At 43.2% G+C, this 288358-nt stretch overlaps 4 protein-coding genes and 2 long non-coding RNA genes across 10 annotated transcripts in view; 4 read left to right on the top strand and 2 right to left on the bottom strand.

Moving 5' to 3' along the window:
• The window catches only part of Swt1 (Swt1 RNA endoribonuclease), a 4527-nt gene extending 1995 nt beyond the window's left edge, over positions 1–2532 (top strand). For both annotated transcript variants that reach the window (XM_076820771.1, XM_076820762.1), the window contains exons 5-12: positions 1–17; positions 91–321; positions 398–655; positions 739–931; positions 1382–1497; positions 1583–1740; positions 1847–1987; positions 2066–2532. The exon at positions 1–17 is cut by the window's left edge and continues 220 nt beyond it. In XM_076820771.1, the coding sequence (XP_076676886.1) occupies positions 1–17; positions 91–321; positions 398–655; positions 739–931; positions 1382–1497; positions 1583–1740; positions 1847–1987; positions 2066–2288 (1337 nt within the window). In that variant the 3' untranslated portion in view covers positions 2289–2532. The remainder of the gene's footprint in view (positions 18–90; positions 322–397; positions 656–738; positions 932–1381; positions 1498–1582; positions 1741–1846; positions 1988–2065) is intronic.
• Positions 2444–13270, bottom strand: Phyhd1 (Phytanoyl-CoA dioxygenase domain containing 1). 2 transcript variants are annotated; one of them, XM_076821003.1, is made up of 5 exons: positions 13048–13270; positions 3588–3731; positions 3397–3510; positions 3171–3321; positions 2444–3033 (listed from the first exon to the last, which is right to left on the bottom strand). In XM_076821003.1, the coding sequence occupies exons 1-5, from the start codon at positions 13066–13068 to the stop codon at positions 2615–2617; spliced, it is 849 nt and encodes a 282-aa protein (XP_076677118.1). In that variant the 5' UTR covers positions 13069–13270; the 3' UTR covers positions 2444–2614. The 2 variants fall into 2 exon arrangements, with proteins under 2 accessions (XP_076677118.1, XP_076677119.1); XM_076821004.1 differs by lacking the exon at positions 13048–13270 and adding an exon at positions 4240–4428.
• Positions 5457–6842, top strand: LOC143373655 (uncharacterized). Its single transcript, XR_013086497.1, has 4 exons — positions 5457–5594; positions 5968–6103; positions 6383–6545; positions 6654–6842. It is a non-coding gene; the product is annotated as an uncharacterized LOC143373655 (long non-coding RNA).
• Positions 13271–29736: 16466 nt separating the features above from the next.
• Positions 29737–40272, top strand: LOC143373580 (uncharacterized). Its single transcript, XM_076820991.1, has 5 exons — positions 29737–29780; positions 37181–37408; positions 38850–39029; positions 39208–39376; positions 39681–40272. Exons 1-5 carry the CDS (start codon positions 29752–29754, stop codon positions 40077–40079), a joined length of 1005 nt encoding a protein of 334 aa, XP_076677106.1. The 5' UTR covers positions 29737–29751; the 3' UTR covers positions 40080–40272.
• Positions 40273–47836: 7564 nt separating this feature from the next.
• On the top strand, positions 47837–107219 carry LOC143373448 (uncharacterized). 3 transcript variants are annotated; one of them, XM_076820730.1, is made up of 10 exons: positions 47837–48219; positions 54087–54429; positions 81479–81540; positions 94688–94890; positions 96742–97010; positions 97862–98308; positions 99631–99840; positions 99917–100116; positions 100418–100542; positions 103089–107219. In XM_076820730.1, exons 2-10 carry the CDS (start codon positions 54340–54342, stop codon positions 104135–104137), a joined length of 2655 nt encoding a protein of 884 aa, XP_076676845.1. In that variant the 5' UTR covers positions 47837–48219; positions 54087–54339; the 3' UTR covers positions 104138–107219. The 3 variants fall into 3 exon arrangements, with proteins under 3 accessions (XP_076676845.1, XP_076676854.1, XP_076676864.1); XM_076820739.1 differs by lacking the exon at positions 47837–48219 and adding an exon at positions 52906–53620; XM_076820749.1 differs by lacking the exon at positions 47837–48219 and adding an exon at positions 53673–53801.
• Positions 107220–145150: 37931 nt separating this feature from the next.
• Positions 145151–279227, bottom strand: LOC143373661 (uncharacterized). The gene is made up of 3 exons (XR_013086500.1): positions 279111–279227; positions 278431–278729; positions 145151–145162 (listed from the first exon to the last, which is right to left on the bottom strand). It is a non-coding gene; the product is annotated as an uncharacterized LOC143373661 (long non-coding RNA).
• Between the last annotated feature and the right edge of the window lie 9131 nt (positions 279228–288358).

The following is a 288358-nucleotide window of genomic DNA, read 5'->3' as shown; positions in this document are numbered from 1 at the left end:
CGTGGACAGTGATACGCGTAGGTGTATTATTGATAACAGATAACGCATGTTCTATAAAAAAGAACTCTGTACATAACTGTTTCATTGCAGGAGCTTGATTACATTAAAGCCGACAATGGGAAAACAAAACCAGCGTCGTTGTGTGCGAAAGCAAGGCGAGCTATAAATTACATTAACAAGCAGTTTTCTTCTAAACATCCACGCATAATCGGTCAAACGCGAAAAGATGTTCTAACAAATAAAGAGAAATTTTCTATTGACTGTCCGGACGACGAGATTCTGCAGACTTGTTTACAAATTCAGGAGTTTGGGAAGTCTGTGGTGAGTTACTGATCACGTGACCTGCTTCTATTAACAGATTCAGTTTTCCAGCTCAATGTTTCGTTTTTTGAGACAGATCTTATTATCGTACGACATAAATCTTTGTAATAAAGCAATGATTCACGATATTGTGACACTCGGAAGGAACGACCCCCTTGAGAAAGTTGATTACCTGAATGCGACTACTTGTACAGATGCGTTATCCCGCAGCCTCCATGAACAGGACGGAGCGAACTTAAGTCTAGATTCTATATCGGGCCTTAGCCAAGAGCGGCGTATGTCGGATGCTATGTATGAGGATGCAAAAAGTGTTATAAGAGACTTTCTGACAGTGGCAAGTATAGATAATACGTTACACACTACGTGACATAAAATAGATGTTTTATACCTGCGTATAAAAAACAAATACCTTTGCAGATTGTCAGTAAAGAGATGCATTCGTTATATGGAGAATCTTGGGAGAAACGCGTCATTATAAGACCGCCTTGGACAGTGATAACTGTTCTGCAGTGTGCTATAAAACATTGGATAGCTGCTATAAGCGAGTCATTTATGCGAAAAGCAGAAGCTATTTTGAAAGAGTTGCTGCATATATTTAAAAATATCCCTGGTAATTTAGCCAACGTTATTTTAAGAATGGTATCAGCATGCATCATTTAGAGCAGGCTTGGGAATTAAGTGAACGCGGCGGACGATTTTCAGAAGCAACGCCTCCTATCTCCCGCCGCGCGTTTTCGCCCCCGCGGCGAACTAGGTGCTTGGAGCGCCTCAGGCCCGTACCACGTGAACCGCGCGTGGCGTGTTGACAAAACAAAAACGCATTGAAAATCGTGTTCTCTGGGACGATGTGGAAACCTATTGATACAATGCCGCCTCAATGCGCCACGCGCGGTTCATATGGTACGGGTCTGAGGAGCTCCAAGCACCTAGGCCGCCGCGGGGGCCAAGACGCGCGGCGGGAGAAAGGAGGCGTTGCCTTTGAAAATCGGCCGCCGCGTTCACTTAATTCCCAAGCCTGATTTAGAGAGCCTCCACTGAAGTAAGAAAACATTGTTTACAGGCGAGAGAACGTTAAAAGAAGTTGGCCATATACTGAACAAATGCAGCGATTTGATTCAGATGGTTAACGTGGACAGGCATCCCGACTTGATGCTACGAGCCTCCCAGAAAATGGATGTAATTAATTTCGAGTTCCTTCTAACGACGTTGCAAGAAACCTGCCCGAGGCGATTCATATTCATAATTTCGTTGCTTTTTGTAGGAGCTGAGGAAGAAATACCACGATTTTGAGCGTCAGATAAGTGAGCAGAAATTGTGCGACGCGATTGGAGTTGAGAACGATGTTCAAGCGCGGGAACGCAGAGCGCAGAAAGCTTTTCAGTTTTTCGAAGCGGCATACACTTTTGCTCGCGACATGTGGTAAGTTCTGCACTTAAATTAAACATTACGTCGTGCTAAAAGGACTTGGCGCGATGATGCCATACGCGTGACTTCATACACACGTGTTTTCCTTCATGTTTTACAGCGGATTGGCGGCTGAAGCAGCAGGAATGCCATGTAGTTTTCATTACATCATTCCAAATCCGCTCCCGACGCCGGATTACGTAAAGCAAATACAGCCAGAGCTCGCGGCGAATGTAAATAGATTGTTGCACACTTTGAGCGCGTGAGTAGAAAATCCTGGAACCGTTCGCGGCGAAGTAGCTTGCACACGTCGGGCAAATATGTGCTTCCATTGTTGCAGCGGAATAGAGCAAGTGAAGGATTCTTGCGTCGACTACCGAACGTTAATCAATCTGTATCAAACCTTGGTAACATTTCTCCCTGACAAATTGACTAACGACCTGGCGCCTCTGGACGTCTATTGTTGCATGAAGCAGAAGGAGGAAGTGCTGAAGACAGGTTTGCGCCAGCTGCAAGAACTCAGCACACACTTCTGCAGGCTAGCCAGCTATAGGTGTACATAGGGCGTATATGTATAAATTAACGGTTGGACTTTTCTAAAGGTGTATCTATACGCGTTTCGCTAAATAACACCGTCACGAGTGTACAGTATAACTTAACAACTGTGATATTGCTTGAACGATTAATCGTACGGCTGTAAAAAAAAGAGAGCATCGTAATTATTTAACAACTTTTTATTAACAGTTATATATATAATATAAGAAGTAACTTTTGTACAACGTGAAAAATAAAAATGCACAGCCAGAATTACAGAATTGGTGCTGTACCGTGACCCCAGGTGATGTTTCAAACGCGAGGGCATGAAGATGCATCCGGCGCCCGAGCGAATCTAATTCCTATACAGTTTCGGGAATCCTGCCGTGGGCTGTTGCAGCCAGTTCTCCTTCGAGTAGGTCACGTGCTGCGTTTCAATCGCGTGGAATGTGTACGCGTGCCTGGACTTGTCGCTTTTGTTCGGATGGGAGAAATGCACCACCTCGCCGTGGAGGAGGACGCAGGTCCCTTTGCTAACCGGCACCGGCCTGAAATTACTGAGTTGGTAACAGGGCGCCGGTTTGTCGTAAATTAACAGCTCCTTGGAGTCTGGGTCCTTGTTCCTCATGTAACGCCGGTGCACACCGCTTTGGTGTGAACCCGGAGCGATCCATAGGCAACCGTTCTCCTGCGTAGTATCTTCCAGAGCGACCCAGAAAGTAACTAGCTTTGATGGCTCGGTGTGGAAGTACGTCGCGTCTTGGTGCATGCTTACTGAGGGAGGGAAACGGAAAATTGTTTACATTGTCCTCGTGTGTATTACGTTAATGTAACTAAGATCAGATTGCGGAAACTAATAAACCATCTAATACGTTTACTTATTTAATCTAGTAATTCGTATTTCGTCCTACCTTCCGACCCAATGCCTGGGTTTTTATAAATGTACATGGACCCACATATAGCTGGCTCTTGATAATCCAGCTGGTAAGCTGTCTCCTTCACCCTTTCGTCAAACGTATACTTTTTAAACGTTGGGTGCAACCAGTGAAGCGCATGGCCCACCTACAATTTTGTTAAAACGGTTGGCATTCATTTCCCTGAATCGTTAGTGTATACCTTTATAAATTTCATCAATACCTTGTTCAAGGACACTCGAGGATGCACTTTCAACTTCCCATCGCTGTCTAGTGCCTCGGATTCGAAGAACACGTTAATTTTGTTGCCACTCTCTAAGAAATACTTGTCTTTATCCTGAAACAAGTTCGAAATTTAAATACCACGTACGTTCTATGCACTTATTGAAATATTCCGTCGTAATCTATCGTTACCTGCTGCAATTCCATTGTGCTGAAAATACTTCGTTCGTTTTCCGGTGGCAAATTTTTCGTGAACTCTTCGCCGCAGAATTTGAGTTCGTCGACCTCCTCCGGCTGAAAGAATCCCTCGAGGACGACGAAGCCATTTTTCTGGAACTTTTGGAAACAGAAGTTCATTAAGGTAAATTATTGATATATTTATTACAGAGATCTATCGGGGGTTCTAATAAATACTATTTTCGGAACGAAATATTTGTTACTGTTTAAACCGCGATCGTCGCAATTCCTCGGATACTTAAATCGCAATATGCATGCGCGCGCATCCCTGTGCACATAAAGTAGCGCGTTCAAATTAAATTGTGACGCTTCCTAGTCGGATATCTGGGTCAACTTGCAGTTAAGAAAAACAACGACGTCGCGGCATCGATTCGTCGTATACAGAAATCCCAGCCTCACCTGGATGATTCGTAAATCGTTAGCAGTTCGAACTGCGACACACGGCGATTTTTTCGTCGATACAACGCACTCTAATAAATCGATTCCGATAATGAAGTTTCAAAGCAACGTCGTTCCGCTCGCTTCGAGAATAAACGAGATCTTCGGCGTTCCTCCTTTTGTCTTCCGTTTATGTTCATACTCAGGGAAGCGCATCAAAAGTGTTTACCTCGAGATCGTAACATATAAAATTTCCCAGGAGATGAATAACTCTTCTTTACTCTTTCCCCCTTTAATATCCTCCGTTCCCAGCGACTCGCTAAATCGTTTAATTAAAATATCCCTTCGAAAATGAAACTTCGCGGGTCAGCATTTTATTCATATGCAATCACATTGAAAGCTCTCGAGCCCTCGATGCTCTTGCTATTTCGACTCGAGAGCACGGCGCAAGGCTGATCCCCGTTCATTGTCACACACGAGTTCCCCTGGGGCGGGAACGAGGTGACAAGAAATTCCCTAGGCGAGCGCACAGTATTCATATACTCGATACATCATCTCGATTACCGCTGGTGGCTGGGTCACGGTGTTTCGTGTGACCTCGCTTATCCTTGCAAAAGTGCGCGATAGGTAGAGGTTTCGTTTCTCTGAGTTCGGAAAGACGTGCCGAGCACGTGGTATTTTTAGCGTGGTGGAGCGCGAACACGTTGCTGCCGGTAAGCCGTAAACAGACGGAAAGGTTATGTTCCATTGTCATGGAGACACGACCGGGTTGTCATCGCCTGTCCGAGATACGGATTTTCTCTTTCTGTCGAACGACGAACCGCACTTTGTCCCGGCGTCGTAAAAATACCACGTGAGGGGGCTGACAGTCGCGCGATTGTCCCGCTTAATATTTTCCCATTCGTATTTACCGCGCATAGGAGTAGGAGATACAATTCTTCATCGCACTGTTTCTCGGCGATCGTTAAACGCAGATAGATAAGGTGACCTATATAGGGAAATTACGGTCACTAGTAATTTTCCTTCCCTCAGTCTCGCTTTATTTTATCGATTGGTAGTGTTCATTTTCTTCGCGATCCTTAATGCGGCCGCGATGTGCTTGACGTTAAACGCGATCTATTTAATTTACGCAGCTATAAATGTTCGGGATAAATTAAGTTTCCCTGCACATCAACCTCGACTTGGCTACGATTCCCGCGTCGCTGTGACCTAGAGGAGCGTGTTCCCAAAGTGTTTACTGTTTCAATTATTCATTTCGATTTCCGCGTCTGTTCTTAACCTCATTCCTGGTATCTTTTGGGGGAATTCGGCAGGCTTGAGTGGGGAAATATGAAGACTAGATCGAACTGATTCTGTATTTCATAATTCCCTATCCATCCTTCTCTTTTGCACCGGTTTCTTATTATCTGTCTCTAGCTATTACTCGCTAATAGATGATAATCGACGATAATAGACGATAAACAGAATGAAATAGGTAGCATAGGAAGTTAGGATATTGCTTATTCGTCCCATATCCATATATCGTGGTAAAATAGTGCTCTGGTTAAGTTCATGCACGGAAATAGGAGCGTAATCACTCGACAGGTGGGTGGAGCGCATATATGCACCTCGTTCTGCGTGCTGAAGTCACAAGTCCTGAAATAGACAAAAATGCTTCATACGTTTGTATGGAAACATTTCGTCCGTTATGTTTATAAAACTGTCGAGGTGGATCTCAACATATGTATATTCAATAAATACGTATCTCTAATCAGTGGCACAGAGAACATTTGAATGTCACAGATAAAAAGCTTTTCAGACATCAGGGTGAAAAAAGTCCCTAGGGTACAACATAATTAATCACCTCTCTTCGAGCCGACACTCCTTCATTTGTTCTCTGTCAGAAAATCAACCGCAACCTTCGATCCTCCAGTTCCAAACACTTCAAACTAACAAATCGAATGATTTTCAAATCTAGACTCGAGAAATTCGACGTGTTGCCATTGTCGGAGTCAACGTTCGCCCAAAATCGGGCATACAGATCCAATGATCCGGGGGAGCGTGTATCCGGCGAGTCGTTTAAAAAATTTCCCCGATATTCGCGGATGAGTCAGGTGAGCGAGCGTGAATCGTCTGCACGAGAATAGAAAGGCGCGCGTGGGCGTTCATTCTTCTTCGTGAATGGACACGGTGCAGTCTTTCGCGTTTCACGGGTCCGCGAGCCCGGATTTCACGTGGTCGTTAGACGAAAGTAACGACCAGACCCTGAGATCCGATTGTTCTTCCGCGAGGGACCGTATCCGAGCGTTCTCCTTCGGACGATAATGAAACTTTTAATCGACGCGTTCGATACTATCAGCCGCCTTAAATGGTATCTTCGTTACCCGTTTCAGGTCTGCAAAGAGCTTAGAAAAATTCCACAAATTGCTGTCGAGCGATTCAAAGAGCAAAGACGACTGAAGTGTCGAATATGAACAGGGCTAGAGTTTATGAAAGAAATATGAAAAATTCCAGCTGGAGAGGCGCGTAGTAAGCTGTAAGGTGTCGAGTGCCTCGGTGAGCATCTAGAAACACTAGTGCCTCAATAACATTCTTCGCTGCGAGTCATAATAATTCCAAGCCCACTACTATTTGTTGATAAACCCCACCTTTCACACTGTGCAGGTGGATAGAAGTGGGATTAAAGGATATGAAAGTAAAGTAGGTACAGGGTATGAATTTTTCACGGGACGATTATCGATCTTGGTCGGCAGACATTTTGATCCACGGATCACGACTTTCTTGGACAAACGATTTCTGCAGAAATTGATCTTTAGAGCTTGAATGTTGACGAAGCCTCGAATACGGCCACGAAGTGAGATCTAATTCGCTGATCTCGTTGAAATGGATCTGCTACCGTATCGCTTCTTCATGTGTCTGCAGAAGAAGACAAAGAGACCATAGATTATAGCGAGGCCATAGATCAACGCGCGGAGCGTTCCGCGGTGATAAATTATCATCGGGAACTGATCTCGGCTCAGAGTAAACATTGTTTGCCTAAAAATATAACGCGTCCTAGTCTCGCCCGCGCGCCATTTTTACCCACTGTCCCCTGGGGTGTCTGTTCGGAGTTTCTTTAGACTGGAATTTATGGGAAGCCTTAGCTCTCTGGGTTACTCGGACAAAGTACCTCTGACATTCAGTGGAGGAAATTCAGGGCGTGTTACAAAATTAGACTAAACCGAGATCAGCAACGTGGATGAGAATGAGTTATTCGGGGACTTATAAAAGTCTCTGTTTCGAATATTGTTGTGCTTAATCGAAGACACTCAACAGCGAAAGCCGCTATTTAGATAAACAGGTGATTCGTTACTTTTATTCTGAGCGGATTTTTGCGTAGACCAGCTTGGAAATAAATTACCAAAGTTTGGGAGCTCATTACTCTAAATAACTTTAGCACGTCGAATAACTGCTTCATCCTTGAGAACAGTTTCTGTTTAATATGGCGCTTCCGATAGTTGAAGATGATTTTTTCTAAATCCTATAATTCTTAGAGGTGTTCGATTCACCTCGAAGAATCGATTCTTGAATCGATTCAAAATCGAATTATAAGAATCGATCCTTCTAAAAAATCTGAACCAAAGAATCGATTCTGGAAGAATCGAGATGAAAGGAATCGCCATAAAACTTTTTTCCCAAAATTAGTACATATGCATACATAGAAAGTCGGATTTGAATAATTTTGAAAGAATCGATATAAAAAATACTTTTGCAAGGAACAATTTGGGATAGTTGTTGAAGGGCATTGCATTGAATAGAAGAAACATTTTGCTATTCATTTTAAATATTTTATTCATTATGTAATTGCCATTCTTTCATTGATAAGGAATTCAAAAACAATAATTGCTGTAAATGTTCAGGTGATAAACTATTTCTGTGATCAGTTAAAATATTTCCGGCTTTGGAAAATACACAAGGAAGGAAGAAAGAAGAATGGTAAAGAAAGATCCTTAACTGTCCAGAATCGTCCAGAACATAAGAATCGTTTATAAATTTGGCAGGAATCGTCTATAAATGGCGGGAAACGTATAAGACCAGAAAAACCTACGCAAAAAGCAGTTTGATTGGTCCTTTCACTAGTGACAATTAATTCCCCCAGACGGCAAAAAATCGATTGTCGATTCTTACATCGAAGAATCGATTCTGGGGAAAATCGGATACCAAAGAATCGATTCAAAAGATCGATCTTTTAACCGAAAGAATCGATTTTCTGAAGAATCGAATCGGAATCGAACACCCCTAATAATTCTCGGATTCTACGATCACCTTGTCCAGAATAAAAATCACTGTCACCATAAAAAGCTACTTTCACGTAGCAAATATTCCACGTGCCCCACTAACACCCTTACCAACCCCCATATTTTTATCATTAAGTTTCGATTGCAATAAGGTCAAAAACAAATTTCTGTAACAATTCCTCGCGGCTAATAGAATCCCCAGGTTGCAGTGGTTGAGGGGTTAAAGAGAACACTCGCTTTGACATCTGTTCCGAAATATCCTAGATGAAAGAGTGGTTCGAGGCGCCAAGGCATGGCGAGTCACCCTGTATGTTCACGTTGGTCCGCTGTGCGAGCACGAAAAAAAAGCGCCGGGGACCTAAGTGTTTGAACGCAAGCCGCAACGAGGGTAGAGAAGTTTTAATGAAGAGACGTATGTAGAGCAGAGAACACGCGTATTAAATCTTTTCCCGCCGCTCGGTGGAAAGTGCGCGCCAGTTTTAATTGCTCCTCAATGCCGCATCGTAATTACGAATGTTCCAAGGGACCGGGAATAATTTTTCCCACCCCCTCGGTGCCCGAATTTTCGTGCAACAAGGGTCGAGCCCCGATCGGCGGGTTTCGCGCGGCCTCGCTGCGACGGGTCCATCGCACGGAAATTAATATCGGCCTCGATTGTCGTTTAATCGAATGAAATTTCCAATTATTGCGCGAACAACGTCGCACGAAAACGCACAGCAACAAAGAACGCCCGCCAGTGATCGATAGCCCCGTTTCCTTTCACCTAGGGACAGAAGTTTTGACTAACACCGACTCACCCCCCTCCGCCGGCTTTATTAAAAATTACCTTCCATCTGTCTTGTCGGACAAATTCCTTACTTTGCTTACTTATCGCGGAAGCTCGCTTCTCTTCCGTTAAGTCTACGCTTAATTGAAAGAAGTGTTCCGTTTCGCTTCTTCGAAATAATAATTGCGCGACTACTTTGTTCCGGGAAACTTCCCTTCCGCTGCCGATACCTAAGTACTAATTGCGAGAACTGCCACTCGCGAAAGAAACAAATACTCTGCGTAATCAGGCAAACTATCTTCCTTCATTTCGTTCAAGCGATCACTTATTTACTGTATTTTACTTTATTATAATTGCTTTACGCTTTTAAACAGAAGAAGCTAGATATTCGGGGATGAAGTCAGAACAGCGCATCGGGCGTAGTAAAATGTTCAAGGAACGCCAAACTTGTATCGAAAATTTATTTTTAGAGGTAAAGTAATTCGAGTAGGTGGTCGCATAATTGTACCAAGCATCCCGTCGAAAATAACCTTCCTCAGAGATTCTTAAGTCTCAAGTCTTAAGAGACTCTTGTCTTCCTAAGCCGTCAGGCGAATCGCCCCCCTGCGCTTCGTTAAAGAAATCAGCTCGATTCGTCGGATGCGTCGAGGCATTTCCTTTTTCCAGATCGCGTGGGAGGGTCGCAGGCGACTTTTTGCCGCCCGAGTACACGGGGAGAAAATGTGCGTTGGCCTCCCTTGGTCGTCTAATCGTCACCTTAACCGGAATCTAAAAATGGATCCTCGGGAGCCAGCGGCAGGGTCGAAAGATGGCCGTGGAACGACCACGTGCACCGATTGCTTACAAACTCCTCGATGAATAATCATGAGGACTCGAATCCTGTTTCGATCATACCTTCTCCCAACTACCTTACTGCTCTTCAGTTTCGCATCCCTTAAATACAAGGGAACTTGACCGCCGATTTGAATCCAGCAGGGCAAGTCGAAAATTTCAGAGACTTGTGGCTTTTCTGTTTAAGGGGGCATGCTCAGTCAGGAGGCCGAAAAAAGGGTGGTTTTTGGGAATTTTTTACCCAAAAGCTATAACACATTTCTTAGAAAATCTTTTTTCCTTTCAAGGATTGCATCTAGTACCGTGCATCGTAATTTTTTCATTTAAAAATATTTATTATTATCTGAAATAAAAAATTCAAAAGAATTTACTTGTTATATTATAGTATATAGTATTTGAACGAAGGATTTTTTTCATTCGATGCTTAGTTTTCTTTTAATTGACGAAAATCAGGCACGATTCGTGATAAAAATTGAACCTTTTACTTTAAACATCAGCCATTTTTTCCCAAATCAATATTTCGAAAATCCTTCGTTCAAATACTAGATAACATAATATAATAAGTAAATTCTTTTGAATTTTTTATTTCAGATGATCGACTTTCGAGCAGCAGTGGTCACCCCAGAAGCCTTTTTATTTAGAGAGCTTTCTTGTGATGGACAATAACTTAGTTATTGATAAATATTTTTAAATAAAAAAATTACGATGCACGGTACTAGATGCAATCCTTAAAAGGAAAAAAGATTTTCTGAGAAATGTGTCATAGCTTTTGAGTAAAAAATTTCCAAAGACCACCCTTTTTCGGCCTACTGACTGAGCTGACCCCTTAAGCACAATCGCGGGGACCATTTTAATCGGGGCCGTTCCTGGCGGGGGTGCAGAAGGTGCCGAACGTAGGGGCGGCCGCAGGCTGTTTATTATATATAAACTTTTGATTAATAAGAACAATAATCGAAACTCTGTTGCATGATAACTGTTTAAAATTATGTGCGTACAGATATAAAAGTAAACACTGCATATTAAATTCTTAATCAAAGAATGTTGAATTAATAAGGGCGGCAATATTGCTTGTGCACCTGAGCGGCCAAAATCCAGGAACGGCCCTGATTTTAATCGCGCGTTTTAGGCGGATATAGCAAAAACTCGAAGCCCAGCGAGGAGTCCGGTGTGAAATCGACGAGGAATATTGAAACGCGATTGAAAATAGCAGTGCAATTAACGAGGTATTAATCAAGTGGGCGGTCATTAACGAAATGATAAATAACGCGACAGTGATTCGGAACATTGCAAATATTGAAGATACCGTGTTATATTATTGACGAGAATAATGAGCGAATTATATAGCAGCGTTTTGCTTAATCGAGTAAATAAAATTGAGATAACGTCATCGGTAAAATGTTGCATAAAATGACGGAAGGCACCGTTGCTGGGATGGTCGAGGAGTAAATGGATAGCATTCTCGATACATTATATCAAAATAATAAAAGCACACGAAAAGGTACCGTTAAAACTATCAACCACAATCTCCCACCAGATATCGTAATCTAATTTACTTCGAGTACCAAAACAAGATCGAAGGCTTCTGCAAAGTCCCTACGAGAAATATAAACAGTTAACCAATCGCCTAATAAATGCCGCAAAGCGAAAATCAGCATTGCCGCGTGGAAACACAGTTGAATAAAGTGATTCGTCTTAGGCAGCTCGAAAGGGATTAACACTGTGCAGGCTCCTCTCGTATATCGACTCGCTTGCGACGTGGGCCACAGCAGAGGATGCTGACCTCTCCGAAGGGGAGATTATGTCAGTCTTCTTCGATGACGACACTAGCTTGGTTCGAACGGTGAACCAAGCCCATCTGTCTCTCTCTCTGGTGCCTCTGATTTGGTCGACAGAGACACGCGTGTCCGTTGGTCGCGATTCGTTTTTAGCGAGACCGTATTTAGCGCCCGCGATCGGTCATCGGATCGTTTAATCGGCAAACGTGCCGTTTCGCGAGTTCCGTTCGTTCGATTAAGCGTCGATTAAACGAGATAATTCCTGCTCGCCTCCTTTTCGCATCATTCGACTGCGGTAGTCTTTGAAAGGTTTGTAGCAGCCTGAACTGGGCCTAGTGAATTGATTGTTCGTTGGTTGCGTTTCGCATAACTAGGCCCAATCGAGGTTTTTTGGAAGTGGAAGTTTTGGTGAGGATTGCAGAGCAATGCCAGAGAAAGATAAACTTTTAAATAAACCAGCTGAAATACCGCTCACAGTCACGAACTGAATCTGAACGCATAACACACGTGTTGTATCGTTATCCGCGGAGTTAAAATGTTTGCGAGAATTAAGATATTATTAAAATTATATTTTTAGAATTAAGATTATTCAAACATCGTGTCTCACGCGAGACTTTAATCTCATGAGACAATTATTTCCTTTGTTTTATTATTTTTTTTTAATTATTTTGTCATTCGTTTCATGAAATTAGACTGTGCTGAGACAAGCTTCATGATATATTTTCAAAAAGCTCGTCTCTGCGCGACTATGTGCATTTAGTTATCGCTGAGAGTTTTGACTTAAGATAGAACAGTCTCATGCAAAATCTCATCGTGGATTCGCGGCTTTACTCACGCGTCTAAGGAAACAGAGGAAGCAACAAAGGTCAATGAAAGGGAAGGAACAACTCATCTTAATCACAAATCATTCTTCCCTTTCCACCATTACTTTCTTTGGCTTTCTTACTCCAATTGCCTTTCCGTCTTCAAAGTAATTGGACTAGCAATCCACGCTCCGCTGTCATAAATACAACTGTCAAAGATAGAGCAACTCAAACTGCAATTTGAATTCCACTAAGAAACCTAAGCCTCTATCAAACGCGCCCGAAATTCGTTAAAATAAGGTACAAGCTGCAAGTACCTATCATTCAAATTGTACACAGAAGCCACGCCTAATCTGACATAGTTTATATAAAATAAATTCCATTGCTAATTCAAGTTGGTTCGAATAATACAGTATGACGATTACTTTATTCACTTTGGTCACCCAAGACTATCTACATTACCACAAACTTTGGACGAGGCCCAAAATCACGCCACAACTAATTACTTAAAACGTCCCCGAAGACAGAGAACTGTGGGGACTGACTTTTGCTCGAGATAACGTAACGGGGTCGGCTGAACGCGGCTGGTGCGGGTAGGTAGCTCACCTGCGACCGGATGTCCTTCATCCTATTACGTCCGTCACAGCCGGTCTCGGACTGGTCGGTTGTGGATCTTGGTTGCTGCACACTCGCCCGCTCGCTCGAAACGCGTCCGCGACTGAGTGCTCCTACGAAATGACTAGGTGAGGCCGCGGCTCGCGTGCCAGCCCTGATATTCGGGTCGCGTCGAGCGGAGTCGAGTTGAGTCGGGCGGCGTCGAGTTGAGTCGAGCGGCGTCGAATCAGTTTGATTGGCGTCGCGTGGGGTCGAGTCGAATTGAGTTGAGTCGAGTCGGGTCGGACCGCGTGCGCAGTCGCGAACATCCCGCTACGAACGCCACGTGACTCTGAGGGTTGACGGGTTGGAGAGAACTGGTTGAGTAACCGTGAGTCACTCGGTCGAAAGTGGACGGAAAGGGTATTCAGAAAGGGGAAAGATTGTGAGGTAGAGAGTAGTGTAAATCCGACTGGGGAACGATGAGTTTTCTTTTTCAGAAGAGGTGGATCGATTGCGGATTCTTAACTTTCAATTCCCCTAGCATAAAAACAGTGGCTTCAGATTTTAATTCGGAAGAGTTGCGTTTGATTGTTAGAGTAGTTAAGGGAGGACTCCACCCTGAAGCCACTAACAAAAGACAAAGTTAGGGATTTATTTGTTGGTATAAATAAAAATATAGGGCTTGGATTTTTTTATACAGTTTTAAAGCAATCTTTATTTTGCTAGAAAAAAATTTTTATTATGAAAAATTGTTCAAAATGGCTTCCCGGAGCGCTGCAGAAAAAATGGCCCACTCGCCCGGGAACGACTGGGTCACCTCAGAGGGAAATACAAAAAAGATACATAAACAGGAATATATTATTATTATTATTATTATTATTATTATTATTATTATTATTATTATTATATTATTAACGGGTATAACCCTTTAAATACAATTATTACAAACATAAGAAGAAATAAGAAAAATCGCTGATTTCGGGAATTTTCGCGATTCTCAACTTTATTCTGCGATTTTTAAACGTTGTAGCTCGGAGCAACGTTAACCGATTTTGATGAAATTTTAGGCACGTATACGACTTACTGCAATCTACAAACGGTTTTTTTTTAATTTTCATTACAAGCTCGCAAAAAAAGTTTAAAAATCGACCTTTACTATTCTTTTCGCTATTCCAACCAAATACATTTTTTTCCAAAACGACGAAACGCGTCAGTTAGCAAATTAATCCTTCTAGCTTCTCAAAAAAACTCAAGTTGTTTGGACCAATTCTAAAAAAGTTATGCGATTTTAAAAAGTGTCCGAATATTAATGCGAGCCACTGTACATACAAAGTGTACAAAGTAGTGTCACCCCTGACCGCCTTCAAGATACCTAAACACTGATGCTCCGAAGGATGCCAGGGATCCAGAGAAAAGGTCAAGACAGTGAGAGTCGCTATTAAGTTTGTCGAAGCAATTACAGCTCCGAGTAACTGGATCCAGATGATCAATATTGGTCCTGCACAGTCTTGCATAGAATAGAGGGCTCTGGCGAAGAGCCCTCCCTGCGACATTATCTTTGACCTAGCATAGGATTTCCTCAAAATTCGAATTATTTTGGAAACTATTGCAGTTTCAAGAATTGACCTTAATTTATGATAAAAAATATTTCCACTGAAATGCTTGTAAAAAATCGAATAATTGAAATATTTAAAACATTCTACGCTAGACCAAAGATAATATATCCCTGATTATACACCTTTTTTGTATTTGCTTCTCAGATGATCCAGTCATTCCTGGAAGTGTGTGCCAATCGGGAGACCAATTCGTACAATTTTCCCTAAAAAAAAAAATTTCCAGCAAAATAAAGAGTGCTTTAAAACTATATAAAAAAATCCAAGCTCTATATTTGTATTTATACAAACAAAAAAATCCCTAACCTTGTCTTTTGTTGATGGCACCAGGGTGGGGTCCTCCCTTAATGTAGTCCAACAGCCACCCAAGGTTGGATGGGTTTTAGAAATTGGACGGTGAATTTCCTCGAGATTGGTTAGAGAAGACGTCTCTTTCGGCGCGTGATTCATGGTACCTAATTAATCGCGAACGCAACGCCACGGCTGCGAGAATAGTCGTGGATGTAGGAAGAACGCGGGAAATGATATAAGGGACGCAGTGACGCGTCACCTGTACTGATATACTACACGCCGGCGATATAGTAATACCGCGATAAGCGGCGTAATATTTTTCCACCGAGGAAGGCACCCCGTCTCTGGCCAGATAAATCGCCCTTCTGCGCGATTTGACTCGGATAAATTATTTCTTTCGGCAAAATCACCGCTGGCTGCCATCAGGATGCTATAATACACCGCGCGGAAAGAATTGCGGATTCCTGAGCGATCTCGCGAAATTAATCAAACGAGACGGACGAAGGAAACCTAATCGTTAAGCGAAGCGCTCGACTGAACCTTGGGAACATGCGCGACTGAAGGGCAGAGTCGTTGAAGGGGGCGATCTTTTAACAGAGATCAGCCTAGTTTCTCTCTTTCATTCTTACATAAGTGCGCGCAAATGGAAAGGCTGCGATGGGAGCCCCTCGACTTTTGCGACCGTCACCCAAGGGGGCAGAGGCAGGCAAAGTCGAGGAAAGCGAGCTGGAGAAGTTCGTTCGCGCGGCTCGTTAATATGTTAATCTTACGAGCAAAAATCTTATTTTATTGAGGAACTCGAGGGGGCGCGTTTTGTCGCTGAAAAATGTAAACGATTATTGCGAGGAGATAAAAACAAGGGACGAGGGCTGATGGCTTTCCAACCCTTGCGTCGGGCTGCGTCTTTTTCCGTTTGCATCCAGGGAACTTGAAGAAATCGCCCCTTTCTTAAAGTCCAGGAAACATTGTGAATACTTTCATTGCGCGCAATCGATTTTCAGAGAATTCTACTTTCTCGCGACCGTCGATTGGAAGCGAATACAGTGGAAGGAAAATTAATCTCTTAAATTTCGAAGGGTTTCTTTGGGAACTGGTGTTATGAACGAACCTGTACTTCTTAACAACGATGGAAGAAAGAATGATTCCACGACGGTCTCTCGCGTGGGCTTGTCGTCGTCATCGCTTCGCAATTCGGTCGGCGTGATTATCAACATCGAGTTCGCTTGAATCTCAAAGGAGAGCCTCAATCATTGGAAGAGCATCCTCGAGTATTTGCTTCCAGTGATCCGTTCCGAAAATACCTCGAACTCGTGTCGAATTGTTGAAGCGTCTGCGGACCGCCGTATTGCATCATATTTCGCATATATTTACAAGCTTCCACGATTATTTCTACTTCAAAAGTACAATCTTCCTTGAATACGCTGTCTTAATCTTCTTACCCCAAAAACTCCAATGATCCCTATATCGTTACTTCATTGGGTCAAAAATCGAATCTATTATTTAAACAAATCTTGTCTAACATTTCCTGGATACAACTATTTTTACTATTATTTGACTATTATTTGACTCTTATCTTCCTCCCATGTTTCACCCTCTACTGACCAATCCTTGCTACAATTATCTCGACCCACCCCCGCAGGAATAAATACAAAAGGAAACAAGTTTCGCCAAGACGGGGTTCGGTGGATTTTTAATCGTGGCCCTCGGGCCTGAAACGTAGCCCGCCCCCCCTCGTTCGTTGCGACACGAAGAGGAAGGCCGCTTAGAAGATGCTTGAAACGCGCGCGCACAGAATCGACGGGAATAAAGTCCGCGGGGGATAGAGGCGCGGGTGCCATTTGACTGCTGGCCAAGCCAGACGTCGACTTAGTTTCTTTTTGGACCGTAAGGCTTAGCCGTTGCGGTATTATTGCGCTATTAATGCTGCTCGTCGGTGGTCGTGGCGCGAAGCAAATCGCAACCCCCCGCCGTGTTGTTTATCAGGGGGTGGTTGCGCGCGGTTTCCTGCAAATCTGGATGACCCGACGCGCACGCGTCGCTGGAGCAACTTCCTTGGTGGGCTGCCAGCGGTGTGTTCTTCGAGATGGGGAGAGACTCGAATTCACTGCATAAGGTGAATGTCCTAATTTCCGCTCATGTCCCCATTTCTGCTCATTTCGTATTTTTCTTATTGTTATAAGCGTTACGTTTGTACTGTAGTCGCAACAAAATAATTTTAATTATTTAAACATTTACGTGAATGTTGCACGAGCTTGGGGATAATCGAAGTGCAGCATAAGCAACGGAAAACTTTTAAAATGAGAGACTCATGATTTTTCGACCGTGTTTTAGCTGTGGTAAGGAACAGTTTTGCAGAGTTTTTGCAGTAAAAGTTCTTATTTAATAACAAAAACAGATAGGGTAGACGTCCCAATTACTGTAAATGTCTCTATTACTGCCACTTTATTTATTTCACTTAAAAAAAATGTAAGGCATATAGAATGTAGTATAATAGTAAGAAGAACAGTCCCAATTTTATGATAAATTCGTTTTTACACTATTCTTTATACGTTGCGTGTTTATTAAGTAAAATAAATGAAGTAGCAGTAATAGGGACGCTGGCAGTAATTGGGACATTTACCCTACCGTATTGTGCTCTTGATTTTAGGTTTTGTACTGATTTTGATTATTTTAAGTAGAAAACAGGTGATTAGGTTTAGGGTCAAGTGAATCACCGTCGTGTCCGCATTTCTACTCACCTTGCGTTTTGAATTTTGGATTTTGACCTTTTTTTTGCAGGGCGAGTAATTGTTGGTTTTTCAGGAGAGTAGTAATGAAGGGTTTAAGGGAGAATTGTGGCTGATGGAAAGGTATATGTGGGTGGTGGTAGAAAAAAAGGAATAAAAGATGGAAGGGGTTTCCTAGTTGGGACTGTTGGCTAATAGTGGTAGCATAATTCTGAAAGGGAAGCTAGGTGACGTTGGAGATAGGGTAAACTCGGGTAAGTCCGTGATAGTTTAAAATTTGTCTATTTACTAGCCAATATTTGCATATTCTGAAAGTGAGACTAGGGTGTAATGATAGGTCAGACATCAGAGAAACAAATAATAGGTTAACAGAAATTTACTAAGTATATTTAATTGAAAATATACAAAATTAATTTGTCATGACTGGTTACTTCGTGATAGTACTCTGGTTATTCCGTAATAGTTCTCGCTACCCCGTGATATGGCCATCAGCTACTTTTTTTATATTATTTTACATTATTTTATATTATTTTATATTATTTTATATTACTTTATATTATTTTATATTACTTTATATTACTTTATATTACTTTATATTACTTTATATTACTTTATATTACTTTATATTACTTTATATTACTTTATATTACTTTATATTACTTTATATTACTTTATATTACTTTATATTACTTTATATTACTTTATATTACTTTATATTACTTTATATGATTTTATATTATTTCATATTATTTTATATTATTGTTATTTTGTGCATAATCAATCGTTTCATGATCGTTAGATGTCTAAGACGTAAGGAAACATTGTTTCTGGTATTGACCATAAAAATTTCTCAAACAGCGCAATCAGAAACGCAGTCTCAGGCACACGAAAAATAAAAATTTCGTCACTTTTCATAAGCAAAAATAACACTGATGCCTTATGGTATGATAATTTCAAGAGTAAGACTTGTTAAATTCTCATTTTACCATCACTTACCTCCAGTTTGAACTTTCCATTTATCTTCTAAAGCACATATAATACATAAACAATCGATCGTCCACAACTAGCACGAAAAACTTCACGAATAATGCTCTGCTGGAACAAAACGCTCCTCACTCTATCACACTAACATCAATTGACTAATTATTTTACCACACCATAAATTAGAAGATCAACGCTGTCTGTTAGTTTTTATTCCATCTAAATTGAGTCAGACAATTTAGAGTTACAGATAAATGAGAAAGTACCACGGAGTAACCTGTACCACGAACTTACCCAAGTTTACCCTACCTTGGATTTGTGGGAGAGAAGGTTTGGGGAGGGGTTATGATCCTGAGAGGCAAGTATTGGGAATATATTAAATTGGGAAGGAAGATAGTGCTTTTACCACTTCTGGATTGGGTTTTAGAAATTAGAAGAATGGAGTGGGAAAATATTCCTTCTCAACGATGGTATTAGGAGGGTGATATCGAAGGTACATATTAGAAAAGAAGATATATTAGTATTTTTACTGGTGTTTGGATAGGATTTTCCAAACATAAGCTACAAGTCCAATATAAACAAAATTATACTGCGGATCAAGGTGAACCACATCCACCAGGTGGTCTATTTAAGCGAGATATTTGTAACAAATGAATTATTGTTTACAACAGAGTCACACACGATGGTGTTTAACTAAAATTCTGATTTTTCGCGACTCATCGGGCCATCGAAGCTGTGAAGAGGCGATGGAGAGGGATGAGAGCTACCCCATTTAACGAGCGGCAACCGGAAGCGATCCTTGTTTGTATGGCGAGCAGAATTGGCTAACGACGAGTTCGAGGGGCAATGAAACGGACATCGAGCCCATCATGGTCCAAAAATTCGTGACGCCGCTAAAAATACCCCTGCACAGAGGCCACCGTGCCGCAAATCTGCTACGAGCTACGCGGGTCGTCGTGCTGTAGGCGTCGAAGGAAGTCGTTGCAATCTTCCCCGACGATTTCCCAATACCTCCGATTTAAAATAGATCAGGAGCATAACGGAATTACCACCGTTCATAGAAAGTGCAGACAACGCACAAATCGTTCAACGAACGCCAGTTCCATGGAAAATTTGTGGGGCCTATTAGACGGGGAACTGGCGAAAGGAATAATTTACAAGCGCAATGATTTATAAAGAGAATAGGAATTTAACCGCAGAAATTACCGAGATCTTGTAGAATCGTTGCCAGCGAAGTTAAAATTCATAGACGGTGCCAATGAAAACTTTTTGCGCTTGCCAAAAAGATCATTCTGCTCGGGGGATATTTTGCTACCCGCCCCTAAAGACTTTTCGCGACAGAATTTTCGTATTTACATCGCGCAGATTTTGCTACTTTTATACTTTCTACAGTAAGTACCTATTTTCTAGACGATCTGTTCCTTCCTAATGGATTATAAGTTATAAGCAGTGGAAGAGAAATGGGCGTCCGCAGGGGGGTGCAAAAGGGGCAGTTGCACCCCTGGCTTTTGAGAAAAAATCGCTTATTTTTCAAAACTGATCTTTATTAATTTAAATCTTTATTAAAAAAGGGAATATTTTAAAATTTCGATTTTAATTTTGTAATTAAATTGGCTGTAGAAAATGGGTTAAAAATAGGAAGAGGGGTATATTCTTCTTTACCATCACCCAAAGTTGTCCTTCCCTGGAAAAAAGAGTCTCCGGACGCCCTGGGAAGAGCGCATAATCCAGTTTTATCAGGATTCCGCGAGCGATTATTTACCCTGCCACGACAAAAGAAACAGCCGACAGTTGGCAACGATAGTTGACGAGCGGCCGCTGGCAACAAACGACGCTCGTAACAATATGTACATCTGCTATCTCTGCCACGTTAGAACGTCACTTTTAAAGAGGCCGTCCAAGAAATCACCCTCTCGTGCCAGGTAAAACCCGACCTCTCGTATCTCCTTTAAACAATCGACTGGGCCGGAACAAACCGGGGTCTTTACCTTCGAAATAGGTCGTTGCCATTATTTCCATACAAACAAAAGCAGCGGGATCTAACAATAAGGCGGAAACAACCGAGAGCACTTTAGGGAAATCTCGCAGTACTGGGCAAATCCAATCGCGGAGACAGTTTTCTCGAAACGGCCGGCACAATTATGGCGTTCCCGTAGTTGTTAATAAAATATATTGCATGGAAATAAGGCAGCCCGTGTTCTGCGTAACGAGAGAGAATAACATAATGGACTACCGCGCTGCGAAAGGGGATAAGTAAACAAGTAAAAGGAGATTTCCCGTATTTGTCGCGCGAACCGCCCCCTCGAGTATTGTACTTTAAATCGCGGAGGAATAATTTTACAGGGAACCAGCTCGTGACGCCTTACATCTCAATCGAGTGTTATACAGAGGAGGAAGCAGGACAATGGGAACACTTCAGCTTATTTAATAAACTATAATAAGAAATACAAGTGCAATAAATAGAGGACAAGCGGTTTATTGTTCCCTCTTGGGCCACAAGGACTTGCAGTTTATATTCCTTTATCCAATACCCCCCGTTTGCCGATTGTCATTGCCTTACAATAATCGTATTTCCCTTTTCCCGCCCTCTCGTCCCTTACCTTCCTCAAGCTTCGCCCTTTTACTCCCCTTTTGAATAACAACCGTGAATTTTAAAGTGGATGGTAAAACAGGGATATTCAATCTTCATCCCCCAACTTACCCCTTTCGCTCTCCTACATCTCTTCTCCCTTTATCTTTGTTTTCCCTCGAATAGAAACCGTACACCTTCCAACGCGCTCCTTGCCGCGGTGCTATAAAAAAGTAGGACTATAAAAAATGACGAGAATAGTAAATTGGAATATTCAATACTAAAAAGAATAGCACCTTTGTTATATTCCTCTCAACTTCGGTGTTTTTGTGTTCCATTTGGATCTCGACACTGAATCGAGAAATACCCGTCCGGGGTTAACGATCATCCCTGGCCACGGTGCAAAGCGGAACAAGAAAACCGTCTGCTCCACGCTGTAAGTCGACGGATCCGGAGACCCCGAGCGTCCCGGGGAGCGGTTGTAACCGGAAATCGGCGCGTTCCCGGCGACGCAATTGCCATTTCGCGCGGATTAAGGGGGTTAACGAGCCGACCGATAATCCGCGATCCTGATGGTCGATGATTAATCACGATTACAAGCTAATTTCCCGCGTTGCAACCCGATTCCGGCCTTTTCTCGGATCGCGTGCGTGCCCGGCGCACGTGAGCCCAGGCTTTTGCATTCGTGACCACGTGCTGGCTGCACGTGCGTCCGCCACGGATCACGTGCGATCCAGCACGATCGTTAGTTGCCCCATTAAACCCGATAATCCCCGGGAACACGATACACGCTACGCCGATCACTTTTCCAAATTCATGCAAGCTGCTAATGGAAATTAGTCCACTTCGTACTTGGGGCTGACCTTCGGCCACTCCCTTCGCGTTCTTCCAGGTGTAATGGACACGAGGATAAATGAACTTCAGGTTGTAAGAATAATATATACGTAAGAAAAATACCATTGAATTTAGGAAATATTGCAGGCGTGATGAGATATTAATGAAATAAGTTTCAGGTCAGGTTGGAATAGCCCGGCGAGGAGTAAATGATAGCGGTAGCGACAGTCGCCATGTACAGGGTGTCGAACATGTACTTGGCGTCGAGACACTACCGCGTCTCTAGATAAAGGTATTTATTTAACTTAATTAAGTGTATTGGAGTTTCAACTGTTTTGGACTGGACTTCGGGGCTGAGAATGGTGGCTTTTGGAATAGTAATGCTCTTGGATAAGGGGATGCGATTGGGTTTTAAAGGTTTCGGGATGTAAGAGAAGAGATGACTGGTAGTGTTCCTGATTTCTCTATATTTTTTGTTTCTCGAGAAATCGGAAATTAGATCATATTTCTTGAGAATTCTCGAGAATTACTTCTGAACATATAGGTTTGTTCTGATAAAATAAGTAATATCTAATGGCTATTAAAACTAATATAGATATTACTTCTGAACATACAGGTTTGTTCTGATAAAATAAGTAATATCTAATGCCTATTAGAACTAATATATATATATTACTTCTGAACATATAGGTTTGTTCTGATAAAATAAGTAATATCTAATGGCTATTAAAACTAATATAGATATTACTTCTGAACATACAGGTTTGTTCTGATAAAATAAGTAATATCTAATGGCTATTAAAACTAAAATAGATATTACTTCTGAACATATAGGTTTGTTCTGATAAAATAAGTAATATCTAATGGCTATTAAAACTAATATAGATATTACTTCTGAACATACAGGTTTGTTCTGATAAAATAAGTAATATCTAATGGCTATTAAAACTAATATAGATATTACTTCTGAACATACAGGTTTGTTCTGATAAAATAAGTAATATCTAATGCCTATTAAAACTAATATAGATATTACTTCTGAACATACAGGTTTGTTCTGATAAAATAAGTAATATCTATATTAGTTTTAATAGCCATTTTATATTAGGTCGACCGCGTCTCCGGGATTTACCCTACGTGTTGGGAGCATAAAATGCGGACTCGGCCCGTCCGGCCCGTCGTCTCAACGAGCGCGGTCACCGAGCTCGGGCCCAGCGGACAACGAGGAGCCGCTGAGTTTCCACCGATGGGTAGCAGGGATGACGCAGTATTTACATTTACGCAGCATTTAGGTAGTTGGTCTGATTCATGTTTGCAGAGATAAAACGATAAATAAAGGGCCAGTACATTGCATAGGCTCTATAAGCTTACCGTAATTTATAAAGTACAGTGAATGATTTAAAGTGCTACTTTAAAGCTTGTAGATTTTTTAATAGAGTATTGACGATGAAAATGGGGGTTGAGTTTGATTTTAGTTGGAATTAAATTGGGCCTATTGCCATTTTTAATTCTTATGGTGCGAGAGTGCTTAATGTTTCTTTGGGGGGTTTGTTAACTTTGTAGTAGAATTCTATTAGACATGGGAGAATAAATAGCTGGCGGCGTTCGTATTATTTATACCTGAACGTCGAGCAGCACTGCGATTGGCCGCGTCGTTCGTATCGAAAAACGGCAATGTTCGATCAACAGTACGTATAGCACGAGGTGTCCCTTGACCTCAGATTAAATCAACGGTAGCCGGCCGAACTGACCTCCGGGTCACATGTACGATAGGAGGCAACACGTGTAACGAATTTTTTCTGCTTCTATTTCTTCCTCTTCTTTCGTTTTGTTATCATTTGGCAGAGTGTCGCGGGGGTCGTTGTAATGTAGCGTGCTACCATAAAGGCGCCACTTTGCGTCGCTGTGTCACTTGAACATCGCGTTCAAACTGCAATCCTCTAAACTGCACTTACGTACATTCGCATGCAATGAATTGCTGAATTACGAAAAATTGTACGGTGTATAAAGTATTAAGAATATTATTTAGAATGCTGTTGAGAATATCTTTATTAAACAGTTTGAAGATAACGTTAGCCTGCAGCGAGTTCCTACAGATCTAATATAAGAAATGACATACATAATTCCACTTATGCCGCGTTATTGACATTTCACTTCAACCACTATTCGCTATCGATGCATGCATTGAGCGTGCCCTACTACCTTCAATTCACGCCTGAATAATTTCAAATAAAATAATAAACCGTTCCCCTCTTTATTCGATATATTCACCAATTATTGGACGGATGAGATTCATAGCGGTGTAAGTCACTCGCAGGGTGTTTCACGTAAAATAATATTCTGCGTTTACTGTTATGAAAAACTCTATGTATATGTTACAGTTGTGGGAACACATCTAATGGCTCGAAACGTTACCATAATATATATACTGCAAAATTAAAAAAAAAAATAATTTCTAATCTTTCCTTTAAAAATTAAAAAAAAATTAATTTTTAATCTTTCTTTTAAAAATTAAAGAAAATTAATTTCTAATCTGTCTTTTAAAAATTAAAAAAATCTAATCTTTCTTTCAAAAATTAAAAGAAAATTAATTTCTAATCTTTCTTTTAAAAATTAAAAAAATTAATTTCTAATCTTTCTTTTAAAAATTAAAAAAAAATTCTAATCCTTCTTTTAAAAATTAGAGAAAATTAATTTCTAATCTTTCTTTTAAAAAATAAAAAAAATAATTTCTAATCTTTCTTTTAAAAATTAAAGAAAATTAATTTCTAATCTTTCGTTTAAAAATTAAAAAAATAATTTCTAATCTTTCTTTTAAAAATTAAAAAAAAATTTAATTTCTAATTTTTCTTTTAATATTTAATTTGTTAGCACAAGGTTATATTAATTTATACTGTTCATGCGTTGTGCTGATAAGAGCGACGACACTTGCAATTAGTCGCTCTTGTTAGTTAAGTGTTACGAGCCGAGGCTGAGGGCAATAAGATTGGCGGCTGTGAAGCCGAGAATTTGAGTTTGTTTGTTGGAGTTTGTTAGTAACGGGCGAATCCGTGCCTGGCTAACACCGGGAGCCACTACAAAGGTGCAGCTATGAACATTAAAATAGCAGTAATTTAGGGTAAATAATTAAAATCGTCTTTCTCAATAATACAGTAACAAAACGTTCATCATGAGCACATATATTGATTACTCAAGGGTTAAATAAAATTATCATAACAATAAGTAGATTTAAATCTGGCAACACTAACGGTTAATCCAAATTATCAGTTCAGTGATTCCCCTTAACATTAAAATATCAGTGTGATTCTTATTCCTCGTTTACTCTGCGGAAACAAAGATGTTTGCGACAAAGATTCTCAGCCCTCCAATTAACTACCCCCGTCGTATTTTAAAACGCAAGGGAAATTCTTCCACCGCAGCGTTGAAAGCAAAACAAACTTATATAATAACATAGGTAACGCGTAATCGAGAAGTATTTGCAAGTGAAGCAGGAACAAAAATTTTCTTCGAGTAGAGAAAGCGTTGCAAGGCAGTTCATCGCGCAAAATAGCGCAGCGGCGATGGTACGTAAATAAATAAAAGCATGCTTACCGTTACCGAATCCACATATTTACCACCAAAAACAGCGACTCGTTTATGCAAAAAGCACAATCGATCGCCCCCCTAACATGAACACACGCCAACCACGCGCGCTACCACTATTTTCGATGGAATCGGAGGGACGCGGGGCCAGCTAGATGCGGAATCTCCGCACCAGGAGAAGAATCTCGTGGTAGGGACCTGGAACCACTTGTTCTAATCTCTTTCGACCGGGATATCGCGAGTTCAACCGCGGTAGTAGTACGCTCGATGTCAGCGTGGACGTTGAACGTCTCGTCTCGTGCCTCCTCTTCACTCTGTCTTCCTCCCTGTCCGTAGCGCGTCTCTGCTCAAAGGGCCACCCTCGCCCTTCAATTCCGCACTTCAATCTACCGCTGAATGCCTCGAACTTCACGTGCCGTAGAACGATTATCCGCCTGTAACATCGTATTATCAACGAGCCAGCACCGAGTCCGCGAAGAAGTATTTCCTCGCCGCAGGTGATCGACTTATTTCGGGCTGTGAGTATGGACATCGGTCGTTCCGAGAACTCCAAAGGGCAACTGTGCACAGTGAATTAACTACCGTTGGGGAGCGCCGAGCGGAGATTGGATCTCGAAGGTTCCTTCTCCAAGTGTCATTAAGGTAAGAAGCTTTAGAGCTGTTAATTACGGGGGGTTCGATGGTTGATCCACGCTCGGTTACGTCGGCGGGAAACTTCTGTCCACGTCCTCCAATAACCCCTCGCGGCTTCGGCCTGTTTTTCTGCCCTCGCGTACACTCCGATCCACCATTAGAAGCGTGAAAGCACCGTCCACCGCTCTCCGCCGCGACATCCGCGCTACTCTCTCGATTAATCATGCACAGAACGCTCTCCGTCCTCGTCGCCAGCAATTTCTAGCGGGCCGCCGAAGATTGCTTACGAAATCCTCGGCTTCTCGCTAAATCAGCCACGCTTGGCCCCTGGCGCCGGGGAGATACTGCTAAGCTCGGCCTCGAATGGCTAAAAACCGGCGACGGGACGCAGGAATCGGCCCAGCCGGGACGGAGGAGCGGTTGCCTCCGAGCGCGAAGTCGCGGGGAAAGTCGCGTCGGAACGGTTCGCGGTGTTGGTAACCTTTCCACGCTGGTGGGACATTTTTCTGACCCCGAAGTGACGAGCTCCGCGCAGAGTGCCGCACACTGGCACCCGATTTAGAAAAAACAGAGCTGCTCGATAAGACTCGTGGAAAAGTTCATGTTCCTTAACCTCCTCTCGCGCATTTCTATTAAGCCGCCCCGGTCCCCCGCTTTCCATCGAGGAGGCGAGCCGCTGATCCAATTTAGTTTTCATTCAACGTGAAACCAAGAGCAATTTGAACATTCTTTTTCAACGCCGTCCGCTTTCGCGTTCAATCAAACCGCAATTTATTCCGTTTCGCCCTGACGTCGGGTCCCTTTAGTCGTTGCACGCTCCAGTCACGATACACATTCCCGGAAACAGGGCGGGGGGGGGGGGGATTAAATTTATATAAAGTAATTTCCAGCGCTACAGAAGCTTCTTTAAGGAAGTAGACACTTTGCGCAGAGTACTGCTGTGGTTATTGGTCTTCAATTGGGAATTCAATATTGGAAAATCACAGGAAGTCTCATGGTTATTGGGGACCATAATCCGGGGGGCATATGCAAGGGTTTTCTTAGTTAATACTTTTACTGAGTGAAGTATCACTCTATGTATCCATATTTATACAACTCTCTAGGCTGAATGCTTATGGTTCGAATATTAATGCCCCATGTGCGGAGGGAGCTTGTAGCCGCGTTTTTCCTCTTACTGTTGTCTTTCGTATTTTGGTGATCGAGGATGGGCCCAAGCCTGTTTTGTTAGACACTCCGTGCTTCCTGGTCGGTCTGCACGCTCCTCGAGCGCTGATTGTTTATACCCGGTATAAACGCTCGACACAATTGCATCGCGACGCAACGTATTTTTAATGGCCCGTGGGCATGCTTATAAATAGTACGTCGTGCCGATAACCCGTCCTCTCTTTCGCTTTCCTCGGGCTGCCGCCTTGTCCGCGCTCCGATCGCACTCCCGTGACCCTTGTGTACTACGGGGGATCGTTATTGTTACTACTGATCTCGTTGCAATTACTACAGAGCCACTTATTAACGACTACGCTCTGATGGCCTTCTGGTTACCATTGATGTCCATTTCTTCCATTCCTTCTCGTTTGCGTGCTGCTCCTGCGATCGTGGAGGCATCGAGTTGTCCCACTTTCAATATTTAAGCGTCCGTGCGGGTTTTCTTTACTACCTGCTGAATATTTTAATCAATATCGTTGTCCATTAACCAAGTCTTTGGATGACTAGCCTCCTTATGAGGAGGGCGAATACTTCAGGGATATAGCTGGAAAAATATACACTTCCAAATTGAAATTAGTGTAGGATAAATGAAAATAGACTCGATGCTTATAACTATCCAGGGGAAAATGAGAATCGATATTCCTGAGGGTACGAACCACCAGCGAATTTACCATTATCCAAAAACCACACCAAACCTATCCCTGGAACCTTGACTCATCGACGATACCCTCAGGGACCCCACTTCACCCCCTGCTGCTTTTACAACACCACTATACCTCTCCAACTCATTACACCGCAACCAACTTGCCATACCTCGAACCAGAGGAAGCCTCATCTCTGCATTGAACACCCACCGAGACTTCGAAAATTTTCAAGACTCGGGTACATGCTATACAATGTATATAAACATCTTTATTGTTCCACACGGGTTATCTTCAATCTCCCCTGCACTAAGTATTCATATACCTATGTACATATACATGTTAATGGTATCCTTACTTCGACTCTCCGCTATACTTCTTATTCTACACTTTTGACCTCTTGTTTCCTATTACGTTCATTCTGTCTACTAACCTAACTTACACCTAACTCTTCCTACCCTCCCATTCCTATTCTAATCTGCTTATTATCCTCACTCTTCCCTCCTCCCTTCTCCGTCCCAGCTCTTCCCGCTTCCCTCCGCTCCACCGTCGCCCAAAATTTCGCTTATTCTCTCTCCCATTCCTCTTCCGTCCCCCGCAACTCCTCGCGGGTATACTATTCCCACTGATTCGGAAGCGAAGCGTCGATCCCGTGGAAAGTTCGCAAGCGTACGGATCCTCTGAGTAGTGACTCTCTAGGCAGTGATCGGAACAACGTGTATCGTCGCTGATTGGTGGCCGCGATTTGGGGCAAAAGTGGAAGTAGACAGAGAAAGAAACTGTAACACAGAAGGAGACAGAAATACTGCTAGAAAGAGGCAGAAATATCGATAGAAAGAGAAATACTGATAGAAAGAGACAGATAAACGTTTAGGTTACGTGTATTTTCGGTTTTGTCCCAAATGACTGCAGTTATGCCGATCACTCCCGGGAGGATCACTATCTCTGGGAAGAGAAGGGCGACACCTATCGAGCGATCCATCAAAGCGCGTCAACAGAGCCGTTCACCTCAGCGTGCCTCTCGCCCGAGAAACCGCGTTCGGGACGATATTACGGCGCTGAATAGTCCTTAGGAGGCAGTATTCTCTCCTGAAGCCGAGCCCGCTGGAATTCCGTAGGGCGCGGGGCGTGCTGCGGAGAGGCGCAGGGCGTGCTGCGGAGAGGCGCAGGGCGTTCGCGTGGAATCGTCGCCGTTTAATCGTCCCAAGGTTCTGTCGTCGGTATGTCAAGCCGTTGTACCGCGATGGGGCACGGCGCACGCGAGCAGATTTCACGCCGTGGGGAGCACGTCTCGCCAGGCCCCTGACAGATTGCCGCACGTCACCTTACATCATTGCCCGCCGTGTTACCGTAATAATGGCATTATTAACGACGACTATATCGGCCACGCTGGGCCGTGCCCTCCAGGAGCCGCCTAGGACGATCGATTATCGTAATTACGTTAATAATACGGCCACCGCCTTATTGGCAGCTCCGACGACAGTGGCCTGGTGACACGCGCACGTGACCGAACGCACACGCGTCAAATCGCCACGATTCCGATTGGCAGCGTGCGGGCGACTCTGCGCGTCGTTCAACTTTCCGCAGTTTTGTTGGGTGCCGAGGGGGAGATAGAAGAGGTCTCGAGAGTCGTTGCGTCGATGCTTGCAGGGTTCATTACGATTCTCAGGTCGATCGTGTCTCCAATTCCGCCGCGAGCGATTCGGATTTCTTGCCGGACGGGCTGCGAGGAGATTTTAAAGGCCTCGCGGCGCTCTCTCGTTGCTCTTTGGTAGATTCGCCTGCTGGCTTTTGCGGTATTGTTGTATTCCGTATTTTTCGTATTACTTTTATTTCATTAAATAACTTTATACAAATAACGGAAACTAAGACGATTACAGATAAATACTAGATTATAGATTCAGAACTAGATTCTCGTGTCCAGACTATTCGGACTGAAGTGCTCAAGTACTTCTGACTGGAAGAATTGCGTGTAATATATATATATGTACGGTTTTCGGTAAGCTGAAAAGTGGGGGTTGTCCTGAGTTTAACGGCCGTTAAGGGGAGGTTCTGGTCTAGAGCCCCAAAAAATAGGTGATATTTAGGAATTAATTAAAGGAAAACTACTATATATAATTTAATGGGACTTGTTGCATTGTATTAAGGATGTCTTATGTTATAGAAATATATTTTTTGTTTTATAATTAATCAGTGTAAACAGCCCTGGGGAGTCGTTAAAGTTAAGGCGTCAAAAAATTGATCCAAATCGGTGGGACCTGTATCTCTAAAAGTTATTATCCGATTCGACTGAAACCTTTTTTATTTTGAAGATTATTCTTTTTTCTAGGGGGGGAACTAAAAAAAATTACAAAAATTATATTTTTTTTAGAAAATAACGACACTTCACGTTTGAAATCACTTTTCCCTGTATTTTTCGTCCTTTCAACGCCTTTAAAAATTATAAATTTTCAACTTTTTGTAATTTTTTTTAGTTCCCCCCCCCCTAGCCAAAAGAATAATCTTCAAAATAAAACAAGTTTCAGTCGAATCGGATAATAACTTTTGAAGATACAGGTCCCACCGTTTTGAGAACACTGTTTCGAGAAAAACGCATTTGAAGTTTTACGTGAGCGCCGAGTAGCCGGTTGTGACCCATGTATTTGCCGCGACTCAAATGCCTATAACTTCGGGAATTTTACGAATTTCAACAAATCCTTTCAAACCCGTTTTCCTAAAAGGTTGAACATTCGAAAAATGAAATAAAAGAAAAATCGACATTTAGACCAGAACCTCCCCTTAAGGGATGAGGCATAGAGATCGAGGTTCAAGGATGAGTAATAGGGTACGGATAAGGTGATAAAAGAAGGACTTCAGGATGCTTACTATTGCTATCTGGAAAACTAACGCGCTGACTAATACTTTATATAGATTTAAATGACGTTGGTATACAACAGTATCGGAGCGGCGAGACAGTTGATTGAGACGAATTGAGAGCCGAGAGAGAAGCTGATGCGCGGGCAGGGAGTTGACCGAGTAATTCGGGCGTTTATCGTGTTACGATGCGCGGTATGGACGGATTCGCAGGAATCGTCGGTGATTGTCCTTCGCGCAATGGAAATCAGTTTGGACACTTTTGCAATTGGCCGGACCTTGGAGAAGAGTAGCGGCACGTGATTGCAACGGAAACGCAGAACCCTCGCTAATGGATCGTAATCGAATGTAGATTATACCATTTGCCACGGGGCTACGGTTTTATGGCTGACTATACTGCCACTGCTAATTACAGATAGCTGCGCCGCGCCCCATAATTATGCTAAACGCAGCTAATTAACGCGGCAATCGAGAAAGATGGCTGGTCGAATTTTTGTTTGCGCCAACGTTGAAAGTTTTTTTTTGTTATATCCAAATTGAATTGCATATTAGATTCCCACGGTGGTATTCCTTTAGTAGGCGACGAGCAGAGCTTTCTGGGAATCTTTCTTCGCTCCCCGGTGAAAGGAAATCTACATCTCAATAATTGACCCGAAGGAAACGGGGCTCGGGGGCTTGGTACCTGACCCATTGTAAAGCCGCACCTTTTCATCTCTTCCGAAGGTCAGCGTACCCCAAAAATTTACTTTTCCAAGCTCCTCCCCGATTGTGCCAACTGTACAATCGAACACCGACATTCTCTCCCCGTCCCTCGTAATCGAAAATTCCGGAAATTTTAACACCCTTGATTTAAATCGCGCATAAAAAATTCAATCGATATTTTTATGAAGCCCATCCTGTTCGTGTGAATAGGTACTTTAGGTAATTAACTAGGGGTTAATGAAGCTGTCAATAACACAGCTCCACAGCCGTCTGGACTTGTAACATTCAATAGCGGTTTCTTGCAGGCTTTCGTGCGCTGAAAACCAACCCGCAAACCGTTTGTCATCACCCTCAGTTTTTGAGAAATTCGATTTTGAAAAAAACTGCAAATCTTCAACGTTGAACATCGTTTATGTCGAGACAGTAATAGTTATTTGGTTGCTAGTTCCGTCAAATTATTCTATGATTCCTCCCGAATACAACGATATAAGTTATTAGTGCGTTGTGAACATTTAAATATGTTTAAACAGCGATCGAAGAGAAAAGAACCCGAAATACACCCATATTTGCAAATATCTTTCAATTTATTTCCAAAACTAAGGGTTTTGGTTTCTGGGAGAAAATCTGACTACTCCACGCATTCTTCCTTCGGGAAGTATTACTGTTTCGACACAAAAGAAGTTCAACGTTGAAAATTTACAGTTTTTTTCAAAATCGAATTTCTCAAAAACTGAGGGCGATAGCGACAAACTGCGGATTCGTTTTCAGCACGCGAAAACCTATAAGAAACAGCTATTGAACGTTACAAGTCCGAAAAAAAGTAAAATTTTGTCGAACTGTGAAAGCGTCTTATTTAAAATCACGATTCACTTTAACGCAAAAGTAGGGGGAAATTGAAATGATTGCATTGGGATGAATTCTAGCTACTTAATATGCATAGAAATTACTGAATCGAGCAAGATCGATTTTGGTATCGAGTACGTGAAAATTCATCGCGCTGTTTACCCCATACAGCATTGATTTTTCTAATTAAATGGAAGTCTATTGGATTTATCTCGTTTAATGTTTCAAGGCTGCCAACATCACTTGCTGGTGTCGATCGAGCGGTTTGTTTTCCACCCATTTCCCTACGATCTATCTGTACTGTACCACTTTGGCCGCGATAACGGGCGAATTATCATTGTTAACCCGCTATTAGCGGTGTCGTTGCATTAGCGTATCGTCTGGCCTGCGTTTATTTGAACACTGCCGTCGGCTCTCTGTTTAATTGCCGGAATTAATTAACGCAACGACCATCGCTTACCTTCGCGGTTACATAATAAATAATTAATGCTCCCCGACTACGTACATTCGACAGAATATTGTTTAAAAAGACGCCCAATCATCCTCGGTAATCTGAAGTAATTCCCGATTAAAAAAATAAAGAAACTCCAGCAATTGGTGATTTCACGAAAATCCTTTCGCTTCTTGAGTCTTCTCTTCTAACTTGAAAAGTGGCTGAGGAAGTGGTCCATTGTTTAATCGAAGAAGGGAGACGTTGCAAGCGTTACGGATGCACCTATTTCTGCCATTTGTCGTAGCAGCCCCGCGAAACACGGGAATTTCCAGGGATTTGTTGCTCCGCATTTGACCCCTGCCTCGTGGATCCGTCACCCACGCCCCTTCGACACCCTACAGCGAGGAGTTATAACAGAATTTCCACAGGCTCGCTATTTCCCCGTAACGAGGTCCTTTCGAATCTTCGAGTTTCTTTGATGTCGAAAAGATTAGCCCTCCCGGCAGACACTTTGCCCGGAGAAGATCCCACGCGCCTTTTAATTTCCAGGCGAAATTAAAATCAACCGTGGCTGTGGCACCGTTTCCTTTGGGCGTTCCTCATGCGTTCCCGCGCCTCGCAGGAACGTCACGTATCTGTGAAAGGCTACGGGAACATGCGAATTAGACTCTGAAAAGGGAATTGCACGAAATGCTAAGGTCCCTAGAATTTCTATGAATTATATGCTTTTACGTCTTTCGCCGTGGCTTAAGTTTCGCCAGTTTAAGTTCGACGCCTTCTCTTCGAACGTGCTTCATTATTTTCGTTGTTATTGGAAGGGGCACTCGAAACTGCTAAACCTGACGTCGTTATTGGCGAAATATGCTGCGCCCTGAGAGGCTAAAGCAGAAAGATAAAGAAACCCCTTGAAAGAACTTGTCCTGAAACTTTAATTTGTATTTATTGCCTCGCAGCTCCGCGGAACTTTCAAGAATTTAAATTTACCCGTCTAGTAACAACGGAATCTGTTCGGAAACTGAATTACTGTTCGAGGAAACACCGCTCGAAACGCTCTTAATACTGTACTCATTATTAAAGTGCATCGCCCCTCCACTGCAATTAAGAAGTCACGTAATTAAGTAATGGTGCGGGGAAGCTTGTCGAAAGAATTCACCCCGAACTCGTAACCGGAGGTCGACTACCTTCACCTCCCGGAATTTTTAAACAAATATTTCTGTTTTTCATTTCTGTATCAAACTTTACAAATCTTCAAGTTTCAACGTCCCAAAGCCTCGGAGTCCAGTGTAAGTAATTTTGCGCACAGATTTCTTTTTGGAACACAAGTTAGATTACAAAATGCCCGATTTTCACAGAATTATGTCTGCGGCGTTGTCTGTTCGAGGTCGTTATAATATTTCCGAAAAATGTAAATTTGCATTTTAGGAGAGTAGACGCGTTCGGTGCATCACCGCCATTATTTCAAAGTCTTGGAAGAAGGAGCGCAGGCTTTCCCGCGCACTTTTCCGCGGAAAGCTCGAATTCCTCTTCGTCTGGTCTTTGATAAACCGCGGAAGTAAATATTGGACGAAGGGAGGGGAGCCTGGATGGGTCCGTGCTTTTTAAGGGCTACTTTAGCAGCCACGAAGTGGCCACCCGCGAGAAAGCTTCGTTCCGCGGGGAACCTCTCTTCTGACCTAATATTCACGGAGTGCACTCATAATTCTGTCAATTTCTTTTTCCTGGCAACTAACGGCTTCTTATCCTCGTCGTCGTGTTACGGGCGAAACTATCGAAAGACCCTTTCACGTTCACCCACGCGAGAGCAGTGTTTTTTTACGTTTGTGTATTAATTGGCTTTGTTAACCACTATCTAAAGACAACGAGCCTCTTGACCACCGCGGAAGTTTGTTACGGGAGTAAAGGGAGAGAAAGGATTACGAAAGGGAACGAGAGCTGTGTAATTCTAAATTGAAAAATTAATTATTCTGCAGCAAGGGTCGCGAATTTTTATGTTTAATGGAATATTTAATTTTCACAGAAATTGGATATTGAGTAGTTTAGACTGGGGCATGGTTTATTAGAGCCTAGAGAAATTGAGAAAAAATTGCTGGCAGCTGTCGAGGATTAGGTTGAAAGCTTTCCCTCTATTTCTGCATACTAAACTCCGCGATTCCTTAACGGGGACTAGGCAGTCGGATCGCTTGAAAATCAAGTATTTCTTGCGAATTAATTACAAGGAGATGAATACAAATTGTGACTAGTACTTTTTGGGTAATGTTTGTTAATACTATAAACAGTAAACAAAAATTATTTAGCGTGACTAATTCATGTTCATTAGAATTAAAATCTTTTAAGGAAATTAAGTATTTTGAAAAAAGCTTGATTTCTTCGTAATATTTCCTGACATTAGGATGAATTGTTGTTGTACATCACCTGCCGGAGCAGTGATGGCAAATATTATCAATTGTTCCTATTTGAACTTCTAAGTTAACATACCTACTTAATTGCTGGATCATAATTCAATGCAAACCTTCCGGTAACACCCACTCTTATAAGTCCAGGGTTTGGGTTCACCAGTTTATCTTAATATATAAAGCCAAAAGTGTTTGTGCGTTTGTCTGTCGCCTAAAAACACTCAAACGGTAAACTGGGGTCGCGAAATTTGTCCCAGCTCATTATACCCACCTAATCGAGATGAATGTGGCTATTTTTTCACAAAGAAGATAAATAAATAAAAAACAATTCTTTTTACAAAATCAGAATCTAGATTTCGGGTCAAGATGAGTAGCAAAAGCTAGTAACTGACTGCGTATATATACGTCGATCAGGAGTGGATGGACTTCCTAACGTCTTTAAGCATCTCCAAGCTATTCGATTATCGACACTGTTCACCTTTCATCGAAAAATTTCTTGGCACCGCGTATAACTTCAACCACAGTCGCGTGGACCGATTAAAATCGTACACCCCGTAGATCCACCCTCATAATAGGCCTGTCAAGAGCGAAATTCACGGGGATCCGCGTGGTCAGTAGGATCACGTGACCAGGCCCAAAGAAGTCCCAACGAATCCTACCCTCTCCCCACCGAAAATCGCGGCGACGGTGGGACTTTTTCTTCACCAATGGACCCGAAATTGCCACACGGAAGCTCCACCCTCGCCGTCTTTCTCTGTATAAAAGCGAGCATAGAAGGGCGCAGTGCAGATTTCCTCATCTCAGTGGATTCAGAATTAAGTATTCTGTGACCTTATTTGGGCAGGTCTGTACAGGTACATCGAGGCTTAAAATATCTTTGGAGTACTTATTTTGTAGTAGTTCAGTGTTCTTCGGATCATTGAAAAGGCTCTGGGCTAATGTATAAAAATAAAATTTTTATATTTTATTTGAAATCGAAATTTCAAATACTCCAAATTTTTATTTAAATACAATTTTATCCGTCTCTGCTGCCATCAGCTTCCAGTCCAGATTTTTTCTCCATAATCCGACTACATTATATGTAGTCCCAAGTGACATTTTATTTACGAATTGTACTTTCGTTGTAAATCATTACGGTGTAAGGTTACCTTGAAATTTTTGGTGCACTCTTCTCTGGCAGACGCATCGGGGAGTTAACAAGAGCATCGCGAGTTGCAATATCAAATTCTTCACAATATCGTAACGTTATTGTGCGATTGGGAAGCGACCGGATCAGAAACAGGGTGAATGAGATGACTCGCGTACCTCTAAACAAGTTTATTGTATATTTAATTATATATTTAAGTGTGCGTATTATATACGTCTCGATATTACTTCGCTGGGGTCTCTGCTTCGACTCTGATGACCGCTCTTCGATGAACGATCACCCCACGCTTTTCCAGAACACACACACATCACACCCGTCCAAACATCTGTGCACAATTTCCACGTGCATTCTCAAGGTACATCCAGACGCTGATGCAAGATTCATGAAACACTGATGCATCACGATACAGGTTTCATGACTCTTGCATCAACGTCTGGATGTACCTTTAGAGTCATACCCACCCGCGACCCTAGTAGCATTTATGGTTGGCATTTTGATGGCCAACTAATTCCCAACTTGGGGATACTGTGGGCCAACCAGAAATGCTGCTAGGGGATCGACACTCAAACCTAAACATTCACTCGCCGCGCATATCTCTTTCATCGCAAAACATTCATTCCTCGCGCCGGCCAGCCTAGGAGATTGCCTCCTCGGCTTTCTCACACCCACATTATTAAGAACGATCAACGACGTTGCAGAACTTTCCGCAGACGCAAGGCAACCGTCCTGTGGACAATGGGAACAATGAGGGACAATTTTACGGCGGCCTTTGTGCTCTTCGCTGTAATGCTGTCGACGAGTCAATCTCTCCTACATGGCGAAGAAAATGCTTCGGGGAGAAACAGTTTAACCCCCACGACGAGCCACCCTACCACCTATAACTGCCTCTTCGTGGACGAGAATATGCCGATTTGTGATCCGAAACGGTGAGTTCTTTAACTTTCTTGTTCTCCTCGTCTATTATGGTTCTCTCGGCGTTTGGAAATCCTTCAAATTCTAGGAGTTTCTTCACTTCCGTGAAGGATCCCTGCTGGAGCTGCCAGTTAGAACCGCATTAAAAAATTTTAAATCCGGATTTATGCGGTTTTCTTCCCGTAAATTCCAGATCGAACCCGATGAAATATTTTCTATCGGTTTCAAACCGGATATGCATGTAAAAATCTTGACGGTATGCATCCCGTGAATTATTTGTTCTGCCAATCCGGATCGCGACGGACTCGAAAGAGCTTGTGGCATTTCCAGATTGAATCCGTAAGATTTTTGATCCGCAATTTCAGATACGAAACTTCCGGGTTTATACAAATGGCAATTCCTGATAGAAATTGATAAATTTCGCACATGCAAATCCTGTTTCATCCATCGATCTGGATATCCGCATTGAACCGGATTCGTTTTTGAACTGGCACAAATCACTGCTTGAAAATCCAGGTAGTACCGCATTGAACCAGATAGATCCAGATCAAAATTCAACGCGGTTCTAACTGGCTGTTCCAGCAGGGATGTTGTGGAAGTCGGATTTCCTCAACTTTTCAGATTTCTACAACTTTCGAGGTTATTTCAGCTTTTGAAACACCCCAATTTTTCAGATCCCCCAGCTTTTGAGATTTCCCCAATTTTTGAGATTCCTTCTACTTTTGAAATTCTCTCAGCTTTTCGGATTTTCCCAATTTTTGAGATTCCCTCTGTTTTTGAGATTTCCCCAATTTTTGAGATTCTTTCTGCTTTTGAGATTTTCCCAATTTTTTTAGATTCTTTCTGCTGTTGAGATTTCCCCAATTTTTGAAATTCTTTCTGCTGTTGAGATTTCCTCATTTTTTTTAGATTCCTTCTACTTTTGAAATTCTCTCAGCTTTTCGGATCTCAAATTCTCTGCTTTTGAGATTTCCCCAATTTTTGAGATTCTTTCTGCTTTTGAGATTTCCCCATTTTTTGAGATTCTTTCTGCTTTTAAGATTTCCCCAATTTTTGAGATTTTTTCTGCTTTTGAGATTTCCCCAATTTTTGAGATTCTTTCTGCTTTTGAGATTTCCCCAATTTTTGAGATTCCTTTTGCATTTGAAATTATCTGTTTTTTTTCAAATTTTCTCAGCCTTTTGGATTTTCCCAAGTTTTGAGATTCCCTCTGCTTTTGAGAATTCCCCAATTTTTTATTCCTTCTGCCTTTGAAATTTCCTCAATTTTTTAGATTCCCTCTGTTTTTGAGATTTGCTCTGCTCTTGAGATTCCCCCTGTTTTGATATTCTCTCTGTTTTTGAAATTCCCCCTACTTTTGAGATTCCCTCTGCTTTCGAGGTTCCCACAGCCTTCAAGATTCCCCGAACTGCTTTAACAACTCGTTTCGTCACTCTCAATCGCAAACCCTTGCAGGATGCTGGATTCAAACGAGGATAGTTGGAGTTCGACAGCGACCGATGATGAAACGACGGATTTAAACGAAAATCGCGACAAAGGTGCTGCAATATCCTCCGAGAGCCCAGTCTTCGCAACGATCAAACGTATCACAGTTTACACGTTCGCGGGTTGCGTTCCCCCAATACCACGTGAGGGGTAAGATCTCATTCTTTTTATACCGATTCATTTCATGCAAAAACGTTCGACTGCGAATTTCAGAGTGACTTTCGTGGAAAACTGTTCTTCCTACTTTGTCGAGTCCCCACACATTTCTTTACTACATAATTCTGACAGCTAGAGCAATAGTAACAATAATAATCCATTCGATTAACAGGCTGCGTTCCTTGATGCCGTTCTGCGAGGGCATTCCTCTCAACAAAATCGTCAGCGTACAAAGATTCCGCTTGTTTGCGGTAAAGGGTGTGGAGCAGTCACCACTGGAGTTCCCCAAAGTAAACCATAGCCAATGGCGGACGATGATGATGCGACTCCGAAACCACCCCGCAAGTATCAAATCTTACCAACAACAGATTCCCACTTCCACTGTCACAGCTCCCCTTCAGTCCTCCTTCACTTTCAAACAATTTCTCATTTCTTCTTAACAAACTCAACAAATCAATCCTCCCCTATCACTTTCTCCACCATTCCCCACACAATCCTCCACCTCTCACTATCAACAAACCTCCTTCACCCCTCCTCGATACTCCCAACTTCTAATTCCCTCAACTTCGTCCTCTAAATCCACCCCAAACGCAAAGGTCACAATTCACCTTGAATTTTATAATCAAGCTCGTATTTCCTCTCTAGAGAAAGGATCCCACCGTCGTTCCCAACTCGTCTCAGCCTCCTCAGGATCCTCCGAAGAAAGCTGCGCCCAACGCAACGGCAACTGACGCGAACACCTCGGTCGGTTCGCCGCCAAGCAGCTTCATCCTCATCAAACCCACGAAACTCATGGAACCGACGAACAAGGGACAAATTTCGGACGCAGTCGCACCGACCACCCCCTCGCTTGGCAAAGCGTCGAGGACATCGATTGCGAAGGATCAACGGTTCTACAAGAAGTCGCTAGTGAACGTGCCCTCCAACGATCTTACGAACGATGGCGATTCCAACGGTCGTCCCTTCAGTCGAACCGAGTCGATCCTGTCCTCGTCGGACGCGATCACGACACGGCTGAGGAGGAAGAGGGACTTGATCCATTGATTTTAATTGTACGGGTGTCAACTTAATGGATCATTGACCCAGATGTGGGACCGAGGGTGAACGGAAGGCGAAGGGACGCGGCGAGGTAGCGCTGGATACGAACGACTAACGACAACGAGCAACCGGTTGGACTCGACAAGCCGTGCAACTTGTCGACTAGGAAATCAATAAACGAGTTGATTTTCTTTTTTAAGTAACTTGTTACTATATCCCCTCATCGCAATGTGTATTCTATCAGAGTCCGGGGGGCTGCTGGCTCTTGGGTGGTGATTGACATGTACTTCAAACAAGTCTTGGGTACTATTAATTTTCAAGGAGTCGATTTCGTGACCTTCGATTTGCTTCTTTGAATTATTAGTTGCCCACGGGGGTTTGAAAGAGTGTACAGAGGGTGGTTATCGTAGGAAGTAGCTTGCCAAGTGAATATAAGGCTAAGCATCTCTTATTACACCTGCGAGAAGTCTTTTGATAATACTGAAAACGCTAAGCGTACACCGTGTGCGGAAATCCTTCACTCGTATTCGGTGACCATACTCGCTGAACGCCTATCGGCGTTCAACGCACGGGCTGCATTGGTCGCAGTCGCCGGCCGCACATAGGAACGGCCACCTTTAAGGGTTAAAAATCGGGGAACAGACAGGATATTAACTCTCTTTGCTGAACCTGGAAAATGTTTCGCGGTCCTCATAGGAATTGACGTGCGTATGGCGACGGAACTAATATAACTTTTAAATTGCTTGCTGGGTACGCGCACCTCGGATTTCGAAAATGTAATTTTCGTTTCTGTATAAAATACACGGTTCTAACGCGGATGTAAAACCCCTTAATTGTACCACCGCGGTGGCACACGAGGCACCTATACAGAAATCCACCCCCAGGTCACTTATAATTTGAATAGCATTAATTTTCTCCCGTTTGCCACAGATTTTTAACTTCTTCACCTTTCATCTCAAACGACCGCTGATTAAACACCCCATTCGCTTGAATAAGAAATCCGTCAGCTACTTCGCAGGTCCACTGCGAGGCTATTATCTCACTTCACCTTTCACACATTGCTGAAATGAGTTTAGAAAATTCTGTGCTACTTTTTCGAAGGGGGTGGCGCACGACGAATAGAGTCGAAGAGTTCGCCGAGTATTCGATCCTGTTTGAAATTCCGAGCGGAATTTGTCAACGAAGACAAGCTGACAGATTGAAAAGTAGTAGGGTTAAAGCCGATCGTGGTGCTAATGCTTGAGGCAGTCGGCGCTCGTTTCTTTTTTCTTCCTGTTCCTCGTTTTTCCATTCGTTTTCCTTTACTCGCTCTCCAATCCCACCGAAACAAGAGAAAAAAAGCGCAACGCGGTTTTCTACTTCCAGATATGTATAAGGATATTTTAGGGGTAGGAACGAGGGTGTGGAATTTCGGGGTGGTAATTCATATTGATATAAATTTATGTAGAAACTTATGTGAAGATGCTAAATTATTCTATATGTGGGTGATTGGGGTTAGTTGCTCATGTTAAGGGGCTACTCTTTTAGTGTAACTGACCCTTTTTCAACGCCATCTTCGGGAATTTATTTAACAAAAACTATATGTTTATAGTGTCTGGCGTTTTGCCTGCGTATTAAGGTATGTTTGAAGTAATACTCAGAATTTTTTTGAGCTTTTCTATCGCATATGTGTGTATATAGATATAGTTGGTAGCGGAAGCTTCTTCAAAAAAATTCTTTTTCGCCAGGCGATGGTGTGGGGACTGTCATAGTCACAAAAAATGAAAAAAACTAAGGTTTATTTTCTTTATTAAGGGTGTCGCTGTGGTTGGAATCATGGACGAGTTTTTATCTTGTAAAGAATTCATTTTAAACAACGAAGCATCTAAATTTTTAGTAAAAGTCGAACAAGTTTTTCAAAATGCTGTCATTCTGCAAATTTATATTTTTAGGCGGCCTCCAAGTTGGCCTTATTTGACTTATTTATTCACACTTTACATTAGCTACAATTAGTTTACTTAAGGAGCTTATAAAAATCTTTCACCCAAAGATCTTTAGGAAAGCATTAAAAATACGTTTAATCCCTTCTGACTTAGAAACATATTCGATTTCAACGTGGAATTACTTTTATTCAATTTTATATAATACATTAGAAAACAAGGAGAACACTTGAATTGTAGGTATATGTTACATTCACACCCTCGTTTGCAAAGGAAACTTTCCTATTTTCAAAAAATACACACTCAACCTCGATTATTTTTTAAATTGTCAAATTCCCCTTCTCCGTGGGCCTTGCCAAGGGTTCCCGATTAAAATTCCCCTGCACCCTCCCGAAGGTGACCAGCGATCCAGGTGTCTACGAAGTATCGTCCTCAGGTTTCCGCAGGATTTTCATAGTCGTCGGTTTTTCCTCCACCAGCAGCAACGGTTGTTCGATTAAAACTTCTCGACTCGAAGTGTCTTCGACCGTCTCCCCTGAAACTCCCGGTACCGACGCTGTAGTCTTGTCTTTCCTATGGTGGAACACACTTCCAGGCCTGAAAAGGCTGGCCAAGACACTCGAACTGGTGGTAGGGGAGAGTGGGGTAAACAGGAACGCGGGGTAATCGCGAACGCGATGGTTACGGTGTTTTAATAAATAAAAACCAATGTTCCCTATTCACTATCTAATAGTTTAGGTCGTATCCAACGCCGGACAGAAAGTAATAAATATAGGACGCTCCCGCTATTCACGGTAAACACAATTTATTATTTTCATCATGTCTCGTGTAATATTTTGTCCATTTTCAATTGCATGTAATTACTGTTGAATTAATGATACGATTGTGATTTTTTCAAGCTGAAATAAAGCACTTTTTAAGCAACATTTTGTGACCAAGGCGTCGCCTGAAACATGATTCTAACCGCTGAAATAAATTCTTTTTTATTTTTTTATGTCGTGGGATGATGACGAACTAATCGGATGGGGTAATCTCGAATGTTACCCCTCGTCAATACCAATACCTTTTTTCTTTTGTTGCTTAATTTTAATATAGAATTAATCAGAGAGAAAAGGAGAAGAAAGATAAAAAGGAGGACACAGAAGTGCCAAAGAATGAGAAGAAAAAAAATGATAATGTAAATAAGAAATGTGTTAGGAATTTGAAAACTTTTGACGAGGAAAACCTGGCGGGGAAATTTGAGGAAGAGCCAAAGAAGGAAAACAAAAAGGACGAAAAACGTTGATAAAGAAATTATATACATCTGCATTTATTGTGATGAAATATATACACACCCACCCACTGAAGACTGGATAATGTAACTTACGGGCACACAAAAGATGCAGCGGCAGCAGTGATAGCACATCTAGAGGCTTTCTGTGCGATTTCTACGATATATATCTCTCTTCGCGATTACCCCGCGGCAGTCGGGTAATTACGAACAAGAACAGTTTGGTTATATCATTATAAACTTTTGTTTTTTTAATTTTTCCAAAATTCGTTACAGTAGTTTATAGAGGAATAGTTTAAGTGCGTTTGTAAATAAAAAACAAATTCATGTCTCACATAGTTTTCGTTCTGTTTGCTTTTTCGTTTAGGTATATCTGAAGATCCATCTTTCCCCTAGTTGACCCGGAACCCAGACTTCCGTATCTGCTGTACAAGCGGTCCAAGAGATGCTGCAGTGCTGAGTTCTCCGTCTTGTTCACCTGGTGCTTGTTCCAGTCAACTTGGGACCTGCTACTCTGCCTTGGAGGCTCAGAAGACTCGCTCGCTTTCGAAGCTTCAGTCCCCACGTCTTCAGTATCCAACTCCATCGCGGTTTTGATCTTGACAGATTGATCAGGGGTGATTTCCTGCGTTGGTTTCTCAAGCAAATTGAACTTGAACGTTGAAAAGCTGCTTACGTCACCAGGTTCGTGACCCACATCCGTGACGATGTGTCTGGTGTTCCGTGACGTCATAATGGGTTGGACCTCTGCGGGTTGTAGGGAATATCCATAGACACGTTGGACTGGGCTATGGAGACTGGGTTTGCTGATTATGACCTCTGGTCTTGGTACCAAGAGAGGCGGTACAGCAGCCTCGACCAGGGGTATGTTAGTCCCACCACAGAGAGATAGTTGCGAGTTAGAGGGGAAGAGAGCCTCTGCAAGGCACCCTACGCTGCCTTGTTCGCCTATTGGCTTCTCCACGGAGATGCTTAAGGAGGGTTTGGAATGGAAAACTGGTTTCGAGGGCTGGACATTAGCTTGGGAGTCGCACAATGGCACGCCGATGTCTGGCAAGCAATTCTGAGCGACCAGAGTGGCGGTCACTGGCGTGTCCAGGACCTTGGTGACGTAAATCTGCTGTGGCTTGGCCACGTCCTTTACAGCCAAGTGTTTACCCCCTCTGGCGTTCTTCCCCCGGTCCTCGGTCAATTCCGGGGTCTTCGCGTGTGCATGCAAGGATTCCTGTACAATGGACTCTGCAATGTCAGCTGGAGAAGCTTCTGGCGACTGCAGGTAAACCAGAGGAACAGAAGTAACGATTTCTGGAGACGCTAGTTTAATGGAGAAGTCTCTTCTACCCCCAGATTGCTCCCCATTTTCTACACCCAACCCCTTATTGCTCAATTCCTTGTATTCAGTCTGAAACTTCCTCAGACCATGAGCACAGGGCGACACACCTTCGGCAGGTAGCACACAGACAGGCTGACGCCACCTGATGACCTCCACCACCTGTGCCTCTTCCGTCACCCCGGGTGATTGATGTCCGCTCCAGAGAAATCGGTTCAGGTCGAACGTGAACGCGTCAGAAATCAACACCAACATCATCGTGGCACCTACTATGTGCTTCATGATTGGAAATCAATTTCCCAACGACTCGAATCCTCCTCCGATCGAACAATCCACTTCACCACTGTTTGTGGAATTCTCTCGTGGAGGATCGGCGACTCTAACTGATTTTAAACGCAGCAGGTCATCCTCGAGGCGTTTGCTGGCGGACTAAGGCGTTCGGAAGAGGGTCGGGGGCATTTATAGGCGGGAAACTACCCCCGTCGAGTGGAAACGAAAATATCCTCCGTTTCGGGGGGGAGGGGCATTCCGTGGCGGCGCAATCGGAAGGCCTTTCCAGGTACGTGGACCATCCGTCGGGCGATTAGGCGGTCCGACGAACGTACCTCGTTCGAAACCGATTTCGGTGCACTTACCAGCGGCCACTAACGTCGCGTTAATTACCCTTCGAGGACGGGGCGTTTGTGCGACGGACGTTTCTGACCTGGGCGAGCTAATTGCTGGGCTAAAGAGCGTTGCTCCGCTTTTGTTCTCGAATCTCCAATTTTCACTGTCCTTTTTTGTATTTACTTCCTACTGTAAACGAGATTACGGCATTAGATTTCACGTTGGGAGGTTCAGCGACTTGTCATTGGCATGTACTTTCTCATGCCGAACAACGCTCGTGTCTGCTACTTGCATACCGAAGTCTGGGCTACATCTATTTTTATTTTTATTTTTAATCAACCTGGCAAGAGTTCAACTATTCACCAGGGAGTGAGGCTTGTTTAAATTAATTTTTTCTAATTAGCAGGACTCCTTTGACTGGGTCACGGTCTTGGTTGGAGGTAGGTATGATTGTTGTGTGACGCAACTTAATTTTCTCGACTCGCTTGGTGTCTCGAGCCACCCCGCAGACACGCAACTCCGTGGGGAGCCGTGTTTCCGCGTTGCATACGCTCCGGGGTGATGGAGATCGGAGGCTTGAAACGAGGTCACTTTATATCTTCAGTGTGTCACGATTCCAATATTCTTCCAAACGCATCGGGTCGGTGCAAAGGTTCGCTTGGTTGAACTCTTTATTAAAAATAAATATATACCTCAAGTTATTTTAATCGAAGTATTTTCCCTGGCCATCTATGACCTTTCGACGAAAGGAGATTCACTTTTCCGATAAAAGTACAAGTAGGTGTAGTAAGAGCAGGCATTTCCGCGCACCCAGCATCACCTAACAGCGAGCGAACGAACTTTCTCGTCGACCGAACATTTTCTAAACGACATGCCTGTGGTTCACGGCTTCCTAATAAAGAATCCGGCCGAACCGAAATGCGCCCGCTTCCACAAAAAGTCCTCCACGGCCCAGCAGGTCCATTTGAATTCCGTCTAATCCCCATCCCACCCAAAACGCCCACCATTGTGGCGGACGATAAACCCACCGAAACACGCTTCGAACAGAAACGTCGTCGAGGTCGAGTCACCGAAAATCCCGCTCGAAAACGGCCGCGACCACGAGGGAGGGGAGGGCAACAAGCGGAGGGGGGACGCGCATCTCCAAACGCGTAGGAACTCGGGCAGACCCGAGGGGGGCCTTCGGAGAGGAAGAGCCGCGAGAGAGGCCAGATTCCAGCTAGGCATTAACTGTGCGTGTCCAGAGGAAGAGGGGAGGCCGAAGAAGGAGGCCAGGACGACCAGGAGGGCGAAGGAAGAACGCAGCTGGGAGGACGAAGGAGGCTGAAGAAGGTGGAGGTGGAGCAGCGATTTCTTCCACGACGCCCGGACGTCGCCGGTATCGCGCGGAGGCTGTGGTTAGAAAGCCTTAAGCCTGGTTCACAGTGCTATTGGGCATCACCTGGCAGCAGTGGTGGGTCCGTATTTTACTTAACGTAGAAAAGTGAATTCTCCACGCGCAGAATAAGACGTAGTGAATAGCTTAACTTTATTACGTTCGTGCACTTTACTGTATAAAATCATATTGTTTGAAAAAAATCGTTGCAGACTGTGGAATGCTGTAAATCGGCATGGACATATCGTATTCGTTAAATTCTGAATTGCAACAGCATACTTATTGTTGGATGAAGAATTTTTCAGTGCTCGATTCCACACTGATTTTTTGTGATCTCGAAATTTCGCGCTAAGTAAATTATTCGACAATGTCTTTCGAGATGAAATTTTATAAGCTGGATTATACAATTTACGAACAAAGTTCCTAAAGTAGTCAGATTCGATAATACTAAATGGAAATCCAAAGAAATAATCTGCTAAAGCTTTATCAATTCCTCCAGAATCCATGTTGATAATATAAAAATTCGAGTATCTTTTGCACACCGACGAAATGAAATTTACTAAATATCTCAAATTATTTATAATTTTTATAACTACATTCCAATCTTTCTTTTTAAAGTCATTTAGAATATTATGCAGTAAAATTCGATGCAGTAGCTAGAGGTTAATAATTTATATTTGAATTTTTGACATTGAATACATTTTCTACATTTTATACAATTAGTTACATTTTTTACGCGTGTCGCGTAGTAAATTCGATGTAAGGTAGTAAACCCACCACTGCCTGGCAGTCTCCACTGGTGGTGTCCTCCCTTAGTAGCTTTATTCCCATCTACGTATCGCGTTTTCTTTATACATGAACACGCAAGTGTATCGAGCAACAGCGAGGTTCCCACTGCGCATGCGCACGGGAGACGGCGCAGAAGTGGGCGGAGTTAGCGCGAATTTTACGGGGGATAGAGGTGACTAGATTCGGGGTATGCTAAGCGAACCAATACGGGGGCATTAATAGTAATCCACATTTCTCTCCCTTCTTTTTAATTCCTGCAAAGCTCGCTACTCTTTGACACACCTGTACGCAAGTACTCCGGCATCGACTAGCCTTCGCGTGCACGATAAACAAGGCGGAGTGATGGAATCTTCCTCGGCCCCGTCGCGTAGACCTACACACTGTCCCACAGGTGGGGCCCCTCGCGCGGCTTCGGCCCCCTCCGGGCGGCTCGGCTCGCCTGCGCGGGGACATACACGTGTAACGCGACGTCTACCAGCCTTCACCTGCACGGCAACGAAGGCGGAGTGGAGGAATGTCCCTAAGCCGCGGAGCTTAGGCTGGACAGCACCGGTCTGACACGCTGCTACACACAACCTGTGTGTCCAGCATGCACGGTGTCCGCGTGCTAACAGTGCCGTACGCCTGACCGACTGGTACCAGTACGGTACCAGTTGCCCTGCAGCCTGGCAGCTGCGCGAGCCGCGTGTGTCCGCTCCGAGACGTGCCGTGTCCGCCTGGCCCCGTGCTGCTCGCGACGTAGCCTCTCCGCTCGGTTTTGATGAATGGTCCTGCGATCCTTTGATGAACGGGCACCGCCGTTTCCTGGGATTTCGAAGGAGCCGCCGCGGGTGCTTGGAAACAGAGAGGACAGAGAGGTACGTGGCAGCGACGCCCAAGAGATATCGTTGCCCCCAGTCATATCGGTCCGGCTGCCTGTCCGCGGCTGTAATTACTGGGCCGTCGAATTCCGTCGGGAACGAGTGATTCCTGGTGTCTCGTCTCGCGACGGTGAACTCCAGTTCACGTTGAAAGCTTTCCACGACCCTTTGGTGGCTCTTGCGGGTGTGCAGTGGCTGGATTCGGTTGGCGCGAAGGAGCCTGGTGTTGAGCTTGGGTTTCTGTAGGTAGGGCTGTGGTGTTTGATGATCCTGTGGGTGGAACCACGTATGTATATGGTTCGATGCTCCTGTTGGAGGGCTGCTGGACGATGTGGGTGAACGGATGTGTTGGGGTATTGACTTTGCTAGTGATGGATTTAGGTTTTACGAAGGCAGTGCGTCCTATGCTTCTGTTAGACCTGGGGGAGGCTTGGTTATTCCGAATTACTTCGATGTGGGTCACTTTAATGGCACTGAGTACACAGTGCAAACCTGTTGGTGCTGTTTGTGTACTTGCCGCGTGTCATTGACTCTGAGGAATATACGTTAAAGCGTAGGAACTTGAATTCTTCTTACGAAGCAGTTTTTGTGAATGTTGTATTCCCTGCAAAATGCGTTCGTTACGGGGCAGATTAGTTATCCAGCTTGATTATGTTAATCGTTTGGGCGTGTCAAGGTGTAAGTACTTGCGTTCTTATTACGTAAACGACTCTTTGTATCTTGAAAGCTGATCTCTCCTCCATTGTACAAAAAATGTGAAGTTAGATTCCTTTAGTCTTCCAATAAATTCTACGTGCTCTAGAGGTCGATTACATCTGGCATTATTACGTTAAATACTACAAACTAAAATTCTTCTGATAACATAAACATCTTCTACGCGTTCCGTCTAAACACCTCGGTGATTCCATAAAATCTTTAAATCAAACTTCTACAACAATCTCTCCTCTTTAATTCAATTTTAATCATTAAAACCACCCTTAGAAGTTAGCGAAAGTCTAAACAAAACCAATTCATGTCAACTAACTTCTTGTTTCCCTTACTAAAACAAATCGCCGTTAACTTAGGTCCTAAAACCTTGACGACACCATCAATAATTACCCCACGAATCTATCAGAACCCTCCACTCTTTTTCCACTTGTTCCATTAACTAGCCAATTTCTGTAACCACTTGTACAAGCCGTCGTTGTTCCCTTCTCGGCTCTAAACTTCCTCATTCTGGACGCATCCGCGAGCCACGGAGCCCTTTAGCGATCGCATTGAAAGACGTGAAGCGTCTTCAGTGGCCATCACGGCCCCCATAAAAGCTTTACGATTTTCTCGCAGATCTTGGGCCAGATTGAGCCGCGGTTGAACGCCTCCCAGGCGAGCCATCCTTGCGCAAGGCAGTCATTGTTGTGTGCCAAAAATCCTGATGCTGGAGCGCGGCTCGATCGATCTCCGGCGTCCGGGTTGCGGCTCTGCAGGTGCAACTTTCGATGCACGATTTAGAGGAGTTAGAAAGTGCGACGGAGCCGTTGTTTCGACGTTCCTTTTCTTCTTTCCCTAGGCGGTGGTTTACCGTTGCGATTGCCAGCGCGCCCACGCGTGGCCAGAATGCTGAATTGTTTCTTTATCATTCGCGTGCGGCTAATTCGTGTTTGTTTTGCGCATAGCAGAAAGGGGGAGCGGGGTGAAGATTCCGGAGCAGAAAGTGCAACTAATTCTTTCCTCGAAGTAATTGGACTGAGAAATCCACGCGTTGTTATCTTAAATACAAGTGTAAGTTATTACTCTGTATCTTCGCAAAACGTGGATTGCAAACGCGGCTTAAGTTATGTGCTGAACTTATACATTCCACCCCCACCAGCTGAATTATTCCAGGAGAATTATTTTCTAATGCGATAAATCTTTTGTGGTAAATTAATTCTGCTACTAATTAAATTTCCCTGAAATATACTAGAATCGAATAGAGGGCATTGCATCCCTTGTTTTAACGTGTTTCCACATATTTTCATGAGGGATGCAAGAATCGAGTCTCCAAATGTTTACTTTGAAAGCTGACAAAATGTTTCTGAATTAAAGACATTCAATATCATCTCCCAATTTTCATCACATACAACCTGCGCCTCTACAGAGCATTTCTATACGATATCTGTCCACTTGAAGAAGCGCCTCAAGAATTCCGAAACCTCCCCCCGTCAATATTAAACAACACATCACTAATCGCGTGTACAAGCGACGAGGTGGCGACAGTGATACGTCAAATCGTTTCGCAGTATCAAAAACGACAGATAGCAGATGCAGATAAGATAGTTGGCAACGATTTGCATGGTCGTTGGTCGGCTTCGCTAAACCGTGTTTGCGCAACCGCGAGCTCTCTATTTGCAGGCGAGGAGCGTTGCCTCGCGCGGTCCCGACAATAAACCCGTCTTGGAAAAACTGGAACAAGAAAAGTTACGTAAACCGGCGCGAAACGCTCGTCGTTCGACGGCGAGTCATCGATAAAGGCGGATTCACACATATCGGTTCCGTGACGGTTCAGTGTCGGTGGTAAAAGCCACCCTTCCTCTGCTTTGGAATAGACCAGTTCGTAGTTGTCTGAAACCAACCACTGACACCGTCGTGGAACTGATACGTGTGAACCCGCCTTAAGGGGGAATCCTATTTTATGGGCTAAAAACATAGCAAAATTTGGGATTTTTTTTTAAGAGACTAGCGATTTAATTCATCTGAAATTTGATCTATGTTTTCACCCATCTTCGGAGAAGTCGCAGATTTTTTATTATTAATTTTTAATAATAAATATAGGAGTCACGCGTGATCCGTGACGAATTCTGCGCGGCGTGATAACTCCTATATTTATTACTAAAACTTAATAAAAAAAAAACTGCAACTTTTTCAAAGGTGCATAAAAACAAGGTCCAAATTTCAGATGAATCGAATCGCTAGTTTCTAAAAAAAAAAAATCGCAAATTTTGCTATGCCTTCAGCACCGAAACTAGGATTCTCCGTTAAGCCAGGGTTTTCTTAAAAAGGAAAAGAGAGCTCGGTGTGATTAATAGCGTGTCGACAGCGGTTTCGATGTCGAACGTCTGGCGATTCGTCGGGACGGTGTTAACTGCGTGTCGAGCTTCGACTGATTAACCGTAGAGATCCAGTGGCACCGATAAATACCAGACTAGGAAGACGAGACGCGACGAGCAGCGTGGCGAGGGGCGTGCAGGCGCTGGCGAGCAACAGCCGCGTATGATAACGTGATTATGCGTTGCACAGAATCGCGTGTGCTCGCCAATTGCCGCGTGCACGGTGACGCCACGCGGCCACGCGATTGTCGTGGGTGCTGTTAGCACGCGTGTGCGTTCTCGTTACGAGGCATGGCGCTCGGGGGCCCACTTGCCTGTCCATTCATGGCGAGGATCTGTGACGCAGACGGCCGAGACCGTACGTTTTGGAATTCGCGGCGAGTCGGTCAGTTCGCCTGGAAAGGAAAGGCTGTCCTTTAAATTTTCAGGAGGGTGTTGGTTGAGTGGTCTTGGAGGGGAGGGGAGGAATGAATCGTGGTTAGGTCGGGGTTCCGGTGGTTGCGTTTAGGGTTACTATATGGTATGGAAAAGGACACGTCCTCCTTTTTTTTACTGAAATGCAGTGTCCTCCTATCACCTAAAAATGTCATTTTTTGTTCTATCCACAACTGAAGCGACCCACTCGCCTCGGCTCCACCCGGCAAAATTCCATCGCTATTTACCAGATCCAAAAATGGAGAACGTTTCAAAAGTCTGAAAACGTTTTAAAAGAAAGACGTAAAATAAAACTAAAATTTAGATATCAACTTTTATTATGTAAGATAATGTTAATGTTTAAAGTAGAATAATATTGTAGCTACTGTATATTCAGAAGCTAAATAGACCTGGGTTAGGTATTAAATACTGACTTAATACAATTTCGAATATATGACTTGTAATTATAGCTAAAGAAATGAAGAACTTTTGTCAAAAATAGGCAGCTTTGAAAAGTATGCCTAACTTTATATCTAACAAGGGAAGATCCAGAACCCGGAAATTCTAAAAATTCTGAAGCTTGGCGGCTATTTAAAGTTGAAATCCTGATTTTTTCACGTGATTTTTGCAGGAAAAAATCGGGATTTCAACTTTAAATAGCCGCCATTTTGCTTTAACTTAATATTTCGGAAAATTCTCTCCGTCAACCTGAGGAAATATTAATACACTAACGAAATCTTTTTTGTTTTTTGATTTTAGATAATCTAGTTCCGAATGGCAATGCTCACCGCAAAACCAAATTTTTAAAAATGCTTCTTGGATGTCGCTTGTTATTTTATTATAAACGTAAATATTTTTCTACGAAAAAATTACCAAATGTTCTTTAAATATCGCTCTTTGAAACGCAAAAAGTTTTGTAAAAATATACGCTTCCGCTTCTTCAAAAAAAAATCACAAATATTCGCCTCTTTTCGGCCGCCTGTCTAGGCATAACCCCTTAATAGAAAAAAAATGATCGTTTCCCTGTTTCGGAACGGAGCGGTTCACAATTATCCGCGTGAATCAGTGCCGCCGAATCTTCACGGAACTGATACGTGCACATAGACCTTTAATTCTGTTGAAAGTGGAAAATCGCTTTCCTTCGAAATCCAAGAGAAATCCGCCACCTTGCATCCACATCAATCAACTCCGATTCATTCCTCGTAGCTCACCAGGAATTAATGGTAATTTATTTAACGAAGTAGTCTAACACTCCCCCCACGTTTGCCGGTTGGGAAAATCTGGAATTTCCATCGCGCAGCGTTCCTTAAATCGATGCGGCGTAGGTTCGACGATTTTTCATTGTTAGGCGAAGAGGAACGGCTCGGCGCGCGTGTATCGCGAATTTACGCGTTCCGAGCCGCGGACCACGATAAAATACGACTCGCGGAGCGTTTATGGTAACGAGTGTACGACTTTCAAACACGCCGCCGATGATTTGCAGCGCTCGATCGGCAAAGCATCCGCCAGCGGCCATTCCGTGCCATTGTTTTCCGCTTCGCTCCCTCTTCGGGATCCTGGGCCACGGTTCCCTAGGCAAATTTTACGAGCTCCTGCTCGTCCGTGCTCCTGCTGCAACGTTCATCCTAGTTTAGTGGTTTTAATTAAGCCGAGATAGTCTGAGCGGCGCGTGGCCGTGGATGGCCGACGGTGACGTTACGCGTTCTAATGCACCGTTAAAGGGTGTGTTCCCGCATTCTTCGGACGATCGGTGGATGGAAGGTCACTTGCACGGGTAATAGATTTAATTGCGCGCGTCACTGGAGCAACTGGGAGTGCTGCTGGTGTATCACTGGCTTATCCGTATCGGTATGCTGTTTTTCTGAATGCGGGGGCACGAGGTGAAGACGGGGAACGTGGAATCGACTGCAGTAGGTTATCGAGTAAGTTATGGAGCAGATTCTCTGGTGTATGAGAATATGAGATACAGTGCTTTGTGGTCTTCAAGCTTTTCTGATCTCCACGGGTTGGGGGAGAGCTGATGCGGGCTTTGCACCTCGAGTCTAGGAATGGGGGCACCAGGTGAAGATGGAGGAAGAAGAATCGACTGTAGTAGGTTATGGAGTAAGTTATGCAGTGGAGTCTGAAGTGTAGAATGAGAAGATGAGATGCGGTACTCTGTGCTCACCACACAAGTGCTGCGCATTTAGGAAAGGCAACTCTACGTTACACCACAAGTATCCCATTCATCTTTCACTCACAGTCAGCACCCTCGCGATTATTCAAATTAAAATTCAAAAGCCGTCCATCTGGTTCACGGAAATACTGCCCGGCGTCTTTAGCCAGTGGGCCAGTTCCGCCCCAGCCGATAAACAAGCCAGCTGTCAACGATTTCTCCGATTTTTTCAGGCGCCCATTCGAAAAGGTCACCGAACGAGGAACGCCTGGTGCTCTCGGCCGGGCCGATCTCTCGCGTGCTCGAAAAGAGGCGAGAGAGGCGCACCGGTTGCGGCAGGTCACGAGGAACGGGTCTTAAGATGGCCTACATTATCCAGCCTTATCGGTGAGGGAAGAGGCGCGCGGATCGAAGAAGAGGCACTGAGAGGTGGGCTGACCACGTGGCCGTAGCAACGGTCCAGATAATAGCAGGACAGGAAGAAAAATGGGACAAGCGTGGTGCAAGGAGAGGACCACGAAGGCGCAGGACTCCAAGTCCCCGTTGGACCGGGTGTTTGTGCGCTGCGCGCACCGGGTACGTCCGTTTAACTTTCCTCTATAGTATTTACATCCAACCAGCTGAATTAATCGATGCTGCTCCAGATGGGCATTAAGTATTGTTTGGTATTTTATTTATTTTTCTTCTTTATCTCTGCAAGCTGTATTTATCTTATTTATTTATTTATATTAATTTACGACTGAGGTTTATTGAGTCAATTAGCTGATGTGATTAATAATAGTGGGGCATGTAAGAAGGGAATCCACTTTCCAACTTTGTGGGTTCTTAGAGTGACTCAACACGAGAACAACGGTGTATTTCACTTGGGCCCTATCGCCCTCTAACGGGGTGAGAACTAACCTCAAAGTCAAATTGGCACTTCCACTTTTTCGGGTATAACTCTGAAAGTACAAGAGACAGAAAAAAATCTTTCAAACAAAAGTTTAATGGCGCGACAAGCGCTACAAACTTGCGTTAACAAAATTTTGAAAAAAGTTTTTTTTTCGTCAGTTGTATATATTTTTTAACTCTTTTCAAAATTTTGTTACCGGAAGTTCGTAGCGCTTATTGCGCCATTAAACTTTTGTTTGAAACATTTTTTTCTGTCTGTTGTACTTTGAGAGTTATACGCTAAAAAGTGGAAGGGCCCATTTGACTTTGAGGTTAGTTTTCACCTCCTTACAGGGCGATAGGGCCCAAATGAAAGACACCGTTGTTCTTGTTTCGAATCATTCTGAACACCCACAAAGTTTTGGACAGACACGATTGGTTATAGGTACCAGTTTCCTAAATTTAGGGTGCTGATTTGAATTTTTACAGTGTCCTTTCGATATATGGCACGCAAGAGTTTAATAATGTAGCTTGAATCTCAAAGTGACGCGGGAGAAGGAGTTTTAAACGTAGTGGGAGTATTGCGTAGTACAACTGTGCTACGTAGTATTTTTTATGAGCAGTACTAGCCGTAAGTAGATGAAACTCGATGATTGCTAGTAAATCACTGGCTTCAGCGTGCCTGTCGTTTGCCAATCAGCGGGCGTATCGAAAACCAGAAGGTTTCCACTATTTTTCTTCGCGCTGGCGTGCATGCACGCGCGGATTCATCGTGGCGCATCGGCCACGGACACTCTAATTTCGAATCCCAGACACGCAGATACGCGTGTAATTGCTAATTAACCGAGGGACGGTCCCCTCCCGTTCGCATGATATACACGAACTCAGCCCGGCCGCAAAAAGTCGTCGAAGTTGCGAAAACACACGCCGTCCGCTCGTTTCGAACGTACTCCGATGTTTGCCCGCGATAATCGGACCGTTTATTTTCGAGGGGGGCAGTTTCCCGGTAAAAAAAATTCATCCTGCCTGGAATTTTATCGGATCACTACCTGCGAATAATTAACATTCAATCGCTTATCCGGGAAACCCTAAAACTGTGCTACTTGCTGTACAAAAACAGAAAGGAGGTTCAATGTTCCTGAGCCTGGAGAGCTCTTGCAACACCATTTTCATGGATTCTTTATTTTAAACGATATAGATAGCGAAGAAATGAAAGCAGAGGTGATTTTGAAGACGTGACAAAACTGTGTCTGCTTAGCTTTAACTCACTGAAAGTTCTATTTTTCTCGACTAGATTTTCTATTCCCTAATCGTTAATTTTGTATTTGTTTAGTATTGAAAACTTCCAGGTATGGGATTACGTTTATACTTCACAAGGCTGGAATTTTTTCAGAAATAGTTAACCCTTCGCGGTCACGCGGGGTGCATCGCACCCTAGGATACGTCTCTGCCAATATTTCTGTAAATTTTTAGACCTTAATAAAATTTGTATATTTGGCGAATTTTTACAAAAACATCGCTTTTATCCACAACCAACAAAACATAGTTATTTTTTCATATACACAATATATCAAAATTTACATTTCTAGAAAAACAGTATTAGAGACTTGAGATCGTAGGGTAGACCGGGGGCGGTAGTAACACTTTGACTTCGGAATACGCTTGCGCAAAAATTATTACAGTTACAACAACAGTTTTTTTTTTTAACGAAAATGTTACTTACTTACCTGACATCATTTGAGCCACAACAGTTTCGCTGTATGTCAAGTAATATTCCGGTTATTAATAAAAAATGAGAAGCGGAGAAAGTGTTACAACCGTCCCTGACCCCGGGACGGTTGTAACACTGCATGGAGTCGATAGTAGCACAAATTCAACATTACAAAATTAAAATATCTATTGATTTTAATTATAATAATAAATGAAGAAAGTAAAATTTATAAGCAATTATGCGGTGTCGCCATTGTGGCAGAAATAGAAAACGTTTTGGCTGGTGCATTCTTCGTGTGATCAATCGTTACATTCAGTACATTGCACCCATTTTTTATTTGGTTTGCTTGTGCTGTGCTACAGGATTCCATGCAAACAAGACAATATTATTAATCTTCTTTGTCACTATTCGACTGCCGATGTTACAATAGTCCCCGACCAGGTTTTTGAACTTAAATTATAAATTTTTATTAACGAGACACTTAAAGGTGATAAGTAACGATCAGTATTACTTTAAAAATGCCAAGATTAAATATTAAAAAATAGGGAAAACACGTACTTGCAAAGGGAATATTTATATTACAATTTTAAGTCAGTAAGGAAAAGTAACTTTAGGGTAACAACTTATTTTCTTCACTTTGCGTGCCTATTGTGTATATACACTGCTAGGATATGGATGTGTGTATTCGAAATGTCATTCTTCATCATATATCCAAAATTTGTGTTAATATCTATCATATGTTTTGAGATTTTTAACGCGTTGCAATCGCCCTGCTGTTATCGCCCCCGGTCTACCCTACAATTATCACTGAACAGTTAAAAGATTCAAAAATACGATCATGGTAATTCAAAAATGACACTGGGGTGCTGCGAATCCCATGTGATCAATTTGTGATTATAAGAACGTGGTATCACAAAGGGTTGAATTATTCTCAACTAGGGATTGCAAACCGGTAAATCGGTAAATCGGTTTGAAGCTTTTTTTCACTGATAACGTAGTAGATGTCGACGGAATTATGCGCTATATATATGCGCTACATTGCTATACATCCAATTTTTACCAGTAAATCGCCAAATTTTTACCGGTAATTTGATAAATTACGTATTTCTCGATAATTACCGGTAAATTACGTATTTCTCGATATTTACCGGTAAATTACGTATTTCTCGATATTTACCGGTAAATTACGTATTTCTCGATATTTACCGGTAAATTACGTATTTCTCGATATTTACCGGTAAATTACGTATTTCTCGATATTTACCGGTAAATTACGTATTTCTCGATATTTACCGGTAAATTACCTATTTCTCGATATTTACCGGTAAATTACGTATTTCTCGATATTTACCGGTAAATTACGTATTTCTCGATATTTACCGGTAAATTGATTTACCGGTAAATTACGTATTTCTCGATATTTACCGGTAAATTACGTATTTCTCGATATTTACCGGTAAATTACGTATTTCTCGATATTTACCGGTAAATTACGTATTTCTCGATATTTACCGGTAAATTACGTATTTCTCGATATTTACCGGTAAATTACGTATTTCTCGATATTTGCCGATAGATCGTGAGAAATACGTATTTCTCGATATTTGCCGGTAGATCGCGAGAAATAGTAGCGCATATATGTAGCGCATAATTCCGTCGACATCTACTACGTTATCAGTGAAAAAAAGCTTCAACCCGATTTACCGATTTACCGGTTTGCAATCCCTATTCTCAACCTTGGGTTTACAGGATAATTAAGAAAATTACCTATGTAGGCAGTAAAGCGTTCACTGAATTTCAGTCTTTAAAAACACAGCTACGTTTCAATGCAATATTACTACCCCCTTTTTCCCGTTTCTATATAAAACTTTCATCGAATCTATATCACTCTAGCGGCAAGGTTTAATAACAGTTGAAACTTCAATGCAACAGTAACGAGCACGCTAATGAACCAACACACGTAACGATCCCCATTGCGCAACCTGCGCGCCAAGTACAAAGAGGAATAATAGGGTATTTGCAAATGAAAAGTAATTAATTATCGCATCGATTAGCGGCTCTAAGGAGGCAGCGATCGATTTTGCGCGGGATGCACACGCCTCTCGGTTGCCCGACAGGATTCGTTATTCCCCCGATTTTCTCGTCGAAGCGCGACTGTTTTTTGCCCGATCACGATGAAATACAGTTCGTGGAGATTTTTACACAGCCCGTTGGCTGTTTACGCGCGACTCGTTCCACTGAATCCGATGGCATTCCCTTCGCGGTTTCCTTTTTGCGTTATGCACATATGTACGTGCGTGTGCAGAAACGTGGGAACAATAATGGCGAGTCGTTTTATTCCATCGTTCATTTTCATTCAGTATATTTCGTTTCATCAGATCTTTCACTGACGATCAGAAAATTTCCGTGGGTATTGTCGAGGGTTGCTTTGACGTTTATTTATTTGTATGAATATCGTTATTGTTGCTTACGGTTTACAACCTTCTCTCTCTCTCTAACATATAGAATAGATTCCTTATTGCTACCCTTATTTTTCTAAACTATTTTATTTCTTATCTCTCACTCACGATCAGTGTTATCTCCGTTCTGTTTACTACCCTATCTTTTATCTAAATTCCTATTCCTATGTGGATAGGTTCGATTAGGAATCGAAGTTTCACTGACTCTAGGTTCAAGGGGAAGTCTCCTTTATTTTGCACTCGAAAGGGGAACCTGGGTTCTCGCGACAGAGGAGATGCGAAAATTCAGAGTTATATACTTTTTTTTTTAAATTAGAAATGGGGTTTAATTAGAGACGGAGAGTTTGTTTCTTTGTACACTGCGAAGTTCAAAGCTGCTACTATAATTACATCTGAAGTCTCAAGTTCCAATAGCGGAGGCTGTGAATACGCAAGCGAGCCTTTGTGCAACAGAACAATGGTTAACACTTGAACATTCGCGTGCCGAAGTGTCGAACTCGAGTCAATCAGTAATAAAACAGCAGTTGACTGATTCCTACAGATTTCATTCTTGCGTAAACTTGATAGCTGAGTAGAAAGCAGCTCTTCCAACCACTTTGCTCGAAGACCGAAGATTACCGCACCCCAAACGAACACCACAATAAATCAAACGCTACAAACGCTCCGAGGTCATAAATCCCCCCAAAACTGAAGCCTTCCTCATCCCCCAGGTCCATAAACCCAGGTAGCCACTTATCTTGACGAATGAGGTAGCATGGCCAAAGAGAAAGTGTCCCACTAAACACTCCTCCACACAGAGACTCTGCCCGGACCTTTGTAAATTATCCCATCGAATAAAAAACCGTCCCAAACCGCCCAAAGAAGCAACCTTTAAAACCAAGAGAAGTACTTCCTTCAGGGGGTTGAAAAAACACCAAACACAAGTGACCATTCCGCACCTTAACTTTTCCGCTTTCGAGCGTGTTGCCGACCGAAAACATTTACACAACTGTAGCTGGATCGATGGGGAGGACAATCGAATGTTTCTTTAGCGCCAGTACCAGCGTCGAGTCGTAAGTCCATCGACGGTGTTATGATTCGGACGAAGGAAAGGTGTGTAACTCCAGGGATCCCCGATCCACAGGCTCCAGAGTCAATTTCGTAGAAAGAATTTATTGGAAGATACGGCTTTTGCAATTAGAATTGCAAGACTGACTAGAGTGCTGCCCCACAGAGATTCGGCGTGGTATCAGAGGTGGGCATTATTCGAATTAATTCTTATTCGAATAAAAATTTGGAATGAAATTGAAGTAATTCGAGACTCAGTGGTATTCGAAATTATTCGAATAAGAATTTATTCGTGATCATTCGAACTCTATTGAGAATAAAAATTTATTCGAATTAAAAATTATTCGTTATTTTTTAATTACTTCATTTTATTCGCAATTCTTATTCCAAATTATTCTAATAAAAATGTATTCGAATAGAAATTTATTCTAATAAACAATTTTTCGAATAAAAATTTATTCTAATAAAAAAATTTCGAATACAAATTTATTCTAATAAAAATTTATTCTAATAAAATTTTTTTCGAATAAAAATTTATTCCAATAAAATTTTTTCGAATAAAAATTTATTCTAATAAAAAAATTTTCGAATACAAATTTATTCTAATAAAATTTTTTTCGAATAAAAATTTATCATAATAAACAATTTTTCGAATAAAAATTTATTCTAATAACAAAATTTCGAATAAAAATTTATTCTAATAAAAAAAAATTCAAATAAAAATTTATTCTAATCAAAATTTTTTCTAATCAAAATTTTTTCGAATTAAAAATTTTTCGAATAAAAATTTTTTCGAATAAAAATTTATTCTAATAAAAAAAATTTCGAATAAAAATTTATTCTAATAAAAAATTTTTCGAATAAAAATGTATTCTGCAAGGGTTTTTATACTAAATAAAGCTAATGTTGATCTATCGGTGGAGGACGAACGAAGGGAGTAGCGTAGGCTTCGAAGCGTTGGAATCTAAGGTCCTTTTAGGTAATAAGGTATCTTCGGATATCATCGGGGGTCCTGTAGACCACCGAGTCCTTTTTGCTGCATCGGTGATAAGACATGCAGTTGCATATTCCGAAGCGCTCCTAACAACGTAAGGGGGTTAGGGAGGAAGCGGGGCGATCTCTCGCGCGAAAACAGGCGTCGGGGAACAGGTAGTGATCGATAGATCGCGGGTCCGAAGGGGGGAGGGTCGTGTTTCACGGGCTGTGCAGGATCAATTAGACGCGGCGCGATAAGTTCGCTGCTAAATGAGAAAACGCGGCGCCGCCAAGGATTTACGGTTGTGCAAGAGCCGGCGAAGGAGGAAAAATCGAGCTCGAGGCCGGCACATGTTTATTAGCTGTGCTGCAGTCCTCCCTTTTCCCTCACCCCTCCGCCCGCCTCGTTTTTATCTCTCTTCAAGCTGGAAAACGAGGAACAACCGCCCTCCCGTGATTTTCCCTTGCGACGATACGCTTGTTTATGCTCGCGCGCACCTGCTGGCTGATTCGACGAGGTTCGCGACCTCCTGCCGCGCTAAGTGCTTAAAAATTAGATGCTCACGAGTGCTCGGCTGTACCCGAGTGTATCTTCAAACGATCCTCACCGTTGACACCCGTTGTGTTTTTGTTAGCCAGGCAACTGAGGAAGAGCTGACTGGCTTTGCGGGGGTGTTAATTCGTTGCGATTGTTGGTAATTGCACGGGTACCCAACCAGTAAATATATTACCGTTCTACGATCACTGCTGGTTGACATCTACTGTCATAATTATCGTCTATCTTTATACCTCTACGTCAATTTACTTTTTACAATTACACTTTTTTAAAATTATATCACGCGTAGCCTTTGCTGTGGACAGAACTACCCCATGGTCAACCGTTTTCAAATATGTAGCTAAAATGGGGGACAAAAGTATTCGGACACCATACAAAACAGAATAACTTGTTTCAAATTAGTCCAGACGACTTGAGTTTTTTTTTGAGAAGCTAGGGGAATTAATTTGCTAGGCGACGTGTTTCGGCGTTTTAAAAAAAATAAAATTCGTCGGATATAGCGTAGAAAATGGTGAAGTTCGTTTTTTCTACTGTTTTATCTGAGCCTGCAATGAAAATTCAAAAATCTCATTTGTAGATTTAAGTAAGTTGCGTAGGGTAAAGGACCCAATTACTGACACCTAACCAATTACTGTCACCTTAAGCTATTTTACTTAAAATAACGAATAAATAAACTATAGTGTATAATCTATAGTATAGATTATAGGTTGAATTACATCATTCTTTTTGTGTATGACTTTACAACGTTTATTTGTTCGTTATTTTAAGTAAAATAGCTTAAGGTGACAGTAATTGGGTCCTTTACCCTACGTGCTGAGAATTTCATCGAAATCGGCTAACAAGGGAAGATCCCGAACCCGAAAATTCAAAAAATTCTGAAACTTTGTGAATATGTATGGGATTTCCTCTTCATTACAGCGCAATTTTTATTTGCTACCCAACTTCACTCGAAGGGGGTAAATTTAACCCCTGAAAATTCGGCTATTTTCCAATTTTGTGTTATAACTCGCGAGCTGTAAGAGATAGAAAAAAAGTTTCAAGACAAAAGGTACTTCCTTTAATTAGATCAATCATATGGTAAAAAAATTATTTTACCGTTCACGAGTTATAACACAAAATCGGAAAATAACCGGGTGTTCAGGGGTCAATTACACCCTCTTAGAGTGAATTTGGGAAGCAAACAAAAATTGCATTGTAATCAGGAGGAAATTTCCTACATATTAACAAAGTTTCAGAATTTTTTGAATTTCCGGATTCAGGATGTTCCCTTGTAGCTATGAGCTGCAAACAGTTAAAAGAAATCACAGTTTTCGGCCTATAACTGTATTAAACCAAAAGATTCTTACATATTTCGACGCCTTTCGCTTGTGTCTACTTACATCAACCGATTTCGATGAAATCTGCAAGCGGGATTATTAAATTTTCGTTTCAGACTCAGATACAAATATTGAGAAAACGACCTGCGCTATTTTCTTCGCCATTTCGACCAGTTGCAATTTTTTTTCAAAACGACGAAACAGGTCACCTTACAAACTAATCCTTCTAGCTTCTCAAAAAACCTCAAGTCGTTTGACCCAATTTTAACACAAGTTATTCTGTCCCAATACTGTTGGCCCCCACTGTATTACATCTATTATGTCGTTGCAAAATTTCGTTCAATCTATTAAACCGAAGTCTCCATTAAAAATAGAAATATATTACATCATTTTTTTTCTTCAAACTACGTTCCTTGCCTATCCATGACCTTTTACCTTTTTCTCCTAGTAAACGCACAAGTAGCCGTAGTAAAAAGAGTGATTTCCTTATGCCTCGCATCACGTAACATTGAGCGAGCGAACTTTTGCAGCGACCTAATCTCAATGTAGGCCACTTCGAGCGCTCATTATGGAGTGCCTAACTGTTCGAGTTAAAAATGGCTATTGCTAAAAGACGAGTATGTGCGTCTTTTTTTTTATTATCAGTTTTGAATTGTAAAATACGTCCCCGAATCCTGTAAAGAGACTTTCAACTGGTTCTGTACACAATGCATATGTAATTCCAGTGACTATCGCAGATGCCTCCGCGAGAACGCCGTAGGCTGTCGCGCGGCCATTACTCACTCTTATATAATTCGCACTTAGCGCTGCTCGCAGATGTTGCCCACCTCCCCTCGCGGAGAAAAAGTCCACCCTCCCCCCCCCCGCCGCGTTTAAAGGTTAATTACGCGTTCGTGCACGCTCCGCGGAGCAAACTTTAATGTTTCGCAGTTTTTAATCGGATTGCTCGACGGCGCTGCCAGCCAGAGCTGGAATTTCTTCGCGCTGCGGAAGGGCCCGAGGTTTCTTCCGCGATTTACGAGTTCGTTAACGCAATTCGTTCGGTCGGAAAAAAGTGTCGCGTAAACTTCGAGCCCATTGATGCTTTCCCTTCGTTTTAGAAGCCCTTCGGGGTGCAACGCGGGGCTCGAACTAATTTCTTTACCGCCGTCTATGCTGAACGAATTCCCTCGGTCAAGTTTTCTCCTGCAAAGGGATGATGGGGAGTGGAGGAACACCGGTAATGCAATTCTCATACCTCGTGCCTTTAATTCTACGAGTTTCTCCATTCATGACGATACTCGGTCCTGCGAAGGGATGTAGAACGCTGGATTCCGTGATTTTTTAATCTCGAATCGTTTGCGTTTAAGGGGAGGTTCCGGTATAAATGTCGATTTTTTTTTATTTCATTTTTCGAATGTTCAACCTTTTAGGAAAACGTGTTTAAAAGGATTTGTCGAAAGTCGTAAAATTCCAGAAGTTATAGGCATTTGAGTAGCGGGAAATGCATGGGCAACAACCGGTCACTCGGCGCTCACGTAAAACTTTAAACGCGTTTTTCTCGAAACAGTGTTCTCAAAACGGTGGGACCTGTATCTTCAAAAGTTATTATCCGATTCGACTGAAACCTTTTTTATTTTGAAGATTATTCTTCTGTCTAGTGGGGAAACTAGACAAAATTACAAAATAGTGAAACTTTATAATTTTTAAAGGCGTTGAAAGGACGAAAAATATAGGGAAAATGTGATTTCAAACTTGAAGTGTCGTTATTTAAAAAAAAATGTCACTTTTGTAATTTGTTTCTGGTTTCCCTCCTAGACAGAAGAATAATCTTCAAAATAAAAAAGGTTTCAGTCGAATCCGATAATAACTTTTGGAGATACAGCGCCCACCGATTTGGATAAATTTTTTGACGCCTTGACTTTAACGAGTCCCCAGCGCCGTCTGCAATGATTATTTATAAAACAAAAAATATATTTCTATAATTTAAGACATCCTTAATTCAATGCAAAAAGTCCCATTAAATTATATACAGTAGTTTTCCTTTAATTAATTCCTAAATATCACCTATTTTGGGGGGCTCTAGACCGGAACCTCCCCTTAATGTAGGAACAGTAGTATTTCATAATCGAAGGAAATTATGCCTCATCTGTTCAAAATGTTTTTTTATTGCCTGTGCACTTCTGTTCCGAGACCATTCTGTACATATTTTCCTTCTCGCTGGTAAAATTGACGCGCAGTTGTTCTTTCTTCCTTGAAAGATTAGCAGCCGACAGAATGACAACATTTGACCCAGAATTCCAGCATCGGGGAGGCAAAGAAAAATCGTCAGCTCATCAAACACACCTCAGCAGTTCAGCGAAGATAATTGTTATCAGTGACTATTGTCTCAGTCGCGTTTAATTCACCGCTATCTCCGCCGAGGACGAGTTTGGATTGCTTGAAATCTACAACCGCCGATCGCTGCAGGGTGCGGCCATTTCCGGTCTTCGCCAACCACCTTATCGCGCCCGACATTCGCGCTTTACACAGCTTCAAACGCAAGACACATTGTGCGCTTTGCACCACGCTGATTCACGCCTCTGCCTCCTTCGTGTCGATTAAAGCGGGTGCAACCGAGAAACGAGGAGTCGAGGCTTAGGGATTCTGGTCGATCGAGCTCTGGTGCTCCAGTTTTCGAACTTTGCATCCCCTAGGGCCGAAATTCCATGGATCCTTATTGAAACAACTCAAACATCTGCCATCGACTGCTTTCTTGCTCTATCAGGCCCAGTGGAACTGCTTCTTCTTTATTTCTCAACCTTTTTTCAGTCGGGTGTGAATCTGAGGTTGTGAGAAATCTCTTTGAGAAGTCCCGCAGAGATTAGCCGCAGAAATTGAATTTAGGGAATTTAATTTTGAGTAACAATTTAGTTCGTTCTTCGGCTTCTATTCGAAGACTTAATGGCGGAAAACACTGTAACCGTCTGACAAGTAAGGGTACTTTTGGGAATTTTTTTCAACCAACCAACGCAAGTAAATCAATGCATTGTTTAGTATAGTTAATATGTACATACTGAAGGGTGAAAAAATTCACTAACTAGATTTCTGTGCTCGCCACCCATGATTTTATAAAAATGAGAAGCGAATCGCCCGCTCGCTCCACCCTATCCCTTCCAAGAAATCCTACTCTTAGGTTCTTAGCGGCTGTCAATATCCGCGGGCTGTCTTGATCTGTTTCGTTCGCGTTCTGCGTTACGCGGCGGACTTTGTTGCCAGGAATTGGGTGGAGCGAGCGGACGATTCCCCTTGCCCCTGTGACACTTCAGCTTGTGGGTAGTCGGTCTTCTTCTCATCTGGCGATAGTACTGTACGATCTGAGTAAATCTTGGACTGGAACAGTTCACTGACGTCATCGCTCCTATCACCTTGAAGCTTAGCACTCACGTCGAACATGATCGAGTCCTCTCCTCGTCGGCGGTGGATCTATCGAGATCTGACCTCGTTCGAATCATTAGCGGAACCCCGTTAACACCGATCGTCTAACGCAAATGCAAATATTATTATTTAGCGTCCAAGATCCCTGTGATACTTCTCGCGCTTCAACTGGTCGTAACATATAGCAGGTGCGAAGTGTACCTACTTCGTTTTCAATTCTGTTTATCGGCGCTGGCAGGAATGTTGTCACGTTGGAAAATTTCCGAATGCATTTCGTTAAAGTCACCACCAAATAACCGGGGGAATTTTCGCCTGCTAATGTGCCCGAATGGCGGCGGAACAATGTTTAATTTATTTGCTTAAACTCATTCCAGGGCACAACAAGCTTGCAAATACGACGCAGGCGAATTGCTATTAACGAGGTTTGTCTGGCTGACGTTACGGGTGTTTATGTTTGAATGCATGAAATTGATTATTTTTGAAGGCTGTGGAGCGGAAACGCGATATGTATGGGCTAACAGAAACATTGGGAACTTTATGGGGGGCAAAGAATGATCGTTAAACGAAGCTGGCACCTAGTTTTGCATTTGCACTGTTGCAATAATTGGGTGCAGTCTCCTTGACTCTAAATGCGCAAAGATCGCGTTTGTTCTTATACCGCGACGTGTAGGGCAGAAGAAACGCAGTGATGTTTAACCTCGCGCGCAGTGTTGCCAGATCGGCCGATGTATATCGCAATTTGGGCGGTTTTGAAGGAATCGGAAGTTAGAATTGGGCGATTTCAAATTCTGGTGCTACTTCGAACAAATTCAGTGGAATTTAATGTTTCGATGGGGTAATTGTGGGAGAGATGCCGCACTGGGAGGGGCGCCGCACCTTCGGTATGTCAGGGTTATCGGTAATAAAATTCAACACTGTCGATTTTATTTGCTTTAGGCTGCTCGTTTAGGTTAGATTAATAAGCGAGAACGTGTTTCCATTATTACTTTTAAAGACTTTGCTATTTTTCGAGGTAAGCCTACCGCACTTTGCCTCAATATTTTTTCATTAGATGACTGAAATGCAAGAATTCGTCTCTTAAACTATATTATTGTACAAGCGAATACTTCTAAAAATTAATAATCTTTTATTCCTCAAATAAAACCCACAATTCGATTAATAATAATAACTATAACTCTAATAATAATTATAACAGCAATAGTTATACGTCGAGTTTATTTTTGCTATCGTAGTAGTTAAAAATTCATAGTTTTTCGTGATATAACGTGTTATACGTTAAAGGAACTCTGTGGAATATTTCTCGGCCAGAATAGGTGATATTCGACATAGCACTTGGAAATACGAAAGTGCGGCGTCTCTTCCGGGCATTTGGGATAGATGCCGCACTTTTACCTAAGTCGACTAAATGCTTTTAATGTTAAAAATACAAAAAGATTGTCTCAAAATAGATACCGTGATATCTCAAGGCAAATTATTTATTTTTTAATGACGAATCTGATAATCCAAACATGGACGTGGGCGTTTTACTCTTTTTTTTACATTATATTTTTATTTTAGGCGTAATGAATGTGGAAGGAAGAAGAAAAGACAAATAAATTTAGAAAAGCAGAAATAATATCTGCACCTATTTATTTTTCCAATTTTATTGTATTTTGTAACTGTATAAATTAAAAAGGTGCTTCATTTTACTTTCCTTTTACTATTTTTTTTTTTAAATATAGAATTAAAATTTACAAGTTTAAATGGAAAATTAAACGTTTTTCGAAATGCGGCATAAAAACACCTTCGATATTTTCTCACTGGGATTATCAGCACTGTTGCAACTTTGGGCGACTTTAGACAACTCGGTGTGCGAGACTCTTGTCAAAAACCTGGCAACACTGGTCACACGTTGCGCACGCGGGAGCGCGGCTTAAGGTCTAGTAGGTCAAGACTACGAAATTGCTTGCGGGAAAATACCTAAAATGTCGAACTCCTAATTACCCCGTTTAATATCGCGTTTACATCGATGTGCCAACACCTCTGTTTCGAAGAAAGTGAGCTGCGGTAACTGTGAGAAACAATACTGATATGGACATAGGCCTCGAGCATAAGCTCCACGTTGCACAAAACTGTGCCTTGAGCGACGGCCTGACCCAAGCCTGACACCAGAAACCACCATGTACCATGTATGCAAGTCTTTCAAGATTCTAAATCACGAACATAGTGGTGGATTTAAGTTAACACACTCTCTGCCCATAGTCGAAGTCTCAGCTTGACCTCTTTATTAGAATCTCTGCATACCTACTTAATTTCACTACGACCCTTTCATCCCAAAGGTTTGAATTTCTAATTTTCTAATTTTCAGTATATTTTCTAATATATGTATATCTCGCCACTTAACACTACGTTGAATGCGCAACTGAAATGAAGAGCCTAACACAGTTCTAACACCACATTCTTTGGATCTTTTTTGACCCAGTCATGTTCCCATATCCTCAACCTTACCTCATCCCTCGGATCTTCGTCCGCCCATCCATATTTCTTCAAGGACTCTTCCGACAGAAATATAATCTAAGGAAGTTGCCATTACGTTAATTATACCTGCGACTGAACTATCACCACATTCTTTGGATCTTTTTTGACCCAGTCATGTTCCCATATCCTCAACCTTACCTCATCCCTCGGATCTTCGTCCGCACATCCATATTTCTTCAAGGACTCTTCCGACAGAAATATAATATAAGGAAGTTGCCATTACGTTAAATATACCTGCGACTGAACTATCACCACATTCTTTGGATCTTTTTTGACCCAGTCATGTTCCCATATCCTCAACCTTACCTCATCCCTCGGATCTGCGTCCGCCCATCCATATTTCTTCAAGGACTCTTCCGACAGAAATATAATCTAAGGAAGTTGACATTACGTTAAATATACCTGCGACTGAACTATGACCGTGGCAGGGCGAAGAACGTGGACTCTATCGAACAAGACCGGTGAAGATATAGGGTGGCCTGTGGCAGACGGTTATCCAAATGCACGCTGCTGGCGTTAATATCCCTCGGCGTGCTCGTGGCGAAACATGGACGAAGAAGAGGAAGGCTTTCGCACGCGTGCTACTGACGTGGTACACCTCGCGCTTATTACATACTCGGTAACACGGGGATTGCGTAAACACGTACGCCGGGTATTTCTGGAGAGGTGAGCAACGCTCTTTTTACGCCAGAAGGACACGACCGTGCCGCGTCTTTTACGCAGGCAGCCGCTGACGACAGTCTGTTTATGCTAGGACGTACCGGAGAACACCGACGACGTCTCGAAATTTTCCTCTGTCGGCGTGCATATCGAGCATGAGAAATATCAAGGGCACCGGCTATTAAGTGTATCCGTGGCAAACAGGAAACATCCAGGGAGCATTGTACGGGTGGGTGGCGGAGTACGAGGGTGGAAGAAGGGTGGAAGGAGATCGGGAACCCTAAGAAATGCAAGAAAATAGAAAACGTGGCGGGGTGTTAAAAGAAAGGGTGAAACGAAACGTAGAATATTCTGTATGGAAATTGGGGGATGCCGGAGACGTTTGAATTTCATAGCGGCGTGCTTCGTAGAAGTCTGGGAATTGTAGCACGGGGTAGAAATTTTGGGTGGAGTGACGCTGTTTTATTTAATAGTACTGAACGTACGTAAGCTGAATGTCCCAATTTCTGCTCATTTAAGAGATAACTCGTCATAAAGAAGGTGTAAAAAATTTGTTTGTGATAAAAATTTGCAGAGTAATAGATTAATTCTTTAATCATAAATCAACCAATTCAAAAACTACTTAAGGGATCATGCTCAGTGAGGAGGCCCAAAAATGGGTGGTCTTTGGAAATTTTTTACTCAAAAGCTATAACACATTTCTCAAAAAATCTTTTTTCCTTTTACGGATTGCATCTAGTACCGTGCATCGTAATTTTTTTATTCAAAAATATTTATCAATAACTAAGTTATAGTCCATCTCACTCGAAGGTTCTCTAAAAATAAAGGCTTCTGCGGTGTATGTATACGAAATGATCAGAATTTGGGACATTCACCTTATGCTGGTATTGGTGAGTGGAATGTTATCAACTTTTAGAAGAAACCTAGACAAAAACCAAGATCACAAATGTTTTGTCTCACAATTAGCTAATGCTAGGGGATGAAACACTCTCCTTTAAGGTGAAAATCCACGATGAGACAAAACTATCGTGTCTCGCATGAGACTTCTCATCAGACAATTCTCTCCTTATTTTATTATTTTTTAAATTATTTTGTCATTAGTTTCATGAAACTACTTAGCCTACTTTATTTTCAAAAAACCTCACCTCTCGCGACTATTTCCATTATTTCCATTATTTCTATTATTCATTTGCTGAGACTTTTGCCTCGCGATAGAAAAGTCTCATGTAAAATCTCATCGCGAGACCCAAGGGTGTACATACCGCCACCCTCAGTTCTCAGTCATTTTTATTTAAAGCAGATACAGTTTCAGCAAAAATCTTTGCCTCTCTCGCTCGCTGATCCTCGACATCTACATTCCAATGCTAAACATCTGGATCTTGCATATCCAGCGTACCTCTTTGTATTTCAATTTCATCGGCCATTAACTGACAAACATCCGTGACCACCTTCTGCTGCTCGTTCTCCAGGCGGCCAGCAACTTTGTGCCGCTTCCGTTAAGCAGCGATTACGTAAAGCAAGGTTTACTATCTCGTTCACGGAGAGGTCGGTAATATTCTTCGCGCCGGCTTAATAATAAAATTGCCTTTCAACGAACAACCACGCTGCATCTTCGCCTCGCGTTCTCCGATGGAGGAAACGCGCTACATAACACTTGACGGAAACCTGCAAGTCTCTATTCACCGGGATCCTTAACGCGACAGCTTCATTCGAGGCATCCTGTGTCTCCTCATCTCTAAAACTCTGCACCGCTCAAACGGATCTCATTTCTGAACGATTCCGGAGAACGTAAATACTTTTTTACTGACTACCTTGCAGCATCTACCATTCTGGGTGTCTGATTAACACATTGGCTGACGTCGGCGTGTTTTCGCGTCTACCTATATTTTTTTTCGGGCAATTATTTACAAAGGGGTAGTCCTCGCCGATTTCGATTCCCTAAATAATTACCATTTTTTGGAGAGCATCGAAAATATTGTCCAACATCCACCCACAGTGTTTACTTTGAAACCAAATGAAGCTCGGAGTTGGACTTCCACGGTTTGTGGAAAACTTTCCGGCCAGAAGCGATCGTTCAGAAGCACCTAGTAAGATTCAAGCAGCCATTTTTTCAAGCAACAAATTTATACCAGTAGGCTGTTTGCTAATTGCTTCGAGCAGTGCGTTTAGGTGGCGACAGGCACGCCGCCTGTTCCACTTGGGCGAAACGGTCCTGCACGCGTTTCAGAGGCGATAAATCAGTCCCTATTTGTCCTGGCGATAATTGAATCGTTATTGAAAGGCGTGAAACGAGAAGGGGATGCCGATGCACGAAGCTCGTTCAACCCACGTCGTTGTATTATTAATAGGCGGTGAAAGTTTCATTGTGCCTTTCGCGCGGAAAGCCCAAGGGAATGGCTCGCCCAACGCGGAAGAACGTAAAGAATTAATGATTATTGGCTGCCTCGTAACCGGCCGGCTTCATTCTAGCACCTTCGCGCTTTTATTGCCACTAAATAGAAGCCTCCGACATGTTATATAAATATATTCCCGGCTCGCGATGAAGCAATCCCTACTTCAGTCGGATTCGTTAACCGTTCCAGCGAACGATCGTCGCATCGCGCGTAGGTATCTACAGCAGCAGACTCCGCGATTCGTCATTCGCTGTAATAGCATTATTTTCTCAGCTCTGATGCATCGTCGAATTTTAATGCTTCTATTCAAGCACAAATATCTCGCAACTCGTTGCTTCCTCGTAATTGAGATTCGAGTAGTGGTAATTTGATTATTGCACCGTTCAAATAAAAAATCCACGCTTCTCAAGTCCTTCATTCAATAATCACCAATCCTTAATTCAATAATTACTTTTAAAAAAACATGCAACTTTTGTTTAAACTTCTATCCAATATCTCTCACCGTTCTCGAGGTATCCGAAGAGAAAGAAGATTCTGCATTTTTTGAAGGGGTGATTTCACCCCCTAAAACCGTACTATGGCACCAACAAAAAATAGCTTTGTCTTAGGCACGAACTACCCTACTTGCACACAAAGTTGCGTAATTTTCTGAATTTCCGGGTTGCCTAACTTCCCTTGTTAATTTCATTCCCATTCAAACTCAACCCCGAAAGCCGGCAATGTTCTGAAATTGCTCGAATTCAAGGCAGAACTCGCTGAATAAATTAGTGGCTCGATTTAAACGTCGGTTCGCTTTTTTAAGGTCTTTGTTCCGCAGAAGGTGGATATACAAGATAGAAATAAAAGGAAAATAGCGGAAAGACGAGGTCAGTCGTAGGGCTGTTTTGCAACGTAACCACGCAGTTTCTTTCCTCCTGGAATTTGCCAAAAGTATATTCGACGACAAAGGATGTTCAGGTGTTAGGATATCGCTGGGGTGATGGGAGGGGTTTCGCTGGCTTTGAATGGCGAGTCCTTTATGAAAATTTCTCGCGAGTGTGGGTATTTCCGAGTCCTTTGAAATTTCTTCACGCTGCCATGTAAATAATAAAGTTTTATGGCAGAGGGACTTATCGCTTTCGAGCATTCTGTCGTGTAAGTGCTTTCTCACGGGCGCGCTGCAACTTGAATTGGTTGGAACGCAGCGCGGGGAGGAAGTGCTGTCAGTATTCTTGAAAATGTGTGGCGCAGCACTAAGCGAAACGTGGAATACCGTTCCTTGGCGGAATTTTCAGGTTCCGCGCGGCGCTCGGGATCAAGTGTCTGCACAATGCCACGCCTGGAAGAAATAACTCCCTCCTTGGATCATCGAACATAAACGTCCCACGCTAATCCCACGAAAATTCCTCTCGATTCCATCCATCCTCTCGCCCTTCCGCGGTACTTCCCCGTCGTTCCTGATCATTTCAGCTTTCCTACGTTCTTCCCTTCGAATAACTCCGTTTAACATTCGGCGTTCGCGCGAGGAACGATCGTGCGATCGTAAGTTTAGCAAATTCACTGGTTTACCAAGCCACACAGTCTTCGTTCCAGAGTTTATTCGGATTAAGTTAACTGAATAAATATTATAATTACTGATATTGCAGAAGAACTCAGGTTTAGCTCAAACTTAAATAATGATTATTTAGCAAGTGCTTCCCAATTATAAATAATAAGGTCCAAAGATTCACAAATTTCTGGTCGCAAACTTCACCGCTTCAACTTAAAATCGTTCCACTTCAAACTCCAAATTCTTCCCCACTTTTTCGAGCCCCTGAAATCAACGATCCAGCCTCGCGACGATCCTGCAAGCGCAGATGCTGCAATATCCTTGCATCTAAATTTCACAGAAGGTGTCTATCCGGGATTTCAATCTTCACCAGAGTCTCGCGTTTAAATGATTCGATCCAATCCATCTACACGCGGTTTTCAAACACTTCGTGTTCACCTGGCCACCTTCAACGATTCGTATTAATCGTCGTGATTCGATTTTCATTCCGCTCCATTGGATCACGATGACGCAGGAGCGAGCGAGTCGCAGCATTTCCCCAGCTAAGTACCAAAACAATGTCCCTAATCCTGGAGCAGCGACAACTGGCACGGTAATTTAATCGACGGAGCAACTTTTGCCACGGACAGGGTGCAACCTGTCGGCCGCGGCAACTTCCCCGACGAATTTGCAATGTAAACCGACGGTAGCTGGACCGACACGTGTACGGCTCCAACGGGGGTGGGGGAGGACAGGGGGGGAGGTTCGTACGTGCGTCGCGATTATGTGTGCGCGAGGGTGTCGATAAAAATTCTTGCGCCCCTAGGACTCCTGCATCCCCTTCGCCGACACGCTGCATTTCACGGGCAAATTTGCATTCTCAGCTGACTATTCATCTGGGTGTATCTTTGCGCAGATCGTGCGCTGAACTTGCGTGCAGAATTGTCTCGTTATCTCGGCATCAATTTTCGCGAAACGGAGGTGTCTAATTGCGGCGTATCTCGCATCGGGACGGTTGGTTAAGAAACTGCGCGATCCTAAGCGACCTTGATTCGTGAAGTAAGAGAGTGTGGATTAAGTCTGTGATACTCGGGGAGGAGTTATTGCGTTTTGGGGTCTTCTCTGGAATAAATACTTTTCTCAAGTAAATACTTTTCTCAAATAGATACTTTTCTCAAATAGATACTTTTCTCAAATAGATACTTTTCCCAAAGAGATACTTTTCTCAAATAGGTAGTTTTCTTAAATAAATACTTTTCTGAAATAAATACTTTTCTGAAATAAATACTTTTCTCAAAAAAATACTTTTCTCAAATAGATATTTTTCTTTAACAAATACTTTTCTGAAATACATACTTTTCTCAAATAGGTATTTTTCTTAAAAAAAAAATACTTTTCTGAAATAAATACTTTTCTCAAATAAATACTTTCCTGAAATAAATACTTTTCTGAAATAAATACTTTTCTCAAATAGATATTTTTCTTAAAGAAATACTTTTCTCAAAAAATACTTTTCTCAAATAAATAGATACTTTTCTCACTTAAATATTTCGCTCAACTAGATACGTTTCTCAAATAGATACTTTTCTGAAATATATATTTTTCTGAAATAAATACTTTTCTGAAATAAATACTTTTCTCAAAAAAATACTTTTCTGAAATAAATACTTTTCTCAAATAGATATTTCTCTTAAACAAATACTTTTCTGAAATAAATACTTTTCTCAAATAAATATGTACTTTTCTCACATAAATATTTTTCTCAACTAAATACTTTTCTCAAATAAATACTTTTTACAAATAAATACCTTACCCGAATAAATACTTTTCCCAAATATCACACGGTATTCTTTCAATAATTCAAATATATTTGATTAAAATTCAGTTAGTAATAGTATTTATCACAGAAGCTATGTCAGATTACATACAGTCCTAAATAACTTTAAACTTAAATTTATTCTAGTGTAAATCTAGTTTCGGTTAGATGATATACCCGGTTTAGTTTAGAGATAAGTGTACTTAATACAACTTACACCACATTTGTCGTCTATATGTTAGGAGATAGTCTTTACGGGATGTGGGTCTATTTGAGTAACTACTTGCATTTTGTCATACAGCCACGTGATTGCAGGTTGAAAATGGCTTAAAGGTCGATGGCGACGGACGACGGAGTCCTGTTAAGATCGACGGGGGCACGGTGCACCTGTTCGCGTGTAATCGTGTTTCCGTGCTCGCGACGATACAAAAGGGAATTATGCAACTTGCACAGGATGGCTACGTGTGCCACGGTGATTGCGCAATCCTTCGACAAGAGCGTCGGGGATCAAACGCAACAACCGTTCTGCTTCCTGTGCACGCGGTCCCGCTGTGCAAACTTCGCAAAGACAACACTTCCGTTTCGAAACGTCCAGAAAGTAACTGAATTGCAATCCTCCACTATTCTAACGCAAATGCATACACGAGTCCGTGAGAACACTTTGAGAAGAGAGCGCGCATTTAGAGTTACCGAAAAGAATGATGAAATGACAGGAGTCGAAAGAATTGAAGAAACTAAATAAATAAAGGTGTCGAAAGAATTGAAGAAACTAAATAAGTAAGGGTGTCGAAAGAATTGAAGAAACTAAATAAATACACGAAATTGAAATAATTGAATAAACATAGGGTGGATTCACCATTTGTGACCAGTTTAATGTGTTTTACCAGTTTTGGCCACTTCTTAAAAAATATAATATTTTTCCGTGTAAGCAATAAATGTAACCTCATATCTCTGCCGGTATACTAAACAAAATATTTATGATATAAAATTCTCCACATAATAATGATCTGCAAACAATTTAAAAATAAGATAATTATGCACACGGCCAAAAACAGTGCAATGGCCACAATCTACCCTACTAGAATCGACACGCTCTAAACTCACATAATACATACACAGAAACCTTGTTCCGTACAAGAAACAGTTCTAAAAAAACTTATCCCTCGATCGACGGTGGCTGGGTCTACTTTGACCCACGTACCTTGATATTTACAATTTATCCAGAGTCGGAAATATAAATTTTTACAATAAAAGAACCACGTATCTAACCATAACTGACGAAAAAAGAAAGTTGCGCACGGGTCTAAACTGACCCAGTGTCCGCCTGCCGAGGGTAAATAACTTCCCGGATAAAAACTCCACTTTCGAGACAATATCTAATAAAAAAAAACTCACCAATGAACAGTGTACCGGCAGAGAATTCCCCAAAGCGAGGTCTTGCAATGGGAATCGATAAACTTTTCAGCACACCGTGACAAACGACGATCCATGCTGAAACAGTCGGCGTTGAAACGAGGGGTAAAGACGCGGCGGAATGAGAATCACTGAAACGATCCTCGACGTGCCCGAATTTCGCGACAGTCACGCGGGACTGCTTTAAAATTCAAATTATCCGTGTTCGTCCGTCAATGCCACCTGTAAGTCCAATTTCATTTCGCCCCTGCGTGGCGGACGGGAGAGGGAGGGAGGGTTGGGGGCGCGGGGGTGCGGCGAAGCTCTGAATTTAATTTTTCATGTTTGTTAGGGGAGAGAGGCCCGCCGCGCGCGAAGGAATCAATTTTTGCGGGACAATACTTGGGAATTATATTCATACCAGCCGCGCTAGCAATCCTGCCCGCTGGATATTTCAAAGTCCCGTGCCGGGAGCAATAACCGTATCTTTTACGCAACGTCCACGGTGAACTATCGAACTGCTTTTTGTCTTTATGGCGGTCGATCAACTTTACGATCGGCTTCGGATCGTGGCAATCGAACGTCCCTTCATAAACCAGCTGGCCTGTCCGCATTAATAAACATTACGTTCGATATGTAGATCGGTAAATTATACGTTTGTTAGAGCGCGCTCGGGGAGCTCACTTGTCGGGCCAGACACCAATTTAATTCTCGGGGATAGTTGGACCTCAGCTACCAAGATTCACGCTGATTTTGTATTAAATCACTGATTTTATATTAAATAGCATGGTACATCTGAAATCGGTATCTGAAACACAGAATTCGCATGGAGCTCGAATATGCCTCGCATAGGGGAGGCCGGGGCAAAGTGGGGCGGAAAAAGTTTGAAGTCGAATAAAATTTTTCCACTTTGCCCCGAATGTGTACTCAATGGAAAATTAATTATTTAACAATGTTAGGATTAATGTCTTCTCAAACGCGAGTACATGTATGTTTATAAGCGTGTTATAAACACGCAGAAAAAATTTGGAGTTAAAATAAAACATTTAAGGGGTTATACCTAGTCAGGCGACAGAAAAGAGGCGAATATTTGTGATTTTTTTTTGAAGAAGCAGAAGCATATATTTTTACAAAACTTTCTGCGTTTCAAAGAGCAACATTTAAAGAACATTTGGTAATTTTTTCGTTGAAAAATATTTATGTTTATAATAAATTAACATGCGACATCCAAGAAGCCTTTTTAAAAATTTGGTTTTGCGGTGAGCACTGCCATTTGGAACCAGATTATCTAAAATCAAAAAACAAAAAAGATTTCGTTAGTATATTAATGTATCCTCTGATTAACGGAGGGAATTTCCGAAAGATTAATTTAAAATAAAATGGCGGCTATTTAAAGTTGAAATCCTGATTTTTTCGCGTGATTTTTGCAGGAAAAAATCAGGATTTCAACTTTAAATAGCCGCCATTTTGTTTTAACTTAATATTTTGGAAAATTCTCTCCGTCAACCTGAGGATACATTAATATACTAACTAAATCTTTTTTGTTTTTTGATTTTAGATAATCTGGTTCCGAATAGTAATGCTCACCGCAAAACCACATTTTTAAAAATGCTTCTTGGATGTCGCTTGTTATTTTATTATAAACGTAAATATTTTTCTACGAAAAAATTACCAAATGTTCTTTAAATATCGCTCTTTGAAACGCAAAAAGTTTTGTAAAAATATACGCTTCCGCTTCGTCAAAAAAATTGACAAATATTCGCTTCTTTGCAGCCGCCTGACTAGGTATAACCCCTTAAGACTCATCTATCCAAAAAGCTAAATTGAAAAGAAGACCAATTGGAAGTCTCTAAAACTTAATTTTTAATTTTTTAAATGAATTTCCATTTTGCGATATGTGTATAATTATCATTGTGGTATTACACACATTTATTACGTCACCAAAATTTCTAAATATATCCTATTGTTAAAGAATAAATTAAGAAAGCTCATTTTACCCGGAGGTTCACTTTGCCCCGGTCCCCCCTAAAAGTCGCGTCTGCGATATCGCGCGAGGAGGCACGCGCCCGTGTAAAGCGCAGGAAGCTGCGCGACGTGTAATCGCCATTTTTCAAAAAAAAAAAAAAAAAAAAAGAACAGCGACCCGAGACCTCCGGAAAACTGGCTGCCGATGCCGTCCCTTTCCAGCCGGCCCGCGTTGCTCGTTTAAATCTCCTGGTTCGACGTTCGCCGCTCAAAAGCACGGCGAGCCGGGTGTAATTTTCTTCCGTGTCGTTGCGTTTGAAATATTCCCCGCTGGCCTCAGCTTCTTCAGCGTTTTCCCATTTACTCGCCGCGAGATTACACGGGCATCGGTTGCGACCGATCCCGGAGAGGGCCCCCGCGCGCGCGCGCGCGCGGCTCGATCGGTGGCGTACCTTAAAGGCGGCGGGGCCGAAGACCGCACGTAGGCAAGTCATTAACAACACGGATAGCGGGGCGTGCTCTCGGCTCACGGGGATCCGGGGCCAATTTCCTGCGGAGATACCACGGGCAAGGTGGATCGAGCGATCCATCGTGGTGAGTCGATTAAGCTAATTCGGCCACTCCGCTCATGAACACCGTTCGAGAGGGAACTATAGTCGAGACGGAGTCAATTGGCTACTCGAGGCCACCGTGCGGCTATCCCCTCTTAATCTAGATAGGACCTGGATATACCCCCATCAAGCCCACGTTGAACTCAGGGTAAGTCCGGGGGAGATGGTCATAGTTTCGTTTGGAGCCTCCTACAGCCAACCTATTTGAAATAAAGCAACGAAAATGATGAGGAACAAAGCTTCAATCCTTTGTCTAGATATCCGTTAATATCAATAAACGGAACATTGTTATTTAATACAGAAATTTTCGAAATAAAAAAAAGTGTCATTGCCCATCTCTCCCTTAATGTCCGGGAAACGTGGTACCTTTTTCAGGCTAACAAGTTGTAGACCTTACCTGGTTATCACAGGTCCTTTCTAGCTTTCGTTCACTTTCGTTTTTGCCCGCTCAAAACTTCTTTGGGCTTTAGGCTACTTAAGTATTCGAAGTTTATTCGTAGCATTCGATTACTTGTAAAATATTCGAATATTAAATTATTCGAATAGTCCCAGCCCTAGTTGATTCCAGTGTACATTTGGTTTCAAATTAGTAAAGTCCATATTAGATGGACCGGGATCATTGCTAGGACTATTCTAGGCAAAAACAACCTTCAAAATATCTGAAATTACATCAAATACAGCTATGGCCATCTCTCCCGGACAAAAATTCACCATCTCTCCCTTAACGCCCTGGTAAGAGAGCCACTCCAATTTCACTTACAAGAGGAGAACATCACGTGATAGACATCGGGGATCTATGTCGGAAAAAGTAAATAGGTGTCCAAGCGTTTCAGCCAATAGGCCTTAATAATAGAGGTATTTACATGTAAATTATTAAAAATTTCATAGTGGCCGTTGAGTTTTAGTGGGTAAAAATCCCACACTACCCTGGCGCCCCCAGGAGATTCCCCTCTGGAGGAGTCGGGGTCTCCTTTGAAGATTTCCCCAAGTTAAAAAATAATTTATAATTTATTAAAAAATAATTTTTTTTAACGCGAAAATATCATCAAAATGCACCCCGACGCCTCCTTAAGGGAATTTCCCGCGAGCGCCAGGGTAGTTGTGAGATTTTTACCCACTAAAACCCCACGGCCACTACGAAAATTTATAATAATTTACATGTAAATATCTCTATTATTAAGGCCTATTGGCTGAAATGCTCGGACACCTATTTACTCATTTTCGACATAGATCCATCAAGGCTCATCAAATTCGATGCCTATCACATGGTGTCCTCCCCTTGTTACACCAACAAACGTAACCCTAAATACTTTACGGTTAAAAACACTGTAAACAATACACTATCCAAAATACATCTTGGCAACTAAAAATATTCAGCGTGAATAACACAAGTAAGGTGACCAAAATATAGACCAAACATTTCGAAGCACTAGCTTAAATTTCACAGTGGATTTACAAACCTTTAAAAACGTTCTATTCCAACACTTTGCACTAAGAATATTGTTTTTCTATGACACTTTGTACCCACGTGGAGGCAGCACCGTCAGCGGTCAGGAATTTCCTTCTAAAAAATACTGTCACTGCCCATCTCTCCCGTGTGACCATCTCTCCCTGACTTACCCTATACCTCCACCACAGCGTCCACTTAGGTAGCTTGGATGTTATTCCGAGTTTTTCATCGTTATTGATTCGTGCTTCGATCTTTGATAGCAAGGGGGGTGAAGGCTACTTTCTGTGGGAATTTGCGACAGAGGTGGATGATGAACTTTTATTTATTGAGGTGCGGTTGGAGAATAATCGCCTGGGGCCGAATGCTTGGCGCAGGTTGCACGTGTGTTTTTATTCAATTACTGTTTTGGCGGTGTATCGTATATGGTTGTTTCTGTTTGCGTTTTACATCCATTTGGGCTCCTTTTTGTCTCCCCCGATCGAAAGTACAATTTCATTCGCCGAAACGTCGCGCATTTAAATCCAGCAGTCGAACGGCACCGCGTAAATTTCCGAACGCCAATTACGTTAATTTGCGGACATGGAATTCGATGAAACGCGCCGCCGGATCTACGAGGATGTGTGTTTCCCCTCCATCGATCCTTTTTTTCGCCAATTAAACGCGCGCTCCGTATATAAAACGTTTGTGGAAATATTATCGCGCGCTCGAATTTAGCCGTCTGAAAACACGTGTCAATTTGTAAACCTTGCCTCGCAAACAGCAAATTGTCGACGTTCCGTGGAAATATTCGACGATATTCGGTCATTTGATTAAAATATTGTCGATTAATTCGACGCCGATGATTCCTCTTCATCAGTGATATCGCGAACAAAAACGATGTTAACACATAAAGCTATAATAAATGCATATTAGTTTGTCAAGCCTTAAGGGTTCAAAAATTCAATGACCTCGAGCTTTCTGACACAAATGGTTCCTCTGTTTCAGATCTACCCCGGCTTGAAGGAAGAGGGGTCGGTGCTTGGGGGTGCCACGCAGAGGGTAACAAGGTATGTACATTTTTCAGATTTTCAAACCTTTGCAGCCTATGTTCTTAAGCAATATTAAATAGCTGACATTATTCGATACTTCTCAGTAAAACTACGCCTTTTTAGAAGAACCTTCCAGCATTTCCTCAATGTCTCTCGTGCATTTAATTTATTTATGGCCTCTAGAGCCCCATACCTATTATTTCAGATATATTCATAACTATCCAATAATTACGCTTTAACCCCTCACCGAATCACTATCACTGCATCTTTAAACCCCCAGCGAAGCCAAACGGACTGCGAAAATGTTTCTTTAAGGGGTTGTACCTAGTCAGACGGCCGAAAAGAGGCGAATGTTTGTGATTTTTTTTTGAAAAATCGCAAGCATATATTTTTACAGAACTTTTTGCGCTTTAAAGAGCAACATTTAAAGAACGTTTGGTAATTTTTTTGTAGAAAAATATTCACGTTTATAATAAAGTAACAAGCGACATCCAAGAAGCCTTTTTAAAAATTTGGTTTTGCGGTGAACACTGCCATTCGGAACCAGATTATCTGAAATCAAAAGACAAAAAAGATTTCGTTAGTATATTAATGTATCTTCAGATTGGTGGAGAGAATTTACCGAAATATTAATTTAAAACAAAATGGCAGCTATTTAACGTTGAAAACCTGATTTTTCATTAAAAGTCCTGAGAAAAAATCATGATTTCAAATTTAAATAGCTGCCATTTTGTTTTAAATTAATATTTCAGTAAATTCTCTCCGTCAATCTGAGGATACATTAATATAATAACGAAATCTTTTTTATTTCTTGATTTTAGATAATCTGGTTCCGAATGGCAGTGCTCACCGCAAAACCAAATTTTTAAAAATGCTTCTTGGATGTCGGTTGTTACTTTATTATAATCTTAAATATTTTTCTACGAAAATATTAAGAATTGTTCTTTAAATGTTGCTCTTTTAAGTGCAAAAAGTTTTGTAAAAATACACGCTTCCGCTTTTTCAAAAAAAATTCACAAATACTCGCCTCTTTTCGGCCGCCTGACTAGGTATAACCCCTTAAATATATTCGAATTCACACTGGAAAGCCACGAACAGTATCGCCTGAATATTCGTTTAAAGTATCGTGGACGTGTGTGCAATTAAGTAGATAGGTGGCTTGTTTGGGAGCTTTATCGGTGGCATGTAACAGGACTTAAAAGTGTCGTTTTTAAGAGGCACGCCGTTGGAAAGTTGCCCGCGCCGCGAGCTGGAATTGCGCTGTTGTTAATAACGTCGGGGACGAGCACGACCTGAGATAATAAGAATAGCGAATAGCTTGGCCCGCCATCCATTAATTGCACACTCTTATTTTCCCTTCGACTATCCTTTACGAGCCTCGGGAAGATCGTTTCGTGGCCGAGACAAAGAATTCTCTCTTTTCTGGGTACTGGACTCTTTACCAGCGAGAGTAGAATTCTATGTTTCAGAATGATGAATATACATAAAATCACGACTGCATAATGTACAGTTCAATGAATATTAAAGTAGTATATTTTATTCTAATATCATTATGTCCTTTCCCTTATCTCACTGTGCACTCTGTTCTTTTACTGTGTAATGTTTTTGCACCAGAATTTCTTTTTATTCGCTAGTAAATAAATTAAATGCAGTATGAAACGTTGGAGAACATTGAGAAAATTTCGATCGTGGACCCAGTTTCGAAAACCCACTACCAAACTACTTTGAAGCCCTTCCTGCAGAACCACCTTGTCGAGGCGATTCTCTATTCTTCCGTAATTTTCGTTTCCACGATACGTCGAAGTCCGTGACGAGCTCCTTAAAGGAGAATCTTCCAGCGTCCATGTGGTGCTCGAACGTGGATCCAATCTAAACAATGACTCCGGCTTGGCGAACGTCGGTCAGCCGCGAAGTCGACCTTAAATGGTCACATTCTCGAGGTGCGACGTGCCTCTCTGGAACCACGTAATTTCTGTCGCGTTTCGGTCACTCGTGCCCTCGTAGCCGCGAATTGGATCACCGTGGGACTAATTACGTTCTGCGGCGAGTTCATAAAGACGTCTCTCCGTCATAAAAATTGGGGTTCTCAAGTCTTTCGAAAAGAAGATTGCCAAGTGCTTTAAGAAAGACTATGAACTCTACTTTTTTCCATGAAAAAGATGACTTCCGCAGCGGAAAATATTTGCCAGCAATTATTTACCAATTATCGCTAGCGAAATAGAAGTGCGCTTCAGATTTGAGATCTACAGGAGTAATCCATAGCGAAAGGAGCTGGCCTGGTAGGTAGTAAATAGGTGTCCGAGCGTTTCTGCCAATGGGCCATAATAATAGAAATATTTACATGGATATTATTAAAAATTTCATAGTGGCCGTGGGGTTTTAATAGGTAAAAATCCCACACTACCCTGGCGTCCCTGGGGGATTCCTCTCTGAAGGAGTCGGGATGCCTTTTGAAGATTTCCCCAAGTTAGAAAAAAAATTTATAAAAAAAAATTAATAAAAAAAATAATTTATAAAAAAAAATTAATAAAAAAAATAATTTTTACAAAAAAATTATAAAGTATATTTTTGCCGTGGGGATATCTTCAAAAGGCACCCCGACGCCTCCAGAAGGGAATTCCCCGCGGGCACCAGGGTAGTTGTGGGATTTTTACCCACTAAAACCGTGGGGTTTTTGGGGCCACTATGAAATTTTTAATAATTTACATGCAAATATCTTTGTTATTAAGGACCATTGGCAGAAACGCTCGGACACCTCTTTACTTATTTTCGACATAGATCCACCGTACCAAGGCTCATCAAAATCGGTGTCTACGTGGTGTCCTCCCCTTGTGGGTCCTTTAATAAACACAGAGGCGAATAAAATAATTGCGCGCAGAGCAGCGAGAATTTCGTCGTTTAATAATACCTAGAACGTCGCTTAGCACTTCATTCGAATTACCCGCTGCTATTCCAGTTTCCCGGGGAAACATCAAATATTGACCAATTAGCCGCACTCCCCGTTACATCTTAAATTACCTTCCTAGCCGGTGCAACACGGAGACATTTCATACTCGTGGGGAACACGCGTTTCGAGTAATTAGGAGCGGTGGCGGTCTTATCGATCGGCCAAGGGGAATAATAATTTGCGCTTGGAGCGCGAGATCTGCATCCCTCCGCGAGGAGGCCGGCTGGCGTTGTTTCTTCGTTAGGCTGGAGTGTCCTCCCCGCGACGGGAAAGAACGCGGATCGGCTCGTTAACGTTTCCAGCGAATCGCAAATGAAGCTAATAGACAGCGAGCTTACGCGAGTTCCAGTCCCCCTCGACCGTCCACGGACACATTTTCCACGCGCGGGGCCCTCGAGATTCCACTTCCGTACTACGAAAACGTTCCATCATCACGGCAACAACGATTAAGGAACGTGGAGACTCATCGATTTTTGATGCTCGCACTGTTTCTCGATTTGCAATTGTGTGAATGAAGTAGCGAAGTCCTTCGGGAATGTTAAGGATGTTTGGGACCTATTTCCGAATACTAACAAGTTGATGGAAATTTGGGAGATTGTTCTTTATAGTCTTCCTGGTTTGCTGCAAAAAATTTAATCGGATTCACTAAACGGTTGCTGACAAGGGAACACCGCGAACCCGGACTCACCGATTGGAACGCAGCTTTGTGGGTTTTTAGAGCGACTCTAAGCAAGAACAACGGTGTCTTTCATTTGGGCCCTATCGCCCTTTAAGGGGGTGAAAACTAACCTCAAAGTCAAAACAGCACTTGCACTTTTTCGTGTATAACTCTCAAAAAGTACGACAGACAGAAAAAAATGTTTCAAACAAAAGTTTAATGGTGCAATAAGCGCTACAGTCTTGCGTTAACAAAATTTTGAAAAGACTTCTTTTCGTCTGTTATATATATTTTTTTTAACTCTTTTCAAAATTTTGTTAACGCAAGATTGTAGCGCTTATTGCACCATTAAACTTTTGTTTGAAACATTTTTTTCTGTCTGTTGTACTACTTTACTCAGCATCTTTTCTTTTTTTCATTTCTACTTTACATAGCTTCAACGGCTAGATGTAAATTAGTTGCACTTTATCCACAAAAAAGGGTAAAGCTACCGCGAGATATTAGACTCTACGTTTAGCGTTCGAATGCGGGAAGGAAACGCGTCAAGTGTGCTGGTACTTTTGAGCGGTAGTGTCATTAGTCGCTCACAACGGTGGCCGCTGATGGAGAAAATTGGATTCCGAGCGAGGTCGCGGCCAAGCAAGGCGAGAAAAATCAGAAAGGACTAATCAGCGGCGATACTCGATGAAAGCATTCGTTCCTCCGCGGAAATCGGTTTCCATTGGCGTTTAACGGGCCAGCCTCGCCCAGCCGCCATAAGTTCCGCGAATATTTCCGCGCGCGTAATCAGAGCGGCGCTGGCGACTCGATTCGTTCCGCTGTAAAAAGGATCGCGAAGGAAAAGCTGCGAACGGGGAGATAAAAGCAGGATCGTGGCCCTCGGCGTGACTTTCGCGAAACGTAACCGACGACGAAACCTGCCAGCTCAAATCCCGCGAGCGATTCGCGGAATCTGACCCGATTATACACGATTCCCTTCGTGTGGAATCCGTTGATTCTGAATTCTTTAAGCTCGCGAATTATGTTTTCGAAGGAAAGTGTAGAAAAAAGTAGACATAGGGTAAACTCGGGTAAGTCCGTGGTAGTTTTAGAATTTGTCTATTAATTGCTAATATTTACATATTCTGAAAGTGTGTCTAGGATATAATGGAAGGTCAGACATCGGAGAAATAAATAATAGGTTAACAGAAATTTACTAAGTATATTTAATTGTAAATGTACAAAATTAAGTTGTCATGACATACTCTGGTTACTCCGTGATAGTACTCTGGTAACTCCGTGATAGTTCTCGCTACCCGAGATATGGCAATCACCTACATTTTTTATATTATTTTAAATGATTTTATACTATATTATATTATATTATATTATACTATATTATATTATATTATACTATACTATATTATATTATATTATATTATATTATATTATACTATATTATATTATATTATACTATATTATATTATACTATATTATATTATACTATATTATATTATATTATATTATACTATATTATATTATATTATATTATACTATATTATATTATACTATATTATATTATACTATATTATATTATACTATATTATATTATATTATATTATATTATATTATATTATATTATATTATATTATATTATATTATTTCATATTATTTTATATTATTTTATATTATTGTTATTTTGTGCATAATTAATCGTTACATGATCGTTAGATGTCTAAGACGTAAGGAAACATTGTTTCTGGTATTGACCATAAAAATTTCTCAAACAGCGCAATCAGAAACGCAGTCTCAGGCACACGAAAAATAAGAATTTAGTCACTTTTCATAAGCAAAAATAACACTGACTCTATCACGCTAACTTCAATTGACTAATTATTTTACCACGACATAAACTAGAAGATCAGCGCTGTCTATTAGTGTTTGTTCCATCTAAATTGAGTCAGACAATTTAGAATTAAAAATAAATGAAAAAGTATCACGGAGTAACCTGCACCACGAACTTACCCGATTTTAAATATATATTTTCGTTCTCCCAAGTGCAATTATTTGATTTCTCAACTTAAATGGATTAACACCGAATAGACGGACTTAAAAATCAGATGATTTCTGAACCTTTAATAATACCTCCTGTGACATTTATTTCCACCGAACGAAGTGGGATTCGATGGCACATAAACGCCCGTATCTTTAACTGTATTTCCCGAGATATTCATTCCAATCAGATTTCTAAACCAGCATCACAGTGCCCGTAAGTACGTACGTATCATTCTAATAATACCGCAGACTTTCTCCTATCAGCGCGTAATCGTTAAAAATGGCGTTTACCAGTGTCGCCGGCTCAGAGGATAAGGCACCCACGACGGCCAGGAGCCGGGGCAGGTCGGCGTTTATCGTGAGACGATATCTCGATAGCCTGACAGCTTTTGTTCCCATGTAGAGGCAAGTTTTAGGCCTCGTTACGGCGGATCCGCGCGAAGACCAGGCGTGGGCAGTGTTTAGGCTGGTTTTCCGCCCACGGCGCGTTCCAACGTGATTCCTTTTTAAGGTCAGTGGAACGGGCACCGTGCTCCAAGGTGTCCAAAAATAAGACGATCGCAGGAACGATCGGACGTCTCCGTTTTCGGCGCGCTCCGAAATTGCATAGATTAAATCAGATGGCCGCTGGCTTTAATCGCGGCCTTCCTTATTCAGAAGCTGCTGGAAGCTGATGTACGTAAAAGAGCACAGTGGACGATGTAGGTCTCCATAATTCGATCTCTGCCTAAAACGAAGTATCTTCATTCCCTTGGGCACTGACAATTTAAACGTCAAGAGCAGGCTGCGTGCGGGACTCCTCTAGTCGTATCTCTTAAGCACAGTACCTGAACGCCCATGAGCGTTCTCCGCACGCACTGCACGAATCTACGGATATATGCGCTCATAGCTCCCAAGGGGTTAATTCTAGATCGTACTCAGGAAAATATAGGGTCGGCGTTGTTCTTCTGCGTAGCTTTTTTCATTTCTTCAGGCACCCCGATAATGTGCACCGCATTGGGCTCTGCTTATATCTCCTCAAAAGTCCACTATTAATTTCGAGCAGTCAAGATTTTTTTTCTCCACAATTTGGCTTAGAAGAAGCTTTCCTTACAGATCGCGGGGATCCCCGTCATATTTTAACGAATTAGATCGCCGATAAAATCTGCCCGCAGGTAAAGATCCATCTGGATCCTCGGGACCCGTCGATTCCTCGCAATTCGATTTCGAAATTCGCGCATTATAAATGGCCCGACTTTCGAATTCAAAGCGAACCCGACTGCTTAGTAATCCACCGCGTCCCCGCGTATATGCGCATTTACGATGCACTTGTTTTATATTCCGAACGCGAATCTCATCTCGTGTAAGCACAGGTGTACGGTAACATGTTTATACGTGGACGTTACGACCATCGGGCTATTTTCGGTGAACTCTCCACCTTTCTCGTTTTCGTCGACCTTTACCAAACGTCATCCTTTTACACCGTAGGTATCTTTCTCCTCCTTCTCCTCCAGCGTTTGCTGGGACAGAGGCGATTCTCAAAGTGTCGCGCAATTCCTTTTCGCGCGGAATAAGAAACTCTCGCGATTGCTTTCGACTTCTGTTTTATTTATTCTGCTGGATAAATTAATTAATCGACAGATCGATTAGGAGCCGAGTAGAAATGGAAAGGATCGCTTGCGGCAGTTTCATTCGCACCCCGCGATAAATGGCACCTGGGTGAGTTACTTTTTAAACAGTTCTCCACTTTTATTTCGTTGGACTCGTAGGTGTAATAAGTTTGTCGCAAAAGAGCGCAGCGCGCACAGAAAGTTGGGGAGCACTGTTACAGGCGGACGTGACTTACACGGACCTCTAATTGCGTAATTATTTCTAACGTTTACATTGGACGTTCCGAGTTAATTGCAGTTCTAAAAACGTCTTTAAAAATTATAATTAAATTCAGGGCGGGACGTGACGTTCTTTAAGTCAGACGAAATATTTATCTGACAGTTTTAAAACCTGTATCCTGTTAATGCAGCGAGATTTAACGTTCGTTAGTGGTATCAGTGCGACGAAAGAACGAGGAATAATGAAAATCTTTGAATTCAGGAATTTCAAGGCATATCACACGCGAAAGCTGACGCTGTGTCTCCAACCAGCAGGACATTCCCTTTTCCGCCAAAAACGATGACTCAAACGTACTCCCTCCGTAAATCCCGACGCGAACATCATCGCGTCAGACCAGAGTAAAATTCAATCTTGTCGACGGCTGCTTTCAGAAATTCACCTCGGCCGCGTCGCGCTCTCGACGCTCGATATGCACGCGTTTCCAAACCGGGCCAACTGTCTCTCCCTCGCGCGCCTTTCAATTTTCCCAGCCTCGATTTTTCTAATTTTGTCTCGCAGTAAACGCAACTCGCCTCGTTTCCCAACGTGCCTTCGTCGCACTTTCTCCTCGCTCACGTTTCCCTATTTTTACGTCCTTTTGTTCCTTTCTTCCAGCCCGGCTCGTTTTACTGGATCGACCCCCGGCGCGATCCACGTGCTCCTCCCGCGAGAGGGAAAGGATTCCTGTCTCCGTGATTTTCGAGCGGACGACCACGCTGACGCGCGTATCAATCGCTCCCAAGCCTCCTCCCTGTTCCTCGCCACGGATAGAAAATTTCTGATTACTTCGCGGCGGGCGCGGATTTTAGAGAGCATCCCCTTTGCGAGCGAGGCGGGGCTCGTTGTTAGGAGAAGAGGTGAACGTGTGTCGCTGGAGCGTATCGAGGTCTAAGTGTGCCTTGGGGCAGTGTCAATCCTCAGATCGTTTCCCTGAAAACCATCAATTAACGGAGTGTCGCGGAGAAGAAAGAAACGGGAGCCCGAGGAGGGGTGAAACACGAGAGGGCGAAGGGAGATGGAAGCTTTTAGACACGCGGATTTCCTGGGGACGATTTGCTGGTCGCATCGTAATTTCCCGTTTGTCTCTAGCAACCGAAGATCGCGTTTAATTGCGCGGAAACGGAGCCCTTGAAGGGTGGATGGTTAATGATAAATTGATGATTGAACGTGTAAACCATGAGACAGCTTCTTAGAGTTCAGACTTCTGAATTCGGTGGGATGGGATTCCGGGAATTTACACTTTTACAGTATTCTAGGGCAAAGCACCCAATTACTGTGGTCTGAAGAATTCACTCTGACATTATTGCATAGTTTTTGTATTTACTGGTCAGAAGTATAAGCTTCTCTATTTATTTAGTATTACCTAATATGCTTAGTGGAAGAAAAAAGTGCTCGTGACATTCAAACTGTATATTTTTTTTATTTATAAATTCATTGATTTAAAAAAGAAACGTCGGGAGCTGTTATGTGCGATATAAACATTCTTAAAACGGTAGTTTAAGAATGAAAAGGACTTATATGATTTCACGACTTCGTATCGAGCGTAGAGCCACTTACATACATCCAGTATTAAAAAGAGGTTCAACCTCTTTCTGATATTTAAATATACATACAATATTTATTCCAGATTAAGACGCAAATATTTTTTAATATTTTTTTTATATTTGCTTCACATTTTCTAAATATTTCTTTTATATTCCACGAATACTTAGTTCATATTTTCTGAATATTTATTTCACATTTTCAGTATGTGTATATAATATTTGGAATCAATATTTTTTTCATATTAAAAAGTGTGGCTAAAAACATATTTCTTTAATATTTGGAAACAATATTTAACCAGTATTTTGTGCTACTAGGGATGTACCGGCTAGAGTAACAGGGTGGATAATTATGAAACACGCGTTTCTTCTGTTCCATAAATACGGAACATCTATTTTATAAATAAAATTCTATTCAAATTCGGAAACTGAGTAAAATTATTAATTCTACAACTTATAAGCTATCCTATAATCTATTACACACGTTATATAAAGATTTAAATTAAAAACAAAACAATTAAAAAATAAATCGTCGAATCCTATTGATATTAATTCGGCAGCTAGCCAAATTTCACGGAGCTGGCGACATGTTTAATATTACAATCTCATTCTAATATTATACACGAGAGAATGATATTTACTCTTATTTATCTACAAAATTAAATATTCGTATGTATTGAACAAATTTTTGCAATTCCTAATAATCCCTAAAACTATATTAAACTTACATTGTTGATGAAACTGTTCCATAAAATGGACAATGTTTCATAACACGTACTTTTACCTTATGTTTTATTCAGCCTCGCAGCTAAAAATTGGTCTTGCTTTACATAAACCTATACATATTTACAACGCTGTCTTACTCGCGCATACGATTCATTCATTCTTTCTCTCCCAATCACATTCCATCTCCATCTTAAAACTCTCTTCGGTCTTTTTATTCCCTCTTTTCTTTTGCAGCTTCTCGAGCCAATCAATAATCTTGTTATCCTGTCTCCCTGCAACTTAAATATATTTACTGTACTATCATCAAAAATTGAATCCCCGGTGCAGACCTGATACGGACGTTTGAAAGACATCCTGAATTTTATTACACTTTTATAAATACGCTGTTCATAATTTCCTGGTGGAATACCACGAAGAATGGAGGCTTCTTAAATTCCTCGTTAAAAGGAAACAATGCGAGAGGTCAGTGTTCCAAATCCTCGATATGACACACTTCCCTCAATAATTCAGGCTTCTCAATTATTATGCTACTCGACATGCATAAAGGATCTCCGTTTCATGCATTAACATGTAGCGAGCCGCCATTGGTGGACCGACGTGTACGAGAGCACACACCACTACCACTGGCAACGTACACTTTATTTATGCACCCCGTTAAGTCAGCCTCGTACGATCAGCCGCGACCTAATTTATGCGCAGGCGTGCACGGATAAGCAATGCATCATTCTCATTGTCCGCGGCGAATTAAGCGAATCTGAACCCTGAACTGTCAAAATATTTCGCCGTTGCGACAGCGGAAACTCAGATGCATTATCGCGCGTAACACAGATGCGCGCCGCCGCGTTTCATCGAACGTCTGACTGAAACGAAAGCTGTTGGCGAGATTGGAATTTCTTGGGGCCGAGAAAACATGAAAATTTTATTGACAACTTTCTGCGAAGGAATGGGAATTGTTTTTGGATGAACTTAATTAGCCAAAAAGGAAGAGGACACATATATAAAAAAGATATAAAAAAAGATAACATATTTGAGCCACAGATTATAATTCCACTGTCCAACAAAATTTAACTTTTTTTCCGTTGTGTATCACTCAATAGCCACGTCTTATAGATTTTTGTGCGCTGAAAACGAATCCGCAAACCGTTTGTCGCTATCACCCTCAGTTTTTGAGAAATTCGATTTTGAAAAAAATGCAAATGTTCAATTTTGAGCATCTTTTGTGTTCAAACAGTTCAAATTATTCTATAAATCCTCCCGAATGTAACGATATAAGTTATTGTTGCATTATGAACATTTAAATATGTTTAAACAACGATCAAAGGGGAAAGGAAACCCGAAACGCACCAATTTTTGCAGATATATTTCTATATATTTTAAAAACTAAGGATCCAGGAGAAAATCTGACTACGCCACGAGATGCAGCAGACATTTTCCTTTCAGAAACCATCAATAGAAGTGGTAAAACACCCTTTGTTTTCACTACCAAAACGAAAGAGTTTGGCAAAACGTGCGGCGCGGACAGTGATCGTCGTTTAAACATATTTAAATGTTCATAATGCGCCAATAACTTATATCGTTTTATTGAGAAAAAAAACTGCAAATTTTCAATTTTTAACATTTTTTCTGTGGAAACAGTAATAGTTATTCGGTTGCTTGTTTTGCTTCAAATTATTCTCTAAATCAGGGGTGCACAGGGAGCCGTTTTTAGCTCCTAGCTGCGAGCAACCCGCCTGTCCCGTTGCTAAGGTTAGAATCGGTGAGGAGAACTGCAGTAGTGTATATAGCTGGGTTTAAGTCATACCGAATGCACGCACACCAATGCAGTTCCCCTCACCGATTCTAACCTTAGCAACGGGACAGGCGGGTTGCTCGCAGCTAGGCGCTAGAAACGGCTCCCTGTGCACCCCTGGTTTACAGAATAATTTGACGCAACAAGCAACCGAATAACTATTACCGTTTCCACACAAAAATGTTCAAAATTGAAAATTTGCAGCTTTTTTTCAAAATCGAATTTCTTAAAAACTGAGGGTGATGGCCACAAACGGTTTGCAAATTCGTTTTCAGCGCACAAAATTCTATAAGAAGCGACTATTGAATGTTACGGACCAAAATGACTGTTGGACAGTGTTATTAAAAACCCAAGTGTTCCTAAAAAAACCTACCCTTTTCCAAGGCAAATTATATTGCTACACCCACGATCTCTGCGTTGCGCACTTATTGCTCCACGAAATAATAAACATAGGTACCATTGAACAGCAAGGAAAACGAGGAGCCTGAAATAGCAACGCTAAAAGGAACACGAAAATTTCAAGGAGAAGAAGAGATCGTCTGGAACGAGGGATTTTTAAAGTATCGAACAGTAACGAGCCATTTCCATGAAATCGACGTAAAACGATGGCTGGCAGGAGGAGTCGTAAAATATAAAAGACTCGAGGGAGAAGGGAGAAGAAAAAGGAAGCAGCGAAAGGTGAGAGGTGAAAGGTGCAAAGGGCCAAGGAATCTGACGACGTTTTTATTTTGACCGTGCTTTTCGGTGGCCGGCTATCCAGTCGCACTGCAAAGGGGTGGGGTGGGGTGGCGGGGAGGGGTAAAGAATTCCACGGGTGTACAGAGTAGAGGGGATGGCAAAAACGTTAATCGATGGGATTCCACGATTTTCGTCGATATTCTCGAATGGTTCGCGTGCGTCAGACCGTTCTGCAAGAAGTTAAAGGGGACTTTCGTATAAAAGGAAGAGGACCGCGGGGAGGGAGGGTGAAATTCCAGTAACGTTTCCCGTCCCCAGAAGAGTTATGGCTCGGGGGACACGAAGAAACACGGCATGCATTTGCGAGTAACCCGTATAATAGAGCCGCATTGTAGCGATGCCAAATAATTTCGGCGGGTCAAGCCGAAATTTTCGAAATACAGAAATTGCGCGGCTGAATCAAGCTGGAAGTGTCGGGCGGGCGTAAATGGAGAGGTCCAGGTCGGAGGGAGGGATATTTAATGGCAGGCGCAAGAAAATTGCTCCCCTGTTTGCGTTTAACGGAATTCACGTGGAAACGAAAATTGTGACTCTTTTTCATCACGCGCCGGTTTCATCGAATGACCTGGTTCCGCCCGTTGAAACGTTTCCCTAGTCGGCGCGGAATATTATATTATCATGATTGTTGCTTTTTGCGTCGGCTGCTTTTATCGCCTAATTGTCCCTGCTATTTCGTTATTTTTAAAGACCGTTACCTCGACTAAGGCGACGGTGGAAATAGGCGCGTTAAAAGTTCCAAGGTGTCAGTTTTAAAGTAAGTCTTGCGTAACTTGTCTCGAGGAATGGGCGATTAATAACGCGAACGGGTTAATGTTACCGATTCGCGATTTCTGTCGCTTTCATCCCCCTTGGATTTAAATGTATTTTTGGATTTGAATTCGCAGCTCCGAGATAGGGTACGCTGGTTCGCCGCCAAGGGAGGTGCTCACCAGGGGCAGGAGCATAGATTCCGTGGACAGGCCTTTTCATCCGAGCGACTGGGTGGACGTGAACCTCGAAGTACCCAGCACACCGAGGCCAAGCTCCGTGCTCACGAATTTAACCGTCGACACGAGCCTCTATCCCGCCACCACACCGACGTCCAGCTGTAAGCTCGCAATTTATCGTTAGCTCGTATTGCAAGCTGTATCCTTAACGAGAACACGCTCGTACCGACATGTCGGCTGATAAGGACACTACCAGCGCGCATCGTGCCCCGGGAGACGCTCCGGTATTTGTCCCGGTTTTGTAAATAACAACCGTCCCTCCACCCTTGCGGGGAGGAAAACGGGGGTTGAAATTACGCGTTTCGCTGGAAAGTTTCGGCCGGTGCGTTCTGAATATCTTTGGTAGCTATACCGAATGGTCCCATGCGGAACGTGTTTCGGTAGATATCGCGGTAAATCGAGTGCAACCGCTGAGAAAGTTCAGTAGCGCCTTTATGAGAAAAGAAACTAACAATAAGTGATTAGTTGGTGAGACTGGAATTGGAATTTCCAACTACCCTGATAAATGGACCTATTTGGGACGTTGATAGATTCCTTTTTCCTTCAGTTGGATAATAGTAATCGAGCAATCCTTTCCACAGTGTAGCGCAGCGCAATACGTTTAGGGCTGTCTCTCGCCCATCCAGCTTGGTGTACTCAAAGTAATGGTGCTCCTGAAGTAACGATGTCCAAAAACTTACGAAGCGTTGAAAGGACGAACAACATAGGGAAAAAGAGATTTTAAATTTCAAGTGTCGTTATCTCGTCAAAAAATCTCATTATTTGTACTTTTTAAAGCCATGTACACCAGGGATTTTCACGCCCTTTAAGGGGTTATACCCGTTTGAACCCTCGGAAAACGTGCACATTTTGTGGATTTTTGTACAAGTCAACGGCTTGATGAAGATTTCCCGTTTTTTTACTATCTTTACATAGTATTATGAACTACTTAGAAAAAAAGTTTCAGTTAAAAAACTATTGTTTTTCGGAAGTTATGCATACATATCCCAAAGTCTTTCGATTTTAGACGGCTAAACGGTGGGCCTAAAAACTCGCGCTACGTTCAGCCAATTCACTTCCAATTTTGCATGCAGGATCGTAATAATAATAATATTATTATTATTATTATTATTATTAATTTTATTTCGTCTTTATTACTCGTAAAACAAAGGTATAGTACATAAGGAGAAAGTACAGGCGAGTAAAGGCGAGGCCGCAGTATAAACTGTTAATAGGCCTAACCATAACATAAAACTAAACATTAATTAGTACTACGTATACTAATACTAAACATACTTAAAACTAATTCAATAATGAAATATGAGATATGAAATATAAGATACGAAATATGAGATATGAAATATAAGATACGAAATATGAAATATGAAATATGAAATATGAAATATGAAATATGAAATATGAAATATGAAATATGAAATATGAAATATGAAATATGAAATGTGAAATATGAAATGTGAAATATGAAATGTGAAATATGAAATGTGAAATATGAAATGTGAAATATGAAATGTGAAATATGAAATGTGAAATATGAAATGTGAAATATGAAATGTGAAATATGAAATGTGAAATATGAAATGTGAAATATGAAATGTGAAATATGAAATGTGAAATATGAAATGTGAAATATGAAATGTGAAATATGAAATGTGAAATATGAAATGTGAAATATGAAATGTGAAATATGAAATGTGAAATATGAAATGTGAAATATGAAATATGAAATATGAAATATGAAACAGATAGTAAGAAACAATATACAATGGCGGCGAATGCGAATATAATGCAAGAAGTCCCATTAAATCATCTGTGACAGTTTTCCTTTAATTAATTTCTGAAGATTACCTATTCGTATGAGATCTAGACCGGTACCTCCCCTTAACACTAAAGACCACCACTTGAAACCCTACTATCTTTTATCAACTGACAAACGTTCGCGCTCTGTTCATCAGGTTCCAACCTGAAGGACACCACGCCGGTCCCTCCGCCTCGGCGGAGGAAAAGGAACAAGGGCAGGCCCTTGCCACCGAAGCCCGACGAGACCGCCGAAAACTCGCCGAGCAATTTGAAGGCTACCGAATCGAACGATGAACCGTTGTACTCGTCGGTGAGATCGCCGAAAAGCAGCGGTGACGAGCAGGACGCGGAGGAGGACAAACAGTGCCCGCGCGAGGACGCGAGGAGCGATGGGAGGAGGAGGAAGGAGATTTACGAGCACAAGGTGAGCACGAAGGCTGGGGATTTCCAATGTAGATTCGAATTCGATATTCGCGGGGGTAGGTCTGTTTACACTGTCGTGTAAAAGGCGCCATGATTGGGCGAGAGTGGCGGGAACAGGGAATCTGTGAAACAAATATCAGAGACACTTAAAAAAGTATTTACCAATCGAATCGCCTCGATTGAAATTTCGGTTGGGACTATTCGAGGGGTAGAGTTATTCTGTTTTCATCAAAGAGGAATAGAAGGAGGAGGTATTGTATTCTGAGAAAAGACTTTCCCAAAAATCGAGATGGTAGTAATTCGTAGAAGCGTTTGTATTCCCTTCTGGTTAAACTAGAAAGAAAACCGCGAGGAAGTGCAAAGGCCCGTTTCTTGGAATAAACAAGAGCGGTTTGCTTTATCATCTTCCACGAAAGCTAGAATTTAAACCACCCTTTCATTTATTATTAAAACGAGAAAGTATTTGAACACATCTAAAGGCATCAAGCAGACCTAACAAATTCGAAGAGGCCAAGCACCCAAAAAAACCTAACAAAGGCTTCCTTTTTCCAGCTCAAGGAACAATTATATATCAAATCGAAGCAAAATATTAGGCCGGTGCAAAAGTTCGTTCGCTTTATTCAACTAAAGTCTATTAAAAGCAAATATACATTACACGTTCTTTTAATTACAGTATTATCCTTGGGTATTTTGACGTGTTCGCCACTTTCTGGTGAAACTGCAAGTGCGTTTAGTGAAAAACACATTGCGGTACACTTAATATCACTTAGAAGCGAGCGAAGGAACATTTGCAGCCGCTCTTTAAAAACGTCACAATTCCCCTGCATTTTAACCAGCCTAACCTCCGCACAGGTTAATGGGACCGGAAGGATAATATCGAGCGACATGGTCTCCGGTAAGAGGGCGTCCCACTTGGAGGACAGGAAGTCCTGCACGAGCTCGGAGGCCAGCCAGCATCAGCGCAAGGGAGAGGAGGGCGAGGAGTACGACAGATTCGCGAGGAGCCGGAGCAGCAAGGACTCGTCGACTCCTAATCGCGAGGACAAAGGGGGGCCGATGGATCCTGAGGAGCAGATGAACAGCACCTCGAGGGACACGGAGAAATCGACTGGCAAGGCGAGGACCAAGAACTACAGCACCGTCAGTCTGCCGAATTACGACGAATTGGACGTGGCCAGGCACCAGGCGAAAGGGACGAAGGGCCACGAGGGCGGGGGAGACAGGGCCAAGTCCAGGAGACCCGTCAGGAGCAGCACGGGATCGCTTCCGGCTGAATCCTTCCTCTCGCCCTTTTCCGAGGTACACGACTCCTCTATACAGAGCGCTGGTATTGTTGCTTACACGGGGTTTGCCATGTAAGAGACAAGTTTATGGGAAAAGTGAAAGGGGCCGAGCTTCGCTATTTTTTTTTCTGGTAACAGGGTGGCTTCGCCCCTTGGGGGATGGTCTTTATCCGTGGCACAGATTTCCCCTTTCCTCTGTAGATAATTCAGAGTAGGTATAGATAACTGTTTTGGTACTGTGTGTATCTACGGAGATAGTGTACCAAGCAACAGTGAGATTTAGGAAGTTAAAGAAGAGTGTAGGAAGGAAAGGTCCTTAGGTGCAAACTTCCAATTGCAGTGCTTCGGTACTAGACCACCTTCCACCCTAGAATCTACTCACTCTAATCTTTGTCATGTCATTATTGCTCAGGAAAACTATCCATCTTATTCGCGGATTTTCGAAATGTTTCTCCTAAAGCGCACCGTTTTTACAAAAATAATTTGTTTAAGAAATCGGTAAGTACAACGGAAACTACACTAACATAGTTCATAAAAAAAAGAAATTTGAATTCGGACCTGCTCTTCCATAGTTACACATTCGACAAGCTCGCGTGGGGGGGGGGGGGGGGGGCGGGTTAGAAGATTAAATAATATATTAAATTTATGGATGTTTTTGTATTTTTTTTTTATATAGTCTCTTAAGGCAGCGTACTAAAGATAGGTAATACAATTTTTGTATGAAAACTGTAAATTATTCCTGAAAAAATTTCTTAAAAATGGCTTATGAAATGGCTATATTGAAATTGTATGGAAAAAAATATGGATTATGCTGTTTCATAATTATTTAAGTTCAGATTTCACGTGAAACAACGAATTTTAGAAAACATTATTAATATTTTAGTTTATAACTTTTTTCTAATTGTTTAAACAATTGATAGAACATTTACCATTTAATAGATCTAATTAAAAGAAGTAACTTTTGTCTTGAAATTTCTTTTCTATCTCTTAAAGATTGCGAGTTAGAAATTAAAATCGAAAAATAGCCGAATCTTCAGGGGTCAATTACACCCCCTTAGAGTAAATTTGGGCAGCAAACAAAAATTGCGTTGTAATCAGTAGGAAATTCCCTACATATCCACAAAGTTTCAGAATTTTTTTGAATTTTCGGGTTCGGGATCTTCCCTTGTCAGAGAATTAATCTCCAACGACCAATCGATTCTGTTCCGAATACAACCTCCCACCGCGCGCCCCTGTAAGAATGCTAAACGCTCCAAGATCCCAGCGCCAAAGGGGTGAAACTCTCCGCGAGAAACACGACAGGGGTTGGATAAAGCGCGAATTTATTGTAATCCGCAGAAAACGAGCGTGCGACTGGAGGACTACATACCGAGGCGGGGCAGCCCCGATAACCTATCCCCGTATCAGGTCCTGGAGAAGCTGGACTGCCGAGGGAACAGCGTGGTCGCCGCGCCTTTCGTGAAGTACGACCCGAGTAAATCGGAGGACTGGGACCTCAGCGGTATCGGTAATTGCGAATTGAATCACCAGCCGCCGTTCTCTTTGGAGGTGAGCCCCCGACCCACGTTTCTATCCTGTTTACGTGCTCCCTGGTCGGTAGAGACGATTCTTGCTTTCTGCGAAGGACACTTCGAGGGCCAGCCAGGAGGACCGTCCCCACGAGGCCGCAGACGTCGTCGATTTCTCGGATCGAGGTGGCAAGGGATCCGTGGACGATCGTGGCACAGCTGCGTCTCCAATACTGTTGCAGAAGCCTGAGATGTTCGGAAAAACACGGTCCCCTGTGCTAGGGGAACCTGAATATTCCGAAGTGCTTCCAAATAGGTCGGTAGAGATTATCCATGGTCGGTGTACGGGCGATTAAGTGGACTTAATAGGGGAGCCCTGATGCCAAGTGGTGTAAGTCCATATTCTGGGGTTTAGGGACGTCTGGCGTGGTCTTTCTACCACCACTTGCGGTTGGAAAATGGAGTTTTTGGCTTTGTAGTTACCATTGGACTTACTCTTCTTGACATCCAGTTTTGCGATTTTGTGTTTGTATTACTATAGCAAGCAAGTTAAGTAGGCACTTAATACTGATGCGTTGAGCTGCGCGTTTTCTTCTGCAACACTTGCTTCTATGTAGGTCGCACTTGAGGTACTTCGACCCACCCACGCTGGCGGACAGTTGCAGAATTTCGGCCGCCTGCGAGTCCCCCGGTTCCAAAGAACCGTTTTTCCTGGACGAGGCGAAACATCGTTCAGCTTTAGGTAAATAGACGCCAAATGCTAGAGGGTGTTGGTCCTTGATCCGTTCTGCCTTGGAAAAACACTGTTGCAATAACAAGGCACTGGGGCTTGCTTCCGTGTACCTACAGGGCCAATCTAAATGGCTGTCACGAAATTTCCGGGTTATTTTCTAAGTAACACACTGAAAATAAGGGGAAGATACTGATGAATGTAGATCCACCCCTACCTGCTTTCGAGACACAGTTATTTGGAGTTGCAATACGAATTACCGTAAACTGGGGAACACTGGCAGATTTTTGTAACATTTTGTTAGATGATACTAGCTTTACTACACGGCTTCGCCCGATATTTAGATTATGAGTTTATAAAAAAAAATGTTTTATTTTTTTCTTGTGAAAATAGTCACATTCATCTGGATTAGCTAGGCATAATGAGTTGGGACACATTTCGCGACACCAGAGTTTACCGTTCGAAAGTTTTTAGGTGACAGAGAAACACGCAAATATTTTCTGCTTTATATATTAAGATAAAAGTTACCATTTTTATATTTGCTTTAAGTATCCCGTTATAACATTGCTTCTTTAGCGATTGTACTACGAGTGTCCAAATATGTAAAACTTTTGTTCATTTCCTTCTTCAATGCATGTTAATTAACTGCCAACGTTACTCCGTACTACTAATGTCCCCCCAGTTTACGGTACTTCAGTTTCTCCTTAAAATTGGACCTCAACACCAATGCTTGGAACAAGTTAGCTATTAAGGGGTCAATCTACTTTGAACCGCCGAAAATTTAAGCTATTTTTAAAGATATTTTAACATGTAATGAAATAAATATTTTTGCTATTTATTAAGCCACTTTTATATTATACACAAAAATTTAAAAAGAATTTTTGCAATTTGTTTTAATCGTTTTTTTACAGTGTCAATATGGCACCTAGAAAAAGAGGTATGTTCACGGCGTAGGTGATTTCCCGGCTCGGGCTTATCCGAAACAAAAAAATCCAAAAGATTCATTATCTATATGAGTGTCGCTATAGCCCGTAGCTCGATTAACTAATTTTTGTTGAAAAGTAAGGAAATGGCGCCGGTTTGAGAAAAAGTTTGACAAAACACCCAAAAGGATGTATTTTCGAGTGTTCCATGAGATAAATCTCGGTTATTTGTCGACAAAAATTGTTACTTGAGCTAGGGGCTATAGCGACACTCATACAGATTAAGAATCTTTTGGAATTTTTTCTTTCGGATAAGCCTGAGCCGGGAAATCACGTACGCCGTGAATATACCTCTTTTTTTAGGTGCCATATTGACGTTGTAAAAACGCAATTGAAACAAATTGCAAAAATTCTTTTTAATTATTTTTGTATAACATAAGAGTAGCTTAATAAATACCAAAAAGATAGATTTCATTACACGTTGTATTTATTCAGAAAAAATCTTTACAAATAGCTTAATTCTTCGGCCGATCAAAGTAGAATCACCCCTTATGGGGTTATACCTAGTCAGGCGGCCGAAAAGAGGCGAATATTGTGAATTTTTTTTTGAAAAAGCGGAAGCGTGTATTTTTACAAAACTTTTTGCGCTTAAAAGAGCAACATTTAAAGAACAATTGGTAATTTTTTCGTAGAAAAATATTTGGGATTATAATAAAGTAACAACCGACATCCAAGAAGCATTTTTAAAAATTTGCTTTTGCGGTGAGCACTGCCATTCGGAACCAGATTATCTAAAATCAAAAAACAAAAACATTTCGTTAGCATATTAATGTATCCTCAGGGTGACGGAGAGAATTTTCCAAAATATTAATTTAAAACAAAATGGCGGATATTTGAAGTTGAAATCATGATTTTTTCTCGGGATTTTGAATGAAAAAATCAGGATTTCAACGATAAATAGCCGCCATTTTGTTTTAACTTAATATTTCGGAAAATTCTCTCCGTCAACCTGAGATTTTTTATTTCAGATAACCTGGTTCCGAATGGCAGTGCTCACCGCAAAAGCAAATTTTTAAAAATGCTTCTTGGATGTCGGTTGTTACTTTATTATAATCCCAAATATTTTTCTACGAAAAAATTACCAATTGTTCTTTAAATGTTGCTCTTTTAAGCGCAAAAAGTTTTGTAAAAATACACGCTTCCGCTTCTTCAAAAAAAATTCACAAATATTCGCCTCTTTTCGGCCGCCTGACTAGGTACAACCCCTTAATATTCGCAACATCTAGTCCCAAAATACACCTGCAAGCACTATGCCTCTCATTTGATCTTCAGCTATCCACCAAACTACCACTAACACCCCCCGAAATGCGCCCTCTAATCCCAAGCTTCTCGAATTCGTACCACCGAATAAATCCCTGGACCAGTACGACGAGTGAAATTATCCGGTGGAATTGGAATAATATCGCTGCTTTGAAGCGCACACGCGGATTTTAGCATACGTCCCCGGCTTACGTAGACATCCTCCCGCGTATCGGGTTCGCTAGCGAGTCCTCCAGGTAATGGTCTCCCCGCGACAGAGAGGAGCCAACTATCCGTGTACGTGACTAGTTAAACCACGAGCGTTCCATTTGCCAGATACGATCGGCGGTCGTGGCGAGAAGGGTGTCGGGCCCGATCGATCCAGCGAGTCGAGGATGATCCTCGGCCTGTCGAACGAGAGCGAGCCGGACGAGGACACCTACGAGGCGAAGGAGCTGACTGGCCACGCGGTCGGCCTGGTCAGGACGATATCGGAGGAGTCGCTGCCACACGAGATGCTCGAGGTGCAGAGGATGGACGAGTTCTTCGACGAGAAGTTCGCCAAGGACGCGCACAACCAGCTGAAGAAGAGCCTCGACGAACGAAACACCAAGACACCGCCGCCCAGCCCCGAGCCGAGGATCAAGCCGGAGGCCCTGGACCCCGACCACTCGAGCCTGCTCAAGGTCCTCAAGGAGGAAGCTGCTGAGGAGAGCAACCTGAGCTCCATGACGCCCAGCTTGACCGAGCTGGAGGCGGCTTTGTCGGACATGCTGGAGAAAGAGGAGCCGCAGGATGGCGCTAAGGATGAAGTTAAGATGAATGGCAGCAAGGAAGGAGCGCTCGAGAAGCTGATACAGCCGGAGATCGTTCCCGTGGAGCTCGGCGATTTTAAGGACGACCATTTCGAGGGGGGCCCGAGGATCGAGGCTGCAGGGAGAGCGGGTGATCTAGTGGGCCAGGAATCCAAGCGGAAGAACGAGGCTCCCGTGTCTCTGGGCCAGATCCTGGAGGACAGGAAGCCGATTACCGGAAGGAAGGTCTCGTTCTGCGCCTGGGAGGAGTCGGTGCAGGAGACCGAGGCCGGGGACGATCGGGAATTCACTGAACGTCCTAAGGATTTAGATAAGAACACCGTTTCTCATCCGTACGAGGGCTGGGGGAGGGTGTCGTCGGGCGTGGGGCTGAGGAACGCCGCGGATCTTCCGCCCGAGAAGCCCAGCAGGCTGAACAGGGGTCTGGACGATTTGCTGGAGGTGCCCGAGGTCGTCCCCACACCGCCGCGCAGGAGGAACAAGATCCTCGGCGTCGCGAAGAGGGACATCGGGGGCAACCAAAATGGCGCCGCCATCACCGACGTTTATTCCAACGACAGGCTCATCTGATCGACCCTGGGGCGGCCATTCTTTCAGGGACACTTGAGTGAGAAATTAGTCCAACTCCTTGGGAACGATACTCCGAAGCAGATACAGAGGGACAGGTTGTCTTCGAGGTGACATCGGTGACGGACTCTTGTGTTCCTTGAACTCGACGTGAAGCTTGATTTCACAGGAGAGGAACTTTTGGGGGTGAAGCTTCCTAGAGAGTAATAGAAAACAGTCGACTCGGTTAGCGCGAAGTAGAGCTATCCGATAAGGATTACAAATTTGCAAACTTAGGGACGGAACTGCAAATTGAACAGTCGAAGTGTTGACAGTCGGGGACGTTCGCGGGGATGTTCCAGCGGAGATAATGTCGCGTAGAGGTCACGCGAGTAGCTCGGCCATTTTGTGTGGGTAGTGGCCTGGTAAGTTCGTTCCGTAGTACTGGGAAGTGCATCGAAGTGGTCGCGGGAATTTCTTCGTCTCGGCCGAGGCTTTCTTCCGCGGGAAACTTCCTAACGAACTTGCTGCCGCCGAAGAAAGGACGCGCATCGGCTCCTTCGAAAATCGCGAAACTTTGTCGGTGAAGTTTACCATCGATCGCGGACGGGCGCGCAACACTGCCGTTCAGTTTCGATGTTTAGTTCCGGTCAACAATATAGAGTGTCGCGTCGAATCATTAAAGTGACGTGCCACGTTGCTGAATGAGAAACAGTTGCCAAGTGTTCACTCGCGGTAGGAACTTTGAAACGTGGCACCCAAGTACCTAATTTGAATTTCGGGAAACAGGAACAGGTATTGGGAAATAGAAATTGTAAACTATCAGGGGGAGCGTCTTGCGCACTAATTGGTGGACGAGAATTTATTGGTACACGTTGGTTTAGCTTCGCATCGAATATTAATTGATTAAAGTCTTTGACGGTCACCTTTAACGCCTCTAATGAACTTCGAGTTACCCTGCAAGATTATTTTAAATCACCTCGATTAATGGTAAACGTGAATAATACTATCACCCCTTTTGCCTCGAGAAATATGATAACCCCAAGAATAATCGGTCCCAAACTTCTTACCCTGCAGATACAGTGAGACGCATTAAGGGGAGGTTCCGGTCTAGAGCCCCCAAAAATAGGTGATTTTTAGGAATTAATTAAAGGAAAACTACTATATATAATTTAATGGGACTTTTTGCATTGTATTAAGAATGTCTTAAATTATAGAAATATATTTTTTGTTTTATAATTACTCATTGCAGACGGCACTGAAGAGTCGTTAAAATCAAGGCGTCAAAAAATTGATCCAAATCGGTGGGCGCTGTATCTCCAAAAGTTATTATCCGATTCGACTGAAACTTTTTTTATTTTGAAGATGATTCTTCTGTCTAGGGGGGAAACCAGACAAAATTACAAAATAGTGAAATTTTATAATCTTTAAAGCCGTGGAAAGAGCGAACAGTATAGGGAAAAAGTGATTTCGAACTTCAAGTATCGTTATTTTCTAAAAAAATGTCATTTTGTAATTTTGCCTGGTTTCCCTCCTAGCCAGAAGTGTATTCTTCAAAGTAAAAAAAGTTTCAGTCGAATCGGATAATAACTTTTGGAGATACAGGTCCCACGGTTTGGAGAACACTGTTTCGAGAAAAACGCGTTTAAAGTTTTACGTGAGCGCCGAGTGACCGGGTGTCACCCATGCATTTCCCGCTACTCAAATGCCTATAACTTCGGGAATTTTACGAATTTCAACAAATTCTTTTAAACACATTCTTATTTCCAGAATTACTACAGATACACAATAACATATTTCCAAGTGCCACTGTGTCCGAATATTAATGCGGCTCACTGTATGCCAGAAAATTATTTAAAGTCTAAAATCGTCGGATCTCCTCGAGGGCACCCTTGCAGCAGTCGCATATCTGATCCCCTCGATTAATGACACAAATATATCCCCCAAGATCGATAAATGATCGCCATCACGGGCGAACAGCCAGCTATTCCAGTAATTTGCAAGTTGGGCCGTTCGTCGATCGCTTTTCGCGTGTACGAGCCATCGATATCCGGCGACTTCGTTAGCCGAATATATTCGGTGTCCCACTTGCGACCAACTATTCCGCCGCGTGATGAGATCTGTTCAGAGAAGCTGCGATAAATCGCGATACTATTTCAATGATGCTTTGATGGACGCCCCCGCGTGGCACCAAAATGGCACCAGTAATCGGATGTACGTTCACGGGGGAACGCTGGCAAACTCACTCCTACAGGCTAACCGAATTAATAATCAAAAGAGACAACCGAGTATCCAATGAAACATACCCGGAGCAATTTGCAAGCAAAATTCCAATTCGCCCGTTCAAAATCTACGAATTCACCGAAAGTTCCATTAGAAGATAGAGAAAAGGTGGCGTCTAGCACTCCTCGAAGTACTACCAGCGATTTTATTTGAAACCAGCAGCTCCGTCAAGATGTTCACAAAGTAGCGCAAGTTCGGAATGGGTTTCCACTGAAAACGATTTCATTTCCGTGTAAATTCTTCGCCAGCGACGCTCGAGTCGAACACCAGTAGTTTCCTAATCCCCGTGTTGGAAGTTTGATTTAACATCGTCTCGGTGGTAGCGTCTGAAAATAATTTCGTCGTTGGGGAACAAGTTTCCCCCGTGGACGGGGAACGATAGTAGGGCCGTTTCGCAGCGTTATCGCGATCGGATACTCGATGGGAATATATACGAGCCACGAAGGACGAGCCGACGTCGTCGATTCTTCGAAGGGGGGTCAGTCTTTGGCATTCAGGAAGCAGCTTGTCCGAAGAAAAAGCGGAACGTGATTGGACGCGCGAGAAAGACGAAGTTTCTCGCCCACCGTGGGGTAGCGAAAGGGGTCGGAAAGGTGTGAGGGGGAGGGTCTCGCTTTGGTCGCACCCTCGAGCGAGATTAATCTCGTTGTCGCTGGAGGAAGCTAAGTGCTCGTGACACGGACAGCGTGCAAGCTTCCTTCGGCGTGGCCATCGCGGGAAAAAGGCAACCGTGGTAATTATTCGATGTCCAATCAGATGGGGATGGAATTCGTGCGTGAACTTAGACACTTAAGGCGGATTCAATAAAGAATGTTTCGTTGTACCGCTTCCTCGTTTTTAAATTAAAACCCTTGGTTTATTGCAGAGATGGGCATTATTTAAATAAAAAATTATTTAAATAAAAAAATATTTAAATAAAAAATTATTTAAATAAAAAATTATTTAAATAACGCATCAAATAGAAGAGACTTTATCTTTATTCGGCATCAAATAAAAATAACACAGATTTATTTTTATTTGAAATAAAAATAACACAGAGTTATTTTTATTTGAAATAAAAATAATTATTTTTATTTGAAATAAAAATAATTATTTTTATTTGAAACGTTACAAATAATTTTTTTTTCACGACGTGAATTTATCCGATGGCCACAAATAACTTTTTCTTTGACGGGAATTCATTTTAACCACCAAATAATTTTGTCGTCTTTTCATTCGTTTGTATTTGAAAATTATTTGAAGGTCAAATAACTCTGGACGTAGAGAGCGCGCGCGAGAGAGAGAGAGAGAGAGAGGTGGAGCGTGTGCTAGATGGATAGAGATTGATGACGAGCCACATAATTCGGTTATGCGAGCCTACACGCACACTACTAGAGTTTTCCCCATCCGTTACATGCCCGCAACTTCATTGGCTTCGAGCGCCACCTTCCACGCGACCTTTGGAAGACGCGATGGGCGCTCGTGCTCTCGGACCGCCCACCGGAGCAACGCTGACTCGCAACCCTTTAAGTGAAGTTGAAATCGAATGGAAAGTTAAAAACGAGTGAAAAATTGAAAGTAAACTCTCCTACTGTACGTGTACCATATGCTCTATGCTAATCCCTTACTCGCCACCCGTTCCCTTTCAATAAACACAGTTGACACGAGTTGTACGATCGCGAGACCCGTCTGAAACTTTTACATCCCCATTATTCTAACCTCCTGCCCTCCCCGGCAGCTTGCCGAATTATCCACGAGCCATCACTCCCACGGGAATATCTCGAAGCCCCGCAGGAGCCACCCCCGTCCGGGAATCTGCGCCAGACAAACGCGTAACCAAATACCCAAGCTTCCGTCTGTCAGCCAACCGTCGATACCTGTCGTTATTTCCGGTCACGCGCGCCGGAGCGCGTCGTCCAAGACAGGTTTCGGCTTACCCATTACTTTTTTAATTATCCCTCTCTCCCGCCGCTTCCGCCGTTACGCGCTCAACCGGCCGATCTTAATCGCTTTAAGGGCCGCCGAGCGACCGAGGGAAAGCTATCTGGGCCGGGCGTGTAGATGGAAACGCAGCCATCATCGATGGGCAACGACGGAAGTTGCTCGGTCTAATTATTTCGTGTTTCATTAACCAGACCTACCCCCAGCCCTCTCGGCCCGATCGAGCGCGGAAAACTTTCGAGATTACAGGCGGGGGGGGTGGGCGGACCTTCGACGGAGGGATGACTCGCAGGACTTCTGGTGACTCCGGGACGTTGGCCCACTTTCGAAATAGACGGGCACCCACGAAGTCGTCGGGGATTTATGTAGGTGAATTACGAAATGAGATACGTGCGTTCCAGGAGAGTATCGGTGGTGAAGCTGCTGGCCACGGCTTCTTGGATACTCCTTCGCGGGGGGGATTTTTATTCCTTTGGTCTGGTAAGAATTTAGATTCTAGATATTGGTGTTCTATTGTTTGTAATAAATGCATTTCGGGGGTAGTTGTCGCTGGAGTTCTAGAGTTTCACTTAAAGTTTCGTTCGAGGTTTCGTTTGCTATAACTTCGGTCCCATGAAAGTTATTTGAACGCGGGTTCGATGTGGATTACAGTCGCTTAATTACTACAATTAAAATCGTTGCTCGAGCGGGACTGCTACGAGGGGCACGCTCATTTAAAAAGTATTCAAAGTGAAATGTCTCGGGACGAAAGATAAACGCGGACTTGTTTATTTCGTTACGTGCCTCCTGCCAACCGTGCCTGTTCCATCTCTAACAATTCTCGATAAAGTCAATATTTATGGAATTACGCTGGGTAAATTCAGTTACACGGGCGATCCTGTATGAATAAAATAAAAGCCGGGGAATGGAGCGCGCTTGATTAAACGGTCCCGCGTTTGAAACGGTCGCAAATATAAAAAATTCATCGTGTAACTATTTTTTTTTTTACGCAAAAAGAGAGCAGAGCGAAGTCTACCGTTGGGATTGTTGGGAAAAAATCTTGGGCAACGATCGCTGGGAGGGCTAATTTAAAATTCGCTTTTTTAAATATCGCTCGCAGGATACGCGGAGGCAGGGACTTGCTTCGTCCAAGGGGATTTCGAGACTTTCTTTTTTATTGGAATTCCTCTTTTTATAGCACGGTCGTTGGAAAGGGAGACAGGGAAAATTTCGAGGGGAAAGTGTCGACTGGCCGAGGACCTATAAACCTGTACATAAAATCTGACGTTCTCGGTATTCTGTGAAATTAGCGCGAACGGATTATAGGTTCGGTCTGCTCGTGACACTCCTATTAGTATCGTGGAAGGGAGGGGCGACCGGGAGAATCGCCTGTCCCTTTCTTCTCGTACCTTTTCCGCCCTTCTGTAGGGTCGAGCATAAAGTCGAATCCGAACGTGTGGTCGGTCCGATCGGGCCAGAACTTCTCCTCTGCTACCCTAAATCTTGTTATCACTGCCTCGGCAAATCTCTGAAGCGTCGTTAAAGCTTGCCAGAATAAGTAGGTAAATCGATTTTTCTTGTCACTTGGAGATATTTGAAAATATTGCAATAGACACAGAAAAGATATTGCGAAATACCGGTACGAAGGGAAATGAAGTCCTCCCTTCTTACAAATATCATTAGACAATTTTGAAACACTGTTTGAGGATTCCAAGCGAGTTGAGCATTGATAAAGAATTTTAAATAAATAGATTGATGCTTTACAGTTGTTTTTTTTATATTTTGTATTCTTGCAGAAATAGGTGGAGATATTTGAAAATATTGCAACAGAAACAGAAAAGATTTTGCGAAATACCGGTACGAAGGAAAATGAAGTCCTCCCTTCTTACAAATATCATTAGACAATTTTGAAATATTATTTGAGGATTCCAAGCGAGTTGAGCATTGATAAAGAATTTTAAATAAATAGATTGATGCTTTACAGTTGTTTTTCTTTTTTGTATTTTGTATTCTTGCAGAAATAGATGGATTATCGCGTCTGGCTTGAGAAATTTGCAAACACCGTGGAAGGGTTTGAGGAAATACACAGTTTGCTCTTAACAGTAAGCGCAGAACTTGAGGACAGTAATTTCAGCTGCTAATGGCACGTTCGCACCTTTCCACAGGCAAAGGGTTGTAGTTTGCAACGTCGCGGTATAATTAGAGACGCACCCCTAAAAAGATTCCACTTGGAATTGGGACAAAATTACCGTAAACGTTCTTATGAGGCTTAGGGTTCGCGCACAAGGAAGTCAATTGCTACGATAAGAGCGAGACAATGAGCCACTTTGTCCACGGGACTTAGCTTAATCTTCGACGAAGCGGAGCTGTCTCCAAGTTCGCGCCTCGATGCAGAGGAAAACCTAATCGTCCTCCTTGCATTTCGGCGACACGAGGCGATACGAGGAGATTAACTGGCGAAATTGCCACGAATTTTAATGAAAATGTTCTACGTACCGTTACCCCAATTTTCCTGGATATGTCGAATTTCGAAATCAACACTCCCAGCTACGCTCTAACCATGGATGAGGTGGTAAGCGAAGAAGTAAATGCAATGTGTACCTCTAATAAACAATAAACACTAAGTAATACCAAAATTCTCAAAGGGACGATCTATCGAATAATAGTAATAATAATAATATCGACTTTATGGCATCACAAAATACAAAAGTATTTAGGTTATAAAACCTCGCCTTAGAGACAAAACGATCGACTTAAAGACAGAGAATACACAGAAGAATATACGACTGACAAGGGGATGATCAGGACTGTTCCACACGGATTTCAATCAAATGACAGCGTGGTAAATCTTTACCAATGAAACTTTTGGCGTTTATTTTAGTCACAGATGACCACTCGTTTTTGCAAAAAATGAAGATTAAACTTGCTTTCCGCAGCGCCACAACCATTCTGGTTAATGGATCGTAATCAGAGTTGGGCAAAATGTGATCTAATTACAAATTACAAAGTAGGATAATGTGTAAGCAATTACACAATTACAGTTTAATCGTAAATAATGTGTAATCAATTACACAATTACAGTTTAATTTTCAGTAATCGTTCATTTAGATTGTTGACAAAAACAAATGGTCAACTACCTAAATTAACAGTTACAGAAAATAATGTGTAGTCAATTACACAATTACAGTTTGATCGTAATTTGTAATTTGTAATTAGATTACATTTTGCCCAACTCTGGTCGTAATACTTTAATCTTCATTTTTGTGAAGACGAGTAGCCATCTATCACCACGTATATCTTATTAAATTTCAGAATAAAAGTATACACATAACAAAAGTCAAATATTTAAGTCGAAATTAAAAGTCAAATCATTACTTTGTATATATTAATTGAAACCAAAGTAGAGGTAAATTATTGTTAATAATTTCAACGATCAAAAATCCAATTAAACAGAAATAAAATATAGAACTTCTAATTCCAACCAAAATGTTTAATCATTTATATTTCTAATTTATATAGTTTAAAAAAAACATTATATTTTCAATATAAAATTAATTAAAAAATTTATAAATCCCACTTAAAAATAAAAATTTTTACCTTAATAAATTTATATTTATATGTATCTGTTGGTAATAATAAGCTATTTAAATTAATAGATAATTATTACCAACAGATAAATATAAATATAAATTTGTACAATCAGAATTAAATCAAAAGTTGAAATCGTCCTCCCCTTGCGAGGCTAAGAATTAGAAAAATTTAAGAGAAGTGAGCCGCAATAAAGGCGCGGACATAATCCGCATCCACAATCTCGCTAACCAAAAATCACTAATCCCTTAACAACTGCTCCTAAGTAACCAACCACCAAAGAGGAGCTCGCAGGGTCGCGATAAAATCGTTTTAAAAGTGTGCTTAACAATAGCTACGCAAAACCATCCCGGCCGAAGCGCAATAGAAACCACTCCAGAAGGTGACTTAGGGGTCTAACAATAAAGCCGAGATTAAGGGCGTTAAGCCAGCGGAGGAAGAAGTCGTCGGCCGCAGAGGGTGGCGGCAGGCGACCACCCCCTCAGCCAATGTCCTTTGCATTTCATTCCCGGTCGCTACCTGTCCCCGGGTACCAGGTCTGATACCCCGAATCCCACCGCAGCGCACCCGTTTCTCCCCGCCGTCCCCAGGAACAAAGGGGGCGGGAGAGCGAGAGCAGCGCGAGGTGGCGTTAAGCGGGCAAATTTATGGACTCGGCCAACTATTTAGATAGGCGGATAGAAGCCGAGCGATTTCGCTTTTTGCCAAGTCGCGCGACTGCCTCAATTCCTCCCCCTATCTCTCACTCTCTCTGTCGCCCTGCGATCGCATACTCGAGGAGGCAGCCACCCCCGGCGCGTCCCTGTGTACAGACGCCGAGGCTCTCCGGCCGCGAGCGCAGAAAGTCCCGCGCCTACGTCCGACGCGAATATTTCCACGAACCGTCGTTCCGACCGTCGGTATTCCGGGCTTAATTAGTTTTTCGTCGACGGGTAATCCCGCGGCGGGCGATTTGTCAGCAGGACTGCACAAGTTCTACGCGGCTGGAATTAAGGCGGAGGCCCGTCTCCACTACGTAGGCGGGAGGGTGGCGGTTTTAGGGGCAGCCTAGATTAAGACGATACTTTAAAGGCGGGTAGGCGCGATCCCGTTTCCGGACCTCGCTCACGGAACCACCCCCATCGTGGATTTGTTTTATCGGCGCGAATTCGGCCAAGAAACTGGCATCGGGGCACGGTTTAGCCGGTCCCCGCGCTAAATGCTGCCAGAAGTTTCCGTAGACACCGCGGAACACCCGTATCGGGCGTCGGGGGGTGAGTCGGAGCGGGAGGAGGATACGCTCGCTGTGGATCGAACCAGCAACTTCTGAAATGTTTTGTAATTGTATGCGGTCGTGTCCTGGCCGCTTCAAAGCCGGGGATCCAGGGATCCCTGCCGCTCGGTGATTAATAAGGAATTAGGGACGCTTCGCGGTGGCGGCGACGCGAATTCGAGAGTTCGTAACGAAGTTTCTTGGGCCTTGCGTGCAGAGGCTTCCGGTGGGACTTCGTGGCGATGGAACAGTGTCTTTGGGATAGGGTTTATGAAAAAAACGATTTTTGATAAAACCGGTTTTCGAATTCCACTGTTCCCAAAAAATCGGTTTTCGAATTTTCACAGAAAAATATAATTAAAATACTAAATAAATAGTTGTACTTTTTTTTTAAAATTTCAGTTTCCTTAATATTATGGAATTACAAAAATATAACAAAATAAAACATAATCTATAGAGAACCAAATAATATATATATATATATAAAAAAATTTTATATTAAACGATTTTATTGAAAATGTAGTAAAAACTAAATTAAAACGCACTGAAAACTAAAAAATAATTCTTTTCTTGTACTTCAGTTTTGATGGTGTTAATATCACTTTAAATAAAATCGTGAGTCACGATATTTCATAACAGGATATGAATCACCTTGATACAGAAGCAAACATCGAAATGAATTTGTTGTTAGAAAGTTTTCATTCGCATTAATGAAACAACATATTTTAATTGCGGGTTAATTTTTTTTTTTAAATATTGTATTGTCATCCAAACTACGCACGCCTGCGAAGTTTCAAAACAATGGAATAGTTGGAAGTGGGTTAAATATGAGTTGCCAGATTTGAACCATACAAACATACAAAGAAACATACAAGCAAACATACAAACAAACATACAAAAAAACAGAGGATCGAAGTTGAATAAAATCGGTTAATTATAATAACTAATATCCGTATAAAATATAAATCTTTTAAAAGGTGGTATCCAATTATAAATTTTTATTCCATTTAGTATTTTTTTCTGAAAATAGGAACTTATGAAGAGTAGTTTCACAGTAATCTGTTACCTATTACAATATGCTTGTGTCCGAAGCGATTTCAAGTAAAAATGTTAACGTTTTTAATTAAATAATTAATTCATTTCTGAATATTAATTCTAGTATATAAAACCGGTTTTTAAAATTTAAACCCGGTTTTTTAAATTTAAAACCTGTTTTCGAATTTTACAAATTTATAAATAAAAACCGGTTTTTAAACCCGGTTTTTTGAGATCGACAAACCCTACTTTGGGAAGTCGAATTTTCCTATTTTTCCAAGGGAAGCTTTGTGGCGATAAAAATTGCAGGGATTTGGTGTCATTTTTTACTACCGAAGATGGGGTGGGATTTTAGTGTTACGTGAGATACAGGTGTAAGAGATCTGTTTACAATTTTATTAAAAGAACATACTAAGAATTCAATGGCCTTTAAAGTAGAATCTCGAAAACATTACAATTCCCCTTTCCACCCCTCTGGAGCTTAAAATTGCAAAGAAAACCAGTCGCGGATCGGTACCAGCCACCGTTGCAGCGCGTTAAAACGCTGTACCTCGTTATAAGCTATCTGCGAGTTAAACTGCAAGTAAACTTCTCGCGCACAATTAAACCCGCGGGCGGAAGCGTAAATCTGCGCCCACGTACTCGGACAGTTCCCCATATTTATGCGCTTCATTTCTCGCGATTCCCATTACACCGGCGCAGCGAGAACGAAAAAAGATAAAGGGTTGCTTATAGAGGGGAAATGAAATTTAGCGACACAGCTGCATGCGCGATCATTGGCATTAAGCTTGCAGCGGAGGGGACATCGGGGCCCGTTTCAAACGCCGTCGCGCGCCGGCAGATATACGGGGCCCCGCGCGGACCGTAAAAGTGTAATTCAACTTCGGCGATCGTCCACGAAGAGAAAGGAAGCCCCTAGCCGCGGAGGAAGGAAGCTTCGGCAGGTTCCAAGTATTAAGCTGCTCGTAAAAGAGCTTTTACGCGATCAGACTTTCCCAATGAAAGTTCGCCCCCGCTGGAATCGATCGACTTCGAAGTCATTGGCGACCGCTGTTACAGGCTCTTCGCGAATCATTCGCCGCCCTCGTAAAGGCGCTTTCGAAATAAATTAACACGCGCCCGGGACTCGTTACGGGGGGACCTCCCATCGAGTCTCTCCAACTCGCATTATTCTTTCTTGCACGATCCAGGAGACTGGAGCACGTCCTCCAAACTGTCTCCTCACGTTTCTACTATGCTTAGGCTGGCAACTGTTACGACGTGAATCGATTATGTCCTGATTATATCGACTGTATCGTGATAATATTCGTGCACTGGCGGAGGACTTTTGTAGAGGTACGTAGGGCTAGGTGGCAGCGTCCCTCGAGACAGAGGAATGCTGCTGAAGGAGCGTCGTTATCGACAACGCCGCACCTTTCCGTCGCGATAAATAGTGAAATTGTAGTCCGGGAGCGTTTGGAAAAATCTCGAGGAGCCTGGCGGAGTAGAGGGAGATGCAGAAGAAGACAGGAGAGTCGGTGGAACGCGGAAGAAGCAGCGTCACAGCGGAACGAACTGCCGTGAACCAAAGCAGTTACGACTTCCCTCTCGAGCCATCCCTAGCTCCTCCTTCTCCGCTCCCTCTTCCTTCATGAGACGCGACTCGACGCAACAACCACCCCAAGGGGCTTCCTCCTATGCGAATACCGCATTAAGGAACGCACTCAAACTTTTATGGCGGCTCATGGTGACTGACTTCCCAATGTATACGCCGTCCGGATCGCCCGCCCGACGTTCAGAGCCCCGTTTCCTGGAGGCATCTTTAATTGGCAATCGCGACTCCGAGCGTGGAAGCCCTGTCCGCGTAACGAGGGCCGGCGGAATCTCTGGCGGATATTAAATACGCCCGCTTATTAAACTGTATTCACTGTGGCCTTTTGACGAGCCACTTAGTTACCAGTGCTCAGCCAGAAAATTCATTCCGTCCCACGAAACTCCTCTGAAGTTCAACTAAAAATCGCCAGAAACAGTTTCACCTCTAATTATCAAGCTGGATATCTGCGATCCACCGCAAGAATTCCCTTTGACCACCCATTTGCACAGAGATTCATATTTCTGTCTCATCCCCTGCCAACTGACCGCAGAACTCCTCTGAAGCTCAACTAAAAATCGGTAGAAACAGTAAACGTCGAATTGCAAAGCACGAAATGTGTGATCCATCAGCAGAATTCTCACATCCATAATTCCTCCCCTCGTAAACTCTCCCGTCGACTAGCGTTCCTTATAATACAACCTTCCCTCGATTACATCACCTACGCCCTGCAGGCATCCCTCCGCAGCTTTTCCAATCTAATATCGCCGGCGAAACGAACTGCTTTTGCGTTCTTTAATTCCCCTACAATCTACATGGACGCTGGTAAATTCGACTCGAATGAAATATCCGCTCGCGTTCCGCGTCTCCGCGCAGCCTCGCCCCCCCCGACCGCTATCGTTAATTATCGCTCCCCGCGACGGAAGTTTCGATATCTGCTCGCTTTGAAGGGAGCGGCGCGGGGCCGAGGGGCGGGCGACCGGTTGTTCAATCAGGACTTCCACCTTTTTGCGGGGTCCAGCGTCGGCGCGAATTCATAAACGGCAGCGGGTACGCGGACAAAATTCGGCGGCAGACGAATTCGACGGGCAAATTGCGGGGACGTGTCGGGCATTTCGAGGGACGCTTTCGTTCGCGCGATAATTGAAATTGTCGGACATAATTAGCCGAGAAACAGTGCCCGCGTGTCTTTCAGCAGCGGGAATTGTTTAAATTGCCGCGGTAATTATTTTAATTCGCGTCCCCGCGTATCGTGTTATCGCCGCTCGCCGTGGCACGTTTCGAGACTGATTATTTCGTTGTTTTCGAGAGGAATATTGAACCTGCTGCAAATGTTCGAGCGTTGCTGGGGAAAAATAGACAGTGGCACGTTTTAGGTATAACTGTTCTTCGAGGAATTTTTTTTTATATTTCTCTTTAGTTGCGATCTGCCTGTCGGCATTAAGTAAATCTTCTAGCTGACATCACAGATATCACGTAAAAATTTATATAACGTTTGATAGTTATGAAGTGATTTAAATCTATTGAAATCCTGAGGCTTGTTGCGTTTTAATCTCCTGGTGTCTTCTTCTTCGACCAGTAGGTTCACTGCTAGCTGATTGGGGTAATTATTAAAGTTTGTGAATTTTTTTTGAAAAAGCGGAAGCATATATTTTTACAAAACTTTTTGCACTTAAAAGAGCAACATTTAAAGAACATTTGGTAATTTTTTCGTAGAAAAATATTTAAGTTTATATTAAAATAACAACCGACATCTGAGAAGCCTTTTTAAAAATTTGGTTTTGAGGTGAGCACTGGCATTCAGAACTAGATTATCTAAAATCAAAGAACAAAAAAGATTTCGTTGGTATATTAATGTATCCTCTGATTAACGGAGGGAATCTGCGAAATATTAATTTAAAACAAAACGGTGGCTATTTAAATTTGAAAACCTTATCTTTTTCGCGTGATTTTTGCACGGAAAAATCAGGATTTCAAATTTAAGTAGTCGCCAATTTGTTTTAAATTATTATTTTTCGACGAAAAAAATACCAAATGTTCTTTAGATGTTGCTCTTTTAAGTGCAAAAAGTTCTTTAAAAATACATGCTTTCGCTTTTTCAAAAAAATTCACAAACATTCGCCTGTTTTCGGTCGCCTGACTACATAACCCTTTAAGGGGAATACCCGTTTGAACCGTCGGAAAATGTGTACATTTTGTGGATTTCCGTAGTCCCGGCCATAGCCACCGATGTGCTGAATAACGTGTAAAAATTTCAGACTGATTGGTCAAATAGTTTTTTTTTGCAATCACCTGCACCAATTGAAAAAAATGTCGTTTCGAGATAATCGCGTTTAAAGTTTTAAAACAAATTAAAAAAATTCTTTTAAATTTTTTAGTATAATATAAGAGTAGATTAATAAATACCAAAAAGATTTATTGCATTATATGTTGTATCTACGGAGAAAAAAATCTTTGAAAAGAGCTTAATTTTTCAAACCGTCACAGTGGACCCTTTAAGTCCCTTGATGTATTTTCCACCAAAGTTAACTGTTTCTGCTTTTACTGTTAATTTGCAAATATTTCCTTATTATTTCCTTTGTAACGAACCACGGCGCGTTTACTGTTGTTCGTAACACTTTTGATTAAAACCTTTCTTAATATTTTTATATTAGAATTTGCAGCAATACAAAAAAAAACAAATAAATAATTTCAAGCAAACACAGCACATTCCTGCACGCTGACCGTATTCGTCGTAGAATCAACTAAAGCTTTGAAATTTTCATTTCCAAATCCATGTAAGGATCAATTAACATCGTGATAGAAGTGAATTAAACAGTAATACGTTGAAAAACTGGGGTTAGATACTGATTTTGCTAAGTAAGATGGGCGCTGCCGCCGCCAGGCAATACAGTAAGTAGCGTGAGCCTACTTTGGTCAGACTTTCCGCTACGTAGAATGCATCCTTCCAAGCAGCACGTCCCTGGTCATTGTGCAGACATCTCCGCCAGTGGAATAGGTGCTCCAGTGATTAGGCGTCCTCCTAAGCGGAACGTATCCCTCGCTGGTCAGTCATTGTTCTCGGTAAGTGGTATAGTTCCGTTATCGATCAGCCGAATCGCCTCTCCGTCTACATTTCCCAAAGAAACCGACCAGGGGACATTACCCAAGTGTCTCTAATCGATTTCAGTCTGCTTCAACCATATTCTCGAGCACTGCAATCTAACAGATTTCGACGAAAGCCTTTCAAAGATTAAAATTTCTGCACGCTGAATAAAACCACTCAGAACGTAGTGCAATCCATAGCAACCATCGTTCGAACCGTTGTGGAGAGAAAGTCTCCCTGCAGAACTCAAGGACCCGTCAGGATTTCCGATTGAATTGTACTTTGTGCTCCTCATCTGATAGACACTCGGTCTGTCACTTCTTGTTTGCAAACCTGGGACTCGTGTAAAAACCCATTGAAACCCACGGGAATAAGCGTATTAATCCGAATCAGTACCAAGAAACACCAACGTCTCCATTTACAATAAGCGTTATTCTTATCAAGTGCGATGCTGTCCTTTCCTTAACTCACAATGCTTCTGCACAGGTATTTTTCAATATTTAAATCCCCCGAATCCTTGCGATGGTCAAACACTGCAAAGAGAATAGCACTGTGTCGCGGATGCTCAACCTCTTGTACGTTCTGCGACACAAACCACGAGACACTAGCAACCTAGTAAACACCGATCGACCGGCAGCGTTCACAAGATTCCAGTGTCGCTAAAAATTCACGTCAAAGCGACCCACGAATCGGAGAAGCTAGGAAACACTACGAGGGGCATGAAAGACGAAAGAAGGAAGATGGGCAGACCGTGGTATCGATTTAAATGCGAGAGAGGGAGAGAGTGTGCAGAGAGGCTGACAGAGCAGGGAACAGCGGGGAGGGCCCCGGAACGCGAACGGGGTTACTGTGTGCAGAGACGATAGGGGTTGGGGGGCGGGCGCACGGCGGGCGGACAGAGGAGGCGTAAAATTAATCACCCCGTAATACGCACTTAGCGCCGACACGATCGATCGTGACGAATGAAAAGTGGGACAGGAACCCATTTCCTGTCGGCGTAAGCCTCTGTCACTCGGCAAACAGCGGGGATAAAGCGGCCCGTCGATTGACGCTGGCCCCTGCTTGTAAATAATGTCGTACGATATTAGTTTGCGATGGCACAGCCCCGAAATCAACGAGCCCGCGCAACGTTCCGTTCATTTATCGTTGTACCTGCAGCGCTGATTTCGCATTAACCCCCGCGACGGCGACGGAGGAGGGGAGTTAATACGGAAAAACAGGGGGCACAGAGACTCGACCGTTGCCCATCGATGGAATGCCGATGGTAATACAGTTTATACATGGCGTTTAACGAGCTACAGGAAATCGGTTGTCGCAGTTGTTGCGCGTTAATGAAAGTTTGCGTTAATGCCGGCGTGAACACGCATCTCCCTCCACCCTTGGACGCGGTGATTAATTGGTACCACTTTGGGGGTCAGAGCTTTGGCGTTCCTTCTGAATGGAATTTTATAGTTTTCGATAGCGTTTGTGATGGGATTGTTTCTAGAGAAGCGGTAGCGTCTCGACGCCAAGTACAGGGAAGAAAGTACAGGAAAGACACCCTGTATATGTCGACTGTCGCTACCGCTATCATTTACTCGTCGCCGGGCTATTCCAACCTAACCTGCAACTTATTTCATTAATATCTCATCACACCTGCAATATTTTCTAAATTGAAAGGCAGTTTTCTTATGTAAACCGCATATAAGCTTTCGAATAAGACCAATTTCAATAAAATCGGTCCGCGCATAACAGAGATATCATAATATCGTCTTATTGGATCAGTCGGAATTTTTAAGATTTTTCTTCGTCTTCTCCAAGAAATTTTTTCGTCGACATAATACGTATACGCGTTACACGCACACCTTCAGCTAAAACGGAACTAACACACGTTTCGTTCGTCAATCGCTATCTTCACTATGCAATCTACTCCAAATTTTGATAGCTTACCGTCAAGTTTTAACCAAGTTATAAACGTGTTTTTACAAATATATACATAAATGAATTTCTTTTCAATTTAAATGATAAAAAACAATTTAAACCAATTCCACCAATCCAATTATCTTGAAGCTTTGCAGGCGTGCGTAGTTTGGATGACAATACAATATATTTAAAAAAAAAACCGAGAAGATGAAAAAATTAACCAGTCATCAATTAATAATATAATTAAATATTTATTATTATAGAATATTTTTCGCCAAAAAGTAGAACTAAGTAAGTGAAAACTTATCAACTCAACAACCACTACTTATTTTGCGGAAATACATATCTTTCAATTAGTACTATTCTCTTCTTAATGTCAACTGAAAGCAATAATTTTATAAACAGCTTTCTCTAATCCACTCGAAGTTGGTAAAGATGGAGCTGCACCCCTCTTGCTACAAGGTCCTCAATTACTATATCTGCGTCGTGTCTGTAGTGGTCCGGAACAATGCAAAGAAAGTGCAGAGAATCACCAGCTCTGGATTACATCCAAAACGGTCCGAAACGGTGGAGAAAACGTGCAGAGGATTGCCACGTCTGGGTTAAGTCCGAGCGGTCTGAAACGCTGCAGAGAACGCGGAGGGAATTGCTACGACTGACCATCACTTCCTTTTCAACCGCTTGCTAGTATCGCCGGAGTTTTCTAAACGCCCGCCCAGGGACGCTCAGAGCCGCTCGGAAACGTTCAGGAGTGCTCGGGGACGCTCAGACACGCTTAGAAACGCTCAGAAACTCTCGGACGAATTGCTCCCCGCGGGGGCGCAACGTTAATAAACGTACAATGCGATGCGTTTCCACGTTAACCCGGCCGCTGTCGCGGAAAGTAAACCTTTGCACGCGCGTCTGCCAGTGACACGTTATTATCGGGCACGTTCGCCCGCGTAAACGGAGGATTGCGCGCGATTAATTCTTTCGTCCTAAGCGCCACGCGAAATGCGCCCGGCGTTGTTACGACGGCGGAATGGGAAAAGCGGACTTGCCCGCGCTGCGTGCCCGCCGAAACGGGATCGGCGGTGGGTGGGAGTGGGCTCGTTTACCGAATCGACAGGGGATCCCGGCTCGGATTGCCGTTCTGTACCGAGTCGTCAGAATTACAATCAATTGCTCGTCCATTGTCGACTGTTAATGCGGCGAATCAGTTCGAATTACTTCGGACGAGATCGATTCGACACACAGCGATTTCGTAGGAACAGGGAAAACTGTCTGCGTGTTTTCTCTTCTATGGCGAGTCCAGCTCCGGGGATTTCGGTATACAGTCGATCCTCGATAACTCGATTCACAAGGGAAGCGAAACAATCTTCGAATTATAGAGGTTTCGGCTTAACGAGTTTTCGAGTAATAAGGTGAATGTCCAAATTTCTGCTCATGTTCCAATTTCTGCTCATTTCGTATTTTTCTGATTATTAATATGCGTTACGTTTGTACTATAGTTGCAAGAAAATAATGCTAAATTATTTGAACATTTACGCGAGTGTTGCACGAGCTTGGGGCAATACATGCATCGCTATTTTTCATGAGCAGAAATAAGAACATTTAGAGCATTATATATTTAATTAGAAATTACTTAAAGATCTTGAAATATCTTTCTTAAATAGTTTTTGAATTGGTTGATTTATTGTTAAAGAATTAATCAATTACTCTGCCAAATTTTGATCACAAACAAATTTTTTACACCTTCTCTATGACGAGTTGCCTCTTAAATGAGCAGAAATTGGGAGATTCACCTTAGAGGTTTAAGAAACGAAAATTCGACTTATAGAGGCTTTTTACGACTGTTAATCAATCTAGGTCAATTATTTTTTGTATAACTATAATCAAATTCATGTACTACATGTATAAAAATAATTATAAAACACATTTTATGCTGGAAATATTACTGTGTATTACATATTAAAAAAAATTGTAACTTTGCTTTGTGTTAGTTTTTTAGTGTATTGCAATTCAATAGCATTTGCAATCGTAAATAATGCAGAGAAAACATTTTCCTCAATATTTTGAGATCTTTTTACGAAATAGAAGTAAACTTCGACTTGTAGAGGTCGGAGTTCTTCTAAATTCGAGTTGTAGAGGTGAACTACATAATTTAATATGCAAAATATAGTTCGAGTTAAGAAAGTTTTATTTTGAGCTGTAGACGTGTTTATACCGGAGCGAAAGGGAATGAAGAAAAGTTTCGACTTACAGAGGTTTTCGAGTTATCGAGGTTCGACTGTACTTCGAATTCCGAATTTCTTGGATGTGTATATCAAGAATAGAGAGATTTAAGACATTTTCGAACTGCTTTCTGAATCAAATAGATTGAGAAGGGGGGTATAATTGTAAAACTGAAATAAATCAAATGTGTAAAATTAAAAATTTTCAAAGATTATTGTGAAACTGAAATAAATCAAATTTGTAAAATTAAAAAATTTCAAGGATTATTATAAAACTGAAATAAATCAAATGTGTAAAACTAAAATTTTCCAAGGATTATTATAAAACTGAAATAAATCAAATGTGTGAAATTAAAAATTTTCAAGGATTATTGAACCCGATGTTCTTGCAGTTGAAACTCAAGACGTCTCGAATCCTCCCGAGTCGAAACGCTGCGTATCGCCGCTGTTCACCGAGTTAATTTTTATCAAGCGATTTAAGTGAGAAATATTGACATCGTTGGAAGTGGAACGCTAAAGACTTAATAAGCTTCATCGTCCTTTTTACAGGAGGACTCGGTGAATTCCACTTATTTCTCCCCTCATCCTTCTTCCCCAATCTCCTCCATTATGTCTTCCACTATGCATTATTCAGTCTTCGGTATTTATTACTCGCGGTTCCCCTAATTAAGCGAAGAATCACTGCACTTGCTTCTTAGTCGAAAGATAAGAACTTTGATGCTTCGCACTGCCATCCTATTTGCCTTTCGATCTGCTGTTTTTGTCTGTCCATGATTGGACCGACCTACTGAAATTTCGAGTGCTCCTTCCACCTCTGAGAAACCAACTCAACGGGCCTAAAAAAATCTTCAAACACTCCACACAACTATTTGAGTTTAATAATACTGACATTCTAAAGAATTCCCAGCCCCTTGAACACAATGCTGGGACGACGAAAGGACGACGCGCAGTGGGAGTAGAAAAGTAGAGGAAAGAAGCAGGGCGGGTGGAACAGCAGCGGGACCATCCCCTGCGGGATGTGCTGGCAGTTATCTGGCAGAAGTGCATTAGCTTTTGTTTGTCGCTGAGGGAGGAAAGGCCAGAACTGGATCTCGTGTGCCGTGAATGGGGTTATTCTTATTCCCTTTCGTCCAGCCGCCACTTTTACACCTCCCGCGCAGTCTGTTGGCCTCCGAGCCCCGAGGTGTATCTAGATAGCTCAGGATTGGCTTTTCCCGAGCTTGCCCCGCGGCTGCCATTCGTCCACCTGGTAATACCGCGGTGGTAGAAGAGATTAACAAACTACATGTCCAGTGTTGTTTTAACGAACGAGCGGGGACGCTTGCCAGAATCGACTTCGTGCCCGTGAGAAGATTATTGAGGAAGTTTACATTCCTTTCACAATCTCACCCCTCGAACTCGAATTACTTTAAAGAGATGGTATTAGCAAACTTATTCTAAAAGCTAAGGTATTCATTAGGAAGTCACTTGTTAATCTATTAACCTTGATTAAAATCCAACCAACCCTGTGACTGGATACAAACGACTCTACTACCCCGTGTCGGGGATTCTGGAGATCTTCGAGGGTTTAAGGAGTCACGGAGATCCTGAAGCTTTCGGGACGCCTGGGGATCCCGCAGATCTGGAGCAGAGGTCCTGAGGGTCTCGCAAGTGTACCAGGGATCCTCATCTATGCGTTAGCATTTGGTTGTTACCTCGGGTTATTCCTAGAACAACCCTACAACAATGTTCGCCACAATTCTACCCCAGCACAGTTGCATCGCCCCTTCCAAAGAAAAGCTTTACCCAAAAGGAGTACTCCCTGTATCTCCACTCTATTTCCACGCATCTGTCGCCTGTTTACCTCCGTGCCGCATACGTGGCGCGCACCGTAGCCTGCGCGCGCCACGGGGCTGCGTTCGTTAAGGGCAAAAACGTGGCCTTAGGTGCCATTTCGCCAGGCGCGAAGGGGACGGCCGAAAGGAGCCAGAGAAGGAAGACAGCGGACGTTCGGAATTCCACGAGTTTCGTCGCATACTTGCCGGTAAGTTATGCTCTCATAAACTTACAGGGACACAGGCTACGTGTCCCTCGCGACTGCCGGCTGTGTCTGCTCCGGTGCCGGAGGAGCCGCGCAAAGGGACACGTTACGCGCGGGCCACGAGAAGGGTGGGCCTACATCAATTGCGCCTACCCTCTCGCAGACAGGCCCGAAACAGGTATAGGGAATTAGTAGGCGAGCGGAAATGGCGGCGGAAAGTATGGCCGTGGAAGTATTATGCTAGAGCAGGTTGAATTAGCATACTGACGTCTCGCGAAAACCATTCGTATCAGTTAGCGTACAGCTCTGGAGGGAGTAGCGTGGCCAAACGAGTTTATGCTGGCTCTGCTCTTCCACGGTATGCTTAAAATTAACATATAACATCGCCTTCCGTTGATACTTATGGCGGCGGGTCTTTAAAGGAGAATTAGTTTCTTCCTGCGCGCCCCTTGCACGCGGAAGGTCCTCCGGCGTGTTCATTGCTACTCAGTTGCTTTGTTACTGCTTTATCGGCCGCCTCAAGCACCGCCAAGCCGCGGGGATTACAATTTTTACTGGGATCTACGTTTTTTTATATGCTTCAATAACGCTGTAGATTTATCTGTAAGACAAGCTATGCTACACTCTGATGTTTCTTTTGCGTCTTCTGGTAAGAGTCTGGGAAGTATATTCCCTCGGCTGGAAGCGCCCTAGACAGCCCCTAAGTCATGCAACCCGATACCGCGACACCGCGTTCGAGATACGGCGTGGCCAACGTGAAAATTGCAGGGTCTCTCGTCTCATCCGCAAGAAACACTTTGCTAGCCGAGCCACGTCAGTGAGTTCGTTTAATGCGCGCACAGGGGACAGAAAATTTGTGAAAACCTGAAACCCCGGTTTCCCGTGGATCCTTGCCGAGGGTGCAAGCGGGAACTAGTTTCACTTGCAAAACGCTCGTTTGCCGAGCCGAGCTCAGCGGACGATGAAAACGCGATGGATTCAATCTGTAAAACGTCCTGGGCGGATGAGCCATTTAGTATTTCCTTATTCCTTAAATTGTAGTCTGCATACGCCGAGGAAACTAGAATATACGGTCATGGCGAAGACAGGGAGTTCCACCGAAACATAAAGTACCGGTGTTATACCGGTATTTTTCGGTTGTATCTTCGCAACCCTTATAGAAACCGAAATACGAAAATACTGGTATGAGATCGTACTGCTATATGAAAATACTGGTATATTTACCTATAGTTACCAGTCATTTTTTCAGCTTTCCTATTTTATTACATTTTTTTTAAGATATTTGTAAGCAGATATTTAAAACCGGTATTATGTCAGCAAAATTAATCGCTGTAATATCGAAACCAAAGGAATTACGTGATAATTAGAAACATCTTAAAAATATCGTAAAAATATAATTAACGATATCTTAAAAGTTAGGAAACGTACGTTCCTTATTAGCGTTCAAACGCACCATACGCCTGCACGGATGTCTGCTGGAGGCAACTATACCCGCAAAAACTTACTTATTACCGATCCCAGGACGAAAGTTGAAAAATACTGTTGCTTACTACATCGCGTATATGTACATTAGAGTGGCTCTTATTTTCGACTTTTGAATTTTCTTCGGGGCACCCTCCAGAATACTTCCGAATAATTAAAAAAAAATCAGTCTAAAGTTTCACGAAAAAATCAGGATTTCAACTTTAAATAGCCGCCATTTTGTTTTAACTTAATATTTCGGAAAATTCTCTCCGTCAACCTGAGGATACATTAATATACTAACGAAATCTATTTTGTTTTTTGATTTTAGATAATCTGGTTCCGAATGGCAATGCTCACCGCAAAACCAATTTTTTAAAAATGCTTCTTGGATGTCGCTTGTTATTTTATTATAAACGTAAATACTTTTCTACGAAAAAATTACCAAATGTTCTTTAAATGTTGCTCTTTTAAACGCAAAAAGTTTTGTAAAATTATACGCTTCCGCTTCTTCAAAAAAAAATCACAAATATTCGCCTCTTTTCGGCCGCCTGACTAGGCATAACCCCTTAAGTCCCTGGTTGAAGACGACATTCGCGTCGACTTCGGGTCGCGAAAATACAACTTCGTCAAAACTACTTGGAACGTCACTAGACACCTGATCACTGCTCTCTATAAAACAAGTCGCACTCCCGAAGCCACAGCTTTTCTATTTTCCCGAGCCTCGAGGCTGCATTCCTCGCGATCCAGCACGCTCCATCGTAGCGGGCCAATCGCGACGTAGCGAGCATATTCTTCAGTATCGCCAGAAGCGGCGGAGTACACCGAAGGTATACGCGAAGTCACTCGTCCGGGATGCTAGGAAATTATTGGCACGGTCTGGAGTTGACTGGATGTTAATTACTCTATCACTTCGCTCCGCCTCGCACCTCTCCCCCTGTAGTCAGCCGCCCCCCGTTTTCTGGTGGCTCACTCGCCCCCGCCCTCGTAATTATGACAGCCCTGCCTCATAATAAGGTAATTTAAACGCATGACTTAGGAGGCACAGCGCGGATATTGGTCTGGCCTGTTCCAGTCGGCAGTTTCGTCTGTTCCTTGCCAGGCTTACGCGAGAGTTCGCACTCTTTACGAGCTATAATCATTACGATACCGCGTCCGACCTTAACGTGCTCGTTCCTAAAGGAATTTCTGCACGGCGCGATGCCACTCTGTTCAAGGGGCGCTGGGAATTCTTCTTCTGCTTCCATCCCCTTTGCTTCGCCAACGAAGGCGTTAAGACTGTGGATCTCAGGGCTGGCGGTGTCGAATATTATAAGGGAAGATTGATGCAATTCATAGCAGAGCCAGTGTAGCTTTAATAATCCTTTTGTGTCTTCGACTGTAACTCGAAGTATGCATAATCCTTTTTAATTATCGAGACACACCACTTCCTTTGGTACGAATAACTCTACATTAGTTTTATTATTTTCTTGTTTTATTGTTTGTTTTATTTCTACTGCCTTTTTCTTCTTACACACTGTTTCACTGTTAATTTTATTTATTATGTAGTGTAAACTAGAGGGTCTTTACTCGTGGAATAAATAATAATAATAAAAAAAACTTCAAATTTTATAATAATAATAAAAAAAACTTTCAAATTCTGAAATCCCAATACGTAGTAAATTCTTCCACCTCCACCAATTTCCGTATCACCTTTCTCTATTAAAGGTTCATGCTCAGTCAGGAGGCCGAAAAAAGGGTGGTCTTTGGAAAATTTTTACTCAAAGGCTGTAACACATTTTTCAAAAAATTGTTTTTCATTTTAAGGATTGCATCTAGTACCGTGCATCGTAATTTTTTCATTTAAAAATATTTATTAATAACTAAGTACTACAATCCTTAAAAGGAAAAAAGATTTTCTGAGAAATGTGTTATAGCTTTTGAGTAAAAAATTTCCAAAGACCACCCTTCTTTCGGCCTCCTGACTGAGCATGACCCCTTAACACTTCTACTGGCGTCGGCGTGAAAACACGCCGAGGGATCTCCACCCGCTTTTATATTCTCTGGTAGCCATCAGAATTATTACCTAAGTGTCCCCGCATGCTTGTTCCAGAGAGACTTTAAGTAAAGGATCATCCATATCGTATTGCGCGTTCGCTGACTTCTTTGACGCCGCGTATAATACGATGCTATCAGGCGAATGATTAACGCTGGCTGGTCCTCGAGGAAGCGAGACGCGCCACAATGGGCAGCAGGCATCGAACCGTCCCGGACGCGTCGCGGTTTGCCGACTTTAAAGGAGCTCGATTCCCCGTTGATTGCATTATATACAATACCTACGTTGTTACGGTATATAGATCGAAATTACGTTCGAACGGAAGAGCACAAACGGCCGCTCCTCTCGCCTCCTCGCGCTCGCGTTTCCATGGGATTGGTTCTTTTCACGATCGATCAACGGCCGCCTCCTGCTCCACTCTTAGGCTGTATCTACGGTGCCGCGTTCCTGCCAGACGACGCAAGAATGCCTGCCCCCGGTTAATGACCACGCTCGTTTGCCTTCCAGAAATCACCTCCAAATAAATTTCATCGACCGGCCGACTTAATTATCGCGAAACCTGGCACGCATTGCCCCATCGAAGGGTGCGCTCTCCATCGGTGGCAACGAGTGCTCGACTCGTCTACGTTGAACTTTGATTTCTCAGCATCGATGTCCAAACGAAGATCCATTCGATTTAAGTCACTCCTTATGAAAGCCAAATCGGCGATGAAAAAAAAATTAATTTCTCCCATTTTATATGATTACAGGCTATTGGATTACATTATTCTTACTAACTCAATTTCGCAAACAATGCGGGTTAAGGTGAATGTCCCAATTTCTGCTCGTTTAAGAGATAACACGTCATAAAGAAGGTGTGAAAATTTTGTTTGTGATCAAAACTTGCAGAGTAATGGATTAATTCTTTAATAATAAATCAACCAATTCAGAAACTATTTAAGAAAGATATTTCGAGATGTTTAACTATTAGTAATTTGTATTTCTGCTCATGAAAAATAGCGATGTATATATTACCCTATAGTACAAACGTAGCGCATATAATAATAAGAAAAATACGAAATGAGCAGAAATTGGGACATTCACCTATGTCCGTTTTTGTTCTCAATGCCTGTTCTCAGACCTAGTGTCACGAAAACGTCACTCTACTTGCTTCTTCCCTCCCGTTTTCATCCACCGAAGAAGCCACCCCCCCCCCCTTTCCCATCCGCCGTCCGATACTCGTGGGTATACCCTTTACGAGGCGACGTTTGCGCGATGAGGGAAGTGGCTCAGCGATCGTACATCAGAGGGGGTCCGACCGGTTATCGGCGGGAAATATTGCGGGTCGACGAGTTCCTCCGCGGGCGAGTCAATGTTCTCGACATAACTAGAACCGAGGAGTAATCTCAGCTGCCCCCTTATCCCGCGAACGCCTCGCGACACGGCAATTTTCGCGAGATTCCGTCGTCGACCATCGACAGGACTGTGTTCAAGCGGTTGAAACGTGGAGGCGACTAATTAGTCGACAGGTGTTGCTCGAGAGCAGAAAATGGATATCGAAGGGGTTCGAGGTGTCTCTTGCCTCCATTTCAGCTCTTTTGACGAGGGTGTGCGAGGACTGCGAGATTCAGGGTCGTGGATTTAGGTCAGATTGTTGCATGCAGCTGTTATTTGACTTAAAATTAATTGGTCTCCGGGGGTCGCAAGTGGCACCCCCTTTTATGCTCTTGCTAGGGATTTTCTTAGTGTATGTTACTGTGGAGCAATCAGGGCTTGGTATACTAATAATTAGTGTTCCTTCGCGAGAATGCTTTCTCGACAATTTCTCGAGAAATTTTATAATTTCTTGTTTCTTATTTCTCGAGAAATACTATAATTTCTCGAGAAACTTAAGTCTAGGAAAAATATTATACATCTCATTTATTTTCGTAAATGAATGTATTAGTAGTTAATCGCGAACATATAAACACATCTACAATTTATAATATATCTTATTATTAACATTAGATCCTATATGAATTCCAATAGAAAATAACAGTACAGAAGATTCGATAATATTAACTGCTGAAGGTGCTCTTAAATTCTTATTTAAAAATTTAGAAAAATTGTTAAAAAACCTTCGAATGATGGACAATAACATAGTTATTGATAAATATTTTTAAATAAAGAAAATAAGATGCACGGTACTAGATGCAATCCTTAAAAGGAAAAAAGATTTTCTGAGAAATGTGTTACAGCTTTTGAGTGAAAAATTTCCAAAGACCACCCTTTTCGGCCTCCTGACTGAGCATGACCCCTGAACAGGGGCTAAAGGTACGTTTACACGACAATTTTTGTGTCTGGATCAGTGTCTACATCAAGACACTTATTTCTAGCAGTGGCTATACCGTCCACGCGTACCGCAATTTTTTAGACTAGAGCAGTGTCCTACACATTGTATCGAGAACGGATGGCAGCAAGAAGAGTCGCGTGTGTTACCGGTCACGCCGTTTTTCCGAAATTAGTTGAAACGCACCCCTGCAACCCGATCGCGTAAAACTGCGCCGATCGAGCCAATCGACGAACAAAAGGGAATGGGAGCGCGAGGCGCGACGGCCGTGTGCGAGTAGCTATTGCCTTTGTAATAGCAATCATATTCAATTATCTTTGCAACGTCAAGCGACGAGGAATAAATTCTTATTACGGTGGTGTCTTTACCCTTTATTTCTGACACTTGTGTCTACACGTCTCTAGATTCAAGCTTCAGTTAGGCTGGGATTCCACTCGGTCCGTTTATGCGAATCAAGTGTGGGGTTTTGTGTGAGTGTTGCAAGAGTACGCATGTGTGAATGGTTTCGCGGAAATTTGTTTTATGGGATGAATGTATTAACTGAAACTTTTATTCCATACATTTTTGTATGAATAAGAAACTTTTATTTTCTCGAAAGTAGAAAAATGTTCCAGTTAAAGAAGAACATTTATTCTGCTCTGAAAAAGCAGTACCTTAATAAATCTGATTGTGAGATACAGAAGTATTATATCTCCTGCGGGGAGGCCGCCTACTTCTTCCGCTTGTATGGAAACTTTAGCAATCTTTCCTCGCAGATGTTCGCCTGTTTTATTTCTCGATTACGTGTTTTGCCTCCGAAGCAAGTAATTGGATGTAGCGAGTACGCATGGACCGCGGAAGGAAGAGACAAGATGTAGAGTGGCCTAGTTATGGCGGGGTGTACTCCTCAATCGCCCTGAGCGGCCAATTAATTCTCCAGCGGATGCAATAATGTACTAAACGAGTGGGGCACTCTGAAAATTCCCTGAGAAAACTCGGCTGAAAATTTATATTCTCTCTACACTGTATACAAACCTATACGAGACATCAAAATCGAAACGCGTAACGGACCAACCCCCTTAACTCGGCGGGAGGCGCTAGTGAGTAAAATTTGCCACAGAGGCGCTAGTTGCGAAAATATGAAGACTGTTTCAATTTTTGTTACAATTTTTCTTAAAGAACTTTAATAAAGATTTTAAGATATTTCATAAATTTTATTTCATTCTTAAAACACTGTGCTTTAACATAAAAATTACAAAGTTAAAAAAAAATATTCTGAAACCGTGGTTTTTTACGTTTCAATTTTGGGTATCTTTCACCCGGTAGCGACAAGCTGTGTTACAATATGGGGTGCGCTTCCGCCGGGTTAACTGTACCATAACTCTAAACATACTTCCTCAAACTCCCATCGAATCCACCTGAAATTACTGTGCTCCAAACGCTACTTCATCAACCCTAAATCCCGCACTGGAAAACAGTTCCGTAAAACTGCCCCCGTTCCACCACCCTCGCTCGAAAAATCCTAAATACTTTCGGCAGATTTCTATCTCAATTCACGCTAATTCGAATTAAAAAAAATCTCTTTTAAGTCCCTTTAATCCCGACTTTAAATAGTGAGAAACACTTCGTCCCTTGGAACTCCTAATTTACTCTTTTAAGTTCCACGAATCGCGCCCGCAAGACAAGCAATGGCGCCTTTTCGGGCGATTCCCATTGCGGTTACATTTTCTCTGGTCCCTCGTTAACGAGGTTTCCACGCTCGTCCCTCTTTCGTCGCTCGGCTCCGGAGGCCTCGAGCGCGAAACTTTGAGAGCGGCTGCGCACACGGCCGCGCGTAATTTACACAGGCAAAGCGACGCACGAATTATCATAGGCGGGATGAAAATCGGGCCAGGAATAATCGTGCCGCGGCAGCTAATTGCCGTTACACACCAATTAACTCATCGACTTCCATTAGTGGCGGCTTGTTGCCTCGCGGCCCTCGGCGTTCAACGAAAACTCATCGACGCAAGTATCGATGCTGCGAGCGGGTCCGCGGTATAATGTGATCGAGCTGCTGGGAACGAAAATGCTCCTCGCCCACGCGTTAATGCTGCGTCGGCCAAACGGAATTTTTTACTTGAAAGATTGACTTGATGTGTCAGCCTATTTCGGGGCGATTAAGTGTCTTACGTCCTGTGCTCTAGTTACATTTGCAATTGCGTTATGGTACTTCAAACGGGTGCACGTTGCAAACGAGGAGGTTATAGAATCGACGTATATGTTTTTTTTATTTATTTTTTTATGTTTGTCCCCGCATAAGTCCTCGGCATATGGACCCATTTTGGTGATCTTTTTTTTATTTAAAACAGGGCGATGTCCCGGTGTTCCCATCATAAATTGCATCAATATTGACCCAATATTTTGCCAGTTCTGGTTAATAATAAAGACAATTGTCACCTAATTATTATTATTTTATGTACGTACGCGCATATCTTCTCAGCATGTTGTGTCATTATATATAAAACTAAAAAGTTAAAAATAAGAAAAATTTAAAAGAAATTAAAACCGACTTCAAAATAATAAAAATGCACTAAAAAGTAAAAAATAATTTTTTGCAAATGATAAGGCGCCGACTTAAAAAATATGAGAATCGTAGATTAAATAAGGGAACAAATTATTTTTTACTTCTTAGTGCCTTTTTATTATTTTGAAGACGAATTAATTTTTTTTTAATTATTTTATGTATGCTAAATAACTATATCTTGTGGTTTGTGACTTAATTTTGGATGTTAGCTGTTGTTTATGGATTTTTCTAATTTCTATAGACAGTAAAATGTATAAGTATTCTGAAAAATATCAAATCCCTGAATATCGTTGATGCTTCTAAGAACATAGAGCCCTCAACAAGGACAAAGTTGCATTCCCCTGTTCCTCAGACTCACACCTTCAAACTGTCAAGGTCACCCGAGTACAGAGCCGTCTAGAAGTTACGGCAGACCATCGTTGGAAGTAATAGAAGACAGCTTATCGTCCCCTTTTCGTCGGTTTGCCAGCGAGCAGGAGTCGTCGGTTCTTCCTCTCTCGACAAGGAAAGGGACCGTAAGGGTGAAAAGGTACGCGCCCCTGCGGGAAGGGGGTTAGAGTCAGGGCACACGAGCGGAATACTTATAACCGCGTTTACGTGAGTTGGCCGCGCGAATGGTAAGCCATAAATATCGGGAGGCGGCTGAAAAGTCTTTCGGGCATATCTCGTTCGGCGTGAGGCCCTTTAATCATGCAACAGCCCGCGGGGGATGAACTTTCGAGGGGGCTGCGCGTCAGAGGGTTGATACGACTCGTCGGATCTCGATAAAGGCTCCTCGATATTTCTTCTTCGCGGTGTTTTGAAATTTCTTTGATACCAACGCGCCAGACGCCCGGCGAGCCCTTTTCCACTCATTGAAACGTCTTTCCGGAGACGTGATTGTTTCAGGTGGTGCGAGAGACTGCAGAGGAGAATGTACGATCCCATTTGTGGGACATAAAGTGATTTTAACTTCGGTAACATTCAGAATAAGCGAAAATCTTTGATAATTGGAGGAATGAATTTTTCTGTCATAGTAAAACGAATCGCAAATTTTTAGAAAAATTCATTCGGTGTCGTCTGCAATGATTAATTATAAAATAAAAAATGTATTTCTATAGTTTAAGACATCCTTAATACAATGCAAAAAATCACAATAAATTATATGTAGTAGTTTTCCTTTAATTCCTAAAGGAAATCCTATTTTTATGGGCTGCAGACCGGAACAGCCCCTTAATAGCATGCAGTAACTGAGCATAAATGTGATAAGTCAAACGAAAAGGATTCGATGCATTTATGCTTCTCTTGTAGCACAAGTTTGAGAAATTAATTAAAACACCTGACCAGTACTTTTCTGCATCCTAAATTTCCTTATTCCCGGCTTCACTCCGTTCTCGGTCTAGTTGTCTTAATCAGCAGAGCGAGGTGCACGGTTTATTTAATTAGAATTGAAAGAAGAAAACAAATGTAATTAGTGATCGTATAGTTGATTACACCTAATTATTACGATAGAAACACAAAGTTCACAATAGGGTTCACAGTACCCCAGCTTCATTTTCGGGTTACCATTTTCATATTTCTTAATCTTTTAACAACTCTAATGGTCTTTTTCTAGAAATGTAAATTCTGATACGATGAAATTTGTAGTTGAAAAGATAGTAGTGGAAAAAAAACAGATTTTATTTGCTAAAATTCGCCAAATTGTTAATTTTTAATATCAAGGCCTAAAAATTTACAGAAATATTGGCATAGAAAAAAAAATTGCCTGGGGTACGATACACGCCGTGCGACCACGAAGGGTTAAGTACAGACCTTTGAAATGGGAGAAAAATATTACAGTGATGTGAAAAATTCTTTCACTGTTACAAGTTGCTAGTTTCCCACTAGCATCTGTATGCGACTCTAATTTAAACGTCGGTTCGCTTGAGAGGCGAGCTTGGGAGCGCAAAATAGTTAACATCCCGCGTTTATCGCGTGCTCAAAAATGGCGCTGATAAACAGGGAGGGGTGGATGATCCACGGCAATGAACGTTTAAAGGTGGCAGAAAAAGCGCGGCGATTAGGGGTCAGAGAGCATTATGGAGGCGTGGTATCAGATAGCACGCACTGTATAAACCACAGAATGATTCTCGAAAATATAAAAGTGCCGCGCGGGACAGGGCTTGGGTTACATATAAAAGGGGGCCGTGCATCCTCGTTATCGGGCCGCGATTGTCGTTATTTATGCTGCCGGGGGTAATTAACTTATCTAAGTGTCCACCCGTGAATGTGCCGGCTGAATTATGGTCGAACGCATCCAGGAAGCTTTTTCTGTCCATAAAATCCTCGATTCCGCGGTTATTCGCAGCCCGTGAATCTAACGGCGCTTCCCCTTTCGCCGTTTAAACGTCCCTTCCCGTTTACGCGCCGCCGTTTCGCCGCGAAAACGCCCCGCGTTGAAACGACGCGCTGTTCGCGAGAGGCGTGAGGCACTGCCTACCATTCCCCGAAAGTGGCAAACAGACGAAGATAACCGCGGAGGAGTTGTAATAATTACGCGAGGCAAATTGCTCGACGTTGCCGTCTGTGGAACTTGGATCAGCGTGGGTTGCTAACGAAGATGAGTAGGTATTCAAAAGTTGAGGGCCATTTTGGTGTCTCCCTGTTGCTAAGAGAAAACAAAACACGGTCACCCCGAGTCTCACCCATAGCTTTAAGAATTTTATTTCAATATTAAATTATCCACATTGTCGACGTACAAACAACCCCACTTTCAACCCTCCCCTTCGCTAAATATTCTTCTTCATTTTCATTGAACGGAATCGCCCAAGGTTCTCCGTCATTCCAGATCTTCGTCGGAAAGAGCCATCGACAGGCGCGAAGCGGGGGTTGCACGTTACCACCCCGCAATTTCGATCGCGGGAGGAAAAGTGTTGGCGCGAATATCCGGGGTCGTTACGGCTGACGCGGAGCTTAACGCCCAGGCATAACTTAGCGGGCTTTAACAACAGCCGGCGGACGGACAGCGCAGTCGGATCTAATAAAAGTTGGTCAGCGTGAAACCGCGGCTTTAACGAGAGGCCAGGGATCCTCTGGTACAGGCGGCGGCAGAAGGCGGTCCGGTTCCAGCTTATTAAAAGTGAAACGGCCTTAATAAACAAGCTTGCAAAAGGTCTGTCCGCCGTCGACGTACAGGGAGAGCCGAGAGGGGTTTGAAATCCAACCCACCCTCCGGGCCGAGCGGCACCGAAACGAGCGTGAAAAGCACTCGATACTAGCGACGATTACACTCTGCCCTCGTCCTCTGCCGCGGCCAGGACCTTTTTCGGTGCTCTTCAACGGGATGGAGGGCCGAATAAACGACAACGATCATTTTCCCGCCGCCTTTATGACGCTCTACGATTTGTTTATCCCCGCGCGCCTTCTCGCTGGTCGATTTAACGGGTGTCCCACGGTTACGCAACGATCTAATTGCGCTCAGACCCTGCTTCCACTTTGTCGGAACGGTCGCTCGAGTATTCGCAATTTTTCCAGCGGACTTGGAGGAATTACGAGGAACCATTGGGATGCTATGGATGGCATTCGCGTTGTGGGTTGCGGGGCAGAAGGTGCACGGCTGTTTTCAAGTTGGTCCAAGTTTCGGGTTGGTTACGCGATGCAGAGGGAACTGGAAGGGAAATGCGCAGGCGTCGAATGAGACTGTTAGAATCTTCAGTTAATTATGAAGTGACTGTAATTTTATGACTATTATCTTTTCTGTTCAGAGAATGCTGTTATAAAATGCAGTGTATTGAGGGGTCATGTTCAGTCAGGAGGCCGAAAAAAGGGTGGTCTTGGGAAATTTTTTACTCAAAAGCTATAACACATTTCTCAAAAAATCTTTTTTCCTTTTAAGGATTGCATCTAGTACTGTGCATCGTAATTTTTTTATTTAAAAATATTTATTAATAACTATGTTATTGTGCATCATTCGAAGGTTCTCTAAAAATAAAGGCTTCTGCGGTAACCACTGCTGCTCGAAAGTCGATTATCGAAAATAAAAAATTCAAAAGAATTTACTTATTATATTATATTATCTAGTATTTGAACGAAGGATCTTTTTATCCGATGCTTAGTTTTCTTGTAATTGACGAAAATCAGGCACGATTTATGATAAAAATTGAAACTTTTACTTTAAACAACAGCCACTTTTTCCCAAATCAATATTTCGAAAAATCCTTCGTTCAAATACTAGATAATATAATATAATAAGTAAATTCTTTAGAATTTTTTATTTTCGATAATCGACTTTCGAGCAGCAGTGGTCACCGCAGAAGTCTTTTTTTTTTAGAGAACCTTCGAGTGATGGACAATAACTCAGTTATTGCTAAATATTTTCAAATAAAAAAATTACGATGCACGGTACTAGATGCAATCCTTAAAAGGAAACAAGATTTTTTGAGAAATGTGTTATAGCTTTTGAGTAAAAAATTTCCCAAGACCACCCTTTTTTCGGCCTCCTGACTTTTTGCTTATTTTTACGACGAAGTGTGGACAAAAATGGACCGATAAGAATTTTCCTGGGTAAAATAAAAAAATCATGATACTAAGGATTAAACAGAAAAACGTATTCTGCTCTGAAAAAGCTAAATTTGTAACAATCAGATTTCCTGAAAATCTTGTGGGATAAATAGATCTGAAGTTGAATCCTTTATACCGTTCGGTGAAAATACTTAATTATATAAATCACAATGTGCTTTCTCTTCTATATTTATCCTGCTTCCAATTTCTTAAATAATAGATACTAATTAAAAAAATATTCCTAAGTTTTATATTTTACCCTTAAATATCTGTTGGAGTAGTCACGGATTTGTTCTCTTGTTCCTTCATCGCTTTGTATGCAAGCAGGGGGCGTGACGAATTTGTTCGATCAGGGGACAAGTTAAATAGTCACTGTCCAGTGATTAATTACGGTTTTAGTTATGCAAATATGAAGGAGGCGATATTGCTCTTTCACCATGCTACTTCCTATATAAAAATCGCCTGAAACCTTGAAACTGGTAGTTGCTTCCACTCGCCTGTTCTACAACCGTGGATTTCCTTCGATTTCCAGTAACATTCGTTCGCATTCAACTCGCATCGGACGGCACCACCAAAGCTGGCAAAGCCCGTCTGTCCGCGTGCTGGTCAGATATTATTTTTTTGCCGGAGGCGAGGCGAGATAATGGTGGCCAGCGAAGCGAACGAAAGCATAACTCTGCCCGATAAAAAGCTTTTATTACCGGCAATTAGGATAAGCTCGCTACTCTCCTACCCTCGCAACCCTTTCCTGTTTGTTCGTTCACTTTTTTCGACAGCCAACAGTGGGGATGGGTCCTTGGCGGGGATAGGCTCCCTAGGTGCCTTGGACAGCCACTGGACTATGCCCAGACTATAATCGTCTTCGCAGGATCACCTATCACAATCCATATGCCCTCTGAAGGACCAATATCTACCTGCAGATACGCTACAATATCTGCGGAAGCGTGAAAGACAATGAAATCTCGGATCTAATCACCGCTATCCCCACAGAATTCCCACTACAAACTCAACTACCCTTCCACTCACATTTCCTCCCCCCGCGCGCTCCTATCGAAGATTACAATCAAACTTCGAACTTCTCATAACGAAGCTCGCCGAAGAAGAGGCAGCGTTCGCCTGATTCCTCCTGCCAAAAAGAACTCCCCTTCGTTCCCCCGGAATCGAGCCTCATTTCCGTTCACCCAGCAACCCCTTGCCTCCACGGAGAGGGCGCACGGGCTCGCTAATCCGCGAAGTGCAGTTATAATAATCGCCCCGTGAAATTGCGCTGGCGTGCGGCCTCGGCCGAGGAGGCGGCCAGAACGGTGTTGGAGAAACGAGGGAAGGAGGCGAGGGGGTGGCGTGTTCCGTGGACTCGTCTCGCGAGGATGCGCGGGCTCGCGTTACGAGGCGTCGTTCTGGAGCGGATACGTCGTTCCACAATAATATTTTTGGCCCCGTTCCCGCGGAGGACGCCCAGCCTACGGTGCTGCGAGGGACCACGTGCGCGAATCGGCCTCCAAACGATCGCGGTCCAAACGACGGCGGTTTCCATAGAAGAGGTAACACGAGGGGGGAGGAAGTTCGCCCGTGTCTCCGTTAAGTAGGCCTTACGAGGCCCATTACGCCCCGGGTTACGTGTAATGGGCCGACGTTACGTTACGTCCAAGCGTCGGAGCGTTAATAAGCTTGCCAGGCATGCTGGTACCGTAGGGGTGGTGGGTATGCTTCCTGGGTGGATTGGGATGCTGTGTTCGGTGGATTGATTTGGTGGAGGGGAAGGTCCTGGATTTTTAGAGGGCTCGGACCGTTTGATGGGACCATCCACCTAAAATCCTTAAGGATTAAGGGGGCAGACCACTGTAACCGTTCGAAATGTAAGGGTGTTTTCGGGAATTTATTTCAACCAAACAACGCACGTAAATCAATGTATGGATTATTATAGTTAATAATGTACATATCGAAGGGTAAGAAAGTTTTTTTTTTAATCAAATTCATAAATCCGTTTCCTGTATACTCTGAAACCCACTGAAAAAAATCATGTTTTCGGGGTACGAAATTGGGGAAATGTTGATAAAAACAATAGAAGCAGGTCGTTAATTGAAAAAAAAATCTGATCGTCACGTAATAGCGGTGGGTTTTTCGTACAATAAATGCCCTTGCTCATGTCAATTGGATGTATAGTTTTCTCTGTAGACCATCAACCTGGTTGAAACATGTCATTCTGACGAAAACGCGTTCAAAGTTCCGCGGGGCTCAGTCACGCGCTTGACACCGCTTCACGGGAAATACTATATCTCCATCAATTTTGCGAATTTCTTCGTAAAATTTGGAGTGAGCATTCTTGAAACATACGTCTTTCAGAAAATGTGAAAAAGATACAATCGATTTTTCCGATTTTTTAGAGTGGTCTGCCCCCTTAAGGGGGTATAGTACTTTTTTTTGCCCGAAAATTAAGCATTCTTTATGAATTTTTTTCTACATGAAATTTAAAAGCCAGAAAGATGGCGTTTGTTGCAAATGAAAGATCATTGTTTGAAAGTATTAAAAGAATTTTTATTAAAGAAAAAGCACCCTTCCTCCCCTCGCTATAGTCGCTGAAAGTAAATTCCGCGTTTTGTGCTTATTTGAAATGTAAAAACAAATTGAGACATTAAAATTTATTACATTTTGTGTCTTCGCATTTAAAACAAAACGGCGGATTGTCAAAACTGTAGGTATCGATTTTCACGAAAATTTTTAATTTCTTTTTTCTGTAAAAATATAAAAAAAATTAATATATCCAAGAAAGCGTGGGCCAACGACCAGGGAATTTTATAAACTTGCATTCAAAAAAGAAATTATGTAAATCGATTTACATAATTACAAAGCACGCTTCTGGTGATTAACTGACAACATTTCTCCCCCAATTATCGAAGTAATTTGCCAATCCTCGTCATACCAAATGGATACTAAACATCCAGGCAATTTTTCCTGAAGGTTGCATTTAAGCAATCTTCAGCAGACACTTTACAAATTGGCGAAGTCGTTAATATTCTCTATTTAAATTCTCTTCTGCAGTATTACATAGTGTGTAACGGGAAGAAGTCACTTTCCAGTGTGTAAATTACAACATTTAGCGAACGTAGCGACGTTCGCAACAAGGTGTAACCGCGATAATCGGGACGGAACACTCTTGAATAAACGTTTCAAAGTTTCTTACAACCATAAGGGTTACTAATTCTCACCCCACCCCGAATCCATTCCTCCAAAACACCTCGTCAGTAACCCAGACTCTCGTAGCGATGAAATCGAGCAGGACACCCTGTATGTACATCCCAGGTTGCCGTCCCGCGGATAGATCTACGTTCGCAGGGCGGAATCCTCGCGTCTGCGCTGCCATTCGTGTCCGTTTCTCGGCGATTAATCAGCCGCGTCGGCGTGTCCGTGTCCGTCGCAGTTTCTCAAGCAGCTATCGGTGTCCGGTTCCGATTTGTGTCTGACCCGGTGTTTCTGTTCCTGCTGTTCGGCTGTTTAACCCGGACGGGAATATATCTTTCGCGTGCACCGCCACCCCCCTCCCCCCCTGCCGCTCCGGGAGCGGTGCCGCTTTTTAGATCGCGTCCAGTGGGTCACGAAAGCGCCCGTTCCGGCCCGATGCCGGGATCATAAAGCAAACAGATAGAGCGATCCCCTTTTTCGGAATTCGGCCGCGTCATCGTTCATCGCCTCCCTGTCGCGCGAACACTAGTTGGCTATATCCGAGCTCGCGATTGCCCGTTCCCTCGAACGTTCTATGATTCGATTCGACGTCCAGCTTCGTGTCGCGCGATGACAGAGGGACGAGGAAATGGTCGGGATTGCGGTGGTCAGGCAAGGATGAGGGATGAATTGTTTCCCAGAGTCTTTGTCAGTTTTTATGAGTAGGATGAGGTGCTTATTAGATCGACGATTCCAGGGAAAGTGGAAGGGTAGCAAAGGGGTGTCCTTTATGGTAGTAGATATATGTACGTATACAGTGACTCGCATTAATATTCGGACACTTTTTAAAATCGCATAACTTTGTTAGAATTGGTCCAAACAAATTGAGTTTTTTTTTAGAAGCTAGAAGGATTAGTTTGCTAACTGACGCGATTCGTCGTTTTGAAAAAAAATGTATTTGGTTGGAATAGGGAAAAGAATAGTAAAGGTCGATTTTTAAACTTTTTTTTGTGAGTTTGTAATGAAAATTCAAAAAACCCGTTTGTAGATTGCAGTAAGTTGTATACGTGCCTAAAATTTCATAAAAATCGGTTAACGTTGCTTTGAGTTATAAACGCTTAAAGATCGCAGAATAAGGTCGAAAATCGTTGATTTTGGGAATTTCGCAATTTTCGACCTTATTCTACAAAGCAACTTTAACCGATTTTGATGAAATTTTAGGTATATATATGTTACGGTAAAAGTACACAGTTATAGGTAAATGTACACATTTACCGGAAAATGTATACATATTACCAGCTAGGCTGGTAAAAGTGCGTACAACTTACATTTACCCTTCATGTCTGGTAAATGTGTACATTTAACGTTGGCAAATGTGTACATTTACCGGTAAATGTAGAGATAAGAAGGTCTTCTTAGAAACTGTATTCACATTTATCTATCAAACTGGTAAATGTGTACATGCATCTACCGATTTTATACTTTTACCGTGACGTATACAACTTACTTGAATCTACAAACAGGTTTTCTGAATTTTCATTACAGACTCACAAAAAAGTTTAAAAAGTTTTCTTTGCTACTCCAACCAAGTGCATATTTTTCAAAACATTCGAAACACGTCACTTAGCAAACAAATCCTCCCAGCTTCTCGAGAAAAAAAATCATGTCGTTTGGACCAATTCTAAAAAAATTTTACGATTTTAAAAGTTATAAACTTTTTTTCGTCCACCACTGTATAATACCTGAAGTTTCCAATTTCCCGATTCCCTACCCCTTTACCACCCTCTTCCTCCATCTCGCACACCTCAGCGAAACACCATCTCACCCTAACTCCCAACCCAGCTCGCTATCTCGAATCATTGACACGCATTTCATTCCCAGGCGGGTCACACATTCATCCGTCTTCCTCCGCAGAGCATGCACCCCCCTGTGGCGCACATACCCCTCCCCCATTTCTCGGACAACCCACGAACCAGCCGTATCTCTGCTTCCCCTGTCAATCTATCTGTCGCTACCTCCCGAAAAACCCCATCTTCGTCTCCGTCTATTTATCTCCGCCCGCCTCTCTTCAACAACCTACCCTAAAAACACCTCCCCCCCTTTCTCTCGCCCGTCGAATAAACCCTCCTCTCCACTCCACTTTGCGGCACTTTTCTCTCGAGCGCTCGAGCCGCACGTGATCCCCTCGCGGGGGTGGTTCCCGGGGGGGTGGAAGGCGGCGGTGTAACAGTTATCGTTTGGCAGAGGTGCCAACCGCACCGTGCGCCACTTTGACGCGATGGCTAGAGGTACAAGCCTAATGGTGCACGTTGCTGCGACCCGGGCCGGAGATAGGGTTGTTCGTTCGCGGAAGCAGCGACGGGAGGGTGGGGGCAGAGGAATCTGCATATCGCCCGTGTCGAGTCTTGCAGTTCGCCGGTGTTTTGGAAAATGTGAGAATAATCCTCGCCGGTCCTTTGCATATCGCGACAACCGACCACCGTCTGGGGGGTGGCTTGTAATGTATACACGGGGAAAATGTGCGAGCCGCGCTTGTAAACTGCCAGTCGCGTGGCTGTTAGGCGGCCCTAATAGCGTAGAAAATTGCCCCTCCCTATTGCCAGCGAGGATTTCCAGCTTTTTAATACCGCCCACTCGCAGGGGACTATGTGTGAAACTTTCGGGGCAACGGGGGAGTTATTCAAAGGGCGCGAGACGCTTTCTTGCGCGTCACTGTAATGTATCTCGTTAACCTGATGCTGGGAGAAGGCTACGTATCCTCTGAAATTTAGAGGGGCCGAGGGGAATCGCGGCTGTTGTTTTGCTTGGCAGAAAGGGGAATTAATTGCGCGGAGTAGTTTTGGTGACGTCGGTGGTGGCAGAGTTGGTGCTTCGAACACTGTGGGCAATGCGCGATTAGGTAGACGGGATCTTCGATGATCTCTGAGTGAATAGTCTGGGATCTATGCGATTGAACAGTAGGGTGGATTGAACAGGAAGCATATTATTACGCATGATGTACAAACAATAGGGTTTGGTACACCAAGTGTGTTACCTAAACACTGTGCTTTACTGGTGACTATTGATTCTAGGCACTAGGCAGTCGAAATGTCGATTTTTATTGTATTTTCCGAAAGTACTATCTTTTCTCAATAACATGCCGCTTCGTTTATATTAAAATTCGCAAAATTGTTGATTTGGCAGCTGAAAAGGTCAAGCGGTAACTTATGGTATCGCCTTTACCCAGAAACTTTAAACGCGTTTTTCTCGAATTTTTTTTCTAGGTTTTTGGCTAGTTGTGAATGAACGGAGGTTCAGATTGACTTGAAAAAATTACAGGATGTGTAAAATATGTGCCATTTCGCGCCAAACCTCTGATACGTTCCGTAAAAATTCAAGATTTTCATAAAAAAATTAAAGTCGTGGATTTTTACTAGTGCACAAACACGACCGAATTTTTCTTGAAATAATCGTCGTTTTTCGGCCACCAACTTAATAATTCTGTTTTAATTTCAGTTTTTATTGTTTCAGCGCGAAACTACGGATGTCACTGACAAGAATCACACATTGAAACTGGATTACGTCACTTTTTAAGACCAATATTACCTGAAAAGCACAGAAGAACGTTATGGTTGAATTTGTCTTGACAGTCGCTTTCATATTGGGTAATCAAATGGGCATTCCATTTAAAAAACTAAAAGTCACCCTCGGTTGAAGGAAAATATTGCGAACACCAAAAATTGAGATACCCTATTTTGTTGGATATAAAAAACAGTAAGAGTTTTACTGCTTCAGTTTTTTTCAAATACTTACCATTTTCGAGAATCCTGTGTAAGAATATCAGGTATAGGCGCTTGGCCACTGCAAGTACCGCGGTGCGTGGCGACGCAGCGTCAACTTTCGGCAATTTTTACAGGGCAAATTTTAAAATGTCCATATTTTTAAAAATTCGTCCATCAAGGGGAAGGATAGAGCTAGGGTAAATGTCCCAATTACTGCCAGCGCCCCTATTACTGTCACTTCATTTATTTTACTTAACAAACACGCAACGTATAAAGAATAGTGTAAAAAAGAATTTATCATAAAATTGGGACTGTTTTTCTTATTATTATAGTACACTCTTTATACGTCTATTCTTTATACGTTACATTTTTTTAAAGTGAAATAAATAAAGTGGCAGTAATAGGGACATCTACCCTATATTCTCCTTTTTCAGATTTTTAAAATCGCGCCCGATGTTAAAAACCTGCATTTGTTTAAAATAATTGCACAAAAATGGTTCAAATTTTTTTTTTAAACTGAAATAATTTTTTCTTAAAACTTCAATGCCTTCTCTACAAGCATCGTAAAGCTCGTCTCCATCCGTTTACTACTACCATAGCTATAACGCATTGAAAAAAAGTTAGCACTGAACTTCAAACAGCTGTAAAATCGACATTTTTCAAAATTCCGAAAAATGCTTTAAGTTACGTTTAAATATCACTAAAGATTACAACATATACATATTTCAGCAACCTAAGAAAACTTACTCCGAAATCTATCCGAGTTCGCATGGAATGTCCCATTACAAAGAAAGTGTTTTTCTCACGGAAAAGGACTGCCTACTTAGCCCCCTTAATAACTCCTTATTATATCTACTCACTAAAGCCTTATCCGGTCCTAATTACTTTTAAAACGCTTCCATACACCCACAATAAGAATTCTTAATACCCAACTGTCTATTTACGTATCCCACAATTACCGTTTCCTTCCGCACGCATTATCAGATGCCTCTCCCTGAAAATTCTTCCCCCATCCCTTCTTTCCCATCCACAAATCCGCGGAGGAACGCGAGCGCGCGGCCCCTCGAGCCGCGAGCCCCGAAATTCTCCGAAGGGGTTACCGTTGCCGGCGCTTTGCATCAGCAGATCGTTACGTCGTTACGTAACGACGGCGGCGCGTAATATCGATAAACTATCGGCGTATACGCGAATGACCTTGCCCGGCCCACCCGAGGGGGCTGCCTAAGATACGCGAACACGTCCCGCTATCAGGGCTCGCTTGTTACGGCGGGGGCCCTCGCGGTATTAGCAGCAAATGAAGTTACGAGACAGCGGTTTACCAGCGGCCCCACCCCCCCACCCGGACCCTTCCTGTTATACACCCTAACGACGAATACCTTCGCGTCGCTCGCCATTAGGGCCTCCACCAAACGCGACAAGAGAACGGCTCTTAACTCGAGGAAGTGAATCTGGCTGCTGCCGAGGATAATTCGCCGACTCGCCGAGGCGTGGGCTTTCGAACAATCTGTCGGGGCTAAGTGTTCCGCGCCTGTTAGGGGTATTGGGATCAGAATCCCGCGGCAGCGCGGAAGTAACAGTCGAAGCCAATTATGGCGGATCTGTGCTACGCTGCGGTCTGCGTGAGCGATCGAAAAGGAGGATCGCATTGCGGGGATGCGAGGTGTGTTGGGGGTGAAAGGAATTATAAGGTTGTTGCAAACGAAATGGCCGTTTTCTACAATTTAAACTTCGCGGCTTTGTAGCTTAGCTCTTTTCCGCGCAGATAGCGCTGTATTTTTACCATTTGAAGAGTACATGTCTCACGCGTGATTCCGTGTGTATAATTTCTGTTATATTGCGCAGTATACGCAATTAAAAACCGTTTTAACTGATCATGGAAAATAAGGAAATTCGAATGATTTACTTGTAGGAGTTGAAACTTGGTCACAGTGCGGCTGAGGCAACGCGGAATATAAATACTGATTTCGGCAATGGTACTGCAAGTGATCGGACCACTGGCGTTGGTTCGAAAAATTTCGTTCTGGTGATACAGACCTCGAAAATATGCCTCGCGGCTGTAAGCCAACAGTTATCGAAAACAGTATTTTGAAAGACACGGTTGAAGAGGATTCACGCCTAACTGTTCGGGAAATCGCAGGGAGAACGAATATTCACTATTCAACTGTTTTCCGACATCTACAGGCCATGTGGAAAGTAAAAAAGCTGGACAAATGGGTCCCACATGAACTTACTGAGAACAACAAAATCCGCCGCTTGGAGATCGGTTCTTCTTTGTTTTCTCGTCATAATAATGAAGGCATATTACATAGACTAATTACTTGTGACGAGAAATAGATTCTTTATGACAATCGAGGACGTTCTGCACAGTGGTTGGATGCAGATGAAGCCGCAAAACATATGCCGAAACCGAACCTTCATCTGCGAAAGATTTTGGTGTCTGTATGGTGGTCAGCAAGGGGTGTTGTGCATTTTTCATTTTTAAAACGAGGTGAAACCATAAATTCAGACAAACACTGTCAAGAAATTGATATCGTGTATGAAAAAGTACGTATTCAACAGCCGGCATTGGTCAATAGACGCGGTGTGTTATTGCTTCATGATAATGCTCGACCACACACTGCAAAACAAACCTTTAAAAAGTTAGCAGAATTGAAGTGCGAAGTTCTCCCTCACCCTCCTCATTCTCCTGACCTTTCGCCTACAGACTACCATTTTTTTCAAGCACCTAGATAGCTTTTTGATTGGAAAAGTGTTTCGAGAAGAAGTGGATGTAAAAACTGCATTCGCTGAATGTATTGCCTCTCGTACTCTGGATTTCTTTCAGAAAGGCATTGGTGCACTTATTTCGCGTTGGGAGAAGTGTATCGAAGTCGATGGTGATTATTTCGATTGATGAAATACGTATTAGGTTTGTCAAGTAAAAGCTTAAATTAAAAAATCAGAAACGGCCATTTCATTTGCAACAAGCTAATACTCACAAGGAGAGTCTCCCAGGTTGTTCGCTTCCGAGTGCTTTGGTTTTTGGATATGTTTTACAGGACAGACAAATAAGAAACAGGTGTCTTTTTATTTTGGCCTGCTTGCATGTTTGGAAGGTGAAACCACCCCTCAAATTTCATAAGAATATGTGGTGCCCGCCTCCGATTGCTTTGGTTTTTGGATACGTATTATCATATGAAGTTTTACTCAACACAATTTTGCACCCCTTAATAACTTTGAGCCCCATAAACATGCAAACAGGCCGAAATAAAAAGACGCGTATTTATTATTTTCCATTCCTCTAAAATATATCCAAAAACCAAAGCAATCGGAGACGAACACCTGTGAATCCTATAACTTTGAGGGGTGGTTTCACCCCTAAACATGCAAGATAAAAACCAAAGCAATCAAAGACGAGCACCCGAGAAGCTTATAATTTTGAGGGGTGGTTTCTCCCCCAAATATGGAAACGGGCCGCTATAAAAGAACACGTACCTGTATCTTATTTTTCGGTCCTCTGAAACATATCCGAAAATCAAAGCAATCGTAGGCGGACACCAGGGAGACTCTCCTTGTCAGAGACGTCGCAGTTTCTGGTTCAGTTGCCTGACCTCGAAATGGAGCGATGCGTGTTGCGTGCTCTGCTAGTCATTGTACGGGTATTACTGGTCCCGAATTGTTGCGAGAAAGTTGAGGGTACATTACGACGATGATAATAGAGGAAGTAGCTACCCCCTTTTGATACGTAACCCACTCTGTGATGAAAAATGCGCTTGACAATAGAGTATTTTTATTCGAAATGCGCCCTCCATTCTGCTTCTGAACACCCGCGATTATACCCTGTTTGAATGAGTATGACGTCGGCGGTATAGGTAGGCAGCGAGGGGTGCCTGTATTAATTCTGTCGAAGGTACTCTGTTCTGGAGCAATCGAGTCTTCGTTGCCCCGTTCCAACGTCACGACGATAACGTATCGATCCCCGTCAACCGGGGTCCGATTCCACTTGGAGTAGATTAACGATAGGAGGCTAACGAGTATATTCCTGAGATGTGTGCGGGCAAGATTAACAAGATCGTAGAACGAGAGTAGAACGGCCTCCCCAGAAGGGACGAAGGAGGAAAAGTGGTTCGGAACGAAAACAGGGAAGACGTACTTCGCGATAACAGGCCGCGGATCGACCCCCTGTTCCTTTTATCATTTACCCTTCATCTCGCGTATCATCAATGGGAAACCCAGCCTAACGCCCCTGTAAAAATAAAAAAATCCCTCGAACACTCTATCTCTAATTCGAGCCATTTCAAATTTACAAACACACGGGGCACACGAAGAACAAACAAAAAAAAAAAACAAAAGTACCAGGATCGTCGAACTCGGCGATTAATTAAACAAGCGTTACATCAAAGTACTCCCCAGCGTTAACCCTGTCAGAACCTGGAAATATTTCCATTGTGCCCGGTTTTTCAGGAATCGTCACGTTCACATGCGCGGCGGCAGGGTTTTTATTCGGACGCTGGTAGTCTCGAATTTCCCTGCGTTTACTGCGAAATCGTACGATAAAAAAGACGAGAGCGAGGTCCGGCAGGGCCGCAGTTTCGCGTGCTGGCTGGGAGAAAAAAAAAAGAATGGGGGTGGAGAAGGGTTCGTCCTGGAACGCGTACATAAAATTAAACGTAGTGTCCCAGAAGGGCGAACCGCTGCATAGGACGATTCCGTGCGCAACGAGATTCCGGGGTCGATTGAATCCGGCGCAGAATAGAAGGGACGGGGAAGTGAAATGGACAACGGGCGCGGGCGGGCAGCTGGGCCAGATAACGGAAGCCTAAGGATACTCTCGAGGATTCGCGCAGTTACAGCACCGTGGAGGGTATTCCAGGCCACCACTCCTCCCTCCCCAGCCCCTCTGTTCTGTTCGCCGTTTTTATGCCAGAATTCTGGCACGAGACTTTTCTAATCCTCGATGGACGAAACGATCGCAGAGAGGGAAAAAGGGAGCAGCGCTGGCCGCGATATAGAACGATCGTTGGAGGACGTGATCGCGGCTAGGAAGTTCGAAACCGACAGTGATAGCTGTGAAAGAAAGCTCCGGGGTAAAATCTCTTGCTCTCCCTGCTTAATCTCGAGATTCCTGGAGACGTTTTTGGATTAACGATAGACCTAATGGATGGAGAATGCGGAGTAAATGGAGGGGGTACTCACAGTGTTCACGCTGCTGGACCACTTCTGCAGAAAAATAGAGAAAAGTGGTGGGAACAATTGGTGGAGATGAGAGATGTGCTGAGAGAAGTTTTCTATTTCTGCCACAATGGCGACGCCGCATAATTGCTTATAAATTTTACTCTTTTTCATTTATTATTATAATTAAAATCAATAAATATTTTAATTTTGTAAAGTTAAATTTGTGCTACTATCGACTCCATGCAGTGTTACAACCGTCCCGGAGTCAGGGACGGTTGTAACACTTTCTCCGCTTCTCAGTTTTTATTAATAACCGGAATATTACTTGACATACAGCGAAACTGTTGCGGCTCAAATAATGTCAGATAAGTAAGTAACATTTTCGTAAAAAACTGTTCTTCTAACTGTAATAGTTTTTGTGTAAGCGTATTCCAAAGTCAAAGTGTTACTACCGCCCCCGGTCTCTCCTAAAACTGCCAACTAATCATTGATTTTTGCCTTACTTTGCTCGCTCTTAGATCCTCATCCCCGATGAGGAGATCATTTCTGTTTTTATTCTAGAAACAAGTGACCGGCCATGAAATCAGTACCGATGGGTAAGCTCCGTCCTCGGGTTACTGGTCCAAGGAGAAAAGTTTCGGGCGTACGGGGTGTGCGGAAAGGTGCACCGCCTGCGAAAGCCACCCGCGTTAGCCGGCCTGAGTCAGGTCACACCTAGCGTGCTCCTGACGGAGTCGCTCGGAGCAACAGGAATCGCTTTCGGGGCGCTGAAAGCTCTTCTTCTGCGACTGGGACACCTGGGTAGTAGGAGTTGCACCATCGAATACCGTTTTCAAGGTGCGTCCGGGTTCCCTTCTTGCCGAATCTCGCGTAATATAGCGAATGGTTGCCAATTCCCTACTCTAAACCGAAGAGATCGATGGAACTTTGCTTCCATCTATCTCTTTGGTTTAGTGCGCTACCGTTTTTGTAAAAGGAGATCGATGGAACTTTGATTCCATCTATCTCTCTACGGGTCTCCACTCGCAGCAACCTCCTCGCGGGGAGACCTGGAAATCGGTGATAACCGAAACCAATGGCTGCGAACTTTGTTCAATTTTCGTAGAATATATGAATAATTACCACTTAGAATATTTCTGCAAGACATAAGAATTTGTACATGTAACTTCAACAGTTTCAGTAAATTCATTGCGAGTAATATGACTTTTTACTTTCCTTCTGTGTGAATTAAAAACATATTGGAAGAGTTGTTCGATTTTCCTTACCCTTCAATATAACGTTTAGATAGAAGGATAAATGGAACTTGGAATATTTCAGTAAGGTGTTGGAACAGATGGGACTTTGAAGAATTTTCGAGGTCCTCTCTGTTTCAATATCCTACTAAAATATTCAATGTGCAATTTCCTTGGAGAGGTATTCCAAGTTCTGTCTGGTCTTGCTTTAAAGCATTAATATTAGTGGGACTTTGAAAATTTCTGCTCGAATGCTAGACCAGATAGAACTTGGAATATTTCAGCGAGGTGTTGGAACAGATAGGAGTCTTGAAAATTTTTCTGAATTCTATTTGTTCCAGTATCTTATTGAAATATTCTAACAAGGGAAGATCCCGAAACCGAAAGTTCAAAAAATTCTGAAACTTTCTGAGTATGTAGGGTATTTCTTCCTGCTTACAACGCAATTTTTTTTTGCTGCCTAAATTCACTCGAAGGGGGTGAAATTAACCCCTGAAAATTGGGTTATTTTCCGATTTTATTTTGTAACTCGCAATCTGTAAGAGGTAGGAAAAAAGTTTCAAGACAAAAGTCACTTCTTTTAATTAGATCTATCATTTGGTGAAAAAAATATTTTACAGTCCACGAGTTGAAAATTGGAAAATAACCGGATTTTCAGCGGTCAAGTACACCCCCTTAGAGTGAATTTGGGCAGCAAACAAAACTTGCGTTGTAATTAGCAGGAAATCCCCTACACATTCACAAAGTTTCAGAGTTTTTTGAATTTTCGGCTTCGGGATCTTCCCTTGTAAGTCCCATCTGGTCTTCTATCTGAACGAAATGTTCCACCTTCCACTTTTTCTATTTTAACCTATCCTTTCGAATCTCACAGTAAAGTACTAACACACTATTCAAAAATCTCGATGAAAGAATAATAAATGTTCAGAAGCGCAACTATTTTTCTAGTAATAAGCAGAATTCATTAAAACGTCGTTAATATAAAAGCAGATCGATGGAACTTTATTCCGATCTATCTCTTCACGTGTAATAAGACCTTGTAACGAATAACAACCAACTTAATCCTCTGCCATCATTAAAAATTTACCGGCAAAGTTTGACAGTCTTTGCATGATACGAGAAAACAGAACTCGAATATTTAAACACGACATAAAAATAAATGCAACCTAAAACGTCTTCATAAATATTCAACCCTTCAACTCCCCTCTCTTCCATATTCTAAAAGCGTACGAAAAGCTGCATCGTTTTGTCTCACCTCTCGTTGCTAACATGTAGTATAAAGACGAAAGAATAAATTAAATTTGCAAATAGTGACATGTTTATTGAAGCACTGAATGCGATCAGATAATTGCAGACATATTTTACATCGCATCTCTGCTACTTTCAAATCCCACATAAAACGAATCGTAATCCTATTCATGGCAGAATAAAATATTCCCTCTAAATTGCCGTCAGTGTAGTACTATGTATACATAGCAAGCGGTAAGAGATTGTCCCACATTTTTGAGGTTTTAACTAAGCTATGCAGGGATTCTCTGTATTGGTTCGATATATTTGAAACGTCGAGCGTATTTCCTCTCGAGCCGCAGTCCCAAAGGCTAGAAGCTGACCATCGTTTCAAATCTTCCCTTAGAAAGAAGACGCGCAAACGGAGGGATATCGCCGGATAGATCTACCGCAATTGATATATATCTCCTGCAAAGTCGCTTGCAGCGTCCCTGCAGGATAGCTCGCTTCCTGTTTTCAGACAGTATTCAGCTACAGGGAAGAGTTCCGCTACCTTGAAAGACGCATCTCGACCGGCCATCTTTAGAGGGAGGACAGAATTTTCTATCATTCGAGCAGCTTCTATGAACAGTTTCAAACAACAGCGTGCAGAATAACTTATAAAGACCAATGCGAACGATGAAATAAAGCAACCAATTAATTAAACGCGTTGCACTTAAAAAAACATCCACCATTCTCGAGAATCTAATATTCCTCGTAGGACCCTCTTAGAAGCCAACCTACTTAACTCTTTAGTATAAAAATTTAGAAATGTACAAACAGTGGAGTCAATCAGTTTGGCTTCTGTTAGGCGTACATATCGATATAAAGTGCTGTATTAAATCTTCGCACATCCAATAACACGAACATCTGCCTCCCTGAATTTTCACACCACCAAGAATTCTCCATCCCCGCTCCACTCTCCATTCGCCGATCGCACATCCAAAGGTCCTCCATCCCTCGTCATATTCGATCGTCCCTGGATCGTTAGGACGTTACAGAACACCGATGCAAGCCACTCGGACGCGATCAAAGGGCTTATCGTTAGCAGACCTTGTTATCAGCGTCTTTAATCCACTTGGAAGCTATCGTTATCCAAAACAGAAGCCGCGGAAACGTCAGAGGAAGCATTAAACAGGATACAGGCAACACGATCTCCGGAGCTGGCGGCCCCTGGATCGAGCTGTTTGCAAAATGGCGAGCCACCGTCTCGCCACGTTAAAGTACACTTGCCGCGTTTCAGGGGAATTTATACGCAAACTTGGCCGCGCTTCCGCGTTCCGCTCGGCCGGGCCACGCTCGTCCCCAGCTCCGTGGCTGGTACGTTAAATTCATCGCAGAGTCCCACGGTGTCCGCGGTCGAGGACCGTTCGATACTTTTTCAATGCTCGCTAAACGCGACTCCTGACCGCCTTCGTCCTTTTATTTCTCCACTGGCCACGGACTCGCGCGTGTTTGCTCGCTGGGCGGACCAAGCCGAGACGCAGCCCGTATTTTTCCCAGTTACTTGTTGCACCAGGCCGATCCTTCGGCGCTTTCAACCGTGACTCTTTGCACTGTCACGTCGGTCGCGAGTTTGGTACTTGTTCCCTGGTGTTTCGACGGGAAATTGCGATCTCAACTGCTGCGTGGTCGTTTGAGTCGTCTAATGCCAGAGACCGTGATTTCTCCGCTGGGCTTGAGGATGTGAGAGAATATTATTATTATTATTATTATTATTATTAACGGGTGTAACCCTTTAAATACAATTATTACAAACATAAGAAGAAATAAGGAAAAGTTACTACTAGGTTGCAAGTCGTTGCACTTAACGTTGATTACGCTTACAAATATATACGTGTAAAGAGAATATACTCTTTAAATTTAGCGCGCTTAGTATGCTCCGCGCGCGCCTCTATGACACCTGCTAGATGTCTCGTCGAGGAAAGTATGAATCGACAGCGAGGTAGAGAGAGAGACAGGGAGATAGATTTTATGTAAGAGCACGTGCTAAGATAATTAACTGTTACTAAGGGAGACGAATAATCGACCGTAATTGTCGTTTCTCTTATTTACAGGTAACTTGTAAATTTTGTATAAACATTGTAATTAGTAGTATTGTTGTAATATAAAATTTCTTATTTACAGAGAAACTAATTTGGTTTAATTATTTCAATAATCCCAACCTCGGATATAAAAAGATATTATATACATGTATACAAAGTGTACAAAGTAGTGTCACCCCTGACTGCCTTCAAGTTACCTAATCACTGATGTTCCGAAGGATGCCAGGGATCCAGAGAAAAGGTCAAGAGAGCGAGAGTCGCTATTAAGTTTGTCGAAGCAATTACAACTCCGAGTAACTGGATCCAGATGACCGATATTGGTCCTGTACCGGCTTGCGCAGAATAGAGGGCTCTGACGAAGAGCCCTCCCTGCGACATAAAAATTCACGCTTCCTAGCAGGCTCGGACACTTTATGTGGCCATTAATTGAATTGTACAGGAATACAAGATCGCCGGTTGTCCTGCGAACTTCCAGTGTCGTCATGTTCAACTGAGTTGCTATCTCGGTATAGTTGCGAGACAAAAAAATTAGAGGCTTCTCTAAATGGTAAGACGCAAATCGCAGAAAGTGTGCTGAACTTTTTCAACCATATACTTCAGGCTGACAGTGCTCGGGGACCATATCTGCGACGCATACTCTAGCTGAGCTCTGACTAAAGAAACGTACAGGATTTTCAACGTTAACGGATTCCTGAAGTGTATCGCAAAACGAATATGCGTGGAGGAGGATCGTAGTGACAGGAAGAATAGAGAGAAGTATGGTATTATATAATAGTCTTTAAATCATATCTTGAGAAGTTATTTCTGTAGAATTGTATTATAATTTCACAGACAGATATATCTTACTGTATAAAGATTTCACTAGGTATCAGAATGTAGTATTAAAAAGTGTTAAAGTCTGGAGTTCGTATTGATACTCCTTGATCTCCACAGACTTTTGTAGCCAAACCCTTAAAAAACCTTCCCAAGGGAAAGCCAGGCAATAAAAAGTCAAATTACACTGCTGAAGGGTGACTGCGTCCCAAAGAGCCAATTACAGAGCATTCGCAGGAAGAATCAATATCTAAGAAGGCAAGTAGACTCGAGGCGTTTAACGTGGTAAGTAGAACAGGAGCGCGCATAGTCAGCCACGTAGCGTGGCCAGACAAGTGGAATAAATCCGCTCTTACTAGGCGAGTAGAATAGCGCTATTCCAGGCAGACGACGGGAAAATGCCTTAACCTTGCCACTGCCTTTAGTTCACCTACACATTTACCGCCAGACACTGAGAAATACACGCATGTATGCATTAGCAACAACCTTCTTACATTTTCCTCGAAATTGAAAGAATCCTTAACGAAATGAAAAAGAAAAAACGAGTGGGTGAAAGAAGACTCGAGGGACAATTTAGGTGTTAAAGAAACGAGAAGTTGGGTAAAAATCTCTCGAGGGTATATGTAGCAGTGTCAAAACGATTAGTAGAATAAGGCAACTTTTAGCAGACGAAAGAACGCTTAAAACAGTGCTCGACTGGACAAGAGGCTACGGCAAATTGCTTTGATTAATTAGTAGAATAGGATCGCCCATGTACAGGCTAGAGAACAATGGAACTATTCTATCCCTCATTGGGGGCAGAAGAATAGGTCTGCACTTGCCTGGGCGGAACACAACAATTTCCAATCAGATGCATAGAATGGGACTTCTTGGTCAAACAAGTGAACAGAACCGTCTGAGATCGCGCGGGTAAATAGGAACGTCTTGATCCGCCGAGGCGAATAGACTCGTGTTTGGTCGGGCGAGTGGAATAGATCTGGGCCGCTACGCACTGATAAATTTTGAAGACCAGAGGACCCTGGCTTTATTCGATTATTTTCATTACTCTCGACTTTCGACAATTAGACAAATAATACTCATGGCCCATGAAATAGTCGATCATAAGTCTCACGAATGATTCCATTATACCCGCGCCATGAATCTATAATACGTTGAAACCGAATCTCGATACAGTTTCGTTCGTAACTCACTCGTGGTAATTACTGGTATAGATTACAACGATGATAATAACGATGCGTTTTAATCGAAGAACGGGCGGACCAAGCCGCAGCGATACGCGTCCAGTGGATTGCAAAGATCTCTCGTCCCGCCGTCCCTATTCAATCGACTATTCCTTGCGGAACGATTCTGCAATCTCCTCGCAACGAGACCGCCCGGCGAGCCGATCGGGTCACGTTTGCCAGGCGCGTGATACGTGCCCGCTAGAAGCGAGTCCGCATATTTATCGGCGGATTAAATAACCGAAGAGTAGAATCTCCGCCATTGTTGGCCGGGGGCTGGCCCGGGCGGCGCGTTACAATTAGCTGCATTTTAATTAACGCGCGACGAGACAATAGCGGCCCGGTATTTATTACGGCCACGCCGGTGAATAGCTCGATCGAGTATAATTCACCGTTAACCGGCACGGAATTTGCATGGACGCGGCAGGTGTGAAACGATAACGAGAATATCCGACGACAAAGCGGGAAAACCTGCCGCGGAGGGGTCTGGGCTCTTCTTCGTTCGACTTGGAGGACGGATGTCGACGGTGGTCGCGAGAGGATATTCGATAATGTGGAGGAATGTTCGATAGTAGAGCAGGGGGTTAAAAAAAACAGTTTTAGCTGATAAAACTAATGGTTTATAAAAGGTTGCATAATAGTATTAGGATGTTGAATAAGTTCTCGCTGTTTTGCAACAGATGAAGCCAGGTCCAGACCTGAACGCGTATACGCTGAGCAGGCTGAGCGCGCACGAATGACGCATGCGGAGGGGTCGAAAGTGCCATTGTGTCTTTCTTCGCCAACTTCTGTGCTTAGCTTAGCTCACTCCGCAGTCGTAAAGATGGTGCGATTAGCTACAGTGACTCGCATTAATATTCGGACACTTTTTAAAATCGCATAACTTTTTTAGAATTGGTCCAAACAACTTGAGTTTTTTTTGAGAAGCTAGAAGGATTAGTTTGCTAACTGACAAGTCTCGTCGTTTTGAAAAAAAATGTATTTGGTTGGAATAGCGAAAAGAATAGTAAAGGTCGATTTTTATACTTTTTTGAGCTTGTAATGAAAATTAAAAAAAAAAACGTTTGTAGATTGCAGTAAGTTGTATGCGTGCCTAAAATTTCATCAAAATCGGTTAACGTTGCTCCGAGCTACAAACGTTTAAAGATCGCAGAATAAGGTCGAGAATCGCGAAAATTCCCGAAATCAGCGTTCCATACTTATTTCCCAGACACATTTTGTTTCTTCCATATTTTGTATTATATAATAAACAAAATTCTTAATTATTTTTTGAGCTTTTACTTTAAAATAGACCAATTTAACATTACCACGAGTTTCATATATATACCGTTGCATATTATACATAAAAAATATTGGTGTTTCTCGTTAATTTCGTATTTTCGCGTTTGGTTCCAAACTTATTGCCAGGGGTTGTACTTCACCCTTCCAGATCAGAATATTCGTGCGCGCTCAGCCTGCTCAGCGTATACTCATTCAGGTCTGGACCCGGCTTGACTTTACCAGAACTGCGTGCGTGTAGTTTAAGACGGTAGCGCATCTATAAAGAAGTACTATAAGCAAGGTTCAAATTCAGCGTATGTCATTTCCGCCGAAGTGTAAACAACTTTTTTTCCAATACTATTAAATATGTCGAATTTTGTGCCAAAAAAAGCGTATTTACTGGGGATTTTACTGCAGTACTTTATTAAAAAAAAATCTGCAGCTGAAGCACACAGAATTCTTGCTGACACTTACGGCGACCAAGCTCTGTCGCAAACAGCATGCAGAGATTGGTTTAGACGCTTTAAAAATAATAATTTTGATCTTCAAGATAAAGAAGGCTCTGGCGCACCGCAAAAGTTTGAAGACGAAGAATTCGATGCACTACTTGATGAAGACCCATGTCAGACACTAGCTAAAGTTGCAGAATCATTAGGAGTTGATCACACAACAGTTTCGAAACGTTTGAAAGCATTAGGAATGGTTCAGAAGAAAGGACATTGGGAGAGACGTCGAACGGCGTCTTTTCACGTGCGAACAGCTGCTTCAACGGCAGAAAAGGAGAGGTTTCTTGCATCGTATCGTGACTGGCGATGAAAAGTGGATACGCTACGACAACCCTAAGCGTAAAAAATCGCGGGGTAAGCCCGGCCGTGCATCAACATCGTCGGCAAAGCCGAATATCCATGGTTCCAAGCATCTACTCTGCATTTGGTGGGATCAGCTGGGTGTACTTTATTATGAGCTACTCAAACCGAAGGAAACCATCGCGGGAGATCGCTATCGACTACAATTCATGCGTTTGAGCCGAGCATTGAAGGAAAAACGGCCGCTGTACGAGCAGAGACACGACAAAGTGATTTTGCAGCATGACAACGCTGTGCCACATGTTGCAAAACCGGTGAAAACCTACTTGCAAACGCTTAAATGGGGGGTTCTACCCCACCCGCGGTATTCACCAGACATTGCCCCTTCGGATTATTATTTGTTCCGATCGATGGCACGTGGCCTGGCTGAGCAGCACTTCCATTCTTATGAGGATGCCAAAAAGTGGATCGACTCTTGGATAGCCTCAAAAGACGTATCGTTTTTTATATATAATGAAAATAAATAAATAATGAAAATAAATACTTCCCTAGTAGCATTTATTGTTGGCACTTTGATGGCCAACTAATTCCCAACTTGCGGATACTGTGGGCCAACCAGAAATGCTACTAGGGTTTGTTATTAGAGCAACGCAACATCGTTCATTCCAAGAGTCATTTCCCCTAAAACCCATAAAATAGATCTTATATGGATACTAAGCAGTTTAATAATAATAATAATGATAATATTACTACCGCTACTAGTAATAATAAATTGATTTCCAAACACCTCAGCGCAAAAGCACCAAAATATGTCCACGTCCTCGTCGCTAAATAAAGGAAGCCGAGAATTTAAAGCCACGATAACCGCGAAGGAGGTGGCGAACACGGAAACCACTTCGATTTCGAATGTCCACTCGACCGCCGGAGGCATAATTCATTGGACGCCAGTGTGTTTTCGCGCGTCGCGCGGATTTATCGCCGGCATGTCCTTGCTCCTCGGCCCGTGAAAACGCTCGACCATCGCAAGGACGCGGGCCAACGAGCCCTTAGCCTTCAATTAATTACCAGCGAAATCGAAAATGCAGAAAGTCGTGGCGTGGTCTGCTGCCTCATTCGTCAAGCGTACCCGAAAGTTTCGCTATCGGAACGTCGGTTAATGCAGTTCAGACCCCCGCGCCGGGCCGATCCACCCATCAAACTTTCACCATCGCGGTAACTACTGCACCAGCTCGAAACGAGACCCGTCGAGACGGTGGAAGGCGGCTGGTTTTATTTGGGGCAAAGGCTTTTAATACTCATCCGTGACAGCTCCATTCGACTTCAATCATATCGCTGGATACGATAATAGTGGAAACAGTAATATACCCTTGCAAACCGTTTATTTAAAAACTTCTTCAAATTTAAAAAAAGAAAAAATCCCGAAAATACTTGAGTTTTCAGACCATGCAGGTAGGCATAACCCCTTAAGGTGACAGTAATTGGTTAGGTGACAGTAATTGGGTCCTTTACCCTACGTACTACAAATGGTGTGCACACGGGTGTAGAAGAAACTGAAGAACCTTGCAGATACTGATTCGAGAATTGAGTCTGACCACTTGTCACCAGCTAGATGCGTTAGAATTGTCTACTATCGTAATTTGCACGACCAACAAGAAGCTATGGATATTAATAATATAATATTTAACGCTGTACTAAACTAGAACAACCATTGTTTTCTATTCAATCCATTCCATTCTCTGCTGTCCTCGTGAAAATTCTTAAAAATACCTTCTACGATATTCATTTAATTTTAGAACAAAAAGGGAGCAATATGGCAATCCTCGACTTGACTAAAGAACAGTTGAAAACGATTCGCGAAGCAGAGTGCTTAACTCAAGTTTTCGAAATTTGCCAATGCCTCCTTCAACCCCCACCTTGAAAACCTTATTATATTTCTCGAGCCTAGCACGAAACGTTTGCGGAGCGTGATTTTCGTATTACCGTTCCGCCCGAAAATCGCCAGGATCGATCTCTTTTCCTGCTCGCTACGGCAATTTTATCGGCTCGCGGGCAACGTTGTGGGCGCCTTGTTAAAGTGAAGATTACTTCCGGTTCAAGACAGACGGTCGATCGCGGAGTCTGTTGTTACCCGCGGGATAATAATATTCGTGCTAGCCGCCCGCCTCGAATCAATATCGGATTACCACGCGAATGTTATGTAACGCGGTACACGTCGGCCAAATTGTTTCTCCAGTCGGATCGATTTGGTACACTTACCCATCCTGGTAATCGATATATCGCGTATAAGAAGCAGCCTAGCCTAGTTCATATTAACTTCGGACAGATTCCCCTGCTCAGGGCAAATACAGCGAGACAGGATAAAGGATAGTTTGGACGAGGGATGGTAATTATGGTGATGAGGATAGATACAAAGGGATGAAAGAAGCATGCTAATTTTATGTTAATATTTAGTGTAATTAATTTAATGGGTCTGCACTGTAACGCCCTAAAACATTATCGTTGTTTTAAAAGCAACCATTAAACAAATATGAAAATAAAATTGTTGTATTCTCAAAACACGAATTACTGAATAGAAAAAACTTGAATTTAGTCAACACATTCTTTATGTGACGGAAAAAGTTCCAAACAAGGGTCATGCATTAGGGAGTTACAGTGCAAGGACCCCTTAAGGGGAAACAACACTTCGAAGCCCGGAAAAATGTGCAATTTTTTTTAATTTTTTGTTAGATATCCATACTTCGTAGGAAAGTCATTGATATGGGGTTTAAATGTGCACGTAGTGGACAGTATTTTAGAATTTTTGTGTGACAAAATATACAGTTCTAATCAAGTTATAGAGGTCGCCGTAAAGCGCGACGCTTCGAACACGATCTGATAGTTTTCCACTTTATTCACGTTGCGTTCATCTGAGAAAAAAGAGGATAGCATTTTTTATATATATTAATATAGTTACAGTTAAGCTTACGGAAAATAAAAATAAGTTATTTTTACTACTTTTTCCACCCCCAAATATTTTGATTTTTTCCTGAAACTGATTCGAAACTTTAGAACTTTCCCCTTTACGCTCCGCCATTTCTCCAAAAATTATTGTAATTAAATTCCTGTATGCTTAACTGTAACTATATTAATACAGATTAAAAAAATGCTCTCCTTTTTTTTTCTCAGATGAACGCGACGTGAATAAAGTGGGAAACCATCAGATCGTGTTCGACGCGTCGCGCTCTACGGCGACCTCTATAACTTGATTAAAACTGTATATTTTGTCACGCAAAAATTCTAAAATACTGTCCACTACATGCACATTTAAACCTCATATTAATGACTTTCCTACGAAGTATGGATGTCTAACATAAAATTAAAAAAAAATTGCACTTGTTTCCGGGCTTCAGGGTGTTGTTCCCCCTTAAGCTACATAATGTGTTTAGAAAGATAGTGAAGTTTCACAGCGATTTCTAGAGACCTCTCAGAGTGATTCAACTCATATTCAACATCTAGAAATCTAAATGAAACGTGCTCCACTTTTAAAAGAGTAGACACCTCCTCTAAAATCCACATGCACACTGACTTTTAACTGGACGTTTCAAATATCCAAGCTGAATACTTGCTTAACAATAATTTTCTGCTTCTGTGCAGTTTCACGCGTCTGCAAAGTTTGCGCTAGAAATTTGCGACCACCTTCCTTCCCCGTCGCACAGTGGTCGGAATAGGGGTAGAAGGGGAGATTCGACCCCAAAATGAACTTTCTCCTATCGAAATCTACTGAATGTATACTACTTCCTAAATGTCCAACAGCCCCGGAACTGGAAATATTAATAAAATTTAATAAAAATTGTAATTAGGACAAACACTTAAAGTTGGACATTTTAAAGATAGCATTTTTCATCAGACAAAACTGCTTCCTTCTCAGAGATGCCCTGACGACCCTGTTTAATATTTCCTCTCCGTTTCTTTTCTAGAATAAAGAGCATTCTTTTGCGTTATGAATTAACACAGTTAACTAAAAATTACTGTTCATAATGTATTAAAAAAACAATGCTCAATAAAATAAAGAAATTTGTCAAAGTTTTTTACATTTGACAAGGAATATCTTTCAAGTTCTATCGAGTTCCAGATTCTAACCAATTTTAATATTTTCAGCACACCTTCTTCTACAGAATCATGCAAAAATCATTTCCCACTTTAGCCCACGCTTTAAATTATTAATGTTTAAATCTGTCAGCGTTACGTCATTTTACATATATGCGTTGGTATTCATCGTATTATTATTATATTACAAAGGGTTTTTACAAATATAGGCTGTAGTCTGTCGAATAAATTAATAATAAATGAATAATAATGTTTAACTAAACCGTAGATTTCGTCACAATTTCTAATATTACTATTTGACTTTTCCTTATAACTCGGAGACGAATAGTTTTCTCAACATGCGATTTAAACCAATTAAAGAGCATTAAATAAGGCACCAAATAAACAGAATGAAATTTGTTGTATCCCAAACAAGATAAAAAATTGAACAGTAAATAAATGTATAGAATATTAAATTCTACCTATATCATTAGAAAGGAATAATTTTTTCCTGTCTTTTGGCGCAAATTTCATTGCGACATCTTTTACAGTTTAAAAGTTACACACGAATGTTCCCTATTACCCCTATCCCGACCACTGTGCGTCGCAGTCCGTCTAGAACCCCCAGAATTTTCTTTCATCTATTCGAAACTTCACCCTTATGACCGCGTTTCGCGCCAACGATGCCGGTAACGACGCGAGAAATCAATCAAATGATCCTCGTACGACATCGCCCCCGCCACCGTCGAATTGTTTTCTCATCAGTCTCCCGGAGCCGCGTCAACGAAACGGTTACACGCGTCGATTGATCAGACCGACGACGCTCCGCCGTTTTTGCCCCAGAACAACGAACACCCTTGAATTTTCTATCAGCGATACTCGGCCGTTTTTACGGCAGCCTCCGCCGTGCACCTTTAAAAAAAAAAGCAGCCCGCGAGAAGCGACCCAAGCAGGACCGATCAAAATCGCTGTTTACGCGCGAACCGCGTTAACAAGCGCGGAAAAGTAACGAACGGAGGCCGGATGATTGGCGTTGCGGCGGTGTCTGTCAGCGACAGATTGCGATGATAAATCATTCCACCGGCAGCCGAAGTGCCGACAAATCGCCAAGTGGCCAAAGTCGTGGTTGCGTAATGCAGCGCTGGGTTACGAGTTCGAGCTGCGAAGTTGCGGGCTGCTAAAGTGTTTCGCATATTCCGCACAGAATTGCGCTCAGTCTTCCGCGGGAGCTCCTTAACATTTAGCAATGGCGCCTTTGAGGGAGGATGTAAAACATATACAGGAGTACTTGGAATTACAACTTACAGAGCATGGCAGGTCGAAGACCCCGAGTCTTCAAACCTGAGTGTCACTCAACAGTACTCCACTCTTCCCTGCTCCCACGGAGAAGCAAGCTGCAACCCGCCAGCCTGTCTAGGCTCGCCCCATGTGTCATCATCCCGTTCGAAAATTCACGTATCCGCCAGCCTGCCCTACGTAGCACCGCAGGCCTCACCCCCGAAGGCCACTTGTACCTATAAAGTCAAATTCCTCTGTCCATCCGACAGAAAGAGCGAGAGGGCCAGGAAGCGGTCGGGAAGCAAAAGCGAAAAAGGAAGAAAATCAGCGGATCCAAGCTCCCTGGGCAGAGAGACACGGAATGAAACGCACACACCCCGTGCAGCGATGCAACCCGTCACCCGAGCCACGTACACGGTCAGACAGTGTTTTCGCTGGTGTATGTACGTCGGAGAGGGTGCAGGGGCGCAGCTACACTGGCGCTGGCACCCCCATAAGCCAGCAGGGCCGAGAGATAGGCCGGGGGACGCGCGCACAGGGCAGGGGAGCGCGCACACACACGCGAGGATAACGGTGACCATCCCCGAGATGCGGCGAGGGTGGATTGTCGGGGGGCATGCGCGGTCGCCGCGCGACACAGAGCCTGTCGGCGGCTGGAAATCGCGGAGGTTCGAGGCTACGACCGACACCCTGCAGTCTATCGCGGGACTTCGACCCCCGCGCTACGACGGGGGTGGAGTAATCAGTGGCTCCAGCCGCGGAGTCCAGTCGCGGACGCGCCACCACCGCACACGGTGCGTTCGTGCTCCGTTCGCGCGACGCACGTCCTCGGCGTCCTTGGGGCCTTCGAAGGGGTAAACCGCGACATTCGACTGGAACAGTGCGGCTTCCTTCGCGGACGATCTTGAAATTCGGTCACCCTCTGCTCGGGCTCGAAAAGAAGCAATGTCGTTTGAATTGAAACTATCCCACGGGGCGTCAGAGACGGTTTTAGAGCCGCGGAATTTTCGCAATCGACGAGGAAGAATTTTTCCAATCGGACGGAAAGTTGAATCGAGTTCTCGGGTAACCCGCGTTCGCTGCTCGGTTCCCTCGTTACCGCGCGACCCCGTACGGCGCGGCGGGATGTAGATTAAACAGGACTTCCGCGCGCCGCGAGGGTGCCTCCGTCGCGGAGGGTGCATCGGGAGCGACGGAGGGGGAGAAGAGCCAGGGGTGAGAACCGTCTCGAAAAAAAAAAAAATGGCCTGCCGTGCGGCCAGTTCGCGAGTGTGTCTACGACGAGGAAAGAGGAGGAAAACAGGGAAGCGCGACGCCGAGGGAATATAGCGCGGCCAGGGGAGAGTCTGCAGCCACGGTAAGTCGATTACTTCGTGGTCGATGATCAAACGGTGCTTTCATTACCGTCGGCCTCGGTCACTGGCACGCTCGTCGGCGTTCGCGGCACTCGCCTCTGTGCGACCCTGGAATCAAAGATTCTTTAAAACTGCCACCAGACGCGGCTGACTTTCCACGCTTGTCGCGTCGTCACCTTCTCCACGCTCCAACTACCCCGAGCCTGTACGTTAACTTCTTTGCAGGAAATAGGGGATCGGGGTACTGAAACTCCCTTTCTGTCGATTTTACCGACTCGATCGATTATCGAAGAACGGATAAGTGGAGGTACGAAGTAGACGATCGAAGTAGAATTGCAGGGTCGGGGGGAGAAGGCAGAGGGGTAGGGAGAAGAATGGATATTCTTGTTTTCGGGTGGTACAGGGATTTGGAATTCCTTAGTTACTAATATCCCGGGCTATCGGGTAAGTTTGTAACTTGCAAAAGTATTTATAAAAGAATGTCCCAATTTCTTTCCACTAGAAGTAGTCCGTATAACGCTTCGAGTTTCTGGCACTGAAGACTAATGACAGAGGAAACGTTCTATCCAGTTTTCCCAAATCTCTTCAAACTCCAAAGAAGCCATTGCTGGTTCCAAGAGCCTCTCAAATGTTTCCCGTTGAAAAAAAATAAGAGGAATGGAGAGAGGCGTTTGTTCGCAAGCTTCCTGAACTTCTTACCTTTCGATCTCAGACAGGAAAACAAGGAAAAGGAGCAAAAGCCGCTCCCTTTTATAGCGACAAATGTATTTAGACAAGTTTTTCATTTCGCCCGGCAGTCCCTACCGTTCGATCCTCCTTCGGGAGGGCTTAAAAAGACTCTTCCCCGCGAATAGATTTAAGAGGGTCGCATTGGAGCCTCGTTTCCTGGCGACGGCGCAAGGGCCCGGTGTAATATCGGATTCGAAAAACTCGAGGAAAATCGTCCGTCCTGGAAACTTACACCGAAATTGAATATCAATCCACTACCCCCTTGAATCGAAACGCAAAATCAATTTCCCCTCCGCCTAACACCGAGCTACCACAAAAACTACCCCTCAAGAATTTCCTCACTCCAGTTCTCCGCAAAAATAATATCGCACACTTCGAGCTCCCTCGCACTTTCACATTCTTACCATCCAAGAGAGCAGAAAACTCCCCGCACTTTTACATTCCTGCTATCAAAGAAAGCAAACTTTCAAGATTTTAAGCTCGCCGTGGCTGTCGAGACGCCCCAAATCGACCTTCCCCTGTCGAGGAACAAGCAACCCTCGGCTTCTCCACATTTCCACCCCCATTCGCCGCTTCCTTCGTCACCCGAAATTTCTTGAACGGCCAAAATTTCGTCGCTGGTTGCAGCCTCTTAATTCCCTGTCGCGTAACGACGTCCCAGCAACGCTGTCGCCGAAGCGAAACACAGTAGAAGGTAAACGAAGCAATCGGACGCCTCGTTCCCAGCTGGTCGACGCTTTTCGAATTCGACTCGAAATACGGAGCTCTATTTTTTCGCTGAACGGGCGCGTCCCGCTCGTTGATAAAATGGAGCCGCTTTTTGATCGCCGTTCGTATCGGCCGCTGGTATTTTGTTGCTCCGACGTTTTGTCTCCAACAGCGGTTTTATTCCGGACAGATGCGTGTGCCCCGCCAGCTCGCTCGCGAATGCGCGCCAGGTCGGCTCTCGATTGACCCATCTCCCTAGATTTTTTTTTTTCGGTCGCGCGAATTGTATCGTATAAGTGATATTTAGGGGAGGAAAGTTTTCGGTTCAAGGAATATCGCGGCAGATGGGCTTCGATGGGCTTTACGCGCTGGAATCCTCTCTTATCGAGTTTCGGGCTTTTTTGGTTGTTCCAGTTCGAGAGGAAATGGGTGTAACTTTTTTTTATTTCAACTGAAACGATCCCTGTTGGGTGAATTTAAAGCGGATGTGTGGGGAACGAATGGGGTCGGAGATTCGATGCTTCGCGGAGAGATAGAAATGGTAATATTCCAAGTTTCATGTTTGCAAAATTTAAAGAAGACGGAAAAGAGAGTGTGCGGAACGATCGACCGCTGAAATTAAGTTTGATGCTAACGAACATTTACGATCACCTTCGGGAGTTCTTATCTCGCACGTAAAAGTCGAAGTTCAACTGACGAATAGCTTCCCAATATTGCGGCAGAAGTCCAATAAAACTTCGATAAAGTCTGACTTGACACAATAAACTCTGGAGCCCATTCACTGGGAAGCCAGAAAGTTCTCGGACAATTAGACCTCTTTGAAGATTAAAGGGACGTCTGTTTCACAAGATTTCCAACTTCTTTTCAGACCCTCTCAAAACATCTTTTTTTCGCCACCATTTATTTACCACACAGTGCTACTACTGAATTTTTTTAACAGGCTATAGTGGACTTGTTACAAATATTTTCGATCTTTTATTTCAAAAGCTCGTTATCCTATCCTATTGCACAATACTGTATATGCGTAAGTTTTTCACGAGAATATTATCAAGATTATCAGAGTACTGGTCAGCAAGGGAAACACCACAATTACTCCTACGCATAGAACAGTAAAAGCTTCTTTTTTTAATATTTTTAGGTGCCGGATAAAATTGTTGTTTTACGAACAATCAATTTATCTGCTCATCACCTAACTATTGTCAGGCGTTCCTCAGGGCTCACATCTTGGTCCTTTACTTTTTAACCTTTTTATAAATGATCCATCATGTATTTTCGAACATAGCCATTTTTTACTATACGCAGATGATTTAAAGATCTTTAAAGAATATCCTGTAACGAAGACTGTCACGGTTTACAGATGGACCTTGTAAATTTTGAGAGACGGTGTGCGAATAACTACATGACCCTAAACCTCTCAAAATGTTATTTAATGAGATCGTCTCGAAGAATCTGCCCCGTATCTTTTGACTATAAGCTTTGCGACGCGATCTTAACTCACGTCTCTGAAATTTTCGATCTAGGTGTTTATTTCACACCGCTGCTAAACTATTCAAAACATTGTCTGCGCATTGCTAGTGAATCTACTAAGGCACTTGGTTTTTTGAAACGCTGTTCGGCAGAGTTCAGGGATCCGCGTACTCTTAAATTACTATTTTGCACACTTGTTAGACTTAAAATTAATGTTAGAGAGGGTGCAGCATAAATTTCTGCGTTTCGTTGCGTACAAATCTGGACGTAAGATGTCGTATAACGATCACGAGTACACGCCCGTCTTGAAGTTGCTTAACTTGAAATCACTTGATAGTAGGAGGGTACGCATTGACTTTCTGTTCGTGTTCAAGTTGATTAATGGAATGACAAAATGTCCTCAACTCTTTCGGTTAATTAATTCTTATGCCCCTGCAAAATCTTTGCGGTTGAGACAATCCTTTTATCCATCGGTTTATAAGTTGAATCACGGTTTCTCAGACCCGATAAATCGTATTTGTAATGCTGCAAACGCTTTTGGCGATTCTCTTGATTTTTTCACGGAATCAACCTATTCCTTTAACAAGGCTCTTGATAAACTTATGTAAACTTATGTAACCTCGTTGTGTGTGAGTTTATAGTGTGTGAACCATTTACCTACTTTAAGTATTGTATGCTTTTTTGTATGCGCTGTGCATTGCTATTTCTTTTTTTCTTTTTATCTTTTTCTCTGTTTTTGCTGTTGTACACTAATGGGACTTTATCCCGTATATATTATAATAATAATAATAATAATAATAATTTCTCCATTAATAAGTTTAAAGAGAAAGTACAGATCCACGTTCAGTTAGGGTTGCCATGTTCAGTGCTAACAATACAGAAGTATAATCATAGTCGAGAAATGTTTCGAATTTGTGTTGAACCCTAAAATAATTTTATATTTTCGTCACATAGGGTGGATGTGCCGTTTGTGGCCATTGCACTGTTTAGGTCATGTGCATAATTACCTTATTTCTAAATTGCTCGCAGATCATTATTACGTGGAGACTTTCACACGATAAATATTTTGTTTAGTAAGCCACCAGAAATATAGGGTTACATTTACTGCTTACACGGAAAAATATTATATTTTTTAAGCAGAGGCCAAAACTGGCACAATACCTTAAAGTGCCCACAAATGGTGCATCTACCCTACTGTTTTTTTTTTTTTTTTTTTTGTATCCGCAGTCATCTGATCATTACCGCTTCACAATCCTACCGTTCGCCAACAAAGAGCCTCCATTAGCGCGATGATCGTGGAATAACGGTGGCGCCTCCGTAGGCCCGGCTGAATTGTGTACCCGCGGGTGTCACGAAGTTGGCGGATTCGATAACGGGCGCAGCCTTATTGTACGCAGCCTTATTTCGTCTACGAAGGGACCGTGTCTTGTACATAACACTTCGATCCGACGACAAAGGCTCGTGTTTATTGAGCGAAGTAGCTCGGGCGCAGGAACCGCGTCCCATCGAACTTCCGTCAAAGGGCTGAACTTCGCCGCGTAATTTCGCCCCCACGGAGGCGCCGTGGCCCGCGTCTTACCCTCTAACGATCCTCTCCTTGCTAATTTCGCGTGTCCTTCAGCGCCGAAATTACCCTCGCGTCTCTCGGACGTAATGAGACTGGGGGATCTCGCGATCTCAATCGTCTGGGTCCCCAGAATGACGAGAATCGGATTCCTATCAGGATTGCAGGGATCAATCAAGGTAGCACGACGCGCTTACCGATCCACCGTACGAATTTCGAATCGTGCCTGCGCGAAAAGCTTCAGTTACGCGCGCCCTCTGTCTCCATTTCATTCTCCTCTATCAGGAATTTAGTGGATTTCGGGGAGAAAAACCGTGTGTACATTAACGTACATCCCGTTCGACCTCGTTCCGTGCACGTTGCACGAACCACCGTTCCGTGCTGAAATTTTTATCGGGGCCTCCGCGTTCCCAGCGCTATAAACGTTTAACGATATGCGCCCGATGCTCAGCGAAACCCATTTGTTCGAAAACGAGGGCCCAATTACCCCCTCTTGAGGGGATGTTTCTTAACCACCGTCGGCAGTTCCAGCGGTTTCTTTTATCCGACTATTAAACCTACGGGAAACAATTTCCGCGCCCGACTAACGACAAGTTGGAGGAGGGATGTCGCTTAATCGGCGACGAGGATCTCCCCATCGGCGCAGGGGATGCAACAGTCGCGTATGTGAATTAATACGAGCGCCAAGAAAATGCTGCAGGCGTTCGACGGCGCGCGAGCGGCCTACGAACTTTCGGCATTCCCCTAACTTTCGCTTGACACGCGCGCGACCTACACGTGCTCGAGGTGTCGCGAAAGCTGCTTAAGTACTTGCGTGGGACTTACGAGGAGAGTAATTTAGGTGTCCGCCTCCGATCATTTTGATTTTTGGATGTGTTATAGAGGACCGAAAAATAAGAAATACGTGTTTTTTATTTTTCCCCGTTTTCGTATTTGGGGGTGAAACAGTTAGGGTTGAAAGTTAGGGTTGAAAAATCATTTTTGTGGAATATCTCGAGAACTATTAGAGATAGGGGAATAATGTGAATGGACGAATTTTGCGTCTTTGAATGCGAAATATGACTGACTCAGCCGATTTTCAAAAAGTCCATTTGTTTAAATAATACATAAAAAATTGTTATTTTTTGTTAATAATTCTTGTAAATCTTCATCTATTTTCATGGAAATTTATTTTCTTATACTTCACAGCCGAACCGAAAATACGGATAAATCAGAATTTGTATTTCCTACAAATTAACAAATATAATTATTATTGAAGTTTTACCAGAATTATTAACAAAAAATAACAATTTTTTATGTATTATTTAAACAAATGGACTTTTTGAAAATCTGCTGAGTCAGTCATATTTCGCATTCAAAGACACAAAATTCGTCCATTCACACTATTCCCCTATCTCTAATAGTTCTCAAAATATTCCACAAAAATGATTTTTCAACCCTAACTTTGAACGCAGTTTTCACCCCCCAAATATGAAAAACGGGAAAAAATAAAAAAACACGTACTTCTTATTTTTCGGTCCTCTATAACATATCCAAAAATCAAAATGATCGGAGGCGGACACCTAAAATACTCTCCTTGTTAGCATCGGCCTATGCGGCGCGTACTTACCCCGATTAAAGAGCGAGAAGGGATATTAACGAGGTTGTAACAAAAGCTGGGAATAAAAGCGTGCATTTGTTATCCTCTAGGACGCTGAAGATCGATTTTCTGCTGCCCTGATAAGTATGATTTCGAAAGCACTTCTCCGTTCTCCGTCCTATTTCCTCGGCTAATTAAAAGTCATTATCCAAATTTTTCCGCAAACGAGGCGCCCCAGTTTCGTGACTCTCAAATAAATTCAGCGCGGCGATTAATTACGGCCGTTATTACTCCCCGACAATTTATTTTATCGAGTGCTTATTACTCGCCGAAAGTTGGTATCAAAAAGACGAGCGCGTCGTCGTTAACACCCTGCCTGACGAGAGGGTAGCGTTCGCTTGCTCGAAACGCCCCTTCTTCTAGTTGGAGCGGCGCGCAACTTCCGCTCGCAAGTTCGCCGTGCAAGTTAACGAGGCGTGCGTTAATACACGTTACTTAATGAATTCCGGCACGGCTTAACGGAGTGTTAACGTAGAAACTTGCCGTGGCCCTGACCGAAACAGGCTTCTAGCCACTTTGGGCACGGCGATCGTGCCGCTGCACCGGAAGCGTGGCCTTAAAACGTCTAACAGCTGGTTCCATAGACTCGGGATCCCCTTCGAAGATGCTCGCTGGGAATTATTAATCCGCAGCAGTAGGGGCTTCTTCCTTTCTTCTTTTTCCACCATCGACTATAGTTCCGCGATGCAGCCCGTAGAGCGGACTGACTAGGTGATGGTTACGGTTTCAACGCGACAACATGTCTCGCTCGATGGACACCAAGTGTTCGCGTGACACTGTGCGAAGGCTGCAGGCAAATCACACTTGCTAGTATTAAATATTTCATGCGTCGTGACGAAAGGGAATGCATAGGTACGTTATTTCGAGACAGGAGATGTGTAATTGCCAGTTACAACGAGACTCATATATTTTACGCGCAAAGATAGCCCGGATCAGTAATTAATTAGAATCGACCAGTCGCAGTTCTCTTCTTGTTTAACCCTGGGGCAGGCGCGCCAATGAGAGGTACACGAGCAGGCGCATGGTGAACTGAGTTCGTCAGTTGAAAGTAATAATTTTAGCCCCCTTACATATTACACTTCAGAAAGGGTTTCTCTGTTGACAGTGGTAACTTAAATGAAATGCGATGTGAAAATATTAGCAATGTATCCAAAAATGCAGTGAATGTATTTAAAAATACAGAAATAGTATATGTAAAATATTTTTAACATCAAAAATGAAAATCAACTGGCACAAGCAACGTAGGGTTCTTGAAACACACCACGATCGCGCGGGGAGAATGTTTGTCTTACCGAGGCCTAATGAAGGAAATACGCAGATCGGTGAACGAAGTTCACAAAGCGCGCCCGCTAGAGGGTTGACGGAGACGAGATGGGAAGCGGTACACTTCGATGGTCTGAGAAACTGTGACTACGGATGGTCCCTTTTTGTGGCGGCTGTGGTAGGAAAGATTCCAAGGGATGCCGCGAAGGGTTGGTCCCTCGAAGCGGAAACGTAGCTTCCTCAAAGCAGTTATTCGAAAGAGGGGGTTAAATTGAGCATTGTCGCGATCGCGAATTACGCAAAGATTCCACCGGTTGCGACTGCAGAGATCCGTGAACACTCGCTACCCTCTCAGGGCAAAGTTCTTTCCAGATTATGACGCCCGAAAGATGATAGCGCTTCCGCGGTTCACGACTACGCGCAATTCGCCTCATTTCACGACTATCTGAACGGTTTCTGTGAAACTTTTTGCCCCCAGCACGCGCACAGGCGCGTATACTTCACTGGCGAGCGTCGCAACTGCGAGGAATCCTCTTTATTGTATCGCACGAGCGGCTGCGTTGCAAAAGAGCCTTGTGTCTGTCTGTTTGCAGCTCCTCCGAGGGAGCTCTCCTTTTCAGAGCCAGGATCCTCGTGATTCACAGCGATGGCCGACCGATAGGTAGCGGGCAATAAAAGTTGCTCGAAAAACCTGAACGGTGGAGGAAAAAAGTGGCGCAATCGCTTCTCGTGTCACTTGCGATCGCGGCGATACTCGCGAGAGAGCGGGACGCCGGGTTGAGTTTAAGAACTGTAGGAGACAGGGGTGGGAGGTTGGAGTCTCGTGGAGGGTAGGTCCTGGAGAATCGAGGCTGCATTTGAAACTTGAGAATTTCTGCGCTCAGGTGGTCGAACGATTCTGATCTAGCAAGGCACAAATGTCTGATGGGAAGAGTACAGTTAAGGTGTGATTAAGGGGGAACACCACTGTGACGGCCGGAAAAGTAAGCCATTCTTAAGAATTTTTTTTTCAGGAATAATATACAGTTTTCATAGAAAATTTTGATTACCTACCTTTAGTACGCTGTCTTAAGAGACTACAGAAAAAAATAAATAGGAAAACGCTCATAAATTTTAATATATTAATTAATCTTCTAGACCCCCCCACGCCAGCTGGTCGAAGGTGTAACTATGGAACAGCAGGTCCGAAATCAAATTTCTTTTTTTTTTTATAAACTATATTAGTGTAGTTTCCGTTGTACGTACCGATTTCTTAAACAAATTATTTTTGTAAAAATGGTGCGCCTTAGAAGAAATGTTTCGAAAATCCGCGAATAAGATAGACAGCTCTTTGAGCGTTTTTAAAAAAATTTGTTTTCAATCAAAGAATCCGTAGGTACAACGGAAACTACACTCATATAGTTTATAAAAAAAAATGTAATTTAATTTCGGACCTGCTGTTCCATAGTTACACCTTCGACCACCTCACGTCGGGGGTGTAGAAGATTAATTAATATATTAAAATTTATGGATGTTTTTGTATTTATTTTTTATTGTATAGTCTCTTAAGACAGCGTACTAAAGGTAGGTATTAACAATTTTTTATGAAAACTGTAAATTATTCCTGAAAAAAATTCTTAAAAATGGCTTACTTTTCCGGCCGTCACAGTGGTGTTCCCCCTTAAAGCAAGGCTGAATTACTGAGGACCTTGTGGCAAGGGGGTGCAGCTCCATTTTTGACAGTTTTTTTACTTATGACGTGTAATATACGTTTGATGCAAATCCGATAATAAATGACTGATTTATTGCAAATAAATAAAAATAGAAATATTAACATCTTTATTATATGTACAATATTTTCTCGCCAATCGTAGAAATAAAAACTTATTAACTCAATAACTACTACTTATTGAGTGAAAAAAGATATTTTCCAATTACCGTCCTCTTTTTAATGTTAAGTCAATTTTATAAACAGTTTTTTCTAATTTACTGGAAGTTGGTAAAGATGGAGCTGCATCCCTCTTGCTGCAAGGTCCTCGATTGTAAAGCGGAACACCCCAACACAGTTCAGACTTTCAGCGATGAGACTCTCAATTGAAGCCTGTTACAAGAAATCCCCGCTCGAGTCTAGAATTTTAATTCTCGCGTACGAAGCAATCCACTGTCTTATCGAAGTTCAAATTCTTATAAAAAAAACAATGGAACCAGTGACACACTTTCTGCTCAAGCTCGATTCAATTTAACAAGCCCAGTAGCCAATCCTCTACTTCTAAGAAGAAAGGGAAAATCCACTAATTACCAGCGAACGAAGGCGAGAATCGTTTACAATTCAGCGGTAACAACTTGGCGCGGTCCTTGATTATTTCTCGGCGATATAATACCTACGGGCGAGAGACAGACTATCGCCCCCGCCGGCGAGAACAAAACCGTTCCAAGGGAGATACTTGCAAGTATGTAAACGACGAGCACGTGAATTACCGCGGCACCGCCAGGGGAAAGTGCAAACTGTGCAACGGAGAGGATAAATTCAACCGTGCCGCGTTTCTCTACGCAAACGTCGCGGCCGCTTTGGTCTTTGTTCAGCTAGCTCGAGAGGTTGAATTCAACGTTTTCGCGCGTAGCGCGGCGTAACAAACCTTTCGTCAGCGACGTGGCTTTCGGCGGCTCCCTCGACGGATCCCGTGGCCCGCGAATTTTCCGCGCGCGGCGGCGAGATCCGACGAAACTATTCGCGGAAGGAACGCCGGCAAATTCGAGTGAATTGACACTAATAACATTAATTGTTGGGAAATTACGCGAAATTCCGGAGCACCTGTTTTAATTACACCGTTATGTAAACGGCGAGCTTCTGTTTCCTCGGCGGAAAGTTCCTCGCGCCCCTCTTTATCGGGACGGGGAATTCTGTGGCTTGGATTCTTGTTAGAGTCGCGAGAATTTTCGAGGAACCAAGAATTCACTTTGCAGGTTTATTTAGATTTACGAAATAATTTGGTTGGTAATAAGTATGACTTGCAATTACGGGGTTGATTGCAGATAAGGGGAGCGGAAGACGCTTGGGTCACTGCTTTTCTCAAAATTTTGCAAGCAGCTTGAGTCTACTACGTGTAGTAACATATTAAACTCAGTTTATGAAACAGTTAGAATTTTGGGGGAATATCAAATTCAAAGTTATTTTTTCTGTGTAGCGTGAATGGGCGTATACGTGCGAAGGGAATCTAAGTAACAACGTACGAATAATTAAAGCAAGACGAAGAACGGGCATTCGGCACTCAAATTTAATTATAGTTAGGCTAAAGTAGTCGAATATGTTGACCTCTCCTAATATGAGACCCCAGCTTATCTCCGCTACAGAACTCTTAAATGTCATAGCGATGCTGTTTCCCTACTAACTAACCGTGTATTTGTTGCTTTGTCCGCACAGGGGCATCGTATATTTCTGAAATACGATGCAGAAATTTTTTGAAGTGATACGATTAAATTACAAAAATATCCTCTAAAGTGGTAAGTGTATAATGATTTTCACAAATACTGTTGTATAGTGCTTGCAATGGAGTTTAAGGCTTACTAGTTGCATATCATTAAACAATGAAGACTTAACTTCGAAGCTACTTGATTAGTTATCATGTTATTGTTTCCAAATATGAGACCCGTGAGAGTTCAACGAATGAGAGTGAAGAAGAAATTGTTCTGAATGATGAAAGTGATTAACAAGGGAACACCGCGAACCCGGACTCACCGATTGGAACGCAACTTTGTGGGTTTTTAGAGTGACTCAAAACAAGAATAACGGCGTGTTTCATTTGGGCTCTATCGCCCTTTAAGGGGGTGAAAACTAACCTCAAAGTCAAATTGCCACTTCCACTTGTTCGCGAATAACTCTCAAAGCACAACAGATTGAAAAAAATGTTTCAAACAAAAGTTTAATGGCGCAATAAGCGCTACAAACTTGCGTTAACAAAATTTTGAAAACAAATTAAGAATTTCTTTTTAAAAATCAACGTTTATTTCATAAGGGGTCAAATGGGGTTTAGTGTTAATGAAACTGTTCTTACTCAAGAGTTATGATGTTTTCAAGAAATCGGTCTCACATTCGGCTACTTCACCCTACGTGTGTAAGGGTAAAGCATTCATTCCGATTTTCTCGAAAAACATTGAGCAGCATGTCCTCTAATTGTAAACAAAATCGAAACACAACTCGTTCCCTGAAACTCATTTACATCCCCCTCTAAGAAGTAAAGATTTACAAAGTGAAGCACAGAGAGGACCAAGGAAAAGTCAACCAACCAAACAGTATTTCTGTTCTACGAGTGATTAATAGACGATTCACAAAGAAAGATCTCCGCGCTATATTGCTCGCGATTTTAATCGAGCCTGTCACCAGCTCCGCCAGCGGCGGGACCTTAAATCACGTCCACTCAATAAACTGCGCCCCGAAACATTGATTTACTATGATTGTCTCCGCCAGCGAGATTTTTAATTTACGGCCAGTCGAGAGCAACCCCCCTAGAACAATTGCAACTTACAACAAAGTCCATTTACGAGGCCGAAAACGACCTCGGCGATTGCAGAGAAATCGTCCACTGGTCGAGTGCCGTTCTTCGAGTCTAACGACGCGTCGTCTCGCCACTTCTCACGCCCGGGAACACGGCGGATTCCTCTGGCGAGCAACTATTACAGCGTTCGACGTGCCTCCGCGCGTTACGGAGCTGCAGCCCTCGTGGAAGACGAATCGCTGGAGGCCTGCAATAGGCTGATCGCATTTAATTGCGGCGAAGGAACCACCCTTATTGCATCGATTTGAAAGTTCCCCATACGAGGGGGTGGCAATAAGGTAGGAACTCGTGCTGGGAACTTCTTTCGTCGGCTCTACGAAACGAGATTCGGGGCGAAAAGAATCCAGCCACGGTCTAACGTAATTTCGAGAAATTGAGTATTGTTCCTCCCGCTTGCTTCTCTCCTTCGCCCTCCTTGATGCTGTGTGTTTACCCCTCCCGCGGCCAATTTGTTTCCTCTCCGTTGGAGCAACGCCGGAACCACTGCGCTCGCGACCCATTCTTCCGCGCGGGATTGCAAAACGCGAAATGAAGGGATTAGACGCGCGGCGCAGCTGGTCCAGTAATTTCGGATGCTTTGATCCGAGGATCCAGCCTCGGCTCGGATTGTTTTAGTTGATGGCTTAGAGCCATTCGGTTCTATACCTACTCCGGTAGTAGAGGCTTGAGTTTTGTAGTTGAGTAGAATCTCTGCTAATTAATTAGGACCATATCCTCTTGTGAATTTTCTAGAATGCCTCTTGTTTCACCATCTCCTCTGTCATAAATACAAAGTACTTGCACTCCTCGCATCAAAGCTCGGCGAACCTCGCCAATTGGATAAGTGGGTTAGGAAAATCCATACGGCGAGTGCTGGGGGTCTTGGAGCAGCCACCGAAGCTGTACTATTAATGAAAATGTTAAATAATAGGATCGATGCGAATGACAGTTATCCCTTGGATAAAAGGGTGCTCATCCCTAGCTTGTCAGTTACACGTAAGCCTCGCGTGTTCCGCCAGGAGCGTACGTTGTGGGTAGCAAATCCGACGAGAATATATGACAAAGCCTTTCCCCGACCATTAATTTCTGAGGACCAATTGTGTGCAATGTATATACGCAAATGAAGCGAAACATATACGCATAAATTACGTAACCCGACTGGGAGGCTCGTTTGCCTGGCAATTAGGGGTGGCCACCACCCCGTAGCGGAGAAAGTCTCGGAAGATTCGAACGCAAATATCTCGTCGAACGTTTCGTATTCCACCCTCGAAAAGTTTCTCCTGCCTCCCCTTGCTACCTCAGCTCCGCGGGATGAAAAATCCAACGCGGGGCATCGACGACGGCAACTTCGATCCGCGAAGTGCCAAGAAGAATTGATTTAGCGAAGTCCGTAATGAGTTGATTGCACAGGATTCTCTATGCCGTAACTTTCGAGCGACGCTGCCTTAAATTGCATTCGTTACGGCCCCGACCCGCAGGAATTTGATTTTGCGAAATATCACCATCCCCCTTGCCCGAATCCAGCCGGCCTCGGTGGTCGAAGATCTGCCTCCGCGAAGCCGGGAAATTCGATTTTTGGCATCTGTGTACAGGTCGTCCATGGGTAAGGGCGATTCGGCGAGCACGTGGACGGGAATTTCCAACGGACGGCGGATATTTTCCTCGTTTCGGTGAAATAAAATTTCCCCATGCTGGCGGACGGGTAGGGGGTCTTATCAACGGGTCGTTAAACGAGTGGAAAATTTCGGGGAGCTCGATCGAAAGTGAAGGATCGTTGAGCGGCGATCTGGAATGATGTTCGATACGAGCGTGCTCGATGTGCAGTCGAGGGTGCTTCGTGGTACGGAGTTTCGTCCTGGTGCATGTATTTCGTTTGGATAGGAGAGGAAATGCAGAAGAAGGTAACATGGGGAATTTGTTTAATTAACTGGGGACAAAGTGGTGGAGGTGGAGATGTATTTGGAAGGTATCGATAGAAATTGGCAATACTGCAAAAAGTGATCTACGTGTGGGAATAACGAGGCACGTTTCTATTAAATCCTACGTAAAGAGAAGCGGTATACAGTGGCGTGCAAAAGTATTCGGCCACCCTTTAAAATCGCGTAACTTTTTTAAAATTAATCCAAACGACTTGAGTTATTTTGAGAAGCTAGAAGGATTAGTTCGCTCCTGAAATCAGCAATTTTCGAGCTTATTCTGTGATATTTAAGCGTTTATAACTCAGAGGAACTTTAACCGATTTTTATGAAATTTTAGGCACGTATATAACTTAGTTAAATTTACAAACGGGTTTTTTAAATTTTCGTTACAGGCTCATAAAAAAAGTTTAAAAAACGACCTTTTCTATTTTTTTTTGCTATTCGTATCAAGTGCATTTTTTTTCAAAAAGACGAATCACGTCACTTAGCAAACTAATCATTCTAGCTTCTAAAAAAACTCAAGTCGCTTGAATTAATTTTAAAATAGTTATGCGATTTTAAAGGGTGGCAGAATACTTTTGCACGCCACTGTATAATGCTTAGCTTTCCAAGCCGCATGAAACGTCCCTAATCTACCCCTTTGAAACGTCCCTTCCAACAACTCCACGATTTTAAATTTACAAACGGGTTTTTAAAATTTCATTACAGGCTCATAAAAAAAGTTTAAAAACGACCTTTTCTATTTTTTTTTGCTATTCCTACCAAGTGCATTTTTTTCAAAAAGACGAATAAAAAACTCAAGTCGTTTGGATTAATTTTAAAATAGTTATGCGATTGTAAAGGGTGGCAGAATACTTTTGCACGCCACTGTATAATGCTTAGCTTTCCAAGCCACATGAAACGTCCCTAATCTACCCCATTCAAACGTCCCTTCCAACAACTCCACGATTACAAACAATGTACCTGCTTCTTGGAAAAATGTTAAAAATTCCTGCCTCCGAAAAGCAAGAATACCACTTTGTCACTCGTACCGCCAGGCTCGCCAGCCAAAGCTAGCGCGTACGTTTCGCGCTGGTTTCCCAGCTGCACCGCCTCGGAGAGGAACGGTATCCGTACTCGTTGGAGGCGAGCGCAAACGCTCGCATAGCAAACAAGCAGGCTGTACACAGAGCATATTAATTGCGCGCGGATCGACCGCACAATTCTGATTCCGCAATTACGCGCGTTCAGCTCGTCTCGCGGAGCCGCGGCGGCTCGTCTCGGCGGCCCTTGGGAATCGTTAACCATCTCGAAACTTTGCCCATTCGCGAAACTGCCTCGAGCCCCGCCACCGACATCCGCCCACTTCTCGGATGCACGCTCAATTTTCTTTTCATTTTCCTGGGGGAAACCTCGTGCCGACGCTCGACGACGCTCCACGGCCTCGTGAAAAAACATCGCGCTCGCCCGATTACACGACGGAACACACTGGCAACGCGTCCCGATCTCAGCTTCCTGGCGCAGCATTGGACAGGATTTCGGGGAAAAACACGGTCCTGCTTGCATAATAGATTCACGAGTAGACGTACTTTAAACTGGCGTTTACTAGATACACTTCGCCGTTGAATCTGCCATTGGAAATTTGTAATGTATTTTCCAATGTCTGATGGAGACGTGAGCTGGGGTAAGAGTACCCAAGTGATTCAATTTCTTCTCTTTACAGCCACGATTTCTCATTCGTGCGGGGTTATTCATTAATCAGATTCCAGAAGAGATTGTTCCACCTGCGTTAATCAAACTTGCTTTCAGAAATTCCCTACCGCATCGTCCCATTTCTCACGTAACTATCTCCACAAAGTTTCTCAGCCATAAACTGCAAACGGGACCTAAAACTCAAAGATCCGATGATCCAAACCACCTCGACTTAGCTCTCCACCTCTCCTCTTCCTAATGCTGCAGAAAAATACGCTCGGAATCGCCTGGCCGTATACAAATATCACCCTCGGAATAAAAATAGCCCCTCCCCGAGAGCTGGAAATAATCTTCCAGCCGAAAAGGCCGCACGTACCGTACATACGCTGGCATCAGCGTGCAGCGATACCAGCCGCGCGGGCTCACGCCGCCTGATGGTCGAGCGCGCGCTGGCACGGATATCTACGGCGGCAAACAGGATTATTGGAACGGAGAGGAGAGGAGCGGCGGCTCGATTGGGTAAATGGTTTCGCGGGCCACAATCGGCATATTTGCTTTTTATTTACGCCACGCCGGCGTAATTGGCCGGGCGCGATTCGCCCGGAACCACGTCCGCGCTCCCGCCGTTTCCACTCGCGAGAAATGAAAATGATAATCGAGCCCCGCCGCCGAGTATCGCCGTTGATATTTGATTCTTATCTAAACGCCCGCCGTTCCGCCCTCGGGACGCCCCGCGAACCCCCGGCGGAAAGGATTTTTCGAATTCCCGAGATGCGGCCGAGATCTGGAAACGCTCGGAACTCGTCTGGGAAGATTAGAAAGGGGCGAGGTGTACGTACTGTGCGGGGGTTAGCTCGGAGTGCATCGCTGCGATTGGCTGTTCTGTAGACTCAACGACTGACGTGATTTTGGGGGCTTTCGAGGCGGCTTGGGGAATGGAGATCGACGGCGTGCAACTGAAGGCTGGATGTTTAAGTAATTGTAGATTTTGAGACAGTTGGAGTGGCACGAAGGTTTTCCCTAAACCCTAGGGGGTACGACGTCCACTTGACGCATTTTAAATATCAAGCTACGTGTGTCACTTATTATTGATGTCACTGATTATTATCACTTGCTGACAAGGATGAGCGTCTTAACCCTTCCTGGTCGCTGGGTCCAATGGACCCGCTTTTTAAAAGATTTTATTCCCTCTGTTTGTTGTATGTTTGTTTGTATGTATGTTTGTATGGTTCAAATCTGGCAACTCGAATTTAACCCACCTCCAACTATCTAATTGTCTTAAAACTTTGCAGGCGTGCGCAGTTTGGATGACAATACAATATTTAAAAAAAAAAAAATAACACCGAGCAGGTGAAAAAATTACCCAGTCATCAATAAATATAACTCATAACTACAAATCCAAACGACTTGAAATCAGCCACTCCTGTTCTTTACGAAAATAATTTATCAAGAGATGATGCGTCACGTATGTACGAATAGTAGAACTAAAACTTTGCAGGCGTTCGTAGTATATCACCATCGAAATTGTAGTACAAGAAAAGAATTATTTTTTAGTCACTGTAGCACTACAACGTTTAAGCAAACTGCTAAACTGTATACAGCAATAAAAGATATTTGTAAAGAAGTCTGAGCTGTGAAATGTAAATCCACAAACACTAAAAACTAGAAAATAAAAAATATATAAAAAAATTTTATGTTAAACGATTTTATTAAAAATGTAGTAAAAACTAAATTAAAACGCACTAAAAACCAAAGAGTAATTATTTTCTTGTACTTCAATTTTGATGGTGTTAATATCATTTTAAATAAAATCGTGGGGCACCATGTGCAATCAGAAGTTGAAGTAGTGATTCATATCCTGTTATGAAATCTCGTGTCCCACGATTTTATTTAAAGTGATATTAACACCATCAAAATTGAAGTACAGGAAAATAATTATTTTTTAGTTTTTAGTGCATTTTAATTTAGTTTTTACTACATTTTTAATAAAATCATTTAACACAACAATTTTTTTTATATTTTTTTTCAACTTTGGAGCTTGAATTTCATTTCTTGCTAAAACGCGACTATTCTATATTCAACAATGTTCAAAGTGTGTATTATAATTTTTGGGACTGGATTGGACAGTTCGTGCGGTAACTGTATAAAAATCGGCCGGTTCTATTGGACCCAGTGTGACCACCGCATAATTTTACAGAAGTGTGACCACGAAGGGTTAAATAGTATCAAGAACCCTTAACCATTAATTAGTCGCAACTTTTTGTGTTACATAATTAGTCGCATGGGGCCAATTTGATCCCAAACTTAAACTTGTGATATTTCTTCAATTTCTCATTATTTCTGATGGAATGTTTTGGTTTATTATAAATTAGATTACGTCGAGTAAAATGAAATAAACAAATCATTAATGCTCCTCTATTTTTACATTAATTATTAACATTTATTAACATTTTTTTTCAAAATGGATTCTCCGTCCAACGCGAGGCAAACGCATCCACCCTTCAAGGGTTAAATGTAAAATCGCTTAACTTTGAGTCGTTGATTAACGATGAATACGATCATCTAGTTGCTTCAGAATTAAACAGATTCCTCTGGATCGATCTGCAAAATCCGAGAGGCTTAGAATCACCATCCCCTTTATTCCACCATACATTTCACTCCACCCTACATGGCAGCGGCACAGTATAAGGGGTTGAAACGTTCTCGCACACCATCCCAGAGCGTTCCACGGAGTTCATGCACCACTCTCCCCCCAGTCCCATCGCCAACTGCATTGACCGCTGCCCCTGGGCAAGGGCAACCCGTGCAGTGCTCGCGGACGAGGCGATCGCGCGGAGTTTTAGCGAAACAGCTAGACAGAACTGTGTCGGAGCGCGGTAACAATATAAAGTTGTTAAGCCAGAGTCGAGGGGCCCCTTGGTCGGCCGCGTCTCGTTCATTGGACACCGGTGTCAATCGATTGCTCCCTCGTCGGGGCGACGTCTTCACATGCACGTGGCCCTGCACACGCGTGTGCAAGCACGGCTCCTCCAGGTTTTTGTAACAGGGCTGACGAGAGCAAGAAGCGGGTTCGGGAAACTGGCGCAGTCTCGAGCAATCGATCACGACGCCGCCAGCCAGCCCCTCCCCCGCGTGCCCGACCACCCCCCGCCACTTCCAGCCCCCTCTTGCTCTCTTTCCTGGCTCTTTCGAGAATTAAATTCCGCCAGGCCGGCTGCATATACGGGAACGTAACCGGCCGTGAAACTTTTCTGTTCCGTTCACGGCCGTCGCTTGACGAACGATCGAAATTAGTCGAGGTATTAGGGGGAATTATTGCGCCGAATAACTGGCGCCGTTGGCACCGTTTCCGGCCAGCCAGCCTTCCACCCTCAGCTGGTAAATTGCGCCGCTGTAACGCGCCTCGAGCTGGTCCCTTGGCCTTTTTTATTTCCATTCGCTTTGCTTTTGTCCGCTCGGCCGTGTTTTGTGGCATCGAGGGACTATTTGGCGAACGTAATTTTTGGCGGTTCGATTTATATCGCGGGGCCGCGGGTGTGGATGTGGCTTAGAGTTCTGGGGTTGAGATTGGTGCATAGTATTGACTCTTGGTGGATTAAACTTGTTAGAATGCATCGCAGGGTTTAGAATGCTGTCGTTTTGGGGAATCGACGAGGCAGTGGCAAATGTGTGCGCTCTATTTGAGCCAAGATAGTATGTTCTAGTATTTAAGCTTCTGCTCGTTAACCACATGTAGTCCGTGCGGACAACGCCTATCGGCGTTCGGCGAGCGTTGCGGAGAGATGGGGATGGAGCATTTCCGCACACGAGGTACGCTGTGTGTATCAACCTCGGTATTCGAAGGGTTAAGGGAGACTGAGTGGCGATGGAAGATTTCAGGTAGAATTTTTGGCTAGCAATTTGAGCCCTTCGCTGTATGCATCGTCGAGTATCGAAGCTTCCAGTTTTATTTTATTCGCGAGGGACTTCGAGAGTGTTCTGGACTCCAGTTCAAGAATTGACGAACTTAATTCGCGGCTAAGAAGCTCGCTCTAAATCCACCAAGGGAAGTACTTTCGTCAACAGTTCAGGTTCCAGAGTTGCAGACCGCGGCTATCTGGAAAGTAGGTTCATTGGTGTTTCGAGGACTCTGGAGTTTGGCCTTTTACGACGTGCTTGTAGGAGGACAGGCAGCAAGTAGTATAAATTAAAGCGTCCTTAGTCTCGAAACTTTTTGCGCTCCGGAGCTCAAATATTAATTATATGATACCTCGTCTTCAACTCATAGCAGAGTACTCTCGGTGTCTAAAATATAATGAACTCATGTTCACCCATCTTTTCTTTTTTTGCTCAAGCAAACGATCACAAACTCGAAGAAGAATTTAATTTTCCCGCAAAATTATATGCACCATTCCCGCAATACGCATTGAGCATCACATTTCCAGTTATAAATTAAAACAGTGCTGAGGCATATCACGGCAAACAGGCTTCCAACACACCTCGAAGCATTCAGCCTCAATTAATTCACCACTAAAGAGGAAAACACCCACTGGAAACTGCAGAGCAGAGCCAAGATTACGCTCTAATCAAATTACATCAGGCAAAAGATGCACCAAGCTGCCAGCAAATGGAAAGATCAACAGGATAAGCGAACACGGAGGAACGTCGTACCATGCGCGTCGACGATTGCGCTTCCAGCGCTAAATGGAAATATAATCAAGACTATTAAATCAAAATACTATAACCCCTCCCGAAAAAAAATAGGGGTTGTTTTACTCAGCCCTCTCGAGGGAAAACCTGCCTTTATCGTCGTTATAAAATCTTTCCGAACACATAGACACACAATTCTGTCCTAGCAATTCCGTTTTACAAGACTTTAACTGGCGTCGGCGTGTCTTCGCGTCGAGGGGTTTCTACTTGCTGTGCCTACGTTTTTGGCGCGTTTGCGCGTTCATATCTTCGCGAAAGCTTCAAAGCAGTGTTCGAACGTCTCCGAATGATCGCGCGATGAATGGTAAGCAAAGCTGAGCGACCTAAAGTCGCCTTTTTCGAAAGCTTGCGCCACTGAAAGTCTTAATGCGAGCTAGGAATGCGATAGCATTTGAAAGAGGAGAAGAAATTACGAGCGGTTTCGAGCGCTGGGAAGCGCAACGAACGAAGCAGCGAGGTCTTCAGCCGCGATGACGGGCGTTGAATTTTTCGCAGCGTTAGCGGCAACGTATGCAAAGTCACGAGTGGCAATTCTTGCGCGCGAGCGCAACGAGATCACCCTCTCTCACGGAGGGGGCTGGCGAGAGGAAGGGACGAAAGGAAGAGCCCTCGAGAGCAGTTGCGCGAGACACAGCACGAAATCCAGTTTGAAACTGGCACGAAACGCGCCCCGCCAAGAGGGAAACGCTTCTTTTTCCCTCCCTCTGTGATTCATGCATTGGAAAGTGGATTCTGCACGACGAACCTTAAATCCATGTTGCGCGACGCAAATTAAGTTCTTTGTCACTGGTTACAGCAGCGTCGTGGGGAAGAAAAGAGTTTCTAAGGAAGGGAAATCAGGGACCTTGTTATCGTCGACGATATCGTTGAGTTGTTTCCCTTGAACCCTGACTTCGATGCTCTTCCACCCTGACGAGACTTTGTTACGGGTTTCCTTTGTCAACAAGCTTGAAATTGGGAAGCCTAAAACTGTTTTCGAAGCTGTTACAATATGATTTTTAGGATGACAACGGTTCAACTCGAATCCACTATATTTCTTTCAAAATACTTCACATTCCCAGCCACTTTTACAAGAATGGATCAGAATTTTTGTATATAAAGCAACACTCCGAAACGTCCTCTACTCGCGAATCACTAGCTTCCAAAGTTCCCATTGCACCCTCCTCGACCAAACGTTCACAAACTCGCAACGAAACACTCAAACTGTATATCTACATTAAAGAAGAAACAACAGCACAGATTAAGGTAGTTGCTGAATATTCTATTAAATTGAAGAATTCTTTTAAATTTCGTTCGGAATTAATTTCGAATACAAGAAACACTTGTGCAAAGTTTAAAATCGATTTAGCACATAGTTGTCGAGAAATTGCTAATTAAAGTTGATGCATTTTAACACAGTGGCATATGGCAGAGTTGGAAAAAAGGGAGTTATAGTTTCAGTTTTTCTTCTGAAACAGGAAAACTATGTTCAAGAAGTGTGCCAAAATTGGCGCAAAAGTACACCGAAATGTCACGAAATGAAATTATTAATTTCTGCGAAACTGACCACATGGTTTCTTCGTAAATGTCCATAAAAAAAATAGGTTTAAGTGCAAATATTTTAGAAATTACGCAGAACAGTCAACGTGGCATATGAACATTTTTTCTGACCGTTTGATTATAAAAGACGCTGCGAATGTATGCGAGGTTGTCAGATCTGCTGCTCCAATTCTCTTCGCTAACCAATTTAATATTCAATTCTTGTATTACAATTATTTATATTAACATCGAACTTTTTAAAATATGTATGATGCTAAAAATTATTACTATTATTTCTATAATATCATACTACTTTATATTTATCGTTTATTACCCAACTCTAATTTTACGAACATAGTTGGTTAGGAACTACCTTAAAGTACAGAAAAAAACCTACAATTTCCCAGTTTGACCGAGCACTGGCCTTTACGAGTCCACTCCTCATCGCGGAGCGTCGTCGGGGGCTGAGGGGCCGGAGAGGGTGGTAACGCCAGCTGAATAAGGGAGGGCAGCTGTAAATAACGCCGCGGTGGGGGCAGTTTTTTTCTCAGCTCGCTTCTTTGCGGCACAGCGACGAGAGGTTGTGTTTCATCGCGCGGCAGGACGCACGAAAAAAGGGCGCAAAAAAGCTCGCGGGAGACCTTTATTCCCGGCAATTATGACGCCCTTTGAGGGAATCCCGGCCGCGGATCGTCTGCTACTCGCGGCGGGGTTTATAGAAACTGGCTTTTAACACCTCTGGCCGCGGAGATGGCGCGAGATGACGAGTGGGTAATAAGTGCGTCAAGATTCCTGTCGGCTTTCACTCCGCCGTGGAAGGGGTTGGAGCGCGGGGCGTTTTTCGCGGGGCGGCGTTCGACGGGGCGAGGGTTCGGCCCTTTGAGCCGAGACTTTTCATCCACGATGACGTTCGAGCACTTTAAGTTCCGTTCCGCCGAGGATTATTGAGAGGAATGCCGCTGACTGGTTTATTGCTGGCTTTCCGTCGCATCCGCAGATCACTGTGATTACGGGATTATAAAAGTCTTCATTGGTGGAACGTGGTGGTGCAAGATGGAGGGATTTTAAGGAGTCGGTGAAGCCTGTATAGTAGAAGGGAGGTTTTAGTTTTGAATAGTTTTAGTAGCACATCGTGAAAGTGGGAAGGGGTGGCAATTGTCTGGAGAAAATTCAAGGTTATTAGGTATGCTGAGCGTTAGCTAATGGACCTGGGACCATTTTAAACTCATAAATTCACTGAGGGTCCCAGGATCGCCGTGACAGTAAACAGACGGCCTCGCGACACCACCTCACAGATAGTGTTCCTTCTCGAGAATGCTTTCTCGAGAATTTCTCGAGAAATTTTATAATTTCTTATTTCTTATTTCTCGAGAAATCCAGAATTTCTTCCAAAACGGTCAAAACACGCATTTTTTCATTTAGCAGCCAAGATATTTATATATAAAACGTCCAACTATAACAGTAACAGATTTTGCCACAAAAAGAAATATAAAAATAAATTTTAAAACGAAAAAGTAACGTTTCGCTTTGTACAAATTTTGTATTAAATAAATAAATTTACCAGTTCTATTTAATATCTATTTTTTCATTTACACAAGTTTTGTATAAATTAGACAGGAATAATCATTTAGTTAAAGTTTTCTTGTGTTTTCGATAGATATTATCAACATTATTCCAAAAATATAATTTTTCCAATATTTTCTTCAATTTCTCGAGAATTCTCGAGAATTCACAAGAAATATGATCTGATTTCTGATTTCTCGAGGAACAAAAAATATGGAGAAATCAGGAACACTACTCACAGAACACTTTCCACACGACTGCGTTACTAAAACTCCACCCCTAAATAGAATATTCGAATTTGCTTTGTAACTAGCGAGAGATTCCCAAGGCACTTTCACAAGGGACTCATTTAACTCATCGCGCACTTAGTCACAATCAACCTTAATCAACACAAGGGACTCAGTGCAGCCCATACATCTGCTATTTGTTAATTACCAGCCATCTCTGTTAAAGTCCAGTTTTAAATACAGTTTACATTGCTATCGTTAATGCGCGGTGCCTCAACTCATTCAAATCACCTTTAATCACACCCTCTCCAGTGAATTCATGCGGTCGTAAGACACCGCAGAGAAAGTGACTTATGCGTCGTCGGAGATTTACGCCCTCAAAAAAAAACAGGCGACGCATCAGCTCGCAACAAGGTACCTCCCATGTTTCTTTTACGATTTAATTTTTCTTGTCAGCAGTTATTTAGAGCTTGACTTTAAAAGTGGATATTGTAACAGGCGCAGCAACCATTTACTACCCAAATTTCCCGAATTTCAACTCCCCGCACTAAGTATATTAGCAAACTAATTCTCCGGTGGAAACTCTGGTGGAAAACACAGTTTGCTTCCCAGTTCCGTCCATCATCGTGAACCAACCAGCCTAATACCACCAGACAAGCAGGTGTTTAAGTGGCAGATCACTTCCTATTCAGGCTAACCGATCAAACTGTAGCAGTCAGCGCGCAGTCAGTGCTTAATCAACTTGCAAAGCCATCGGAGATCAATTAGCAAGCAATCACGCTCAGACTGTAAAACGTCGACTAACTCGATGCAACGGTTTAGTTGCAGGTACTCGAATTACAACGCTGCAGCGTTTAGCATTCCTCCGCCACAGAAACCCGACGCGAGCACAGGCAAAAATTCCTCCGCTATACAATCTCCGTTTAGTCGCACTCGTAGAAAAGCTACAGTGCTGCAATATCTAACATTCCTCCGCCACATAGCCCCGCAGAAATTCCTCCGCTGCAATTTCTAAACCAGAACCCTACCCGACACGAGCCCCAAACAAAACCTTTGTAACACTCGAATCGTAACCATAGCCTTCCAGCATTCGAGCGATTCTTCCGCCCTTTCGAGCAAGCCCTTCCCTCCAATATCCCATCGCAGAGGTAATAACCCCGATTTTACAAACGCCGACCGCGGAAAGTCGACTCGGATCGCGATATAATAGCCACGGTTAACGCGAGGGGCACCGGCTCGTTTCGCGGGAACGGGATAATTCCACGGCGATCTTCGCGCTCGCGCGTAACACGTGTATCGCGGCAAACGAGCGCGTTAGCGCCGGCACGCCCCCGCTCGTTTCGATTTCCCTCGGTTCTTACCCGCTCCTCCGGCGCGACCACCCCGTCCCCCGTCATTTCCCATCCCGGGATTGCTGCCCTTTACGATATCAGCCGGATTACGGATTATCGATTATTGTTATCGTTATCGTAGCCGCGGCGCGCGATCCTTGCCGCGGGTATTCGCGCCGCGTCCGCGGACACGATTGCCCTCGAAACCGTGCCGTCAGCCATTCCCATCTCGTGCTTTTACGATACCACGGGCTTTCCGTTCGCGTTGCAAAATGTTTTATGACGTTCCGAAGGTTTCGAAAGTCTTGGAAGCGGGAGGAGCCTTGACAAGCCTGGGAGTAGAGGGCGTCTTGAAAAGGACAAAGTAGGACGTCCAATCTAGAAGTCTCGACGGTCTCGGAATATTTGAATTCTGAATGGCCAGTGACGTTTAAGTCTAAAATAGAGGACGATTAAGATTCTAAGGTACGAATACGTAGGACTTCTGAATCCGTTTCAATCTAAAAGTGTCCCCGCAGCTCCGTGCTCCCGATTTCTTGCGAGCATTCGCAAGGCAGCTCGAGGCTCCCGCCAGCATCTGCATCCACGTCGGGGTGATTAAAACGGGACACCTTGTAGACGCGCGTCTCGGGGGAAGCACGCGAACAGAGAGGGGGTTGGCACGAAGGTGGCTGGCGGATGTACACCGACACGTGTATCGTAAATGTAATTACAGCTTAAAGGGTAGCTAGGTTCTAAGCGAGCCCCCGCGGTCGAAGTGGGTTCCGCATTAATTAAAACCCAACTTAATTAATACGCGTTTGTGCTCGGAGACGCGAGCTACCGTTGCCTCTGTGCCGCGTTTCTTTCGCCACCTTTTGAAACCAATACCGTAGGAGCCTCCGCGATCCGATCGGCTGCCCCTTTGAAACCGTCTCTGCACTTCCCTCGCCTCGCGCCATTACGGGGAACAAACGTCGTTCCCCGATCCCTCCGAAACGAGCTGGCCCTCTCTATCTTCCTCCCCCGAAGCTTTGAAACTAGCTATTCCTCCAACGATCCAATCGCTGAACACCGCTCGTCCAACTTCTTTCCCTGCTCGATGCTTCCGAGTAAACGGCTAACCGTCTACCTGCAATTTGGTTAATCGCTGCGAGTTCCATCCACTTTTATCGAACTGGCGAGCTCCTTTCCTTGTTTCGATATTCTTCCTTTATTCATTTTGCGTTCAGGACTGTATCCTAGGTAGGGTGAACCAACCAGTAATTGACCGCATAACAGTGAACGACCATTAGGCAAAGAAATGTCAATTATAAATTTAAACGTTATTGTATGTTTATAAATGGAGCGTAGTTGCACTTTTAATATCTTATATTAATAATGTTATTGGGCAGGAGTAATCACAAAACTGAGTTTCTCTCTGTGTAAAGAGTTTTTTTTTATTTTATTGTTTATGTTCATATTTACAACTATTTACGACCAAGTGATTTTCTATCTCTACGCATAAAATATCGCATAGGTAATGGATATTTCAGATTTAGAATACATAATTATGAAGTCCATAAGCAACCTGAGAAACAGTTGTAAAAGTTCAAAGCCCGGCGAATCACAGAAACTACTGGCAGATTTTACCACTTGTCGCTACGGGGTGGTAAGATTTCCAAATACCCTACAAATTAACCCTGTCGGCAAAAGCTGGAAGTTGAAGTACTTTATAAGACACTTCGGACTTTCACTGTCCCACAACGGCAAATACTAGGATTCACCGGTAAATTCCAAGATTCACCTGTGGATTCCAATACTCACCGATAAATTCCAATGTTCGCCGATAAATTCCAGGATTCACCGATAAATTCCAAGATTTACCGGTAAATTCCGAGATTCGCCGGTGTTCGAACTGTCACAGTGACGGATATACGAATGAGGCAGATATAAAGGAGCCAGAGGCGTCGATACAACTCTCCATTAGCGTCTCGAGTTTCCTTCAATCCACCGACACATAATTGCCCGGCGAGCGCTAAACATCCGCGACGAGAGGCGTCGATTTATGAAGCCAGCGGGAAGATTACGATCCATCGCGGGAGCGGGGTGCCGTAAATTTTTCACTGACAAAACTATGCCCATAAATACACGGAGTCAGTGGAAGCAGCGCAAGGTGGTTTGTCCTGCAACGGGCTACAACTTCCTAGCAGGAAAGCCGTCGAATCTAAATCCATTCTCCCAGGGCACGGTCGACAAATTTCCGGCGATCGGGCGCCATTAATTGCTGGAATACATCACCAGGGGTGGAGAGCGCCAGCTCGCTACCAGAGAGACATAATTTACGGAAATAGCGTGGCCTTCTCTATGAGCATCGTCTCCAGCCGCTGTTCTTTCGGATCGCGGAATAATGCCTGGCTGATCGTCCGATTTATACGAGCTGACCGGCGAATCGGTTTGCAGAAAGTCCTGGGGCGGTTTCTCGCGAAGGGTGAATTCTTTTGAGGTGGTATGAGGTGAAATAATATCGACTCCGACTTACCAAACACTCAATTTATTTTTTAATCAAAGAAAAACGACAACGTTACTGGATGATTCGCGTGTAGACGTCGGGGTGTTCACGCAAGAACTGCCTAGATCCAACTAGCTCTCTTCACCGACCGTACCCTTGACCAGGGGTAGCAAAGGTGAAGGAAGGAAATAGAAAAAGAGAAAGACAGAAAACTGAAGAAAAACTGAGACGAAGATAAAAGAGAAAGCTACTCGAGAAGCGACTTCGCTCGGCTCGCGCGGACCTGGTCGCCACATGTTCTCAACGAACACCAGGCCCAGACGAAACCCTCGGAAAACGAATTGAGCAAAGAATAGGAAGGAAGTTGTAAATAGCAAGGGAATTTAGAAAAGTGAAAGTTAGAAACGTAGGGAAAGAAAAGTACCGAAGGGAAAGAACGTGGTCACCAAAACGTAACTGCTACACTTTCTTTTCGGTGCTTGCGTAGAGATCAGCTGCGTCAGATTTCACGTCAACGTTTCATATCGAGTACGTGGCGAACTCGTGAAGTTTCTTTTTAAGAAAGTGTTTAAAACTCCCTTGAATGAATTAATACTCTATAAAATAACCTCTATAAAGACGTGGGCGCAGGAGACTGTAAACGAACCCTTCCAGCGAGTGTTACGTCCCAAGTTTTTACCACTTGATACTCGAGCACACGATCACGCCAAAGGAGGTAGGAAGAGGGAAACTGGAATCTTTCAAAAACGTGTGAAACTTGCCCGAACTTCGTCGTTCGATCCCCAAGGATCGATCATATCGAGGAACCTGAATCTTTCGGAAGCCTGTGAAACTTGCGGGAAAGTTTCAGCTTAGCTCGACGAGCGGGCGCAGGTCTCGGTAGAAAGCTGCAACCATTCAGGGATATATATACATGTCTGCACGCTGTTGCGAGCCCCCGCGAAAATGGAACAAGACGAACGAGCGCGACATTTCCCGCGGAGCGACTTAACGCGGGGAATGGCTGGCCGCTTTCTCCCTCTTTCTTCCTCTTTCTCGTTATGCGACGAGTAACGCGGAATTTAAAGCGGGCGAGGGTGGGCGCGGGAAGGAGGCGGCGGTCGTTTGCGCGATTAAAATTATAATTTAATCCAATGGAATCGTATGCACGACCTATTTATAACCGGCCACCCCTTGCGGCGGTTATGATGAGACCGTGGCCATAAAATTCTGACCACGCCGCTGCTTCCGTACAATCCAACGTCTCGCACTCACTTTCCGTATAAATAATTCATGGCCCCCTGTCCCGGGCATAATATTTTCCCAGTTTTCCGCGGGCCACGGGTTGCAGCTTTGCACGCGGGGGAGAAAGATTTGTCGAGGCGGTTTCGAAATAAACATACCCATTGTCGAACCCGGTGCATTCACTCTCGCGAAAAGTAGACGAGGGTATCGAATCGAATGAGTTTGCGGGGCGCAGGAGGCTGTTCCAGTATTTTCGAGGCGCGTGGGGTGGGAGGAAGGGTGTGTACGGTGTAGTGCGATTTTGAAAAGATTTGTGATGGTAATGGGTGGTGGATCAACTGGGGTGACGAGGAGCAGATAGGGGCTAGTTGATAGGTTATTCAGTTTTCAATTTTTTTTTCTGCATTTTTGTTTGAATTAATTACTTAATAACAAATGTGCTGAAATATGCTTTGGTTCTTTCTCTTTAATATATAGTAAGCGAAATCTTGAGAAAATACATACTAAAGGAGGGAAAAAATGTTATTTAGGCGAAGGCGAAATGTATCAATTTACCCCATTGCGGGGCATGAATGACTAATAAATTTGAGAAATATAATTTTAATCTAGATACCTTTCTAACAATATAGACTAAAAGTGAACAAAGACGTATTTTAAAAACCAAACAAATTTTTAAACAAACATAGAAACATATTTTTATTATTTTTTTATGTCTGGAATATCCCACATTAATATGAGGTGCCTTCTGCTTTTTGTTAATGTATCTTAATAAATTCATTTTGTCAATATTGTATATTTTCGCGCTTTGCCTTAATGATATTGAGTGTCTTTCTATTGCGACTAGGGAATTCAATCCCAGGATCCCAGCTGCTTTTTGGATTCTAAAACTCCCGGGATTTGATATATCGAGTTATAACTTATCCCGAGAATTTCGAGAATTTTTAAAAACGCAAATTACTTTATGAACAACTGAAAAATATAAAAATGGAATCCAAAAAGCAGCCGGGATCCCGGGATTGAATTCCCTAATTGCGACACACGCTTTTCAAAAATATCTTGGGATATTTCGCCACGATTTGTCTTTTTGATATGATTTCGAACCATTTGCCTAGAAATAAAAGGAAAAAAATCAATTAAAAGTAGTCGGGGAAAATTGACACTGTATCAACATGCCCCAGAGAAGACGTATCAACTTACCCCACAGGAAGTCATTATGTACAAACATGTCCATAAAAAAATGTAGAGTATATAAAAAAAATAACAAAACGTAATTACCTTATCTTCAAAACACTCAATGTGATGTCAAATTAATTCGGGTTATAAAATCCTCTACACCGTCTCAAGACCGATTGAAAAGTGTACACAACTATTTCTTTTTCTCTGTAAAAACGAAAACAGTTATGAATCGATTGCTAACGTCAAGGTACACGTACGTACGCTGGGCACAGTGTGGAATTTTTGCGATTTTATGGCCAAAACTACAAAAATGAAAATTTTTAATTTTACAAATTTAATACAAATGTCAATTGAAGAACTATATCCAGTTTCGTGGTCAAAACCTGAAAACTTATTTTTAATATATAAAATTCGGCACTTTTACGTTCTAATATATGAGAAACTAAATTATCCGAAAAACAGCACATCTGAATCCGTTTCAATCTAAAAGTGTTCACTTACAAAAATTACGAACAATAAAGATTTTTTTATTATTTACATTTATACGCCTTTTTCTCTGTTCGAGCATGCCTCTGCTACAGTGCAGCAGGGCATAGCAGAAGGGTTATCGCTTCTGACGACAAACAAACATACGTAATAGAAATAATCAAGCAGAGGATCGAAGCTGAATAAAATCGTTTAAAAAAGAATAAAAAGGTTTGTAATGTATAACAAATGTGAACCAGTCTCGGTCACAGCTATGTCGTATGTTAGACAAGATGTTGTTCAATTGACATTTGCATTTATTTTGTCGAATTCAGAAATTTATTTTTGTGGTTTTGGCCATAAAATCGCGAAATTTCCCCACTGTGGATCGTAGGAAAGAATTAAACAACAAACTTCTCATGTCTCGCTAAAATGGAGCTACATATATACAGCGTCGAGATAATTCGTCGGTATCAATTAGCCCCGGTCTCCCCTACTCTAGATGAATTCTGCTTAACATTCATTCCATTTTAAACTCTCGAAAATTTACCTAGCATCACCCCTTTTCACAACAAACATTCAAATACTAATTTCCCCCCATATTTACAAACCCTGATTCACCGAATATTCATATCCTTGAATGCCCCCTGAGTACTCCTACACCATATCAAATAACGTGCCCGAAAAGAAACCCTAGCACCCACCCCCGTAGCAATAAAAAAGCATCCTACCCTCCATCATGTGCCACTCAAACCGAAATCCATCAAACTCGTAGCTACCCACCACCGGCTTCCAAACAAAGCCTGCAAACCGACGAAAGCAAACGAACACCCCCGTCCACGAACCTCATCGACAACTATACGACATCCTCCACCCCCTTTTACAAAATTCATCATCTGACCTCGGCAATGCGAGCGTTCACGCGCTCAAAGCCTCCGCCTCTGGCGGACTAATGGGAAAACCAGCGTCGCGCGACTTTTTGCCGGTGGATTAAAATATGCAAATAAGCAGGCCGCCGCGGCTAAGCTCGTAACCCAGACCGGCTCCCCTTTCGCGCCCGTCGACCTCTGCAAACCGCCCACGAGCCCGCAGAACCCCTCGACCCTGCCCTTCCCCCTTGGTCGCCCAGTCGGGAACCGTCTCGCGCCCCATTCGCGTCGTGGAACACCAACCAACCCCCGTCGGTGATGTACGTATTCGCTGGCGCGACACTCGGGGAGATTACGAGAGGGGGTGGCTGCGCGGAATTACATTTTAATTTCATCCGTGGCGCGCGCGCGCCCGCTCCTCGAAATACTCGGGCGTATCGCGACGTCGATCTCGGTGAACCGCATTCTAGAGCAAAGGCACAATGAATTCGGCTTCCTGGTCCGTCTGCTCGCGCGGAAGCAGATATTTTCAGGATGTTTTCTCGAGGGGTTGGCCGTGTTTATAACACTCTGCTTCGCGAATTGGGTGCCACTTTTTTCAGCGCAATTTGTTGCACCACGTCCTTCCACTTCTTTCTGCCACCCCTATGTTTCCTAACTTTTGTTTCTCTACATTTTGTATTTATTACTAGGGCTTGACAACTATCAAGCATAGATACTTCTTCTTCAACTTCACCTTCTACGTTCTCACCGCTGTGTTTCTTCCCTTCTCTTCCTGCACCCCTGGTGGAGGGTGCAAGCTTCAAGGAGCGCGCAGCTCTGTACTCGACACTCACTCAGCCATATGCGCGCGAGACAATAGCAAGTTTTGTATCATTTTTAATAGAATGAATATTGTGTTAAACGAAATCTACCGTTCGTCGCCCCACGCACGCTTCAGTCGCTTCCAGCGTTATACTTGTAAAGCTCGGCGATATATAAGGTTACATTATGCGTCACAATAACTTTATAGTTTCTTAATGTTAGTTAGTTTTTAGTCATTTAGTTAGTTATTTAGTTAGGCTTCTAACAGTATTGTACTGCAGCTTCGCCATTTACTTAGCTTGTCTTCATGTATTATTTTCTTCTCTGGATGTGTCAAGTAATAAAGACGAACAATAATAATAATAATACTTGTGATAGGGGTGGTTTTTAGGCAGCGATGGTGTTGAATTTGATGAATTTGAAGTCTTTCTACCTTGTTAATTCATCCAGTCGAATCAAAACTCGTGTTTTTCTATCACATTCAGAACGTCACTGTGAATAAGAAACAGAGCCACAGCAGATTTTCCTCTCCAGTTTCACATCACCGCAAAAAAAAAGACTCTTCTCGAGAAAGAGAGCCCAGCCGTAAATAGCAATTGAATTCCAGAATTTCGGCCTATTTCCTGGCAATGAGTTACGAATCCCCCTGATTATGGCCGGTATTCGGAACAGCCCTTACGTCGTCAGACAATTCTTTCGTTAGACGGTCGTAATTCCAGAATTCTAGCCGGAGCTCCGCCAGGCGCAGCGTGCACTGTAAATTTTTTACAGCTCGCACTTAGTCACAGAAAAGTTCCCGTGGACTGCACTTGGCCGCGACGCCCGGCGGCGAAAAAATTTTATTGGACCCAGAAGTTCCCTAATTCGCTTAACAGGTGACGCTACCGGGGTGGTGGAAAAAAAAAGAGAAATAAAACTTTCGAACCGCTTGTGCCAGAGACCGACCATTATCTCGGGAATTCTTCTCGCCGGCACTGCGGCTCGTTCATCGTACGCTTTTGAAATTTATTTCAATTCCCCCGTCTAAACAGACCGGCGAACGCTCGCGTGTTTAACTCGAATCTACGCGGATATCATTCTCGAGAAGATAGGGCGGTTGATAGGTGGTGAACCCCTTTCCCTGTTTTTACGATCCCCGGAGATTTATGCTGGATTGCAATGGCGGGTGTAAATGGCGGATAATTGAATGTATTTACACGGAGAGGAGCATGCATATTTACCATTGACCTGAAATCGTAAATTCCCGACGCGGTCCCATTTTTCACCAGACAGATCTCCTCGCTTGAACGTTCGACCCCTGAAATATCACGTATCGACATTCGCCTCGAGTACACCCTCTAACCAACGAGGGGACGGAATTCCAACGAATTTACCGTTCCCTTTCAACGGGCCGGCGAGCTATTCGCTCCACGATCCGCGATATTTATCGAGGTAAATCGAATAACTTTTGTGTCTCCCATTGTCCTTGGTTCCTACGACTTCCCTCCCCCTGTAACGTTTCAATCCACCACCTTTTCCACCCTCTTCTTACCCTCTGGCTGTATCCGTTCGAAGTTTAATCGAGTTCATCTGGAATTCCTTCGAAACAGTCCCACCTAACAGCCTTTGTCTGGATACAAACCCTTCTTTCGCGGGGGTAAGTCGGCCCCCTTGTGTGGCTGGCTTAATCGTCGCGCGTCCACGGGAAAGTAAGACTCCCTGGTTGCACGATGGTTTCGACGGTATTGGGTGTGGATGATATGCAGCGAAATACTCCACACGCACACCTGAGTGGTGGAAATTCGTGTTCCCGAGGGTAGAAGTCGCCAAATGTGTCTTTCCCCTGTCGACACAAGTTTACAAGGGCTGAGAACACCTGCGCATCTTATTTATACACCGCCCAGAATTTTAAGCATTTCGAAGGCCAAATTTTCCTCCATAACTTTTTAGCTACCCCCAAGTCACCTTCTCAAAGTCTTCAGTCTTCGTTATAGAAGACTACTTTCAGAAGATAGAACAAGGGGAAGTGTAATTTTCCTATGAGTCGCTTTGTAGATTCAAAAGCACCACCACGCGTCGTCGATATTATACAGAATGCATCCCTGGGCTCCTCACCTCTGACACTCAAATTCGTCACCATCTGCACCCCCTACCGTTCTCACGATCTCGCTATATTCTCTTCCACTCGGAGTACAAAATTCAAATCTCGCAATTCACCGGCTCGCGAGGCCTCGCTGGCCGTATTTCCTCTCGTTCTGTCCCTCCGCCGTTGTCTCCACACCCCCTCACCCTCATTTCCCGGTTGGCTGCTACAGTCGGGTTTCCAGCCCTTCGCTCGTTAAATCATTTGTTCTCCAGCGGCAGCGTGGCCGCTGTTTTCGCCACGCCAGGCCAGACGAGCCAGATATTCCAGCCTCGATGCCTGGCAATCGATTTCGTCACCCTTTTCCGGGGCCCTCGACTCGCCGAGGAGTCGATTGCGGCCTGGCGGACGCTGCTGCGCGAATTAAGCGCTCCGGCATCGATGAGTTGTCTCGGCCGGTGATTTATGGTACAGATTCAGGGAAAAGGAGCCTGGCTACTCGTATCGTAAGAATACACCAGGAGTGTGGAGTAATCCTGCGACCTGAAATGTGGAGTCCACTTTTGAAATTACTGAAAAGTATGTTACGACGGGACTGTGTACTAACAAGGGAACATCCCGAACTCGGAAATTCAAAAGATTTCGAAACTTTGTCAACATGTAGGGGATTTCCTCCTGATTACAACGCAATTTTTGTTTGCTGCCCAAATTCACTCTGACGGGGTGTAATTGACCCCTGAAGATTCGGTTATTTTCCGATTTTGTGTTATAACTCGTGGACTGTAAGAGATAGAAAAAAAGTTTCAAAACAAAAGCTACTTCTTTAAAAAGTTAATTCTTAAAATTAACCCTTGAAAATTCGGTTATTTTTCGATTTTGTGTTATAACTCGTGGACTGAAAGAGATAGAAAAAAGTTTCAAAACAAAAGTTACTTCTTTAAAAAGTTAATTCTCAAAATTAACCCCTGAAAATTCGGTTATTTTTCGATTTTGTGGTATAACTCGTGGACTGAAAGAGATAGAAAAAAGTTTCAAAACAAAAGTTACTTCTTTAAAAAGTTAATTCTCAAAATTAACCCCTGAAAATTCGGTTATTTTTCGATTTTGTGTTATAACTCGTGGACTGTAAGGTGTAAGAGATAGAAAAAAGTTTCAAAACAAAAGCTACTTCTTTAAAAAGTTAATTCTTAAAATAAACCCCTGAAAATTCGGTTATTTTTCGATTTTGTGTTATAATTCGTGGACTGTAAGAGATAGAAAAAAAAGTTTCAAAACAAAAGTTACTTCTTTAAAAAGTTAATTCTCAAAATTAACCCCTGAAAATTCGGTTATTTTCCGATTTTGTGTTATAACTCGTGGACTGTAATAGAAAGAAAAAAAATTTCAAACAAAAGTTACTTCTTTAAAAAGTTACTTCTTAAAGTTTCAAAACAAGAAGTAAGAAGTAACTTTTTAAAGAAGTAACTTTTGTTTTGAAACTTTTTTTCTATCTCTTACACGTCGCAAGTTATAACACAAAATCGGAAAATAGCTGAATTTTCAGGGGTTAATTTTACCCCTTCGAGTGAAGTTGGGTAGCAAACAAAAATTGCGTTGTAATGAGGAAGAAATCCCCTGTATACCTATGCACAAAGTTTCAGAATTTTTTGAATTTTCTGGTTCGGGATCTTCCCTTGTAGGTGGGTTATAAACTCTTGCCCACTGCACAGCATCCTATTTTGCTTTTCTCGGTCTTAGAGTCCAAGGAGTGACGCGGTGCGTGTAACAATGCAATTAAAAGAAGTATCAGCCTTTATTTCAAAGAGTAGGATCTATTGTACACACTACTGAAAATATTTATTGCGTCAACCCCGAACAAACAATGTGAAAGAATCTTCATAAAGCTATGATTGATAATGTAGTCGGTGTTTACCTTATTTTAATCCAATCGCGCAAAAATACTTTCCGAATGCTAATACTAAACGAGGTGGAATCGAACACACGCTAAATATTCGAGTGATGCAGTACATACTTCCAGTATTGTAAGTATAGTTTTACAGAAAAATTAAACCTGTCGCATACGTATGAACAGCGGAGGAACTTTATTTTCCTACGCGAAACTTGATTGTAACTTGTGAAAAATTATCAACGTGCTACAAAAGCAAGTAAAGTGCCGCAAAATCCCCGAGAGATGTGTTACATTCGTTCTAGCGCGAACTTCCCTGAAGTTTTGAAAAGCTGCAGCTGACGACAGCCGCAGGTGCGAGACCCTCCGTGACAGAACGTCCAGACGAGAACGATAAAACCTCTATGCCACAGAAGTATCATTTGAAACAGAAACATACATTCAGAATGGCCACTTTTCGTACGCTTTTCAAAAATGAGAACAACTTCGAGCCAGAAAGTTTCATGGAACGTCCTCCTGCAATCCCCTCCCATTTTTCCGCCACAATTCCAACATTTACCCCGCGTTCGTTTCCGACAGAATCCGAGGAATGAAAGGAGCGAGGCTGCGCGGGGGAGGCGGTTCGTCAACGGTCGCAAAAAGTGGGTCGTTAATTCGGGATCGTGGTTTGCAGGTGCGCGGCATCGCGTAAATTCCTTTTTTTTTATCATATGTCATCGCGGATCCACCACTCTCCTCCGCCTCCACCCCCGGTTCTAGCGGCGACGAAGCCACGAGGCTGCGTACAAGCTCGATCACCGATGCTCGTCCGTTCGCTCGGATTATGATGACCCATCTACCACGGTCAGCTCGTTCAGTTTCGATTTATGGATAACCGATAACCGGATTCGTTCGTCCCCCTCGGGCTGCCCTCGAATCGCTTCTCCTCTGCGTCGACGAGCGCGTGTTTTTTACGAGGATACCTGGACGATAACCATCGCGAAGCCAGGTCGCGAGCGGAATTTTTCTTCGGTGTCGTTTCGCCCCTGAGCCACCCACGCGCACCCTCCACCCAGCGCTCCCTTTGACCCCCGTGAAGCCAGCTCGGGGCTACGATCGGTTTTGCCAACGGACGCGGCGCACTCAAGCATTTCTCAGAAGGAAATCGCAAAGGACTCCCGTCCCGAGACAATGCAACCTTACCCTCGACGAACTTACACCCCCAAGGGAGGTACCACACCCTTGCCGTGATCTTTTGTCGCGAACGGACTGCGCGGAGACGAACCGGCGCAAATGTGTAAACACGTCGCTGGATGGAAACAATTTCGAGGGCGAAGTTGTAAATTCTAAGGGACTCTTTTGGTGGCTTATAATGGAGGGGTGGGAGAGGGGATTCTATGCGTTAAGGGCTTTGGTACTGCGGTTGTGGTCGTTGGTAATAGGATGGCTAGGAATTGGAAATTGTAAATGGTACTGGTTATGATGTGATGTAATTTGATGATGGATTCTAAGTGGAGCGAGGGCTGAAATGGGAAGTTATTCGATTGAAGTGAAGAGAGTGTAAGTGGTTGCAGTACGTGGACCACGTATCGTATGGAATGAATAGGTTCCTTAGGTTCCGGGTTAAAATTAGGGTAAGCGAATTAGGACACCTTGACGCCTACTCAAATTAGAATAAAACCCCCGCGCGTATTTTTCATCCATCACAGGTGGACGCTGACTTGAAACACCTATCCATCATGAGACAGATGTTAGTACTTCTGACTGCGTTTCTAATATGTATATGTTCATGTATTTTAGATTATAAGGGAGTTATTTAAAATTATTAATACGAGGACAATTAATATTTTTTCTGTTTCGCAGCGCCAAGTATTTTGAATAAAATATTTATTCGTATTAAAATATTTATTTGTATTTATCTTTACCTTTATGTACTTGCAGCTCATTTTGATTTCATATCCTTTTTTTATTTTGTAATTATTATTATCTTCTATTTTTTGTGATTTATTTGATTTCATGTACTTGGCGCAATTTTTTTACTTTTCTGAAGTTTTTTATGGATATAGACTATAACAAACAAGTAGAAAATAATTACAGTATCTAACACCATGATACTTAATTAAAAAAATTAACAGTGTGAAGGAGTGAAAAAAAAAATATTGGTCGTAGGATATATATCCTACGAACATATATATGTGTGGCTTTCGTATACTTATATTCTATATTGATGGAATTGGCTGCGTATATATATATGTATTTCGCAGCAAAGGGTTAAAACTGAAAAGTAAATATCAAGTCAACTAACTCCATCATATTTGTCAACTAACCCCACAGCCGTGGTTTGTTCACTTATTCGTCTCACTACTCTAAATATAATAAAAACTACGACCTAGACTCAATTAAAACAATTTTAAAAATTAAGCCTGTACACCTAATGAAATTTGTAAACTTTTGGTGTGCAACAAGCCAAGAAAATACCAATGGTCTATCTACAAAAATCAGAAATGTTAAAAATTAGTCAACTAGCCCCGGTCGCCCCAACTGCTACCCGAAACCTCAACAGGACCCTCAAAATCACTGTCAATCATCGCGCATCAAATGAATAACATATTTCACAAACAGTTGCCGCACCCTTCAATAACGTCAGGAAGCGAACGAAAGCTACTCTACGAAAGCTACCACTTTTCACTCGTCAAACGTTCAAGTTCCCAATACAACGATCAACGACATCATCCTCACCGCCGCGCTTCGATCTTTATTCCGTGGGAACCGGGTGGAAAGGGAGCCGCGTAGAAACGCCAGCCAGCGAACACGGGACGAGCAGCGAAATGCTCGCGGACCAAAGGGGGATGGCAGTATCCGCGCTATTGCTCAAACGCTTTAAACCTCGGATTATCCTGCTGGTTTAAAATCCTCCCCGCCTCCCTCAGACCCGTGCTACCCTGTCGGCGACACCCCGCGACCACCGTCACCGCCATTGCGAGAGAGGATCCTGTCCCTCCGCGGTCGCCACGAAGATTTAGCCCCCTTTTTGCGGAAACGCCGGACGAACGGGCGAGATTAAAGCGTACAACAGACGGCATCCGGCCTGGTAATGTTATTAAAAAGGGAGGCTAGCGCTGATAGGATCGTGGCCGTGTATGAATTCGCGTAACCATGGAACGAGACGCTCATTGTTCGCCGCTTTTCGGCCTGTTTAGCAATAACGCGGGCTTCCGCCACACTCACGCTTGGTTATTAAATTTCAACGGAGTTATTAGGACTGGTGTAGGATCAGTCAGGCTTGGAGGATTTCCGAAAGAGTCGGGAACTTGACGAAGAAGGCACGTTCGACGTTCAGTGGGTCTGCGTTAGATCCGAGTTGTTGGCAGTGTTCTTACAAGGGACACTATCGAGACTCCCGGCGCCGATTTTTTTTCCTTGAAATATTTTGCTGGGCACACAAGTGTAAGAGACTCGTATTGTTTTATTTTTGCCTAATCTCAATTTTAAGGGGTGAAATAGCTCCTTAAGGGGTACTCTAGTGTAACTGCCCGTTTTTCAACGCCATTTTTGAGAATTTATTTAATAGAAACTATAAGTTCATACTATCTGGCGCTTTGCTTGTATATTAAGGTATGGTTGAAGTAATACTCAGAATTTTTTTCAGCTTTTCTATCGCATATGTGTGTATATAGATATAGTTGGTGGCGGAAGCTATTTCAAAAAATTCTTTTTCGTCAGGCGATGGTGTGGGGACTGTGATAGTCACCAAAAATGGAAAAACTAAGGTTTATTTTCTTTATTAAGGGTGTCGCTGTGGTTGGAATCATGGACGAGTTTCTATCTTGTAAAGAATTCATTTTATACAACGAAGCATCTAAATTTTTAGTAAAAGTCGAACAAGTTTTTCAAAATGCTGTCATTCTGCAATTTTTTATTGTTAGAGGGCCTCTGTGGTTCCAACCATATTGACAAACGTAATAAAGAAAGTAAACCTTAGTTTTTCCATTTTAGAAGACTAGAACAGTTGCCACACCAACGCCCGTCAGAAAAGAATTTTTTGAAGAAGTTTGTGCCACCGACTATATCTATGTATAAGTGCAATAAAGAAGACCTAAAAAAATCTGAGTATTACTTCAAACATACCTTAATATACAGGCAAAGCGCCAGGCAGTATAAACTTATAGTTTTTATTAAATAAATTCTCAAAAATGGCGTTGAAAAACGGACAGTTACACTACAGTACCTCCTTAAAGTTCGAAAATCTGTACTTCTCGAATTAAGCGTTCTGCCGATATAAACGCCAAATATTCAACAAATTATTATAATTTTATTGCATTTTTAGAAGAAATACATATTAATACTAATCTACGTGTTATGCAATTGCAAAAACTGGCAACCAGAAGAGTGGAGGACTAGAGGAACCTGGAAGCTATCATTCCTCGAAGATATATCATCTAAAAGGCGACACTGAAAAATTCAATTTCTTTACTTTCCATCGTCTCCACTTTTTTCCCTTCGAACGGTGACTATAATCTTGGCTGTCCTGCCGCGCGATGGGTGACGCAGTAAACGAGATTAATGCTATCAATTTTATCAAACAGATAGCCACGGTTTATTCGAAATGTCAGCTTCAGCCGACAGCTGTAACGAAAAAGGTTAAACTCGGACGGGATCCGATATTTATGTCCAAATAACGGAAAATATCGGTGCCACGATTAAACGGCATTACACGTATTTACAATATATTTGCCATTTTTAATAATTCCCTGCAAGAAGCTTAGCCGCCTCGTATAAATCAAAAGCCGCCGTTCGAACCGAGGCCGTCGTTTAATCCGGCGCTTTTAAACTCGCCGGCGCGATTCAATAAAATCCAGCAACTTTCACGAGCTTTCGAATTGATTCCCGCGTGGAACGGTTTAATGCACCTAAGTGAAAGGGCCCGTTGCTGAACATATTACTACTGGATCGCTTCAAAACAAGTACGTAGGTATTATTCACTGGTACCTACAGAGAAACGTGTATCGGAATTTGAGGCTCAAGAAAATACCCCCAGCATAATTAACATAAAACAGATCCTACAAAATAAACAAACAAGACACGTTACACCCTCCAGGCCTCGCAATCTCCGCACCCTCGCGTTTCACTCCGTTCCACTCATTTACGCGCCACATCCAGCAGAAAAGTAAGAGCGGTTGATCGATAAAGGGGGCAAGGTCGCCGGCAGGGACACTCACCTTACGCCCAAATAAAAATGGCGCCCGCCGCGATGGAGCGACTCACGAACATCCCCTGTTACGCGGGTAGTAAGCGAAAATCCTCGGGAAAAAATCCCCCCGTGGGACACGGAGCTCCCCCTCGGAAAATGGGAAAGAAAAGGCGAAAAAGTGCCTGTCTGCCCGCGGCCGTATCGATCGACTTTCGGGGGCGATGGCGCGACGAAGCACGTGCCAAACGATTTAACTTCCCTCCCCGCGGGCCTACGTCCTCGGCCGGTTGAAGGTTTTTTAATCAACGTCGACCAATGGTCATTATAACGCTCGTTTAAAGCTCCATAACACGGAGGACACAGGCACGGCGAGTGTAAAAAACGGGCGGTCGAGCGGCCGACGCCGGGATATCGGCACCGAAAGAGCCTCCCTTCGTTATGGACGACCGTATTTCACGGCGTTAACGAGCGCCACCACTCCGCCGCCGCCGCGTTTTGTCGGCGATAAACTCGCGACAGCCGTGACAGATACGAGGACGAATGCCCTGGCACCGTCCGATTGACGAGGAAACGTCCAAGCATCGTCCCACCGATTACCATATTTCGATCCGCGGCTCGCGCCGAACTTCGGCCGGCCGGTCGCGCGTACCGAACAGCCTGGCTGACGTGTCTCGTCGGAGTCGTTGGGGGCTGATAAAGGGTCTCGGGAATTTTCCAGCGACGATAATATTTCGACGCTTTTCCGTTGCTTGCGTTTAGAATCCTCGTGGAGGAGAACCTGGAAGGACTTTGAGTAACTACAGTGACTCGCATTAATATTCGGCCACCCTTTAAAATCGCGTAACTTTTTTAAAATTAATCCAAACGACTTGAGTTATTCTGAGAAGCTAGAAGAATTAGTTTGCTCCCGAAATCAGCAATTTCCCACCTTATTCTGTGATATTTAAGCGTTTATAGCTCAGAGCAGCGTTAACCGATTTTTACGAAATTTTAGGCACGTATATAACTTAAATTTATAAACGTTTTTTTTTTAAATTTTTGTAACAGGCTCACAAAATAAGTTTAAAAATCGACCTTTACTATTCTTTTCGCTATTCCAACCAAATACATTTTTTTTCAAAGCGACGAAACGCGTCAGTTAGCAAACTAATCCTTCTAGCTTCTAAAATACACTCAAGTTGTTTGGACAAATTCTAAAAAAGTTATGCGATTTTAAAAAGTGTCCGAAAATTAATGCGAGCTACTGTATGTACTTAGCGGTCGTGGATTGGGTTTATTCTGGCGAAAGTGCTCGGTGGAAGTACTTTTGTTGGTCACCTCAGGGATAATCGACTAATATTCCCGAGCTTTCGCTTGAAAACTGTGGTTTATTACGAAGTTGCTGGTGGAAGAGTGGAATTCGGTATGGCATGCGGAAGGTGCGTGGTGGGTAGAGGTAGCGTGCGGTGATTATGAAAACTAAGCGGGGAATCGATTGCTAATAAACTTGTTCCGATGCTCGTGCGTAATCGTTGTAGGAAATTGAGCATTCATTCGGTGGCTCCTATTTACCTGTGCGCCGATACATCGTTCTTCCATTGCTCTTCAATTTCATCGATTTGTTCCGGCACTGAAAGAAAGCTTGCGCCTCGGAGAGCAGAGTGGTTCGTAAATTAATACACTCTCGTTACCTTTCGCTCAGTTACCTGCCGCGAGTTCAACGTCTGAGATGAGAACGCCTCTATTACTGCTTCCACGCTCTCCAATAGACAAACACTCGGCCCGATCGCCTCCGAAAGTAATCGCGTTAGCTGTATGAAAGAAGAAACCGACGAAGGAGGTCCCCCGGCTGGCCGAGATAACGACGCCAATTCGCTTGCCGGCAGCGTCGTGGCCTTAAAAGCACCAAGGGAGCACGGATACTTCCGAGAATATTATAATATAATGAACACCGGGGGACTCGTGGCCCGACCGCGTCGATATTGACTTTTCTAATTAGACCTGGCCAGAGCACTGGAACAAACTGCCCCGATCCTTAACCTCCGCCCGTTCCCATCGCTAAGTAGCAAGTCTTGAACGTGTCCCGCGAGCGTCCCCGAGGGAACCCTTCCCCCGAGCCGTGGGGGCTACGTTATACGTGTAGATTTTCGCTAGCTGGCGTGAATTTCGATGTTGGGATTACGGGGAAGCGAGTTTCCTGATTTCAAGGCAGCTGGAATTCTGGGAAATTGGCGTGGGGAATCAAATTCGAAGTGTACGATTCGGTGGAACCAAGGCAGGCGACATTTCACTTGCGGTTCGACACGTTTGCTTCGTTTAAAATAATAGATTTATAATAATTTAAGGAAATTTTAATTGAAAAAGACAGATCAGGGATGCGTATTTCAGGGAAGGACCTTTCAAACAATTCCACTCCCTCAACACCCCACTCGACTACCAAACACTAGAAATCCCTTATTTTTTCTGTTTTACTTATTTTATTTTTCATTTAGTAGTGCGATAGAGCATGGAAACTGAATAACTCTTATGTTTAAAGTGTTCTTCTATCTCGCATCGCCACTTTAGGGAATGACTTCACCCCTTCAGAGCGAATTTCCGCAGAAAAGGAAAATTACTCCTTGCACACTCCAATATGCACACTGACGAGTCCACTAGAATTAGGTTGGCAAGGATGAAATTTGTAGTTAAGAATATTGCCAACTTTAACAGCTTATTATTTGACATTGGCTTAATATTTTACCGTTCTGTTTTTTTTTTTGTTAGAAAGTTATATATCTCGCCTGTTTAAAGAAATTATTGTAAGCACTGCAAAATATTAAAAAAAAAAATTTTAATTAATTTTGTTGAAAATGAAACGTTCGGAAATTCGCACTATTATGAAGTATGAGTTCTTACGTGGAACTAAGGCATCGCAGACCGCGCGAAACATTAACAGTGTATTTGGCTCTAGTGTTGCTACAGAGCAGACAGTATCAAATTGGTTCTCCAAATTTCGTACAAGTAACTTTGACCTCACAAATTAGCCACGCGGTCGCCCAGAATCGAAGGTCAATAATGACAAACTAAAGGTCACCGTTGAGTCTGACCCATCTCAGAGTGCCTATGAATTATCGTTGAAGTTTGGTGTTAGCAACCAAACAATATTAACGCATTTAGCTCAAATCGGTAAAGTGAAAATGTTGGATAAGTGGGTTCCACCTGAACTGAGTGAAAAACAGAAACAAAAGCGTTTGGAAGCTTGCTTGATGTTGCTTTCTCGTCACAAATCTGATTAATTTTTTAATCGAATTGTCACTTGTGATGAGAAATGGATCCAATATGACAATCGCAAGCGTTCAGCACAGTGGTTGGACAAGGATGAATTACCAAAACGCACTCCAAAGCGCAATATTCGTCAAAAGAAGCTGATGGTGACTGTTTGGTGGTCTGGCGCAGGTGTAATCCATTATGATTTCATGAAACCCGGCTTAACGATCATAGCAGAAACATACTGCAACCAACTGGACGAAATGATGCAAAAACTGAATGAAAAACAGCTTAGATTGTTCAACAGATCGACTCCTATCTTATTGCACGATAACGCTAGACCACACACTGCAAAAATGACTGCGGCAAAACTACAGGAATTGGAGTTGGAACTTCTTCATCATCCTCCATACTCACCAGACCTAGCCCCCACTGACTACCATTTCTTCCGCAATTTGGACAACTTTTTAATAGGAAAAAAATTTAATTCCCACAATGCTGTAAAACTGGCCTTCCAGGAATTCATTGACTCTCGTCCGCCAGGGTTTTATACCACCGGCCTGAACAACCTGCCGCTTAAATGGCAAAAGGGTGTAGACAATATGGGTGCATACTTTGATGAAGAAAATAATTCCTTATACTTGTAAGTTATCAACCAACTTTGCCTGTTTTTCTACAAATTTCATCCTTGACGACCTGATAGATTCAAGACAAAACGACCTCTATAATTATCCGTTCTCCCTCCCACTTACAAACCTCCAACCCCCAGCACCTCGGACAAGAATAAATTACACACACTCGAGTACCAGAAGCGAAAATTGATCCTTCGGAAACTCCCACCTCGAGGCAGCCTCGTAATACGCAAGACGCTCCATCGAAGCCCCGAAACTTTGGTCGTCCTTTAAAATTCTTCCCCGTGAACGTCCTAAACCGTATCGCTATTATAACGAACGAATCCAGCTTTTACGCGAGGGAAAGGCGATACTTCAGACGGGATTCCGCTTCGATAGGGCTGATCCAAGGATTATCCTGCGGACGGCTCGCTTACCAAGAGAACGCTCGGAGACGTTGCTGCATTAACTCGTCTCTAGGTTGGCGCAAACCATTCCGGCTGGTCGTTAGAGGACCGTTACTACTTGGATGCTTGAGGAGCGACCCTCGCCACTGTTGTTAGTCTCGAGCCGTTCCAGCCGACTATCCATGGGATAGTTTAATTAAAAACTATGGAATTCGCCGCATCCTCGCCGAAATTACCTGGCCCCTATCCACCCCGTCTGCGAGGAAGTATTGAAAACGATTTTAATAAAGCTGCTGGAATTATCTTCGCGGCCGCGCTCCTTGCTAATTACCGTGGCCACGTTGCTTCGAAAAATAGCCTGATTACCCTGGCAGGGAATGAATTTTCTAGCTGGCGATGTATTACGTAAGGGGACCTCGAGAGGGTTCAACCTTGCACCACCTTGTTCCTTCGGACGCAAGCAAATCTGTATATAATCTGTTGCTACCTATCGAATTTGTATTTTATTATCATTATTATTATTAATCGTCTGTACCACTCTAATAGAAGAAACCTGAATATCTACAAGAATCATAGTGTTGACACTGCTGTAACCGTGAACTATAAACTAAACTAAAATAGGGACAACAAAACAGGCAGTACAAAAAGTAAGAATAAACAAGGAAAGTAATCTTAGCATAATTTAAAGTAATATTAGCAATATTAGCTGGAGACTTTCAGCTAAACGTGAGAGAACACGAAAGTAAAGTAAAGCAAAAGTAAGCGAAGAAAATGTGATTCACAAATAGGATTGTAGACTTTTATTTAAAATTATCCATTTTATTAAAATTATTCCAATATTGTAATATACTTTTCCTGATAGGGATTCCACACAGGAGACGCGTACAGTAAATGGGGAACCACTAATGCGTTGTACAGGGTGATTAAGGTACCGGGATTAACGAAATCCACGGATGCACGCATAATGAAGCCAAGCATTCTAGCCGCTTGATTTGTAACATTATAGTGGTGCTGAGAAAACGATAACGAAGAATTGAAGGTAACTCCGAGGTCACGAATATTATCGATAGAGTCCACTAAGGCACCATTAAGTGTATACTCAGTACGGTGCAAACATTTTTTTATTTTATGAGAGAAATGCAAATATGAAAGATTGATTACAGTGCTGGTGAGTGACATTGTAGGTAGAGCTGTTAGCGAGATAATTAAGGCAAGTTACGTTCGTTGCTGAAGATTCTGACGCCTGAATTTCCAAAGGAGAGCGCAGCTAGTTCTAGATGCTCGTCTTGGCCTCCAGTGGCTTGTGACCAGAAATCCTCACCTCAGGCCACGAGTATTTACGTAATACCCCCGGGATTCGATCGCAAACATGTTGCATAAGCTTTACGGGGGCTTAGGTCCCGGTTAAATGGAACGTTTAATACGTCAAGAGCGTAATGGCGTGTGTCGTAATAGGAGGAACGGATTTGGCCGCGACCACTGGTGATACATACGCGCGTTCATTTCACTGATCGAGCTTAGGTAGATCCTCCGATTACTTCATCGAAGGAGATTCACTGATACCGGTATTAACCACCACCTTTGACTTTATTCCAGGCCTCGCGAGAAAACGATCATTCAGGATCCTACGGTACACGTGATCAGAAATGTATAATACTTTCGATGGAAATTGCAAAACTAATTGTCGTCGTCAAATATTAGCAAGTGATGCCAATACAGGGACGCAAGACCGTGTGTGCTTTTATTGTTGCAAGGCTGTTTGGTAGTGGGGTGCGAATTGCATGTGTTTGAAATATTCTAGAGGTAGAATCGATACTTCTACTCAGATATAAAAAGTTGCAACCCTAGAAATGGAGACAATATTCTAACTAAGCAAGGTTAATAAAGAATCTTAAATCTAATAGATATAGAACGCAGGGAAAAGCAGGAAAGCAATTATAAATAGGGAATAATTATTTAATAATATGTTATGATTAAATAACATTAATAGTAATAATAAAAAGGAATACATTCATTAATATAAAAGAAGGAAACGCGTCAGAGTTCCTATTAAATAGCTCCTATACGAACTATTTATATTAGTCGAATTAAGTAAATAAAAGTAAAAAGTAAGATTTTTTAAGGGGTCATGCTCAGTCAGGAGGTCGAAAAAGGGTGGTCTTTGGAATTTTTTTACTCAAAAGCTATAACATATTTCTCAAAAAATCTTTTTTCCTTTTAAGGATTGCATCTAGTGCTGTGCATCGTAATTTTGTTATTTAAAAATATTTATCAATAACTAAGTTATTGTCCATCACTCGAAGGCTCTCTAAATAAAAAGGCTTCTGCGGTGACCACTGCTGCTCGAAAGTCGATCATCTAAAATAAAAAATTCAAAAGAATTTACTTATTATATTATATTATCTAGTATTTGAACGAAGGATTTTTCGAAATATTGATTTGGGAAAAAATGGCTGATGTTTAAAGTAAAAGTTTCAATTTTTATCATAAATCATGCCTGATTTTCGTCAATTAAAAGAAAACTAAGCATCAGATAAAAGAAATCCTTCGTGCAAATACTATATAATATAACATAACAAGTAAATTCTTTTGAATTTTTTATTTCAGATAATAATAAATATTTTTTAATGAAAAAATTACGATGCACGGTACTAGATGCAATTCTTAAAAGCAAAAAATTTTTTTTGAGAAATGTGTTATAGCTTTTGAGTAAAAAATTTCCAAAGACCACCCTTTTTACGGCCCCCTGACTGAGCATGACCCCTTAAATGATCACTGAGGCTCCGTGACGTGACAACTTATTAAAGAAACTTTTCACTTCTGAAATTCATCGAGCCACCCTCTGGAACACGCGTGCATATTCTATTACCCCCCAGAAAAAAAGGAAAACGAAATACGGTGGAGGCTAATTCAGAGGCGCACTGCTAGCGAAAAATACGATGCGAATAGATTGCCCGGGAACCGAAAGCTCGTGACCCCGTGTGTGGAACAACGCGTTTTTCGAAGAACGTCGGCCGCGTATAAAGCGGCTTTGATTAAGCGTTTTAATTACCGACACAGCCGCTCGGTTTTATAAGTCGTAATAGCGTGCCGCGCAGTTTACACGCGTGCACTTCATTAACGCGACGGGGGGAGAAACAGGGCGGAAGTTTTGGGCTTTATTGCCGGTTAACTGGCCGAAAGCGACGACCGTTCGTTACTACCGCGTTGGAAATTTATCAATTTCGTTGGCCGGGGGAACGAGCCCTCTCCCCCCCTTGAATACACCAGAGGTAAAGTATTAATGTAAGCAATCCACTAAAACCTTCATTAACGTTGGGTGCAGAAGCGCTGGCGGAGCCAGAAATCTCAATTAATCGAATTGGATTGATCTGTGCAGTGAATCCAATTACGCTCCCAACTGTATTCATTTCTTCTTCGGTATTAAGTGGGTCTTGTGAAGAAGCACTGAATTATGTTGACCTGAGTTCCACTAGGGACTGTACAGTACATTCGCTTCGCGTTTCCTCTGAAATCTTCTAGATTTCTCTCCACAATTTTCTAGAATATTTATTTATTTATTCGAAATACATTACGGCACACGAGATTATTAACCACCTAACCCAGAGCTCTAAGCGGTTCAGACATAAACACATTAACGTTCCGTGTAAAAATATCTAATCTGCCGTCATAATTGTGGTGTTTGAGAGTTTCAGCGCAATTATTGCGTCGCCGAGGTGAAGCGATCAGTCGATGGAGAGAGAGAGTGTGATGGAGAGAATGCGTGAGAGAGAGAGAGAGTGCGTTGAGCGATGCGTTGCCACGGTTGCCGAAAAAACGGTGATCGCGATTCGCAAGGAGCGTGACGGGCGAACAGTCGCATGTACGGCGTGATAGACGACACAGTCCATTGTTATTCATTTCTTATATTCTTTTAATAAATCTTTTATTTTATTCTCACATAATTATTCGCCAAAGTACAAATTCTGCTAATTGGATCCGCGACTTTGAAACGCGATGAGAGAAACGATGGTCCGAAGAGTACAGTTGCAGGTACATACCCATTTCTAAATTGGGAGGCTATTTTTCTTCAGAATTGAAAGAATTCTGCCGAAATAGCATATAACTGATTGCGAGGTGTGCAAGAAATCGTAAAAAAAATTTGAAACACAGAAGAGAAGCTCTTTGCATAGCAAACTGTGTTTTATTAACTTCTTCTTGAAGAGGGTCTTCGCCAAGCCTTCGACACTCCACGCTAATCGATCCATAAAGTGCGATAGCACCAACGCCCCCAAAATACTGACCATCCAACGGAGGATCCTCAGGTTCAAAAATGCAGAGTATTTGAAAACGCAGCGTCCTATGTACCGCGATATCACCTTCCAAGCCGTTCATCCCCCAAAACCCGAGCGACACCCATGGGAGTACGTATGGGGCAGGGTATAACGCGCGAAGATGCCGAAAATACCAATGGCCCCAGGAATCCAGCGGCAGATGTCCCCGGCAGGATGAGAAGCGGCTGAAGGAGGAAGGGAAACGCAATTCCCGGCCGAATTAATCGGATTGGCGCGGAGTGACCTCCACTTCTTTCGATCCTTACTCACATTGTCCGGATCCTGTAAGGATTATCCGAATAAGGTTCTTTCGAGCCGTAGATTTCGTGGAGCTGAAACAGAGGGGGGGGGGCAGGAGGAAGGGGGCGCGTGGCCAGCGAAGGAGAGAACGGAAAGCTGGAAAGCCCGGTGGAAAACGGTGAAACGAGAACCGGAAGCCCCTGCTCGGAAGACAGAGGCGGGAGGACAAGGAAGAACGGAGGGAAGGGAAACAAATAAAGGAGAGTGGCAACGGGGACCGTGGAAAAGACGTTTAGTAATGTAAAAGCGAGACGTTGCCGGGCATTAGGGAAATTGAAACGGTTTTCTTTATCTGCAGGGATAGTCTGAGATAAGAGGGCCCCGAGATGGAGGTTCGAGCATACGTCTTCTTTTTCCGATGGCCGAGGTCTTGCCCGCGCTGCTCCTCGTAACGCTTTCGATTCCTCGTCGATACGGGACCGGAGAAATCCCCCCCCCCCCCTTGACGAAATACGTCTCGGCTGATCTTTGAGTCGAGGGCTGATGAAAATCTGGGCCGCTCGGTGACTCCAGCGCAAGAGATTCTGTTAAGGAATTCGAGGATGTTGGAGCTATCTTCCGTGGGGGAGGGAAGAGGTGACTCAGCTTTGTAATAAAGCAGTCGTTTATTCGTGAGATTACTTGTACTTCTTCGCGGAGTTCTTAACTGCTTCGAGATTGCATTGTTGGATACAGAGTGCGAGGTAATTCGAGTAATAATTCTGGTTGGAGATAAACAGTGGTAGAGGCGCTGCGTGGTTCTCGCGAGCACCTGCGAGATGCAGTTGCCGTTTCCTTTTAGATGCAACTGTGCAGATTTAGGAGTTTCAAAGATGAGCTCGTAATTTTAATTATCCACTGTAGAAGTGTACTAAAGGAAGATTATCGAAGGCGCGTCTTGGATGTTTTGGATGGAGATCTCTTCGATTGCACCCAGTCTGTAGCTTGGAAGTCATCCTGCCTGTATCTTCTTAAGCAACTCAAGAAGTTTGAGATAGCGAATACATTCTTTGATATCTTACGACTCGCGATGTGAGCTGTATTTTAGGTCGACGGAGGTGTGTTGGTGGACTGATACTCGTAGCGTTTATCAAACAGGAAGCAAACCACCATTCAGTCCATGGAATATTTTATTAAGTTGTATAAAGTATAGTGATAGTTGAATAATTATTCAAACCTTTTCTGATTTCTATTTACCTTAAGGGGGTATGCCTAGTCAGGCGGTCGAAAAGAGGCGAATATTTGTGAATTTTTTTTGAAGAAGCGGAAGCGTATATTTTTACAGAATCTTTTGCGCTTAAAAGAGCAATATTTAAAGGACATTTGGTAATTTTTTCGTAGAAAAATATTTACGTTTATAATAAAATAACAAGCGACATCCAAGAAGCATTTTTAAAAGTTTGGTTTTGCGGTGAGCATTGCCATTCAGAACCAGATTATCTAAAATCAAAAAACAAAAAAGATTTCGTTAGTATATTAATGTATCCTCAGGTTGGCGGAGAGAATTTTCCGAAATATTAAGTTAAAACAACGTGACAGCTATTTAAAGTTGAAATCCTGATTTTTTTCGCGTAATTTGTGCGTTTTATTTGTTTAAAAACAGTAGTTAAAATGAATAATTTGGTTAAACATTGTGGTTCATATTCGGAGGAATATTATAAACTAAAAGTGTGCAAAATTTGAATTAGATTGGTGAAATAGTTTTTGAGTTATCCTTGGCGCCAATTTTGTAAACGTGGTTTCGAAAAAAATGCGTTTTAGCTCGGCGCTCGTAGTTGAATTTCAGCCTTAACTTTGAGAATATAGCTTTTAAACGTTTTAGAAGCGGTTTATGGATTTTTTTTAATTTTTCGGTTGTTTTATACAGTCTTCTCCCCTTAACGATCCAACTCACGCGAAAGAATCACCTAAACATTCTACATACTCAGAATCACTAGCAACTCCCTCAAACAACACTTCCCCTCCACCACTCAACTCCAGACTACAACCCCAGCGAAGTGCAACTACCCCGCTCAAGAATCGTCCGTTCCATTCCCGAAACCGTGCCCACTCAACCTGATTAGCGATTCACTCGGACAACACTCTCCTGCAATCGTTCCACACTTCATCCCCCTCGCCGTGGAACCCTCAGCCACTTAAACACCACCAGCCTCGGCCAACATCAGCCACGAGTCGCTACAAATCCCCCAGCAGAAGGCTCAGGCCTCCTTCATCTTGGATCACGGGTACAATTTTCCAGAGGAAGGGCTGTCGAAAGTCGAAAAGCGACCGTAAAGGTTATCAGCGCGCATATCAAGTTCCGTGACTACTCAATGCCGTCAGTGTCAGTGATAAAAAAATATCTGAGACAAAGAAACCATTGACCCTGAACCGTCACGGAAGTGGTACCTGCGCGTAGACCTTGATCCTCGCTAGAAAAGCGCAGAGGTTCGCAAAGGTTCGACCAGGCGGATCTCCGCGAGGTCCAGCAGCCTCCTTGGCCGAGCGGTCGCTGCTCCTCCGGCCGAAATTCGGTATGAGAGCACGTTGGGCCCTGCAGGGCAACGGTGCCGAGGAAATCCAGCTCGCCCCCGTCTACGTGCTCCCATCTACGCGAGACGCGGCGTCCGTGTACACGGGAATGTATTTACGATAACGGTGGAACACGCACGTGCGTATGATGTACGAGCGCTCTGTAAATCTCGCAACGGGCTGAGCAGCAACCGCCGGCGCTGCGCCCCCAGCCACGAACGGAGGGGGCGGATAGCCCCGATCCGCGCTTTTGGTATTCATGCTGACAGGCAGCCTTTATTGACTGTGGATAAACCGCGGCGGTTGCGTGTCCCTCGGCACGCGTGTGCGTGGGCTCGTTCCGCTGCACGCGTGTGCTGGACCATGGATCGGAGGAGACGGGCGGTTACATTCGTATGCAGGCGGCGCGCTTCGCAAATACGCGAACGGCTTTGCTCCTCTGCCACCCCGGGAATCAAACCGTTCCGTGTACATATCTCGTGGCCGCTGGACGCTCGGGTCCTCCTCTTTCCGTCTATTCTGTAGAAACGGAACGTGGATAAAAAGAGAAATAGAAATTTTTCTTCTTTGCGCGTATTTTTCGGATTCAGGAACGGAGCTGATGGAGACGAAGGGTCGAGTTGTAGGGGCGGGAGTTTTGACAGGTCTGGAAAGTGTTTTTTTGGGGGATGTTGAGTAGGTTGAATAGGGGAAGGAGCGAGGAGATGGGTGGGTACTGTTTGTGTTCGGTAGGTAGGAAGTTTAGAATATTGCTTCAAGTATGCCTGGACAGAGCTCACTCTTCTCATAATGGTTTTTAAAAGAAGATCGTCTCTTACCGACCGGGATCGATATGAATAAAATAAAATAGATCTGAATTTGGATGTGTACGGAGCAACGCGTTAGATATTTTGAACTGTTAGGGTAATTGTGGGAGAGATGCCGCACTGGGAGAGACGACGCACCTTCGGTATTTCAGGGTTATCGGTAATAAAATACAACACTATCGATTTTATTTACTTTAGGCTGTTAATAAAGAAGATGTAAAATATTTGTTTGTGATAAAAATTTGCGGAGTAATTGATTAATTCTTTAATAATAAATCAACCAATTCAAAAACTATTTAAGAAAGATATTTCGAGATTGTTAACTATTAGTAATTTGTAATTAAAAATATAATGCTCTAAATGTCCGTATTTCTGCTCATGAAAAATAGCGATGTATGTATTGCCCCAACACTCGCGTAAATGTTCAAATAATTTAGAATTATTTTGTTGTAACTACAGTACAAACGTCACGCTTATAATAATAAGAAAAATACAAAATGAGCAGGAATTGGGACATTCACCTTAGTTTAGGTTTGTTTAATAAGCGAGAACGTGTTTCCATTATTACTTTTAAAGATTTTGCTATTTTTCGAGGTAAGCCTACCGCACTTTACCTCAGTAGTTATACGTCGAGTTTATTTTTGCTATCGTAGTAGTTAGAAATTCATAGTTTTTCGTGATAGAATATTTGTAATACGTTAAAGGAACTCTGTGAAATATTTCTCGGCCAGAATAGGTCACATTCGACATAGCACTTGGAAATACAAAAGTGCGGCGTCTCTCCCGGGCATTTGGGATAGATACCGCACTTTTCCGCGCACTGTATCAGAAGGTACCTAAGTCGACTAAATGATGATTTTAATGTTAAAAATACAAAAAAGTGTTTCAAAATAGATACTGTGCTATCTCAATAAGGCAAATTATTTATTTTTTAATGACAAATCTGATAATCCAAACATATTCGTGGGCTTTTTACTCTTCTTTCAAATTTTATTTTTATTTTATGTGTAATGAATGTGGAAGGAAGAGGAAAATACAATTAAATTTAGAAAATCAGAAATAATATCTGTACCTATTTATTTTTCCAATTTTATTGTATTTTATAACTGTGTCAATTAAAAAGATGTTTCATTTTACTTCGCTTTTACTATTTTTTTTAAATAAGAAGTTAAAATTAAAAATATTAAATGGAAAATTAAACGTTTTTTGAAATGCGGCACCACTCTCGCATGTGCGGCGTCTCTCCTAAAAAAGGATGATTTTTAGTTTCAATTTTTAACGGTGACAAATATTAAAATTTAGATTTCCTTTAACGCTACTAGTAGGACAATATGTTCAACTAATAATATGTGTCCTTGGAACAAATTTACATCGCAAAATTTAGACACGGTGACAATTTTGCGTAAGGTGCGGCAACTCTCCCACAATTACCCTACTAGATATAATCATTGCACCCACTAATGCAAATTCTAAATAAGACGCAAGACGAGACACTGCACCGGGACAAAGGAAGAATTTCCGCGTTGCAGAGTCCACTGTATTCTTCTTCTGGGTTTTGTAAAAGTTTCCTGCTTGCGCAGATCGAAGGATCCCGTAGAATGTACAAGACCCGCTATGCATTCCCCAAGTAGTTACATCGTCGCTTGCCCCGACAACCAATTCGGTCCACGTCAAAGGAGATCCCCCCGCAGCGCGAATTCCGCCGCTGTCGCGCTCTCCGAATCAACATCAAGCGATTCGTCACCTCAGCCAACGGAGAGGAAGAATGGAAAGCGAGATGGCGGAAGGTGGTTTACATCTTCGTTACGGCAGCCCCCGAAGGATACGTTCTACCTCGAAGCGTTTCGGATGAAACACGGTTTTTCTTGCACCTTCGAGATAGACGCCCCGAAGAAACGGTCGACAAGAAGGGAAACCCATTTCCCACGTTCGCTCGAATTGCCTGTGTTTCCACCTCTCTTTTCTCCGCTGACACCGGCCCTCTGGCCTCTCTCTTTTTTTCGGAAGAGAGGTAGAGGAAAAAACGAACTGCAGGTGGAAGTTTCTCGTTGCTATTCAGCACGGTCTGAAACAGGAACGGCGGTTTCTCTCGTTTCCTTCCTGTTATATTGGTTTCGCTGGAAAGAGGACACCTTTTGGCTGCAGCCTCGTTCCAGGTGGCTCGAACGAGTCGCTACAGAGACACCTGACGTGTGTGTCTGTGTGCGGTCGGTTTGATACCTCGCGCCGAGGAGCCATCTCTTTTCCCCTCTCTTTCCTCCCCCCCTTTTGCTTGGCAGAATTCGCTTCTCTTTGCGCCGGTAGCCACTGCATCACCGCACATCAGGCCGCGCTCGTACTTTGGTCCTATCTGCGGACCCCAAATCACCGTGCCAGAGAATTTTGGCTGGGGGAGCCGCGTGCGGTGTGTCTTAATCAGACATCCAGTATCAGGGTGCTTCGATGCTTTTTCGTCGGCCACGTCTGGTTAAGAGGGAGAGCTTTGAGTCCCGTCGTTACTAACCGTGGTTTAAGTTAAGATAAAAGGTCACAGATTTATCGTAGATTGGCTCGCCGAGCATTTAAGTAGAAGAACACCAGACAGAAACCACGAGCAACAAGAGGAAGTTCTTTCGGTTGAAATTAATATTCTATAGATCCGCGCTTCGAATGGAATTGCTTCTATCTTCGCGGTAGAAAGAAATTGTAGCAGAACGTTGCGAACCAAAGGATTTGCGTGCACAGATAAATTCAGTGGTCAGGGTAAACGAAGTGGCAAACCGACGATTACAGTTTCAAAGGAAAAACGCGCAATTGATGAACAGAACTGAACCCGGGGTCCGCATTAACAAGCCAGCAAGCTCACACGCACCACCGACAGCATCGCAATGGTTATAAATCCCCCGAAAAATTCGGTCACCTCTTTCCACCCAAGTGGCGAGTTATTCCATCCGCGCAGCGGGTGCTCGCCCGAGGAGAGATTGAACGGCCGCAGAATCCCGCGCAATCCCATTTTCATGGGGGACGCATCCGTTTGCTAGAGAACGGTGGCGAGATTAAAGACAATCGCCGAAACTGTCCAGCTTTTTCATCAACGATGCACGATAACTGCGAGCGTAATTCTCATCGAGAATCCGCGCTCGCGGCTGGATACGGGGCTTAGAGCGTTCGAAACTGGAAACCCAAGCGTCGACAAATCCAGAATATCTGGTCTTGACACTGAAATGGATTTGAAATTTTTTAAGGTGCTTAAAATTAACGGAAAACTATTTTTATCAAATTGTGAATATAGCAGAAATAATTCAACTGATAAAGTAACTGAAACACCTTATATAGCTTGAAAGTATATTTCGCTTAATCCTGCGGCATTCAAAGTGTTTAATATCAAGACAACACTGTTCCGCGTTGCATAGATTCGCAGACAGAAAATAGTCACGGGCTTTTATTAACCGTTAGGGGGCTGATTTATTAGTAGGCATTCCTGGGTCCTCGCATCTGCGTTGGACACTTTACTAAACAGTTTGACCGTTGCACGGGCCAATCTGTCAGTCGGCAATCAAAGTGAGAAGGTTGCCATAAATGCAAAGGTAGGCCAACGCTTCTGGCAGCCTCATGGGCACCTCTGGAAGGGTGGCCGGTTAACGCGCCCTCGCGTGCAACGCAGATGCGGGTGTCCTTGCACCTTCTCGCTGTCTTACGCGGACAGGTAGGAAAACTTTGCCGGAAAAGGCGCGTCAGGGGCGCAGGGAACAGATGGCGCGATTGGTCCTAGGGAAATCACCCGATTGATTGACACTGACAACGTTAGCCAGTCGGGTCAATGCCACCGCGCCGGACTCGCTTCAAGAAATAGGACGAGTCCGGCAGGGAGTCAACACAAATCAGTCTACGAAGCAGATCTCGATTGAAAGGTCGTGCAAAAAAAGACGATACGCGTTCGTACGTGACTCACACGAACCATACTCACACCCACAGTTCACTGTTTACTTGTTTACTTGGCAAATGTCTAGATGTTACATCTTATCTTCGCATTATTAAAATGTCCGCGATATGGGTAATGGAATGTATGAACACAGCATTTTAGCTGCGTATACGTAGCTGTGTCATCTTAAGCGCAGTTGGAAAGCATCTTTATGTACTTGCAGCTCATTTTGATTTCACATCTTTTTTTTATATTCTAATATTATTATTATCTTCTATTTTTTTAATGATTTATTTGATTTCATGTACTTGGCGTAATTTCTTTACTTTTTCGAAGTTTTTTTATGGGGATTACCCCTAATACGGTAACGCGTTTAGGGTATCCACGTGATTCCGGTGTCAAGACATACCACGGGTAGGTTTCCCCGGTTGCGAACGTTTATAATTCGTCACCGTTATGGTCTACCCAATAGCAAAAATTCCTTACGGTGATCCCATCGAGTCAAGACGTGGTCTTTCGGAACCCACTATGCTTTCCGCCCACCCTGTGGCCTGCACGGTGATTTCCTAGGGAGGAATGATGCTCACTCCATCTTGCTTGGTTTATATGCTGCTATAGAGGCGACTCTGAGGCGCGGCGCGTCAGTTGGACCTTTCTAAAACCGACACTATCTGTCAAGACATACCGGACGGAGCCTTACAACCTCCGTCGACTCGAAAGCAAAACTCGGGTCGCGTCGAATTATCGCGCGAACAACACCGAGATGCAGTCAAACCAAAAGTAAAGCACCAAAAATTCCAAATCTCAAGACTACCAAGGCTTTCCAAGACCTTCGGCACCACCAAGGCTTCATGCAATTTCAGAAACTGCGCTAGACTCCCAACTACAAAGCTCTTGCAAACCGCTTTACGATCTGTAGACTTCCGGGCTGTAACCTAGAACAATTCGAGTCGCCTTCAATTCCATCACTACACCCCTCGTCGCTGCAGCGTCGTTCACTGAAACGAGCGCGCGGCTTCGAGATTAACGAGAGGCGCGAAAGAACGGCCGGCAGTCCGTTTTTACCTTCCTTTATCAGTATTATAGCGCGGTCGTTAGGCAGAAACATTATACGAGGCTATCGCGTCGTCGGCGGGAGAGTTACGGCCGCGAGCTGGGCAACGATCGATGGCGAAGATCGAGCGGCACGCTCGATCGGCCCCCTCTGGTAATTGATTCGCTGCCGACACCGCCGCGATAAACCGAGAAACGTCTTCGTAATTTACGCGAGGGCGTTTTCTTCCCCCGTGGCCCGCGGAAAGTGCAACTTTTATGTTTATGACTCGGTGGGCGATTGCCTCTGGAGATAGAGAACGCGACGAAGCGTATCGTGGGTGATTAAAGGTACGATTTCAGGGAGATACAAATTGACGGACAAAATTCTAGGCTCGTATTATAATTTTCAGTGAAAGCAGTCGACAGGTACTGGGAAATTCAAAGCTCTGTGGCGCGAGCGCCCCTTCCCGGGCAGATTCAGCGCCCTCCACTCGAGCACAGCACAAATGTAATAGAGCAATTGTTGGTAACCGTCCCTGTTTCCCAGCAGGTCCCAGCACGCGTGTCGCGCAGCCAATTCGAGGGAAGAAAACGGCGGCAGTTGCGTTAAGTGGCCGCGATGAAATGTAAAATATGCTTGTTAACGCGATAGCTCTGGGGGGTTCGTGTACACGGGGCGGGGGAGAAACTGGCGAGGTGAAATGGGTGGAAGGGGATGAGGGAGGTGTGGTTTGCAGCCTCTGTGGTGGAAAGTGTCGGTGGGAAAAACGGGGGAGCAGGGTGGAAGGTACGTGGAAAGACTCGTCTGCTACTTTTATTAGGAGTCCCTCGTACTTCCTTCCCCTTTGGAAAGGGCCGCCGCTGTACTCGCGGCGTGCAGCTTTGTACGCCACTGCACGCTCCTCCATTTCGAAATGGCTGTAAGCTGTCGTTTCTGCGAGATCGAGACTTTGAAACGGGGAGGTTGATGATGATTTATTTTTTAAATTTTGTTAATATGGTAGGTATTGCTGGGCTATCAGTAGCGCGGTATCTGTAGCGTGAAGTGGGGGAGAGGTGCTATAAAAGGGACAGGTCTTAAATGGGACAAATCGAATTGTCAAAATTCTTTTTGACAAAGTTATTTTCCTGTTTATGACAACACTAGTGCATCTATCTATAGTGTATCTATCAATCCAGAATAAACATTTCCTACTTTACACGTTTGTGTAGGCGAAGTGTAATGTACGATCACAGAGGGTAGCTTCAGGGGAAAATTTTTTGTAAGACATAGAGTTAATTTTGTTCCTGCGAAATTTTGTAGCATTTTGTACTTGTAGCGTGAAATTTTGCCACTTTATTCCGCCACCTGCATGGATCGATAATTATTATCGCTGTTCCCCGAAATATATTTCCGTCAAATGAATTTTCCCTTCGCCGTCCGCTCCCCTTTATCAAACATTCATTCCCCAAACAGGAATTTTTCATTATAAGAATATTTCCCTCGAAATTTATAAACTAAGCTGTCCTAAGCATTTTTATGCAGAGGACATTCTTCACCATTCTCCCGTGCAATTTCGAGACGACCCTGGGAAATTTATATATTTGGAACGAAGCAGCGGGCGTTTTCGACGTGAAATATGTATGTAGCTAGAAAATCTTAGCACACGTGGCCAGACGGTTGGATAGTCACTTAAGGGGACCTTCCGGTGTAAAAGTCGATTTTTTTTATTTCATTTTTCGAATGTTCAACCTTTTAGGAATACGCGTTTAAAAGGATTAGTTGGAATTCGTAAAATCCCCGAAGTTATAGGCATTTGAGTGGCGGCAAATACATAGAAAACAACCGGCCACTCGGTGCCCACGTAAAATTTTAAACTAGCTTTTCTCGAAACAGTATTCTCAAAACGGTGGGACCTTTATTTCCAAAAGTTATTATCCGATTCGACTGAAACCTTTTTTATTTTGAAGAATACATTTCTGGCTAGGAGGGAAACCAGAAAAAAATGCAAAAATTGAAAATTTATAATTTTCAAAGGCGTAGAAAGGACGAAAAATATAGTGAAAAAGTGATTTCAAACTTCAAGTGTCGTTATTTTCTAAGAAATGTCATTTTTGTATTTTTTTCTGGTATCCCCCTAGCCAGAAGTATATTCTGTAAAATAAAAAAAGTTTCAGTCGAATCGGATAATAACTTTTGGAGATACAGGTCCCACCGATTTGGATGAATTTTTTGACGCCTCGACTTTAACGACTCCCCAGTGCCGTCTGCAATAATAAATTATAAAACAAAAAATATATTTGTATAACTTAAAACATCCTTAATACAATGCAAGAAGTCCCATTAAATTATATATAGTAGTTTTCCTTTAATTAATTCCTAAAGATCACCTATTTTTTTGGGCTCTAGACCGGAAGGTGCCCTTAAACGCGCGAGTGGTGTGCACTGATCGACAAAAGTTAATCGCCACTAGCTGGTCGAATGCAAAACAACGAATGGGCTAATAATTTTCATTCATTCCAGCTGCTCGACACGCGACTACGATTTGTATCGAAGCGTAATTTTCCCGGTAAAGGGGAAGTCGTCACGTCCGTAGACGACGTCAAGCTTCTCCCTCCCCTGGCACGAGTTACGAGTCGCGAAATGAAAGTCCCAGGGAAATCCGATTCCAACGTACTGGCCACGCTTCGCCCTGCGTCCCTTTCTCTGTTCCTTTCTTCGTCTCCATCAGCCCCTGCCGTCGCCAGTGCCCTCCATCTTCGTCGCCATCTTTCCTCATTCGAGCACGAACGTAATTCGCAACTGCGGGAGTGTATCGCACGGTGTGCATCCAATTCTTCCCTAATTGGCATAAAACGTAGCTGGTTGCTAGAAGACTCGCGACGAATCGCTTCCTGGATCCACTACAATCTCTCGATCCCTTTGCACAGTTTCAGGGAAAACTGAAACCGGAGAACATTTCTACACCCCCTTTTCTTTGGACTTAAAAGTCACAGACATCTCTCAACCTGTCCAGTGGAACACACCGTCAATTTAATCATTCAACGCACAAGGTAAATGTCCCAATTAGCGACCCTGTAAGATCTACGCGCACATTCTAACATATTTACATATTAAAAGTATTTATCGCAGTTAACTCGTTAATAACCTATCATATGACTGGTTCTTTTCCAGTATGAAAAACGCCTCTTTTTATGACGAAATTGTTCGAATATAATTATTAATAGTAAATATATTATAATTATTAATAGTAAATATATTATAATTATTAATAGTAAATATATTAAATAATTGGTGCTGGGTCGCTAATTGGGACATTTACCTTAGTTAATCAGAGACCATCCCCCAACCCTGCCAAAACAACTATACCTTCTACTTCCCCACAATGCATCCCCCTCCAGAGCAAAGCAAACCTTCAAATACACTAATAGGAACAACACACATCCCGATTCTCATACACGAAAACGTGCTCAGCAACAAACAGCGACGGGAGCTCGCGAGACTCGCTGGAAGCTCTTTCGCATCGATCCTCGCAGCGTTCCCTACCCCCAGGAGAGCCAGGATGTCCAGCAAAGAAATAGACGAGGCAAAGTTGAAGCGTTCAGCGAGAACACCGCCGAACCGACCGATTGTTTACGCGACCGTTTCCAAAGGGGGTCTTGCCGTGACTTCCGCGAAGGTTTATCCTCGAACGAGCTTGCACGGACAAGTTTGCGTAAGAGAACCCCTGGGAGCAAGAGTGGCGGGGGCGGTGGCGCGAGTCTAGCGGGGTCAGAGGGCGAGGAGCTTCCTGCAAAGAATATAAACAATGCGTTTTAATTAGAGCCCCTTGGCCCGATGAATGCACAATTGTTGCCCTCCGGGGCATCCCTGCCCCTCCCCCTCCGACCCTCTCCTCGCCCAGACGCTCCACGAGTTCCACCGCCCCGTTTCCAGTTGGTTAAAGCTGCGTGCGCTGTATATCAGATGCCCTTTGCCCTCGTAGATAAAACTAATTTTTCTAACTGCTCGCGACGGGATGGTTTATTTTCTTGGCATACTAATCGCCAGCCCCACCCCCGCTGCCTGGCATACGAAATGGGGAACAGGTTCGTGTTTCATCCCTTGACCGAGCATCGCGTTACACCTTACTGGAGGATCGAGGGGGAGGTTGATGCAGAAATCCAGGGTGGTGAATTGTATCTACTGGTTTCGGTAGTTTGTATTCGAGTCGGATTTATTGAAGATTATGGGAGTGGAGTTGTTTCGAGGGATAGAGATTAGGTGCATTGGCAGGTAACTGTTAGTGTGACAGAGGTACTTTCTGAATAGACGCGTTCGCTGTCTCCTTCGCTTCGTTCAGGAACTAATTGCTTAGGAGACTGTTACCTCAGTAATTTAATTTAATTTAATTTAAATTAATTTAAGCACCTTTGGTGCTGCGATTAGGTCTTAGGGCTTAGACCGTTTTGTTTGTTTTTATTTATTTTATTTCACTTTATTCTATTTTATTGTTTTACATTTTATTTTATGTTTTTGTTATATTTACTTTATCTTTGTACTAATTTGCTCTATACTTTGTATCTAAAGGGTTCTCCCGTTAATTTAATAATAATAATAGTAATACTAAATGAGGTGGAAGTGAATACGCGTTAATATTCCAGCGATGCAATAAATATTCCCAGTAGCGTAGGTACCGTTTCAATTGCAACTTAAGTTGGCGCGTTTCCATGCCCCGGACGAGCATTCGGGAGCCCTGGGGCAATACTTTCGATGCTTTCTAGAAAATATGAACTTGGAAAGCCGTCTAAGTCGTGGAGCAAGTGGGAACACCCCGGCGTGGAAACTCGCCGATGCCGGTCGAAGTTCCACGGCGTGGCAAGTGGGAGGCAATCGCTGGAGTGTCAAGACGAGCTCTCGTTCGAGCATTTATCATTTTCCTCGATATTGAATTGCGAATGGATTGTAGGCGCTGGCTGGCTAGTATGTACCCACGCTCTGCTCAAACAGATGCTCTCAAAGGAAATATAATTGCATGATCGATTCCTGATATTACGGTTTATAAATGAAATAATAGCTCTTTCAGCTGCGGTCGTTTTTATCGACAACGCACCCGCGCCGAAGGGAAACGCCATTTAAATAAACAAATACGCGGCAGGGGTAACGTGTGCTGGCGCAATCTCGGTTGAATCGCTCGATTCGCCCCAGGGATAGAATACTAACCGTCACTGACCAACAATCGAACGGAAACATTCATTGTTGCCTCGGAGATAGGACTAGAAACAGAACCGTTTAACGAGCGTGCAAACTCCCTGACCGAGCTGCTCTCTAAAACAGGGACCATTCTGCCTCCACCCCTGAATTCGCCATTTCTTAACCCCCTGGATATTAGCTACGATTGAGAATTATAGTCCCTTAAAATGTTTAAGAAAAATTATTATACGACAGAGAAAAGGGTAACTGTCTGTTGTAACGTCGGTGTGTGTGGCACGTCAAAGGTAGGAAGAGCTTGGGAGATAAACTCCCAAGCACAGCAGCGATTGAATTATTTAGAAAGGAGTTGATACTTGTGTGCTTTGAAATTGACAGGGAAGCAACTGTTAGTGCCTAAGTTTGTGCGCGTGCAGGTGTAAGTTCTTAAAGGTGGTCGATTCATTACGAAAGTGTGTGCTCTGGCCAGTGTTTAGGGTTTTCAAAGAGTACCAGATAGCCTCCAGAGAACTGCGCAAGTTTCGAGAGTTTATAGATAGTTGAGTCTCCACGAGACAGTTCCAGAAAGAAATTCAAGAGAGTTCTAAAAGCCATGGAGAGCATTAGATAGCATCTAGCTAGTGGATACCTAGCTAGCACATTTCATTAAAATCTAGCAACCCTTCCACTACCCTCCATTTCTCTCTCAACTCTAAACAGATCTATGTGAATAGCAATTCCTCACCGGATAGTAAAAACAGCACAGAAGTAAGGAAAGTAACTTCGCACCAAATGATCAATTCTTCAGCCCAAAAGAAATATCCATTACGTCGATTGAGGCATTGAGAGCAAAAACGGACTAACGCACATTGAAAAAAAATTAATTTTTCCTAGTTTATACGATTAGTGCACCCTCTTCGAATACGTTCTTGCTACTAACTCAATTTCGCAAAAAAAAAGTGGGTTCGTCCGTTTTTGCTCTTAGTGCCTCAATTGCATCCTACATCTGAACCTCTCAGAAGCCAAATTGACTAACTTTATGAAACAAGTGTACTAAACCAGTGTCCTAATGGTACACTAGGTACTAAACCTAGGTGCTAAGAACCTTGCAGAAATTGGAGCTGATCAATTTCTCATTTAAGCCTACAAAACCAGTCTAGGTACAACCACCCAACCACCACCTACGAAAACGCGAAACCGAGTTCCACGCCTCACACCCCGACAAAGGCCAAGATTCCAGTATTCGAGCAGGAGGTCCTTGAAGGGTCTTCTTCGGATTCCTGCCCCCCTGGGGGCGAGAGAGGGGCAGGTATGCGTTACGCCATGACGAAAGTCCCCGACAACAATCGGTTCAGGGCGTTGGGAGCGTGCACCTCACCTGAACACGTGACCATAATTCTATCGGGAGTAGGTGGAGGATGGAGGGTGCAGGGCACATGTACACGTGCGTGAGCGGAAGGGTCCAAAGGCAGGAGGGGGTGGGTGGTGCGCGACAAAGCAGAACACGTGACCGGCTTACGTAACATACCGCCTATTGTAATGCGCAATGACAACGCCATATATTAGCCCGGGTTTGGTGGAGACGGTGTTGCTATGCCGTTGCCAGGTAGCGTGTGCCGGCATCCCCCTGGCCCGAGGGTGGGCTGCGTGTCGGCTAAAAGATTCCACGTCTTGCAACAGAATCGTCGACGCGGCTAAATTGCGTTCCACACGAGCTGCTGAAAATATCGCGGGGGTATATATGTACGCGGCTTCCTGGGTGGCGGGGTACTTTCAACGTCCTCCTCGAAAGCGAACAACCGGCCATATATTATAATCGTACCGGCAACGGGAAATTTCGCGCTAGGTGGCGTAGAACGCGAGCTTGGGTGCTGGAAACCCGCTGCTGCTGTTAAACTGCGCTATGGTTTATCTATGAATGAATTGAAGGAATTGATGTTGATGCAACATCTTTGTTGCGCCGAGAATGTGTCTGGTGTAATACCTATGTTCGAGAGTGTCTAGCAACATATAGTTCCTTTAAGGGGTCAGTCCACTGTGAAGTCGTGAAAAATTGTCATTCTTTAGGATTTATTTTTTAGTAAACGGAATGTCCAACGTAAATAATTTTTTGTCTACTTATTAATACACTTATTGAATGTATAAACAAAATATATTTTAAATTTTTAACAGTCTTTTTTAAATATATATCCGGGAGAACGACGCATTTGAAACAAACAATTCAAAGTGAGTTGTAATCATTATGAGTGAGGTTATCACCGGAACCAGGATTATTTTTACTGATAAAAAATTAACAAAATGGCGGAGGTTTGAAATTTAAGTGTCGAAATACGGTGAATTTTTCAATCACTTTGCCTTGTCAAAAGTATGAAATGTTTAATCAAAAAAGACCTCCGTGTTCCCGGTCATAGCCACTGATGTGCTGAATAACGTGTAAAAATTGCAGACTGATTGGTCAAATAGTTATTTTGCCATCACCTGCACCAGTCGAAAAAATGTTGCTTTGAGATAATCGCGTTTAAAGTTTTAAAACAAATTAAAAAAAATTCTTTTAATTTTTTTTGTATAATATAAAAGTAGCTTAATGAATACCAAAAAGATATATTGCATTATATATTGTATATACGCAGAAATTTTTTTTTAAAAAGAGCTTAATTTTTCAAACCGCCACAGTGGACTGACTCCTTAATGAAAAATGGGTGTGACATTGAAAGACAAGTAACTAACAGTCTCAAACCAAACAACTTTCCCATATCACTCAGAATGCAAGACACAGTCAGATTCACACACTGAAAGCAGACTACCATTATCGAACTATTTACCTACTTAGTTCTTGATCAGACACTAATTTTTTATCAGTTCATGAAAAAAATCGTTCTCTTAAGTTTACGTCAACGACAATTAGTTCCTCGCCTGATTAAAAATTAGTTTCCATGTATTTTAGACGATTAAAACCAAGTTCTCAGTCACGTTAATTATTCCATAGCTTATAAATAATTAATTTCACTTACTTTCAACTTTTTAAATTTTTCTTAAAGTTGAAACATAAATTTGTTTCTTATTATCAGGAAGTCTATTATTTAGGGTTTTATTACGGCAAAGATTAATATTAATATTAATCTTTGCCGTAATAAAACATACTTTTTTCCAGAACATCGGTCCGTTCCATACATATTTCCCAGACAGATTTTGTTTCTTCCATATTTTGTATTATATAATAAACAAAATTCTTAATTATTTTTGGTGCTTTAACTTTAAAATAGACCGATTTAACATTACCACGCGTTTCATATATATACCGTTGCATATTATACATAAAAAATATTGGTGTTTCTCGTTAATTTCGTATTTTTTGCGATTGGTTCCAAACTCATTGCCGGGGGTTGTACTTTCCCACCACTCGTTCCGCTCTTCGGAACTTCAGTTTTGCACAACTTGCCTGTGGAAACTCGACGACATTGGCAAACGCCCGAGAGCGACGATTCCTACCCCCGCGCGAAATAAACGTAAATTCGTTGTCGCAGGGAGGTATCTCTCGCAGCGCAGGCCATCCCCGTTCCGAGGCGAAATTCTCCTTCTACTTGGGAGCACCGTAGCCGAAACAGCGGGCGTATGCTCGACACCGCGGAACACGTTCGTGTCGTTATCGTTATCGTTGCTGGGAGAGACGACGCGGCGCTCGCGTGTTACGGAATCCGATGCCAAAACGGAAGCTCGTTGTCGGTGTTGTCGAACACGTTTCGGCATTTGGCATACTTCGGAGGCTTTGCATCGCGAGTCGAGCTTCCCCAGCGGGGGAAACGCATTCTTCGGTACGTCGCGATACACCCTGTAACAGTGCGCGTTCCATGCGTTCGACTTTATCTTTGGGAGGACCTCCGGGGGAGGCGGGGCGGCTCGATAAAGCCTGTGCATTTCAATAGTTAGAACATGGTTCGCTTCTTTTAATGATACCGGACTGCGACCAGAAAGCTTTTTCAATATTTCAGATATTTTATATCGTTGCTGAATTTAAAACAAAAAACGCTATAAAACATTCATTTTCCACTAGTACTTTCATTCTTTCGTATATTGCAATATGGAAACGTAAAATCGAGCTGTGAAAAAGAGGAGGAATGTCAATATCCACAGGCACCTTTTTGCAGAGCTGGAGTTCTTTTAGAGGAAATTATTTAATTGTATTACCCGGCGATTATCTCCTCATTTAGGACTGCCAATTGGAGTCCACGAAGATGGTAAAAGTGAATTCTAGCTAGACCAACTTCGACGGAATTTAAGCTCCAGGGAGCTATTAAATAATCCTATAAGTTCCCTCAGGGTTACACAACACCGAGATCTAAATATGTACAACGCAGCTGCGAATCTATAAATATAAATAATCCCTCTATAGTAGAACGCAGAACAAGAAGCCTCCCTTCTGCGTTCTTGGATATCCGTCAGGCGCCACATTATCGCGTAGTGTTGTACCAAGGCGCCTGGGGTCGAGATTCTGGCTGAGAATCTCGGCGTGCTCCGGGTCGTCCTTCACGGTCGTCGTCCAACGGGCTCCGAAGATTCGAGGGATAATGCCGGGAAGGGAATGTTCGGTTGGAAACCGAAGGTCTGGGTTAGCTCTGGGTTAAAGAGTTGGAACTCACCGCAGGGTTAAACAAGTTTATTCTGTCCCGATCTGGGTGACAGGCGAAGCGCGTACCTACTACTGTCTCCTTGCTCGTAGCTTGTACAGGTCCTTATAGCAAATTCAGGGCAAAGCGGGGACCAGATGGGTCTCCGTCTTTGGCCCGCTCTTCGGCGTTTTCATCGAAACGCTGACGATGCTCGCGGGTTGCTGCCCGCGCTTTGACGCTCGCGCGTGGCATCGGGATAACGCCCGGTTCGGTTACAACAGTAGGCTGTTCCCCACGCAGCTAATAATCTATTTGTAGCTAACTACGTCGGAACCTCGCTACGCCTCGGCTGATAATTGCCAGTGCACAAGCCAGTATTTGCTTATACCAAGCAACCATCCCCCAAGAAGCCTCCACCAATTAATTCGAAGATTTCACGAAGCCACCCCCTGCTCTAATTTCATGGAAAACATAAATGAATGCCCTCGATAAAGAACCACGCCTTATGTACGAGGTCGCAGAGACGTCTTCCTGAAACGTCGTTCGATTTAATCGAACTACCCTCGACAGTGGAGTGCGATTTCATCGAATTAAGGGCGAGCGTGTAACATTGGAAACACGAAAGTTCGCTACAGAGGAATCCACGGATGGTTCGGTGTGGTGGCTGAAGGAGGGATTGATATAGGGAGAGAGAGCGAGAGTGAGAGAGAGAGAGGGGGAGAGAGACGTGGTAGGAGTAGGTGGAACGGGCGTCGTCGACGTCGGTTATTCTCGCGACGGCTGCAGAAATTAATATAAATCTCATTTCCTCGGCTCGGATACACCAGCATTGTCTTACTCGACTCTCTCCTGTTTCCAACCCCCGCCCCCAAGCTGTCGCCGCGACCCCATGTAACTCGAGCATCCGGCAAACACGTGCGCCCAACTCCGGCTGGAAAAAAAACGGGGACGAGGGATGGAGGAAGATGGGGCGAGAGATCTAATAAATCGGGATCTAATAAACACGAAACTTCTATTGTATGATACAGGGGGTGTTGTCTGGGCGATCGCGCGTCAGGGAAATTGGGGCACCGTGGTGAAAGAATAACATAGAGAGTAGCATGCTCGTATTTGGCCCACACCTGGAAATGTCGATGTTGTTGTAATAGAAATATGAAGGAGTTTCCAGGGGCGCATAGTGGATGTGTTTCTTCACTGATTTTTGCTACCCTTCGGTGGGATCTTGTATTTTTCTAGCACCGAAAGGGTAGTTTCAATTAATATAAATACTCTCTTAGAGGAGATCTTTCGAGGAAATTTTGCAAATTAATTCTTAAGGTAAATGGCCCAGTGCTTAAACAAGGACCAATAATTAAAAGTTGAGGAGAAATTTTGTTAATAATAACAGTTTTACTAATTTGCAACGTTAAAATTGATCCAAGTATAATTGCAAAATGTAGTAGCATTATGTAGATACAATTATAAGCTTACACAACTGAATAGCTATATCATGCAAAATATATTATTGCGCAGTAAAGCTTCAACAGTTTCAATCTCGCTTCTTACATAATGGGCTCAAGCAAGCGAGAGAATATTTTTGTTAAGGTTGTAATTACTTATTATTTTATCATTTTTGAAATAGTAGAGTTGCTTTGGATTTATTAAATATTGTAAAATTGAAAATTAATTGGATCTCTTAGTAATTTTTTTGTTTTTAATATTGAAATTGTTGCGTTTATCCACTAGTACACGAAAACATGACACGGACCAGTTATTTAACGCGTATTAAATGGTGTTTAAACACTGGTAGAGACGCCAGTACTCAGTGAAGTTTTGAGATTATTAACATTTATTATACTAAAGTAAGTATTTTTTGTATCCTATATATTTACATTAATAATAACTATACAAAATATAATACAGTTTAAGAATTATTAGGATAATTAATCTTAAACTCGTCATAATATTAACATCACCTACAATTTTATAAACGACTAAAGAAACCCAAATTAATTAATTCACGTAAATATTAAAGAACTTAACACAAATTTATTACGAATAAAATATTTTTATTACCCCACAAATTACCATATTGATTTCTTTTCATTAACTGATAGAAATAGTTAAATTAAGTATATATTCAATAATTGCGGCACGATAATTAATAACTGGGACACGCTATGAATTTCATTTAATTACTGGGCCATATGAACAGTTTCATGTTTTAATTAATTTAAAACTTTTCCTTTAACAGATGTAGATTCTTGCTACTTTATCAGAAAGTAGATATTTTACGCTTTCGAATAATCATATTTGATTATAATTTTATACTGTTTAAACCTAAAAGAAATTGCAATTATCTCAACTGCCTCCTTAACTGTTCCACCACTGGGCCTTTTACTTTATATCCAAAAGTCGATAGTGAAACATCCGCATTGTCTACCACACCCTTCGCGAATACAGTATTAGTAGAGAAACACAACTGAATGTTTATCGAATCTAATCTGCCCACTTCCACACGCTTGCCAATTCTAAAATACACACCTTCGTCAACGGAGACATTGATTATAATACGCCACACCCTGCCTCGATAAAATCGTCCTTACGTACCGGTTCGATTCGAATTCGTAAGTGGCCACTAAACTCGATCCCCCAGCCCGTGCAATATTAGATGAACGAGATACGCGCAAGGGTGGCTTGACGTCGCGCGATTAATTAGTCCCCATCGAGCGGATTCTAGCTGACGCTGCGGCAAATCCGCGGCCACGCGCATATAATAATTGAGAATCGATGCTTTCACGGCGCTCATGGCTCGCGGATAATTGATACACCGTCAAGTTTCCGTTCGCCGATATACCGTGCCCCTGCCTACGTGAAAGACGACCGCGAAACCCTATTGTCGCTGGAACTTAATTATACAGCTACTGACTGCTTACAGAATTTATTGAATATTGCTTCTGCCCGGAGACTGACTTACTCTGGCGAAGCTGACTTACGCCGTACCTGATTGCGCGACACTGTAAAAACTGCTACTGGGATCAATTTGAAGAATTTACAGTGCCTTCGTACTGATATTGCAATCTTTTCATCAGCGTGTTACGATAACTTTCTAATCAGGATGGAGGAAATAATATCCTTGCTTCCGTGATTTAGATTGCTCCCTTTCGCAGATGCTTTTGTGTACTTTGCTGAGGAGCAGGGTACGGAGGAGTGATTTAAAAATTGAGGTTCGTCATCAAGCAAAGGCGACAGTCTTTTGACACATTTTGCCGCTCCGGTTACACGGAAACGTGACAGAGAATTTCCATGTTATTCCTCTGTGGAGCCTCGCTCGGGCAAAGGGACTCGGCCAGTGTAAGTTTACACAGCGAATGTATAGGGAAGCCGGCTACGTAGCTACCTTTAGCTCAAAGGGCTGCTGTGATAATAGAAGAAACAATGGTTACTCTTCGATTTACCTTTGTGCCAGGGGAATCAAATTTAACACGTAAGGTAACCGAGACGTCTCTGTCGAACGCGGGCGATGTACACATCGCACAGACACAGTGTTTTCAGGGGTAGGTAGAAACGTTTCATGCTTGAACAAAGATGGGAAAGTAGTGAAGGGTGATAGTGACGGAGTAATAAAAGGGTACAATACTATTGGAAGTACTTTCTGCAAGGAGACGGCGAAGGTCGCGCGGAATAAATGGTGATAAAATACTGCAGGAGGTCGAGCTTGTGTTCGGAGGAGCTTTTTGAAAAGAAACGTCAGAATGTTAAAGGTGAAACGAAGATTGAAAATGTTTTTACCACCTTCTGCTTGTTCCACGACATTGAAAGACGCGTGGGTGAGAAGAGAGAGAGAGAGAAGTCGACCGGCTCTGAAAATTGAAAAGGAGACGTTTGTATTGTAGTAGAATGAATTTTCAAGAGGTGACAGATATAAACATCGAAGGAATTAAAAAACAAATGAAAGAAAGCGTAAATGGACAAGTACAGTAGTGTCTCTAAAGAAGGTGATTGACATCCCCTCCACTTGTTCTGTTGTTACACTCCGTATTTCTCGCTCATTCGCAATCTGAAAAGACTCTCTGTCCCCAAATCTGTATTGTAAGTCCGGGATAGTCCGACCACTTTTTGGAAAAGAAATTGTAGCATCGTTGTTTTCCACATTTTTGTCGTTTTGTAGAAATTATGTATACTCTAAATTATAGTGTGCGATAAATTCAAATATTTATTTTCATTTTCAACTAAAATCATTGACACTGCAACTGGTCGGTCTCACCCGCATGTCTCACTGCGGGTGAAACCGACCTTGAAAAATAACAAAAAGTGTAGCTTGCGAAAAGTATAATACACGAAGAGGTTAATTGATATGCCATTTCTTCCTCAGTTTTCCACGTAAATCGCAAAAATTCTTGTACTTGAAGTATCTATTATCACGAAACCAACGGCTGCAGCGCACACGTTTAATTCAATCGTCGCTTTTCGAGATTTCGAAATAGTGTTCTCCGCATCCCACGCTTTCGTCCCAGTCTCTTAACGACGTATCACTATTTTGAAGAATGGAATTTTCGCTCCCTGAATCTGAAGATGGGTTTACAGCAAAAAAGACACATGTAGGTAGTGTTTAGAAAACGTTTCGATGTCAGTTACAAGTATAAGAAGTAAAAAAATACGAGCATGCTATGTCCCTCTTGATATCCTACAACTTTCGTCTGAAACAATTTTTCGTACCATTCATATTTTTCGAGATAGTTACACTTTTTCAGACACACTGTATATTTAACTAATGTGGTCGGACTATCCCATAATCAAGGGAGTGATCGATCACCTTGTCAAAATAAATTAAAAACGAATACATACGTATTGTTGGGGTGACACTGTAATTCTATGCATATTATATTCCCCAATATCAGAATAGTGTAAATAAACTTACCTGTCTTTCAAATATCAGCACTGTAACTTGGTCTAAAAACCTTCAGACTCGCGTAAACTCTTAACTGTTTTTTATAATTTAAATATGGATTTGTGACAATGGTCAATGCAAAATCAACGACTAGCGCATACATTTCCTTTGTATCAATGACACACAGTGCTCCTGCGTCAGTCTTAAAATATCAACACTGGTCGGACTCACCCGGTGGTCGAACTATACCGGACTTACCCTACATCTCCAAGATTCCTACGATCAATGACACTTCGTCCTCCTACCCTAGATTTACCAATCGCGCTCCAGCAGAAAGCAACTTCCCAATTACACATTCACTAAGAAAGCAAGAGAAATAAGCGAATCGCCTGTCAGCGCGGCCATTAACAGCATCCCCAGGATCACGGGTGAATATAAACGGCAGAGGGTAGCGTCGCCAGGCAAAATAGCATCGCGTGTAAGCGCACAGTGTCGCCACTATGGATCCATGGCGCGAGGATGGGGTTCCCCGCAAACCCCCAGGTGCATCGAGGCTTCTGCGGCGAGGTGGCCTGGCAGCAGATGAGGCGGGGGAGGCAGGGGATAATATAACGCGAGGAATAGAACTCGGTAGACTCGGTTAATTAACGGAACCCACATGGGACAGGTCCGCGTTCTGTCCAGGCGGCCGCGTCTCCTCTTTCTAACCCTTTCGCCCGCCCACCCAGTGGCCCTCTGCAACCCCCTTTCACCCTGTCGCGTTTCCATGCCGCAAATACAGCTACGAGAGGGCGTACGTAAATAACTTCCACGTCCCTTATTCGGCTTTGCCCGTGCCGAACTCGTAGGAGGGGTGCGAGTGGGAGACGGAGCTGGTTGACGACAGAGGGTGGTAGATAAAGTCTGTCTGGCGGAGAACGGAAGAACCTGGGCGCTCAAGGGGCCGGGGGGCGGTCTGTCAGGTCGCTTAATTAAAGAAATCCTTGTTTACTGCTGGACGCTGCTACCTTCTTCCCTCTGTCCCGTTACGTAACAGGTGTCGTGAATAAGTAATCCAAGTGGCAGCTACTGGGAGATTCACATTCCGGATCGAGGATGGCGGGGAATTTTCGCGATCATCAAGACTCGGAATTATATGATTTTTAGGGGAGAGCGGGAAATGATGCAAAAGTAACAGTTTTTATATTTGGCCTAGCCTACGATTACATTTTATAGATATAAAAATGACAATTATGCCTTAAGATAGTATGTTTCTTGGTCTGTTATTTGAGTCCAGATTCAGCCTTACGTGATAAGTAGTCAAAGAGTTGTGGCAGTTTTCCGCAGTGACTGTCACTATTCTTGATTGGAAACAAATTTTTTTAAATGTGCTCGGAAAACTATCCATCTTATTCGCGGATTTTCGAAATGTTTCTCCTAAAGCGCACCGTTTTTACAAAAACAATTTGTTTAAGAAATCGGTAAGTACAACGGAAACTACACTCACATATTTCATAAAAAAAATGCTGTTCCATAATTACACATTCGACAAGCTCGCATGGGGGCTTATAAATATTAATTATAAATTTAAATATATAATATTTAATATTATATATTAAAAGTTATGGATGTTTTTTATTTTTTTTGTTGTATAGTCTCTTAAGGCAGCGTACTAAAGATAGGTAGTACAATTTTTGTATGAAAACTGTAAATTATTCCTGAAAAAAATTCTTAAAAATGGCTTACAATGGGATCCAAAAGTTATTCGATTGTCGAGGTGCATATTTCCCCAATACAGCAAAAGTTGAAATTGTATGGAAAAAATATGGATTATGCTGTTTCATAATTATTAAAACATCCAGTTCAGGTTTCACGTGAAACCACGAATTTTAGAAAACATTAATATTTTTGTTTGTAACTTTTTTCTAATTGTTTAAACAATTGATAAAACATTTACCATTTAATAGATCTAATTAAAGGAAGTAACTTTTGTCTTGAAATTTCTTTTCTATCTCTTACAGATTGCGAGTTAGAAAATAAAATCGAGAAATAGTCCAATCTTCAGTGGTTAATTTCACCCTCTTAGTGTGATTTTGGGCAGCAAAAAAAATTGCGTTGTAATCAGAAGAAAATTCCCTACATATCCACAAAGTTTCAGAATTTTTTGAATTTTCGGGTTCGGGATCTTCCCTTGTCAGTACAATAAAAGAGACACTATACATATGTAACTGTGTAAAACAAACGTTTTGGAAATGTTTGGGAAGAGGGGAGAATTTGTGTTACTTTCATGACGCCGTTACGTTTGTCCCCGCTCTCCCCTACATATGGAGCTTCCGGTGACTGCTCTGATGCGACGAGGTGTTCTTGGAACTGGGTACCACGGACCTTGACTTTGTGGGACATAAGGCTGATGACACTGAACTTGGAAAATTCGATACTGAAGTTAGCGAACTTGTGCAAATCCATCCTGAAGGCGGAGCTCGTGGGCCTGGACGCGAACCTATATCAAATCCTACAGATCCAGTGGCACCTGCATCCTGGCCTACAAACCTCCGCGTCCCTACAGCGACTCTCCTCAGCCCCAAAGTTTCCCTATCGCATCCGAAACACGAACCACCGCCGCCACCTACATCTCTCGTACCTCGAATCTGATGTATCGAATCTTGACGACCAAGATCACCCGTGTTATACCGCCTAACCTGGGTAGACCTGTCTACCAATCCACGCCCTCCATAACGAATCCAATTATTCCAAGATCGTTCGTATCCGATGCAGAGCCCCGTCGCGCCCCGTCCAGCACGACCCATCTCTCCGGATCGATCCCCCTCCGTTCTCCTGGCTAAAAGAGACTCGCTTAATTCCTCCGGGCGGTGCAATTAAACCAGTGACGTCCTACGGAATCGAGGATCGTCGTTCCCTGATGCCACGCGAGAATAAACAACGGGACGTTTGGCAGGGCCGAGGCGAACGGAACACCGCTGACCGTGTCGCCGGGCGTGGGACACGTCGCTCGTTTCGCCGCTGTCTGGAAGATGAACGTCGTTCAATTACACCGGCCGTATATATACGGGCGGTAGCCCACTTCCGGCGGCTGCAGTCGGCCCTCGTACCGCAAATAAAGCCCGTAATGCCACTATATTCGTCGTCCCGGGTCGTCACAGCCCCACTCCCTTCAACCCCATCGCCCCGCTGCCGGGCTGACATGGCCGTCTCGTTCCGCGGGACAAAGATCCGCAGCGGAAAAGGGGAACGCAAGCAAAGACCCCTCCGCTGCAAGAACGAAACGGGCGCGAACACCGGCCCGCTACAATGTAACCCTTTCACGGGAATTTCGCTGAGCGACGCTTTTTGCGTGAAAAATTAAGCCTCCGAGACTGCCGCGGGACGTCCGCCGTCCCCCGGCTGCCTTGCTTTGATCATCCGCGCTGCAGTTACTGTATTTGCGAAACGGGGCTTCGCTTGTGTCACGGGGTCGTGAAAAAAAGAAGTGGAAGGGCGGGGATGCGAGTGGACGTAGGGTGATTCCGGGTGAGATGGCCTTGCGGGTGAGATGACTCGATCACGTTTATGTTCTGGAACGTTGCGATTTTCAATTGTTTTTAGTGGTGTATTGCGCGTCGCTCGCACGCCGCATTAATCGTGCTTTCTGTTTGATTGCAACTGTGAAATCAGTTAAGTTATTTGTAATGTGAAAATTGACTATTCTCGAAATTTTTCATCGCGTTCTTTAAATTATTATTTGCTGACATTTTACGAAAATGTATTGACTTTTTTTAATGCAGTGCGTTAATATAATGTTTGGGGGTTATATTTACGTTCTTATGATGAGATATTGTCGTAGCATTATTGAAAAAACAAGCGAGTCAGCGCTTACCGAACTCTCGGGTTAGTTGGCCCATCATAAAATTATGTATAATAGCTACTTAGTAAATGTTATTGTAGAACATGCCAACGGAATACAAACGAAGATATAATCAGCGTAGGAACTTATGGACAAACGAGGCATTGTTGAAAGACGTACAAGCAGTCCAAAGTGGCAAAATGGGTGGGTTGATAACTGGGTTTGCTGTATGAGCTGTAAAAAATTGTTTCACGAAGGACGCTCAAATTTTTTGACCTTATGCAATGAGTGTGTATTTGTGGAACAGTTTTGCGCAAAAAAAAACATTTTCGTCTTATTAACTTCATTACATATATTTTTTATATGCGAGTACCGCACGGCCCGAGCGACCAGTCGAACCGGTGTGATTTCACGCAGCGTTACATTCAATTAATTATCATTTGGCCAATTTTAAAACGTCCACGTTTTTCAAAACATGCTCATCAAGAGGAAAAACAGGGCTTATCCTCGTATTTTTTTCCAAATTTTTAAAAATGTGCCTTCAACTATAAATTGCATTTGTTTAGAACAATTACTAAATAAATGGTGAAATATTCGTTTTTATTAAGTGAAATAATTTTTATTAGCTACTCTTATATCTGCACTGTAAGCACCCAAAAGGTGATTTTTATCAGTTGATTAGTTCAACAGTTATAATTTTTGGAAAAAAAGTAAACACTATATTTCAAAGAGCTGTAACATCCACAATTTTTGACATTCCGAAAAATCCTTCGAGATGTGTCTATATACCTCTAAAGACTACAACATATCCAAGTTGCACCAAAATCCGAAATGTTACTCCGAAAAGTGTCCGACTTCGCGTGGAATGACCCGACTGTGAATACCGGCCTAACTGTATTTCCTCTTGCAAATATATTTTTATCCTTTATAAAACTACTAAACTCACGGTGTACTGATTGTTTTCAAAAAAGTGGGCCATCTCTCCCCGACTTACCCTATGCCGACTCGGGGGTTTTAGCGAACGAAATCTGTGCGGCGGGATTGCCGCGACTTGATTCGTTTCTGTTCGCGGAAGGGGGATTATGTACCCGGGCCGGTGAATTGGGGGGGAGGTAAACGCTGGGGAAAATGTTAAGGGGACAGCTCGCGCTGCATAAATTTGCATGGAATTCCTTGGAAGCTGTGGACAGAGTTGCTTAATGCGTTTGAATATCAATATTCAAGAGAGCCGCTTGTAGATTGTTGAGAACTTTTAGCGTTTGACTTTTGTGGGCTGATTTAATGGGAAATTGAACGATGCTCGATGCTCCGGTAAGGGGTTTCAGGGAACCAGATGGTGTTTGTTCCGCGAGTTTGCTCGGATTTTAGTATTAAAGTTTTCTGTGGATAATCGAAGGCCGAGGGCAGATTATTCTCTATAATTCAAGAATCTCTTTTAGGGCACCGAGACTGAATTTCTGAAGACTCCTTTGATGCCGTCCCACGTGGGTTATTACTTCGAAAATTAATCTCCAAAATGGTAAAAGCCCTTACGTCTACATCCTAAATCGAGCCTCGGTTCTTGATCTCCTTGTGGAAGCACCTTCCGCCAACAAAGGACCTTCCACACAGAATTCACGTTTCCTACACTTTTTGCGATAACCACTGAGTCTCTTAAATGCCACATCGCTAATATATTAAACCATGCGTTCCTAAAGAACAATCAAACTACAATCAAATCACCCGAACTCATCTTCGCTACACCTGCAATGCACAATATATATTTCGGTACGCGAACCTAAAGAACATCCTTGAAGGAGCAAATTGTGTCCACCATCCTCGTGCGTTGAAGCCACGCCAATTCTGCTCCACGGACTCTTCTGCATCCACGAAAAATCTTCCGCGTGCATTCAGCAGAAATGTGTAGGTGTTCTCCAGGTGTACCTTTGCTCGTAATACGCTTCTTATAGACCCTCCATGCCGCATAATGGGCAAGTGGTCGCGGTCTGACAGAACATCATGCCAAATACGGCAATTGCAACCTCGCGAACGGCCGCGAGGCCAGGCCAAGCTTGTTACATCGAAATTCTTGACCTCTGTTTGCATCAGGACCGACCCAGCATCCCGCGGCAACTCATCAAAATTCTTGCCCAGGGCCTCTCGACTGCAAGATCCTCGTCGATGCATCGCGGCCAAGCCCACCCCCCATCGGCATCCCCTCCGGCGTTATTTCGGTCGAGGAAAGTGGCCCTCGCGAAAGAATGTCGCAATTTCGATCGCGTCAGGAAAAGGGAGGAAAACAAGCGGGGAGAAGAAGCTCCGTTCGTTACGTTGATTACGCCCTTTCGAGCAAACCCTCATTTGCATCCGCGAGACGGCCTCCTCCCCTTTATTTAAATCTGGCCCAGCCGCTCGGACCACCTCCAGCCGATTCGTAAAGATAACGAACACCGTTTTTTGTCCCGACTCGCAGCTACTCTACTAAATTAATCGTACGGATTTCTGCCGAGCGGTTGGCCGGCTTCTTCTGTGCCTTCGGGGGGGTTCTGGGATTTAATAGAGCGCGCTCGGTAGTTCCGACGATTGTGGCTGAGGTACTTGCAATTTTTGACAGCATTCTTTGGGAACTCTTCAAGGTGTCAGGGTTACTAGCTCCAGGGACCTTGGGCTTTCGTGTTACAAATAGGAGCTAGCACTGAACATTAAGCGATTCATTGGATCAACTGACCCATATTTAGATTTCAATTTGCGGTATACGAGAGGTGGCCTTTTTCTGACACATCTGGTAGGAGCATATAGATCAACGAGTTCCAGTAGTGCGGAACAATTAATTTCACTCTTTATGATCACAGGTTTCTTAACTTTTGTCACAAGGCGTTTCTGCGACCAAAATTAATTATAGTCTTTGGACACATATTCGAGAAAACATTTATTGTATATTGACGTATGAAATGTTATCTCTTTGTGCTAATTTTATTTCCAACGTATGTATCTCAGAAGATGAAGAATATACGGTAAATCCCAAACGATTATTTTGTTCCTTAACTTTTGTCAGTAAGGTGTATTCGTGTTACATATTAAATAACAATTGACAAATTAATGGGTGCCCTATCTTTTTGTCCCTGACTGTATTCCACGATTTCAAATTAGTCTCGCATAGCAAACTCTCATGGTCCAAATTTCTACTACCCACAAATACACAGAAGACTAGAAGAACAGCAGTAGACTCGTTACACGACTAACCCAGTCCTAACCCAGACCATCGTCGAAGGCTCGCCCTTCTTGTTCCCCCCGCGTCTCGTCCCTCGACGAATCGAGGAAATGCAATAAGGGGCACAGGAGTCGAAGAACAATAGGGGAGGACAGAGGCGAGGAAACGAAGAAATAGAAGCCCTCTTCCAGGCACGTATTACCCCTTCAGTTTGCGGTGGCAGATATACGTCGACCTCTTAAAAGTACCGCCCAGCCCCGCCGAATTCTCTCGGAGGGATGAACGGCCGTGGGGCGCCTCACTTCGGAGTGCTTAAACCGAAAACATAATCAAATCTCGCTGAGAGCTGCTGCGGTGCAAAGTTACTAATTGCTTAATTTCCCTCGACTTGCTCCCTTCCCACCCCCTCTCGCCCACCCATTTGTTCCATCGTCCTGCATCCCTCGGTTCGAACCCTCCCGCCGCCGATCTCGCTGTCCCTCCCGCTGCTTACCACCACGACACCCTCTTTTCCTCTTTATTTATATCTGTCCTCCCCCTCTTGTCTTGTCTCGCCCCTCCCGTCCGAGGGAATTCCTCTGCCTCTCCTCTCCCCCAACCATCGTTGATTCCATCCCTTGCTTCCTTATCCCCCGTGTACACCATTCATTCCCTCCCTTTATTACCCTCGCTCATCCTTTACGGTTTTTACCTCGCCAGTTTACCTGTTCCACTTCAACCCTCTCACTGACGCGCGTTTCCGCACGGGCCACTCGCAGCGTTTTATTCTTTCGCCAGTTCGTTTAGCCTTGTACTTTTCTGGAGGAGTGATCTGAATTCTTAAAAGGATTAGCGCGGGAAGGTAGTTTTTAGTGGGTGTCTCGATTTTAGTAAAATTTGTTTAATTCAACCCCTGGCAATAAGTTTGGAAGCAAACGCAAAAATACGAAATTAACGAGAAACACCAATATTTTTTATGTATAATATGCAACGGTATATATATGAAACGCGTGGTAGTGTTAAATTGGTCTATTTTTAAGTAAAAGCACCAATAATAATTCAGAATTTTGTTTATTATTTAATACAAAATATGGAAAAAACAAAATGTGTGTGGGAAATAAGTATGGAACAATAATTGATTTAATATTTATATTACCTAGTATTTTGCGACGTTCCCACGTGCACGTATCACAGCTTGTAAACGTTTTGGCATCGATGTAATCAAGTTTTCACACTGTGATGGCAAAATTTGTTTCCATGACAGCTTAGTGGCTTCCAAAAGTTCATTTTTATTTTTTGGTTTTTTGTCGCGTATAAATTGTTTCCAAAGTGCCCACAAATTTTCGATTGGACTTAAATCTGGGCTATTTGCTGGCCATTTTATGGTTCGAAAGCCTTCTTGTTGAAGGTAGTTTTGAACTATCTTGCTTCGATGACAACTTGCATTGTCATGTTGAAAATAAAAATCATCCGAATCCTCGAACCACTGATCTAAACTCGGTATTAAAAAGTGTTCTAATATATGATTATATACTTGAGAGTTCACATTTTTATACAAAATGCATATTTGTCCAACTCCTTGAGCTGTCATACAGCTCCAGACCATATACGACTTTGGATATTTTATTTTAAAATTCAAACAATCTTCACTAAATTTCTCAATTGGTATTCTCCACACGAAGTGTCCTGCATCATCTCCTCCTCCGATGCATACGCGCGATTCATCGCTGAAAACAACTTTACTCCAATCTTCTGTAGTCCAATGCGCACACTTCTTACACCATTCTAAACGTTTCTTTTTGTGTTCCTTAGTGAGAAATGGCTTTGTCTTTGCTTTGCAGAAAGAATACCCCATTTTTTCATTAATTTCGTGAGATGTGGCTCTTCTCATTTTCTATACGATCTGTCTTAATCGTCAGTCATCTCTTCTTGAAGTTGAGCGCGGACGTCCGCCTCTTTTGCGATTCACCACACTGCCCGTCTCGTTAAATTTTCCTTTTATTTTACTTACTGCGCTTCGGCTACAATTCAAAATTTCAGCTACTCTTTCAGGTACGTTTATATTGGAGCTGCGATAAACGATCAGAGCGACGATAAGAGCGAGATGACTATATAGATGACCAACGATAAAAGCGTCGAGAAAGAAATATTTTTCTTTCTCCGTTATTATCGCAGCTCCAACATAAACGTACCAAGAGACCAGGGAGAGTCGGCGTAGCCGTGGTGGCAAACGCGACTGGTCATCACGCGGGCGGCTCGGGTTCGATCCCCGACGCCCTGACTCTCTTTTTCCGTGGTTCCCGAACACGTAGGAATTACATCTATTCCTAAACAATTGAGGACTATTAATTAAGATAGGGGTTCGATGGGGGATATTGCGTATTCTGCCAAGTATTTGACGGGATTTGCTTGAAGTTGTACAGTTTCAGCACCCAAAACCTTAAAACCCGTTTGAGTAGTGCTTTCTGCTGCGAGCGTCTGAACACTTTAGTCAGCATACAATCTTTCCTCAATTCCCTCGTGTCCTCTCGAGCCTTCCTCTTCCGTATCGCCGTCAAAAGGCGCTCCGCTGATCTTCAGTAACCTCTTTCAAACTTATTTTCCTCGCCCCGGGTCGCGTCTTCCCCGAACAGAGTGGATTTTCGAGTAAAATTGAACGTGATACCTGCGACTTCCCCAGTCCTCTTTCGCAAACACGTACTACGTGACTTCGTAACCACTCGTATATTAAGACGGAGAAAAGATGCAGCACGGCGGAAACTTGGGCACGAGACAGAGAAATGGGGCTCGAAGGAGGTATCATAAAATCGTCGTAAAGAAGCAGTATTCTTAGAACTGTACACCTTGAACAATATCACGGAGAGCCAGAATATAACGCGCAACTTGCGAAATACCAAAGTACCATCTCGGTGACACGGGAGCCCTCCAGTATTCCCACGGTTCCATGCGTAAGGCGACTAACGACAAAATCCAGGGCAACTACGTAACAATTAAAAGAAGCTAAAACGGGCAAAGAGAATTATTGCACAGCTGGGTAGCGAGAGAAAAATGAGCGGGGGCGGGCGAGAGCTCAGGAGCCGTTGCGAAGTGCCTTCCAAATGAAAACAAAATACGGACAATTATGTCGCAACTGTAACACAAATTAACGCCCCCGTGCAATTATAAAGCTTCTTCAGCCGCGCCGTTATCGTCCATCTTCCCTTCCTCGGTGGATGTTTCACTTTATCGCGAGTGGCTCTATGTAAACGAAGCTTTCAGGGGCCAGATATCCCGAAGATCGATCGGGCAAGTGGTAGTGCGTGGAACGACGCACGAACACGGAGGAGAGCCGCGTCACAATTCTGATCAGACGTCTCACTCTCGATTTATAATGACAGACAGGGCTGTACACATCGATTCTCGTGGCAATGAATCGTGCGAGCGCGGAACGAGATCGGGGACCATCTGTCACTTCTCACCGGGGAATACAGCCGACTTCCTCACAGCCCCGAGACACGAAATTTTTTAATCGACTTCGGAACACCCTGTCGACGATATTCGAGAACGTTCGATATCGCCCCGCTGGCGAGCACTGCTGCTTGCTCCAATTTCGCGGAGGTCTCGGAGGGGATTTCTGGGCGCAGTGTCATAAATTACATCCCTGAGCCGCTCGTTGCGTCGCGGGGCAGTTTTAAGAAAGAGAGATTCAATTTTAGGAAGCACGTGACGGGAGTTTGCGATTATCCATAACAGCTTCGTTGGCAAGTTGTTAATATTGGATACTGTAGCTTGATATTGGCGACTCTCCCTTAATTAATCTCAGTGTAAAAAGAACTCTGATCTCTCTTATTAAAACCACCCCTTTTCTGCTCACAATTTTCAAACTGTTTAATTTCACAATTTTAGACCAACTCACAGGACCTAAGTTTCCACAAAAATCGTCTAAATCCCAAACGAGAAAACCACGAAATTCCCAAACAACCGTCACCTTCGCCTCGCCTGTGTACAAGAACGACATAAAACGTTCGCAGAGACACAAACCACCAATGCTGGACGTTCTGGAGCGTAACAGACGAGACTGCCCTCCATTTCCAGACGCAACCCAAACCATCCCCCGCTCCGACGTTCTTTTTCCCATCGCGGGGAACTGGAACGTGAATTGGCCAGGTTAGAGAAGGCTCGCCCTCGGCACCAGAAACGGGAGTAATCGATCTGTCGAAGGATACCGGTGCCAATGAATCGGCTGAACGCGATTCCACGCGAGACGAGACCACCTATAGCATCTGGACACGACCGGCGAGCCCCGGCGCGGACCATCCCCCGTCAAGGATACCCCCCCAGCTCGATCACGATAAAGCGATCTTTTTTCTGCCTTTTGGGCGATTTAACAAATCGCCCCGAACAGGGACGAGGACCCTCGTGCTGGGTATCGACGCTCGTTTTCGCCGAGGAACCACGCTCGAGAGCTCTGGAATTTTACAACGATCCGCTGGAACGATCTCCTGGTAACGTGACTAAGCACGTCAGACCTTCCTCTCTTCCTCGCCCAACCCCCCTCGAAACGTATCGCCCGCTGACGGGGAGAATTCTGCGGACTCACTGGGCTATCGATCCGTCCCCACGTTTTGTCAAATTGAGGAATTGAGTGTTTGCGAGGTAATTTCGAGTGTACGTTGAGGAATAGCTTTCTTCGCGAGGGGATGCTTCTGGGAACGACGTTGTTGGGGATGTTTCCTGGGCTAGGGTACACGTTTGGGGTGCACTGGACAGTGGATGCGGTAAAGGTGAAGGGGAATCGAATTGACGGGTTGCGAGGGAGCTGGTTGGTTCGAGTTTGTTTGTTCCTGTTCGTTTGGGAGAAAGGCATGCGAGTGGTGCAAAAAGGGGTGTAGTATGCAGTGTGTCTACTGTGGCGCCATCTTGTCGACGCCAAGAAGTTTGAACAAGGTTACTTGAATCTAGAAGAGAAAAAGGAGGATGTAGGGTCTCCAATGTGTATTCTTCGACGCGAAAAGGGAGCAAACTCTTGAAAGACAAATTCTTTTCTGCTCGAAGAAGTTCAGGCTGGGCGTCGTTCGAGAAACAGAAGCGGGAGAACGATGCACAGTTCGAGGAGGCGTCCACGGATGTATATACTTTTATGTTCTTGGTTCTTGTGAAGTCACGGTGTAACAGGTGAGCCGTCAGGATTCCAACAGACATTCCTCCGCGCTCTGTACAGTTATGCCCCTCACGATCTCGGTATTTGAAGAAACAAAATGGCAGGTCTCGCGCGGGGGCATAGTTCGCGCGATGGTCGTCAATAAAAATATCTGTCAACGGTGCTGGCGCACCTCGTTCTCGGGTTCAGAGCATTCTTCTTGAAAGAAACGGTACAAGTGTCGCGACGTCGAGAGGAATTTTTTCGGAAGCTCTTTTTAGCGTAGTCTGCTGTAGAACGGGGAGATAGGTGAGGGAGGTACAAGGGAGGTTGGAGGAGTTGGAAATTTCAGAGTTCGAGATCCTAGACTTCAGGGTTCCAGAGTTTAAGTTACCATGGTTCTAACTATCAACCTTTGAGGGTTTAGAGCTGGAGATCCTAAAGCTTCAAGTCTCGAAGTTCGAAGTCCTAGCGTTTATAGCCCCAGCTCTCGAAATCCCCAAATTGTTTATCTCAAATTTCGAGGTCTCAGCGCTGGAAATCCCAAAGTTTGAGATCTCAAATTTCGAGGTCTCAGAGCTGGAAATCCCAAAGTTTTAAATCTCAAATTTTGAGATTCCAGCGTTTATGGTCTCAGCTTTCGAAATTCCTAAATTTTTTATCTCAAATTTCGAGGTCTCAGCGCTGGAAATCCCAAAGTTTGAGATCTCTCGAGGTCTCAGAGCTGGAAATCCCAAAGTTTGAGATCTCAAATTTTGAGATTCCAACGTTTGTGGCCTCAGCTCTCGAAATCTCCAAATTTTAGATTTCAAATTACGAAGTCTCAGCGCTGGAAATCTTAAAGTTTTAAATCTCAAATTTCGAAGTCTCAGCGCTGGAAATCCTAAAGTTCTAAATCTCAGATTTTGAGATTCCAGCGATTATGGTCTCAGCTCTCGAAATCTCCAAATTTTTATCTCAAATTTCGAGGTCTCAGCGCTGGAAATCCCAAAGTTTCAGATTTCAAATTTCGTGGTCTCAGAGCTGGAAATCCCAAAGTTTGAGATCTCAAATTTTGAGATTCCAGCGTTTATTGTCTCAGCTCTCGAAATCCCCAAATTTTAGATCTCAAATTTCGAAGTCCCAGGGGTCAAAATCACAAAGCTTGCGGTCTCAAAGTTCGATGCCTCAGAGTTGAAACTCCCATAGTTCCTACTCCCACGATTGTGTTTCCAAAGCTCGAAATCCCACACTTCGAAATCTCAAAGTGCGGTAGCTCTACGTTCGAAGCTCTATGAATCCAATTCTCAAAGTTTAAAGTCCCAGATTTCGACATGCCAGAGCCAGCGTTCCAAGTTTCTGTCCTCTCAAATCCTTAACTCTAAAAGTTCCATAGAACTACAAATCGTAGGTACAAATGATTCAGCAAATATCCGAGAAGCTAGCACTCAAGTTCTCCAACGAGCTTCCAACGCCGCCATCGTCACCACAATATCATCGTCAACGGTATCGAGTATTCCGCGGGATTCAGACTTTTCATCATCCACCCCAGAAACTCCGACGGGGTTAGGGGACCCGATGCAAAGCAACCTCGAAATACACGCTCGTATATTCTCTGGGAAAGACGGGCGCGTCTTTTTTCAAGACTGGTCTCCTGGGTGGAGAGCTTTCCTTTCATCCCCCGCGGAAAACGAATTCGTGCGAGCGCCGCAGAAAGACGCGTAGGCGACTGGCGGGGCGAGGGAATGAACCGGAGGAGAAGAAAGGACACCGCGGAGCGACGGTAGAAAGGGAATACCTTCCGTCGCGGCAAAGGCGATTTCCTCCAGTTTCGTTTGTTTCTCCCGCAATGAAATGACAGGCGAATTCGCCGAGTCTCCCGGCGATCCTTTCTAGAGCCGAGCGCATCGCGGAGATAGGCAACGCGCAGGGGAGTAGGTGCGACAGAAGGAGGAACAAGCGGAAACGACAGAGAACGGGGGAGGAACAGCCGAGGCTCGAGGAACGAAGGAAAGAAGCGAGAGATAAGAACACGGTCCCTTAGTACGCAGATTAGGGAGAACGAGATGTACCTTAGTCGGCCACTTTTGTCGTGGCCCACGAACAATGGCCGCCGCCCCCTGGCCGCCGTGGCTCCGCCATAACGAGATATAAATCGGCGACCTCAATGGACGATTACCTCGAATGGCTAAATACGAAGTGCGCGTCCAACGTGGCTCGCATAATCAACGATTTTCATTCCTTAGTCTTCCTCCCTGCGCCTTTACGAGCCCTCCGAGGGCCACGTAGCACCATAGTAGCCGAGGGAGCAGCAGATAAGTCGCTTCGTAATTGGAGGCGTTGGAGAAAATTTGTATCGCGCTCTTTTACGTCCCTTGAAACAGTCGTTCGCGTATAATACAATACTAAGAACATAGTCATCCAAGCATGTCTTACACTAAAGAACGCCCCTTAGCGCACCCCCGAGCGATACCTCCACGAACGTCTCCGATTCCTGAGCGTCTACCGTTGTTCCCAAGAAATGAATATTGCCCTTAAATCGAGCATCACTGGCAGTGAATATATTATACAAAGAAGCTTACCAACGCAGGGAGGTGTCGTTTGCGCGGTCGCCATTGGGATCGTGTTCTATTCCCGAATTTATTTCTATCCCTGCCGCATGGGGGTGTCTGTCGACCCCTGGTTGCTCGTCCTTACCGAAATCCTCACGATCTTACCGTAATACATATTACATTTTCGGGACAGGATGGACGTCGTTGGCGACAGCGAGGCAGGCGAAGGAAGGGAGGAGAGGGGTGCTGTTTATGCGATTGGCGAGATACGAACAGCCCCGACGAGTACTCGCTATTCCCCTCGGCCCCTCTTTGACCGTTCAGCTCGCTTGTACGTACCCACCGACCACTTCCGGCCGAGCGACTTTCTGCAAACGAGTTTTCGACTCCTCTGCCCGTGGGGGCGAAAGGGATCGCGGAATTCCACAGGTTGCCCCTGTTACACGGGGCGGGCAACCCCTCCACCATTTTTCCCCTTTTTGTTTCCTCTGCTCTCCTCCTTTTCTGATCTCGCCGGAGGTACGAGCCGGTTCAGGGACGCCAGGAGACACGCTGCGACGAAAATCTCATTCAGCATTCGATTATTGATCCTTTCTTGGGGGGTGGTTACGCGGAACTAACTTGCTTACCGAGCGGAGCGTATGGAAATAAGGGGACTTAGCTCGCGTATACGTCTGATCCAGATATTATCGATACTGGAGGGATTTGTATTCTGGGAGCTAAGGTGTGGAAGGTAGAGGCAGTTTTAAGTCCTCCAGAATGTTGTCTGTCTGCATAAAATCATTCCAAATTCCTCCCCTCCCTGTGTTTCTTATTCCAGTATTTTGAATAAAATATTTATTCGTATTAAAATATTTATTTGTATTTATCATTAGCTTTATGTACGTGCAGCTCATTTTTATTTCACATCTTTTTTTTTTATTTTATAATTATTATTATCTCCTATTTTTTGTGATTTATTTGATTTCATGTACTTGGCGTAATTTTTTTACTTTTCTGAAGTTTTTTATGGATATTTTTTTCCAATGCCCTGATCAGTGTTTTTAGGAGCGGTCCAACGTAGGAAACCGGTGGTCCAAATTACGAAACCGGTTGCCTGGAATGGACCGCAGTAATTAGTTTAGCTTTTTTGAGATATAATTTTAATCACATATTTTATCAACGCAGAAAATACATGATAAAATCTACATAAAATGTAGATATTTTTCCCGTTTCTGTTTGCTTTCTGCAATGTGTTACGCCCGTGTAGGAAATAAAAATAAAAGAGTGGTCCAAAATAGGCAACCCTCCCCTACACCTATATTATATATCAAATGTACGTGAATATTTTTTATGTACTTTCGTATTACCTATTCATGTGGGATTAATTCATTTTATATTGAATTTCTTCGTGAAACCCGTTTACCATAGAAACGTTGCTGTGGGTCAAGCTCACCCTGCATCCGTCTTACGCGACCATATCCACCATTCGTCTTCCGAGGGTTAATTTCAATTTCTTAACGCATGATTTCTACACTCCACCTGTCTCCCGATTAATGAAACATAACCCCAGTCCAGCGACGAAATCGTTCAACACTCGACGCCCCCGTTCACGCGAAAACTACGTGAGGCACCAGCAAATCACGGCGCGCACTCGAACCGTAGACAAGCAGACTTCCTGGAATCCATAATGACTAGGAAGCAAACTGACGAGGGCTGCCAAATACCCGGCAAGAATCGTGCAAATTCGTCCCCGTCAGGAGGAGGGGGAGGACGTTTCCTGCGGCGTCGACGGGCAAATTCCGGATATAGTACACGCGTTTCAGAAGCACGTTAAGTGCACCTAAGCAAATGCCTCCGCTTTCTCGAAAACGTCGCAGGGTTTACGTTTCGGCTCGTCCGTTTGCATTCCGTTTCGCCGTTGAATATTCGCCGAAAGAACCCGTCCCGCGCTTCTTTCGCCCCCGCCCCGCGGACCCTTCTAAACCGACCACCCTCTCCCCCGCTGCCGACGCGAAACCGCCGACAGAAGACGGAAAGAGCATCGCGCGGACGAGGAGAGGGCGGCGGAGCACCTTCAGAGACGTTTGAAGAGGCGGCGTGCATAATTCAGTGGTAATGCCGTGGGTATTCGCAGACGAGGGGCACCGTGTACACTCCGCTGAATTCCATCAAGTCGAAAGTTCCCAGTGTTATTACTATTTACCCAATTCACGAAGCAGTTGTTTGCGGCGTCCTCGGGCCGGGGCGTGTTGTCCCGAGGAAGCGATGGAACAATTTACGCGGGTCGCAAAAATTACATCATCTTGTGGACCGATGTGCAGCCTGCGTTTGTCTTCCGTATTGAGGGGGCGTTCGCGCGCCCGCTGATTGTTTCCTGGTGCAATGGGGCTTTCGACTGTAATCTTGCTGCGTCTTTGGTGACAGTTATGATCAGGGGATGTTGCAGAAGATACTTTATTTTATTTTATTTTATTTGTTTGAAAGGTAAAAAATAGCACCCCTATGGTAGAGTTGCGATGTCAGGGAGTAGGGGAAAGGTGGGATAGTTGATCACAGTTTTTCTTTTTTTTTATTAAAATTGTTAGAATCTATGAATATTTCAATCAAGAAGAGTCAAACTCCTGCAGATTTAAATATCCCTGGCGCCAACTCTGAACGATATAAAACATAAGCATAAAGACAAGCTGAGTCAGTCCGTCTATCGTTGTCGTTGTTGCTTGACTTGCGTTCGTTATACAAGAGACTTCTATTTTTCTATAAGAAAAATGTATTCTTAATTCACGGAACTCTGACAAATTAAGGTGCTATTCTCCTTGCTAAATTAAAAACCAACGATATGCAGTTTACTAATTAATAAAAGATATATTTAGTCAATTAATTAAATAAAAATAATATTAATGGTTTGCTTTGTTTGTATTTAAAATTGTGTAAGTTGTAATTCTTGGAGTATTCTCAATGTACTTCTACAAATTTGAGAGCTGAAAACTAATTTTAATGACTGAAATTCAACATTTTCTGGCAGTGACTTGTGCACAAGTATCCCCCACTGAAGGGAAGACTCGATCAAAAGGTTAGGAAGACTTGATCAGTGAACTTTAAGAGTAAATAACACATTAACTTTCTAAAAAATATTTATTATCTTCGTCAGTAACACGAAATAAAGGGAATATCATCAAAAGAAAAAATAAAACCAAAGAATTAAACTCTATGACATGAAACAACATAAATGATTTCTTAAAAGACATTTCACTTAGATATCATCTGATTAAGATGATAATAAAGAAAAGATTTTCCTTCTCACTTTCTTTGCCGTATTTTTCTATTTCATGAGCCGTTCTATGGTTCTTATTGAGGCATTTTCTGTTCAAGTATCCCACCTCACACACTGAACAAGTATCCCTCAATGCACTCGATTTGAATAAGATGAAAATTAAACTTACCTGAAATATTTAGATCAATCAATAAATAGCATTGACAGACCAGAAATTGCTGCTTTTACTTAATATATTTCAAATCGTTGAAACTGACACATTTACTCGAAAAGGAGGAAGAACAATAGTAGAAGTAGACCGAAGTATTTCCTTTTTGGCTGCAAATCAGATCGAAGCTTCCAACAACATTATTCTATGCTCCGAAAAGAAAACTGCAACGTGAAGTGTTGCGATAATGCAAATTGCCAATATATTAATTAAAAAGCTGATGTGATCGTGTATCCCCGTTGATAAATTATCCCACCTTTCCCCTATTGATCTAAGAATTTAGGGGCAATAATTGACACATTTTCAAAAGGCCTGCTATAGTTTTGCTAAGAAATCGTTGAAAGGGAACGAAGGGTAATTCTTCGATTATAGAAAATTTTCCTGAAACCCTGTGTAGTGCCCCGTAACTTTCCACGAACGTCGACGATTGAACCTCCCAAAATTCGACGCACTGACTCGCGCATTCACATCGAAGGCTTAACGCGGGATGATAGCTAAATCGTCGGGTCAAAGCGATCGAAACGAATCGGCCAGCTGGGAAATGAGCATTCGTATGCAGAGAACCGGTCGCCTGTATAATTCAGCTGTAAAGGTTAGTCGCGGCCAGGCAGTAGAGTTGCCGCTTGTATGGTCAGCCGCGCTGAATCTACCGAGACTTTCGGCTATTATCACTATTTGCACGGCTGCTACACTGTACCAGCAATAACTTTCCCGTTACTCCGCAGCTGCTCGTGACGATGCAACGACTGTTTCTGCTTCCTAAAGGATCGCCGCTCGCCACGCTCGCAGGGCCACTCTCCTTTAATTACTTCTTCAAACTATGCCAAACTACTCCCAGAAACCGTTGACGGCGGAAAAGGATAATTATTTTCACTCTATGCGCTTTACCGTGCAGCTGATTCTCTCAACAACTGCACGCACGGAATACCTATGCTTGCACCGTAGAAATTACAAAAATGTGAATTTTTCTTTCTCTTAAAAAGAATAGTACAGTGGAGGCATAAATTGGCATTTTACGACTTCTCCAGTGGCACGCGTTTCTGGTAAATGTAATCTAGGGAGAAATGAGCGCAAATCTCACAGAAACTAGCACGGGGAAGAACCATAAAGGTTTTTCACTAAAAGTGAAATAGAGAGCGTTAGCTCGGTTTAATATTTAGCATCACAGTTCGCTGCTTAAATCTACTGTGAGCAGTGTAAATTCGAAATATCGCCTTGTTCCTGCGTGATGGCAGACCTACAGTGACTCGCATTAATATTCGGACACTTTTTAAAATCGCATAACTTTTTTAGAATTGGTGCAAACAACTTGAGTTTTTTTGAGAAGCTAGAAGGATTAGTTTGCTCCCGAAATCAGCAATTTTCCACCTTATTCTGTGATATTTAAGCTCAGAGCAACGTTAACCGATTTTTAAGAAATTTTAGGCACGTATATGACTTACTTAAATTTACAAACGGGTTTCTTTAAATTTTCGTTACAGGCCCACAAAAAAAGTTTAAAAATCGACCTTTACTATTCTTTTCGCTATTACAACCAAATACATTTTTTTCCAAAACGACGAAACGCGTCAGTTAGCAAACTAATCCTTCTAGCTTCTCAAAAAAACTCAAGTTGTTTGGACCAATTCTAAAAAAGTTACGCGATTTTAAAAAGTGTCCGAATATTAATGCGAGTCACTGTAACTGCACCACCGAACACGGTGACTACAATCGCAGCTCGCAGACTCCGAACAACACCCGCGTCTCCCAGTGGCCGGGCGATACGCGAACTAGCAAGACGTCTGTTAACCGAACCGAACTTGAAAAGCGGCAACGTAACCCGCGGGGCATTCAGACGTGTCCGATGTAAATCGTTAATTTAAGAGAGGGGAGTAGCAGTTTGACTTAAATATTGACGCGGCTGAGTTAACGCGAGTGCCTGCCTCTCGGCAGTAGTAACGTCGCGTGTGTATTCAGCCCTGCTTGGGCGAGACTGGCTGCGCAAAGAGGAGCCTGTAAGTACCGAAGAACGAACGACGGACGGAGACAGGTATGAAGAGAGAAGATTATACAGGGTGTCTCATTCTAACTTCCAATGGGATCTCCTATCGTTAAGAGAGTACATCTTTATAAAACACCTGGCAACTAATTTGGAAATTTCATAATATTTAAAATCGAGTGATACCAAACTATCACGAATGACTTTAGTTCACTGAACTCTTGTTTCTATAAACCGTACACATCCATGCAAATGTGTCCACGATCAATTATCCAACCCCCTCGGCACGCACGAACTTCCTTTTAAAATATTTCCCCAATACCTTCGCTTTTACAAATAACCGCCTGTAAATGTTAAAATAGCCACCCAGTGTATACGCAAACGTGCCCAGTCGCGCTCGTGCGGCGTACGAGCGCGAGTGAAAGGAGCAACACAGGCGGACAAGGCAGCCAGTAGAAAAGCCCTGGCTGTAGTCAGCCCAGCCGACTTCACGGCAAACATACCTAGCCCGGAGGTAAACGGAGCAGGCGGTTTTGACCTCGGTATTGTTGTTACTACTTAACCGCCAGTTGTTGCTACTACTTACTCGCCGCGTTACGTTTGTTGGTTCAGGCCGGAGCTTTGTTTCTGCAATTAGTAGACGCGACAGAGGCGGCGACTGCCAGCGAGCCTGTGGCGTTAATTCGCCCGGAACGATTCATTTTAGCCTGTCAGATGGCTTCCATCCACGGGACGCGGGCCCCTGGCGTCTCTAACGCGAGATTAATGAACGCTGCCTTCGAATATTCCCCCGGAATTGTTTCTTCGCGGTGGCTTCAGCCCGCCGCGAAATTCTGTTCCCCGAGTCGCCTCTAATTTCCCGTAATTCTTCGCGCACAGCGACGGGCGTCGTTACGGTGCCCGTTACCCTCGCGGAACCTTCCACTCCGCGCGGAATTGCGCGAGAACGAGCCCGGACGAGCGGCGACACGGCGAACCGCTCCAGCGCTGGGATAAAGTTCCGAACGAGGAGTGTTTTTAACAAGCGGGGAATTTCCGAAGGCGCCCTCGTAATCGGCCCAGTGGCACGACCCCGCTGGGAAACTTCCTCTGCGGCCTCTGAACAGCCGAACTTGCGCGAAACTTGCCGCAATTCGACGCTACGCTTCGCGATTGTTTCCCGTTTTCAAGCACGCTCCCCAGACGACGCGCGCCCACACGGGGCCCCGCCTTCCCCTGAATCACTTACACCGTCCGTGTCTGTAAAACCGCACTCGAAACTCGCGGAAACCCCCGCGCGCCGAGGAGCCTGCTCCACTCGGATCTCATTCAACGCCCGATAATTTATTTCCAAGTAATTGGGAAACAGCTATGGAACAATACTCCGAGCGAACTTGGAGAAAGTGTATTCTTACTTCAAAGCGAAAGGAACTTGGTGGATTCTCGAAATGGACTTCCTCGAAAAGCTGAAAACAGTTCTATAACTTCATATACCTTTGGAAATTGCTTATATTCACTTCGAACTAGGGTTCCGGATTTCTCGATACTTTTTCTTTCTCGAGAAATAAGAAATTAGATCGTACTTATTGGGAATTCTCGAGAATTTATAGTAGTAGTAAATAGGTTTATTTTTCGCCTTTCTGCCACAAAATGGGGTTACGTGTGTTTCGTGTGTAAGTGTTTCTGGGACTGTTAACTTAAGATTGAGCTTTTGCTTTGACTTCTTCCTTCATCTTGTTCTTCTCTTCTTCTCCTTTTTTCCAGAACCATACGCATCCACTCCGCTCCTTCTCCTTCTCCGTTTAATATCCCTCTGATCGTTGAGTTTTCTCTTTGCAACTCCTTAAAGTCTTGCAGCATGTGATCGTCTCTCTAGCCCCATTGCATAGTCTGCATACCGTATCTTTTTCTTCCTTCCAGTACTTGCTTCCCCGTTCTTCGTTCCCACATCTGAACCTTGCAATCATTCTTTGGTCTCTGCCTCTGTAATTTCCGTTTAGGTAAATTGCTCTCATGTTATCCCTGATTTCTATGTAATGTGCGTTGTATCTGCCTCCTAGTATTCTGTCGCATTGCCATTGGATCTGCTCTGCCCTGTCTCTTTGCGCTAGTTCCTCAGCAAACTCTCCTCCTCTCCTTCTTTCTATTTCCATTTCTTGGATATCTCGAGAATGTTCTTACATATACTTTTTTTTTTAAATGTAACCTCCAGATTTAGACGCTAAGTAAACTAATTATACTTACATACACCTTTTTTTAAAATGTAACCTCCAGATTTAGACGCTAAGTAAACTAATAATGCAATACTCTTTCAAGTTATTGACAATATAAATCAGCACTGGTAGTTGTATTCAGATCGAGTGACTCATGTTCTTACATATACCTTTTTTTTTAATGTAACCTCCAGATTTAGACGCTAAGTAAACTATTTGTTCTTACATACACCTTTTTTTAAAATGTAACCTCCAGATTTAGACGCTAAGTAAACTAATAATGCAATACTCTTTCAAGTTATTGACAATATAAATCAGCACTGGTAGTTCTATTCAGATCGAGTGACTCATAATATAAACCTTACTATTCACCTTACAGCAACGTTTCGATTATTAGCGCTACAAACAGCAGTTTTACCGCTCGGAGCCTGTGCATAACCTATCCAACCTCTTCGCAATCCTTAACTCCTTTCATCCCCCGCGTGTTCTAGCCGTTTGCTTGAGCGAAGAACCGGGTAATGGAGTTCGAGTACAATCGCAGCCAGAGGGTGCGAGCAGATTTGTGGAGCGCAATAACGCGGCGGGCGGCCGCTCTGCGGCTGTAGCTTATTCTAATCATCGCGACCGCCTGAAATTAAAGTCGGGCTTGTAATTAACGCGTCGCGGAAGCCGCAGCCACCGGAATACGCGGATAATCGCCGTGAAATTACGGGAGCGGGGAACGCGGTGCATCGGCCGCGGGGGGTGGAGAAAGCGCGAGGGAGAAACGGTCGTTTCGCTGGCCAGCGGCTGGCAGAACCGTAGAAACTAACCAGATTTAATAAGTCGTAACGCTGAACCCCGTCCTTATAAGCATACGGAGCAGTTCGCAACCTTCTGCACCGATTAACGTTTTTAACGATTTCATAACGCCACTGAAAAGTGTAACGCGACCACTTCGCGGTCGAACTGGTTCTGCGACCGCGGTTGCCTTGTTAAAAAGGAAATTGACTCCTTGAATGATTGAAGATGTGGACTTGGAATCTTGGGGGGGAAGGACGTTGCCAAGGGGAAAAGAATGTGTACCAATCTTGAGTGATATCGCGTTTCCTGGGTGTCGAATTCTGTGTTCTACGAGGGGTTGGTTTAGGGCTAGGCTACACACACGACTGTATTGCCACCGTGCAACCTAACTGGCTTAACAGGACGACCAAACTGCAAAGCATACGCGATGTCCGAATATTTTTGCGACGTCAAAATTAGGCATTATGTCGTTTACCATCGATTAACAAGAAGGTGTATAAATTAAATAAAAAAAAACTTACGTTATTAGCAACTAGAATAAGTCTACTAAATCATAAAAAACAACGAATCCCTTACTTCCAAAATTACTACAGAGACACAGCAATATATTTCTAAGTACCACTGTGTCCGAATATTAATGCGGCTCACTGTATAATTTTTTTCACTTTGCTCTCATTTGTGCAATAATTTTTTTTTTCTCAAATCCCTAAGTTACACCGTGGGTATTTTAGTAAGGAACACGAAAATCATCGGGTTTTTGATTTCAGACGAACATGTTCGTGATAATTCGTTAGGTTAGTCACGCGTGTAACGGCGGACGAGCTTCGCGGGAGAACAAATAACTCGGTCATTTTTTAATATTTTTGTACAGTATTTATACGATATATGCGTTAATACATGCTCTACCCATAAGAAGAAAATAAATAATTTTCAACCTCGTAGTATCAGTAAAAAAAATTCGTCTAGTTTAGTGCTGTTTCGAGCGCCCCAGGGTGGCGTCACCCCTTAAGTCGAATAGCAAGCGCACAAAACGCGGCTAGAGAAACGTAACCCATGTCTACTTCTCTTCAACGTCACAGACCCACTGATTTTCAGATCGACAGAACGACACTTTTGTCGTCTGTGTGTCCACACCCATGTACAATGCATTGACCACTGACAGTCGGCCGACTTAAAAATCCGAAGCTGTCGCAGGTGCCCGTCGACTGAACGACTGATCGTTGTCCTGTCGTCTCAGTGTCCGCGTCTGCCATACGTTACGTAGGCCCTGGCATAAAAGACACGACTGTCGTACGAGCCCTTAGGGTATGGACAGACGTAATTGAGTTTCAATACTGAACCATGCGGTGACAGAATGATGTCGAGCAAGAGATAAGAAAATATTTTAGTGTGAGAAATGGCTAATTCCAAGCGCCGTTTCATTTCCAAGTCCTTTGCGATTATTCTCCAGGGTGCCCTTCAAGCGTATTGAATTTTCCCTCCCCTTCAACGAAGATAATAAATTCTCCTAGCCATTGTTACTCAGTACACAAATATCCCTTCAGCAGTAGGTACCATTCCTGCTAGTGTCGCAGTAAAATCTGCATCGACAACATTTACCTACCCCTCTGAATTTAAACACGCCACGCGTCGACAGCCGTGTTTTCCGCCAGAGTCGCGAATTTTCCTCGATTTCCCCCCCTACGCGGCGCAGATAAGCGCAAATCAGTCCAGAACCACCGAGAAGAATCGAAGCGCGATCGATACGCGCCAGTCACTCGAATGGAAAGTCCAGATAAAGCAGGTGGAGCAAACAAACAGCAGAAAGACGATAGAGAGCGCGTTGCTGCGGTATGCGCAAATAAATTCCGCGCCGAACAAAATTTTAATTAACTCCGGGGTGGGAAAATTCGACTTACTTCTCCGCAAGGAATCATCTCCTGTCCGCTCGCACCGTCCTTCCGGCCGCGCCCTGTTATTTCGCGTCGGGTGCCGGCCATGCCCGTAGTTTCGCGCGGCCGATGCCGTTTTCACGGGAAATTCATCGCAATTATCATTCTGACCGGCGCCAACGTGATCGCTCGTCGCCCACGGAACATCGGACGACCCAATTTCGCCGGGCATTAACCGCGATCCATCAAACGCTTCGACTCCCCGGCCGTCCGTGATGGAACATCAAGCTCTGTCCTGGGTGCGGAGGGTGAAATTACAGCCGAGTCACAGTTTTACGATATTAAAGATTCAATGACGCTTTCAGGGATCTCCTAAAGCGCCCCCTGATGGCCGGATATAAATAGCCCTCTCGATAGAAGGCGTCCGAGCCGTTCTCATACCGATATGGCTTACGGTCAATCAAGGCTTACCTAGCGTAATAGCATCGCGAGGTGTTCTTTGTATAAAAACACTTCGAATTCTCGTGAATAAACCACTGATAGTCCCGCGGTTTGTATACATTTCGACGGTAAAAGAGGCTGAAACTGAGGTCATTCTAAACCCATTTCGGTCGTGACGCGGGATACGCGTCCCGCCATGCACGCGAAATGGAAACAACGTTCGCGATAACCGATGAACACAGAGGCGGAGGGGTGGGGTTGCTTCGACGCGTGCACCCCGGTTGTCTCTGGAAAGCGATTAAAAACTACAAATGCCCCCGCGCCGTGACGAGATACATATATCCCGCTGATCATAAATCTATCACGGATGAGCGGACGTAATTCGACTCGGCGGAAAAATTCAGATTTTACCGTGCCCAACCGTGCCTCCATCCAGATATTTTATTTAAACACCGCGGCTGGATTATACCGCCGACGCGTTTCAACGCCCACGACAAGATTGGCCAGATTGCGCGCGCGTCCCGGCTGCGAATATGGCGAACTCGCTTTTGAAAAACAGTTTAAAAACATTTTCGATATTCCCTTCACCACAGAAGGGTAGAATTACAGACAACAGTATTGTTTTTATATCTCTGTAATGATATCGCAGCAGCGCCCTTTGCAACTCTAATCATAATGAAATATAGACTTTCCAAATTTTTTGGCAAAATCATCTCTCTCTCACTATCCATCTTTCTTTGTCTCTCTTTCTCTCTTTTCACATCAGCCGCAAGAAACCTTGGGCATTCTTAAACAGCTGATTGATTTCGTATTTACTTTTCGCGATCGTACGTACAGTGACTCGCATTAATATTCGGACGCTTTTTAAAATCGCATAACTTTTTTAGAATTGGTCCAAACAATTTGAGTTTTTTTGAGAAGCTAGAAGGATTAGTTTGCTAACTGACGCGTTTCGTCGTTTTGAAAAAAAAATGTATTTGGTTGGAATAGCGAAAAGAATAGTAAAGGTCGATTTTTAAACTTTTTTTGTGAGCTTGTAATTAAAAAAAAAACGTTTGTAGATTGCAGTAAGTTGTATACGTACGTAAAATTTCATCAAAATCGGTTAACGTTGCTCCGAGCTACAAACGTTTAAAGATCGCAGAATAAGGTCGAGAATCGCGAAAATTCCCGAAATTAGCGATTTTCGACTTTATTCAAAAAAAGTTATTGCGAAAAAAGTTATTTTAAAAATTAAATTCTAAAAAAGTTATGCGATTTTAAAAAGTTTCCGAATATTAATGCGAGCCACTGTACATACTGTTCCACACAACACCTCACATACACTCTCGCTCTCGTGACCGAACCGAGTGCTCGGTTATACAGAGCAGTAGTCTCTCGTATCTTGACAACATTCGCACGAAATTGTTACGTCTCCATTTATTGCATCGTCTCAATCTCTACCTCAATAAACCGCAATGTTCTCAACATTTTTGTGTTCTCTCTATTCACCAACTATGTAACATCCACCTACTCTTGTTTCTACATAACCCTCCCCTACATCTACCCTCATTGAAATTAATTAAGGAGCTGAAATGGTAAATAAATGATGTAAGTGCGAGATGTGAACATTTCCAGTATTTTCTTTTCCACTTAAGTTCTATCTTGCGACAGCCCTTAGTAGAAACTAAAATAAATTATTCCAGCACTTATAGCGTTCGCCACCGTATTCAGCACAGAATATACATCCTCTTCTACTAAGAAAATAATTCCTGACTTCTTTGCCACATGCCTATGTCGTTTACCATTTCAACTCCTCAATTATATCCCAACTATCCCACCACCCACCACCCCCATTCTTCAAAGCACGTCTAAACCACAATCAACCATCTCCGCACTCGACATCTATCCAACGAATCCTTCGAATGCAAAACGAATGGTGGGAGCAGAGTTTCCTGGAACTGTACCGCGTAGCTTCTTTAAAATGCCCGTCCACGCGAGGCAAGGGTGCGTGAATTTTAGTGTCAGCGGCGTTATATTACCAGCAACAAAGCCAGCCCGGCCAGAGACGTTTGTATATCATGACCACAGTAGCGTGCAGCTCTTTACCGTCCCTTTACATCGTGCTTTCCCGGCGCCTCGCGCCGCGCCCTTCGCGTACCCCGCCCTCTCTTCTCCCTGCTCGCCCTTCTGCTTGCTCCGTGCAGCAGCGGTTTAGCATAACAATGCTTGGGAGGGATCGGGATCGGGTTTGACTGCGAGCTACAACCGGCGACGAGGTGAACCTTCGCTGCCTCGAAACTTATTGCCCTTACGATAACACCGCCGCGCATTTATACGGGGCGCCTCTGACACGGAGGCAGAAACTTCGCAGAGGAGCGAGTATTTGGAAAACAATTCGCACGAACGTAAGAATCTCGCTCACTGCACCGAAAAAGAGAAATAGACGTATTATTATTAGGGGAGGCCTGGGCAAAGTGACGCGAAGAAGTTTGAAGTCGAATAAAATTTTTTCCATTCAATAAAAATGCGTGGAAATAGATTTGTAATATAATTTGAACATTACTGTTGATAAATGACGAATAGCAGTACTTAAAATAAACTTAAAGTATATTAAAATTCAACTTGAAAAGAAAATGACAAAACGACCATTTTACCCCATATATGGGGTAAAGTGAGCTGGAATAAAATACGAGTTTTAATTAAGGATATAGGTAATTATTAACCCCTTGTGCTGGGATGACGTATATAGCAGGTCAGTTTCTGATATTTTTGGACCGTGGTTGTCAAAAACTGTGGCAGATTTTTAATTTTTTTTTAGGTTAGATTCTGTTCTGTTTGCCCGGAATGTGTACTCAGTGGAAAATTAATTATTTAATAACGTTAGGATTAATGTTTTCTCAAACGCGTGTACATGTACGTTTGTAAGCTTGTTTTAAACACGCAACAAAAATTGGAGTTAAAATAACACATTTAAGATGCATTTATCCAAAAAGCTAAATTGAAAAGAAAACCAATTGGAAGTCGAAACCTTCATTTTTAATTTTTTAAACGAATTTCCATTTTTCGATATCTGAATGTGCATAATTATCATTGTGGTATTACACACATTTATTACGTCACCAAAATTTCTAAATATATTCTATTGTTAAAGAATAAATTAAGAAAGCTCATTTTACCCCGAGCTTCACTTTTCCCCGGTCTCCCCTACTTATTGTAACTTGGATCATTTATGGATATTGATGCGAACTGATTGGAGATTGCAGTAAGGTTTTAAGAGATACATTTCTATCCCAGTTAGAACCGAATACAGCGCAAAGTAACGGAACAAAAAATTACAATCCCTGAGATACTGCTGAATGAATTCGTTATGCAACAACTACCCTGGAAATACAAACACCCCAACACCTCCCCCGTGGAATCCATCAGAGTAAGAAGATCTCGTGCTCCTATTCAACGGATTATGAATTCCAATTTATGGATACCTAATCGATCCGATCGACATCCCTGATCCCCGAAACGCAATAAGAAGAGCGCGCAGATGCAATTAATACACCGAAGGAGCATTCGACCCCCGAAGTGAACAACCAGCCCCGCCCAATTTGCGTGCCGCCACCAATAATATCGCAGAGGAGTCTCTCGTCAAAAGCACGAGGGAGCATCGCGTCCGGTGCACCGTGAAACACCGTTAAGCAATAACCAATAGGCCGTGTGCGCATCGAGAGCGCGTCAAATGTCATACCCCTGCGCGAGGCGCCTCAACCACCCCCTGGCCACCCCTTTCGGCCAGAGTTGCTCCTGACGGCCAGGAGGATCGGGGGCGCGCGATTGGCCCGCGAATTATGCTAAAAATGCGTCGACCTCGGTGTTCACGATTGACCGGATAACGCGGTTTCCAATCACAGCCGCGTCCGCGACACTGACGCGACGCATAATCGGCTCGACGCCGCGGCCGCGCCGCGCAATCATCTTCCCTAACGACCCACCCTTCTTTGCGCGCGACGTGGAGGCTCGCTTTCGAACGGGGAAATGAGCATTCCCGCCGCGGGCAGGCGAATCTTCTGCCGCTGAATCCACGGGGGAACGCGAAAATCTGTTTGTTACGTAAAAAAGGAAGATCGTAATTTAAAGATTTACGTTGGAATCGCGTGTTAAGCCGGGAATCCACCGGGAAGCTAAGCTAAGCTTTGCTATGCGATGCTATGTTTTAACGTAGCATTTTTTGGTGGAAGCGGTTCCATAAGAATGTATCGAAGCTAATTTTTTTTTTAAAACGTAGCACGGCATAGCATAGCATCGCGTAGCATAGCTTAGCTTCTCGGTGGATTCCCGGCTTTAGGCTCGTGCCGAGCCGTCACTGCAACTGAATGCACACTCATTTATTTCCAACGCGTGAACTCTTTCGGATTATCGACGTTCACTGGCGTTGATAAGTATCGGGGCACATAATCGGGGTTTTAATGTTAGTTAGTTTTTAGTCATTTAGTTAGTTATTTAGTTATGGTTAGGCTTCTAACAGTATTGTACCGCAGCCTCGCCATTTACTTCGCTTGTCTTTATGTATTATTTTCTTCTCTGGATGTGTCAAGTAATAAAGACGAATAATAATAATAATAATAATTGTGAAAAATAAATTTATTGAAGAGTCTTAGGAAATTTTGCTTTATTGGATATTCCAAATTAAAATCAGAAAATAAAGGCAGTGAACTGTATTTGACGAATGGCAGTGTGTGTGGCCCCGAAATAATGTTAAATAATTACGCTTTATTGGCCCGTCTTGCGACCAGCTACAGCGTTGCTGGTCTATCGCTGTTCCCTGCAACGAGACGACCCGGCCCGCCGTGGCGTGAAACAACGTTAAGCAATAACCAATCAGCCGTGCAATGGCATCGTGTGTACGTCAAATGTCACCCCCAACCCCCGTAGGAATGCCATTCTCGCGCCACACATTACCCCCGTCGAACGAGCCACCAACCGCTTGAAATTACGCGAAAAATTCGCTCCGCTATTGGCGACCGCGAGCGATCAATTTTCGCTGGAAAATTCTTCCCCGCGGCATTTTTCGGACCAGTTTTCGTGTGGTAAGTTTGATCGAACGATTCTCAACGAGTTCCTATCCCAGATAGGGTGGTATTAACACTATCACGATTGATTGGGTAGTTATATGCGTTCAAGTTTGAAAAAGTAAAGGGTAAACGTAAAAGGGTTGACATCTAGAGACGCGGCAGCGTCTCGACGCCAAGTACAGGGAAGACACCCTGTATATGTCGACTGTCGCTACCGAGTACTTACCTTTACTCGTCGCGGAGCTATTCCAACCCATTTTCCCCCCACATTTTTATGGGAAAAATCGTCTTTAATCAGTTACAAAATGTTTTACCATCCAATGTTGATGCGAAAATTCCACACGATAGAGAAACAAATTCTACAGCTTCAGTTGAAATTTTAAGAGAAAATATTCATTCGTTTCAGAGTTACGATGTACACCGTGTTTGAAAATAAACGGCTTCAAAGTCTAGTCCCCTACGCCAATACCGTTACTCGACGGTGCACTCAATTACGTTCAGCGCTATAATTTCCGTAATTACTCAGAATTCATAATAATAAAAATCGATTTTACAAGATTTCAATAGTCCTATACCCCCTTAAGTTGTCCTGCCACGTACAGTTGGATTACGATCTTCCTTGAGGATGAAGGGCTTAAATGCTTCTGAGCCAGAATTCGTCCATAACTCTAGAATATTCGTAAGCGTAATAACTCGAGAAGCTTTCATCAGTCAGCTGTCCCTACCTTGCAGAAGCCCCACCCCCGATGTTTGCGCACTTTTCGCCACCCTCCCATCAACTCCACGCCCATCGTTCAATCTCAAACCTTAACGCTAGCAGGTAGCCCAGAGTTGCTTACCTGAAACAGAAGAATTTCGATTTATTAATTCACGAAGTGCACGGAACGAAGTTAAATTGCAATTACTGCCTTCTACGCTCGTCCGAAGAATAGTATTTCCTGGATAATGGAAGCTGTCTGATGGAGAAGCCGCTTCCCTTCTACAATGCAACTTTTGCTATAGCGCAGAGTCTGCTAGGCAGACGTATCGATGGGGTCGGCCATTGTCTAAGAGATAAGGTAAAAATCGAAAGGAAGAATTTCTTGACAAAGCCAGGATGGCCAACAAAGGGACGGGTTGCATCGGTAAACGGGAGAGTCGAGGGGGGACAGGTAGGGAGAGCCCGATAGCGAGAGAAGGACGGGGGTAAGGAAGACAAGTTTCGGGTTAAAAGTAATCAGGATAAGCTATTGCCTCCATTACGCGCGCCGTCTGGCCCGAGGTTTTGCTCCTCTTTTCCGCGTTACTCTCACCGCCGGAACAACGTTTTCGTTTGTCTTCCGTTCTACCCAACCGAAGATCAATCACGGGGATTCTTTGATTAAACTTTTCAGCGGTGCGCGTCTGCATGCAGAGGGTCGCGTTGCCATCGGGGGGAAAAGGCGGCTTGTTTAGCAATAAGGTAAATCACGTCAAGGCGGTACCTTCCTTAACTCCGAGTAAGGCGAATATAAAATATTATTTCGGAAAACCCTTTTTACTGTAACGGAAAATTCATTAACCCCACCGTACAGCAGAGCTTCATTCGTCCACCGAAATGCAAGCATTAATCGCGCAAAGTTTATCGCACAGTATCCTGTACAGATTTCACGTGCTGTCAAAGGCCGCTCAGAGAATTCTCGTTTGCAACGCAGTCGTCGAATGCGAAATAACAAATCCGGACGTTGGCGAAACGAGTTTTTTTTTTTTCGAAAAATGTTTGCGACGTCAAACGCTTGCAACTAGGAACAAGCGTGCAGTGACATGGCTCGATGTTGGGAGAGCCGAACAATGCCACTTACTTCGCGGGCCGAGCTCGTAACCGCTTTCGTTACAAACTCGCAACGCGTTTACATATATACAGTCAACCGTTCAATTTACGTAGTTCGTTCGAGTATTACGCCAACATTGGAGAATTTAACGCTCAGTTCGAATAGACTCGGACGCACGAAAAACGTTTGCGAGCCTCTCCAAATGCTCCTGCTACCCCTGCGCCATCAACCGCCCCTTCTATTTCTATCCCTTCTATTTCTATTTCTATCACCTCAATTTTCGTATTTCTTCGCCACCAACTCCTTCGTTTTCTACCCTCTCCTTCTCTTCCCTGCGCCACCACATCCTCGAGCTTTCTACTTCTACGCCTCTATTAACTGTCTCGATCCTCCTACGCCTCCAATTTCTCCTTCCCTAGGTCGTCGTACGCCTCTACTTTTTTAACTCTTTTACTTCTATGCCTCCACCTTCTCCTTGCCTCGATCCCACTATGCATCCATTTTCCCTTCTCTAAGCTCCCCTACGCACAGTGGTCGGGGGATACCTACGTTTAGCGGCCAAAATTCTGATCTTTCTGAAACTTGGTGATTAAGGGTTTTTGAGGTCGCTGATAAATTCAAAATTCAAAGTGGCGGATTCAATATGGCGCGCCTTGTGGTCTGGAAAGCGGTATTTTATAGCCAAAATTAAAAATCATACCCATACTAGGGAAACAAAGAGAGAAAAGAATCAATTCTAACATTATCTATGTACTAAACAATGCCTGTGACACCTATAAATAACTGAAATATACTTCCTTACCTATGTAACTGTATGATACAAACACGTATTTTGATGTTCAATAATGAGTAATTAAAACAATTAGATTCACATAAAATTTCATGATTTTGTCCTCGTAATATTATATCTAATCAAAGAATCATCTGAAAAAGGGAAATGCGTGCGGATTTAAAGCTCTGGAGAGTTGACAATTCATGCAAAAAAAATGACATTGTAACGTTGAGAAATTGAATTTTGGCCACCCTCCAGACCACTGTGCTACGCCTCCAACTCCTTTTCCTTTAGGCCCCCGCATACCTCCACCTCCTTTTTTTCTAGTTCCTCTAGCCCTCCACGCCCTCCTTCTTTAGAACCCCCGGCCGCAAGTTCGTTCTTTTCTAGGTTCCCCCTGCACTACTTCTTACTCTATGTCCCCTATGCATTCACCTTCTCATCTTTTCTACCTCTACGCCTCCACCTCCCTTTCTTCCCACCCCTGTGGCTCCACCTCTTCCCCCTCAACCCCATCCCCCGTCCACCCCCTCCTCTACCCTCCAACACCCCGAAACTTTTAAACGAGAGCGAATTTTAGGCACCCACCGCTCGACGCTGGCCAGCCGCTGTTTTCGGAATGGGACAAAGAGAGCGGGTGAATGTTTAACGTGACAAACGATTCGTTTTACTCGCGGAGCACGGTGCTTAAAGCCTCGCCTCCACCGAATATGCCGCTGTCCCCCGCGTCGAAAATGGCCGGCCAGATCGTGTGCGCTCGCGTGAACTCGACCGCAGCCGCAATCCACGGGGGACAGAGACTGGTGGCGGGGTTTCGCCTATCTTTTTATTTTTTAATTCGCGGCCTGCAACGGCCACCACCGGCGCGCCCCTCTCCTCGTTTCATTTCATTTCGCGATTTATGGTCCTGATCGCGAAGAGAACATCGAACGGTGGCCATCGGTGATTTACAGGGGGAATCATAATCGAAGGGGAACCCACGCGATTCATTGAGAAACAACGACACGGGAATACGGTTCTGCGATGGTAAAATCTAATAATTTTTTAAATTTTGGAGAAAAAAAATTGTCACTGTATCTCTTACATAATTCATTTCAGCGTAAAAAATAATATGGAAATACATCCCTTCAAATCTTCATCTGTAAAACAAGTGGGAGTTCATTTTCACCTAACATGGAAATATCCCGAACCCGGAAATTTAAAAAATTCTGAAACTTTGTGAATATGTAGGGAATTTTCTCCCGATTATCACGCAATTTTTGTTTGCTGCCCAAATTCACTCTAAATGGATGTAAAATTGACCCCTGAAAATCCGGTTATTTTCAGAATTTGTGCTCTAACTCGCGAACTGTAAAATAATTTTCTTACCAAATGCTAGATCTAATTAAAAGAAGTAACTTTTGTCTCGAAACTTTTTTTCTATCTCTTACATTTCGGGAGTTATAACATAAAATCGGAAAATAGCCGAATTTTCAGGGGTTAATTTCACCTTCTCCTAGTGAATTTGGGCAGGGAACAAAAATTTCGTTGCAATCAGGAGGAAATCCCCTACATTCTCACAAACTTACCGCGAAATTTCGGAAAAATAAGTTCACTTGGGTTAAGGTGTGTTTCGAGACACGCAAGGGTGTGGGAACTCTAAAGAGAAGTTTCGACTTGTTGGATGCTATTGCGAGAAGCGCTTGCAGAGTTTTGAGGAAGTAGGGAGTTGTATTGATTTCACGCTGCTCTGTCGCCATGTTAATTTCACGTTAAACCTTCTTATTCCGCAATAACCCCAAGTACAATTTACCGAGGTTAATCATCACCGAGTAGTTGTCCCGATCAGCCCTCGGTATTCTTGCGTTCCTCGGGTTTCCTTCGTTTGTACCTGTACAGACCTAGCGTCTAGATCGTTTATTTCGTCGCAGGCCGCAGCTTGTAAGTCGGTGATTAGGGCGGCGTAGTGTCACTGATTCACATTCAACGGGGCTTCCCAGCTTAGGGTGGTAAATCTCGTTGCTGGGGTCCGTGCTACGCATCGCGTTGTCGATAGCTTATGACGCGGCTTCGTAAATATTGTGAAATTATTAACACATTAGCCCGTCGCTAATATTTACCCTACAGAACCCCGTTTCCCTGGAGCAGCAATTACGTAGCCTAATTAATAATTCACGATCTCCTACAGAAGTTGGAAAGTAGACGTCTCAACCAGCAACGCCCATCCTCGCAAGCCCTCGGAATTTTAACGAAAGGTCGACATCCGAAATGCATAGACCGAACGTTGGCCAAAACTTGCCCACGTGATTAGCGATGCAACGCGTTATCGCTGACGGACTCTGCATCCATAATAATCACGGCGCAGCACTCCGGCAACTATCCCGGCGTCTCCCGCGTCGCTTCCGTTTCCACTGCGTCGGATTAAGTTCGCAAGCCAACAATCAGCAACTGGGAGAATTGCGAGCAAACGTATAGAATGCATCCACCGCGTAAGTTCGCGACATTAAGGTGCGCGAAGCCCTGCGCCATTTACAACGCTTAATCCATCACAGTTATACTAAGCTTGTTCGCGAACACTGTTAAGGTAGTTAACTCCGTCGAGGAGTTTACAGCGTTTTGTTGCGCGACTTTGTGGTAACCAATCAACACGCTGCAGACGCGCGATCAAAGTGGCACAGCTACCATCCCCGATCTCCCAGTTGAATCAGAATCGCGACAGCCTCGCGTAAACTCTGGCACTTGTGCAGTTTCCCTCGAGTCTCTGGCCGACACGACAGAGAATTCTGTAGAGTAACGAAGGTGCGTTTGGACCTAAAGAACGAATGCTCGTTTGCACCCCCACTTCGATAAAATTCATGCTCGTTCAGTGGAAACGGCAATCGAACGATGTTCGCGTCAAATGCCAGCGACTGTCTTGTGTAGATTGTAGATTATATGAGCCGAACATTTCTTGAACGTTCTTCACACGTTCAGCATTTATTTATAAAATAAAATCGTTTAATGAGACGAGCATTCCAAAACGATCGGCGATTTTTTTACAGATCATAAACGAATGCTTCTTTAAACTTGAATTTTATCGAAGTGGGAGGCAAATAGGGAATTCAATCCCGAAATCCCGGCTGTTTTTTTGGATTCTAAAACTCCCGGGATTTGATATATCGAGTTACAGTGACTCGCATTAATATTCGGACACTTTTTAAAATCGCATAACTTTTTTAGCTCGGAGCAACGTTAACCGATTTTCATGAAATTTTAGGCACGTATACAACTTACTGCAATCTACAAACGGGTTTTTTTGAATTTTCATTACAAGCTCACAAAAAAAAAGTTTAAAAATCGACCTTTACTATTCTTTTCGCTATTCCAACCAAATACATTTTTTTTGAAACCGACGAAACGCGTCAGTTAGCAAACTAATCCTTCTAGATTTTCAGAAAAACTCGAGTTGTTTGGACCAATTTTAAAAAAGTTATGCGATTTTAAAAAGTGTCCGAATATTAATGCGAGCCACTGTATAATACTTATCCCGAGAATTTCGAGAATTTTTAAAAACGTAAATTACTTTATGAACAACTGAAAAATATAAAAATGGAATCCAAAAAACAGCCGGGATCCCGGGACTGAATTCCCTAGAGGCAAACGAGCATTTGTCCCTTTGGTCTAAACGCACTTTAAGTAGCATCGGGGCTGACGAGCGCCGAGCGAGCCTCCAGGATTTGCTTTCGACGCGAAAGTCGCGCTGGAAGAGAAGTCGGCCAGCGTTTCGTTTTCGCGCGACAAAATTGCCAATTGTAACCAGCTGTGTGACATTCGATTCTGGGGCTGGCGCAAAGTGAAGCGTAGAATTCCATTTATGCGGAAAAAATTAGTACCCCCGCTGCTCCGGCCTACACCCCCCCCCAGCCGCCCAGCCGCCTCTCCCGTACCACCACCCCCGGAAGTTATCGAGTTTCCGCGTTTAACGAAATTCCGATAAACTGTAGGGAGCGTGACGGCGCGCGCCGCGTGAAAAAGAGCGACGAACACCGGTGTCGAACAGCCGTTGAATATTGGAGGCTACAATTTTTCGTCGACGTTTCCATTAATAAACCTCCCGGGCCTGGGGAATTATTTCTGGGAACGCGGCCTTCCTTCGGGTCGAAGCTCGACGGTGCTGCCAAATTGCACGCGTCATGTTGTCCCCGCTTGCTTGTTCAGAGTGGGCGAAGGAAAAGGAAAGGAAATGTTTGAATGAGCGACCGATCGATTACAAATTCCCCCTTCGCCGACAATTTTCTTAAAAATAAAACTTGAAATCTTCCTTTATTTATTTATTTATTTATTGAAATTTTTTGTACTTTAGATGCGTTGGAGACCAAATTATGGATGCATATTCCACGTGGGGTCTAACCAAAGTAATATATAGTAATCTGAATTGGCAACATTCGTACAATGCTTAGAGAAATCCAGCCCAGGTGAAATACAAACGCCAAGGTCCATAACTTCGTTTCCTTTAATCGCAACACAGTACAATATAGCATACTATTGCAATTAAATACAGTGTAACACATAGCACACCTGACGGGTACGTGGAAAAAGAGGAAATGTAAATTTTTAGTGATTCCGCGATGTATAACGTGTTTTGTACTTTAACGATTCGGCAACCAACAAAAATGCCACCCACCACCATCTAACTAACAAGTATTCGCAACGCCCTGAATTTCCCTCTTCACAGCCAGCATCCCAGTTAATTAATCAAAAAACAAGCCCCCGTTCCAGTGCTAATATTTCACTGATTGGCGCTTCGATCGTTGGCGCAAATACCTCGACCCATTGAATTCCTAATGTTCGGCTCTTCAACCGCGATACTCGCCCGACCGACCTGGCCTCGTGCAATTTGAATAAGCGGTCTCCCACCCTGTCCACCTCTCCCCCGTTCAACTATCGTCCGCCGTTTCTCGCAACTTTTCCGTCGCTTTGCAGCGGGGAAACGCGACGCGCCCAGAACCGCTCGCTTCTCCCGCGCGCACCCACGCGCCTCCCCTCGGAGCGTTAACGGAAGTCGATTCGAGGCTAACGAGCAGACGATCCAATTACAGAATTTTCATTCGGGCACATTCGCCGAAAGCCACTGTTCGCTTTTGTACGGTTAAAGCGAGCCGCTCCGAGGCGAGCGCGTATTAACGCGGGGTTGGACTCAGTCGGTCGATTTCCACCGACGGGGCGAAGTGTCGCGGTAAAAAATTACAGCTCAACGATTATCGCGGCAGTGGGGGATTACTGCTTCTGCCGCGGAGCAAGGAAATCGTTCGCAGCCGTGATTCAACTCCACCTTCCTCCTGCACGATTTTGTTCTTTGATACTTAGATGTTGATAGACGACCCTGCGACTCGTTTATTTCCCTCGTTTTTAGGATTCTTTCACTGTGCTTGATGGGAAATTGGGTGGAGCGGAGGATTTCCGTATGGCGAAAGTTGGGTAACTTGGGAATAATACGTGGGGAATTTCGAACGTTGTCTGAGCATCCCAGATATTAAGCTACACTGCGTTCCACATTAGAGCATACTCGTCTCTCGCAGGGATACACTGTTGATTGGTAGTGAACCGGCAGGGAAAGTGCTAGGACCAATCGCGAAAGTGATGCGACCAATCGCGTGTGTCAGATTCGTGGGAGCTGCGCAGATCGGTTGAAAATCGGTAGGGGCGTTGGTACGCTCTTATATGGAACGCAGTGTATACGGGGTGTTTTAACTAACGATATCCCTTGAAATATTTCTGTTATATGTATTCGGGTTAAGGAGATGAAAGTTTGTTTTTCTACAAGATTTTTAAAGGCTATCGAGTACCTACCGACAAATTGATAAAAGATAGCATTCCATTTTAAAAAAAAACAGAATTGACTTCATATCTTCGTAGTTTTCATTACAAGGTCTTTTAAACCATCTACCACCCAAGTGCAAGTTAAAATATGTAGGTATATTAAGGGGTCATTCTACTTTGAACCGCCGAAAAATTAAGCTATTTTTAAAGATATTTTTCTGTGTAAATGCAACATATAATGAAATAAATCTTTTTGGTATTTATTAAGCTATTCTTATATTATACAAAAATAATTAAAAAGAATTTATGCAATTTGTTTTAATTGATTTTTACCGGTCATTTCCCGGCTCAGGCTTATCCGAAACAAAGAATTCCGAAAGATTCATAATCTATATGAGTGTCGCTATAACCCCTAGCTCAATTAACCATTTTTGTTGAAAAGTGAGAAAAAGTTTGACAAAACACTCAGAAGGACGTATTCTCGGGTGTTCCATGAGAAAAATCTCGGTTATATCTCGACAAAAATTGTTAATTGAGCTAGGGGCGACACTCACACAGATTAAAAAAACTATTAAAACAAATTGCAAAAATTCTTTTTAATTTTCTTTTTGTATAATATAAGAGTAGCTTAATAAATACCTAAAAGATTTATTTCATTACATGTTGTACTTACTGAGAAAGAAAATCTTAACAAATAGCTTAATTTTTCGGCCAATCAAAGTAGAATCACCCCTTAAACATCTGTTTTTATAATTCCTGTTCGACGATACAGGGACAGCATCGACACTACTGAAACGACTTCTGTAACTAGAAGTATATGAAAACACGATAGTCAGAGAGAATAGAGAACGAAGGAGCCAGAATGATAGCATCTCAGATTATAACTCGATGCATACTAGTGTCACCTGATCAACATGCGCATCCAGCATCTCGTCGGGAACGTGACCAGTCTGCGCCGCGAAACAGCCGCGCAACGTGACTCCGACTAATCTAAAGGATATTTTCCGCGGCGCGAAACTTTCGCGGCGGACAGCTCGCGGAATCAAGCAGACCCCCGACCATATTCAATTTGCATTTAAATATCCAGCGCGGCTCAGATCCGCGAACGTGGCGGCCGCTGGCACGCCTTCACCTGTACGTCGAACAGAAACGCGATAATAACACGCGAGCTTCCGCACACCCACGAATATCGAGGTAATCTCGACGCGCGCAAAAATCCAGATCACTGGCGCCTCGACACCGCAAAAATCAAAGTTGCCCGGCTAATTCGGCGCGATCGTACGCGGTCAAAGAAACTGGCCAACGAAATGGGAATGTGGGAGCGTTGCGTCCAATCCGAAATCTGCCGTCGAGGGACCATCGGAATTGGAATCGATCTCGAGGGGAAGGTTTTAAAGGGGGCTCGGTTAAGCTCGATTTTGGGCACTCAGGTATTCGGGAAATGCATTAGGAAGTCCTTTTTGATGCGGGGGGGGGGGGGGTTGGTTTGCGATTGAGGGTTGTGAAAATGAAAAAGTTGTGGGTAAGTAATCAGCAAGCTTGTGGGGATGAATGTACCTACCTATTGTACAATTTGATGGAGTTTTAAGAATTTTGTATGGTTTGGAAGTAATATTGAAAATTTTGTAGCTTTCGAAATGGATCGTTGCGTTTCAGTATCATACACACAGTTTTTGAGAATCTTGGAAGATGCGAACGCTGATGTTTGTTGTACAGTCTTCCCCGGATTATCGAGAAAGATTTGGGACCGGGGAATTCTCCATAAACCGAGGCAGGGGAAGTAGTTGTCACCTAATAAACTGACCCTTGCCACCAGCGGGAGACCCTCGGTCGACGGCGAATTGAGTCGTTCAGTATTGAATATGAAACTTTTCATATTACTGATTACACCTTGGTGTGAGTATTACCGATGGATTGGTGAGTTTATGTCGACGAAAATGAGTCCTAACACGAAGCAATTCGGTCTAATTTTTATTACGAAAACACGATTAGAATTCCAGTTCCCTGAGTTAAGGGAAAAGCACGCTTCTGGCGATTAACTCGCAACATTTCCCCTGCAATTATCGAAGTAATTTGCCAATCCTCGTAATACCAAATAGGTAGCTAAGGTGAATGTCCCAATTTCTGATCATTTCGTATTTTTCTTATTATTATATGCGTTACGTTTGTACTATAATCGCGACAAAATAATTCTAAATTATTTAAACATTTACGCGAGTATTGCACGAGCTTGGATCAATACGTACATCGCTATTTTTCATGAGCAGAAATACGGGCAATTAGAGCATTATATATTTAATTACAAATTACTACTTAATAGTTAAACATCTTGAAACATCTTTCTTAAATAGTTTTTGAATTGGTTGATTCATTATTAAAGAATTAATCAATTACTCTGCAAATTTTCATCGCAAACAAATTTTTTACACCTTCTTTATGACGAGTTACCTCTTAAATCAGCAGAAATTGGGACATTCGCCTTACTAAGCATCCAGGCAATTTCTCCTGAAGGCTGTATTTAAGCAATCTTCAGCAAACACTTTACAATTTGGTGAACTCGTTGATATTCTCCATTTAAATTCTCTTCTGCAGTATTACATACCGTAAACTGGGGGAACATTGGCAGTGCGGTGTAACATTGGCATCTACTTAACATCTATTAAAAAGGAAAAGGAAACATTTTCACAATTGTATTACCATCACAAACGATGCAATGTTATAATAGAATACCTAAACCTAATTTAAAAATGTTAATTAAAAAAATAAAAATAAAAAAAATAAAGTGCATTGAACATAAAAAGGTACAAATTTAAGTGTCAATGTAAGTTCAGATGTGGCAAAACTTTAAATTTTATTGCTATTTATATATGATGTGCCAATGTTACACACTTACGGAGTAACATCGGCAGGTATTTAACATGTATTAAAGAAGGATAAGGACAAAATTTTTATGCATTTTGACACTTGTAGTGCATTCACAAAAGATGCAATGTTATGATAGGATACTTAAAGCAAATGTGAAAATGTTAATTTTTATATTATATAGAAAAATGTTCCAAAAACATGCCAATGTTCCCCCAGTTTACGGTAGCGTGTAACGGGAAGAAGTCACTTTCCAGTGTGTAAATTACAGCATTTAGTGAACGTAGTCGCGTTTAAACTCATTTTCATCGAGAAACCTTATAAAAATCCATTGGTAATACTTCCACGAACATTTATCAAAAACATGAACATTTTATTTTTCTGCACTGGTTATTTTACCAGGCCCAATGGTTTCATTGCTCTCGGCAGTTGACCGGCGGCCTACCCGGGACCGCAGGCCCTCGCTCGCAGGGAGGAAGCAAAACTGTGGGGTGGGTAGGTCTTTCCCGATGATCCGGGGGAAAAAGCATTTGAATAATCCGAGGAAGACTGTAATTCGCATGGCCACGTGACTTCGTTGCTCGTTTCCCTGGTAATTTGAATTTCGGCCAATTTATCTTGCCACGGAATGAAGCGCGACATTTCTGACAAATAATTCACGATCGACCCGCGTGATTGCCTTTCCCGTAATCTCGATGCCGTTTAAATATCGATTCTATTTTTATAGATTATCGCGTTCGCCAGCATTTTATCTCGGATTATGCGGCGCCCTGAATTTATGCCGACGGGCCCAGAAGTAATACAAATTGGGAAGGCTTAATCGTGAATGTTAATCTCTCCGGCGAATGATGGCTTTCCACGATAAAACGAATTCGTGACAATGAGTGGTTGAAACAGAGGCGCCACTATACACAAAAAAAAAAACAAAAATACGCACTAGTTTATACCTGTACACTATTGTAGATTTTTGTGATAAATGTCGACGACTGTTCCACTTACATAATCTAAGATAAGACAAAATACTGTTACACGATCTTGACTAATGTTGATTCACTCGAAACATATTTTATAGCGAATGTCCGTCGCAGGAGAATCCTCTTTGTTTCCAAAAACTTCGACTTCACAACCCCTAAGATTCAGAGCTCCGTTCCACGGAGCCTGTATTCCTCGCCACGCGTAGAAATCAATCCCAAAGTGTAAATTACTATAAATCCTCGCGCGAATGTGAAAGCAAAGTCGTTCCTATAATCATCTACCTGTTCAACCATCATCAATTTCTCTATCGTGGCCACAGCCCCCATCCATCATTATCAAACACGTTAGTTTGCCAATATTCTGCGAATCGGTTGAAACAGTACACCCTGTGGACCTGGAATAATTAAGCTATCATAGCTGGTTAGAGGAAAAAATACGGTGCAACGAGCGTCACGGCGACGGCAGTACGGGTATCATGACTGATCACTGTAATCGTTCCACCATGGGGGTGAAACCGTGGGCAGGGGTGGTCGCCGAGGGGGGTGGGAAGGAGCCAGGGAGCAGCGACAGGGGGTTGCAGGTCCAGAGGATAATTTCACGGTCCAGCGCACGAGCGACTAACCGGCTGACCGCTCGACACACGCTCGCAACAGTCGTGCGTGTACGACCGAATCTCCCCCGTGTGGTTATGTCCCGTTGTAGTTCCGCAGGTGCGTCCAGGCCGCATATATCGACCACCAGGTCGTAGGTCGACGGGCAGTCACGAGTCACGAGTAATACCGACGGCTGCGATCGAAGATGCCTTGTGATTTGCTCTTAAATTTCATTTGAAATTGGAAGCATAGAATTAAACATAGAATTGCAAAAGGAAAATATAATTTGGTGTCTTACCCCCGTTTCGGTCAATGGTAAAAGACTAAAGGCGGATTCGCGCGTATCAGTTCCGTGGCGGTTCAGTCCCATCTAGGGCTTGCAATTTATCGATTTTTTCGATTACCGGTAATTCGGTAAAATTTTCAATCAAAACCGGCTTATCGGTAATTTACTGGTATTTTTTTAAGGTATTAAAAATATAAGAGTAAACATTACAAAAAAACTTTTTTTAACTCTAGTCGAGAATTATAAAAAATATATGCGAATGAAACTATTCTGAACGTAAAATATAAAATGATATAACACAAAATAGATACATTTGTGTAACTAATAGCAATAATATGGATCTTCACCACGAAAACAATGAAAAGAATCTTAACTAAACATACATAATTAAATATTTTTTATTTAACAATTCTTTTTAACAAATAAGCGTGAAAAACATAATTTGTCTAAACTTTCGTCTCTTGATCGCGACCTTTTTTTTTATAAAATAATCCAGTCACTTGGGTAGTCATTAAGAAATCATATGCCATTTGTATATACCTACTTTCTTCTTACTTTTTCTACTTGAAAACACGTCCATTTTTCTGACGACTTGATTCAGATTTTTAGTTTTCTTTTGGATCACAGATCTTCATGAAATACTTCGGTATTCGTCTTTATTAGTAATTGAAGTATTTTTTCACTGATAACGCGGTAGATGTCGACGGAATTAATGAACGCATATATGCGGTATATTGCTGTACGTAATTTATCGAATTACCGGTAAAAAATTGAGGGTGTTTCTCGCGATTTACCGGTATTGCAATCCCTAGTCCCATCACTGTGAGTAACTGCTCCAAAACAGAGAAACGATATTTTTTACCATTCGCATTAACGCCACTGAACCGTCACGGAACTGACATGTATAAATCCACCCCTAAAGGCGGATTTTTTCACTCTGACACCCCGATAAAGTACCGCTGTTTGGAACTGTTTTTTCTCACAAAAAGAATGTGTTTACTGAAGTGAGGATTGCCTATCTATTAATGCGTGTTTTGAGAATACAAAAATATTTTTTCCACATTTTTGTGGTACTTGCTTGCGTCAAAATAGGTGGGTGTAGTATACGCTGTAAAAAAAGATGCCTCGACTGCGGACTCGATTTTCGAGGAACCGTGTGTCTGAAACAAAAAAAAAAACAAAAAGATTTGTAATCAGTATGACTGTCGCTGTGGCAAGACTAGAATCACACATTTTCGTTGTTTTTTCCTCATCTCTTCCGTCGCAGAATGATTAATAAATTTAGCTAATTTCGATAGTTCAACTTTGGACTTCCATCATCTTATTAATTCTTCGTAATTAATCTTACACCCTGCCATAGCCACAGCCATACTAATTACAAATCTTTTCGTTTCTTCCCTTTCAGACACACGGTACTTTATCAGGGCGTCACAGTGGAAAGACCCCTTAACCCCCCTGGAAACCCCCTGAAAGTCAACTAATGCCTCCAAGAATAACTAAAAGACACCCTTTCCCCACACATTCTCAATCACCTCACCACCATTCCATCTCACAAAATCATGGAGCTGCAGAGGGTGCTCGTATGTGAAACAGCCAGACACTCGAGCAGGATCCAATCAATCCTTCAGGGAGCAAACATAAAACCAACGAACCGCCGAAAGGGAGAAACAAATTGGCCAACAGACAGCTCGCCTAGCTACGCTGCGTTCCACATTAGAGCGTACTCGTTTCGCGCAGGGATACCCTGTTGATTGGTAGTAAACCGGCAGGGAAAGTGCTAGGACCAATCGCGAAAGTGCTACGGCCAATCGCGTGTGTCAGATCCGTGGGAGCTGCGCAGATCGGTCGCAAATCGGTAGGGGCGATGGTACGCTCTTATATGGAACGCAGTGTAGCTACGTTTGCTCCACGTTAGACGGACTTTCCTGTCGAGGTCGCAGAGCCTTTCGGAGGCATCCGTTGTTCACCCTGAATGACGGTCGATCCTGCGCGGCGATGCAGGAACGCTTCGTAGCCGTGGCCGCGTCCGCGTGGCGTGTTTATCCGCGCCCGCAGCCGCGTACACAAAACCGTGGAGTCGTAAAGCTCGACCGAATGCGGGCCTTCTCCCGCCGGCGGCCTCCACCGGGCGAGCCAGGCTCGGCTTCCATAAAATTAAGGCGTATATTCCGCGACGATAATGCCGCTGTTCCACGGCGCGCGTACGACCGCTGCTAGGCTTCCACGGGCTGGCCGCCATTCTTTGTTTCGTAATAAACCAGAGAGGGTAAATTGGACCGGCGACTCAATTAGCTGAGCACGAAAATTAATTCGCACAGCGTCAGCTTCGCCTCCTCCTCTTCCTTAAACGAGAGGAGACTCGGCCGCTTCCCGGGCTCCGCGGGGATCCCTTTTTTTTTTACAAGTCTATGAAACACCGTGACGTTAAATGGACGAGAATGCTAAATCTCCGGGGGTTCTAGAATTTCAAGGGATACTAAGTGAACTCTGCTTTCCTGTTTCAGGTGGCCCATGTGATACGCTGGAGAGACTGGCGCTGTAAAGATTTGCTCACTCGATGGGTGACTAGGTGGAGGAAGTGGAATCAGCGTGGGACAGAAAATAGGTGAATATGAATTTTAATTAAATTATGTTGTGGAATGGTTCTGGGGTGAAATTATTGATACTTACTACTTGTTAACTGGAAATTCAGGGGAAGACGAGTTAACTCGTGATTCGGATATTTCTACGCGTTGGATAAGATGAGTTGATTCGTCACGGAAATTTTACATTTACTGAACATGCGATTTTAATAGGCTGGATAGGCTTGTGGTCGAGATTCCAGTTGACAGGTTAAATTACTATGCTAGAGCAGTTAACAGGAGCCTCGTTTAGAATAGATACCTGAAACCAAAGAACGTACATATCTTCCCATTGAAAACTCCCACCGTAAAATTATTACTCACCATATCAGACTGGAAAATAAAAGTGCTGCCCCTTTCATCCCACCAAGATCATCAGCGGCACGAGCGCCGTGAAGCCCGGCGTGTTGCTTCTTGCGCAAACACGGCCCGTTGAATTTGGAAGGCAGAGCGGGCCGTGTACTTTCCGCTGGAGCCTCCGGCGCGTAATTACACCTCGATTCCGTCGCTAATCCGCGTTATTAATTCAAACGCGGAACATTGAATATCGTGGGGGGCGCGTATGCATACGCGATAGAACGGACGATAAGCAGCGATCGCGAAAGGGGAAGGCAGCGAAACGCGTCGCGATACAGCCAATTGGATCGGGGATCCGGGTAATGGGCCAATTGGAGCCACGATCCACCGGCGTGGGTGAATGATGTTTCGAAACCTGATTATAAAGCTCGGCCCGCACGGTACGTTCCTACCATCCATCATCGGCTGCGAAACGAGATTCGTCGCGATACCATCGCGGCTGGGAGCCGGCTAGAAAGAGGGAAAGGGGTGGAGCGTGACGACGAACGAGGAAAGAACGACGCTCGGGCTTGCAAAGGGTTCGCGAAAGTGAGTATTCAGGGACGAGTAAGAATACAGAGTTAGGAGAAATGCAAGTGTAAAATGGCCGGGTATTTGTATGGCCGATTGTCCAGCAAGTGCAAAAGTAAGTGCATTTAGTAGTAATTCAAATTTTAGTACAGTGAATTCTGGCACATACGAATTCCTGTTATTAAACACGAAGAGTACTGACAAGGGAAGATCCCGAAACCGAAAATTCAAAAAGTTCTGAAACTTTGTGAATACGTAGGGGATTTCCTCCTGATTACAACGGAATTTTTGTTTGCTGCACAAATTCACTCGAAGGAGGTGAAGTTAACCCTAGAAAATGTAAAATGGAAAAGTTACTTCTTTTAATTAGATCTATCATTTGGTAACGAAATTATTTTACAGTTCACGAGTTATAACAGAAAATCGGAAAATAACCGGATCTTCAGGGGTCAATTACACCCCCTTAGAATGATTTTGAGCAGCAAACAAAAATTCCGTTGTAATCAGGAGGAAATTCCCTACGTTTTCACGAAGTTTCAGAATGTTTTGAGTTTCCGGGTTCGGGATGTTCCCTTGTGAGCTGCAACTCGTGGAGGGGAAGGATGTTCAATTGTTAGGAGGAGATAATGAACGAAATTACAGTAAGGGTGAGCACATTGAACATCGTGTAAGTTGCTGTAACAACACTTCAAAAGTATCCCTGTCTATAACAGTTCCTTTTTCTACAAAATGTTGGAACTTTTTATTTTGCAATAACACTGTATTTTTAATTTTTTGGTTAATATTAGAATAGCCTACTTTATGGAGGAGTATGTTTATAGAATGGTTTGATGGGAGATGGTGAACACGTGCAGTAGGTGCAGTACCTACTTACATACATATCGAGCTGCGTCTGACTACATATAGGGCATTTCTACTTGCCAGTCTTACTGTGCAAGGAAACGAAAAAGAGACGCGTTAAGGAGGAACCCCACCCAGAAGCCACTAAAAAGTTTGGGATTTTTTGTTCTTACAAATAAAAATATTAGGCTTGGATTTTTTACATAGTGTTAAAGCAATCTTTATTTTAATAGAAAAATAATTTTTTATTGAAAATTGTACAAAACGATGGCGAACAGAATGGCTTTCCGGAGCACTGCAAAACAAAACTGGCCCACACTCCCGGGAATGACTGGATCATCTGAGAGGAAATACAATGAAGATATATAAACAGAAGATATATAAATATATTCTCTACAACCTAGCGTAGGATTTTATTGATATTTCAATTATTCGATTTTTTACAAGCATTTCAGTGCAAATTTTTATGTAAAAAATTAAAGTCAATTCTTCAAATTGCTACAATTTCCAAAATAAGTCGAATTTTGAGAAAATCCTACGCTAGGTTATAGAGAATATATTCCTATTTATATATCTTTGTTGTATTTCCTTCTCAGATGATCCAGTGATTCTCGGGAGTCTGGGCCAGTTTTTTTACAGTGCTCCGGGAAGCCATTCTATTCGCCGCCATTTTGTAAAATTTTCAATAAAAAAAAAATTTTCTATCAAAATAAAGATTGCTTTAACACTATGTAAAAAATCCAAGCACAATATTTTTATTTATACGTAACAAATAAATATAGAGTTAATTTTTGTTTTAATTTCTAATCGTCAGTTCATTGACTTTAATGCACAAAAAGAAAATTTTAAATATATTTACAGGAAAAAAAGTTATAAATATAAATGTAAAACAGTCCCCATCTTGTGTCGGAAGGGAAATTTTAATAAACAAATTAATACAATTTTTATGATGCTATATATGATTTTATCCATTTTGTGGGAAAAATATTTTTTAGAACAGAATAGTTTCCTGCAGCTCCCTGTAAATTTTCATTCAAATCGTTCGAGCGGTTTCCGAGATTTTGCGTTCACCGTTTTGGAAACATAGTTTCTGGGAAATCACGTTTAAAATTGGACACGCAGTTTTGTCGTTATGCGATCTCATATGCACTTCGTACATTTTGGCTGTAGTTCCTTCAATTTTTCGAATTTCGGGGCCGGTTGCGCTTAAAATACGTAGAAATGCTGTAGGAATATGCAACACTGCCAAAATCGAATTTCCGAAAATTTCGAGGGTTACCTACCCCAATACACAAATTCAAGCAACTGAGTAGAACAGAGCAAGCGGAATACAACCTGAACATCCCCGAAACGCCGTTAACTAGACCCAAATACCGATCGAGATCAACCCAAAGTGCAGCATTAGCCTGAATTTACGCTAATTGCTGATAATCACTGGCCGAAAAAGGAGCAGCTCCAATATTTACCGATCCGAATTATGATTCAAACTTTCCCACCGAACTGAACCATCCAAAAGATTCTCGATCTCTGAAACGGACGAGTAGTCGCGCGTCCATCAGGAGCTCCGGCCGTGACCGTGTCTGGCACTGTCCTCGACAAACGACACCAGCAGAAAACGGGGGGTTGGAACGGACCAGGGGGGCGCGGAAACAGGAGAAAAAGAGTGGAGGGTGAATCGAGCCCCGCTTCACTATCGCGCTACATCGCGCTCGGAGGATACGAGCTTTGTACGAGAGTGGATGGCGTGCGCGTGTGCGCCGCGAAATAGCTGTACGTACACGCGTCGACGATGGGGATAATTGCGCCGGTACACGCGGCCGTCCATTAATCTGAGAACAGTTCATTGGAAAATGATCGGGCCGCCGGTTTATACGGCACCGTCGTATTACGCTGCGCTCGAATTAATCGCGGCTCGCCGCTCCCGACAGGGGCGAAATATCGTAAGAGCGTGACCTTTGCTAAAGTTGCCATAAAATTGCCCGCTGCGCCGCTAAACCGATCGGCCCTTATCGATGCAAAACGGCGAGATGATGAATCGGCTGGCTATAATTCATAATTCCTCCTGCCTCGGGCCGCTGGCGCATTTTTCATCCACCTCGCGTCCCCGTTTCAGTTAAACGCGTTACCGAGACTTAGTGGCTGTGCAGCAACGAGTCCCGTGCTTTTAGCGGACTGCAATATCCAAGTAAATAAGTAGGATGTTCATAAATATACTTTGGTAGAGAACAGTTTCGCGGAAGCATCGTTTCGTAAGCCGAGGCTTCATTATTTGCGAGGGGGTAGTATTCTCCTTCTTATACCGATCTCTCTTCTTCCTCGAGTAATTCTGGCACGTAAAATAGAACGTTGGACGTTGGAAGATTCTTTCGAAGAGCCTCGCATAAATCTGCGCGTTGCCAGGTTTAAAGCTAGAAACACGTTGCCTCGATGAAATTCAGATAGTTGGTAAAATGAGAATTTCCGGTGCTCTTGCGTGCGCGCGTTAATGAAAGCTCGCGTGGCTGCGCGCGTGACAGTTAGAGGTGAGTCGGCCAGGGCAAGGGGGGGGGGGCGCGTTGATCAACTACGCTAATTATATGTGAGCCACTGCGACAAGCGTCCAGTTATAGTTATATCGGCGGGCTATTGTTTAACGCGCAATTTCAGCCCCGGTTTCACACCGTGATTTATCACGCGGCGAATAAATTA

The sequence above is a fragment of the Andrena cerasifolii genome, chromosome 1 (genome assembly GCF_050908995.1).
Source record: "Andrena cerasifolii isolate SP2316 chromosome 1, iyAndCera1_principal, whole genome shotgun sequence".
Lineage (NCBI taxonomy): Eukaryota > Metazoa > Arthropoda > Insecta > Hymenoptera > Andrenidae > Andrena > Andrena cerasifolii.
The sequence above is the reverse complement of the archived record's forward strand: the minus strand, read 5'-3'. Positions and strand labels throughout refer to the sequence as shown.

Excerpts from the sequence above, each read along its gene's own strand:
- Phyhd1 (XM_076821003.1), bottom strand. The coding sequence starts at position 13,068 with ATGAAGGACATCCGGTCGCAG. Across the intron at positions 3,322-3,396 it reads CTCGAGTGTCCTTGAACAAG|GTGGGCCATGCGCTTCACTG; the intron begins GTATTGATGAAA and ends ACAAAATTGTAG. Across the intron at positions 3,034-3,170 it reads CCCAGGCATTGGGTCGGAAG|TAAGCATGCACCAAGACGCG; the intron begins GTAGGACGAAAT and ends TCCCTCCCTCAG.
- LOC143373580 (XM_076820991.1), top strand. The coding sequence starts at position 29,752 with ATGCTTGCAGGGTTCATTACGATTCTCAG. Across the intron at positions 37,409-38,849 it reads CCGATTTGTGATCCGAAACG|GATGCTGGATTCAAACGAGG; the intron begins GTGAGTTCTTTA and ends AAACCCTTGCAG. Across the intron at positions 39,377-39,680 it reads TGCGACTCCGAAACCACCCC|AGAAAGGATCCCACCGTCGT; the intron begins GCAAGTATCAAA and ends TTTCCTCTCTAG.
- LOC143373448 (XM_076820730.1), top strand. The coding sequence starts at position 54,340 with ATGGGACAAGCGTGGTGCAAGGAGAGGACCACGAAGGCGCAGGACTCC. Across the intron at positions 81,541-94,687 it reads GCCACGCAGAGGGTAACAAG|CTCCGAGATAGGGTACGCTG; the intron begins GTATGTACATTT and ends TTGAATTCGCAG. Across the intron at positions 100,543-103,088 it reads GAAACATCGTTCAGCTTTAG|ATACGATCGGCGGTCGTGGC; the intron begins GTAAATAGACGC and ends TCCATTTGCCAG.